Raw genomic sequence first — 288,358 nt, 5'->3', positions numbered from 1 at the left:
CTAGGGTTATGATTAGGGTTAGGATTGGGTTTAAGGCTAAGGATAGATTTTGGGCAAGGGAATCATGTTAGGACTAGGGCTGGGTTTAGATTTAGAAGTAGAGTTAAAGTTAGGTCTAGGTTTAGGTTTAGGGTTTGTGGTAGATTAAGGGTTAAGGTTAGGGCTAGGGATAGGGTTAGAATTTGGGCTAAGGCTAGGATTAGGTCTAGGTTTAGGTTTAGGTTTTAGGACAGAGGTTTAGGGTTAGATCTAGGGTTAGTTACAGCTAGAACTACCTTTAAAGCTAGGGTTAGGTTTAGGGTTAATGTTAGGGTTAGAGTTAGGGTTAGTGTTAGGTCTAGGGTTTGGGCTAGTGTTAGGATTTAGGGTAGGTTGAGGTTTAGGGTTAGGTCTACGGCTAGTGTTAGTGTTAGGGCTAAGGCTATTGTTAGGGCTAGGGTTAGGTTTAGGTTTTGGGTTAGGGTTAGGTAAGGGTTAGGTTAGGATAAATGTTAAGTTTAGCTTTCGGGTTAGGGTCAGTATGGCTTAAGTTTAGGGTTAGTGCCAAGGTTAGAGTTAGGGATAGAGCTTGGACTAGGGCTAAGATTAAATTTAGGGCAAGATATAATTTTAGAGTTGGGGTTAGGTTATGGACAAGGTTAGGGTTAGGGTTATATCTGGGTTTTGGCTAGGATTAGTTTTAGGGCTAGGTCTAGGGTTATGGTTAAGTTTAGGATTAGGGTTAGGGTTAGGGCTAGGTCTAGGACTAGATTTAGGGCTAGGATTTGGATTAGGTGTAGGGTTAGGCTAGGCTTGTGCTATAGTTAGGTCTAGTCCTTGGTTAGAATAAGGGTTAGGGTTAGGGTTAGTTTAAAAGTTAGGGTTAGGTTTAGGGTTAGGATCTGCATTAGGGTTAATATTAGGATTATGGTTAGGGTTAGGGTTAGGGCTAGGGCTAGAATTAGGGCTAATATTAGGTTTAGGGCTAGGTATAATTTTAGGGTTAGATTTAGGATTACAGTTATGGTTAGGGTTAAGTTTAGTACTAGGGAAATGGCTTGGATTGGAGCCAGGATTAGGACTAGGGCTAGGGTTAGTGCTAGGACTAGAGCTAGGGCTACAGTTATTGTTAGAAATAGGGTTAAGGTAAATATTTAGTTTTAGGACTTGGGTAAATATTAGGGTAAATGTTAACATTTGATTTAGCATTAGGGTTAGGTTTAGGGTTAGGGTTTGGGTAAGTTAGGGTTAGGTTTAGGGTTAAGGTCAGCATTAGGGTTAAGTTTAGTATTAGGGTCAAGTTTAGGGTTAGGGTTAGGACAAGGTTTGATCTAGGGTTAAATTTAGGTTTAGGGTCAAGGTCAGGGTCAGGTTGAGGTTTAGGGTTATGGTTAGTTCGAGTTCCCAAGCAATTGTTAGGTTCAGTGTTAGGTTTAGGGCTAGGGCTAGGGCTAGGATTAGGGTTAGGTTAAGGTTAGGGTTATGGCTAGTGTTAAAATTAGAGCTAGGTTTAGAGCTAGGTTTAGGGTGACATTTAGGGCTAGGGCTAGGGTTAATGCAAAGACTACAGCTAGGGCTATTGTATGAATAGGTTTAGGGCTAGGGTGTTTTTAGGGCTATAGTGTGGGCTAGGTTTAGGATTAGGGCTAGGGTATAGGTAGGGTTTTAGCTATGGCTAAAACTACCTTTAGAGCTAAGATTAGGTTTAGTGTTAATGTTAGGATTAGTGTTAGTGTTAGGGTTAGGGCTAGGTTTAGGTTTACTGTGAGGCTTAGGTTTAGGGTTGGGACTAGACTTTGGGCTAGGCTTATGACTAGGTTAAAGCTAAGTTCAAGTGTTAGGATTCGGCTAGGGCTAGGGTTATGTTTAGGAATAGGGCTAGAGTGAAATCTAGTGTTAGTGTTAGGGTTAGAGTCAGGGTCAGGTTTAAGAACAGGGTTCAGGCTAGGGCTAGGGTAGGGTAGGTTTAGGGTTAGAAGTAGGTTTGAGGCCACAATAATAGTTAGGGTTAGGGCTAGATTTTTAGTTTTGGCTTGGTCTAGGGCTAGTGTTAAGCTAGTATTAGGTTTAGAGTAAGGGTTAGGTTAGGTTTAGGATTAGTGTTAGAGCTACGGCTAGGGTTAGGTTTAGGGTTAGGGCTAGCATTAGGGCTAGGGCTAGGGTTAGGGCAAGGGTTAGGGCTATGGTTAGGGTTAGGATTAGGGCTATGGATAGGGTTAGAGCTGGGATTAGGACTAGGGTTAGGGTTAGTGCTAAAACTAGGGCTGGGGCTAGAGTTATTGCTATAGGGTTAGGGTAAAGATTTGGGTTTAAGATTAGGGTAAAATTTAGGGTTAGGGTTAGGGTCACCATTAGGGTTAGGGTTAGGTTTAGGTTTACAATCAAGGTCAGATTTAGGTTAGGGTTGGGGTTAGAGTCAGGGTTGGTGTTAGGGTCATGGTCATGGTAAGGGTTAGGTTCAGTGGTAAGGTTATGGTTAGGGTTAGTTTAAGGGTTTGGGTTAGTCTAGGGTTAGAGTTAGGTTTAGGGCTAGGGTTAGGGCTAGAGTTAGGTTTGGGGCTAGGGTTAGTGTTAGGGTTAGTATTAGGACTACGGTTAATGTTAGGTTTAGGGCTAGGTTTAGGGCTAGGGCTAATGTTAGGGCTGGGGTTGCGGTTAGGGCTAGATTTAGAGATAGGGTTAGGATTAGGGCTAGGGCTAGTGTTAGTGTTAGGTTTAGGGTTAGGATCAGGTTTAGAGCTAGGGTTAGTTTTAGCATCAGAGTCAGAGTCATGGTTAGGGTTAGGATTAGGGTTAGGGTTACAGCTAGAATTTAGTCTAAGGTTAGGGCTATTATTAGTATTAGGGTTTGGGTTAGGTTAATGGTTAAAGTTTGGGCTAGTGCTGGGGTTACGTATAGGGCTAGGGCTAGGGTTAAGGATAGTATTAGGGATAGTTTTAGGATTAGTTTTAGGGCTAGAGCTAGGTTTAGGTTTAGGGTTAGCGTTAGGGCTAGGCCTAGTTCTAAGATTAGGGTTATGCTTAGAGTGTACTTTTGGGTTAGGATTAGTTCTAGGGCTAGGGTTAGCACTAGGGCTAGGAGTAGGGCTCAAGTTAGTGCTAGGGCTAGGGTTAGGGCTAGGGCTATTTTAATGTTAGGCTTAGACGTAGGGTTAGGTCTAGTGCTGGGATTAGTGTTAGGGTTAGGTATGGTTTAGGGCAAGGGTTAGGGTTAAGACTAGGGCTTGGGTTAAGTTTAAGCTAAGGCTAGGGCTAGGGCTAGGTTTAGATTTAGAGTTTGGGTTAGGGTTAGCGTTACGGCTAGGACTATGTCCAGGGTTAGAGTTAGGACTAGGTTTAGCACTAGAGAAAGAGTTAGGTTTAGGTTTAGGGCAAAATTTAAGGTTAGAGTTAGGGTTTCAATCAGTGATAGGGTTACGGTTAGGATTACAGCTAGGTTTAAGGTTTAGACTTAGTGTTAGGTTTAGGTTTAGGCTTGGGTTAGGGTTTGAGTTATATTTAGGGTTAGATCTAGGGTTAGATCTAGGGATATGGTTAGGGCTCAGGTTAGAGCTAGGGTTAGGGCTATGGTTAAAGTTAGGATAAGGGATAGTTTTAGAGCTAAGGTTAGTGCTAGGGCTAGGGTTAGGGTTAGGGCTAGGCTTAGGGTTAGGTCTAGGGCTTGGTCTAGGTTTAGATTTAGAATCAGAACTAGGGCTCAGGTTTGGGCTAGGACTAGGTCTAGGGCTAGAGTTAGGTTTAGGGCTAGGTTTAGGGCTAGGGTTAGGGTAAAGTTTAGGGTTGTGGCTAGGTATAGGGTTAAAGTTAGGGTTAGCATTAGGTCTAGTTCAGGGTTAGGTTTGGGTCTAGGGCTAGGTTTATGTCTAGGGTTACTGCTAAGTTTAGTGTTCAGGGTAGTTGAAGAGTTAGGGTTAGGTCTAAGGCTAGGATTAGGGTTAGGGCTAAGGCTAGGGTTAGGGCTAGTGTTACACCTCGGTTTAGGGTTAGAGCTAGGGTAAGGGTTAGGGTTAGGGTTGGGATTAGGGTTAGGATAGGGATAGGTTTAGGGCTATGGTATGGCTTAGGGCTAGGCTAAGTTTGGGGTTAAAGGTAGGGCTAAGATTAGGGCTAGGTTTAGGGTTAGGATTTGTGGTAGGTTAAGGGTTAGTGTTAGGCCTAGGGGTATGGTTAGGGTATGGGCTAGGGATAAGTTTAGGGCTAGTGTTTGACCTAGGGTTAGGTTTGGGGCTAGAATTAGGGTTAGGGTTAGAGTTAGAGTTATGGCTCTTGTCAGTGTAAGGTTTAGGTTCAGGTTTAAGATGAGAGTCAGGGATAGGGTTAGAATAAGTGTTAGGTTTAGGTTTAGGTTTAGGGACAGGGTTAGGGTTAGGGTTAGATTTAGGGTTTTGGCTAGTATTAGGTTTAGGGCTAGATCTAGGGTTAGGGCTAAGGTTATGATTAATTTTAAGTTTAGGGCTAGCATTAGGGCTAGGTTTAGGACTAGGTGTACAATAACGGCTAGTACTTGAGCTAGAGTTAAGTCTAGGGCTAGCGTTAGGTTTAGGGTTAGGGTTAGGGCTAGGGCTAGGGTTAGGTTTAGGGGTAGGACTAGGGTTAGAAATAGTTTTTGGATTAGAGTTAGGCCTAGGGCTAGTGTAAGGGTTTGGTTTAGGGTTAGGGTTAGGGCTAGGGCTAGTATTAGGGTTACATTTAGGGTTAGGGACAGGTTTAGGACTAGGGTTAGTGTTAGGGTCAGAGTCAGGGTCAGAGTAAAGTGAGGTTCAGTGTTAGAGTCAAAGTTAGCATCAGGTTAGAGTTACAGTTAGGATTAGGGCTAATTTTAGGCTCAGGGTTAGGGTCAGGGTCTGGGTCAAGTGAAGTTCAGGGCTAGGGCTAGGGCTAGGGCTAGGGTTAGGTTTAGGTTTAGGTTTAGGGTTAGGGTTAGGGCTAGACCTAGTGCTAAGAGTATTGTTACACCTAGGTCGTTCTTTTGGGCTAGGGTTAGGGCTAGGGTTAGCACTAGGGATTGTGATAGGGCTAAATTTAGTGATAGGGCTGGGATTAGGGCTATGGCTAGTTTTAGGGCTAGGGCTAGGTTAGGGTAAGGGTTAGATATAGGGCTAGCATAAAAGATAGGGTTAGGTTTAGGGTTAGGGTCAGTTTTAAAGATAGTGTTAGGGTTAGGTTCAGGGTTAGAGTTCGGGTTAAGGCTAGGGATAAGTCTACAGTTTGGGTTAGGGTTAGGTTTAGACTTAGGGATAGAGTTAGGGTTAGAGTTAAGTTTCGAGCTAGGGTTAGGGCTATGGCTATCCTTAGGGCTAGGGTTAGGGCTAGGGTTAGGTTTAGGGATAGGGCTATGTTTAGAGTTAGGATTAGGGCTAGGGCTAGAGCTAGGTTTAGTTTAGTGTTATGTCTATAGCTATTGTTAGGGATAGGATTAGGGTTAGGGTTAGGGTAACTATTAGGGCTACGGTTAGGGTAAGGGCTAGAGTTAGGGGTAGGATTGGGTTTGTGTTAGAGCTCTTGTTAGGATTATGGTTAGGGCTTGGTTTAGGGTTAGGATTATGGTTAGGGCTAGGGTTAGATTTAGAGCTATGGTTAAGTTTACGGTGAGGAGTAGGGTTAGGGTTAGGGCTAGGGCTAGTGTTATAGTTTAGAATTAGGACTAGGTATCTGGTTAATGCTAGGACTAGGGCTAATTCTAGAGTTAGTACTAGGTATAGAATCAGTGTAAGGGTTAGTTTTAGGATTAGGGTAAATTTTAGGGTTAGGTTTAGAGTTAGGGTCAACAATAAGGTAGGGTTAGTGTTAGAGTAATTGTCAGGGTCAGGTGTAGGGTTAGCTTTGGGGTTAAGTTTAGGGCTAAAATTAGAGCTAGGGTTAGGGCTAGGGTTAACGTTAGGGTTTGGGTTAGATTAAGAGTTAGAGTAGGGCTAGAGCTAAGTTTAGGGCTAGTATTAGGTTTAGGGTTAGGGCTAGGGCTAGTGTTAGATTTATGATTAGGGTTAAGGTCAAGTTTAGGGCTAGGTTTAGTGTTAAGTTCAGTGTCTAGGTCAGGGTAATGGTGAGTTTCAGTGTTAGGGTTAGAATTAGCATCAGGGTTAGTGTTAGAGTTAGGGTTAGGGCCAATTTCAGACTCAGGATTAGGGTCAGGGTCAGGGTCAAGGTGAAGTACAGGGCTATGACTAGGTCTGGAGCTAATGATAGACCTAACCCTAAACCTAGACCTAGACCTAACCCTAACTTTAATCCTACACCTATCCCCAACCATAAACCTAATCCTAAACCTAGCCCTAACCCTAACCCTAGACCTACCTCTAGCCCTAGATCAAGTCTACCCTTAACCTGAGACCCAGTCCTAATTCTAAGCCTAACCCTAGCACAAGCCCTAGCCCTAAACCTAACCCTAACTCTAATTCTAGCCCTAACCCTAGATCTAACCCTAACTCTAACACTAAATCTAACCCTAAGCCTAACACTAAATCTAAACTAAATCTAACCCTAAACCTAAACCTAAATCTAACCATAAGCCTAACCCTAGACACAAACCTATCCACAGCCCTAAACCTAGTCCTAGCCCAAAACTCAGGCTTAACCCTCACCCTAGCCCTAATATTAGTGCTAACCCCGGCCCTAATCCTAGCCCTAGTTCTAAACCTAACGCTAAGCCTAACCCTAACAAAAACCAACCCTAACCCTAGCCATAATCCTAGCTCCAAACCTAACCCTAACCCTCAACTAAAAATGAAACATAGTGCAAAAGCTATCCCTACTAGTCCTAGCCACAACCCTAACCCTAACACTAATCCTAATCCTAGCAGAAATTCGAGCCCTAGACGTAACCCTAACCCAAACCCTATCCCTAACATTAAATATAACTCTAGTTCAAGGCCTAAACCTAGATCTAATAGTATCCTTACTCCTAACCCTAACCCTAGTCTTAACTCAAACCCTAAATGAAGCCCTAACCCTAGTCCTGGCCCTAATCCTACCTCCAACCCTAACCCTAAACCTAACAATAAACCTCTCTCAAAGACTGACCCTAACCCTAACACTTACATTAAATTTTACTCTAACCCTAACCCTAAACCTTACCCTAAACCTAGGCCTAGCCTGAATCCTAGACCTAACACTAGTCCTAACCCTAGCCCTAGCCCTAACCCTAGGTCTAACCCTGACTCTAACCCTAACCCTAAGACTAAATGTAGCATTAACCCTAACCATAGCCCTAAAACAAGAAGTAACACTAACCTTAATCCTAAGGCGGATCCTAACCCTCAACCTAACCCTAAATTTTACCTTAACCCTAACCCTAACTCTAACCTTGACCCTGGACTTAGTCCTAACCCTTACAATAACCCTAACGCTCAACCTAAACCAATTCTAGCCCTATCCCTAGGCCTAGACCTAAACTTAACACTAACCCTAGGCTTAACCCTAAACATCGTCTTAACCCTAAATCTAGCTCTAACCCTAAGCCTAACATTAGCCCTATCCCTAAACCTAAGCCTAATACTAAACCTAACCCTAGCCCAAATCCTAGCCCTAGCACTAACTTTAGCCCAATTCTAGCCAAAGCGCCAACCCTAACCCTAAACCTAAATCTAAACCAAACTCTAACACTAGCCTTAGACCTATCCCTAATCCTACAACTAGTTCTAACCCTAGCCCTAGCTCTAAACCTAACCCCAGCCTTAGCCCTAAACCTAACCCTAGCCCTAAGCCTAACCCTACACTAATGCTGACCCTGACCCTACCCATGACCCTTACCCTAATGCTAACCCTAACCCTAAACTTAACCCTAAATTTTGCCCTAACACTAAATCTAAGAGTTTACCCAAACCCTATCTAGCACTATCTTAGCCCTAGCCCTAGTCCCAGCACTAACCCAAGCCCTAGTCCTAATCCTAACACTACCCTAACACTAGCCTTAGCTCTAACCCTTAAACTACCACAAACTCTAACCCTAAACCTAGCCCTCCTCTAAGCCTAATCTTAGCCCTAGCCCTAACCAGATACCCATGTCCTAAACCTATCCCTAGCCTTAACGCTAATCCTAAACTGAACCCTAACCCTAACACTAGCCCTAACCCTAAAAAGAGGTGTAATCCCTAGCCCTAACCATAGCCTTAGCCCTAACACTAAAGCTAGCCCTAGATCTAACCCTAAACCTTAACCTACCCCAAACTCTAATTCTAGCCCCAACCCTAGATTTAAACCTAGTCCTAGGCCCAAACCTAACCCTAAACTTAGACCTAACCTTAGCCCTAACATTAACCCTATACCTAGCCACAACCCTAAACCTAACTGTAACCCTAGCCCTAACCCTAGCCCTAGACCTAACTCAAGCCTTAGATCTTGACCTAGCCCTAACCTGAGCGCTAGTCCTGATTCTAAAACTAACCCTGGACCAAGTCCTATTCTTAACCCTAACCCTAGCACTAGCCATAACACTAGTTCAAACCTATCCCTTACCTATCCATAACCCTAACCCTAAACCTAACCCTTACACTATCTCTAGACCTAACACTAATCCAAAAACTGTTCCTAACCCTAGACCTAAAACTAAGCCTAGCCCTAACCCTAACATTTAACCTAACCCAAACCCTAATATTAATGCCCTAAGCCTAGCCCTAAGCCTAGCCACAACTCTAAACTTAAGCCTCACAGTAAACCTAAACCTAGCCCTAACCCTAACCGTTACATAAATCCTAAAACTAACTCTAGCTCTAAAGTTATTTCTAGCCATAGCCACAACCTTAATTCTAAACCTAACCCTAATCCACCTAGCCCCAACCCTATCCCTAAACATAATCCTAGTCTTAAACCTAGGCTTACCCCTAAATATAACCCTAGCCATAGTCCTTGCACTAACACTAGCCCTAGCCCTAAACTTCACCCTAAACCTAGCTATAAACCTAGCCCTAACTCTAACACTAGCCATAACCCTAAACTTAACCTAATCCTAATCCTAGCCCTAACACTAGCCCTAGCCCTAACAGAAAACCTAACCCTTACCCTAGCCCTAGGACTAACCCTAACCCTGATCCTGACCCTGATCCTGACCCTGACCCTAACCCAACCTTAAACTTAACCCTAGACCAAATATTGCCCTAACCCTAACCCTAACCCTGACCCAATTCCTAAGCTTAACCCTAATGCTAACCCTAACCCTAAATCTAACCCTAACATTTACATTAACCCTAATCCTAACCCTTACCCTAACCCTAGCCCTGGACCAAACTCTAGCCCAAGCCCTTGTCCTTGTTGTAACCCTACACCTAGTCTTAATCCTAGACCTAACCCTAGCCCTAGCCCTAGCCCTAACTCTAAACCTAATCATAAACCTAGTCCTAACATTAGACCTAGCCCTAAACCTAACCCTAGCCAAAACCCTAACCCTTTTTCTAACCCTGACCCTCATCTTGAACCAGAACCTAAATCTTACACTGACAAGGACCCTACCCCTAACCCTAACTCTAATTTTAACACTAGCCCTAAACCTAGACCTCGCTTAGCCCTAACCTTAGCACTAGCTGTAACCCAATACCCTTGCCCTAAATCTATCCCTAGCCTTAACCCTAACCCTAACCTTAACCAGAGGTGCAACCTGAACATTAACCCTAGCCTTAGCCCTAACCCTCATGCTATACCGAGATTTAAACCTAACCCTTAACCTAACTCAAACCCTAACCCTAGCCCTAATCCTAGACCTAAATCTAGCCCATGCCCAAACCTAACCCTAAACCAAGACCTAACTCTAGCCCTATCTTTAACCCTACACCTAGCCACAATCCTAAACCTAACTGTAACCCTAGCCCTAATCCTAGCCCTAGACTTAACTAATCCTAGACATATTCCTAGCCCTAACATGAGCCCTAATCCTGATTCTAAACCTTACTCTAGACCAAGCCCTAGCCCTAACCCTAGCCCTAACCCTAACCCTAGCCCTAACCCTAACCCTAACCCTAACCCTAATCCTAAACTTAAAACTAAAACTAACACTAATTTAGCCTTAAACCTAACTGTAACCCTAAGCCTAACCCTACTGCTGAACCTAACCCTAAACTGAAACCTAATTTTGCCCTAAACCTAAATCTAACCCTTACTCTAACCCTAATACTAGCCCTAACTCTAGCTCTGACATTACTTCTAGTCCTAACCCTAACACTAACCCAAACCCTAAACCTAAACCAATCCCTATCTCTATCACTAGCCTAAACTTAACCCTAGCCCTAGCCTTAATTCTAACCCACACACTAACCCTTAACCTAGCCCTAACACTAGTCCTAACAGTAGCCCAAACCCTAATTTTAAGCCTCACACTAAACCTAACCCTAGCCTTAAGCCTAGCCCTAGCACCAAGTTTATCCCTATACCTAGACTTATTGTTAACCATAGCCCTAGCAATAACCCTAGCCCAAAAGTATACTCTAAGTGTAACCCAAATTTTATCAATAGGCCTAGCCTAATCCTAATCCTAAACCTAAACCTGATCCTGACCCTGACCCTGACCCTAATCCTATATTCAATCCTAGACCAAACCTGACCCTGACCTTAACCCTAACCCAAACCCCAACCCTAAATCTAAACCTAGCCCTAGCCCTAAACTTCACATTGATTCAGAATCTGACCCTAATCCCAAGCATAAAACTGGCCCTAACCCTAAATCTAACCCTAACCCTGATGCTAACTCTGACCTTAACACTGAACCTCACCCTTATCCTGAACCTGACTCTAACCCTACCACTAACCCTAGCCCTAAACCTGACACTAACCCTAAACCTAACCCAAACACTAATCCAAGCCCTAACCCTAACCCTAAACTGAAACCTAACAATCCCTAGACCTAACACTAATACTAAAACTATCCCTAACCCTAGCCCTAGCCCTAACTCTAACCCTTAAAGTAAACCAAAACTACCCCTAACCCTAGCCCTAACCATAGTATTATTTCTAGCCCTAACCCTAACCCTAACATTAACCCTGACCCTGACTTTGACACTAACACTAACCCTAGATCTAAACCTGACCCTAACCCTCAACCTAACCCTAAACAGCCCTAACCCTAGCTCTAGACATAACTCTGGTCCTAGACCTAGTCTTAGCCCTAACCGGAGACCTATTCTTAATTTTAAATCTAAGCCTAGACAAAGCGATAGCCCTAACAGTAAATCTAGCCCTAACCCTAACTTCTAGCCCTAGCCCTAATGCTAGCTCAAAACCTATTGCTTACCCTAACCCTAAACCTAGCCCTAACCCTAGACCTAATCCTATCCCTAGTCCTAACCTAGATTTAAAACTAGACCTAACCATAACCCTAGCCCTAACATTAGCTCTATTACTAACTCAGCACTAACCCTAAAATTAACCTGAGTCATAGTCCTAATTCTAAACCTAAATATAGACCAAGACCTAAACCTAATTCTAACCCTAGAGCTAACCCTAAACCTTAAACTAACGCTAACCCTAACCCTAACACTGATTCTTACCCTTATCCTGACCTGGACCCTAAGACCAATCCTGACCTTTATCCTGACCCTGACCTTAACCCTGATCATAAACCTAACCCTAACACTAACCCTAACCCTAACCCTAACACTACACCTAGCCCCAATCATAAACCTAACCCTAACACCAGCCCTAACCCTAGCCCTAGATCTAATTCTAGTCTAGACCAAATCCTAGCCCTAACCTGAGCCCTAGTCCTAATACTAACTTTAATCATAGCACAAGCCCTAGCCCTAAACCTAACCCTAACTCTAACCCTTAAACTAAATCAAAACTTAACCATAACCCTAGCCCTAATCCTAGTCTTAATTCTAGCCCTAACACTAACCTTAAATCGAACCCTAACCCTAGCCATAAAAGTAATGCTATCCCTAGCCCTAATCCTAGCTCTAAACATATCCCTTAACTAACCCTAAACCTAGCTAAACATAACCGTAACACTAGCCCTCGCCCTAACCCTACCCCTAAAACTTAGCCTTACGCTATCCTAGACCTAACACTAATCCAAAAACTATCCCTAAACCTAGCCCTAGCCCTAAACTTAATGCTAGCTCTATCTCTAACCCTAATCCTTAACCTAACCCAAACCCTAATACTGATAGCCCTAACCTTAGACCTAATTCTAGCCTTAACCCTAATCCTAACCCTAACCAAACCCTGACCCTGACTCTGATGCTAAAACTAACTGTAGCTGTAAACCTGATCCTAACCCTAAACCTAATGCTAACACTAGAACTAGCCCTAACCCTAACCCTAAAACTAGCCCTCACTGTAACCCTAGCCCTAACATTAGCCCTAGCCTTTACCCTAACCCTAACCCTAACAGTAACCCTAGCCCTAATCCCAGCCCTAAATCTAGCACAAAACCTAACTATAGCCCTGACTCTAGCCTTAGCCCTAACTCTAACTCTAGCCCTAAACTTAAATTTTAAACTAATCCTAACTTTAACCCTAACACAGACTCTAAACTTTACCCGACCCTGACCCTAATACCAACCCTGACCTGAACCCAACCCTGACCAAAAGCGTAACACTAACCCTAACCTTAACACTGAACCTGACCGTAAACCTATCCCTAACCCCAAACCTAATCCTAATGCCAAACCTAATCCTAAACCTAAACCTAACCATAACCGTAACCATAATGCTAAACCTAACCTTAACAGTAACCCTAAATTTACCCTAACTCTAAACTAACACTTTACCCTAACCCTATCCCTAACACTAACTCTAGCTGTAGGCCTAGTCCTAGCACTAACTCTAGCCCTAGTCTTAATCCTAGCTCTAACCCAAGACCTAGCTCTAGAACTAAACCTAACCCTAACCCTAACTGTAATCCTAAATCTAACCCTAAAATTAAACATAGCCCTAAACCTAAATTTAGCACTAATTCTAGCCCTAACCCTAACCCTAACCCTGACCCAAATCCTAAGCTTAACCTTAATGCTGACCCTAACCCTAACCCGAACTTTTACTCTAACCCTAACCCTAACCCATACCCTAAACCTAGTCCTAGGCTTAACTTTAGCTGAAGCCCTAGTTTTAGCCCTAACCCTACATCTAGTCCTAATCCTAGCCCTAGACCTAGTTCTAACCCTAACTCTAATGCTAACCCTAGCCCTAACCCTAGACCTAGACCTAAAACTAACCCTAGCCAAAACTCGAGATCTAACCATAAACCTAACCCTGTTCCTAACCCTAACCTTAAACCTAACCCTTATTCTAAACCTATCCATGACCATCATCTTGAACCTGAACCTAAACCTTTCATTGACAAAAACCCTAACCCTAACCCTAGCCCTAGCCCTAACACTAACCCAAGATCTAACACTAGGCCTAACCCTAGCACTAGCCCCAAACCAAACCCTAGCACTAGCCCTAATCCTAACCCTTTATCTACCACAAACCCTAAACCTAAACCTAGACATAACCCTAGCCCTAGCTCTACCCCCAACCTTAGCCCTAGATTTAACCTGATATCCTTACCATAAACCTATCCCTAGCCATAACTCTAATCTTAACTCTAACTCTAGCCCAAACCATAACCAGAGGTATAACCCTAGCCTTAACACCAGCCTTAGTGCTAAACCTATCACTAGCCCTAGACTTAAACCTAACACTTAACATACCCAAAACCCTAACCCTAGCCATACCCATAGACCTAAACCTAGCCCTAGAACTAACTCTATCATGGACCTAGTCCTAGCCCTAACATGAGCCTTCATCCTGGTTCTAAAACTATCCCTAGACCAAGCCTTAGCCCTAACCCTAGTCCTAAACCTAAACCTAGCCCTAGCCCTAACCCTAGCTCTAAACCTATTCCTTATCATAACCATAACCCAGGCCATAAGCTTAGCCTTAACCCTAGCCCTAACTCTAGCCCTAGTCCTAACCCTAGATCTAACCTTATCTATAAGCCTAACCCTAACCCTAACCCTAAAACTAAACCTAACACTAACTGTAGACTTAAACCTAGCACTAACCCTAACCTTAACCCTAAATTAGCCCTAAACCTAAAACTAACCCTTACTCTTACCTTAATCCTAGTCCTAACTCTAGCCCTGGACTTAGTCCTAGCACTAACCCTAACAATAATTGAAACCATAAACCTAACCCTATCCCTATCCCTATCCCTAGCCTAAACTTAACACTAGCCTTAGCCTTAACCCTAACTCTTGCCCTAACCCTTAACCTATCCCTAACCCTAGTCCTAACACTAGACCCAACACTAACTCTATGTCTCATATTAAACCTAACTCTATTCCTAACACTAGCTCTAGCACTATAAATTTAGCTCTATCAGTAGCCTTACTGCTAAATCTAGTCATAGAAATAACCCTAAGCCAAAAGTACACCCTAAGTGTAACCCAAATCTTAGCACTAGGCCTAACCCTAAACCTAACCCTAAACCTAACCCTAGCCCTAACCCTAGCCCTAGCCCTGAACTTCACTTTACCAAGAATCCCTAACCCTGAGCCTAAAACTGGCCCTAACCCTAACTCTAACCCTAACCCTGATGATAACTCTGACCTAACACTGAACCTCACCTGATCCTCTCACCCTACCACTATCCCAAGCCCTAAACCTGACCATAACCTTAAGTCTAACCCTAACAGTAGCCCTAGCCCTAACTCTAACCCTAAACCAAACCCTAACACTAGCCTTAGACCTAACACTAATCCTAAAACTACCCCTAAGCCAAGTGCTAGACCAAAACCTAATCCTACACCTATCCCTAAACCTAACCCTAGCCCTAGACCTAACGCAAACACTTAACATAAACAAAAATCTAACCCTAAAGCTAGTTCAAATTCTAGCCTTAATTCTAGCCTTAACCCTAACAATAACACTAACCCCACCCTGACTCTGACCCGAACTTAACTCTAGCTGTAAACTTGACATTAACCTTAACGCTAACCCTAACCCTAGCCATAAGCCTAGCCCTAGATAAACTCTAGCCCTAGACCTAGTATTAGTCCTAACCTGTGCCCAAGTCCTGACTCTTAACCTAACCCTAGACCAAGCCCTAGATGTAACCCTAAACTTAACCATAACCCTAACCCTAGGCCTAGCCCTACCCCTAACCCTAGCCTTAAGCCTGTTCATAAGTCTAGCCCTAGTCCTAACCATAGATCTAAAACTAGCCCTAACCATAACCCTAGCTCTAACATTAGCCCAAGCCCTAACCCTAACAGTAACACTAACCCTAATTCTAGCAATAACCCTAGCCCAAAAGAAAAACCTAACTGTATCCCTAACCCTAACACTCACCCTAATCAGAAGTGTAATCCCATCCCTAACCCTAGCCTTAGCCCTAAACCTAATGTTATCCCTAGACATAACCCTAAACCTAAAACTACCCCATACTCTAACACTAGCCCTAACCCTAAACCTAAACCTAGGCCTAACCCTAAACCTGAAACTAACCCTAACCCTAGCCCTAACACTACCTCAAGCCCAAATCCAAACACTTAACCTAACACAAACCCTAGCCCTAAACCTAACCCTAACCCTAACTCTACCAGTACTCCTAAACCCAGCCCTAGCCTATCCCAATAATCTTTGCCTAAATCTATCCCTCCTCTTAAACCTAATCCTAGCCTTAACCATAACCCTATCCTTAACCCTAATCAGAGTTGTAACCCTAGACCTAACCGTAGCTTTAGCCCTAATCCTAACACTAGCCCTAAAACTAACGCTAACCCTTAACCTACCCAAACCTTAACACTAGCCCTAAATCCAGACCTAACCCTAGCCATAGTCCCAAACCTAGCCCTAACTTTAACCCTACACCTAGACCAAACCATAAACCTAACCCTAACCCTAGCCAAAACCCTAGCCCTAGACCTAGTCAAAGCCCTAACCTGAGCCCTAGTCCTAATTCTAACCCCAACCTTAGCCCAAGACCTAGCCCTAATTCTAACCCTAACCCTTACCCTAACCATATCCCTAGCCCAGACCCTACCTTTAAACCTATCCCTTACCCTAACCCTAAATGTAGCCCTAAGACTAGATCTAACCCTAACTCTAATACTAACCTTAATGCTAAGCTTAAACCTAACCCTAACTCTAAACATAAGCCTAAACCTAGACCTAATCATAACCCCAGCACTAAACCTGGCCCTAGCCCAAACCCCAGCCCTAACTCTAGCACTAAAACTAACTCTAACCCTTAACCTACCCAAACCTTAACACTAGCCCTAACCCTAACTCTGACCCTATCACTAACCCTAGCCCTAAACCTGACCTTAAGCCTAACCCTAACACTAGCCCTAGCCCTGACTCTAACCCTAAACCAAACCCTAGTTTGCTAGCCCTAGCCCTAGCCACAACACTAACCCTAACCCTAACCCTAACCCTAGCAGTAATTCTAGCCCTAGACCTAATCCTAACCCAAACCCTAGCCCTAACTCTAACCATAATCCTAGTTCTAGGCCTAAACCTAGCTCTAACTGTAGTCTTAACCCTAACACTAACCCTGGCACTAACCCCAACCCTACACAAGCCCTAACCACAGTCCTAGCCCCAATCCTAGCTCTAACCCTAACCCTAAACCTAACACTAACCCTCATCCAAAGGCTGACCCTAATCCTAAACCCTAACACTAGCCCTAACCCTAACTCTAGCCCTATCCCTATTCATAAACCTAAATATTGGCCTAATCCTAGCCAAAGCCCTAACCCTAACCCTAGCCATAATCCTAACCCCAAACCTAAACTTAATTCTCAACCAAAAATTAAACCTAGTCCAAATGCTAGCCCTAGCCCTAGCCACAACACTAACCCTAACCCTAACCCTAGCAGTAATTCTAGCCCTAGACCTAATTCTAACCCAAACCCTAGCCCTAACTTTAACCATAACCCTAGTTCTAGGCCTAAACCTAGCTCTAACAGTAGCCTTAACCCTAACACTAACCCTGGCACTAACCCTAACCCTAAACAAGCCCTAACCATGGTCCTAGCCCTAATCCTAGCTCTAACCCCAACCCTAAACCTAACACTAACCTTCACCCAAAGGCTGACCCTAACTCTAACCCTAATACTAAATTTTACTTTAATCCTAAACCTAACATTTACACTAAAATTAGTCCTAGCCCTAAACGTTTCCCTAGCCCTAACCATAGCCCTAACCATAGCCCTAACCATAGCCCTAGCCATAACCCTAGATCTAACCCAAACTCTAAATCTAAACCTAACCCTAAGACTAAACATAACATTAACCCTAACCATAGACCTGACCCAAGCCATAACACTAACCCTAATCCTCACACTTACCCTAACCCTAACCATAACACTAAATTTTACCCTAACCCTAACCCTAACCCTGGACTTAGTCCTAACCCTTACCCTAACCCTAAACCTAAACCTAACCCTAGCTCTATCCCTATTCCTTGCCCTAAACACAAGCCCTAGCCTTAACCCTAATCATCACCCTACTCCTAAATCTAGCCCTAAACCTAGCCTTAAACTAGGTCCATTCCTAACCCTAAGCCTCAAACTAAACCTAACCCAAGCCCAAATCCTAGCCCAAGCACTAAATTTATTCCTATACCTATCCCTAGTACTAACCCTAACCCTAACACTAACACTAACCCTAGCACTAACCCAAGCACTAAACTTAGATGTAATTCTATCCCTAACCTAACCCTAACCCTAGCCCTGACCTTGACTCACACCCTAACATTATCCCTAGCTCTAAACCTGACCCTAACCCTAAAGCTAACCCTAACACTAGACTGAACACTAAACCTAACCCCAAAGCAAGCTCTAACCATAACTGTAGCCCTAACATTAGCCTAACCCTAGACCTAAACCTAGCCTTAAGTTTAATCCTACACCTAGCCACAACCCTCAACCTAACCCTAACCCTAGACCTAAATCTAGCCCTAGACCTAACTTTAGCCCTAGTCCTGATTCTAAACCTATCCCTAGACCAAGCCCTAGCCCTAACCCTAACCCTAGTTCTAGCCCTAATACTAGCTCTAAACCTATCCCTTACAAAAATTGTAACCCTAGACCTAATCTTATCCCTAACCCTAGCCCTAACTTTATCCCTAGTTCTAACCCTAGATCTAGCCTAAAACTAAACCTAACACTAACTGAAGCCTTAAACCTAGCATTAACCCTAACCCTAACCCTAACCTTAACCCTAAATTTTGCCCTAAACCTAAAACTAACCCTTACTCTAACCCTAATCCTAGCCCTAACTCTAGCCCTGGACTTAGTCCCAACCCTAACCCTAACAATAACCCAAACCATAAACCTAATCCTAGCTCTATCACTAGCCCTAGCCTAAACTTAACACTAGCCCTGACCTTAACCCTAACCCTTATCCTAACCCTTAACCCAGCCCTAACCCTAGTCCTGACACTAGACCCAACATTAACTCTATGCCTCACACTAAACCTAACCCTAGACCTAACTCTAGCCCTAGCACTAACTTTACACTATCCTTAGCCTTATTGCTAAACCTAGCCCTAGCACTAACCCTAACCCTAACCCAACAGTACACCCTAAGTGTAACCCAAATCTTAGCACTAGGCCTGACCCTAACACTAACCCTAAACCTGTCTCCCTAGCCCTAGCCCTATCCCTGAACTTCACTTAACCAAGAACCTTACCCTAACCCTGAGTCTAAAACTGGCCCTAACCCTAAATCTAACCCTAACCTTGATGATCACTCTGACCCTAACACTGAACCTCACCCTTATCCTGACCCTGATTCTGACCCTACCACTAACCCTAGCCCTAAACTTGACCATAACCTTAAGTCTAACCCTAACACTAGCCCTAGCCCTAACTCTTACACTCAACTGAACCCTAACACTAGCCTTAGACCTAACACTGATCCTAAAACTATTCCTAAGCCAAGTGCTAGCCCTAAACCTAACCCTACATCTAGCTCTAAACCTAACCCTAGCCCTAGCCCTAACTCTAACACTTAATGTAAACCAAACTCTAATCCTAAACCTAGTCCAAATCCTAGCCTTAATTCTAGCCCTAACCCTAATGCTAACACTACCTTGACCCTGACTCTGACCCTAAACTTAAGCCTAGTTCTAAACATGACATTAATCCTAAATCTAACCCTAACCCTAGACTAAACTCTAGCCCTAGACCTAGTCCTAGCCCTAACCTGAACCCAAGTCCTGTTTCTAAACCTAAACTTAGACCAAGCCCTAGCCCTAAACCTAACCCTAGCCCTAACTTTAACCCTAACCCTAGCCCTAGTCCTAACCCTAGATCTAAAACTAGTCCTAACTGTAACCCTAGCCCTAACATTAGCCTAAGCCCTCACCCTAGCCCTAACACTAACAGTAACCCTAGCCCTAATCATAGCAATAACTCTAGCCTGAACCCAAAACCTAACTGTAGCCCTAACCCTAACAGTATCCCTAATCCTAACACTGACTCTAACCCTTATCTTTTTTTTTAAAGAGAGACAGAGAGAGAGATGGGAGAGTGGGAGAGAGAAAGAGAAAGAGAGAGAGAGAGAGAGAGAGAGAGAGAGAGAGAGAGAGAGAGAGAGAGAAGTTTTTAGTATTTATTTTTCAGTTTTTGGTGGACACAACATTTTTATTTTATTTTTATGTGGTGCTGAGGATCAAACCCAGTGCCCTGCATATGCCAGGTGAGTGCATTACCATTTGAGCCACATTCCCAGCCCTCTAACCCTTATCTTGACCTGGACCCTAACACCAACCCTGACCATAACCCTGATGCTGACCTTAACCCTAACCCTAACCATAACCCTAAACCTCACCCTGACCCTAACCCTAACCATAAAATACCCAATGCTAACCATAACTCTAACTTTTACCCCAACCCCAAAACTAACCCTTTATGCGAACCCTATCTCTAACACTAACTCTAGCACTAGCCCTAGTCCTAGCAATAATCCTAGCCCTAGTCCAAATCCTAGCTATAACACAAGCCCTAGGACAAGTAATAAACCTAAAACTAACCCTAACCATAATCCTAAATCTAACCCTAAAATTATACCTATTCGTAAACTTAATCTTAGACCTAATTTTAGCCTAACCCTAAACATAAACTTGACCTTAATCCTAAGCTTAACCCTAATACTGACCCTACCCTAAACCTAACCTTAACTTTTACCCTAACCCTAACCTAATGCTTACCTTAACACTATCCCTAGACCTAACTCTAGCCCAAGCTCTAGTCCTAGCCCTTACCCTAGCCATAGCCATAGCCCTAATACTAATCCTAACCCTAAACATAGCCCTAAACCTAATCGAGGTGTAACCTTACCCCTAACCCTAGCCTTAGCCTTCACCCTAATGCTAACCCTAGAACTAACCCTAAACCTAAAACTACCCCAAACCCTAATACGAGCCCTAACCTTAGACCTAACCCTAGCCCAAACCCTGACCCTAAACCTAACACAAACCCTAACCTTAAACCTAGCCCTAATTCTAACTATACCTGTAACCCTAAACCCAGCCCTAGCCTAATCTGATAATCTTTCCTTAAATCTATCCCTAGTCTTAAACCTAATTCTAACCTTAACTATAACCCTAGTGCTAACCCTAACCAGAGGTGTAACCCTAGGCCTAACCTTAGCCTTAGCTCTAATCCTAACACTAGCCCTTGACCAACACTAACACTTAACCTACCCAAACCTTAACACTAACCCTAACCTAACCCTAAACCTAGCCCTAATCCAAGCTCTAACCCTATCCCTTATTCTAAACCTAAACATAGGCCTAAGCCTATTTCTAACCTAACCCTAACCCAACCAGTAGCCCTAAACCTAGATCTAACCCTAACTCCAACATTAACTCTAACTCTAAGCATAAACCTAACCCTAATTCTAAACATAAGACTAAACCTAGACCTAACCATAACCCCAGCACTAAACCTAGCCCTGGCCCAAACCCAGCCCTAACACTAGCCCTATCCCTAACTCTAACCCTAGCCCTAACCCCAGCCCTATTCCTAAAACTAACTCTAGGCCTAACCCTAGCCAAAGCCCTAACTCTAACCCTAGCCATAATCCTAGCCCCAAACCTAAATCTAACCCTCAACCAAAAATTAAACCTAGCCAAATGCTAGCCCTAGCCCTAACCACAAAACTAACCCTAACCCTAAACCTAACTCTAGAAGTAATTCTAGCCCTAGACCTAACCCTAACTCAAACCTGAGTCCTACCTTTAAACATAACCCTAGTCCTAGGCCTAAAACTTCCTCTAACAATAGCCCTAACCCTGGCCCTAACCCTAACCCTAAACCAAGCCTTAACCATAGTCCTAGCCCTAATTCTAGCTCTAACCCTAAACCTAAACCTAACCCCAACCCTCACCCAAAGGCTGACCATAACCCTAACCCTACACTAAATTTTACCTTAATCCTAAACCTAACCTTACACTAAAACTAACCCCAGCACTAAACCATACCCTAAACCTATCTCTATCCCTATCCCTAGATCTAATCCTAAACCTAACCCTAAGACTAAACGTAAAATTAACAGTAACCATAGACCTAACCCTAGCCATAACACTAACCTTAACCCTAACGCTGGCCCTAACCCAAATCTAACACTAAATTTTACCCTAACCCTAAACCTAATCCTGGACTTAGTCCTACACCTTACCTTAACCTGAACCCTAACCCTAAACCTGACACTGAACCTAACCATAACCCTAACACTAATGCTAACCCTGACCCTAATCCTGAACCTAACCCTAATGTTCACCCTAACCCTAAACCTAATCCTAAATTTTGCCCTAACACTAAACCTAACTCTTTACCCTAAGCCTATTTCTAGCACTATTTCTAGCCCTAGCCCTAGTCCTAGCACTAATCCTAGCCCTATTCCTAATCCTAACCCTACCCTAGCCCTAGCCCTTGCTCTAAACCTAACCCTAAACCAAGCCCTAACTCTTACCCTAACCCCAGCCCTAAACTAGCCCTAGACCCAACCCTACCTTTTAAATTCCCCCAAACGTTTACCCTAGATATAACCCTAGACCTAAACATATTCCTAGGCCCAAACCTAACCCTAAACTTAGAACTAACCCTAGCCTTAACTTTAACCCTATACTTAACCACAACCTTAAACCTAAGCCTAACCCTAGATCTAAAAATAGCTATACACCTAACTCTAGCCCCATATCTAGCCCTAACTTGAGCCCTAGTCCTGATCTGTTTCTAACCCTAGAACAAGCCCTAGCCCTAACACTAACCCTAGCACTAACCCTAATGCTAGCTCTAGCCCTAAACCTAGCTTTAAACCTATTCCTTTCCCCAACCCTAACTCTAGCCCTAACCCTATCCATAACCATATCCTTACTTCTAACCCTAAACTATAACCCTTAACTATAACCCTAAGCCTAAGCCTAAACCTAACACTAAACATAGCCTTAAACTTAGCCATAACACTAACCCTAATCATATCACTGAACCTAATCCTAACCCTAAACCTATACCTACATTTTGCCCTAAAACTAAACTTAACCCTTACTCTAATCCCAATCCTAGCCCTAACTCTATCCCTGGACATAGTCCTAACCCTAACCCTAACCCTAACCCTAACTTAAACCCTAAATCTAAACATAGCCTATTCTGAGCCCTAGCCTAAACTTAACCATAGCCCTAGCCTTAACCATAACCCTCTACCTAACCCTTAACTTAGCCCTAACCCTAACACTAAAACTAGCTGTAACCTAACCCTAACCAAAGCCCTAGCTCCAAACCTAACTCTAGCCCTAACCTTAGACCTAGCCCTAACTCTAACCCTAGACCTAAACCTAAACCTTAAACTAAACCTAACCCTAACACCAACCCTGATCCTAACCTCAACCCTTAAAATAACCCTGACTCTGACCCTAATAAATCTGACTCTGACCCTAACCCTAACCCTAACCCTAACCCTAATGCTAAAACTAACCCTAACTTTTACCCTAACCTTAAACCTAACCCTTTATCATAACCCTATCTCTAACACTAATTCTAGTTCTAGCCTAAGTCTGAGCAATAATCTTAGTGCTAGTCCTAATCCTAACTATAACCCAACCCCTAGCCCTAGTACTAAACCTAACCTTAACCCTAATCATAATCCTAAATCTAACCCTAAAATTATACCTAGCCCTAAACCTAATCATAGCCCTAATTTTAGCCCTTACCCTAACCCTAAAACTTACCTTAATCTTAATTTTAACCCTACTGCTGACCTTAACCCTAAAGCTAACTCTAACTTTTACACTAACCCTAAACCTAACCCTTACCCTTACCTAGCCATAGACCTAACTCTAGCCAAAGTGCTGGTCCTAGCCATAACCCTACCCCTAGTCATAACCTAGCCCTAACTTTAGCCATAACACTAACATTAGCCATAACACTAACACACTAATCCTAACACTAGTTCTAACCCTAACCAGAGGTGTAACTCTAGCCCTAACCCTAGCCTAAGTCCTAACCCTTATGGAAGCCTTAGACCTACCCCAAAACCTAACACTAGCCCTAATCCTAGACCTAAAACTAGCCCAAACAAAACCCCAAACCTAACACTAACACTAGCCTTAACCCTAGCCTAACCCTAGCCAAACCCTAAACCTAGCCCTAGACCTAGCCCTCACCCTAACTCTACAACAAATCCTAAACCTAAACCTAGCCCTAACCTTAACTCTACCTCTAACCCTAAACTGATCCCTAGACCCACACAATAACCTTTACCTAAATATTTCCCTAGCCTTAAAACTAATCGTAACTCTAACCATAACCCTAGCTCTAACCCTAACCAGAGTTGTAAACCTGGCCCTAAACCTAGCCCTAGCCCTAACCCTAACCCTAACCCTAACCTTAGACCTAACCTGAACCCTTAACTACCCCAAACCCTAACACTAGCCATAACCCTAGACCTAACCCTAGCCCTAGGCCCAAACCTAACCCTAAACCTAGACCTAGATCTAGCCCTAACTTTAAAAATACACCTAGCTCCAACCATAAACCTAACCCTAATCCTAGCAGGAAGCCTTAGCCCTAGACCTAACTCTAGCCCTAGAACTAGTCCTAGCCCTAACCTGAACCCTAGTCCTAATTCTAAACATAACCCTAACATGAGCCCTAGCCCTAACCCTATCCCTAGCCCTAGTCCTAACCCTAGCTCTAACCCTATTCTTTAACCTAACCCTAAACCTAGCCCAACCCTAGTTCTAACCCAGGCCTAAGCCAACCCATAGCCCTAACCCTAGATCTAACCCTAACTATAAAACTAAACCGAACCATAAGCCTAACACTAACCCTAACTCTAATCATAAGTCTAAACCTAAACCTAACCCTAACCCCAGCCTAAACCCAGCAGTAGCCTAAACCCCAGTGCTAACCCTAGCCCTAGGTATAACACTAGCCCCAGCCCTAACTCTAACCCTAGCCCTAACCCTGGCCCTAACCTGAGCCCTACCCCTAAACCTAACTCTAGGCCTAACCCTAGTGAAAGCTCTAACCCTAAACTTAGCCATAATCCTAGCCCCAAACCTAATCCTTACCTTCAACTAAAAACTAAACCTAGCCCAAACACTACACCTGGCCCTAGCCACAACTCTAACCCTAACCCTAACTCTAACACTAGCAGTAATTCTAGCCCTAGACCTAACCCTAACTCCAAACCTAGCCCTAACTTTAACCATAACCCTAGTTTTAGGGCTAAACCTAACTCTAACAGTAGATCTAACCCTAACGCTAACCCTAATCCTGATCTTGACTCTGAATTAACACTAACCCTAGCTCTAAACCTGAACCTAACCCTAAACCTAAACCAAACACTAGACTAAGCACTAAACCTAATTCTAAAACTAGTCTTAACCATAACCCTCACCACAACATTAGTCCTAGCCCTAATTCTAGCCCTAACCCTAACACTACCCTAACCCGAATTCTAACCTGAACATTAGACCTAGCCCCAAATATAATTCTAGTCCTAACCCTCACCCTCGACTTACTCTAATCCTAGCCCTAAACATAAACCTTAAACTAAACCTAACGCTTACCTAACTTTAAACTAAACCTAATGCTTACCCAACCATGACCCTAATACTGACACTCACCATAACACTGACTCTAACCCTAACTCTAAACCTGACCCTGATCCTAACCCTAAACCTAACCATAACTCTAATGCTAATGCTAACCCTGACCCTAACCATAATGCTCACCCTAAACCTAACATAGCAGTAATTTTAGCCCTAGACCTAACCATAACCCAAACTCTAGCCCTAATTTTAACCATAATTCTAGTTCCAGGCCTAAACCTAGTTCTAACAGTACCCCTAACCCTAACCTTAACCCTGGCCCTAACCCTAACCCTAAACAAAGCCCTAACCCTAGCTATAACCCTAACACTAAACCTAACCTTCACCCAAAGGCTGACCCTAAACCTAACCCTAACCCTAAATTTTATCCTAATGCTAACCTTGAGCTTAGTCTTAACTTTTACACTAACCCTAACCCTAAACCTAAACCTAAACCTCATCCTAGCCCTAGCCCTATCCATAGCCCTAGACCTAAACTTAACAATATCCCTAGACTTAACCATAAATATTTCCCTAACCCTACACCTAGCCCTAACCCTAGCCCTAACCCTAACCCTAATGCTAAAGCTGCCCTAACCCTAACACTAACCCTAAACCTAAGGCTAGCCCTAGCAGTAATTCTAGCCCTAGACCTAACCCTAACCCAAACCTTAGCCATAACTATGACCATAACCTTAATTCTAGGCCTAAACTTAGCTCTAACTGTAGCCTTAAACCTAGACCTAAACCTAACCCTGAACCTGTCTCTGTCCCTAACATTAACCCTAGCTCTAAATCTGACCCTAACCCTAAACCTAAACCCAACACTAGATCAAGCACTAACTCTAAAACTAGCCCTAACCATAACCCTTGCCCTAAATTTAGCCCTAGCCCTAATCCTAACACTAACCCTAGTCCTAATCCTAGCCTGAATACTAGACCTAGCCCCAAATTTAAGTCTAGCCCTAACTCTCGCCATAGCCCTAACTCTAACTCTAACCTTGAAGCTAAACATTAAACTAAATCTAAAGTTATCACCAACCCTGACCTTAATCCCAATACTGACGGTAACCCTGACTCTAACCCTAACCCTAAACTTGATCATGACCCTAATCCTAAACCTAACCATAACTCTAACCCTAACCCTAACCCTGACCCTAACCCTGACTCTAACCATAATGCTCACCCTAATTCTAAACCTAGAAGTAATTCTAGACCTGGACCTAACCTTAACTAAAACCTTAGCCCTAACTTTAACCATAACCCTAGTTCTAGGCCTAAACCTAGCTCAAACAGCAGCCCTAACTTGAACCATAACACTGCCCTAACCCTAACCCTAAACTAAGTCCTAACCCTAGTCCTAGTCCTAACCCTAGTCCTAGCTCTAACCCTAATCCTCACCCAAAGTCTGACCCTAACCCTAACCCTAACACTAAATTTTAACCTAATCCTAACCCTAACGCTTACACTAAACCTAGCCCTAGCCCTAAACATTATCCTAAGCCTAGACCTAGCTCTAATCCTAGCCCTAACCCTAAATGTAGATCTAACCCTAACTCTAACTCTAAACCTAATACTAAGAATAAACGTGACATTAACCCTAACCATAGCCCTAAACCTAGCCATAACAATAACCCTGACCCTAAACCTAAACCTAACCATAACACTAAACCTAACCTTAGCACTGACCCTAAACCTAACCTTAAATTTTACCCTAACCCTAACACTGGACTTAGTCTTAACTTCTACACTAAACCTAACCCTAAACCTAAACCTAAACCTAACCATAGCCCTAGCCCTAGCCCTAGACCTGGACCTAGACCTAAACTTAACAATAGCCCTAGACTTCACCCTAAATATTACCCTAACCCTAAACCTAGCCCTTACACTAGCCCCATCCCTAATCCTAAGCCTCACACTAAAAGGAACCATAGCCCTAACCCTAGCCCCTAGCACTAATTTTAGCTCTATTCGTAGCCCTACTGCTAATGCTAGCCCTAACACTAACCCTAACCCTAACCATAACCCTAACCCTGACCTGACCCTAACCCTAACTCTAAATGTAACCCTAACCCTAATGCTAACCCTGACCCTAACCCTTACCCTAGCCATAATGCTCACCCTAACCTTACACCTTACCCTAAATTTTGCCCTAACACGAAACCTAAACTTTTACCCTAACTCTATTCTAAAACTATCTCTAGCCCTAGTTCTAGTCCTAGCATTAACCTTAGCCATACTCCTAATCCTAACCCTACCCTAAAGCTATAACTTTAACCCTAACCCTAAAATTAGCCCTAACTCTTGCTCTAACCCTAACCCTAAACCTAACACCAGCTCTTAACGTAAACAAAAACCTAAAACTAAAGCTAGCCCTAACCCTAGGATTGATTCTAGACCTAACTGAAACCCTAACCCTAGCCCTGACCCTGACTCTGTCTCTAACACTAAACCAAGCACTAAACCTGACCCTAACGCTAAACCTAACCCTAACACTAGACCTAGCCCTAACCCTAACATAAAACTAACCGTAACCCTAGCCTTAACCCTAGCACTAACCCTAACAGTAACCCTACCCTAATTTTAGCACTAACCATGCCCTGGCCCCAAACCTAACTCTAGGAATAACCCAAGCTCTAGACCTAACTCTAAACCTAGCCCTAAAACTAAACATTAAACTAAACCTAATGCTATCCCTAACTATGACCCTAATCCTGACACTCACCGTAACCCTGACCCTAACCCTAACCCTAACCTGACTCTAAATCTTACTCTGACCATGAACCTAACACCAACCATGACCCTAACCCTGACCCTTACCATAACCAAACGCTACCCTAACCCTAATGCTAAAGCTAATCCTAACCCTAACATTAAGCCTAAATCTAACCCTAACCCTAACAGTAATTCTACCCCTAGACGTAAACCTAACCCAAACCCTAGCCCTAACTTTAAACATAACCTTAGTTCTAGGCCTAAACCTAACTCTAACATTAACCCTAACCCTAATTACAAACCTAACCCTGACCTTGTCTCTGAAGCTAACACTAACCCTAGCTCTAAACCTGACCCTAACACTAAACCTAAACCTAACACTAGACTGAGCACTAACCCTAAATCTAAAACTAGCCCTAACTACAACCATCAAACTAACATCAGCCCTATCCCTAATTTTAGCCCTAACCCTAACACTAACCCTAGCCCTAATCCTAGAGCTAACCCTAGCCCTAGCTCCAAACCTAATTCTAGCCATAACTCTAGCCCTGGCTCTAACTCTAAACCTAGCCCTAACCATAAACCTTAAACTAACCCTATCCCCAACGCTAACCGTAATCCCAACCCTGACCTTAACCCTGAACCTAACCCTAGCCCTAAACCTGACTCTGACCCTAACCCTAAACCTAACCATACCCCTAACCCTTATGCTAACCCTGACCCTAAACCTGAACCTAACCATAATGCTCACCCTAACCCTAAATCTAGTTTGTGATGCTGTTTTTTCCTCATGTAAAATGCAGTGTCCAGCTCTAATAAGGATGCACACCTGGGCAGGGCCTCTGTGGCTTTTGTAGGAAGGCAGTCCCACTGCCTGAGATCCAGGTGACTGGTGGGGAATATGGGAGAGCACCAGGTTGGCCTTGGTTTGTGTAAGACTGCCTTCATGTGGCCACCACAGATATTTCTCTCAAAAACTGGTGCACCAGCAAGTTGGGTTTTAAATGGTTCTGTGCTCTCTGATGATCTTTTTTTGTGATAACTGCCATTTTCTGCCTCCAGACAGAATGCAGAATCAAAATATATATTAAATTCAATTGGAAAAAATCAGGTTCTAATGATTTCTTCCAGATCCAAGTCTTCTCCAAGCATCTGCCTAGACTCCTTTGACCCTCAACCAAAGTGGCCAGTGATGCTTTGACAACTTCCCAAGGGGATAAAAGGCCATTTGTTTGTATAGCTTTGCATAGATAAGTAAATGACAAATCAGCACCTCAAAGGACACCTTGGGAAGGTCTTATTATAGGAAGAGTTCCAGGTAATTAAACTTTGAAAAAGTGACCTCAATTTCTTTTTTTTTTAGAATTATTTATTTATTTATTTATTTATTTATTAGTTGTAGATGGAAAACATGCTTCCATGTTTATTTTTATATGGTGCCGGGGATTGAACCCAGTGCCACGTGCATGCTAGGCAAGTGCTCTGCCACTGAGCTACAGCCCCAGCCCATGACCTCAATTTCATACTATTAGAACTCAACAGATCTTAGAATTCTGCTAACCAGGCACACACATTCTAGAGAGAGTGTCTTATTCAGCTCATGTGGTGGAGGTGTTATGTCAGATTTGTGGGACCCCAATAGACCTCCAGGAGCCAAATCCAATGCAATCACACAAGAGTATTTATTGCAAGCTTGAGCCTGGACTCACAACTCTTCCCCACGCAGTGGTCCCAGGAGGTGAGTCCCAGTCCTTTATTCAGTGAGATTTTATAGGTTTGGGGGATACTCTATGCATCACAACATCACACAGCAAATCATTCCATACCGTGGGAAAGTCAAACAACAACTCTTAACATTGATTAGCACACTCAATGGCGGGGACAGGTTGGGTAGGGGTGATTGGTTAGTACAAGAAGGGGATTCGTTTGAAATGATTGGTTTAGGCCACATGGAGTGTATGTGATAAATTACATGGTTTCCCAACATGTTATTAACCACCATAAACTACTTGGGGTCATCTGGCATTCCAGGTATTTTCCCTGTCTCATGCTGATTGGAGGTTGCTAGGAGGGTTGCTATGGATCCTCACCTAGCCTGACTGAGTCAGGGACACCTGGTACCACAGAGCTCTCCTGTTATTTACAGACAAACAACTCAGCAGGGTGGGTGTATGCTTAGGAGTGCTCTGTGTATTTTTCCAAGGACAAGGGTCACACCCACTTCTTGGACAGGCCTTGAGGTAGAAGCGACTGTTATTTGTTTATTTTCAAAAATGGGATCACATCAGTTTCTCATTCCCCTCTTTGTCTGGAAACTTGGAACCAATCATGGTTTCCTCAGTTGGGGGTCTATATGGGCAGGCCCTACATCTTGGTAGGATTCTCCTTCTGGGTCTAGGGCTTGATAGTGGGTATGCAGAACCATCATCTGAACTGTGTTTACTCTGTCCTTGATGAAAGCCACTAGCTTGTTCACAAGTGGTCCTACTATGGTTGACACTAGGGTAATTTTAGAGTTAAAAGTAGCCATCAGAGAACAGTCTTCAACTTTCCAGACTCACTCAAAATTGGCCCCCTGACTTGATTTACCTATCTACACTGTCTATCTATTTCTGGCTTTATTCCCCCTATAATTTTGGGAACTCCTTATTGCTGTAAGGAGAAGGGACCATGGCTCATTCTGGCTGCTTCAGATTGGGGGATGTGAGTTCCCTTTTAGAAGTCACTTTGATTTGAAGTCTGGTTGGGGAAGAACAGGTTGTAAAGTCATCTGGAGATGGGTGCTTCTATGAGAGAAACAAAAACCATGAGTGCTGAATAAATGTTGCAACAGCTGGAACATGTCACTGTGTAGAAGTTCCCTCACCAGGCTTTAAAATTCCCAGTTATCAGGAACATAAACATAACATTTAACTTTTAGTGTTACAGTTGTCCTTCCCCATAAGATACAGTTTAATAATTTAATGTCATCTGATCTTGCCAAATCCTTTTACTAGTATGACCTCGGTGTCTAATAGAGAAACCTTTAATTCTGTTACTCAGGGCTGGATAATTCTACTAGCAAACACCAAGCCTATCTGTGTAGGTTAGGAATATCTGTAGGCCTTAAACTAAAAACTACTCTGGCAGCTCCTCTCGATAGTTTCTTTCGATAGTTATCAGGCATTCCTGCCTAAGAATCTCTTCTGTAGCCTCCAGTCTTACTTATTTTGGGGGGCTAACACAAGGTGTATACTTTTAGTTACATTTAACTATTATTATTTAACTATCCTTATTATTTAAAATGCCCAGGAATAACTGTTTTGGTTTTAACTGTCTTTGCTAAGTGTTTAAGATGAAGCAGTCAAACTGATTTTTGTTTCTATCTATTGTTAACAGTCAGCCGAATTTCCATGGGAATCCTGGGGGAATTTGAGAGCAGCTTCTCAGTTATGCTAGTGCCATTTGTGCTAGGATGGGTCCAGGTCTTGCTAGACCATGGCTTCCCCTGGAAGCATCAGGGATGTTTCCCTTCTCTGATGACCCTTCTATTCATAGCAAATGCACTGATTGGCTTTCTGTTCTCCATTAATCTCCCTGATTGGGAGGTTATGTGGCCCAGAGTTGCAAAGCTCTTTAGAGAAGTCCCGTGTTACCTGGTTTCAGACTGACTCAGAGGGCAAGAGCCAAATTGATTTTCTTGGCCCTTTTAATTTAACTTTAATTTTAATTCTTAATATTAAACATTCAGCAAATCAATTTCACCAGAGTACTGGGCTTTAATGTCTATCTCTCTATCCTGTAGGTGATAATCTTAAATTAACCCAGGTTGTGTGTTCTTAAGGTAGTACCTCTGCAAAACATTAACAAGCAATCTTTAGACCATTTATAAGGAAACTATAAAATAAAATTAACAAGAGTAAAATCATATTTAGTTTGGTAATAGCTACCTTGAACTTTGGCAGAGTTATACATCATATCCCCTGCTTGAGATCCTAGTAATCTTGACAAAAACCAACTTTTGGACACAACCTTAAATGTACTGACATCTGGCCTACTTTTTCGTAGTCATTTTCACATGTAGTGAGATGGGACAGACAGTCTTATCTCAGGTAAGACGGGGCTCTTCATAAATATTAAGTAAAGTGCCCTAGTTCTGAAGCTCATTTTTGCTTTTTAAACATACATAAATTGTTGCTCAAGTTCACATGAATATCAGCTAACACATTATGATACACATCTAAAAAATGAATTAAAGAAAGGTTGAAAGATTTTAACCTTTTGTAGGAAAATAGCAAAGTACTTTTGTGTTTTACAATATTAACCTCTACACAGATTAGGCTCTCTTTAACTTAAAAATACATTTAAATTGTACCTCAGTTTAAAAAGCAACATAAAACTTTACACATCTTATTGATAACAGGTCCAGTTATAGAACATCAAATGATATAAATAAATCTCTAATATGTCTTTTCTTTTAAGCCTAAAATTACCATATAACTTTAGAACACCAGTTTGATATAATGCTTTTTTAAAGCTTTGACCTCACAGACTTGTACACCTGGAAGATATGAACATATTAATAGCACCACAATTACATTGATGTTTTTATATTAACCAAGTTTAGCTTTTAAAGAAATAACACAGTACAATTCTCTAAAATAACAGTTCTTGTTTAACCAGCTGTTTAATTCCTTTAAGATTACTTGCTCTAGAAACAAGAAACAAAACTTAATAAACACAATATTATGGGTAAACTAATGTTTTAAAAAATCTTTGTCCTTTTAACATATGACTGATTGTAAAAACAAACTTTTTACACAGACCTTCTCTATCACTTACTTAAACTCTCTTATTTACTTAAAGGGTTTCTTATGCAGGAACATTTTTCTCTTCTATTAAATATGATTTCCATACCTAGAATCTTTTAATTTCTCCTTCCCATCTGTTAACCTCCTTTTCTGTTTACATTTTGAAACAGTCCTTGTAAATTTCTGAATGTAGGCAGATTATTTTATTTTAATAAAAAGAAATACTTGATTTTACCTATAGTACTCTTAATTGGAACAGTTGAAACTTTTGGGCCTTTGTATATAGAAATGTTCTATAAACCCTTGTATATAGAATCTACATCTGTTTACCATTTCATAAAAACACAATGTCTAAGTGTCAGTGATGACAAAACAGCTTTAAACCTTTTTTCTTCATTTACCAACTTAAGAAAACATCAATAATGTTACTCAATGCAATTCAAGGAGTTAAGAGTACTCAAAGGTATATTTAACATTTAGCATTTTAACCTTGTAAATCAATCAGATATCCAACAAAAGTACACATAAATGAGTAATCCCATGTCAAATCTACTTTATTTATTTTATCAAAACATCAGACAAGTGTATTGAACTGTGTTAGCCATTTCTTCCTTGTTGAAGAAAAAGTCCTAGAACCAAAGCATATCAGACATTTCATAGACATCAACATTTTATTAGTTTTTTAGCATCTAGGAAAAACTTGTAAGCTTAATTTTAAAGACATCTTTATTTTCATCTGTTTACCCAATTTAAATTGAACCATTTAAATCATGTGAATCAAAGATATTTGGATCAATTTTTTTTTAATTTCAAGAGGCTCCTCATATATCTGCCAATTGTATATATGTGCATGATATTTGGACATATGCACATATAGACATACAACACATAACACGGTGTGCACACATAACATAATAGTGAAGGCCTTGTAGCTTTTCGCAGATGAAATCTCCATTGCAATGTTTAAAAACTCCACAGTTGATCAAAAATAGAACTGATCAGAAAAACATTAACCTAAATCTGTAGGATCAAAATCATGAGCTCAAAAAAATGCAGAATCTAAGAAAAGCATGAGTCCTAGAAAAAATGACTGGCCAGTAATTAATAAATACCATACAATTTACTTTTTGGTTTAATCTAGTTTGAGTTCAAGTAAAAAGACACCTTTACTCTTTTTTTTTTCCTTGGGCCTCAGATCAGTCTCCTACTGAGCTTGCAGGCTTCTTCCATTTGCATTTCAACTTAAGTCCTGGCTGAGGTCTGGAAGGAGCAGGGAAAACTTCTATTCTGAGCAGAAACCTTATGCCTAAGGCATTTTAACCTTAAGTCATAATTTTCAGGTTTGGATGTTGAAAATCATGACACAAGTTTAAGATAAAATTCACAAAATTTCATACCTTTACATCTTGTTTTCCAAAGAAAAAATTTTTCCTACACTAGAAAAACTTGCTCACACAAAACTGAAAATAGGATCTTACTTAATATAAAAGCTACCATCAGAAGAAATTTCTTCAGGATCATTAAGCCACTTCCTTTGCTCTGAAGTTCCTATAGTAGTATTAAGTTCCAAAAGAGAACCACATATTACCATCTATATCCAAAATTAAACTTTAAAAATTCCCAAGTCTGTTGCTATTCAATGTCATTTCAATAAGCCAGACCAACATCCCAATCCAACACTTTCCTTTCCTGAATCCTACACACTGAAAGGAACAGATACCACACCATGATTTACTCTCCTTGCCTAAATTAATGCACTGATACACCTAGTGAAATCTTCCCAGGCTACCCAATTCAAAAACTGGTGAAAAAAAATTAAATGATTGGGAGTTACTTGCCAACTTGGAAGTAGAGTTCTTTAGCTTTTCATCCTAAGTATTTAAGTTCTCTGGCATGAATTATCTGAAATCATAAACTAAACAATTACCTAAACCCAACTTTTAACTGCAAGATTGTACAATGTTTCAAAAACCCATTCAGATATCAGATGTTACAATAAAACTTCATCTTTTAGAACCACATTCAGCCAAGATCATTCCCAAGAAACAACCTATAATATCAACACATTATTGCTCATTTCTTAAAAGCCCAGGAACATATAGACAGACAGACAGAAAGGAGTTCCAGACTATGGCTGACAGACAGAAACCTTTGAAACAGACAGACCAGATAAGAGAAAAATCTCCCCAGGTTTCCAACTCCCATTTAATTATGACTCATATACCAGTGGCACCATAGATGTCCCCACAAGTGGACCAGTTCTTCTCACAGAGGGGCAGCCAGAAGTGCAAAATCAAGTGTCTTGGTGTGGCAACTTTACTGCATTCAGTGTCCCTTTTTATTTATTTATTTTTTTTAGTGTCCCTTTTTTAAGTAGACAGAGGTGGAGTAATCCTTGCAGTGCAAGGAGGGAAGGTGGGTGTTCTCCGAAGCAAAAGGGGCTTTGGCAGCTGCTGGGAGTCCCTCAGTCCTGCCTCTTACTTATAGGATTAGCTCCTCTGGTTCTGACTGACACCCCCCCACCCCCCCACCCCACCCCCAACCCCCGGCACCAGGCACACTCCATATCCCCTAACTTTCCAGTAGTCAGCTCTCAAAAAGTTAATGCTCCACATGCAGCTGTTTGGAGTGCGATGCTTCCAAAGAAAGCAGAGCGGGGACTCCTCTAGAGTCCCATCTGGGGTGTCAAAATTTGTAAAATTTGGTTCCTATCCTCAAAGCCAGTTAATTCAAATTTAATAATGAGTTCAGGGTTTTGAGAAAAAAGAAAAAGGGAGATATCAAAGTTCTTAGATTCCCAGCAGGCATTTCCCTCTGCAGTGGGTGCACTCAAGCCAACTATGGGAAGAAAATAAAACATAGCTTCTCTAATCTCGCTTAACAAAGGGGAGTAAATTTTATCAAAGTTCTTTAAAACACAGCTCAAAGGGGTGTAAGAGGTGAGAACAGACAAGCTGGTGGTTCTATTGACTTTTGGTCCCTTTCAGGCAAGCAGGAGAAGCATACCAGGGACATTTTCAGGCTAAAATTTAGCTAAAGTTACCTCCACACATCTAAGGCAGATCAGAACTTGGGACACTGCATTTGTCCAAAGTAAAATAATGCCATCACACTTAACAGAGACACAGACAAAAAGCCAAAACACAGATTCCCTTTTCAGATTGCAGGCAAAAATGGAAGTCTCCCTCAGATTGGGTCTGACAACCCCAGATTGGAGGGAGTATCCCTCTCAGATCGGGTCTGATGACCCCAGATCAATAAAAACAGAAGTGGGGTGCTGGCCAACTGGGGCCTTACTCTCAGACAAACAGATTGGGGGAGTATCTCTCTCAAATTGGGGTTTGGGACATCTCCCAGGAGCCTCAGCTGGCAACCCTATGAAAAGGCCAGTTGCCAGCCCAGAATACAGAGTCTACAGGCTGGGCCATAGTCAGAACAAAGCAGACAACAGACACACGAATAACAAACAAGATTCACTGGTGTTAGACTCTCTGCTTCAGGAGTTCTGGGGTCTGGGGAATCCTGGGCGAGCCCCCAGATGTTATGTCAGATTTGTGGAACTCCAGTAGACCTCTAGGAGCTGAATCAATGCAAACACAGAATAGTCTTTATTGCAAGCTCAAACCTGGACTCACAACCATTCCTGATGCAGTGGTCCTAGGGAGTGAGTTCCGGTCCTTTGTTCAATGAGATTTTATAGGTTCTGGGGGTACTCTATGCGTCACAACATCACACAGCAAATCATTCCATACTGCGGGAAAGTCAAACAGCAACTCTTAATATTGATTAGCACACTCAATGGCGGGAAAAAGTTGGGTAGGGGTGATTGGTTAGTACAAGAGGGGGATTCGTTTGAACTGACTGGTTTAGGCCACATGGAGTGTATGTGCTAAACCACATGATTTCCCAACATGTTATTAACCACCATAAACTACTTGGGGTCATCTGGCATTCCAGGTATTTTCCCTGTCTCATGCTGATTGGAGGTTGCTAGGGGGGTTGCTATGGGTCTTCACCTAGCCTGACTGAGTCAGGGACACCTGGTGCTGCAGACCTCTCCTGTTATTTACAAACAACTCAGCAGGGTGGGTGTGTGCTTAGTAGTGCTCTGTGTGTTTTTGCAAGGACAAGGGTCACACCCTCTCCTTGGACAGGCCTTGAGGTAGAAGCTGCTGTTATTTATTTATTTTCAAAAATGGAGTCACATCAGTTTCTCAGAAGGAAATGGGCAAGAGAACTAGATATTTTCTTGATTTCTGTAAATCTTTGAAGATTCCAGAAAAAAAAAAGTCCAAATTTTGACTCAGCTCGCACACCAGACCCTTGTGGTGTCTTATTGAGAGCCACCCACAGACAAAACAGGGCAGCCCCGAGAAGACCCATGCAGTCAAGTCCTCATCTTGATCATATCTGAGGAGTCCTTTGACCTTCCCCTTCTTTGTGTTTGGGGGTGGGGGGGTAGGGGGGATGGAGGCAGGAATTGCAGGGGACCAGAAATGACAGGAGTAAATTATTCCATGTTGAATCTGTGGCAGAAATTTCATGTTTGTACCACTGGACATGGCTGGTAGGGTGGATATTTAAATGCTGAATACTATTTTGTTTCTTACTCAAATGTTTATCCATAGACCTAATTCTATATCCCAGTGTTACCACTGTATGGAGGCCTATGTATATATTTATATATACCTGATCTGGGTATAAGAATTTCAAATTGTGATTATCCTCTGTGGAGTCAGCCAGTATGACCAACATTAATTTTCCTCCTACATATTAGACAGTCTCTTTGCAGAATTCCATGCAGATCATCATGGAGCTACTTGTTAATTCTGTCTCCTTGGGGAATGAGCAAGTACAGCACATAACCAACAAGAATATCCTTGTTCTAAGGTTAGGTGAGACTTCTGGAGAAGGGCCTTCACAGACAGGATTTGGAGATAGCCAAGACAGGTTCAGAAGAAATACCCAAGTGTGGGTACTCCCCTAAATCTTGTCCTAGGAATTTATCACTTGTACGACTCACATTCCTATCCTCAAAGAAATCTAGACTGCATTATTTTTCCCTGGCAATATAATAGGTATAAAAATCCAGATTACATACTTGTATAAGTTACAAAGAAAATATTTTCACATCATTTTAAATGTTTATTGGGCACTGAATATTTCTTTTCTGTTGCTACTCTTTTTGTTTTAGCTCCCTGCCCCTGGTAGTCCATTTATCAGTCATCTCCACTGACTTTTACAAGTCTTAAAAACTAACACTTTTACCACCAATAAATTATTGACACAGACAGGAGTAAAGGTTATGCAAACAAATGAAGTGCCATTACCCTCTCCCTCTCCCCACACAAATCATTATAGCCCTATTAGTTAAGGAGTGTGTCCTCACATGCCTTCATAATATTTAAGTAAGAAATATCATTTCTTGCAACACTTCAGCCTTTCAATGCCAGTGAAATGTGAAGTGATTCAAATATACCTTCATTCAGCCATGCTGCAGGGAGAATGTACATGTGTCCTAGTGGGTTGCATCAGTATCATTGGGTTGTCATGACAATGCCACAGATGAAGTTAAATAGAAATTCATTTTTGCTAATACCAGAGTCTGCATATCAAGGTGCTTGCTGGAATAATTTTCTTTAAGACTCAGTCTTTGATATGTAAATTACCATCTTCTATTTCTATGTTTGCTCAGAATTTTCCTGTGCTTTTCTGTGTTCTTATTGCTGCTTTTTATAAGTAGAAAAAGTTAATTCGATTAGACTTTATACCAATTAATTGTGTTAACATTATTCATGGGGCTGGGGCTGGGGCTCAGGGGTAGAGTGCTCACCTCACAGGTGTGAGGCCCTGGGTTCGATGTTCAGCACCACATAAAAATAAATAAGTGAAATAAAGGTATTGTGTCCAACTACAGCTAAAAAATAAATATTTTTAAAAAGCATTATTCATGTCGTTAAGATCCATATATTAAAAAGAGTCACAGTGTGAAGCACTAGGTATTCAAAACATCCATATAAGAGATTTGGTGAGAGGACACTTCAGCTGGTTACATAAACTAGTCTCCTTCTGAAGACACACTCCTAGGAAAGGAAATACTGAGTGAAGGGATATGCCCAGGTAATATTTTAATAGCTACAGTCAGATTACATCCCATCATAGAAGGGCTGCTAAAGTTACATTGCCACAAGAAATCTATTTGTAGCTGCTTCTCTGCACCCAGGATTCTCTGAGTGTTAGCATTTTGGTTAATCTCTTGTCTATTTGGCAAACTGAATCACACTGTTTTTTTTGTTAGTTTTCTTCTAATTTCTCAACTGACAACCTTAATTACCTTTCAGTTGATTATCAGCTATTTAATTTTTTTCTTCCTTACATCATTCTCAGATTCTGGAAACTATATTGTGCTTTTCTGTAGCCTTTGTCTCCAAGCAACTTGGTTTGACATAGCTCTGTTACTGAAGACTTCCCTTAACATGCAAAAAGGATAAAAAAAAAATAGTCTCTCAAGTCAAAAGAGCCTCCTGGGCTGGCATCTGTAAGCTCTGTCTTTAAAATAGGAAAGAAACAATATTTCTCTAAATGGACATCCCCTATACCAGGAAATCAGACTTTGAGAAGCTTAGAAGAAATTCCATAGGTTCTGTCCTGGGTACTTCTCAGTTCTGACACATGCTGCTGATAAAGCATTTGATAGGGGCTGGGGATGTGGCTCAAGCAGTAGCGCGCTCCCCTGGCATGGGTGCGGCCCAGGTTCGATCCTCAGCACCACATACAAACAAAGATGTTGTGTCAACCGAAAACCAAAATGTAAATAAAATATTTTTAAAAAAAAGCGTTTGATATCTAGATGCCTGTGTTTCCTCATCTCTATAATTGGATGTTTTTAAAGGTCTCAGTTGGTTTAATGAATTCTTGGGGACTATTGATAAGTAGGTGCTGTTTCTCCACACCTGACAAGACACCTTGAAGTTACTGTGTAGACACTGCTTAACCATTATTTGAAACCATATCAATTTTCTTTTAGAAACTTATAACATTTTTATCATGGGCACTCATGTCATCCATGTGCCAAAATAAAATATGTCAACTCTTCCTTGTTTGCAATCCAGAGTCCAATTCTCTGAGGTTTCATGGTAGTGACAATAATTATATGCCCTCCTTTTGCTCTGTGCCCTCATTAAAAACAAACAAACAAACAAAAACCTGCTGCATGTCTCTATAACCCATGTCCCTCTTTGTTTTGAAACACAGTGTTGTAGGGACAAAGGAGGCAAGGCACCAAAGATAGCAGGAAACAGTTTTATTTGGCTGCAGCCAGGTCCAGAGGGTACAGCCTTTGCTATAATCAATCAATCCCCTGAACCCTGAGTTCAGGGAGTTTATAGTTTTATATCCAGCATGTAAGGGAAGGGGCGCAGAAGTTCACAGCCTGAAGAAGTTTACATAAAAGCAGCTTTTTCTTTCACTGTTCTGAGCATGTTAACTCTTCAAGGTCAACACCTGAGACGGGGAGAGCTTCATCTCCCCTTTCTTTCTTCCCCTTGCCAGCTGTTACCTGATATACCTAGCCTAGTTATCTCATTAGATCAGAAGCCAGCTTGTCACAAGTTATGAAGGATTCATTTCTGTTTTCTGTAAAAATATCAGGATATCTGTATGGCCTGGCCATCAGTTGATGTTATAAAGCTGATTGGAATGCCTGCCCATGCCCTGAACTCACCCATGTCCGGTTTTCCCTGACCATATAACAACACTTTCCTAAACCTAAGTGACGCCTCATAAATTCTGGCCTTCCCTGGCCAGATATCAACCCTCTCTGAGTCTCTAAGATCTCCATAAATTCTGATGCCAGGGCCAGCAAAAATGTAAACTTGTGTTATGCTCCTCAGAGCATTGTTATCTGTAACCCCCGTTTTGTGTAACTTTTTGGGCTATAAAACTGGGCCACAAAGAAGCCTCGCGGCTATCTTTGGCTCCCAGGATTTTGAGGGGCAAGGCAGCCCGGCTGGTCGAAATAATAAGCTTGCTTTAATTTGATTTTAATTGGAGTCAGTGGTCTTTTCTTGCGTCGTGGTCTAACATTTTGGAATTCCCCAGTGAGATCAAACTGCAGGACCAGACTGCAATATCAGGCTGCTGGAAATTCTGAAGTCAGACTTTCGCTCCTGGGCTCCGGGCTGGAGAGCCACTCTAGGGGGTGCACACCTTGAGATGTTCCAAGGCCCCAGGGTGAGCCTTTGGTCCTCGGAGAGCTGGAGTGAACTGCTGCACTAAAACAATTAGCAAGCATCTAGTGGAGGAGGCCTCCATAGGTAAGTGGCGCCTTTATAACATCTGATATCCAGTTAAGGGAGATCTCTTCTGATGTCAGAGAGGTGTCCTGGTGAGGTTCACATATACTCCTCTCTGGACAGTAATGAGAAATCATTCTGGTCCTCTGTTCTGTTTTGTAGGGAATTCCTCTGGAAGGGTAGAGAGGTGCCAAGGGGCACGCATGCACTCCTACCCAGGAGCTTTAGCAAGATGTTGCATTGCTCCTCTGTTTTTCTGTTTCGGTGCCGGGTTTGTGTTTCCTTGTGTTTTGTTCTGTGTTTTATATGTTTTTTCTGTCTTTTGTTGTATGACTTCTGTGGTGAAACTTAAGGAAAGTGGACATCAAAATGGGTAATAAAGCAAGTAAGCCTGATAGCCCTTTGAACTGTGTTTTAAGGAATTTTGATAAACTTTACCCCTCTTTTGTTAAGCAAAGCTATGATTATCCCATCACCAAGAATTGCCTCAGAACTTTCTGTGAGGCAGAATGGCCCACTTTTGGAGTTGGCTGGCCCCCTGAGGGCACCTTTGATCCCCAGGTGGCATGGGCTGTAACTAATGCCACTCTTGGCAACCCTGGCCACCCAGATCAAATAGGATATATCCTACCCTGGGCAGAAGCAACAACAAATCCACCCCCTTGGATGAAGGTTTGTATGGTCCGAAATGGACAGGGAGGGCAGGCCCTGATTGTGACCAAAAAAACTTCCCAGGAGCCCTCAATTAAGAACCCTGTTTTACAGGACGCTCAGGAGGATTACCTCCCTCCTTCCCCCCCTACACTGGGGGCTCCTCTTTGTCTCCCTGCTGCTGGTGAGGGAACAATGGAGACAGCTGCAAACACTGCACCACCGCCTCCCTCTCCCTCCCCTGAGCCTCTGCAACTACCTCATTCCACCACTCCTTCTGCTATCACTTCCCCAAATAAGCCAGCCCCTGTTCTATCCCCTCCCCATACCCGACAGGGTCGCCCCTATGGAAGACTTGATTCTATCCCCTCCCTAGGCAGACCCGCAGGCACTGTTTCTATTTCTATCCCAGAGGAAGAGCTGACTCCCACCCCTGTCCTTCCTCTCCGCCAGGTTCCAGAAGGTCGTTATATATATGTACCGTTTTCCACAACGGGTCTCTACAATTGGAAAAACCAGAATCCCCCGTTTAGTGTGGATCCTAGTTCCCTGATTTCCCTGGTTGATTCTGTCTTTTTTAATCATCTCCCCACCTGGGATGACTGCCAACAGATTCTGCATACCCTTTTCACTACGGAGGAAAGGGAGCGAATCCTGGCAGAGGCAGCTAAAGTGCTGCCTGGAATAAACTCTCTTAAGCATGATGAGAAAACGGAAGTAATCAACTTGGCTTTACCTAAAGGAAGATCAGACTGGGATTATAGAATGGCTGAAGGTAGGAGAGCACTCAGTGATTACCACCAGGCTCTATTAGAAGGTCTTAGGAGGGCAGCTCTCAAGCCCACCAATCTTTCTAAAGTAGCAGAGGTGAAACAAAACCCAGACGAATCGCCTTCAGCGTTTCTCCAACGGCTCCTAGAGGCAAACTGTCTATATACTCCCTTATAGATCCTGAGGACCCGACAAATCTGAAGGCAATTAACCTGGCTTTTGTAACTCAGTCAGCCCCAGACATCCGTAAAAAGATTCAAAAGATAGATGGCTTTGCAGGGAAGAATAAGTCAGAATTATTGGAGATAGCCCAAAAGGTGTTTGAATCAGAGAGAGCCAGGATGATCTACTGATAAGGAAAGTAAATCGGGCCACAGTAGCTGCACTAAGGTCTCCCGAAGTTTTCAATTCCAGACAGATGCAGGCGGCACACGGCAGGGGCAAAAGACGGACTCCCCTCAAAATAGACCAGTGTGCTTATTGCCGGGAATATGGACACTGGAAAAATCAGTGCCCCCAACGAAATTGAAAAGACTTTCCCCCGCTGCAGACCAGAGCCCCTCAGCCAAAACTGGCTCTAACTTTAGAAGAATAGGGGGATCATGGCTCTTTCAAACTAGGCTCCGGAGAACCAATGGTAACCTTCACAATTGGGAGCCAGCCTGTAAATTTCTTGGTGGATACAGGGGCTTTATATTCGGTGTTACAGAAGCCCCTAGGACCCCTCACTAATGAAACTATGGAAGTACAAGGGGCAACAGGAGAAATTAAAAATTATAGATGGACCACAGATTGGACTGTTGATGTAGGACAAGGAACAGTGACTCACTCTTTCATTGTTATCCCTGAATGCCCTTTCCCATTGCTGGGGCGGGACCTTCTAAGCAAACTTCAGGCAACTATATCATTTTCAGGGGAGATGCCTATACTACAATTGCGGAGTCCTACAAGAGCCTTAACTATAACATGCCCATTAAGTGAGGAATATCTGCTTTCTCAAAATCCTATCCAAGCTTCAGAGGGAAAATGGAAAAAACTATTAATCCAAGAAATTCCTGCAGTTTGGGCTGAAGATAACTCTCCAGGGTTAGCTAAACATGTGCCACCAGTCGTAGTCCAACAAACCTCTGGGGCTATGCCCATTCGGGTTAGACAATACCCCATTAGCTCTGAAGCCAGAGAAGGCATCAAAATTCATATCAGAGGTCTCCTAAAAGAGGGAATACTAATTAGATGCCAGTCAACCTGGAACACCCCTTTGCTGCCGTTCCAAAAAGCCTGGGACTCATGATTACAGACCGGTACAGGACTTAAGAGAAGTAAACAAACGGGTGGAAACTGTACACCCAACCGTCCCAAACCCTTATACCTTGCTCAATATGATGCCACCAGAACATACAGTCTACACCGTATTAGATCTGAAAGATGCATTTTTCTCCATTCCTTTGTCAAAACTGAGTCAGCCCATCTTTGCATTTGAATGGACTGACCTGGAACAGGGGATATCAGGACAACTAACCTAAAATCACCCTTAGTTTGGACTGAAGAAAATGAATTAGCCTTTAAAAATCTAAAAAAGGCCCTGGCACAGGCTCCAGCCCTAACCCTCCCTGATATCTCTAAGCCCTTCCATCTGTATGTTCATGAGAAAAAGGGCATTGCAAAAGGGGTTCTTACTCAAAATCTAGGGCCATGGAAAAGGCCTATTGCCTACATTTCAAAAAGGCTGGATCCAGTAGCGTCAGGATGGCCCCATAGCAGCTACTGCACTTCTGGTGAAGGAAACAGACAAGCTTACCTTAGGGCAGACTCTAACTGTGACTGCCCCTCATGCAGTGGAAGCTCTATTGAGGGATGCCACAAATCATTGGATGTCAAATGACCGCCTCACTCAATATCAAGCTCTACTCCTAGATAAAGACAGATTAACCTTCAGTAAATCTCTGGCCATCAATCCAGCAACCCTGCTGCCGGACAGCAATCCAGAGGAGCCAATTCATGACTGTTCAGAGATGCTGGATGTCATCCAAGGTACTCGACTAGACCTGACTGACATTCCTCTCACTGTCAGAGACACAGACCTTTATACCGATGGCAGCAGCTATGTCCGGGATGGAATAAAGTATGTAGGGGCAGCTGTAGTCACAGGTCAAAAAGAAGTTATTTGGGCCCAGGCTCTGCCCAGGGGCTCATCAGCCCAGAAAGCAGAAATCATTGCTGTGACACAGGCATTGAGATGGGCAAAAGGAAAACGGGTGAATATCTACACAGACAGCCATTATGTCTTTGCATGGACAAATATATAAACAAAGGGGACTTCTAACCTCAGATGGCAAGACCATCAAAAATAAACAAGAAATTCTTGAACTACTGGAGGCAATTTGGTTACCAGACAAATTGGCTATTATCCACTGGCCTGGACACCACAAAGACAATAGTCCTCAGACCCAGGGTAACAACCTGGCAGATCAAACAGCCAGGGAAATAGCCCTTGGAGAGCCAAAATACCAAGCTGTCCCAGAACTCTTCAATTATCCAATATTTCCAGTTAAATTTTGGGAAGAGGCCCCGTCATATACTACAGAAGAAATAAACTCATACTCCTCAATGGGGGCCCAGCAAAACTGTCATGGCTGGTGGACCCTCCCAGATAAAAAAATCTGCATACCTAAGCTACTAGGGAGAAAATGGTTAACTAATCTTCATCAAGCCATGCATTTATCCCCCTAGAAGATGTCAGAATTGATCTCACCCTATATCTGGCTACCAGGACATCGAGAGATGCTTCAAGATATTTCAAATCGATGCATGACATGTGCACAGGTAAACGCTAAAAGAAACCAACTTCCACAAGGAAACAGGAGTCAAGGTACTGTACCTGGTGAATTTTGGGAACTAGACTTCACTGAAATTAAACCTGGACTATATGGATATAAATACTTGTTAGTCTTTGTTGATACTGTCTCAGGCTGGGTAGAGGCTTTTCCAACCCAGACGGAAACAGCACAAATAGTAGTTAAAAAGCTAATAACTGAGATTGTTCCTAGATTTGGCCTCCCTCTAATTTTGGGGTCTGATAATGGCCCGGCCTTCACGGCCAAATTATCTTGATTGATTTCAAAGGCCCTTAATATAAACTGGAAATTACGCGTTGTGTATCGTCCTCAAAGCTCAGGGAAAGTAGAAAGGATGAATAGAACATTGAAGGAAACACTAACTAAATTAATTCTTGAGACTGGTGGTAACTGGGTTGATCTCCTGCCTTTTGCCCTGCTGAGGGCCCGTTGTACTCCTTATCGGGAAAAATTTACTCCTTATGAAAAAATTTATGGGCGACCACCGCCTATGGTTCCCAGAATACATCTAGATCTGCTGGGAGACATTCCAGTCTCAGAGGCACTTAAAGGGTTACAACTAATCATGGATAAGATCTTTCCTCAGGTCCAGGCTGCTCAACCCATGGGACACAGATTGCCTGATCATTCATTCCAGCCTGGAGACGCTGTGCTGATAAGACAGTCTTGAACGCAGGTGGAAAGGCCCTTACATCATGATTCTCCGCACTCCCACTGCCTTCAAAGTTGCTGGCATTCCTGCATGGATTCACCATTCACAGCTTGAGAAGGCACCTGCAGAACCCACTGGAGGAAAATCAAGCAACCAAAGGTGGAAAGTGACTAAACGTGGACCCTTTAAAATTAAAATTTCTAAGAGTTAATGTTTTGTCATTAACTTCTCATTTTTTTCCTTGTCATTGTAAACATTATGCTAATGTTTTTCACTTGTTGAAATATATATGTATTCTTGGGTTTTAGCTATGCCAGTTTCAACGAACCTTGCACCCCTTCTGTAGCCCAGGTAGGACCTGCCATTGCAGGATCCCCACTAATATTAAATTGCACTTACTCCTGTCAGGATCCAATAATTGGCCCCATCAGATGGTATAAAGATAACCAAGAAGTTTTTAGTCAGGTGTTCAGGGAGGGTCCATGGAAAAACCTCACAGATCAGTCCCAAAGAGGTAATATAAACTTTGGAATCTATAAATACTCAGCTCACCCACGAGATTCAGGGCAATATTCCTGTGTTAAGCTTAAAAAGGGAGCCCTGGTGGATACTGTCTATTCAAGTGCCACTTTAAATGTGGATGTTTCTGTGAGCCCCCTAGAGTCTGTAAATAACCAGAACTTCTGGCTACAATTGGCTGAGCCTTGCCGGCTTCACTAATTTCCATTGTCTATGCATAGACTGCACCCTTCCTGGATCCCCACCAAATTGCTCTATTGAGCAATATATCTCCCTACCCAATGGCAAACGACTTCCTACAGGATGGGTTTTTCTCTGTAATAAGACAACCTTCCAAGCGTTGCCTACCAATTTCTCTGGAATCTGCTCTGTTGGGAGGATTTTTCCTTTACTGCCATCCCTGGCATCTCCCCACCGAGTTATCCAAAGTCTGCCCCCCAATTGCAATGACAATGTAATCCTCCTGGATCCACTAGATGTTGCAATTGCAGCAGCTTTCATTCTACCAGTCCCAGGACTAATGGTAGGAATTCAAAGAGAAATCACTAAATTAGCCTGTAGTTTTAGCAAAACAGCTAACCTTACAGCACAAGTTTTAGCAGAAATTAATCAAGAGATGAAAGAACTCTGAACCTCAGTACTACAAAATAGAGCAGCTACTGACTTTCTGCTACTGAAACATCATTTGGGCTGCCAACAATTCCCAGGCATGTGCTGTTTTAATATTACTGACTATTCTAATGTTATTCAACAACAGATAGATGAAATCAAAAAGGAAATAAACAAGATTCAAATGGACAACTTTTGGCCAGACCTAAAAAGCTGGTTTCCATGGTTAACTTCTCTTGCAGGTCCTATAATTTGTATTCTTCTTTTATTAGTTATTGTCCGATGCATTATTAACTATGTGCTCAGGTTTATAGGGCTACAACTCAATTCTGTTATGTACCACTGACAGTATTAACATATGTTGCTGACATTACTGGTTGTTCCCTATCTAAGATTTGAAAGGGACACATCAGAAAAGGGGGGAATGATATACCTAGCCTAGTTATCTCATTAGATCAGAAGCCAGCTTGTCACAAGTTATGAAGGATTCATTTCTGTTTTCTGTAAAAATATCAGGATATCTGTATGGCCTGGCCATTAGTTGATGTTGTAAAGCTGATTGGAATGCCTGCCCGTGCCCTGAACTCACCCATGTCCGTTTTTCCCTGACCATATAACAACCCTTTCCTAAACCTTAGTGATGCCTCATAAATTCTGGCCTTCCCTGGCCAGATATCAACCCTCTCTGAGTCTCTAAGATCTCCATAAATTCTGATGCCAGGGCCAGCAAAAATGTAAACTTGTGTTATGCTCCTCAGAGCGTTGTTATCTGTAACCCCCCTTTTGTGTAACTTTTTGGGCTATAAAACTGGGCCACAAAGAAGCCTCGAGGCTGTCCTTGGCTCCCACGATTTTTAGGGGCAAGGCAGCCTGGCCAGTCGAAATAGTAAGCTTGCTTTAATTTGATTTTAATTGGAGTCAGTGGTCTTTTCTTGCGTCGTGGTCTAATATTACCATGGGCCCATTAGTAACTTATCTTAAAAATGTAGAAATCTCTGTGAAGCCCAGATCAAGGCCAGAGGTCTTGTTTGCACATTTCTTCAAAGTACTGTACTGGGTACATTTGTGAAAAACTACTAAGGGGGTGTCCAGCACCTGGAGTGCTGGTATCTTCTCGGCCAGTGGCCAAGTAAACAGGTGACATGAAAATAGGAAGTTTATCTACATTGGACTCTTTTGCTGACAGTCCTAAAATCAGCCATGGTGAAGGGGGCTTTTCTGTGGAGAAAGGGGGTGCCACTTCAATAGGATTTAGTGGTCTTTGCATCCTTCCAAATTAGCTTGTCCTATAATTGATAAACCCTAAATTGCTTACCACATACTCAATATCAACCTATATTTTGATATTTAAAGAGGTGCTGAGGTGAATTCTAGATGGTGTTTGCCCTTGATGTAATCCTGGATCCTGGAATGGGCACCTCAAGGTGACACAGATACATGAGAATGCTCTGTTTGTGTTATGTTATATAATACATAGGACTGGATTTTACATACATATATCACAAATCCTGCTTTTCTGAATAATTGTCACTTTCCAAGACTGATGAAAATAAGGGCTGTTGCAAGAATTTTGTGATCTGGTGGAGGGATTTTGGCTTTGGAATCAGACACAGTTCATCTTGAGTCCCAGCCCAGCTCTTTATTAGTTTTGGGAGTTTGTCCATAGGAGGAAACAGATATTACATCCTGGTCATTAGTTCTAAGCCCCAATTGTGAGATAAGTTTGAATTTAATGTATTTAAACAATAGAGTCAAGGCCATGGAAGATCATGGTGTATGTGACCCAAGGTCTTCAGACCCCATCTCCTTGTGTTTGCTATCTGATATCTGCAATGGGAAAGAACCTGTAATAAGAATCAAGTGGGAAAGAATTATTACCGCTGTTGACCGGTGACGAGTTCTTGCTTCCCGGATGTTGAAGAATAACACCAAAGAAGCACGCCGAGGCAAGGTCAGAGTAGAAATTAGAAGTTTATTAAAGGACAGCAGAAAAGACTTCTCCCGGAGGAAGAAGGGGACCCAGGAGGTGGAATCCATGGAAGTGCAGTTGTCTCCCCTTTTTATAGTTTTGGTGATGGAATGTAGGTTGGAAGGCCCGAGGGGTGGGACACCGGTGGGCCAAAAGGGCAGGAAGGACTTTTGGGATGGGCTTATCACTTCTCTGGGATGGGCTATCTTCAAATCTGTTGGGGGCTGTTCATTAACACTTCTTTGAGGTAGACTTTGGCCTAGGGCCTTTTGGGGACTTCACGAACATTCCATGAATTGTCCTGAGTTTTCCCTGAGTCATTCCCAGCATGGCCTCCATTTTAGATTTCACTCAATATTAGACCTGATTTACCTAACTACACTGACTACCTAACTTTAAATCTGGCTTCAGAATAATCTACTTTTGGACACTTCCTGGTTGGAGTTCCTGTTCCCATGGAGGGCATTGTTCTACTTTTTGGGCTTGAGGAGAAATATTAGGAGACCAGGCCCTTGACTCACTGATATCAGGGGACCCATAGCTCTGAAAACTTGCCTACTGTGAACTGAAATATGACACAGAGATTCACACTTGATGATGTAGTTCTCAAAATGATACTGCTGTTTACTGGTGTGGAGTTCTTGCTTCCCCAATGCTGAAGTATAACACCAGAGAAGCACATGGAGGCAAGTTTAGAGTGGAAAGTAGAAGCTTTATTTATTAAAGCTTTATTTATTAAAAGACAGCAGAAAAGACTTTTCCACGGAGGAAGAAGGGGACTCAAGAGGTGGAATCCAAGTTAGGGGGAGACCTTCCCTCTTTTTTACCTAAGGTCTTCTTTTCCCCTTTCCTGTGTTGTTCCTGGGCTTTGTTCTGTTATCTTGTAGTGATGTAATTTAGGTGGGAAGACCCAAAAAGGTGAGGGGCAGATGGGCCAGAGAACTAATCTGGGCAGGAAGGGCCTGGGGCAGCTTTTGATTAGCACCTCCCAGTTTGCTGGGACCTGCTTCATTAACATTTTTTTTTTTTTAGAAGGGGCTCTGGGCCTTGGGAACATTAACCTTTCAATTTCCCCAAGTACTGCTCTGCTTTCCTGGGCTCCATTCTCAACATGGCCTTCATTTTCAATTTTACTCAATATTAGACCTGATTTACCTAACTACACTAACTACCGATCTTTAAATCTGGCTTCAAAAACACATACTTTATTAGGAGTATTTTATTAGTCACCTAAATGTACTATGCTGGGTTATGTTATTCAAATCAATTTCAGTTGTTTCTTTTTCCATTTGATAGACCCAACCTGATCTTTTCTTAAAATTGGGAGCCATCTCACCACAAAGCCACGAAAAAGTAATTTTAGATTTACTATAAATTACTGCAAATTCTGAACCTGCTTGGAATGCCTGGCTGTGCCTTGAACTCACCCATGCCTGGCTCTCTGACCAGATAGCAGCCCTCTCTGAAACTTTAGTGACACCTCATAAATATTGGCCTTCCCTGACCAGATAATGACCCTCTCTGAGGCTCTAATGATCCTCATGAATTCTGATGTTGGGGCCAGCAAAAAATATAAACTACCATTAGTGTGATGTTTATCAGAGTTCTGTTATCTGTAACCTCCCTTTGTGTAACTTTCTGGGCTATAAAGCTGGGCTGCAGGAAAGTTGCTGCTGTTGTCTTGTTTCCTGAGGATTTGGGTGGGAGAAGCAGCCTGGCTGGTCAAAATAATAAGCTTGCTTTACTTTGATTTTAATTGGAGTCAGTGGTCTTTTCTTGCATCCTGGTCTAACACATTGTTAATGTGAATAATAGAAATATTCAAATTTCTTTTGTGCCTTACATGCTGTTTTCATTGGACGTTGTCGCTTTAGGAAGTTGCTTCCCAGTTCAATCTGCCTCCTAACAAGAGCAGAAAAGTTAAATGAAATTTCATAGTAATTGTCACTATATAACTTTCAACCCTGAATAATATACAGGCATATGTAATCCATAAACGGAAATTACATTATATGCAAAGTTAAATGAAAATGTTATGCTGGTTGGAAGCTCTGGGGTGGAATTCCCAGACCTGAAAAAAAAAACAAAAAAACCGGGATGCAACCAAGAACCTGCCATTCTGGCCTTATTCATGCAAGGATTGGACATAATTCCCTGTCACTGAAAAAGAAGGCTTACTGGGCTCATAGTCGGGGTGGGTGGGCACCCTCCAAAGCCCTGTTCAATCAGGAGCACTTCCTGACAACGGTCCAATCCTGTGTGCAGCCAGCGAGAAGGGGGCGGGCTTCCTCGGTCTCATGGGGTCCTTTTCTCCTGAGTTCGCCATTCCTACTGTTGAGCTGCGGGATCGTCTGTCACGTTTGGAGTTCCCCGTTGGAGTGCTGTGCGGGTGCTGAAGATCCCTGTGTCGTAGGCTTGGCTTCTGAGCACGAGGAAATGGTGAAATGGTGAGTGTGGCATCCGTATCCTGAGAGGGAGGCGGGCGGCGGCCGGCAGGGGGAGGGGAAGCAGAGACTGTTGGAAAACTGCACATGGCGGTAATGGGATGGCGGATGCGACTCCAGGCAGTCTCGCTCTACTCTGCAGGCTTGAGCTTCCTCAGGGCGTACCTCCCCTCAGTCCCAATACTCCCCCCTACCCCCCCCCCCAGTCCCACTGGCCCTCCAGATGGCGAGTGTGCCCGTGGCAGAACCCCGAACAGCCTTCCCCACCTCCAAGGGCACATTCAGCCCCCGACTCTAACCCTATCTGGCCGCCATGTGCCTGCAGCCAGTGTCTTCCCAGATGGTGGTGGCTGACTGGGGGCAGGATTATCTTCATCCAGTCTCCACCTGCGGGTTTCCCGCGGGAGAGGAGGTGTAGGATATAGGGAACTCGCTTCTTCCTGAGCTAGCTCGTTTGCATTTTTACTTCATTTTTTTTTCTTTACTTTCCTTTTGTTTGTTACTGGGCCATTGACGGGAGGGATACTTTAACCACTGAGCTACGTTTCTGGTACTTTTTTTTTTAATTTATTTTTTAGAAGTACTCGGAAACAATTACCTTATTTTATTTGTTTATTTTTATGTGGTGCTGAGGGTCGAACCCAGGGCCTTGCACTTGCTGGAGGAGCACTCTACCGCTGAGCCACTATCCCCCCCCCCTCTTTCTTATTATTATTTGAAACAGAGTCTAGCTAAGTTTCTGAGACTGGCCTTGTTATGGTTTGATTTCTCTAGACTTCTCTATCGCTAATAAATATATAATTCTAACATACCTGCAAATGGATTCCTGTGTGGAGTTTGTTTATATTGTTATTCCTTGATGATTAACATAATGGTATAGTTTCATAATATGCATGGATGTTGTAAGGACTTCTCTCCAAAGCAAATTTGGAGATCTTTATCATTAATTAGATGGTGAAACATTTCTAGGTCTCTGTAGCTCCTGTTTTGTTTAATGGTCTCTGTTTTTGTTCCAGAAACACACTGCTTTTGCTATTATGGCTCTGTGGCATAAACTGAAGTCAGATGTTTTGAGGTTTTCGGGTTTACAGTTTACAGAATTGCTTGCTATTCCATAAGACGCTGAGGGTTTTATTTTTCTTCTAGTTATGAGAATAATAATATTAGTATTTTGATCAAGATTATATCCCATCTGTAGGTGGCTTTAAGTAATCTGATGGCTTTTTTTCAGTCTATAGATGGCTTTAGTTTATTTAATGTAGATGGCTTTAGTTTATCTGTAGATGACTTTAATGTTTTCAATGTTTTGTAATTTTTCTCATGGAAATTTTTTCTTTTGTTAGACTTATTGGTAAGCATTTTTAAGTTATTTGCAATAAAACAAGTTTTTTTGATTTATTTCTCAACAGATTCATTATCGTGCGCAAAAGTTATTGATTTTCATACTGATTTATTTATTCTGTAACTTTGATGCATTTGTTTATCACCAGTAGGAATCTTCTGGTGGAAACATTAGGATTTTCTAAGTTTAACCTTATGTCATCTGTAGACATATAATTTGACTTCTTCCTTTCCTATTTGTATCCCTTTAATTTTTGCCTCTTGCCAAAAGCTTCAGCTAAATTTAAGTATTTATTGTACAGGAGTGATGGGGGTGGGTGTCCTTTCTATTGTTCATCATTTAAAGGCACCTCATTCAGCTCTTCCCTATTCAGTAGAAAGCTGGCATTAGATTTGTTATGTAGCCTTTGATGTTGAAGCAATTTCCTTCTATTCACAGTTTCTTCAGATTATATATCTGGATGTGGTATTGAATTTTTGTCAAAGGCTTTTTTTTTTTGCATCTATTGAGATGATCATGTGACTTTTATATTTGTATTTATGTGGTTTATTATATGTATATTGATTTTGTGCTTGTTGCAATCCTGCAATAAAAACAAGTTTATCATGCTGTATGATCTTTGTAATGTGCTATTAAATATGATTTGGTTTGCTATCACATTGAGGGGGGTATTCATCTAAGTTCATTAGTTATATTGGTTTGTCATTTTCTTCCCTCAAGAAGTGTTCTTCTCTTGCTTTGGTTTTTGTTTGGTAGTACTGGGGATTAAACCCAGGACCATTCAACTCATACAGTCCCAGTTCTTTTAATTTTATTTTGAGATTAAGTGTTAAGTTTTGGATGTGAGGTGTACCCCAAATGCTCACATTCGAGACAATGCAAGAAGATTCAGAGAGGAATTGATTGGATTGTGAAAGCCTTAACCCTATCAGTGAATTAATTCTTGCATGGGATTAACTAAGTTGTCACTGGAGGGAATAGTGCATTGGGGTCAGGGCTTTTGAGTATATATTTTTGTCTGGTAAGTGGAGTTTTTCTCTTTGCTTTCTCATCCCCATGTGAGCTGTTTTCCTCTGTCACACTCTTTCTTTCCACCATGATGTTCTGCTTCACTTTGAGCCCTGAGGAATGAAACTGGCCTTCTATGGACTAAAACCTCTAAGACTCCAGCCCTCAAACTCTTCATCCTGTATAAATATGCGCATTCTTTTAGTCACAGTGGTTAAATAGCTACTAACTAAAACACAAGGTCTTTCTAAATTATTGAGGCTGGCTTTGAACTTGTGATCTTCCTGGCTCAGCCTCCCAAATTTTTGGGATTGTAGGTATGCAACACAGTTTGGGATTATAGGTATGCAACACAGCTGGTCTTCTGCCTGGTTTTTAAAATCATGATGATACTGGCTTCATAGAATGAATTGGGGAGTGTTCCTTATTTTTCTAGTTCCAGGAATAACTTGAGGAGCATTGTGTTAATTCCTCCTAATTAAAAGTTAGTGTTGAAGTCATCTTATCCAGGAGATTCTGTGTTGAAAAGCTTGGTATTATTGCTTTATTTGCATTACTTTTTTTTTTTTTTTTTTTTGCGGGGTGGGGATGTACTGGGGATTGAACTCGGGGGCACTCCACCACTGAGCCATATCCCTAGCCCTCTTTTGTATTTTATTAGAGACAGAGTCTCACTGAGTTTCTTAGCGTTCTTTGTTTATCCTGGCACAAGGTTTTGTGTAGTGCGTGGTAGATACAAATGAAGGCCTGTGTTCTAGTGTAGATTAGAGTATTATCAACCCTAAGCTGGAGCCAATGCAAGAATGAGGAGACTGTAAAGCCCAGAGGACTGAATATTTCGTGAGATTGATGACATTGATCATTATAGAAACAAGGTTTGATTTTGGATTAGATATGCAAGCGATTATACAAGACATAAATCCAAAATAGTACAAAGTTTTGGCTGAACAATGGAATTCTTAACGTGTCAAGAAAATAAAATGATGATAATAATAGAATATTACTTGAGATATGAGATTATTTTAATAATAATAAATGGCTTAAAACAATAAATATGAGAAAGAGTGACGAGATGATCTTCCAAAAATAAAGATTAGAAACATACATTTGTGTTGGGTTTATGACTCTGTGGTATAGAAAATTCCTTGCTTATGAGGTAACCTTAGTGTAATTCTTACCAATTCCAAAATAACAACAAATAAAAAAAGGATTTTTCTAATTACAACATTTAGTTATACATATTGTTTATTTTGCCAAAATTATGCATAGTTCAATTTGATTTTCTCCCTTTAATCCTCATTACCTTCTTTTCTCTTCCATCTTCTAATATTCTCCTTAGTCTAATCTACTAATCTTTTTTTCTCTCATTTATTTCTTTTTCATTGGTACTTTATATATACAAAAATATGTAATTTACAGTGTTATATTCATATATGCAAATAACATTTTGTTCAATTCTGTCCACATTTTTCTCCATTCCTGTCCCTTCTTTTTTCAATCTCTAATCTCCCCTGTATATTTATGATATCCAATCCCATTTTTCTAGTTTTGCTCTAGCTGACACATGAGATAAAACATTTTACCTTTGATTTTTTTAATCTGTTTTACTTAGCATAATATTCTCCATTTCCATCCATTTACTGGCAAATGCTAATATTTAAAATTTCTTTATGATTGTGTAAAACTGTGTGTGTGTGTGTGTGTGTGTGTGTGTGTGTGTGTGTGTGTGAGAGAGAGAGAGAGAGAGAGAGAGATATGAAGAGAGAAAGAGATTTCTTGATGCATTCTTCTGTTGATGGGCATCTGAACTGCTTCAACAATTTGGCCATTGTGAGTTGTGCTACTATGTATATAAATGTGAATATATGAAAATATAGTTTAACTTACATTTAGTTATGTATATAGGGAAAATTGACAGATATCCAATATTCATGACTATTCAGACATGTTTTTCTCATACAAATATAAATGAGTCATAAGAAGAAAATAACAACACTTCCTAATGATCACATATACATATACATATATATATAAATATATGATATATATATAGCGCCATGGCATAGTAATGTAAATGTTTTTTTATTATGAAAAATATTTGTTCAGAAACTATCACTTGCATTTTTGTGTGTCTCTTCACAATACATGACTGTAGAATTCATTTTAGAATTGACACATTGTACAAAAATGGAGCACAAGTTTTCATTCCTCTGGCTATACATGGTGCAGTGTCACAAAAGTAGGGTAATCATACATGTGTATAGGGTAATAATGTTTGTCTAATTTTATCATCCTTCCCATACCCACACCATTTTTCCTCCCCTAACTCCCCTCTGCACAATCCAAAATTTATTCATCACCCCCCACCTCCCTTGATGGATCATCATTGGCTTATCAGAGAAAACATTTGGCTTTTGTTTTTTGGGGGGTTTGGCTTATTTCACTTAAATCATATTATCTGTAAATGCCATAATTTCATTTTTCTTTAAGGCTGAGTAATATTCCAGTGTGTATGTGCACTGATTTTTTTTTTTTTGTAACCATTCATCTATTGAGGGGCATCTAGGTTGTTTCTATAGTTTAGCTATTGTGAATTGAGTTTCTCTAAACATTGATGTGGCTGTTTCACTGTAGTATGGTGATTTAAAGTCCTTTGGGTGCAAGCCAAGAAGTGGGATAGCTAGGTCAAATGGTGGTTCCATTCCAAGTTTTTTGAGAAATCTCCATACTGCTTTCCATAGTGGTTGACCAATTTGCAGTCCCACCTGCAATGTGTGAGTATGCCCTTTCCTCCCCATCCTCACCAACACTTATTATTGCTTGTATTCTTCATAATTGCCATTCTGACTGGAGTAAGAGGAGATCTTAGAATAGTTTTTATTTGCATTTCTCTAATTGCTACAGATGTTGAGCCTTTTTTTCTGTTTGTTGATTGATAGTATTTCTTCTTCCATGAAGTGTCTATTTAGTTCCTTAGCCCATTTATTGATTAGATTATTTTTATTATTATTTTTGGTGTTAAGTTTTTTGAGTTCTTTATATATCCTGGAGATTAATGCCTGTGGTAAAGATTTTCTCCCATTCTGTATTCTCTCTTCACGTTATTTATTGCTTCTTTTGCTGAAAAGCAGTTTTTAGTTTGAATGTATTCCATTTATTGATTGTTGGTTTTACTTTTTGCACTTTAGGGGTCTTGTTAAGGAAGTCAATTCCTAAGCTAACCTGGTGAAGAGTTGAGCCTCGTTTTTCTTCTATTAGGTGCATGCATGGTCTCTGTTCTAGTGCCTAGGTCTTTGATACACTTTGAATTGATCTTTGTGCAGAGTGGGACATAGAGGTACAATCTCATTTTGCTACATATGGATTTCCAGTTTTCCTATCACCATTTGTTGAACAGCTACTTTTGTCTAGTATGAGATAAGGTGTCTATGTGCATTTCTCTCTGTGTCTTCTATTCTGTACCGTTGGTCTACATGTCTTATTTTGGTGCCAATACCATGTCATTTTTGTTACTACTGCCATGTAGTATAGTTAAGGCCTGGTATTGTGATGCCTTCTTCTTCACTCTTTTTGCTAAGTATTGTTGTAATTACTCTGGGCCTGTTAATTTTCAAAATGAATTTCATGATTGCTTTTTCTTGTTCTATGAAGAATGTCACTGGGATTTTAATAGGAAACAATTTTGGTAGTATTGTTTGCCCTTTTTTATTGGCAGTGGATTTGACTGTTCTCTGCGTGTGTTCTCTGTGTGTGTGTGTATATATATATATATACACACACACACACACACACACACACGCACATACAACAACCAGTGCCTTCCAACACCCATTTCCATTTTCTTCTTCCCTCATGGCCTGGAATTACTAAGATACATTTTTTTTTTTTCCCAATGCATTTGCTTTGTCATAAAATTTAAAATAATTTGACCTATGCAGTATGTGGCAAGTTCCTCTAATTTATTTCCCTTAACATAATGCTTTCAAGGCTATTTTTGCTATATATTTTAGCATATTCTAATTAACGTATTGATGAGTAAAATACTTTGTGGACATACCAAATTTTAGTTATCAGTTGTGGTTTTTATTGTGTCATTTGCAGTATTTTGGATAAATCCAGGTGCACTCTACTACTGTACTGACCAACATTTCCAGATCTTTTTTTTTTTTTTTTTCTTTCCCATTTTGAGGCAGGGATTCCATAATCTTGCTCAAACTTGTGATTTCCACTTTCTACCCTCTAGAGTTCCTGGGATGCTAGGTTGCACCACCATAAGTGACAGTTATCAGTGAATCTGGTATTAGATATTTGGGCTGTTTGCACCTTTGGTTATTAATATCAATTTTTCTGTGTGTGTGTGTGTGTGTGTGCATGCGCATGTGCACAGTGCTAGGGGATTGAATACAGGTCTTTGTGCATGTGACGTAAGTACTTTACCTCCTGAACTATGGCCCCAGCCCAGTACTTTTGGTTATTTTGAATAATTCAACTATAAATATTCATATACAAATTTTTTTATGTTCTTTTTTTTTAAATTTTTTATTTTTTTTATTGGTTGTTCACAACAAATTATTTTCTAACTATGTTTTGAATTATTTTTGTACATGTCTGGGGTGAATTTTGATTTATTTTGTAACTCATTATTATAATTATTTATATATTTATTGATTATAATACATGAAGGTGCTTTCCACACTACTTGTACCATTTTACATCCTCCCAAAGGTGTATGGAATTTTCAATTTTCCATAGCTTTGATTTCCTTTTGTTTTGCTTTGCTTATTCCCAGTTTTAGGTTTTGGTAAATTTTAATATTTTTTGTTTACAGCACAAAACAACAACATTTAGGCAGATAAAAGATCAAACAATCTGTTACATATGGCTCTGAAGAGAAAAATGTATTGATATAAAGGAACATAGAGAGCATATGCAGTCCATGGTTATCACAGTCTAGATCCCTAAGACACAGTTTGTACGTTTCAGTTTATATCAGATCAACAAACGTTTATGGAACCACATTGATTTAATAGGTGAAAAAATTTGGGTGACTCTGGAATGTGCAAATTGTCCCTAACAGTATGGTCTCTGGCATTTGTGTTTATATGGAGGATGTATATGGGCACTGCAGTGTGAAAACCTGAAACAGAAGTGTTGTGTGCATGGCTCTAATCATATTTTCAAAAGGGGAAATAACTGGCATTCAGCTCAGGTTAAATATTTGTTGACACAACTTTCCAAAAACAAGAAAACTGTGTTAAAATTGTCTTTTTACTTCCATGATAATATAATATTATGCACAGGACTTTTATTTTAGTAGAGATTAAACATTTTTGTTGAATATATTTTTGCAGCCAAAGGCTCCATTGCCAAATCTAAGTTCATGAATATTTAATTTTGCTTTTGTGTAAATTTTTATAGTTTGGCATTAAAATTAGTTCTGTGGTTTACTTTGAGATAATCATCGTACAACAATCTCATTTTTTGCCTGTAAATAAGCATTTATTTTAACCTTATTTGTAGAAGAGACTATTCTTTATTAAATTATCTTGACAACCCTGTCAAAAATAAATTGTCGTCAGGTATGTGGTTAATTTCTTTTAAAGAGAGAGAATTTTTTAAATATTTCTTTTTTCTTTCCTTTCCTTCTTTTTTTTTTTTTTATAGTTTTCGGCGGACACAACATCTTTGTTTGTATGTGGTGCTGAGGATCGAACCCGAGCTGCACGCATGCCAGGCGAGCGCGCTACAGCTTGAGCCACATCCCCAGCCCTATGTGGTTAATTTCTAGACTTCAAAATTGTTGAGAGCCACAGCCAAGTTGGGATGGTGCCTAGCATTTTGCCAGAAGGAGTGGTTGAGAGGTGTCCATCTTGAGCCATTAAGATGATGATAATTAAGTTAAGCTGTGTATAATTGCTGTGACTGGATGATGCTGGATTGAAACAGGCTGTGTATTCAGTTGTCTACAGACCCCTGCTGTCCGGCAATAGGGCAGCTCTGGCAATAGGGCAGCAATAGGGTGGCTCTTGCTGCCTCAGGCGCCCTCTACTTTTGAGTTCTCCAGGAGTTCCAGTTGAGTTCCTGTGGAGTTCGCACAGAGCCTGGTGGAGAGGGAGACAGTTCCTGGGAAGTGCTTGTGGAGTGCGGGTGAGAGTTCGGGCATAAAGGAGTTCCTGTTTGAACCTACAAGTGGCTCATCACCTCCCGACTTGGTGCCCAGCCTGACTGCAGCATTTGGTGGCCCGTGTGGGGGACGCCTGAAGCTTGGGGGTTAAGTGAAATTGCTCACCCCTGAGGGAGGGCGAGAGAATGGGTGTCCGTTTCAAAACACAATGTATTCTTGTTTTGATTTGTTTTGTTTTTGTTTCAAGCTGCCTGTCCCTAGAACTTTCTCAGGCAAACTGGGGAAAATGGTTGGCTCAGAGTTTGAAGTTGTCCCGCCCTGAGGAAGAGATAGAGAAAAACCATGGATACACATATCAAGAAAATAGAAAAACTGATACAACGAATTTTTGTTCCATTTTTGTTTCATTATGTTTTGGTTTTGTTTTATCTTATCTTGTTGGGTTACGTTATCCATGTAGCAGAAATATGGGGTCAGAAATTAGCAAAAAACAAACCGAAAGAATGTTAAGTAAATTGTTAGAGGAAGGAGGCACCCCAGTAAAAGCAAGAACAGTCAGGGCATACGTTGATACAATACAAAAATGTAGCCCATGGCTTTTTAAGGAGGAGTTGTTGAATATATCACAATGGGACCGTCATGGTGAAGACTTAAGAAAGATGGAAAAGAAAAACCCAGGAACTCTGCCAGTTGGTACATTGGCATTGTGGATGATGATACGATTTTGTTTGCCTAATCCAAAGATTTCAGTTCAGATTATGGTAGAAGACATATTAGATCAGGAAAAAGAGGAGGCATCTCGAGATAGTAAGAAACGGGAAGAAAGTTTAGAGCAGAAAAAGCCATCAGGGGAAAAGATACCACAGAAGGCTGCTACTAACACCTTTCTATCACCAAAGGGCGTAAGTGTCCAACCAACAGCTCCACCTATGGAGACAACATATGCTGGGGGGCCCCAAACCCCCGTAGTTGGTAGATGGGATCATGAGACAGGACCTCAAAGATTACGATGCCCTGTATTTGAGACAACAGAAGGGCAGCGAATTCACCATGCTCTAGATTTGGAAACAGTGAAGCAGCTGAAAGAGGCTGTAACAACCTATGGTCCTCAATCACCCTTCACTATAAGTATGGTCGAATCCATTGCCAACTTCGACATGACGCCAGCAGATTGGGCTAGTATGTGCAAAGCTGTGCTAAACGGAGGACAATATCTGTTATGGAAGGTTGCCAATGAGGAATTTTGCATGGAGATAGCTAAGCGAAATGCAGCAGCTGGTTATCCTCAGAGAAATCTAGATATGTTGTTAGGGAAGGGACCTTATGAGAGTCAGTTGCAACAAATTAGATATGATCCTGCCATATACTCACAAATCGCTTCAGCTGCAGTTAGGGCATGGAAAACTTCACAGGGGCATGGAGATTTACAATTATCTAAGGTAATACAAGGAACTAATGAACCTTATGCTGAATTTGTTTATAGGCTTATACAAACAGCCACGAGAATCTTTGGGGATGCAGAACAAGCAATGCCATTAATAAAACAACTAGCTTACGAGCAAGCAAATAAATGGTGCAGGGAGGTCATTAGACCATGGAAACATGGAGATTTAAACACATATATTAAATTATGTAGAGACATTAATGAACAGGAGCAAGTCTTTGCAGCTGTAATACAACAGTCTTTAGGTGCCAGGCCAAAAACATGCTACAATTGTGGACAAACAGGACATTTTAGAAGGAGTTGCTCCATAGGAGGAGGGTTTCACAAAACTGGATATGATCAAAGGGGTAGAATACCAAGTATTTGCCCATGATGCCATAGAGGGAGACATTGAGCTAATGAATGCTGTTCTCAAACCACCATAGAGGGTATTTCTTTATCAAAAAACTGACAAGGACCAGGTGTTGACCCACAATATCATGGAGAAAAGCATTGGGTTCCATTGCCAAAAAACGGACAGGGGGTCCCAATGCTCCGGGGCCCACCACCACGAATAATACGGGGCACTGGAGGAACCCAGCAACACCATCAGGGTAGTGCCCAGGATACATTATCCATTAGAGCGCTCATAAAAAAATGGATCCAAATATTTTTATTATTCACATGATTTAAATGGTTTAATTTAAATTAAACAGCTGTTGAGGATTGTTTTAATATGTGAACATAAAGGAGATTAACAGATCACCTTTTCTTTTCATTATATCTAATTCTATTCAGAATACTAAATTGTTTAGAAAATTGCCTTTTTTTAGTGCCTGCTGGAATGTTACATAATTTTTTTTAGCCATGATTGCCAGAATTCCTATCTTCATCCCAATGCTGGTGAAGACAAAGATAAAACCAAACTACAGCTTTTGCAATAGCTATCACAACAAACTGTATAAACTGATGCATCAATGAATAAGAACTCAACAAGTGGTGCTCAATCAAGGAGTCGATTTACTTTGGGAGGAAATGGACATATTGATGGATTCCTCTGCTTTGAACTGCTTGCAGAACTTGCCTGGACTATGTATCACTTGTATGCATTGTGAACTATCTGTTGGTGCAGCGAATTGTGGTAGTGCTACGGTATCTTTGCTGATGGTGTCATCATTGGTGGTACAATTTTTCCAAAAGGAACCGTCATTTGGCTTGGTGTCATGGCATTTTACATCCTCCTCCCTTTTGCTTGTGATGGTCTAAAATTTGGGGGCCAACAGTGGTGAGGCAAAGAACCTCACCCCCCCCCCACTGGCACCAAGGCCAAATTTGGGGGCCAACAGAGGTGAGGCAAAGATCTTCACCTCCCCACTGGCACCAAGGCCGAATTTGGGGGCCAACAGAGGTGAGGCAAAGAACCTCACCCCTGCACTGGCAGCAAGGCCAAATTTTGGGGCCAAGAGAGGTGAGGCAAAGAACCTCACCCCCTTACTGGGGCAAAGGCCAAACTTGGGGGCCAACAGAGGTGAGGCAAAGAACCTCACCCCCTCACTGGTCCAAAGGCCGATCCACAAGTATGGCTATATGCTGGACCAGTAGTCAATGATTGGTAAGATCCAATTGCAGTGGTACCAACTTAAGACAGGAGGCTGACGCCTTGAGGTCAGCTCATCCTATGAGGAGTAAGGACCATATGTAGTATTGGACAACCTAAGACAGGCATGGTCCCTAAGCCACATTGCTTGTTGTTTAAACAGAATAGAGATGTTGAGGGCCACAGCCAAGTCACTATGATGTATGGCATTTTGCTAGAAGGGAGTGGTTGAGAGGTACCAGTGAGCCATTGAGATGATGATGGTTATGTTAAGCTGTGTATTCAATTGTATATATGACTTTTGCTGCCTCAGGCACCCCCTACTTTGAAGTTCCCTTTGAGTTCTCCCTGTGGTTCCCAGAGTGAGAGCTCATGCAGCCCAGGGGAGTGAGGGAGAGTTCCCAGGGAGTGTGCCTGGAGTGCTGGTGGAGTTCGGGCAATAAAGTTTCCTGTTTGAACATACAAGTGCTTTGTGGCGGCTGGGTTATTTGTGTCCAGCCAGACTGTGGCAATGTGAAGCGGAGTAATGAGGTTTTTAATCTGTCTGTCTGTCTATCTATCTATCTATTTTTTAAATTTATTTTGGTGCTGGGAATTGAACATTGTACATGCAAGGAAAGCACTCTACCAACTTAGCTATATCCTCAAGCCCAGAGTTTTTTTTTAATCATTTAAAAATTTTATTAAGCATCTTTGAACACTTACAGTATTTGGGGAAAAATAATGATTTCTTTTAAAGCAGGGAGGAAATTATCTACAATGTCACTGCATAAAAGTTATCTTGAATTATTTGACCAACTTCTTTCCTTTTTTCCCACAAAGATTTTCCAGTTTCTCAGTTCATATCTTCTACATGTATCCCAATCTGTTGCAGAATAAATTTTTAAAATTATTTTTCGTTTATTTTCTTCTTAAAAATATTATTTTAAATAATCATTTATATTTTTTTGGTTGTAATTGACACAAAACCTTTATTTTATTTATTTATTTTTATGTGGTTCTGAGAATTAAACCCAGGGCTTCTCATGTGCTAGCCAGGTGCTCTACAATTGAGCCACTACCCCAGCCCTTACTTTGTTTTATTTAGTTATACATGACAGTAGAATGCATTTATGCACTTTGAAAAATCATTCATAGATGGGATATTATTATATTTTTCTGAGTGCACATGTTGCAGAATAATATTGGTCATGTAGTCACATATATACATAGAGTAATAATGTCTGATTCATTCTACTATCTTTCCTATTCCCACGTCCCCTCCACTCTCCTCCCACCATTTCCCACTACCTAATTTAAGGTAACAATACTCTTCCCTCTTGCCCCCTACCTTGTTGTGAATTAGCATTCACATATTACAGAAAACATTCAGCCTTTGGCTTTGTGACATTGATTTTATTTCGCTTAGCATGATATTCTACAACTCCTACCATTTACTGGCAAAGCCATAATTTCACTTTTCCTTGAAGCTGAGTAGTAACCCACTGAATATATATACCACATTTTCTTTTTCTTTTTTTTTTTTTTCCACATTTTCTTTTTCAATTCTACTATTGAGGGGCATCTAGATTGGTTCCATAGTCTAGCTATTGTGACTTGACCTGGTATAAATATTGATATGGCTGTGTCACTATTGTATGCTGATTTTAAATATTTTGGAGTGGGTCAAATGGTGGTTCCATTTCTAGTTTTCTGAAGAATCTCCACACTGCTTTTTATTGTGGTTTCACCAATTTGCAATTTCACCAGTAATGCATGAGTGTACTTTGTTCACCCCATCCTCACCAACATTTATTGTTGCCTGTATTCTTGATGATTGCCATTCTGACAGTATGATTTAGAATAGTTTTAATTTGCATTTCTCTGATTATGCTAGAGATATTGAACACTTTTTCATATGTTTGTTGATCAATTATATTTCTTCTTCTGTGAAGTGTCTGTTAGTCTTTACCACAGCAGCTCCAATAAAGCATTAATCTCTAAGATATATAAAGAACTCAAAAACCATAACACCAAAAATGAACAAACAAACAAATAAACCAATAAATAAATGGGCTGAGGAACTGATCAGAATAAATCTTTATTGATGCCTAAACCAATCACTATAGCCAGGAAGGTGCACTGCTTTCTTCTTGCTAAGGCTAGATTACAAATGGCACTCCTGGGATACAATAGTACCCTGTCTTCCAGTTGGATCAGTTGAAGACAATGGAAAGGGAATACCCAAAAGGAAATTGTCTCTGAGGATGGTGGAACTCGCCTCTAGTCCCAGAGACTATTTAGGAAATCTGAATTCAAAATTTGAGGTCATAAAAAGGGGAAGGATGAAATGAATCAACTGTGGTTCATGGTGTTGTTTTGTTTTGTATTGTGTGTTTGTTTTTGGTATTGATCTTTCCTTTGTCTATTATTTGTTTGCTTGCTTGTTATTGTTGTTGTAGGTCCCAAGGAATCCAACCCAGGTCCTCTAGCATGCTAAGCAGTAAGTACAAGCTCTATCATGGTTGAGCTGTTCCCTATATCCTGGCCATCACCTTTTTTTTCCTATGGACCTCTAGTTCTGGCTGAGGAAGAAGGAATGGAGCTGTTTTGGAAGAGGGGGGAGAAGAAGGAGTGACAGAACTTGTTTGTGGTTTGTTGTTGTTACTAGGACTCAACAAAGGGACACTTTGCCACAGAGCCACTTCCCCAGCTCTTTTTTATTATTTATTTATGTATTTATTATTTACTTTGAAACAAGTTCTTACTGAGTTATGTGGAGCCTTACTAAATTGCTGAAGATGGCCTTGAACTTGGAGATCTTCCCATCGTTCTCAGCCAACAGAGTCTCTAGGATGATAGAAGAAATGGGCCACCATGCCTGATCTTTTGTTATCTTACACTTCGTGCTAGAAGCAATGAATGGAGAGACACTACTTTCACCACTGGTTGAGATGTTTCAGTGTTGTGAAGACAGGAAAATAATCAAAGATGTGGATGCCAGTGATAGTGGTAATATATGGTGAGTGATTTTGTTGTCATTTGTTGTTGTTGTTGTTGTTCTTGGCAATGTAGTGTAGGGCCAGCAAACCAAGGGCCTTTCAGTTTGCTGGGCCAATGCTCTACCATTTAGCTGCACCCCCAGCCTTTTTGACATGTGTTTTTTCACCATTAAAAAGTTCAGGAGGTGGACTGGGTTGTGGCTCAGTAGTAGAACATTGGCCTTGCATGTGTGAGGCACTGGATTTGATTTTCAGTATCACATTAAAAAATAAATAAAAGAAATTTATTGTGTCCACCTACAACTATAAAAAAGTTAAGGAGGAATCAGGTTGTAGCTCAGTGGTAGAGATCTTGACTAGCATGTGTGACACACTGGGTTTGATCCTCAGTACCACATAAAAATAAAAATATAAAGATATAAAGAATATAACATTAAATTTGTTTAAAAAAACTTAAGGAAATGAAGACAATTGGTATGGAAGGGAGGAAAGCCATAAACTGAAATGCTTTCTGCAGATCACAAAGTCATAGGGCATGGGCTGCGATTTGGGCTCAGAGGTAGAGTGCAAGTCTAGTTTGTGTGAGGCATTGGGTTTGATCCTCAGCACCACATAAAGTAAAATAGACATTGTGTTCATCCTTATTTGATATTCCCAGAAATTTACACGAACAAACTTAAATTCAGCTGCCTACACAGGTTGGGGGCAGCAGAAGTGCTCTCCTACTGAACGATATCACTAGACCCATGGACTGTGTTTTGGAAAAATATTTATATTTTAGTTATAATTGGATACAAAACCTTTATTTTATTTATGTACTTTTATGTGATGTTGAGGATCAAACCCAGGGCCTCACACATGATAGGCAAGCATTCTACCACTGAGCCACAACCCCAGCCCAACCCATGGCCCTTTTAAATTTACAATTGCTCCAGTGATTGCAGCTTCAGAAAATCCATAGCCTGTTTGGACGTATTTTGAGAAAGCCTGCCCTATGGCTTTTTAAAAACATATTTATTTTTTAGTTGTAGTTGGACACAATACCTTTATTTTATTTATTTTCATGTGGTTTTTTGGATTCAAATCAGAGCCTCACACATGCTAGGCAAGCACTCTACCCCTGAGCCACAACCCACAGCCACAAGGTGTAATACATTTAATCCATTTAAACATTTTATGTGGAGTGTCCCTGTGATTATGGTGAAAGCATGGAAGTTTGTTTAATGAATATTTAATATTAACTTTTTTGCCCTGGGACGGCTGGGAAGTATCCATGTGGAGGGGCCTATGGGGCACTCGCTCTCCCTCTTTTCTCACAGAGATGGGTCCAACTTTCCCCTTCCCCAGTGTTGTAGATCTCCGGAAGCAGTGCATGCCAAATTGGTTCTAAGGGCTGCACAAGTCAGGCTGGGACAAAGCCCAGCTGGGTAAGTACTGAGGTTGTGGGTGGTGCTGCCCGCACCCACAATTCCTCCAAAAAATGGCAGCATGCCTTCCAGTCCAGACACCACCAAAGGCTTGCTCTCCTGCCCCCACAGTACCTCCCCCATCACCAAGCGGCTCCCCTTGTCCTATTTTCACCTCTCTGCCACTGAGGTTTATTATAAAATGGACATGTTTTTCCCCTCTCTCCCATGGTGAAGGTAGTGCAGAGAGTACTGGGAGCTCTGGTGGATGAAGGTGGTCTCCTGGGGGCTTGGGGAGTCTGCAGTTGCAGAGGGCTGGGTGGTGACCTTAGACATGAGCTAGGCTCTTCCCCTGGACCGCCCCAGCTGCAGTGGCACTGCAGCTGCCCTTGGGGATCCTGAAGAGAATACTGAAGAGTGCCCTGTGGCTCTGGGGGCGGGGGTGTGGCAGCTGCACTGGAGTGACCCTAGATGGGGAACCCCAGGTGGGCGAAGGGAAGGTATGGAGGAGCTCCATCCCTGCCTTGCCCATCCCAGCCCCCCAGCCCTCCCCTCCCCCGCAGGATATTTTCCTTTCTGCGTCCCCCATACCTCCACCCCAGGAGAATCCAGAAGTTGGGTTGAATTGCAGGGCCAGTCTACTTTGCAGGGTCCAATCTGAGCTGCAGTTTCCATCTGGGTCCTACATCCCCAGGTGCTGGCAGCTTAAAACTAGTGAAGACTCTTTAAAACAAAGCTTCCCCTAGCAGTTGTGTTGAGGGGCGGGTGGAGGGGGTTAGGCAGGAGGAGTTCAAAGTTAGCCTCAACTAAAAGCGAGGGCGCTAAGCAACTCAGTGAGATCCTGTTTTTAAATAACATACAAAACAGGGCTGGGGATGTGACTCAGTGGTACAGTGCCCCTAAATTCAATCCCTGGTACCCTCTGTCAGGTCGGTGGTGGTTACTTAGGAACAAAGAACCAAGCAGCCTGAGTATGGGAAAGAAACACGTGTCAATCAGCAGAGTCTTCTGGCCAATCCTGGATTTCATCCAGTTCCACCAACCAACTTTACCAGGAGAAGGGACTCAAAATACCTTTTCCTGTCCCAAGGCCTTCCCTTCTTGCCGTAAGCCCCAGTCCCATGGAGCTCCCACCCGTTTTCTCCTGTGACACTTGTCCTGTTTACTCTGTCTGATCAAGTTCTGCCCTAGAGCATCATCTCAAATAAAGCCTCATTCAGCGGCCTTTTAAAATCTGTCTCCTTTGGTTAACATCCATTGCTGGACCTCACACCCTCCCCTACCAGAAAAAATAAAAGCACAAAGCATTGAGAGGGCCTGCTAGGGGTGTTAACTCCATGTGATTTCTGCCCAGTCCTCTGAATGTCAAAGTGAAGAAATTCAGTGAAGTGCAGTTAAACGGAGGGAGTAACTATGATAATCTTAAGGCCCTCAAATGCCTCCTCTTCTAATTAGTGATGCATGAATAGATGAAAAAGATTCCCACTTTCTGTATGTACTATCCAGCAAAACCACAGCCAAAGGAATGGGCTCTGCAGACCCAGTGAGGAAAGAACTGTAGAAACAAAGAACCAGAAAGAAGCCCAGCTTGCCCCCCATGCCCCCCAAAGGGCTCTATTTTTTCTTCCTCAGCCAGAGCTGGAAGTCCAAAGAACAATAACAACAATAACAAAACAAACAAAAATAACAACAACAAAAACATGACAGGCAGCAGTGGAGAAAACAGCACAGTCAAGATAGAGTTTAAAGGAGCTTAGTGTGCCAGATCCCCTGGGTTGGTTTCTTTGGGACCTACAACAAAGAAACTAAAGAAATACCAATCCACCCTGCCCCCAAGGAAAAGAAAACGAACCACAGTAGATGCATTCCATTCTCCCCCCTTAATGGACTATCTAGTACCACAGATTTTGAACTCAGAGCTCTTCTGCTGAAAGGAAATGATAAAGCTTGGTTTAGTGGCAGAAGCCTGTCGCTGGAGGAAAGATCACTTGAGATGAATTTGTGACCCAACCACATAGAGACCCCAGTCTACAAACAAGCCAGCATGCCAGCTTAAAGTTCAAAGGAAGATCAGATTGTTTTTAATGACTTGAAGGCTTATTCTGTCATGTATTACTCTTCATCTCTGATCAGTTCTTGGGAGACCCAAAGTATCAGGAGGTGGGGGTGTGGTTGTCACTTAATGGTAGAGTTCTTGCCTAGCACGTGTGAGGCACTGGGTTTGATTCTCAGCACCATGTAAGAATAAATAAGACAAAATTATTGTGTCCATGTGATAGTAGGAGCAAATGTGACTCCATTTTGTTTTATGACTTCATCCTGTAAAACAACCATGTCAAGTAGAAGAGCCATGACTGGGGCAAGATGTTCTTTTCCTTTTGCTATAGAAATCTTTAAGAACACAAAACTACCTAATTGGGGTATTGTTTCTGTAACTAGGGTAACGGGGCTCTGTTTCTGTAACTGGGGTGACTGGGCTAACTGATTGTTTAGGCTTCCCTCCACTTGACTGCACTCTCCTGTTTCTGTAACCTGGCTTGCTTGCATTGGCTGGACCCCCTGAACATCCCTTTTGCAGTTTTCAGGCTTTTTTTTTCAGGAGTGCCCTTGCAATTGTTCGGGGCTGATCAGGGGAATGGCTTTATGTTCTGGTCAGCCACCAGCAGTGTGCTTCAATTAAGGCTTGATTCAATTATATGTGAGTGGTCTGGAAGTCAGTTTATGAAACCCTGAGATGAATCTTTAACTATAACATCCATCTCTAACTAAAAATAAATAAATGAATAAATAAATAATTTAAGGTTTGAGGAGGTGGGAGATGGACCCTTAGAGTTGCATAATAGGGGATGGGAGGGTACCTCAGTGGTACAGCTACCTAAAGTAGGCTAGACTTGCATGTCAGGTGGGTTCTGATTTCAGTTCAATCCATTACCAGGAGAGATTTTTTTAAAAAAGTTTTTTTTTTTTAAGCCTCCTAAGATTTTCAGTGTGGCTTGTGAGGACCACATAGCCCAGTTAGAGCTTTCTATTACTAGAGGAGTTGAAGATAAAAATTAAGTAAGGAAGAATAAGCCTAAAGTCTCAGTAAAGTAGGGAGGGAGGAAAAAGGGTGAGAAGTGAGTGAAAGAAAAAGAAAGAAAGTGAGAAACCAGCCTCTACCTCAGAGCAAAGCCTGTCCAAGGAAGGGGGCCTGACCCTTGTTCTTGGAAAGACCTACAGAGCACCCCTAGGCACATACCCGCCCTGCTGAGTTGTTTATCTACAAATAACAGGAGAGATCTGCTGCACTAGGTGTCCCTGACTCAGTCAGGCTAGGTGAGGACCCATAGGAACCCCTAGCATCCACCAATCAGCATGAGACAGGGAAAATACCTGGGATGCCAAATGACCACCCCCAGTTGTTTATGGTGGTTGATAACATTTTAGGAAACCATTTATTTCAGCACATACTCCCCTTGTGGCTTAAACCAATCAGTTCAAATGAATCCCCTCTTATACTCACCAATCACCCTTACCCAAGTTTTCCCTGCCACTGAATGTGATAATCAATGTTAAGTGTTGTCCTTTGAATTTTCCCGTAGTGTGTGATGATTTGGTAAGAGATGCTATGATATGTGTGACATCCCTGCCTTCCCCAAAGAGTGTACAAAACTGTTGCAAACCCTGCCTCGGGCCTCTCAGTATCACCAGTTGCTCTGTATGCGGGGAGGACTGAGCAAGCTTGCAATAAACACCTCTTTGCTGATTACATCGATTTTGGTCTCTGGTCGTCTCTTGGGGGTCCTGAATTCGAGCATAAGAAGAGAAATTTCCTCAACCATGAAAACCAGTCCATATCTTAGACTGCCTCCTCAAAGTTAAGAGCATAATGCAGCTGGATGCTAGTCATCTCAGCAGATCAGAAGTGTTGGTAGGAGGAATGGATCCCAGGAGCACTCAATCACTGATCCATATTTTCTGCCCTACTTTTTATTTTTAATTTTTTTGGCGAGGTGGGTGGTGTTGGGGGGTGGGTTACCAAGGATTGGACTCAGGGGCCTTGACCATGGAGCCACCTCCCCAGCCCTATTTTTGCATTTTATTAAGACAAGTAGCCAGGCACCTGTAACCCCAGTGACTCTGGAAGCTGAGACGGGAGGATCGCAATTTCAAAGTCAGCCTCAGCCAAGCATCTCAGTGACACCCTGTCTCTAAATAAAACACAGAATAGGGCCCAGTGGGCCTGAGTTGAATCCTTGGTTAAATCATTCTCTGAAAGAAAGACAGAAAGAAAACAGAAAAAGAAAATAAAGTAGAAAGTGACATTCTTGTTAGATTGCTTTCCACCACTCTGCTATGTCCCTGCTATGATGCTGTATTTATAAACAGTGTGTATTGAAATTGTAAACACTGCCCATTCCTGCACTTTGCCCCTCTTTCACGTGAACATCTACTTTCTCCCTCTCTTCTTCCCTCCACCCATTTTCTGAAGGAATTACTCTGGGTTTCCTGGTTCAGGACACTGCTGTTCCCTTCTACATCCACCCCACCCTATCCTATCCCACTCCACATTCCAGCTGGATTGGATAGATCTGCCTGTCACCAATATAAAAAAACAACAAAAAATCTCTGTGGGCCTGTTCCCCTGGGACCCAACCCACCCCAACCTGAAAAAATGTGATAGGATATGTGCCATATGTCCCAGTCCAGGCGGGGTTGAACAGGGCAGGTTAGGTGTCCAGGAGTAGTGGAATGGGAAGACCTTAAAGGGAGGGGCTTTGGTCTGGTGTGGGCATGAATGCAGGGCATTGAGTACCTGCAGATGTTCTGGGATCCATAAAGGATTGACCCAATTTTATCTGCAGACTTACTTGGCACCTAGAGAATCCAGTCTGTGTTTCAAATATCTGTTTTTATTTATTTAAATGTGGATTTTCATTTCCCCAAAGAGTGGAAGAAAGACAGGGATCTCATGGGAAGAATCTCTAGGATTCACTTCTTCTATTTTGTATTTTCCTTGAAGATCCTCCAATGTGGGAGGTAGAGATGTTTCCTACTGCATGTTTGGCAGCTGTGGAAGAAAAAAAAAAATCCCGATCCCTCCAACCCGGTCACATATCATGTCGTGCCACATTTTTTTTTTTTTTTTTTGAAGAAAGGAGAGCCGAATATTCTGGAACAGAACAATAAGAGCAGTTAAAAATCAGATAGGTGGAACAGTGTATTGAGTCTAGCACCCATGGCCACAGATACAAGACAGGCTGAGGCACGGGAAACACCTGGGCAACCTAGACAGACCTCACTTTTGAATAGACAAGCAAAAAGAGAGTTTCCCATGGCAAAGAAAGAAAAGAGAGGAAAGCAAGTAATGTGCCCCACCCCATTAAGAAAGAAAGAAAGATACCAAATAAAAGGGAAGAGAATGGATTAGTTCAAGATGTGTATGGGTTCCATCAAGAAAGTACAAATGGAGCTACCTGGGCAGGAGTGGTGGCATACTTCTACAATTCTACCTGTAATCACCAGGGTGATGTAGGAGTATGGCAAGTTTAATGCCAGCATCAGCGATTTAGGGATTCCCTCTCTCAAAATATAGATAAAAATGAAGAGGACTGGGGATGTGACCCAGTGGTCAGGCAACCCTGGGAAAGAAATGAAAAGAAAAGAAAAGAAGGAAGGAAGGAAGAGGGAGAGAGGGAGGGACAGACAGGAAGGAAAAACAGGAAAGAGAAAGAGAGAAGGCCATATAACCACATAATCAGTCCCATACTACATAGTTCTCCAGCATAAGTGAGGGTGCGGGGTGGGAGATAAGAGTACATTAAAAAAAAAAAAAAAAAAAAAAAACACCTAAGCAAAAGTGAAGGGAGGGAGCAGGAGAGAAAGAGGAGAGGGAGAGGGGAGAGACAGACAAGGAGACACAGGAGATGAGTCCAGGGGAGAAGGGTAAGGAAGTATTTCCATAAGGTATAAGAAAGTGAGGAAGGAAGGAAGGGGATATAGAAGTAGTTAAAAAAGGAAAAACCAACAAACACACAAAAGAAATACCCAAGAGCGCCCTCTGTGGCTTTGAGGTTCCATCGCAAGTACTGCCTACCCTAAAAAGAAAGGTCCAGAGGCAGGAAAGTAATGATTTAATGTATCTGATTAAAAATGAATAAAAGGAATGACAGTGGAAGGGATCCGAAATAATTATCCTATGTAAAAATAAGAATGGGAAATACTTGTACAATCATTCTAAATCAAGGTATAACTAGAAAGGACCTTTAAAAAATGAGTATAAAAAGAGCTGGTATAGGAGGCAGGGAAGAGAGAAAGAAAAAAAAAAGACAGGAAGAGGAGAAGAAGACAGACAGATGGAAAAGAAGAAAAAGGAAGTTCAAGCTGGGACAATTGGTGGATCTCCCTCCCAGGAGGAAAAATGTGCCCCAGAGCACTGAGGGAAGAGGGGCACCTGCTCTGGCCAGGGCCCCTCTCTTCTTCCAGCCTCATTGGCGGAGAAGGCGAGGGCCAAGACATGGAGAGCCCAGCTGGTCTCCTCCCCTGCCCAGACTTGGTCCCAGTCTGGGAATATGCTAGGCCCCTCCTGGTGGGGACAGGGGTGCACCCCTCAAACAGCAGCCTGGGGGACCAAGGGCAGTGTGTAAAGACAATTGGAAGCGCTGGCAATGAGCACAGGCGGCAAAAGAGCGACAAAGTGAGACAGACACACAGCCTTGTGTGGAGGGATGACTTTCAATAGATACCAGTGAGGGAGGTGTTCTGCTACCTACTAAATCCCTACAGAGAAGCAGGTTTAGAGCCAGGTTCCCCACAAGCTTGCAAAGAATGACTTTCCAGAGAGCAGCCACATCCTGTTTCCAAGGAGGAAGGGCTCTGTGCAGCACCCTACACAGGTCCCCTATCATCAAGCATTCCCGGGTGCCTCCTTCCAGGCTACCATCCCCACTCTTTCAGGGCAGGCAGGCCATGGTGGCCACAGGAGCCGCAGGGGTGGGGACGCACAAGTCAATGGCCTGCAGGCAGCAGGAGCAGGGAAAAGGGACCAATGGTGACAAGGACACAGACTGGTGCTTTCTCTAACATGCACCTCTCCCAGCAAGTGGCGCCTGAGGCTGGCCCTGGAGAAAAGCCTCAGAGGAATGACCTTCTGGGAGGGTGCAACTCCAAGGGGATTGTGTTGTGCAAGTCAAGTCAATTCTTGCAAGCCGCATGTTTTGTGGATGGAGGAGCCTAGTGATCACCTCAAAATCGTTCTTTGTGTGTGGGGAGAGGCTGAAGGTCCCCACCACATCCCTTCCTGGCATGGCACTGGATCTTCCTCCTCTTGAGCGGGGAGGGAGAGCTTGTTTCCTGAATGGCCAGCAGACAAGGAATACAGAACAGAAGTCAGTGGTGATGGGAAGGTTTCAGGACGGTGAACGCCCTGCACCACAATCAGGCGGCCTGGAATGGCTCCACAGGCTCCCGGGTGTTCCCACCTCCCCATGGCGCAAAGCCGAACAAGCGACTTGAACTGAAGGGATGGTCGGGAATCTAGTGGAGTTGAGGTCAGCTCGGGCCCTTCCCCTGCAGTACCACCCGTTCACTACAGGAAGACCCAGGCACAGTGGGCAGTGCGTCGGGCGGCCAGCGAGGCTCCACGTGGAGCACCCGACAACCCTAACTGAGCCACAGGGACGGGGGCCTCTACCACCACCACTGAGTCACACCACACCCCCATTTCCCACTGACCCCCTCACGTATGCCACTGGACCCGGGGTTTGCACCCAGACTCTATGCATGGGGAGGGCACCATAGCGGGCACAGCAAAACCAGAGACAGCAGGAGTGGATTGCCCCACACTGGGAAACAAGCTGGAACCGCCTGGCGGCTGTAGCTGGAACAGGCAGCTAGCCACTCACGGTGGGCGAGGGTCAATGGATCAGCTACCTTGGCTTGTGATGGAGCGCCACCGCCGCTGCACACACATGAGGTACTGGGCCCTTGCTCAGAGGCCTGGCCAGGCCCAGCTGGTCAGTCCCTCCACTAGGAAGGTGCAGGCGCAGGCTACAGCAAGTTAAAGAGCATGCGCAGGGCCCCAACCCGCGGGGGCCAGCGAACCCCTTTCAGGAAGTCTTGCCTGTGTACAACACCATCTCAAAATTAAAAATAACAATGACTGGGGATGTCGCTCAGTGGAATAATACCAAGTTTATTTATTTATTTTTGGGGGTGGGGATACCAGGTATTGAACCCAGGGGTACTTAACCACTGAACCCCATACATCCCCAGGCTTTTCAATATTTTATTTAGAGACAGGGTCTTGTTAAGTTTCATAGGGCCTCCTTAAGTCTCTGAGGCTGGGTTTGAACTCCTGATCCTCTTGCCTCAGCCTCCCAAGCTGTTGGGATAATAGGCTGCATGACCAGGCCCAGTCCATGTTTAATCTTCATTACAAACAAAAACAAAATTAAGAAATAAAAAACCAGAATGACTTATCAAACTATCTCCAGGGATGAGCTAGATAAATGAACTGAGGCACCATTGCTTCAGGCTGAAGGTAAGCTCACACTTTCACTTGTTACTCAAAATTTTATACTAGGAGAAGGAATCTAACTGTTCCCAGGCTCCAAGCTGACTGCCAGATGACCAAAGCCTTAAATGTTAGCACAGGGAAAGGAAACACCTTTTGAAACTATGCCTCAAACCAATGAAAACCCTAGACTCTAGGCGCCTGGCCCTCTCCCCACCCCCACCCCAGCCCCACAACAAATACACATAAATAAACCATTTCCCTTTATTCAAGGTCAGCCTGGCACGCTTTCAGTCGGAAATGGGTCTTCTTGCTTATGGGGCAAAATCTCCAATAAAGCCTTCCCTGTGTTTGACTTTCTTTTGGGGTCTCTCTCTCTCTCTCTCTCTCTCTCTCTCTCTCTCTATATATATATATATATATCTTTCTCTCTCTTTCTTTCTAATATATATGGACACAATACCTTTATTTTGTTTATTTATTTTTATGTGGAGCTGAGAATCGAACCCATAGCCTCACATGTGCGAGGCAAGTGTTTTACCACTGAGCCCCAGCCCCAGCCCTGGATCTAGTCTCTTATCCACCATTTCTGTACCCAAAGACCTGGCACAGTTAAGGGAGGAGAATCCCATCCCTCACTCAAGGCAAAAGAGGACTTCTCATAGATAAAGTTTCTCAATCCACCATAGATTCCCTCCTCTAGGAGTAAGGCAAGTGTGACAACTTCCAGAGAGCCAATCATGCTCATTGACCATGCCAGAACAGAATGGAAGGTGGAAGCACATATGCCACAATTGAAAAACTGATTAGTACACAGGACTGTGGTTAGAAATTCATTCGGAACCTGAACCCAGCTTTTCCAAGTATATTTGGGATGGATATTCTGGCATTTTCAAAATGGAGTTCCCAAGCTGAAAGACATGGAATTCGTCTTTATCTGAAAATTTTTCCCCAGACCCACAGATACACAGTTGATTCATTTAGGATTTTGTAGGACAGGACAGAAGCAAATTTGTCTATGGGGAGCTCATGTTTTGCTTAGTGAGACAAACTATAGACACAGTAATATAATATTGTGGTGAGGACTTGAGAGTAAATAAATGGCAGATTGATAGACATGGAGATTGGAGGGAATAGATAACAATATTTTTATTGAAGTCTATGTCAACCTTTCCTAAGGTAACATTTAATAGAAGTTTATGAGAAAGAACTAAATAGAGAAAAAAAAATAAGCTAGCTAGAAAAACACTTCCATGGGGCAGATAGCATTAATGGCCCCAATTCTTAACTACAATATAACCACACCAATACACAGAAATGGCAGACCCTCCTAACTTGGTCAGGACAAGCTTCCCTTTTTCTGCTTCTAATGCTAGGTTTGGGCAACGGAATATAGCCAATGCAAATTAATTAAAATCATTTTCTGTTCAAAAAAATTAAACAAGAGCCAGGTATGGTGGTGCAGGCCTGTAATCCCAGCGGCTCTCGAGGCTGAGGCAGGAGGATAGTGAGTTTAAAGCCAGCCTCAATCCCTGGTACACAAACCAACAAAACAAACATTAGTATTTAAAGTCAACGAGAACAGAAGAGTTAATTGTGTTTATACGGTATGTCGTGCCCTGTTAATTGACTGTGATGTGCAATAAGAACCTGCCCCAGGATGGTAAAGGAGACTCTTGGGCTGCACTGAGGCCAACCCCAGCCTGAACAGCTTGTCCTGGGAAGCCCAACAACACTGCAGGAGTGGTGTTCTGAGGCATCTGTCAGAAGGACTACTGTGTCATGGGAAGACTTGCAGTCTTGCTGTAATTCACATCAATCCTACTGGAGAACAAAGGGAAGGTGAATGTGAATAAGACACCAGAGAGGAGAGGCACAGTGGGTGCCATTGGAACCTAAGGAAGACAGTGGCTTATGACATATTTTCTACTTTGCATAAGCATGCCAAATCCTGGCAATTTACACTGGAGAAAAAGAGGCTTAGGGCGAAGGCTTTCATGGTTCAAGGGTAGCCAGGCCAGGTATGGGCAAGCTCACTCTGCTGATTGTTCCTTCCACTACTGCCGCTATACCCAGAGAGCCTACTGGGGAAATATATTAGAGTCACCATCTCTCTGGCCCCGGGGTTGAATTTAAAGCTTGTATAAATGGCAGGTAGGACCAGGCCCTTCTGCCAGAGTCTACTGCATGTGGGTAAGAATCTGCCTTTTTCTATTGACCTTGGCCATTGGTCCACTCCTGTGGGGTCCCTGAAAATGCCAGTGGACACTGCCCACCAGATTTCAGTGCAGAATAAGCACTTGCATAGGTGATCACTGGCCACGTGGCTCCGTCCTTCCACCTTTCTCTTGCTCACATGGCACACTCTTCATTAGCCCAAGGCTTCTGATCTGTTCTTCCATGTTGGCGTTTTTGGTTCCCAATAAGTAATAGTGGTCTTAGCTGTCACGTTCATGGAAGCAATTCCTGCTGTCATACTTCCACATGCACTGAGCATCCCCATACTGTATGCTGCCTCCTCACATCACCTCCACAAGGCAGGTTTCATCAGCACCTATTTCCTCTCACTGATAAAAAATGCGGCAAGTGTTGGGGCTCAGGGTAGAGCTTAGGAACCCCTGAACTCTCAGCCCAAGCCCTATAGCCATTTTCATCCTAAATACAAGGTTCTCAAAGATGAAAGTGATTAGCAGTGACAAGCTGGAACACAGTCACCCCTGGGATTTATAGTCTTGAAACCAGAACTGAGAGACCCATGAGAGAAATAATATAGGACCCCATGACAGCACTGGAGAGGGAAAGCCATCTTAGAAAAAAGTAGGCTGAATGAGCTGCCTGTTCACCAGTGATGGCAGGTTGGATGGACGGGCAGAAAGGCAGCAAAAGAAAAAAGATTTTAGGAAGAAAGGCAGGGTGGTCTGTCATTGGATGTTTTCGCAAAACATCAAAAATTTTCTGCCCTGCTTCCATCCACCATTTATGAAGCCCTTCATTTGCCTGATATCAAGTTTTTTCCTAATGTATATGCTTTGCTGAAGGCCCTGTGTATTCTTCCTGTAATGAAGGTTGAGAATGAGCGCTATGAAAATGGACGAAAGTGTCTTAAAGCATACTTTAGGAACACTTTGACAGACCATAGGTCAAATAACTTGGCTTTGCTTAACATAAATTTTGATATAAAACATGATCTGGATTTAATGGTAGACACATATGTCAAATTATATACAACTAAGTCAGAGCTTCCTACAGATAATTCAGAAACTGTTGAAAATACCTAAAAGACTTTTTATATGGGCTTTCACTTATATTTGATATTTGGAAGAAAAGCTGTAAGGTATATGTAGGTCACTTATCACTGAATATCTTTGCCTACAGGCCTCATGAATACATTAGCCATTGGTGATCTGCCTATGTACATGGCACCTGTTTGAGCTCTTGTGCTATGAAAAATTCTCTGTTCTTCCAGAAAACTGCATTGGAAGTACTACATTTCACCTCTGTGTGACCTCTGCTAGTAGCACTCTGAAATTGTTTTAGTTAAGTCTTTTAGGTTATAAAATGTATTATTACCACGGATCCAGTTGTCAGGTATTATTATCAATTTTGAAGAAATAAATTTTGAGGAGGTATAAGAAAAGAATGCATCTTATGAAATGTTACAATGAAGCCTACTGTTGACCTTTGACTATTAGAAGTTTTAAGTGTGTTAAAATCTGTAATGGCCAATTAAGGGAATTAACCAGAGTTGTGAGCTCACCAAACAGATTTTAGTAGAGATTTTGTCTTTTTCAAAAGAACTTAAAGAACAAGTTACAGTTAAAATTTGAGTGGAAGAGCTTGCTGTAGTTGTTCCACATCTGGTTGTTGCTGTTTACATTCCTTTGTTGAGCCTACGTCTTCATAAGCCTACACCTTCATTTTAGCAGGTAAATGGTGAACACTTCTGCTTCATGGTCAAGACAGAATCAGAGGCTGTGGATATGGGCAACTTGTCTGTTTTCTTTTTTCATGACTATATCTACTGCCTCCTCTTGATTCATAAGCAAAACCTGGAAAACCTAAAAATAAATGTTTCACGGTTTATCTAGAAATAATACAGAAAATATTGCTGTTATTTTTGGTGAAGAAAATCAATTTTGTATAATTTATTTCAATCTAAAAAAATGTGAATTTTGTTTTAAAAAAAAATTTCTGCCCTATGTAGTGTCTATGACTGTGCACCAAACCTAAGGATGAGCTCTTCATTCCACCTGAAATCACCAAAGCTCAATGCCCAAGGAGGTATGCAGGTGATGTCTACTGATCGCATGAGTTAGTGTTAAGCAAGTCATCTTCACCATGGAAGACTTTTGTGGCATTCGTAATCTGATTCTGCAAAATGATTAATTGAAATCCACATTATTTAAGTCTCATGTCTTGATATTTCAGTGTAATGAAAGGTTGGTCTGCCTCTCTCTCTCTCTCAGACACACACAAATATACTTACAACCTACCATTGAAAGCCTAATATATCTTCAGGCTTCCATGAAGTACATTTGACAAAGTCCCATTTCCAGTGTTAACCATCAAGCTCCAGCTGCCAATCAAACTACAGGTCAGACAGGTACAAGTCCTTGGGTTCTCAGAACCAAGTCTGCAAGATCAGAGAACAATACAGACTCCCCACAAATTTCCGAAAAGACATGAGGTCAAGGCACAGTTGTGGGTGGAAAAGCGTTTCTCAGTGGAAATGTTAGTTCACCTTCTGCCATCAGAGAACAGGGATATTTCCAGAAAGAATCACACAACAAGATCATATATATGTGTTTATATGTATGCATATACACCTCAATACCACTTGTAAGCTGAAAATTACAGACACACACACACAATGTTTGTATTTGAATTATTTATTTAAAAATAAATGAAGGCTGGGGCTTTGGGTCAGTGGTAGAGTGCTCACCTGTCATGTGTGAGGCACTGGGTTTGATCTTTGGCACCAAATAAAATTAAAACAAATAAAAATAAAATACAGGTATTACGTCCTACAACTACATACTATATATGTATGTACTATATATATACACACACTCCCCAAATATTTGTACATATTTTATATGTGTGTGTGTTTATATATCAAATAAAAATCATAAATGAAAAAGGGGCTGGGGATATGGCTTAGTTGGTAGAGTGCTTGCCTAGCATTCACAAGGCCCTGGCTGGGTTCAGTTCTCAGCACCATCCCCAAAATAAATAAATAATAACAATAAAAATGAGCACACCTATAATCCCAGGAGCTCCACCTGGGAGGCTGAGGCAGGAAGATTTGAAGTTTAAAGCCAGCCTCAGCAACTTAGTACAGCCCTGAAAAACTTAGGAAGACCCTGTTTCAAAACCCAAAAATATGCTGTGAATATCGCTCAGTGGTTAAGCACCCCAGGTTCAATCCCTGGTACCAAAATAAATAAGAAGGAAAAAAGAGGAATCAAGAAAGACACTGCTCAAAAACTACAATGTGTGGCATTTATCTGTATTTGATTCAAGCAAACTCTTAAACAGAAAGGTAAAAGAATAGGTAAAGTGCAGATAATGAAACAGCTTTATCTTTTAGTGCTACATGTTGAAACTGTCAACATGCAATCCAGAGGTAGTGATAACTACTGAAGTGTGTGCAGGGGCAGGTACATGGAAACATCTCACCATGCTTTCATGTATGTTTGAAAGTCTTTGTGATAAAAAATAAAACAATAAACCTAGAGGCAGCTCAGGAGGCAACAGTTTCTACAGAAGGATTGGTCCAGAACATTATGGGAGGGATGACTATTCCAGGATCCCAAGTAAAGCAGGATTGAGCATGGTCCAAGTAATGGATTTGTAGTCAGAAGGCCTGGGCCCTATCCTGATCTTATTCTTCCTAGCTGAATGATGCCAGTCTGGTGACACATCCCACTGAACCACAGTTCCTCATCTATGCATGGGGATATTCCACGTAGTCCACGTATTTGAAATGTGCTGTGTACCACAAACACTGGTGTTATAGGTGCTGTCAGTAACATAAACTCCTGTGTAAGCCTACTGTGACTGAGAAGCTATGATTCAAGCATTGACAAGGAGTATAGTTGGCTTCATTAGAAGAAATACAATTCAGCCACTCCTTAGAAACAGTGAAACTGGGAAAACAGCCCCTTTTCTAGGGAACATGGGAAAACTCCAAGGACACTGCAGATGATATTTGTGGGGGAAGGCACAACTGTCTGGCTCTTGAAGGCAAAGATCAGCCAGACTCCATTTGAGGCAATTAATTGACCTCTGCTCCACACTGCTGACCAAGATGAGCCCCCATGATATTTACACAGATTAAATTCAGCTGAGAAGTGAGCATAAGACATGGTTGTGAGACTTCCCCTTCTGAAGAAAATATTTATTTCACCCAAGGAAATTGCATCATGAGCCCACAGCTCACCACCTTAGGCAGAGCACTGTGAACAGGTCAACAGAACCAACAGAGCTTTGAAGTCAGACTCTGGGATCTCCATCTGGGGTACTCCACTGGGCAAGGAATGCCCCACTTGAGCTTCTCATCATCAATTTCATCACCTCCACCACTGGCAGAGTTGTCTGGAGGATGGGACATGAAGATATGAGGGTGCTGGATCCATCCCTAATATATAGAAGGTGCTCAAGAACAAAGCACTCCTTGTCACTAAGTGATTAGGTGTCAAGTACCTATCTCATGTATCATGGCAGGAGGTATATGATGATATCACTCAGTCCTATTAGTAGGGATGCTACTTTCAATCTCTTGTTTATGAGGCAAAGTAGACTCCTAGGCAGATACCATCATATCAGGAATAAAAAAGGTGCTTTAGGGAGAAAGGTGTCAATTCATAAGAGCACATAGTGATCCTCAACATTACGTCTTAAAGAGTGCCAAATATAAGAACGAAAAAGCCAGTATAATCAAACAGGAAAAATACACAATTATTTTTAGAGATTTCAACATTCCTCTCAATTTTCAGAACATTCCACCCAAACAGCAGGACAATTTTCCAATTTTCATTGGTTTCCTGGGTACCAGGAAGAATACTTGCTTTGAACTCAATCCTCCTGCCTCAGCCTCCCATGCCATTGGGATTACAGGTGTGTGCCATCAGGCCGGCTTGTAAAGAATACTTTTAAGACACAACCTTAGTCTGATCCACAAAACAAGTACCAAAAAAACCCAAAAGGATTTTAATTATACAAACTATGTTCTCTGATCACAATATAATACATTTAGAAAGTAAAAATCAGGATATCGCTGGAGAGCCTATGAACTTAAAAATACAGAAATAAGGAAAGATTATGAACAGATTTAGGCCTACAAATTCAACAACTTTGATAAAAGAGAAATGTGTCTACATTTCTTTAACAAACGAGAATTATTAAAGCTTTCATGAGAAAGAGAGAACCCAAGGAGCCCTATAGCTATTAAAATAATTTGAATTGGCTGAAACATTCCCATTAAACCTAGGCTCAAGAGGGTTCACTGGTGACATCTAAAAAATTATTGTTTTAATTGGGCTGAGAATTAAACCCAGAGCATGACACATGGTAGGGGGCAAGGGCTTCACCACTAGCTGTTCTTTTTTTTTTTTTTTTTTTTTTTTTGTTAGTCGTTCAAAACATTACACAGTTCTTAATACATCATCTTTCACAGTTTGATTCAAGTGGGTTATGAACTCCCAACTTTACCCCGTATACAGATTGTTGTTTCACATCAGTTACCCTTCCATTGATTGACATATTGCCTTTCTAGTGTTTGATGTATTCTGCTGTCAGTCCTATTCTCTACTATCCCCCCTCCCCTCCCCTCCCCTCCCCTCCCCTTTTCTCATCCCTGTTTAATGTAAATCTTCTTCTCAAGCTCTTCGTCCTTACCCTGTCTTTGTTTACTCCCCTTATATCAAAGGGGTCATTTGGTATTTGTTTTTTAACGATTGACTAGCTTCACTTAGCATAATCTGCTCTAATGCCATCCATTTCCCTCCAAATTCTATGATTTTGTCGTTCCTTAATGCAGAGTAATACTCCATTGTGTATAAATGCCACATTTTTTTTATCCATTCATCTATTGAAGGGCATCTAGGCTGATTCCATAATCTTGCTATAGTGAATTGTGCTGCTATGAACATCGTTGTAGCAGTGTCTCTGTAACATGCTCTTATTAGGTCTTTAGGGAATAGACCGAGAAGGGGAATAGCTGGGTCAAATGGTGGTTGCATTCCCAGCTTTCCAAGAAATCTCCATAGTGCTTTCCAAATTGGCTGCACCAATTTGCAGTCCCACCAGCAATGAACAAGAGTGCCCTTTTCCCTGCATCCCCACTAGCTGTTCTTTTCTTTTAAAAAAAAATTTCCCTCCAGTACCAGGGGTTGAACCCAGGGGCACGTAACCACTGTTCCACATCCCCAGCCCTTTTTTCTTTATGTATTTTTTTTAAGAGACAAAGTGTCGCTAAATTGTGGAGCCTGGCTTTGAACTCCCATTCCTCATGCCTCAGCCTCCCAAGCTGCTGGGATTACAACACTAGCTGTTTTCATTTTCAGAGAAGTTCTCACTGGATTGCTGAGTTTGGCCTTGAATTTGCAATCCTCCTGTCCTCAGCCTCCTGAGTACCTGAGATTACAGACATGCACCCATGTGCCAATTTTTACCAAACATTAAAAAAGAAATAATGATAAGTTTACACAAAATGTTGCAAAAACTTGAAGATGCAGCAATATTTCTCTCCTCATCCTATGAGACCACTGGTATTTGAATTTTTTAAAGGGAAAAAAGGCATCACAAAAATAAACTATAGACCAATATATCTCAAGAAGACATGCAAAACCTCTAAAATTTTTGATAAATTGATCATGGCCATATAAAATATGGACATTACATCATTACCAAGTGAAAATTATCCTAAAAATGTAAGGATGTATCAGCCTTTGAAATTCAATATTTCTTGTTTAGTTTGTTGATACATAATCACAATAATGGATAATCATCTTAATAGATGCAAAACAAAGCACTGGATGTAATTCGATACCACTCACGATGAAAACTCATCACACTTTAAATAAAAGGAAAATTCCAGAAGTTTTAGAAACTGCAATAAAGCAAAGTAAATAAAACCAGACTCTGAAGGAAAATATAAAGGTGTCCAGCACAACTGTCTATATAGAAACATTCTATCAAAAAGCTCCTACAACATACAAGTTGCTGTAATCTGATCATGGGATACAAGATCTACAGGAAGATCAACTGTATTCATTCAAGAAAACAGAAGGAGGGAAAGTAAAGACATGGAAAACATTCATTAGCCATTTTGAACATAGAAATGAAAACCTCAGTGAGAAATCAATCCACATCCACCAGAGTGACTGAAATAAAGACACTAAAATAAAAACAAATTTTGGCAAAAAGGCAGAGAAACTGAGTCACATTACATATTGTTGGTGGAAATGTAAAGGTATAGAGCAACTTTAAAAATACATTTGGCACTTTCTTAAACAATTACAAATAGTCCCAAAAGTGGCTCTCCTTGGCATTTATGCTGGAAAAATGGAAACAGTTTCACAAATATCCCTAATCACATATGTCACAGCTTGATTCAAAAGCACCCACAAAACTGAAGACACCCCCAATGTACTTTCAGGGGTGTCCAATGAAAGGCTCCATGTCCACGCCATGGAACACTATGGAGCAATAACATGGACAAACGTACTGACAGATACAGCAAGTTGCATGGAGATTGATGCTGGATGAACAGAGCTGATCCACAAAATTTTCACAATGTGTAGTTCATGAACACAACGATGTTCAAATGAGAATATTATGGGTGGCCCCCTTCTTCCTGAGTACCTGGAATTCCAGGCATGCAACACTGTGCACAGCTTTTAGAAACAATTTAATGAGGAAATAATACTAGTTTACACAAAGTTTTATAGAAATCTAGAAAGGACAGAATGAGGAATGCTTATGATATAACCCTCTATCTTGACTGGTAATCTGCACATGAATCTGAACACATGATAAAGCTGCAGAAGCGTTCACATATACCAGTATATGTAACACTGGTGAATCTGAGCAAGCTTAAGCTGCACTACCTGAGACCAACTTTCTGCTTGTGCCAGCATCCTATAGTTATGCAAGATGTTATACCATTAAGAGAAATTGAGTGAAATATGTATTTCTGGCCAAATGTGGTGGCACACGCTTGTAATCCCAGCAGCTTAGGAGTCTGAAGCAGGAGGATTCACGGGTTCAAAGCTCGCCTCAGCAAAAGCGAGGCATGAAGAAACTCAGTAAGACTCTGTCTCTAAAAATAAATAAGTAAAATGAGCCCCAAAACAATGGAGAGGACTGGGCTTATGTAAGTTGTGGGTGATTTAGTGTGTGTGTCAAGTCTGGGCACTCAGGAATTTGAGTCCTTGAGCTGGCAGTATTAGTGGCCAGTACCGGCCAGTACCTCAGGAGAAGTTGTCTTCAAAGAGATTAGTGTTTCTAGAGACTGTCACTCCCAGTTTGGATGAGACACTTTCTCTCCACTTGTGGCCAGTGTTTAAGATTCATCTTGGGAGAGAAGAAAATCATCACTGTCTGGCTTTCTGTTCTACTTATTTCTCCTAGGCTTTACCATCTTTTTTTTTTTTTTTTTTTACAGTTCAAATCCAATAATGTCATTGTCGAATGTTTGGAAATACTGGAACTTTAAGTCCACATAAAACACATTTCAAACATTAAAAAAACACTATAACATGATGATTTTTGTCTTTCATTTTATCTGTACTTACTAAAATTCTAATAAGTAGAAATTTATTTTACTGATGAAAGATTAAAACTTAAAATAAAAGGATAAATTCTGCAAATAAATATTAAAGACATTGTAAAAATTATTTTAAATCAATAGTTCCTGTATATCATAGCAAGAAATATCAGACAGTGATTTTTTTGTGGGGGGGCATGTAGTTCTAAGGATCTAAGTTCTAAGGATCACTTCCAGGGCCAATCACAACCCCAGTCCCCTTCAATTCTTTTACTGTTAGTATTATTTATTTATTTTTATTCATTTACTTAGAGAAAGTGTCCAACTAAATTCTCCAGGCTGGCTTTCACTTGTGCCTTTTTCCTCTTGAGTGGGTGGGATTACAGACATGGCTATTTGCCTTCAGCAGTAATTGAACTTTTGAAATAGCACCATTTATGATAGACATAAAAAAGGTTAAGTACTTATAAATAAGTTTCACAACCCATCAAAGAAACGTTCAGATAACAACCTGAGGGAGATTCAGAACAGTGTGGGCAGTAAGGCCAGGATGGCAAAGAAGGAAGCCAGAGGCAGATCCAGACAGTAAGAGCACAATGAGGGTCCCCTAATAAGGCCAAATTCCTAGCTGACAAATGTTCCCATGGACACAAATGGGGAATCAGCAGAAAGACTAAAATAGCTGTGTACACATGTGATTCCAATGAGCAAAGTAAGGAGAGAGTAGAGGGAGAAAAGTTTGAAAAAGGAGGAAGGCCCAAAACCTATGAAAAGAACCAGTCAGTACTTTCCTTTAGGATTCCAGGTTGTGGTTCCAGGGTACCTTTTCTTCAGAGAAGTCTGTTACTTATCTACCTTTGCTCTTGCAAAAATCCTGCTGCTTTCTTACTATCTTTCTGTCCTGTTCAATTCCTTTCTGAGTGAAGAAACTAACTCAATGGTAAACATAAAAATAAATAAATAAATAAATAAATAAATAAATAAATAAATAAATAAATAAATAAAATAAAAAAAAATAAACAGAATAAAATAAATATCAAAAAAGATTTTCGATGTTGGGAGCGGTGGTACACGCCTGTAATCCCAAAGGCTTGGGAGACTGAGACAGGAGGATTGAGAGTTTAAAGCCAGCCTCAGCAATAATGAGGCACTAAGCAACTCAGTGAGGCCCTGTCTCTAAATTAAATACAAAAGAGAGCTGGGAATGTGGCTCAGCGGTCAAGTGCCCCTGAGTTCAATTCCTGGTACCAAATCAAAAGAAAACAAAACTTTTGATATGAAATATTTAAGAGCTAGGGCTGTGGCTAAATGGTAGGGCACTTGCCTAGTATGTATGAGTCACTGAGTTCAATCCTAAGCACCACATAAAAAATAAAATGAAGTTATTAAGATAGTATTTAAGGCCTACATCCTGAAAACTAAGCACAATACTTAAAAGAAATTAAGAAAAGACCCCAATAAATTGAGATATATATATCATGGTCATATATGAAAAGATTCACTATTTTTATAAATTTAATTTTTTCCTTATACTGAGTTATACATTTATTGTAACTGCAAACATAGGCCTAGCAAGCTTTTTCCAAAAAAATATTTTTTGTTGTAGATGGACACAATGCCTTTATTCTATTCACTTATTTTTATGTGGTGCTGAGGTTCGAACCCAGCGCCTCACACTTGCTAGGCAAGCACTCTCCCACTGAGGTACAACCACAGCCCCCACAGTACGCCTTTTTTTTTCTGGACACTGAAAAGTTGAATCTAAAATGCAGTAAAAGAGCAAAGAATACAAAAGAGTTAAAACAGATTTAAATGTGTTAAAAGAGCAGAAAAGAAAAAGAATAGAAGAGTTAAAACAGATTTAAATATAAGAGTTAAAACAGCAGAAAAGAAAAAAGTTGGAGAGGGCTGGGGTTTGGCTCAGTGGTAGAGTGCTTGTCTAGCATGTGTGAGGCACTGGGTTTCATTGTCAGCACCACATACCAATAAATAAATAAAATTTAAAAATTTTGACAATGTGGAAGAGTTTCAAAGAAAGTGCTTGGCAGATTCTTAAAGTGTACACCAATCTCATGGTCAACATATTCCACTCCTGGGATTCAACCAAGAGAAACGCAAACATGTTTCTACACAAATATCACAGAGAAATGTCTGCAGCAAGTGTGTTAATGAGAGCTAAATCTCCATGTATATCAAGGGTGAATAAGTGAATGGATAAACAAATTTTAATATATACAAAAGAAATTTTCAGTACTGAAATGGAAGGCATAGATACACACAACATGTGAAACTCAAAAATATACTAGAAGATGGACAAGAACACATAGAATGTATGATTATATAACATATTAAAAGGTTGGGGTCATAGCTCAGTGGTATAGTGCTTGCCTATCATGTGTGATGCACTGGGTTCAATTCTCAGCATTGTATATAAGTAAATTAATAATAAAATAAAGGTCCATTGACAACACACATACTCACAAAAAAGGATTTCAGTGAGAAAAGACACAGTAGCAGTTTCATGCAAATAAGAGGGTAATAAAGGGGGACCAGAAAAAATTCTGGGCGGAATGGATATATTTATTATTGTGGATGTGCTGAAGGTTCTTCAGGGCACAACCTAAACCTGTCTGATTTATTATAAATCAATTATACCTCAACAAAGTGTAAGGAAAAACCCTGCCAAGTCATGTAGTATAAGCTTAAATTAAAAAAGGGTCCAAGGAAATAAGGCTTGAATAGGAAAAGATAAACACAAGAACAAAATAAATATTTCTAAATAGTAAAACATATTTATATACAAACAAGCCACTGTGAGCAGTAGAACATGGTAAAAAGCAATGATATACAGCAGCATTATCAAGACAGGTTGTGGGAAAACAAGATTTGCTTCTAAGGGACCACAAGTTCAAAGCTATTTTATTGTAATAGAAAAATGCTATTTGCCTTTTTAATTCTAATTCTCTCAAAAGTATAGTGTTGATTTTTCCACAGGTTACATGACACAGGTTGAACATAAAATGTAGAAAGGGGAATCTGGCTGTATTTTAATTAGCCAAACAGCAAGATTTTTTAAAACTTTCCAACAATGCCACTCTTTCCCTTGATATTTTTTGTGATAAAAATATATTTTACTGGTGCTGGGGTTGTGGCTCAGAGGTGGAGCGCTCGCCTTCCATGCGTGAGGCAGGCACCAGGTTCTATCCTCAGCCCCACATAAAAATAAAATATTGTGTCCACCTACATCTAAAATAAACACACACACACACACACACACACACACATTGCTAATAATTCTATGTGTGTTAATTTGTAATATGTTTAACTGAGTGCAGTTTTTTTTTAATTCTCAGTTTTAGTTCCCAACAGGGTAAATATTGGTAGATAAAATAAACATAAATAAAAGCTCTTTAGATTTTTCACTGTTGGAGAAGTGAACATCAATGAGTTCTCAGGCAGGCCCCTTGAGAGGGACAACTGCACTGCTAAGGCATGGCCTACCATCCTGAGGGAGAGTCACCACATTCTAGAGGGATGTTTCTCCATATGTGGGCTGCAGATGTAGCTGGTACCGACCATGCCTCCATCGTAAAAAGATCAGCATAGGAATCCAGACTCAACCTTTAGAAACATGTACCATCTAACACTGACACACAAACCAACATATGATTTGCATTGTGAGTATCTCAGATGTTTTTATCTCATTTTTCTACATATGCATTTTCATTGTTTCTTGTATGAGTGTTGTTCTACAGCAGTTTGGAATTGTTTATAAAAATTGTCCTTCACCATGGAACCATGGAGAAAGAGTCAAGTACATGTCTTTCAATAACTAACAATTGGTATGATCCCTAAAGCAAAATGTTATGGTTAGAAAGTAATTCTACTTCATTAACAACAATGAAGAGGGCTTTCTCTCTATATACACTATTTCTAAATCAATTATCAATGCAATCACACTTACAATGTGAACTGGCAATGACAAAGAAAATTATGCATACTCTTTTCAGTGAAGAACTTTTCCATGGGACTCACAAATGGATTGATTTCTTGCTGAATGTCCCAAATATTGTGTCCTGAAGCAGATGTACTAAAACTCATGTATTTTGAATGATTTTAGGCAAAATCAATCCCTTTTTTTGGTTTTTGTTTTGTGTTTTTAAAATCATGATTGTAACTTTCATCTGGGAAGGAAAATATTCACTGAGAAGATCCACAGAAAATTTTTTTTGGAATATTGTAAATATTCTATGCTTAACAGCAATAAAATTTTATTGGTGTACTTGTCAAAACTGCACAGTTAATATTTGTTAGATTCCATATGTGTCCATCTGAACACACCCAAAACTTAATAAAGTGGGATTTGGATGGGAAGTAGGTAGGGACATAGAAAAAGTGGAAATAGCAGATAATTAGCAGATGTTGAATCTAGTTGACATGTATATTGTACTATTCACTTTATTTTACATATTTTTAAAATTTTAGGTAATGAAACATTTGTGATAATGTAATTAGTTGATGTATAATTAGTTCTTAAAATCTTGGTTGCTTATTGGATTATTATAGAAGGAACTGATTTTTGTTGTATTCTGATCAAGACTGATTTTACTCTGGTATACAAAAGTATTTACTGTGTGAACATTTATGAAACTTCACATGAATACTTAGTCTATGTGTATGTTTTGTGTGAACATCATATATAAATTCAAATGGCAAATTTGATTGATTTGCTCAAAGTAAAGTATCTTAGAATAACCGCAACAATTTGCTTTTTGCTTTAAAGTAGGACATGTTTACTCTTCTTATGGATTTTAATATTCTAAGGCATTTATATATTTGCTAACCCTGGTGGGGGAAGAAAAGTTATCTTTTCATTTCATTTTGGCCCCATTTTGGTAAGTGGCCTTTTAAAAATTTATTTATTTTTCAATACAGGTATGAGCCTAAATGTGCTTTACCAGTGAGTTGCATCTTCAGCCCTTTTAGTTTTTGTTTTAATTGTGAGAAAGATCTTCACTAAATTGTTGACACTGATGTCTAATCTGCATTCCTTTTGCCTCAGCCTCCTGAGTTTCTGGTATTACAACATGAAGCATCATACCCAGTTTGACTTTCTTTTGGATTGAAATATTTCCCAGTAAAACCTTTCCCACACTGATGCTCATCATGAGTAGAGTACAAACTACAGTGCCATGTCAATATTGTAATCTCAGAAAGTGTGAACTGAGTTCAATGAAAAAAAATAATGTCTCTCAAAGATGACTTTGTGCAAAGGATAGAAATTAGGTAAAGCAAGTGCTGTGGTTTGTATAGGTCTTCCACAAAGGTTAACACATTAAAAGCTTGGTTCCCAGTGTACTTGTCACTGTTAAAATCAAATGATGACTTCCACAATACTCAGGTATTGGGTTAAAATGTAGCTGGAGGAAATGTTTCCCCAGCAGATCTGTTTTGGGTACTTGCTTTCACATTAAGAGGTTGTTTCAGGTACAGTGTTTTCCATTAGTCTAGGTTGAAAATGATAAATAGCTTACAATTACCAAAAAGGAATTAAAACATTGCGTATATATGAAGTGCAGTAAACACTTTCCAGTTTAACCCATGATAAGAAATTTTTAAAAATGTTTAAATTTTATTACTTTAGCTATTTATTCACATTATTCCAGGATTTCCAAAACAGGTAATGTGTTCTCTTATGAACATTCTAAAAATAAGTACACAGGATATATAATTCTAAAAGGAACCTGCCTTTATTGCAGACATTTTGCTTCATTTCCTTGTTTTTCTAGAGCATCTGCAGGGTTAGTTTGGTATAGAACACTTTGAGTTTTAGAGTCTGGCTGTAGTGAGTATAAGTTTCATCCCAAACTAGACTTTTAGTAGATTCAGTGTTTGGAAAATTTCCCTAATTTGAAAAGTCACAAAAACTTTATCTTTGTTTGGGTTAGGGGGAAGCAGAATAAAAGACTGCAAAAATAGCCCCAGTTCTTCATTCTCCCCAGCCCTTGGCACTATTTTTTTTTTTCAGTTCCATTTGCATACAGAATGTTCTTTCCAAGCATTGGATGTAGGATGGTCTATATACTTTGCCAATAGAATGCAGTGAGCATGATATTGTACCAGTTATTTCCTTCCTCGGACTTATTATTATTATTATTATTATTATTATTATTATTATTATTATTTTATTTGTATGTGACAGCAGAATGCATTTCAATTCTCATTACACAAATAGATCACAATTTTTTATATCTCTGTTTGTATATAAAGTATGTTGACCAATTTGTGTCTTCATACATGTACTTTGGATAATAATGTCCATCACATTCCACCATCATTTCTAACCCCATACCCCCTCCCTTCCTTTTTCATCCTTCTGCCCTATCTAGAGTTTGTCTATTCCTCCCGTGCTCCCTCTCCCTACCCCTCTATGAATTGGCCTTTATACATCAGAGAAAACATTTGGCATTTGGGTTTTTTTTTGGGGGGGGGGATTGGCTAACTTCACTTAGCATTATCTTCTCTAGCTCCATCCATTTACCTGCAAATTCCATGATTTTATTTTCTTTTATTGCTGAGTAATATTCTATTGTGTATATATGCCACTTTTTTAATCCATTCATCTATGGAAGGGCATCTAGGTTGGTTCCACAGTTTATCTATTGTGAATTGTGCTGCTATAAACATTGATGTGGCTGTGTCCCTGTAGTATGCATTTTTAAGTCCTTTGGACATAGACTGTGGGGTGGGATAGCCGAGTCAAATGGTGGTTCCATTCCCAATTTTCCAAGAAATCTCCATACTGCTTTCTATATTGGCTGCACCAACTTGCAGTCCCACCAGCAATGTATGAGTGTACCCCTTTCCCCACATCCTCACCAACACTTACTGTTGTTCATCTTCATAATAGCTGCCATTCTGTCTCTCATTTCTGTGAGTGAGATGAAATCTTAAGAGTAGTGCTGATTTGCATTTCTCTAATTGCTAATGATGATGAACATTTTTTATATATTTGTTGATTGATTGTATATCATCTTCTGATATGCGTCTGTTCAAGTCCTTGGTCCATTTATTGATTAGGTTATTTTATTTTATTTTATTTTTTGATATGTAGCTTTTTGAGCTCTTTATATACCCTAGAGATTAGAGCTCTGTCAGATGTGTGAGGGGTAAAGATTTGCTCCCAAGATGTAGGCTCTCTATTCACCTTACAGATTGTTTCTTTTGCTGCAAAGAAACTTTTATTTTTTGTTTGTTTTTCCATCCCATTTATTTATTCTTGATTTTAATTCTTGTGCCAAAGGAGTCTTATGAAGGAAGTTGGGGCCTAATCCCACATGGTGGAGATTGGGCCTACTTTTTCCTCTATTAGACACAGAGTCTCTGGTTTTATTCCTAGGTCCCTGATCCATTTTGAGTTGAGTTTTTGTACATGTTGGGAGATAGGGATTTAATTTTATTTTGTTGCATATAGATTTCCACTTTCCTCAGCAACATCTGTTGAGAGGCTATCTTCAACAAATGCATGTTTTTGGCACCTTTGTCTAAGATAAGATCATTGTAATTTTGTGGGTTAGACTCTGTCTCCTCTATTCTGTACCATTGGTCTGCCCGTCTGTTTTGGTACCAATACAATGTTACTGTAGCTCTGTAGTATAGTTTAAGGTTTGGTATAGTGATGCCATCTGCCTCACTCTTTATTCTAAGGATTGCTTTAGCTATTGTGGGTCTCTTTTTTTTTCCAGATGTATTTCATGACTGCTTTTGTTTGTTTGTTTCTATGAGGAATGCCATTGGGATTTTGATTGGAATTGCATTAAATCTGTATAGTGCTTTTGGCAGTATGGTCATTTTGATAATATTAATTCTGCCTGTCCAAGAGCAAGGTAGATCTTTCCATCTTCAAAGGTCTTTTTTGACTTCTTTCTTTAGATCTCTGTAAGTTACATTTTTTTTTAAAGAGAGAGTGAGAGAGGAGAGAGAGAGAGAGAGAGAGAGAGAGAGAGAGAGAGAGAGAGAGAGAGAAATTTTTTAATATTTATTTCTTAGTTCTCGGCGGACACAACATCTTTGTTGGTATGTGGTGCTGAGGATCGAACCCGGGCCGCACGCATGCCAGACGAGCGCGCTACCGCCTGAGCCACATTTCCAGCCCTGTAAGTTACATTACATAGATCTTTAACCTCTTTCATTAAATTGATTCCCAAGTATTTTATCTATCTATTTATTTTTTGAGGCTATTGAGAATGGGGTAGTTTTTCTCATTTTCCTTTCTGAGGGTCACCGATATACAGAAATGCCTTTGATTTATTATTTATTATTATTGAGATGTGATTTGTATTCCCAGACATTTTTGGCATTTAACTTCACTTTGTTTCTCCTCTGATTACATTTTCCTTTACTGTAATATCTCCTTTTGCTGATTTTCTTTGTTGTTTTTCATTTCCTCTTCTTGGAATATTTTGCTGAGGATGTTCTGTAGTGCAGGCTTTCTAGTTGTAGATTCTTTAAACTTTTGTTTATCATGGAAGGTTTTCATTTCATCATCAAATCTAAAGCTTAGTTTTGCTGGATTAGATTCTTGGTTGGCATCCATTTTCTTTCAGAGCTTTGTATATGTTATTTCACAATCTCTTGGCTTGGAGGGTCTGCTGAGATACAAATTGATCTCCCCCTATATGTGATCTGATTCCTGTCTTTTCCGGCTTTTAAGATTCTATCCTTATTCTGTATGCTGGGGATTGTCATTATCATGTGCCTTGGTCTGTTGTAATTTTGTACATTTGGTGTCCTGTAAGCCTCTTGTATTTGGTTTTCCAATTCATTCTTCATGCTTGGGAAATTTTCTGATATTATCTCATTGAAGAGATTGTGCATTCCTTTGGTTTGAAACTGTGCCTTCCTCTATCCCAGTAACTCTTAGATTTGTTGTTTTGATGCTGTCCCATAATTCTTGGATGTTCTGTTCATTGTTTCCTACCATATTCACTGTGTGGTCAACTTTATTTTCAAGATTGTATACTTTGTCTTCATTGTCTGACATTATTTTTTCCAAGTGATCTAGTCTGTTGGTTATGTTTCCTTTTGAGTTTTTTATTGGATTTATTGTATCCTTCATTTCAGGGATTTCTGAGTAGTTTTTTTTCCCCAGAGTCTCTATCTCTTGAGGTAATCTTTTGCTCTCTTATCTCCTTGTTGGAGTGATCAATTTTTGCCTGTATTTGCTCATTTAGATCATTCTTTAATTCACTGATCATTTTAATTATGAACCTTCTGAACTCCTTCTCTGATATTTCATCAACTTCACTGTCCATGGGTTTTGTTAAAATAGAGTCCTGGTTTGTTTGGGGCACTTTCCTCCCTTGTTTTTTCATGGTGTCTATGTGTCTTCCTTTCTTTCATTGTGGATCTGCGATATTTCAGTTTCTTCCCTATATTCTTGTAGTACCCATGCAGATTGTCTGTACCTCACCTTGATGTTGGGCTTCCAGACCCTGCTGGTGTCCCTCAATGTATGCTACTGCATCTAAAGGTGGTGGCTGCAATAGCTGAGGTAACTTGAGATAATAGTTAAGGTGCCCCAAGATGGAAGCAGTGTCTTTCAGAGATGGGGCTGAAAGAGTGGCCTGACACTCCCTTTGGGATGCCTGCTCTGAGATGCATTAGATTCTAGGCCCTGTCTGCCATCAGAAAGTTAGGAACTACTGGGTGTGAAGGCTATGGCGATGACTGCAGTGTCCCAAGATGGAAGTGGGTTAGGCTTAGGCTCTCAGGTAGAGGGCAGGCAGACTCAGATTTACCGCGGACCTGGGTCCTTCGCAAGTTGGTGTGGATAGATCTGGGCTGTGCCTGGGCTCCCACGGTTGTCTGCTGGTCAGAAGAGGTGGTCCTTTGCCAGAGGCTGGCTCCTATGGTTGTCTACCCTTTGGGTGGAGGGGTAGACCCGGGTGTACTGTGAGCCTGGGTCCCACACAAGCTAGTGTGGTTGGATCTGGGCCACCAGGACTTGACCTCCTGTGGTAATCTACCGGTGGGAACTGTGTACCAGTTCTATGTTTAGGTCTAAAATGTTTTGAAAGCTTCTGGTTTTTCCTTTCAAACTTCCAACAACTCCATGAACAATAAGATCCCATTGGGTGGAGTAAAATAGTGCTCCAGGGGACAACAACTCTCTCCCAAAAATACAAATCAAGCAATAGAATATATTCCTGATGGAGCCCGGCAGACAGTAGAGGAATAGCCTAGGTAAACTGAGCCTAACTTGTCTTAATTATAGTCTAAAAACGTGGTGGTGGCTTGTTAGGCTTAGTAGCTGTGCAAGAAACACACATTGCAACCAGGATGCCAGTAATAATGGCAGGCCAATTTCAAATTAACTGACAAGCAGCAGACATGTAATGGGTACCATGTTCCTGTTCTTCTGATTTAATATTTACTTTCTTGTTAGATTATTTGAGTACATAAAAATGCATAGAGACTTGAAAACATGTTAACAGTGCTTAAAATCTCATAGGACTCCACACCAAAGGATGAAACAACCAAAGCCTAAGGTTAGGGTTAAGGGTAAAATGCAAAATAAGAAGTTTTTCTTTAGTCTATTCCCTTCATATAAAAAAAATGGTGTCTAAGGTGAGGATAGATCTGAAGTCCACATGGGATTAATTTCTTCTTAGACCATATCACCCATTATTCATTGTCTGATGTCTGCAAGGGGAGGTGCCACTGATGAATAGCAGTTGGGAAACAGCATTCTACCTTTGGGGACTTTCTTTTTTTAGGGCACCATCTCTTCCCCACTTGGGCCAAAAGAGATCTTGGGAGGAAAGTCATGTTTCCTCACCTCTGATCAAAAGAAAAAAAAATCAGGTTATTCACTATACTGGACTCAGGGGCATGAGAGACCTCAGATCTGCATTTGCAATATGGCAGCATCTTGCCACTGAAGATGTGGCTCACCTGAATGTGCCTGCCAGTTTTGAAATGTTGTTGAAATTTAACACGCAGAGGGAGTTGTGAAGGGCTTTTGCTGAAAATATGTACAATTAATTAATAATTTTAAATTGGTCATGTATTAAAATGAAAATGTTTCATATTTCTTGGGTTAAATAAATTATTACAAGGTTTTCCAGGGACTATGTGACCACTAAAATTTCAAGGTTACATACATAGCTCATATTTGGTTTTCATGGAGTGATGTTGTAGTGACCTTTCTCCTTTGGAAAGATCAAGCTGCCTCCTCAAATTATAAGAGGATGATCTGGGTGTGGTTGTTCATGCCTATAATCAATCAATCAATTAATCTCTCTCTCTCTCTCTCTCTCTCTCTCTCTCTCACACACACACACACACACACACACACACACACACACAGATATACAACCAGAACATGAAAGTTATAAAACCTGAAAATTTAAAATAATACTCACCATTATTATTTATTATATTTTAAAGTAATTCTCACTATTTGTAAATATGCATTATTGATATTATTATTGGTAAATTAATATAAATTTACATTCCAGGTAAAATTCAAATACATCCTTTACAAAGTCAGCTATTCAAGATGGAACACTCTTTGTGAAAAGAATTGTATCTAAGAACCTTTCAATCTTTTGCTCTGCAACCAGATTTTGAATTTCTTGTCTTGTCACTCAGGACTAGAGGAATCTGAGCCTGGAGTCTTTCCACTCCAGTTTTATAGGATGAGAACTTTCCAATGAGAGGCACAGATAGATAATAGAGGGTAGACTTCATGATCTAAAATATTTTTGTCTATGGCTTAAGCAAAGCTCTGAAATCATCTTCAGGTTCCTTGATATCTGGGTGGTTTTGTCATAGTCTCCGTCAATCTGCTGTTCATGTGATGGCAGATTTGTAGAGAGGTTGCAGAAGCCAGAAAATGGTAAGTCTGTGGGCTTAGGTATTCTGCAACAAGGGACAAGGGTTGGTTGGAAACAGCTAGAACAAGCTGTGGGGACCTGGGCTTTTCTAAGGTCAGGTACTCAACTGAATTTCATTTCAACACAGATATAGCTCAATATTTTGTCTTTTCTGGCCCACATGGTGAGAGTGGACTAGCAACTAGGGCCCTTCTTGTATTGTCCTGTGCCTGATTGGCTACAATTGTGTGATTTGCAGTCCTCTTTGTGTAGTCCCTTGTGTGTACCTTACATTGACTCTGAACAGGTCATGAAAACAGGGAGGGTCATTACAGGAGAATCCTGATTTATGTAAGGGATTCATATTTGGAGTAGCTGTGGTTTGTATCATGGCTTGTCACTCTTTCCTACCTAGAGATCACCCACCTGTTTTGTACTGTGTTTGTCATATTTATGGAAAATGTAGTCTTTCTAAATGCTTTCTTCCTGCATCTATTTCACTGTGTTATTAATGCTTACCCATGCTACATTTTAACTAACAGAATATTTTAATTCATTTTTCACTTGGTTATTCATGGCATTTTGAAAAAGATCTTTTGTTGCTGTTTATAATCATTCACATATCAGAAAAGCAGAGAATAGTTATTGTACACTTAAATGTAAAACACCTTTGTACCTCTTCATTTATCTTCCTAAGGTACAGATATCATATCACAATGTCTTTTTGTTGAGTTTTCCTTTTGAAAACATGATAGGGTGATATGTCCTCAGTGACTGCCATATTTTTACCTGGTCCTGCATTTAACACCTGCATGGTACCCACAGTTGCCATGTTTCTTAGAGTTCTTAGAGGATATCAGCCCCTGTGTAGCCATCTCCTCCTGCAGAGCATCTTGAGATTGGGGAATGGAGCCTCTTGTGCTAGCACTGGTTACCCTGAGTAACACAGGAATGTCCTATTATAGGTTTCATCTAAGTTGATCCTAGATTAGACATTAAAATTATCTTCTCACAACTTTTTCCTTCTTGTCTATTCCTTGCAGACCCATTGTTGGTCAGTCACTTTGATTATAGTATTGAAGGAACAGACAAAGATCATCCTTGTAACCTGAGTGTTCAGAGTTGTGAAAGAAGATGAAACTATTCCAAAGAACTAGAAAGATTATCTCAGTTAATTCTTACAGGTGTTCCAAGGCAAAACTCACTTCATGCAGATACAAGGGCACAACACAGTGATTCTTGGTGGAGAAGGTCATCCAGTCCTTAAATGAGCCAAATGTCTTGAGAGAATTTCCCTTTTGATAGGATAACCTGATTTAGACATGTTTTTGTTGCAATCAGTGGTGTCCCTCTCTGGGATTGTCAACTTAAACAGCAGATGTTCACTAATTTCAGCCTCGGTTTTTCATGAAATATATTGTATCAATAGTATTTGAAAGATATAAAAGTGTTTCTTAAGTGGCAAGATACAGCTGGATTTTATCTAAAAAAGTTATAAACCAAGGCCAATGTGTGTGTGTGTGTGTGTGTGTGTGTGTGTGTGTGTGTGTGTGTGTGAGTATAGAGGGGGGGGGCAGGGGATATTGAGCATTGGAAAATTTGGGATCCAAAGGATCCAAAATTAGTGCTTCTAATTTTGATGAAATGAGGAGTTTGATGACTTTTCTGAGGGTATGAATTCTTAGTATTGTGTGGCCATTTCTATAATGTCATGTGAGAAATTCAGATTTGGGTTACAAATATCTTCAAAGATGGATTGAAATCTTGGGAAAGTGTACACATCCAAGATTAAGCAGAGAAAGACTTTCTCTGGGGCGGCTTTTGGTTAGCACCTCCCAGTTTGCTGGGACTTGCTGCATTAACATTTTTTTTTTAGAAGGGGCTCTGGGCCTTGGGAACATTAACCTTTCAATTTCCCCAAGTGCTGCTCTGCTTTCCTGGGCTCCATTCTCAACATGGCCTTCATTTTCAATTTTACTCAATATTAGACCTGATTTACCTAACTACACTAACTACCGATCTTTAAATCTGGCTTCAAAAACACATACTTTATTAGGAGTATTTTATTAGTCACCTAAATGTACTATGCTGGTTTATGTTATTCAAATCAATTTCAGCTGTTTCTTTTTCCATTTGATAGACCCAACCTGATCTTTTCTTAAAATTGGGAGCCATCTCGCCACAAAGCCACGAAAAAGTAATTTTAGCTTTACTATAAATTACTGCAAATTCTGAACTTGCTTGGAATGCCTGGCTGTGCCTTGAACTCACCCATGCCTGGCTCTCTGACCAGATAGCAGCCCTCTCTGAAACTTTAGTGACACCTCATAAATATTGGCCTTCCCTGACCAGATAATGACCCTCTCTGAGGCTCTAATGATCCTCATGAATTCTGATGTTGGGGCCAGCAAAAAATGTAAAGTACCATTAGTGTGTTGTTTGTCAGAGTTCTGTTATCTGTAACCTCCCTTTGTGTAACTTTCTGGGCTATAAACCTGGGCTTCAGGAAAGCTGCTGCTGTTGTCATGTTTTCTGTGGTTTTGGGTGGGAGAAGCAGCCTGGCAGGTCAAAATAATAAGCTTGCTTTACTTTGATTTTAATTGGAGTCAATGGTCTTTTCTTGCATCCTGGTCTAACACATTGTTAATGTGAATAATAGAAATATTTAAATTTATCTTGTGCCTTACATGCTGTTTTCATTGGAGGTTGTCGCTTTAGGAGGTTGCTTCCCAGTTCAATCTGCCTCCTAACAAGAGCAGAAAAGTTAAATGAAATTTCATAGTAATTGTCACTATGTCACTTTCAACCATGAATAATATACAGGCATATGTAATCCATAAACGGAAATTACATTATATGCAAAGTTAAATGAAAATGTTATGCTGGTTGGAAGCTCTGGGGTGCAATTCCCAGACCTGAAAAAAAAAACCAAAAAACCCCGGATGCAACCAAGAACCTGCCATTCTGGCCTTATTCATGCAAGGATTGGACATAATTCCCTGTCACCCCAAAAGAAGGCTTACTGGGCTCATAGTCGGGGTGGGTGGGCACCCTCCAAAGCCCTGTCCAATCAGGAGCACTTCCTGACAACTGTCCAATCCTGTGTGCAGCCAGCGAGAAGGGGGCGGGCTTCCTCGATCTCGTGGGGTCCTTTTCTCTGGCGTCTGCCATTCCTACTGTTCAGCTGTCACGTTTGGATTCCCCAGTTGCGGTGCTGTGCGGGTGCTGAATATCCCTGGGTCGTAGGCTTGGCTTCTGAGCACGAGGAAATGGTGAGTGTGGCGTGGCATCCGGATCCTGAGAGGGAGGCGGGCGGCGGCTGGCGGCGGCGGGCGGCAGGGGGAGGGGAAGCAGAGACTGTTGGAACCCTGAATGTGGCAGAACGGGAGCTGGCACACGCGACTCCAGGCCATCTCGCTCTGCTCGACAGGCTTGAGCTTCCTGGGGGCGTACCTCCCCTCAGTCCCACTAGTATCCCCCCACTCAGTCCCACTGGCCCTCCAGATGGCGAGTGTGCCCGTGGCAGAACCGCGAACACCTTTCCCCACCCAAGTCCTCAGTCCCCGACTCTAACCCTATCTGGCCGCAGTGTGCCTCCAGCCAGTGTCTTCCCAGATGGTGGTGGCTGACTGGGGGCAGGATTATCTTCATCCAGTCTCCACCTGCGGGTTTCCCGCGGGAGAGGAGGTGTAGGATATAGGGAACTCGCTCCTTCCTGAGCTAGCTCGTTTGCATTTTTACTTAATTTTTTTTCTTTACTTTCCTTTTGTAAGTATAGGTATAGTTTCATAATATGCATGGATGTCAAGTAAGGCGGAGTACTTCTTTTGCTCTAATCATTAAGTTTCTTGGCTAAATTCATATTTATTTTAAGTTTGTGGATGAATGTCGTCAGAACTTTATGCATCTTTATTTAAAATTTATTTATTTTTGCATTATGATTTTTTTATTTGTTTTGATTAGTTACACATGACAGTACAATGATCTTGACATATCATACATTTGAATCAGATGGGGTATAAATCTTGGTAATGATTTTCCTAACATAATTGTACAAGCATTCTGTTTGGATTTGCATTTATTTCCCTGTTTGCTAAAGATGTTGACAGTTTTTCACATAATTGTTGGCCATTTGGACTTTTTTTTGAGAGGTTTGTTTCCTTTATTTGCAGAAATAATGAATGGATAATTTGGTTTTCTTTTCATGTTGAGATTTTAAAAATTCATCATATATTTAATATTAAACATTTGCCAGATTAAAAAATGACAAAGAATTTCTCTCATTCAGTGTGTTGTCTCTTAATGCTGTTAATTTTTTTTCTTTGCCAAGCAGAAGCATTTTTATTTTGATGCCATGTGTTTTTTCTTGATATTATTTCTTGAGATATAGGAGTAGTTTTGAGGAGGTTGCTCCTACTGCTAAATGTTTTGAGGTTATCCTTAGGTTTTTTTTTTTTTTTAAAGAGAGAAAGAGAATTTTAAAATATTTATTTATTTATTTATTTTTAGTTTTCTTCGGACACAACATCTTTATTTATATGTGGTGCTGAGGATCAAACCCAGGCCACAAGCATGCTAGGCAAGCTTGCTACCACTTGAACCACATCCCCAGCCCCACCCTTAGGTTTTCTTATAGAAGTTTTTAAATAGTTGGGCTCATTTTCAAGCCTTAAATACATTTTGGGTTGATATTTACATATTGTGTAAAAAGGACTTCTCTCCAAAGCTTATTTTGGGATCTTTATTATTAATTAGATGGTGAAACATTTCTAGGTCTCTGTAGCTCCTGTTTTGCTTAATTGTCTCTGTTTTTGTTCCAGAAACACACTGCTTTTGCTATTATGGCTCTGTGGCATAAATTGAAGTCAGATGTTTTGAGGTTTTCGGGTTTACAGTTTACAAACTCCTTGCTATTCTGGGTGTTTCATTATTCCATATGAGACTGAGGGTTTTTTTTTCTTCTAGTTATGAGAATAATATCATTGTTATTTTGATCAAGATTATATTGAATCTGTTGGTGACTTTAAGTAATCTGATGGCTTTATTCAGTCTATAGATGACTTTAGTTTATTTAATGTAGATGGCTTTAGTTTATATGTAGATGGTTTTAATGTTTTCAGTGTTTTGTAATTTTTCTCATGGAAATTTTTCCTTTCTTTTGTTAGACTTATTGCTAAGCATTTTTAAGTTATTTGCAATAAAATGAATTCTTTATTTCTCAACAGATTCATTATTGTAGGAAAAGTTATTGATTTTCATACATTTCTTTATTCTGTAACTTTGGTGCATTTGTTTATCACCAGTAGGAATCTTCTGGTGGAAACATTAGGATTTTCTAAGTTTAACCTTATGTCATCTGTAGACATATAATTTGAGTTCTTTCTTTCCTATTTGTAACCCTTTAATTTTTGCCTCTTTCCAAAAGCTCCAGCTAAATTTGAGTATTGTACAGGAGTAGTGGGGGTGGGTGTCCTTTCTATTTTTCATATTTAAAGGCACCGCATTCAGCTCTTCCCTATTCAGTAGAAAGTTGGCATTAGATTTGTTATGTAGCCTTTGATGTTGAAACAAATTCCTTCTCTTCACAGTTTCTTCAGGTTGTATATCCGGATGTGATATTGAATTTATGTCAAAGGCTTTTTTTTTTTTTGCATCTATTGAGATGATCATGTGAATTTTATATTTGGTTGTATTTATGTGGTGTATTATATGTATATTGATTTGAGTTTGTTACAGTTCTGCAATAAAAACAACTTTATCATGCGGTATGATCTTTGTAATGTGTATTAAATATGGTTTGGTTTTCTATCACATTGAGGGTGTTTCCATCTAAGTTCATTAGTTATATCGGTTTGACATTTTCTTCCCTCAAGAAGTGTTCTTATTTTGCTTTGGTTTTTGTTTGGTATTACTGGGGATTAAACCCAGGACCATTCAACTCCGAGATACAATCTCAGCTCTTTTAATTTTATTTTGAGACTTGGTATTAAGGTTTTGATGTGAGGTGTTCCCCAAATGCTCATATGTGAGACAATGCAAGAAGGTTCAGAGAGGAACTGATTGGATTGTGAAGCCTTAACCCTATCAGTGAATTAATTCTTGCATGGGATTAACTGAGTTGTCACTGGAGGGAATAGTGCATTGGGATCAGGGATTTGGGGTATATATTTGTGTCTGGTAAGTGGAGTTTTTCTCTCTGCTTTCTCATCACCATGTGAGCTGTTTTCCTCTGCCACACTCTTTCTTTTACCCTGATGCTCTGCTTCACCTTAAGCCCTGAGGAATGAAACTGGCCTTCTTTGGAGGAAAACCTCTAAGACTGTTAGCTCTCAAATAAACTCTTCATCCTGTATAAATGTGCTCATTCTTTTAGTCACAGTGGTTAAATAGCTACTAACTAAAACACAAGGTCATTCTAAATTACTGAGGCTGGCTTTGAACTTGTGATCTTCCTGGCTCAGCCTCCCAAATTTTTAGGATTATAGGTATGCAACACAGTTTGGGATTATAGGTATGCAATACAGCTGGTCTTCTGCCTGGTTTTTAAAATCATGATGATACTGGCTTCATAGAATGAATTGGGGAGTGTTCCTTATTTTTCTAGTTCCAGGAATAACTTGAGGAGCATTGTGTTAATTCCTCCTAATATTCTGGTAAAAGTTAGTATTGAAGTCATCTTGTCCAGTAGATTCTGTGTTGAAAGGCTTGGTATTATTGCTTTATCTGCATTACTTTTTTTTTGCGGGGTGGGGATGTACTGGGGTTTGAACTTGGGGGCACTGGACCACTGAGCCATATCCCTAGCCCTATTTTGTATTTTATTAGAGACAGGGTCTCACTGAGTTGATTAGCGCCTTGCTAAATTGCTGAGGCTACCTTTTTACTCATGATCCTCCTGCTTCTGCCTCCCTAGCTGCTGGGATTATAGGCATGTGCCACTGTGCCCAGCTGCATTGAATTTTATTGTTATTTTATGTTTTCAATATGCACTTGTTAAATTTGGGTAAGTCATGCATACCTTGAAATTTAATCATTTCTTCCAGATTTTCCAATATATTAGAATATGAACTTTCTAAATAGTCCCTGATAATCCTTTCAATTGCATTGGCTTCTATGGTGATATTGCTTCTTTCATCTCTAATTTTATGAATTTCTCTTTCCTATGATTTGTTTGTCTAAGGTTTATTCATTTCATTTATTTTTTTAAAGAACCAACTAGTTTCTTCATCAATCCTTTGTACTCTTTTTATTCTCTACTTCATCTCTTATCTTTATTCTTTCCTTATACTCAGTTGGAGAATAATTTGATTTTGTCTTTATAAGACTAACAGATGTATTACTAGGTTATTTTGTTTGTGTCTTTCTGGTATTTTATGTAGGAACTCATAACTGCATTTTCTTTTTTTAGAACTTCCTTCATGGTGTCCCAGAATTCTGGTATATACTATTTCTGGTGTTTAATTCTAAGATTTTAAACATTTCTCTCCTCATTTATTTTATAACATACACTCAAAAGTATTTTTTCAATTGCCATGTGATTGTATAGTGTCTTTAATTTTTCTTGCTTCTGATTTCAGGCAATAATGACCTGATAAGATACAAAGCATTGGTTGCACATTTTTCTCTGTTAGGACTTCCTTTGTGGCCTTCAATATGACCTACTTTGGAGAGAGTTCCATGAGCAAGTTAAAATAAAGTGTGGTCACCTATTGTAAATCGAAATATTTTATAAGTACTTTTTAAGTCAATTTTGTATGTAGTATGCTTTAGCTGCAGGCCATATATATATATATTTTTTTTAAAATTAGGTCTGATTTTTGTAATTGAAAGGTAAATTTGGTCATGTTTAATCAGTTTCATATGATCATAGTGAACTTTGAATAAAAGCTGTGGCAAACCTGTGTAGTTGGACTTTGAAAAAGTGGAGTTGGTAATAAAATTATAGATAGAAAGATGGCTATCTAAATTGGATTTTGTCATGAGCATGTATCTGCATATTTGTAAGGACAATCTAAAAATAAGTTGTCAGATATTTTCTTTGTTCACTTATTTGTTAGGGTTGTGTTTTCCTTTTATTGTTTGTCAATGTGGTTCATTTCTCATGGAGGTGACTTGTATAATTGCTTCTGTATGAATATGGGAATGTCAGGTGACAGCATTTTTTGTTTGTTTATCCTGGCACAAGGTTTTGTGTAGGTGTGTGGTAGATACAAATGAAGGGCTTATGCTCTAGCTAGATTAGAGGTATTATCAACCCTAAGCTGGAGCCAATGCAAGAACGAGGAGACTGTAAAGTCCAGAGGACTGAATATTTGGTGAGATTGATGACATTGATCATTAGAGAAATAAGGTTTAATTTTAGATTAGATATGCAAGTGATTGTACAAGACATAAATGCAAAATAGTACAATGTTTTGGCTGGACACATGGAATTCTTAACATGTTTCAAGAAAATAATGATGATAATGATGATAATAATAGAATATTACTTAAGATATGAGAAAAGATTATTTTAATAATAAATGGCTTAAAACAATGAAACAAAAATATGAGAAAGAGTGACAAGAGATGATCTTCCAAAAATAAATAAAGATTAGAAACATACATTTCTGTCGGGTTTATGACTCAGTGGTATGGAGGTTTCCTTCCTTGTGAGGTAACCTTGGTGTAATTCCTACCACTACCAAAATAACAACAACAACAACTAAAAAAAGGAATTTTTCTAATTACAACATTATAGCTATACATATTAATTGTGTTTACTTTGCCAAAATCATACATGATTCAATTTGATTTTCTCCCTTTTAATCCTCATTATCTTCCTTTCCATCTTTCCTCCTAATATTCTCCTTAGTCTAATTTACTAATCTTCTTTTCCTTCATTTTTTTCATTGGTATTTTATATATACATAAAATAAGTAATTTACATATATAACTTTTTATATGTAATTCATATATGCACATAACATTTTGTTCAATTCTGTCCACATTTTTCTCCATTCCTGTCCCTCCTTTTCTCAATCTCTTTCTAATCTCCCCTGTATATTTATGATATCCAGTCCCATTTTCCTAGTTTTGCTCTTGCTGACACATGAGATAAAACATTTGACCCTTGATTTTTTTAAAATCTAATTTGTTTTACTTAGCATAATATTCTCCATTTCCATCCATTTACTGGCAATTGCCATAATTTACAATTTCTTTATGGCCTGTAAAACTCTGTGTGTGTGTGTGTGTGTGTGTGTGAGAGAGAGAGAGAGAGAGAGAGAGAGAGAGAGAGAGAGAGAGAGAGATATTTCCTAATGCATTCATCTGTTGATGGGCATTTGAACTGTTTCAATAATTCGGCTTTTGTGAATTGTGCTACTATGTATATAAATGTGAAAATATGAAAATATAGTTTAAGTTACATTTAGTTATGTATTTAAGGAACAATTGTCAGATATCCAATATTCATGACTATTCAGACATGTTTTTCTGATACAAATATAAATGAGTCATAAGAAGAAACACTCACTAATGATCAAATATATCTAGCCATGGCATATTAATGTAAATTTTTTTTTAGTATGAGAAAAAATTTTCATTTAGAAAATATCACTTGCATTTTTGTGTGTCTCTTTTCACAATTTCTTCTTATTAGTTATACATGAAAGCAGAATTCATTTTAGAATTTACACATTGTACAAAAATGGAGCACAGGTTTTCATTCCTCTTGCTGTACATTGTGCAGAGTCACAAAAGTAGGGTGACCATACATGTGTATAGGGTAATATGTCTGTCTAATTCCATCATCCTTCCCATACCCACACCATTTTTCCTCCCCTAACTCCTCTCTGCAAAATTCAAAATTTCTTCATCCCCCCCCACCCTTGATGGATCATCATTGGCTTATCAGAGAAAACATTTTGCTTTTGTTTTTTTTGGGTTTGGCTTATTTCACTTAACATGATTTCTCCAACTTCATTCATATATCTGTAAATGCCATAATTTCATTCTTCTTTAAGGCTGAATAATATTCCAGTGTGTGTGTGCACCTTTTTTTTTTTCTTTTTACTATTCATCTGTTGAGGGTCATCTAGGTTGTTTCCATAGTTTACCTATTGTGAATTGAGTTTCTCTAAACATTGATGTGGCTGTTTCACTGTAGTATAGTGATTTAAAGTCCTTTGGGTAGCTGGGTCAAATGGTGGTTCCATTCCAAGTTTTCTGAGAAATCTTCATTCTGCTTTCCATAGTGGTTGGCCAATTTGCAGTCCCACCAGCAATGTATAAGTGTACCCTTTCCTCCCCATCCTCACCAACACTTATTATTGCTTGTATTCTTCATAATTGCCATTCTGACTAGAGTAAGAGGAGATCTTAGAATAGTTTTTATTTGCATTTCTCTAATTGCTACAGATGTCGAACCTTTTCCCCTATGTTTGTTGATTGGTGATATTTCTTCTATGAAGTGTCTGTTCAGTTCCTTAGCCCATTTATTGATTTTTTTTTTTTTTGGTGTTAAGTTTTTTGAGTTCTTTATATATCCTGGAGATTAATTTCTTTTGCTGAGAAGCAGTTTTTAGTTTGAATGTATTCCATTTATTTATTTTTAAATTTTATTTATTTATTTATTTATTTTAAAGAGAGAGTGAGAGAGAGAATTTTTAATATTTATTATTTATCGGTAGACACAACATCCTTGTTTGTATGTGGTGCTGAGAATCGAACCCGGGCCGCACGCATGCCAGGCGAGCACACTACCGCTTGAGCCACATCCCCAGCCCTGTATTCCATTTATTGATTGTTGGTTTTAACTTCTTGCACTTTAGGGGTCTTGTTAAGGAAGTCAATTCCTAAGCTAACCTGGTGAAGAGTTGAACCTCGTTTTTCTTCTATTAGGTGCATGCATGGTCTCTGTTCTAGTGCCTAGGTCTTGGATACACTCTGAGTTGATCTTTGTGCAGAGTAGGACATAAAGGTAGAATTTCATTTTGCTACATATGGATTTCCAGTTTTCCTTTTACCATTTGTTGAGTAGCTGTGTTTGTCTAGTTGAGATAAGGTGTTTTTGTGGGATTCTCTCTGTGTCTTCTATTCTGTACCATTGGTCTACATGTCTTATTTTGGTGCCAATACCATGTCATTTTTGTTACTATTGCTATGTAGTATAGTTAAGGTCTGGTATTGTGATGCCTTTTTCTTCATTCTTTTTGCTAAGTATTGTTGTAATTACTCTGGGCCTGTTAATTTTCAAAATGAATTTCATGATTGCTTTTTCTTGTTCTATGAAGAATGCCCCTGGGATTTTAATAGGAAACAATTTTGGTAGTATTGTTTCCCCTCTTTCTTGGCAGTAGATTTGAGTGTTCTCTGCCTCCTATACAAACTTATGTCTTCTACTTTCTGGTAAAATATGCATAAAATTAAATTTACCTTTATAACTCTTTTTAAGGGTAAAATTCAGTACCATTTAGTATATTCACAGTGTTGGAAAAGAATCAGAACTATCTAGTTCCTGACATACACACACACACACACACAACAACCAGTGCCTTCCAACACCCATTTCCATTTTCTTCCTCCTTCATGGCCTGAAATGACTGACACACATTTTTTTTTTTGATGCATTTGCTTTGTCATAAAATTTAAAATAATTTGACCTATGTAGTATGTGGCAAGTTTATCTAATGTATTTCCCTTAACATGATACTTTCAAGGCTATTTTTGCTATATATTTTAGCATATTCTAATTAACGTATTGATGAATAAAATTGTTTGTGGACATACTAAATTTTAGTTATCAGTTGTGGTTTTTATTGTGTCATTTGCAGTACTTTGGATAAATCCAGGTGCACTCTACTACTGTACTGACCAACATTTCCAGACTTTTTTTTTCTTTCTTTCCCATTTTGAGGCAGGGATTTCATAAACTTGCTTAAGCAACTTGTGATTTCCACTTTTTACCCTCTAGAGTTCCTGGGATTCTAGGTTGCACCACCATAAATGACAGTTATCAGTGAATCTGCTATTAGATATTTGGGTTGTTTGCACCTTTGGTTATTATTATTACATTTTGTGTGTGAGTGAGAGTGTGTGTGTGTGTGTGTGTGTGTATGTGTGTGTGTGTGTGTGTGTGTGTTCGCATGCGTGTGGTTCTAGGGATTGAACCCAGGCCCTTGTGCATGTGAATTAAGCACTGTAGCACCTGAACATGGCCCCAGCCCAGCACCTTTGGTTATTTTGAATAATTGAACTATAAATATTCATATACAAATTGTTTTCTAACTATGTTTTGAGTTATTTTTGCACATATCTGAGGTGAATTCTGATTTATTTTGCAATTCATTATTTATTATTGTATAATTATTTATATATTTATTACTTATAATACATGAAGGTGCTTTCCATTCTACTTGTACCATTTTGCATCCTCCCAAAGGTGTATGGAATTTTCAATTTTCCATAGCTTTGATTTTGTTTTGTTTTGCTTATTCCCAGTTTTAGGTTTTGGTAAATTTTAATATTTTTTGTTCATAGCACAAAACAACAACATTTAGGCAGATAAAAGATCAATCTGTTACATATGGCTCTGAAGAGAAATGTCGTGATACAAAGGAACACAGAGGGCTTATGCAGTCCATGGTTATCAAAGACTAGTTCCCTAAGACACAGTTTGTACATTTCAGTTTATATCAGATCAACAAACGTTTATGGAACCACATTGATTTAATAGGTGAAAAAATTTGGGTGACTCTGGAATGTGCAAGTTGTCCCTAACAGTATGGTCTCTGGCATTTATGTTTATATGGAGGATGTATATGGGCACTGCAGTGTGAAAGCCTGAAACAGAAGTGTTGTGTGCGTGGCTCTAATCATATTTTCAAAAAGGGGAAATAACTGGCCTTCAGCTCAGGCTACAAATTTGTTGACACAACTTTTCAAAAACAAGAAAACAGTGTTAAAATTGTCTTTTTACTTCCCTGGTAATATAATATTATGCACAGGACTTTTATTTTAGTAGAGATTAAACATTTTTGTTGAATTTATTTTTGCAGCCAAAGGCTCCATTGCCAAATCTAAATTCATGAATATTTAATTTGGCTTTTGTATAAATTTTTATAGTTTTGGCATTAAAATTCGGTCTGTGGTTTGCTTTGTGATAATTATTGTACAACAATCTCACTTTTTGCTTGTAAATAAGCATCCATCTTAGCCTTATTTGTGGAAGAAACTGTTCTTTATTAAATTATCTTGACAACCCTGTCAAAAATAAATTGTCCTCAGGTGTATGCCTAATTTCTAGACTTCAAGATTTTTCTCTTGCTCTATTTTTAAATTGTATTCTGTTAATCTCTTAACAAAGCTTCAAATAAATATCATGCTTAAGGTTATCAGATTCACTGTGATCAGTAAGGGATATGATAAGTCCTGTTTTAAATGAATGATATTAGAAATTAATAAGAATTTTTAATAAGAATAATGCCAATAGAACCTTCCCATTTTAAAGAACATAGTTTCTGCTACACATGGCAAAAAGAGAAACTCATTGAATTTTTGTTTTTTCCATAAAGATGATATAGATTAAATTCCCCAGATATCATTTAGAATGTCAGTACATTATCATGGTCTCACTGCAAACTGTTGCATTTATTTTTGTGTTTTTGGTAATCAAACAGGGTCTTTCACATACCAAACAAGTGCTGCACTATTTACCTACAACCATAGCCCCGCAAATGTTCTTTTTAAAACTTTTTTATAAGTGAAAAGCTTATAGAATATTCTATATTAATGCACATATTATTTATATTACAAATAATTATACTCATAACTATTGTATCCTGTATTCACTGAGTATAAAAGTTGTGGGTGTAATAAATGAAAATAGTACATTGCCTAGCTCAATTTGAGTTCTTTTAAATATCCATTATATATTTTCTCTTTGTTTTTTTGAAAACCTATAATTATTTAAAGCAAAGATGATAACACTGTATTTTGAAAATTATAATGCACAAATACAAAACATTTCTTGAAAAAAATAAAAACAGTCCAAGTTGTTCATATATTTCCCTTATTTTGATAGTGTAGTAGTTATGCAAATTGTAATATGTTAAGATGCATATTGTAATCCTTAGAACATCTAGTAAAAATCAAAATCTACCACATTTAAATCCTGAGTAAAGAAATTAAAAAGTTTACAGCAGGTATTTGTTTAAGAATGTACGTAGGTCATGTAATCCTAATAGTGCAAAATGGGAAATAACTCGGATGTTTTTCAATACTGGTGTAGATGAACAAATTGCCATGCATTTACCCAATAAAACACTGCTGAGAAATACAAAGGAGGATATTACTGAAGCACACACTCTTGCTTAATGTCCAAAATATTGTGTACTGAAACAGATGTACCAAAACTCATGTATTTTGAATGATTTTCTTGGAATATTGTAAATATTCTATGCTTAACAGCAATAAAATTTTTTTGGTGTACTTGTCAAAACTGCACAGTTAATATTTGTTAGATTAAATATGTGTCCGTCTGAACATACCCAAAACTTAATAAAGTGGGGTTTGGATGGGAAGCAGGTAGGGACATAGAAAAAGTAAAAATAGCAGATACTTAGCAGATGTTGAATCTAGATGCATATTATACTATTCACTTTATTTTACATATTTTTAAAATTTTATGTAATAAAACATTTGTATCAATGTAATTAGTTGATGTATACTAGTTCTTAAAATCTTGGTTGCTTATTGGATTATTATAGAAGGAACTGATTATTGGTGTATTCTGATCAAGACTGATTTTATTCCTTTGTTATGCAAAAGTGTTTACTGTGTGAACATTTATGAATCTTCATATGAATACTTAAGTCTGTGTGTATTTTTTGTGTGCACATCATATATCAATGCAAATGACAAATGTGATTGATTTGCCCAAAATAAAGTATCTTAGAATAACAGCAACAATTTGTTTTTTGCTTTAAAGTAGGACATGTTTACTCTTCTTATGGATTTTAATATTCTAAGGCATTTATATATGGCCTAACCCTGGTGGAGGAAGAAATGTTATCTATTCATTTCATTTTGGCCCCCATTTGGTAAGTGGCCTTGTTTTTATTTATTTATTTTTCAATACAGGTATGAGCCTAAATGTGCTTTTCCACTGAGTTGTATATTCAGTGCTTTTAGTTTTTGTTTTAATTGTGAGAAAGATTTTCACTAAGTTGTTGACACTGGTGTCTAACCTGCATTTCTCTTGCCTCAGCCTCCTGAGTTGCTGGGATCACAACATGCACCATCATACCTAGTTTGACTTTTTTTGTATTGAAATATTTCCCAGTAAAACCTTTCCCACACTGATGCTCATCATGAGCAGAGTACAAACTACAGTGCCATGTCAATATTGTAATCTCAGAAAGTGTGAACTGAGTTCAATGAAAAAAATAATGTCTCTCAAAGATGACTGCGTGCAAAGGATAGAAATTAGGTAAAGCAAGTGCTGTGGTTTGTATAGGTCTTCCACAAAGGTTAACACATTAAAAGCTTGGTTCCCAGTGTACTTGTCACTGTTAAAATCAAATGATGACTTCCACAATACTCAGGTGTTGGGTTAAAATGTAGCTGGAGGAAATGTTTCCCCAGCAGATCTGTTTTGGGTACTTGCTTTCACTTTAAGAGGTTGTGTCAGGTACAGTGTTTTCTGTTAGTCTAGGTTAAAAATGATAAATAGCTTACAAATACCAAGAAGGAATTAAAATATTGCATGTATATGAAGTGCAGTAAACACACTTTCCAGTTTAACCCATGAAAAGAAATTAAAAAAAACTTTAAATTTTATTTCTTAAGCTTTTATTTATTAACATTATTCCAGGGTTTAATGCTGCAGTCTGGCTGGGAACAATTCACAAGCCACTTATCAAGCAGATACGAACTTTATTTTTAGAACACACAATGGCACCACACAAGCTCAGAGCCCAACTGCCACCCACAAGCCTCTCAACACCCCCCACTCCTCCTGCTCTTGAGGCTGATTGGCTGGGTCGTGTGGGCGGAGCCAAAATAAGTCCCCCAATGAGCAGCTCCATGGTCTGAAAGGGCGGGGAAACAGCCCAGTGAGCATCACCACAGAGGAGCCAATCAGCTGGCAGCTGGAAGTTTGCTGGCAGCTGGAAGTTTGTTGAGGCCCCTTCGGCTGTGGCTCTCAACAGTGTCCAAAATAGATAATGTGTTCTCTTGTAACATTCTAAAAATAAGTACACAAGATATATAATTCTAAAAGGAATCCTGGCTTTATTGCAGATATTTTGCTTCATTTCCTTGTTGTTCTAGAGCATCTGCAGGATTAGTGTGGTATAGAACAGGTCTTTGAATTTTAGAGTCTGACAGTAGTGAATATAAGTTTCATCCCAGACTAGACTTTTAGTAGATACAGTGTTTGAAAAATTTCCCTAATTTGAAAAGTCACAACAACTTTATCTGTGTTGGGGTTGGGGGGAAGCAGAATGAAAGACTGCAAAAACAGCCCCAGTTCTTCATTCTCCCCAGCCCTTGGCACTGTGTTATTTTTTTTTTCCAGTTCCATTTGTAACCAGAATGTTCTTTCCAAGCATTGGATGTAGGATGGTCTATATACTTTGCCAATAGAATGCAGTGAGCATGACAGTGTACCAGTCCCCCCCCCATTTATTATTATATTTGTATGTGACAGCAGAATGCATTACAATTCTCATTACACATATAGATCACAATTTTTTCATGTCTCTGTTTGTATATAAAGTATGTTGACACCAATTCATGTCTTCATACATATATGGAATATATATATGTGTATTCCACATATATATATGTGGCTTGTTAGGCTTAGTAGCTGTGCAAGAAACACACATTGCAACCAGGATGCCAGTAATAATGGCAGGCTGATTTCAAATTAACCGACAGGCAGCAGACATGTAATAGGTACCATGTTCCTGTTCTTCTGATTTAATATTTACTCTCTTGTTAGATCATTTGAGTACATAGAAATGCATAGAGACATGAAAACATGTTAACAGTGCTTAGTCTCCAGGACTCCACATCAAAGGATGAAACAACCATAGCCTAAGGTTAGAGTTAAGGGTAAAATGCAAAATAAGAAGTTTGTCTTTAGTCTGTTCCCTTCATATAAAAAAAAATGGTGTCTAAGGTGAGGACAGATCTGAAGTCCACATGGGATTCATTCTTTCTTAGACCACATCACCCATTGTTCACTGTTTGATGTCTGTAAGAGGAGGTGCCATTGATGAACAGCAGTTGGGAAACAGCATTCTACCTTTGGTGACTTACTTTTTTCAGGGCACCATCTCTTCCCCACTTGGGCCAAAAGAGATCTTGGAAGGAAAGTCATGTTTTCTCACCTCTGATCAAAAGAAAAAAAAAATTAGGTTATTCACTATTCTGGACTCAGGGGCATGAGAGACCTCAGATCTGCATTTGCAATATGGCAGCATCTTGTCACTGAGGGTTTGGCACACCTGAATGTGGCTGGCCAGTTTTGAAATGTTGAAATTTAACACACAGAGGGACTTGTGAAGGGTTAGTGCTGAAAATATGTACAATTAATTAATAATTTTAAATTGGCCATGTATTAAAATGAATATGTTTCAGATTTGTTGGATTAAATAAATTATTATAAGTTTTTTCAGGGACTATGTGACCACTAAAATTTCAAGGTTACATACATAGCTCATATTTAGTTTTCATAGACAGTGATGTTGTACTGACCTTTCTCCTTTGGAGAGATTAAGCTGCCTCTTCAAATTACAAGAGGATGATCTGGGTGTAGTTGTTCATGCCTGTAATCAATGTCTCTGTCTGTCTGTCTGTCTGTCTGTCTGTCTCTCTCTCTCTCTCTCCACACACACACACACACACACACACACACACACACACACACACATACACACACAAATGTTCAACCAGAACATGAAAGTTATAAAACCTGAAAATTTAAAATTATACTCACTATTATTATTTATTATATGTTAAAGTAATTCTCATTATTTGTGAATATGCATTATTGATATTATTATTGGTAAATTGATATAAATTTACATTCCAGGTAAAATTTAAATATACCCTTTTCAAAGTCAGCTATTCAAGGTAAAAAACTTTTGTGAAAAAAGTTGTAGCTAAGAACCTTTCAATCTTTTGCTCTGCAACCAGACTTTGAATTTCTTCTCTTGCCACTAAGGGCTAGAGGAATCTGAGCCTGGAGCCTTTCCACTCCAGTTTTATAGGATGAGAACTTTCCAATGAGAGGAACAGATAGATAATAGAGGGTAGATAGACTTCATGATCTAAAATATTTTTGTCTATGGTTTAAGCAAAGCTCTGAATTCATCTTCAGGTTCCTTGATATCTGGGTGGTTTTGTCATAGTCTCTGTCAATCTGCTGTTCATGTGATGGCTGATTTGTAGAGAGGTTGCAGAAGCCAGAAAATGGTAAGTCTGTGGGCTTAGGTATTCTGCAACAAGGGACAAGGGTTGGTTGGAAACAGCTAGAACAAGCTGTGGGGACCTGAGCTTTTCTAAGGTCAGGTACTCAACTGAATTTCATTTCAACACAGATATAGCTCAATATTTTGTCTTTTCTGGCCCACATGGTGAGAGTGGACTAGCAACTAGGGCCCTGCTTGTATTGTCCTGTGCCTGATTGGCTACAATTGTGTGATTTGCAGTCCTCTTTGTGTAGCCCCTTGCCTGTACCTCACACTGACTCAGAATGGGTCATGAAAATAGGGAGGGTCATTACAGGAGAATCTTGATTCATGTAAGGGATTCATATTTGGAGTAGCTATGGTTTGAAGCATGGCTTGTCACTCTTTTCTACCTAGAGATCACCCACCTGTTTTGTACTGTGTTTGCCATATTATGGAAAATGTAGTCTTTCTAAATGCTTTCTTCCTGCATCTATTTCACTATGTTATTAATGCTTACCCATGCTACGTTTCAACTAACAGAATATTTTAATTCATTTTTCACTTGGTTATTCATGGCATTTTGAAAAGATCTTTTGTTGCTGTTTATGATCATTCTCATAACAGGAAAGCAGAGAATAGTTATTGAACACTTAAATGTAAAACACCTTTGTACCTCTTCATTTATCTTCCTAAGGCACAGATATCATATCACAATGTCTTTTTGTTGAGTTTTCCTTTTGAAAACATGATAGGGTGATATGTCCTCAATCACTGCCATATTTTTTACCTGGTTCTGCCTTTAAGACATGCATGGTACCCACAGTGCCATGTTTCTTAGACAAAGAGGATATCTGCCCCTGTGCAGATATCTTAGAGGATATCTGCCCCTGTGTAGCCAACTCCTCATGCAGAGCATTTTGAGGTTGGGGAATGGAGCCTCTTGTGCTAGCAACTGGTTACCCTGGGTAACAGAGGAATGTTATATTATAGGTTTCATCTAAGTTGATCCTAGATTAGACATTAAAATTATCTTTTCACAACTTTTTTTTTCTTTTCTATTCCTTGCAGACCCATTGTTGGTCAGTCACTTTGATTCTAGTATTGAAGGAAAAGACAAAGATCATCCTTGTAACCGGGTGTTCAGAGTTGTGAAAGAAGATGAAACTATTCCAAAGAACTAGAAAGATTATCCCAATTAATTCTTACAGGTGTTCCAAGGCAAAACTCACTTCATGCAGATACAAGGGCACAACACAGTGATTCTTGGTGGAGAAGGTCATCCAGTCCTTAAATGGGCCAAATGTCTGGAGAGAATTTCCCTTTTGATAGGATAACCCGATTTAGACATGTTTTTGTTGCAATCAGTGGTGTCCCTCTCTGGGATTGTCAACTTAAACAGCAGATGTTCACTAATTTCAGTTTCGGTGTTTCATGAAATATATTGTATCAATAGTATTTGAAAGATATAAAAGTGTTTCTTAAGTGGCAAGATACAGCTGGATTTTATCTAAAAAAGTTATAAACCAAGGCCAATGTGTGTGTGTGTGTGTGTGTGTGTGTGTGTGTGTGTGTGTGTGTATAGAGGGGGGGCAGGGGATATTGAGCATTGGAAAATTTGGGATCCAAAGGATCCAAAATTAGTGCTTCTAATTTTGATGAAATGAGGAGTTTTATGACTTTACTGAGGGTATAATTTCTTAGTGTTGTGTGGCCATTTCTATAATGTCATGTGAGAAATTCAGATTTGGGTTACAAATATCTTCAAAGATGGATTGAAATCTTGGGAAAGTGTACACATCCAAGGTTAAGCAGAGAAGGACTTTCTTTCTGCCTTTGTCCCCAATGCTAATCTAAATATGAAGAGAAGGTTTTGAGAAAATGGAGAAAGTTTTACTTCTTTACTAGCAAGGGAAAAACAAAGGGGACTCCTGTCCCAGAGTCTGTGATTTCTAACTGCTCTGTGGAATAATGGGCCTTTAATGAAGTAATTCTAAGACTATGCTCTAGCTGTGCCCTTTCAGGAATTTTAGTTTACTTGTATCATTGAGAGGCAGACATTTCATAGATCTTCTTGTACCAGCCCTGAAGTTATTATTTTAATTGTTTCATTTCAGTTATAAATGATGGTGTGATTCATTTTGATAAATTGTACAAGCATGAAATATATCTTATTCTTGTAGGACCCTATTCTTATGGATGTACTTGATGGTGGGATTCACAATGGTGTATTCATATAAGTACATAGTAAAAATTGTTTTGGATTCATTTCCTTTCCCTATCTCCCCTCCCTTCTCTCCAGCCCTGAAGTCTTGGTTTTTTTATTGCCATGGTGCAGGGGCTGAAGAGGAGATATAATTAGGCAAGTGCTGGAAGAAGGTTAATCTTCCCATGGTTATGAAACGGGAGTGGGAGAAAAGACAGAACAAAACCAAGTCATTTTAAAAATAGAGCACAGTGACATAGCAGCAAGGGTTATGTTCAAAACATGAAGTGGACCCCTGTTCCATTTTTCCCACTGTCAATTTTTGTGAAAAAACGAATGACTACATTTCTAAGCTGGTTTGTACTTAAACTTGGTGATGAAGTGTTTTCTAGAACAGAAGGGTTTTACCTGTTGAATTTTTATCTATCTGTCTGTCTATCTATCTATCTATCTGTTTTCCTTTTGGATTTTTACTAGAAGGGATGGAGAGACAATTCCAGTCTTGTTGTTGACCTGGAAGAAATAGACTGTTGTACAGTAGTTAATGTTTGACTGATTTTTGTTTTTATTGGTTTTACCTGGGATTTAAAAAATATTTTTAATGCCATATTTTCCTATCTCCCTCCATGGCACAAGGAATGCCTCTGATATACTATTTCTTTGTGGGCTCAATTTAATCCTTGTTTTGTGGATACCTTTTTTGGTGGGGGAGCCACTCTGCACAGAAGCTATGTACAGACCTTTAATCCTGAGTAAAGGTGTACTGAACAGCTATTGCATCCTGAAATACATTTGGGCTTTACCTCACTTTGGATAATCAAGGTGTAGCTCCAGAAGTATGTTACCCAGTGGTGTTGGGTCACACCTACCTCTGTTTTAACCCTACCCTTTGCTTTTTTTTTGGATAGAGTGTTTCATGGAATATCTCTCCCAGAAATGAAAGCCAATCCTCTGAACATTTTCTTCCCCTTGTCAGCCTCTTATATATATTACCCCCACCCCCCCTTTGTGGGAGCTTGAGGCTGGGAGCTGGGGAAGCCTTCCTGAAGTCCAGAGAAAGGTATTCTGTGTCTGTGGGTCTTTTCGTGTCACCCCAAATTCACCCGAGTGACTTTGGTTTAGTAGCCCACACTGGATGGGGGCTACAGATTGGAGCCCAACATGGGGTACTCATTGTGAATTTCATGGGTTTAGCCTTGATTAAGCACACTTAGAAATTCAGAGTAACATGAATTGGTTTGTGAAAGAGAACAGATTATAAATGAAGAGTAAGAGATGCTAATCAGTAACATGGGGAATTCATTGTCTTCAGAGAGACAGATTTATTTCATGATCTTGTAGACATTAATAAGTCATAGGGGAAAACAGATCAAAAGAACCCAGCTCACACAATTTCTAAAAATAGTGATGTCTTTCCATGGTTTGGTGAGGAAGAATTGCCTAATTTACATATTTGGGAGAGCCTTGGTAGAAAACTATTTAAAGATTGCCTTTCACCTGAATTATCTATAGTGCAATAGATAATATTCAGAAAGTTTGGACTGCTTTAGAGCTATGTCATTCCTCACATTGAAAGGATGACCACTGGTCATCTGAGGACTTACTGGAAGGGCTGCAGAATGCAATTTCAGAAACTTGAACATGACAAGCAGCCTTGCTTGGCTCCAAGGAGAATTTCTCTGTGTGTGGCTGCACTAAGGGTGAAGTCAAGTCAAGCTGGTCTGGGTCTGTGGATCAAAACCTCAGGCAGAGCCTCAGGGAAGACCTAAGGCTATTCCATTTACAGCAGATCTAGGGAGAGAGTGAGCCACTAGTGCATTACTGAAACTCATTGATGTGGTGTGTGCTGGAGAGGATGGTAGTAACCCAAGTGGAGATTCAGGAAGGGAAATCCCAGATGGAAGGGAACGAACCACATGGGGGAATTCTAGGGGCTGAGCTATGGGATTTGGATGTTTCCCAGTCAAGTGGAGAATGTGAGCTGGAAATGGGTTTTGTAATCTGCCATGGGGTTGTCCTGCTTCTGCCATTCGGATGTAGCCACTTCCCTCCAGGAGAAGGAGGTTTAGCTTTCTCCACATGGCTGTAGCCAAACTCTCCTCACTTCAACATGGTCTTAGGACTGCATTGGGGGAAGGAAAAGACATTACAGGTTTCTAGCTTTTTCCAATTTTTGAGATGATAAACAAACAAAACAAGTGTGTTTGAGTTCATTCTGTGGTTCCTTTTAAAACTAAGATAGAGCTCAAATATTCTTGCTTCAGTTGTGTCTCAAATTCACCTTCTGTTCAGAGCCTAATTGAACCAATTTGTAGTGAGGCATTACTACCTATGACTGGGTCACGCTAGCAAAAGTGTGTCTGTCTGGAGGTGATTTTTTTTTTTTAATTGTGGTGATCAAATTGGATGGGTATTTGTACTGAATAAGCCGAAAGAAATTTCACACATGGCATTGATGTTCCAGTAGAGATGTTAACCAGAATAGGGCCATTTGCTGATTTAGAGCAACAGTTAAATTATGATTTATCGATTTATGATCAAGTTAGTACATATGCCAGAAAAGCCTGGAGAGATTTACCAAAGGTGAAAAAAAATTTAGATTTTCATTAGATCCGGCAGGAACCAGAAGAGAAATTTGTAGCATGCCCTTTTCAGGCAGCAAATAGGATGATTGGTGATTCAAATACTTCTGAGGTTCTGGTCAAACAATTAACCTTTGAAAATGCTAACAAAGTCTGTCAAGAAATTATCTGACTGCATCCATAAAGAGGAACTGTTTTACATTTATTCACTTTTTTTTTTCTGCTGTGGGTTTGATGCATTTGCAAGGTTTGACCATGGCTGCAGTTTAAAACAGTCTGTATAGCCTCAGTCTAGGAGATGCTATTCTCAGAGCAATGTTTTAACTGTGGTAAGACTGGGTACATGGCTAGGGACTATGGATTGCCATGAAGCTGGGGAGATTCATCTGATTTGCACCTACACCATTGAAGAGGTGAACACCTGGTGTGGGGAGGCCCCAGCAGGCATGGTGGAAATAACTAACAACAATTTGCCACTCCACATATGTCTTCATGGCCTCCATGAAACTGGGGGCGGGACTTGCCTACCCTTGCAAAACAGTAGGGGCGGTACAGTTTATACAGGAAGAGGAGCCAAGGGCTCACCGACAGACATCATCAAGCTTAGCCCAGCTGGTCCAGCATTACTATCCTTTCAGGATGTTTCCACCAAGGGCTGAAAACTTAGGACTCTGACCAGCCATGGGACTAATTTTAACTCCTGAGATGGGCCCACTGCTTGTCCCTATAGGGATTCATGGGCCACTGCCACTAGATAACATAGGATTAATATTGGGACGAAGCAAATTTACTTAGAGAGGAATTCAAGTCTTGCCATGTGTAGGCTCTCTCTCGTACAGTGTGGAGGCCCATGGAACAGGGTAGAGGAGGGGTGGCTGTGGAGGCTAAGCAGGATGCATGTCTGATTTTATTGCGCAGTTACCATGTATATGTACTCAGGCAGTAGCTAAGCGGGTTACAGGGAGCCACCAATGCAATTTCTGCTAATGTCCATGCAGCAACCAGTCAAGAAGTGGGCCATGGAGCAAGCGCAGGGGCTGTAACACATGGCCTCATGCCCAGGGCTGTGCCTGTGGGTTAAGTGGCGTGCCAGTCGTGCGCCTAGCACAAGGGGAGTAGTTTGCCACTCAGAGGCCCTTAATCCATGCCATGTATGCAGTACTCCATGCACTTGTCCCCACATCTCTGTCCTCTGACTGTACTGCAAAGACTTCAGCCAGCATCACTGTTTTTCATTCAGTGGAGTTTACATGGTTACATAAGTGTCTCACAACAGAAGGAAAAAAATCATCACTATTTTAAATAGTAGGGCCAGAATAATAGCAGTTTAAGGATTAGTTAACTTGGATATCAGGTTTTTCCAATGTTCAGTCAATCCCTGGAAGAAGGAAGAGGTCGTCAAGATTGATAAGTTAGGCTCATTGATTTTGACAATTGCCTTAGGAAGGGCATGTGTAGTAATAACATAGCATCCCAAGCACCCTTAATATACTGACAAAAATTGGAGAAGTGCAAGGTTACGTCTTCAGATAATAGCAAATTGGGTGACACAAATACTATGAAATTCACAAGTTGCAACATAAGGTCACAAGTGAGCCTTTGCAAACTTAACAGAATATCTAGTTATTCCTGGTGGAGGTCTATTCTTGCTGAATGACTAAAATAGTGGTGTCATTTTGAACAGCAAAATTGTTTTCAATTTTGTCCCTATGGGGACAAATTGTTTATAGTCTGAGTTGTCTGGATACTCTGGATGAGCGAAGCAGTCACAGTGCCTGTGGCGGCGATGGCCACTACCAGGGCAATAATTCTAGCAATGATGAGGCCAATTGCACACCTTGTCTGGCGAAGGATCTCATTCAGAAGATTCTTCATCTTCGGGTTCCATGGACTCCTCCACTCTCTGGACAGGTTCACTGGATGCCAGATTGCTGGGGGCACTCTGAGGATAAATATACGTTTAACTTTCATAGCAGGGCTTAGACAATTTATAAGCCAGTAGGATGTATTGATTGTACAAGGGATCTCTGTAGAAATGATATTTATGCCATCAGTATCATTGATTATTAGCATGACAAAGCGTAGCGTAACACAAGCTTGTGTATAGTAGGTATGGGTATAATTTGGCACAAAGCCAAATCCATGGTCAGGGACTGGACTCAATATCGATCCCTTCACCCAGCTGACTCGTGCCCATTTGATGGATCTAGCAGCTAGTAATATTGGAGTGATATCCATCATGCCATACTGATTTGCTGCATAACGGTCGGTAAGGGCTAGTCCCATTTAGCAGGTACAGTAGTAGCCCGTATGGTTTTTGGGCTCATCAGTTACATTCCAGGGAGCTGTGACCACCCAGGATCATAGATAATTGTTCTTTCCCAAAGAAATTCTGCTTATCAAGGATATAAGGTGTGGCAGGGCCCCATTGATTCTATTGGATGCTCACAATCTGAGGGCAGCTTTCCAAAAAGTGTTTGTGGGCATGTTGGCAGCAAAGGTTTCTTGCATTTGCCAGAGGGAGTGTATGGCTATAGGTAGCATTAAGTATAACTCTAAGGTCAGTGAGAAACAGCCCAATGTATGGCTTATTATAGTTATCTACAATAGTTTTACTGGCAAGAGCAAAACAGAGGGGACTGTCTAGATTATAGGTATTCTTATCCACTAAGTAGAAACATAGGCAGAGTTGGTATGGAAATGATAGTATTCCAGGGTATGATTACCTCCTGAATGGATATTTATAACCCAAGATCAATAAGTTTGGAATTATTTGAGAAGAGCTTGGGTAATGTCCCTTCCCAATTAGCAATTGTTAAAGATGGTGGCCTAATGTTCAAACTGATGGGAGATTTCATTGTGAGCAGTGTGTGTTGAACACAATAGGACAATCATCACAGGCCCAGGGGTGGTATTGCCATCCAGCAAAGGGGCCAATCTGGTGGCTTGTTCAACAAGACCTTGAATATCACCCCAGGTTACTTTATGTGAGGTCCGTTTGCATTGTTGAGTCCTTCGTGTGTGGGGTTTCTTCTCCAGAATTAATTTAAGTCCTTGATCTTTTTGGGTGGTAATTCTTCAGGTCCAGGGCTTGACTTTCTGGCAGGCACCCAGGTGGGGTGAGGCTCCTCTTAATATAAGCAAACTCTCAACCCATGGTTACAAGGGGCCCCAGAGCATCCCATGATTTTTTGTGGGATCCTTTCATGAGACCAAAGGTAGATGGGAGGACCCTGAGAGAGGGCCCTGATGTTTATGGGCTGTTGTTTCTATAGAAGATTGTGACATTGAAAGAAAAATTAAAGCAAATAGGGTTTTGTTTAAGGCATTGAGTGGGGTCTTGGTATAATTTCCCCCTCTGTTTTGTAGCATAGTCTTTAATTCCTTAGGTGCTTTTTGTAGTATGCCTTGAGTCTGAGGGTTTTAGGGGATCCCAGTTAAGTGCTGTATATGCCAAAGATTGCAAACCACCTGAAATGTCCTGGTAGTATAGGCTTGCCCATTGTCAGCTTTAATAGACATGGGAACATCCACAATTCCAAAACATTTAAGTAGATGGGAGATGACCTTTTTTGTGCTTTCTCCTGTGGACTCTATGGTCATTAAACAGCCTGAATATATATTGATGATTACACGAATGAAAAAAAATATATATATATATATAATTTATTTTAAATTTTTTAGACATTGATGGACTTTCCTTTTATTCATATATTTGTATGTGGTGCTGAGAATCTAACCTAGTGCCTCACACATGCTAGGCAAGTGCTCTACCACTGAGCTACAACTCCAGCCCCACATGAATATATTTTAAATTTCCAAAAAGAACATATTAAGTGACATTCATTTGCCATAAAGCATTAGATTTTAACTCTTGGGGATTCACTCCAGCAGGTTGTAAAGGGCCAATGGGGAACAAAAAGGGTGCACACTTTTTGAAGTCTCTGACTAGCTGTCTGCAAGCCTCTTTACTTCTGCCTTTGTGCAACTGTCATGGCTGAGGCAAGCAGAGAGGCTTGAGCTTCTTGTGTCCCTGGGTCCTGGGTGGCCAAAGTCCAGTCATCTAGTGTGCAGTGTTGTACTGGCACCACTGCTGCTCTATGTTCCTTATTTAATCTCAGATCATCAGTTCTTTTGCTAAGGCCTCCCTAGGTCCTTCATGAGACCCCTTTCCTTTTACCACCTTCTTTACTGTTTCAATAAACTGTGGCAAGTCCTCAGCGGCTTTCTGCCTTAAGCCCTGTATAAAAACTGTACCTCTCCCAGCTGGTTCCTCCAGACCCTTAAAGCACAAAGTTGTACCTGATTGAAATAATTTGGTAGGCCTGTTCACATTCATCATAGAAAAATGTCTTTCACTTAAAAATGTTGTGGGCTCAAGATGCTCTGCCTAGGTCTTTCGAGTCTCGAGGACAATTAAGTTCAAGACTGAGCAATCCGAGCATCTGCTTTGCAAACGACCCCCAGGGTCCGTCCTCTTTCACTGCCTTCTTTAGCTTTTTAGAGAACCCAATGGCTGTGGATACTAAGTGGCAGGGTGCTACAGTGTGGGAGCCATACTGACTGGGAAAGCTTGTATTCCCTTACCCCACTTACCTTCTTTTATGCTACATAGATCTTCAATAGGATCTCTGACCTCCTGCAATGGGTTTCTGGGAGACCATGGCTTGGGCCTGTCTGATGGACTGGTCATTTCTAAACTGTCATAGTCCCTTGCTGGCTTTGGCATTGCCTCATAAGGAGGCAGTTGCCCATGACTTAGGGAAGAATGTAATCTTTGCCTGTCAGTAGAAGGCACACCTGCACCATTTGTGGTCACCTCTCCCTGCACCATGGAGGCTAGAGGTACCATTTCTTGCCTTTCTCCCTCCTGCAGCTGTTGTGGTTGCTTGCTTTGAGGTAGATTGTCATCCCTGCTCTCCTCCCCCGCCTTGTCTTGTTTTCACAGCCTCATCTTTCCTCAGGGCCATCATTACATGACAATGGTCTGTTGCAGGGCCCCCTAAACCTTGCTGAATGACTGTCACAATAGGGGAAAAAAAAAGTTGGTGAAGTATACCCCTGTCTCACTTCAGCTTGCCACAGATTTCCCATTATCTTGTCCCATATCCTAGGATCAAAAACATCAGCAACATTGATCCACGGGTTGGTTTTTGTACCCCAGAACTTCTGTGCTTCTCTTTTATTAAGAGTTAAACCTCTAGTATCTAGGAGAGTGTGGAGCACTTGCATCTGGGAGTCTTTGGTGGAACTCTTTAGGTTCCCCATTTCTTCTTCCTCATTGCTCTGTGGAGGGGCCACACCCTGTCTTATAGGCTTACCTCAGGTCCCTGCTTGGGTGTCACATGCAGGGCCTCTCGTCCAGCAAGGAGGTCTACAGAGCAGAGTAAAGGAGAGTGTGGTTGCAGAGTCTCAAATCAAGACCTCCGGAGACCAAGCAGGAAGCAGGTCTAATTTTTTTCACACAGTTACCATGTATATGTATTCACCAGTAGTAAGCAGATTACAGTCAGCCACCAATACTAACTGTCCTTGCAGCAACCAGTTGAGGAGTGGGCCATGGAGCAAGCTCAGGGACTGTAACACATGGCCTCATGCTCACGGCTGTGCCTATAGGGTAAGTGATCTGCTGCTCACCTAGCATGAGATTAGTGGCCTGCCACTGAGATGCCTTTAATATATGCCATCTTTGCAGTACTCTATGTACCTGTCCCCACATTGCTAGATGTTATTGATGCCAGTTTGAAGGAGAGATTATGATTATAGTTCAGCTTTCTTCAAGGGATGGTATAGCACAAATAATATTCTCGCCTTTAAAAGGGCCAAGGCTCGTTGTTGGAGATTAAAACGCACACACAAATAGCAGTTACAAAGAGGAAGCACCTTATTGCAAACTGGTGCTAGCTTATATAGAAAGTGAGAGTTATCTTAAACCAGGAAGCTCCCAGGGCCAATCATAGTAAAGGTCAGGTCATCAACTGTGGTGCATGCACATTCGCCCTGCATAAGATTCATAGGGATCACGAACTGTACTGGAGGGCCAATTAGAAGGTTTTCAAAACAACTTGTTATCTGCCCACTGGCAATTTGCCCACTGCCATATTGCATTAGGGGATCTTTATCTGAAAGGCCCAGGGAGTTCTTAGCTGCCCACTGGCAATTTGCCTGCCTCCATGTCTGAAAGGCCTGGGGAGTTCTCAGGGAGACCTCCAGCATTCCCCTTTTTTTGTTATGAGTCGTTCTGGCTATTTCCTGCTGAGTGGGGGTGTCACCCAGAAGGGGTTTGAAGGAGGGAAGTTAGGAGTCCCCACAAGAAAGCTGCAAAGATTGGTATAAGGTCAGATGTGACATCACAAAATGTTCCCTGTAGCCAAAGGTACATTATCACTTCAGTCCAGTCAGTATAATTCTCTACGGCGGGGATAAGCCAGGCATTATCAGGTATCACTCTCAAGAAGGTATCCCAGGAATATTTAAAGGGTTTTTCAGCATTGTGAGGGATGTTCTCTAGAGAAGGCTGTTGATTCATCTGTGGCCAGATGCTGATAATTTCTAAGTAGAAGCTGGTTAAAAGTTTGGTTAGAGATTTTACCTACTTGAGTTTGAATGAACTTTATAATACATGGTAAAAATAGATACATTATAAGATTACACACAGTGGTCCAAGGATAGGCCATACCCACGCCAGAAAGGGAGTGGACATTGAGGAATAGAAAAGGTTTTGACTTGTTGGGGTCCTTAAGGTGGCTGCCAGGTCAGTGAGCTTAACAACATGGTTTTATACAAGACCTGATTCATTGATATAATAACAGCATTTTTCCCTAAGGAAAAGACAGGTTTTGCCCTTTTCAGCAGTGAGTAAATCTAGGGCCCTGTGATTCTGAAGGGTGATTTGTGCCAATGAGGTGACCTATTTTTGTAAGGATGTTAGAGATTCTGCTGTGGAAGTAAGTGCTCCTTCAAGTTTTGAATTAGTGTCCTTGACCGCCCATAGGGAATGACCTGAGGCTCTTCCCAATAACCCTGCGCTTGCCACTGAGGCCATTAATAAAATGCCTATCACTAATGGAAGGAATGCAGCCCATTTTCCTCGTTTTAGAGGGTTAAGGATGGATTTTATTTCAGGGACTGTAACACATGGCCTCACGCCCACGGCTGTGCCTATAGGGTAAGTGATCTGCTATAGAGAGTGAGTTGTGGAACTATGGTGACCAACAAACATGGGCTAGACATGTTGGAGAGTATAATGGCGGTGAGAGTGCCATTGCACCAGAAGAAGAGACCCCATGGGGAAATAAGTGGTGAGGTTGATGGTTAGGTTATGGTGGCAAAAACCTACCAGAAAGGAATTGGGAGTCGTGGAACCCAGAAGGCAAACCTGAGGAATCATGGTGTGGTTATTTTCCTTAGGTTCTCATAAAGGAACATTCTGCTGGGGTTTAATAGGATCCATTTTGTAGGATGATTTGGGCAAGCTGGAAATATCTGTGCTGGAAGCTTTTATTGGAACCGTGGCAAGTAAGGGCCATGCTAGGGAAGCGCACAGAAAGCAATTTGCTAGACTTACAGCGGGGAAAGTTTGGTTTAGGTAGGACAGTGTGTCAATGATGATCTGTAACCAGGTATAGATCGGTGAAGCCTGAGAGTCAGAAGTGCGTTGGCTTTCAAGGGATGCAAGCAGCCGTTGTTCTGAGTGTTTTATGTTGGTTGAAACGAGAGACTGGGGACTCTATGGAAACATATTCCCAGGTAATGGATAAGGAACCACAGGGAGTGGAAGCATACCCACCACAATAAAAGGAAGCTTTTACTCCTGCTGCCCAGCGTGGGTTCCCAGGGTCTGGGATGGTCAGCTTGTATTGGTGGGAGGGAGACTCAAGTTTAAATCTTCCTACATTTAATTGCCCTGTATGCATCATGAATTCTGCATGACCAATAGGGGCAGCCCCCATAGGTTTCCTTCCACTGTTTGCAGTAATCCTTATTTTGGTCATATAAAAAACATAAGTAAGGGCGGCTGGCTTGCTTAATGAGCTCAGAGGAAGAGGAAGAGAGTACAATATAGATGACTGAGGAGCACCTTGTTAGGGGACAGTCAGAAGTGGGTGGTCCAGGTGTTTTTTTGTGTGTATGTTTCTCTCACCTTGAATCTCCAGACATACGATGGTGAAGGCATTACCCTTGGGGTGAGGATGAGGAGGAGGATCAGAAAGTTAAGGTACATTTTTGGATATGTTCTCAGCTATGGGTGTAAGGGCAGAAACACGAGAGAGACGAATTTTTAAAGGGTCAGTAGGGTGGGGAGAGCAAGAGTATGTAGGTGTGGATTCTTGCGAGTCCTCTGGTCCATTGTTGCCAGAATCAGTTTCCTGGATGCATGATTTAAGCCTGGAAATGTGAATCCATGGAGTTAATTGATTATTTGTGAGTCTGAGTTTTGCTGCCGAGGGAGTGCACATGATAACCGAGGCGGGGCCCTCCCATTTGGGGTGCAGTTGGGGTCTTTCACCTGGGGGGCAGGAATATAGCTGTTGGCCAGGCGTTAGGGTGAGGGGGTTTTGAGTAATGGTTGGGTCAGGTAAAAGCCAGTCCTGGTATTTTCAAAGTTCAGAGTGTAGATGGAAAAGGAGAGGTAGAGCGTAGGAATCAGGTATAGGTAATTGTTCAGTCTGTATTCCGGGGATTAAGAATGATCGGTTGTACATAACCTCAAATGGGGAAAGGTTGGATGGTTTCTTTGGTTAAAGCCCTGAGACGTATCAGGGCCAAGGGGAGGATCTTAGTCCAGTCTAAGCTTAATTCCATGGTGAATTTGGTGAGGGTTTCTTTGAGAGACTGATTAGTTCTTTCAACTTTCCCAGAAGCTTGGGGATGGTAAGGGCAAAGGAAATACCAAGGGAGTGATAGTGCGCTTGCTAGCCCCTGAGTTATCTTCGAGGTAAATTCTGGGCCATTATCTGATTGGATGGAAGTGGGCATCCCGAAACGAGGGATTATGTCAGATATCAACCGATCCGCAACCGTGGATGCCTGTTTATTGGATGTGGGAAATGCCTCTATCCACCCTGAGAATGTGTCCACCAGTACTAAGAGATATTTGATGTTTTTTACCCTGGGCATGTTTGTGAAAACAATTTGCCAATCAGCTCCCGGGGTGTGACCACAGGATTGATGAGAAGGATAGGTTCTAGATTTTAAGAGGGTGTTGGTATTGGTCCTCTGGCAGATCTGGCTTGTGGATATAACCTGTTCAGAAAGGTCTGATCATTGGAGGAAAGAGGGAAAAAAAGATTGAAGTAAAGTTGATAAGCTCTGGAGGCTAGAATGGAACAGTGAATGGAGAAATCTAATGAGCTGGTGAGGGTTAGGAAGTCATTCCCCAGAGGAAGGGTTAGGGTCAGGAGGTCGCTCTCAGAGGAAAGATGGAGTAATGAGGAAGAGGATGGGGCCTGTAGGGTGGCTAACTGGGCGGGCTGCCTGGTCAGCTTTAGAGTTGCCCACTGTGGTAGGAGAAGAGTCAGTCTGATGGGCTTTACAGTGGACTCTTCCTAGCTGCAAAGGCAGCGTGGAAGCTGTAGCAGATTAGAAATAAGGCTGGCATTTATAATAGCAGTTCCTGAAGTAAGACTGAGTCACCCAGTTGAAGAGGGTCCAGTTCTGTTTGTGATTGTGCTGGAATTGAGGCAATGAAGGGTGCAGGAAGGCACTGGTCTGCATGTTCCCTTAGGAGTTTGTGTAGAAGTGTGATATAGGGCAGGTAGGACACAAGGGGGGGAGGAATGATTGAAAAGCTTTGGGTAGTTAAGAAAGGGCACTCATGGAGTTGCTCAAAGGGGCTAAGGCCTGAGGGGGTCCTTGGGGATGCCTGAATTTAGGTGAGGGCCAACAGCAGGAGATTGGGCCAGAAGAACCTAAGTTCAATAGTAAGTTTAGTGAGATGATCCTTGAGAATGCCATTAGGCCTCTCAACCTTACCCAAGGATTGGGGTTGGTAGGAGATGTGGAACCTCCAAGTGATGTTGAGGCCTTTGGAAACTATTGAACAACCTGAGAAGTGAAGGCCAGACTGTTGTCTGGATGGAGGCGGAAAGTTTGAACCTGGGAATGATCTGCTCAATGAGGATGGAGGCAACAGTGTCAGCAGTTTCCCTGGATGTAGGGAAGGCTTCTATCCAACCTAAAAAAGTATCAACCAAAGTAAGTAGGTCACTGCATATGAGTGAAGTTGATCTACCAGTCTTTGCTTGGCTAGTGGCTCCTCAACTGAGGTATGGGGAGTTTAGGTTTGATGCTTCCTTGTGGGGATACTGTAGAGCAGATAGAATAAGCAGAATTGACCTGCTGGAGAGTAGTTCTCATTCCTAGGAAGTGAAAGAGGGGTTGTGAAAACTGGAAAAAGGGGTTAGAGAGGGTTTTAGATGGGCACAGAGTCTCTGGAGCCAGAGGAGTTGGTTATAGGTTGTAGGTATCCATCTTGGGCATCAGGGCTGTTAGTCTTAAAGAAGTAGTTGATTGACTGACTTGTTGGTGAATTTGTGTATCTGATCTTGCAGGAACTTCTGTAGACAATTTAATAGACATGGTCCTATTAGGAGAAACATAAAGAGGACTAACAGGGGTCCTGTGAGGAGGAGGAGCCTTTTCTGTGGGCTTGGTAGGGAGGGGGAAGACGGGAAGGCGGGCCTGAGAGCATCTCTGGTGGATCTGAGAATGAGGAAGGAGAGATGTAAAAAAAAAAAAAAAATGGGAAAGGGGTTGGGGATTTTCCTAGCAATGAAAACTTGAGCAGTAGAACAGGTAGAGCAGAGGGGAAGATGGAGTGAGTATCACAAAAAGCCTGTAAGGGACTTTAAATTCTTAGCAACCTGTTTTCAGTGATGACAAAGCAAATTTAAAGGCCATTTTCACCAGATCTTGAATAGGGGTCTGAGGGATCTCCTCAGCTGGTTTGAGCTTTGGGTTAGCTGGTAAGAGGACCTGGTGGGACCCAGTGTGGGCACTGACAGGAGAAGAGAGGAGTGAGTGGGTGGAGGGCTACCTCAGTACCTGCTACCTCAGCAAAGGGGCCATGTCTGAGAACTGGCAGAGGTTTGGATTTTTGACCTAGTAATTTTAGGGGAGAAATCAGGTTGCTGAGGTGGGAGTGACAGCAGAGTCTGGGGCAGAAGGCTGAGGGTGAAGATCTATTGGAGAAGCATAGTTCAGGGTGGGATCGAAGGAGGGAAGAGGCCTCCACATAGAGAGATCTCCTTCCACCCTTTTGAGCACTTACAGAAGTTAAAAAGGTCACGAAGAATTTGAGGATTTAGAGACCTCTCTGGGGTCATCGGTTTTGGTTGTCTAATTGGTAATACGGCCAATTTTGTGAACTGAATTTGATGAGGAGTTTTGGGTTTGATGTCAGGAGTGAGGGACAACTGGTTAAGATTAGCCAGGAGGCATTTGAGAGGGGAATGGGGAGGGGGGGAAGAAGAGGCTACCATAATGACTCTTGGCAGGAAAAAGAGAGGTGAATGGCCTGGACTGGAACAGAATTTGGTTGAGTTTCCTACAGGTGTCCCCGAAAGGAGAAGTCAACCAAAGACACTCGGGAGATTCGGGGCCAGGAGGGCAAATGAGTCGTCACCCAAGAGCCCAACCAGCGAGACCTTAAGGCTGGGAATCACAGGCCACCTGACGTCAGGGTTTTTCCAGGAGAGGAGAAGGAAAGAGACTCAGAGAGTGCCTATTCTTCTGTCCCTTATAGCTCATCAACCAACCAAGAGATGGGCATCCAGAGAGTCCACCGTAACTGTGAAAGTTGTGGTGGGGTGCGTTCTCTCCTCCAAACTAGGCATCAAAGGCCTTGCTGGACGTTCACAGCCAAAACCTTTGCATATAGCCCTTTGGAGATGGATTCCCAAAGAGGGGGATGGGGACTTACCGATTGCTGATCAGAAGGAATTACCTGTTGGAGAGCCAATGTTGGGTGGAATGTAGCAGCACTCAAAAAGGTGAACGAGGACCTTGGGAGAGGGGGTCCTCAGAATGAGGAATTTCCCCTCCTGGGTTTTGGCACCAGTGAAAGGCCAAGGCTAGTTGTCGGAGATTAAAACGCATACACAGATAGCAGTGACAAAGATGAAGCACCTTATTGCAAGCTGGTGCTAGCTTATAAAGAAAGTGAGAGTCAGTTATCTTAAACCAGGAAGCTCCTGAGGCCAATCATAGTAAAGGTCAAGTCATCATCTACAGTGCATGCATATCCGCCTTGCATAAGATTCATGGGGATCACGAACTGTTCACGAGTACGGAAGACTGGAGGGCTAACTAGAAGGTTTTCAAAACAACTTGTTATCCACCCACTGGCAATTTGCCCACTGCCATATTGCATTAGGGGCTCCTTATCTGAAAGGCCCGGGGGAGTTCTTAGCTGCCCACTGGCAATTTGCCTGCCGCCATGTCTGAAAGGCCCAGAGAGTTCTCAGGGAGATTCCCAACAGGCTTGTTACTCTGTGAATGGTCTGGGTGAAATCCGGACTACTGGTTCCCCAGGTGGGGTGTATTGGGCTCTTTTGGTTAGACAGGAGCGCATTCTATTGGATCTTACAATCAACCTTAAAAATTTCAGAGGTGTGCTTGATACAGGAGCAGACAAATTAGTTATTTCTAGAAGGTACTGAACAAGAACTGGCCTTTACACATTGCACCTGCTAGCTTAGAAAGGATTGATCAAATTGTACAACCTGCCCAGATAGCTCAACACATTCAATGAGAGGATAAAGATGTTAATTCTGGAATTTTTAAACCATATATCTTAGACACTTTGACAATGAATTCATGGGCTTAAGATATTCTAAGCATCTTGTGTTGTTATTAATAACTCCAAACTCTATTGTGTCACCTCAGGAACTTAATCAAAAATTTATTTCTCCTAGTGAATTTGAAAGGAATCAACATGAAGGGTATTTACCTAAAGCCCAGTCTTCTCAGGAAAGACAAGTTAATTCACCCAGTCAAAATTCTTGGCAGGGGCACTGACTTCCATCCTGGCTCAAATCATAGTAGAAAATGTTAAGTGGCTTATAGAAGAGCCAATTTGGTCTGTTAGTGGCCCTTAATGGTGGAAAAACCAAGAGTAGCCAATATTTTGGTCCAGAAACAACTTCAGGCTAGTGATATAGAGTCTCTGGAATATACCAACTGCTGTGCTTAAGAAGAAATGAAGTAAGTGGAGGTTGTTTTAAGATCTTGGGACAATTAATCACATTATCAGCCCCATGGGTGCCTTGCAAACAGAACTTCCTTCTCTTATAGCCATTTCTTTTGATTATCATCTAATGATAATAGATTTAAAAGATTACTTTTTCACTCTACCCTTGCATCCAGGTGATTGTAAATAAACAAAGAAACAACAACAAAAATTGCTCTCAGTGTTTCAGTAATAAATTTTAAGAAACCAGTGAAGAGATATTACTGAAAGTTGTTACCTCAAGGTATGTGTAATAGTCTTTGTTAAAATTTTTGGCATAAGCTATTATACCTGTAAGAGAAAAAATTGCCTGATGCATATATTATTCGCTTTATGGATGACATAATTTTAGCTCATGATAGTCCACATGTACTTAAAAAAAGTTTTGCTTATTAGAATATTCACTGACTGCAATGGGTTTGTGCATAGCACCAGAAAAGGTGCAAACAACATCTCCTTTTCAGTATCAAGGTAATATAAAAGAAGGATGCACATTTTGTCCTCAGGGATTGTACCTATGTGGGTATTAGCACAAATTCATATCCCCAGCACTTTCTGTTTTTTATTTTGAAACAGGGTCTCATTAAGTTGCACAGGGTCTCTCTATATAGCTGAGGTTGGCATTGACTATACAGTCTTCCTGCCTAAGGCTTCCAAGCTGATGGGATTATGGGAATGTGCCACTGTGCCTGGCTCACTGGTGTCTTTTTTTGAAAAACATCTGACCCAAATTGATTTATGAGTTTAAAAAAACTTGACATTTTCATGTCATTTGATCCATTTGATATTGTTTTGTTCTTAAAATGTTTCCCTTACTCTTCTCACTAATTGTTTTAACATTCACAATTCCTTTTTCCTTTAGTGTTCCTTTTATTCTGAATTACAGCTCACATAAACTCATGTAAAACTTGAGCTCTACCATTTCCTGGATGCTTCATAAAATGTTCTAAATTGTGAATATTATTACTGAAAGCAAAAGTAAGTAAAATGGTGACAGACCTTGATGGATCAGTGATGCTTTATTAAAAGGCAGAGGGGCACAGTTTCAAGAAAGAAAATGGCAACAGGTTACATAAAAATAAAATCCCCAACAATAGAGAATACCTCAACAACAGACCCTATATTAGTATATAGACACCACAGTGGAGGAAATGTCAGAGATGGAAATGTAAAAGATATAACCAAAACAACTGGATATAACTTGAGTTTTAGAAAATAAGTTGCCCTTACATTATATAAGAATATTATTTGGCCTTCTTCTACCCAAAAGTGTTTTTAGTAGTTTCTCATGTGTGCTCTATTTGGTAGCTTATTTTAGATAAAATTCCATGGTTTATCTGTAAGTAGGAAAAAATCTCTCTTCCATTTTGGCTGAAGAAAAACAAAGTCGTTTCTTTGAAATTGTGTTGTAATTAAATCAGTGAATTCCAGATATATTAAATAATCTGTTCCTTTTCTTTGAACCCTTGTAAGAGTCAAGCATATATATTATTATCTGGACATTTTAAGCTAACATTAAATCATGTGAGATATGGTTTGGCAAATCCTAGAATTATTCACATATGATTTCTATTAATGAATTGTTATTGTGGAGATAGCACCAAAATTATATATTTTCTGGGAAAATGGGTGCTTTTGTTTGTTGATGTTTTGAAATATAAAACCAGCCCTGACAAGTTATGGAGTCCTTGTTTTAAACACACAAATAAATGAAAAATAAATAATATTTCAGTGGATATTTTTCGCTGGTAAATCTATAAATTCATAGTAGTTTCAACCCCAAATAGAAAACAAAACTCACTAAATGCGAATATATTTATGTATTTACTCATTTAAAGGGGTCTTTTCTCCTTTAAAACTATATGAATAAACTTTGGAATCAGGGAGGTCTGAGCTAAATGACTTCTAGTTAAATTAATCTTGAACCTACAAATAAGGTCTTTGAAGACCCACATGTTTTGTTTCTTTAGAGGCCTATTTCAAGATGTGGGTTTGAATTGTGCGCAGTCACCTCTTAGAAAGAAGCCTCGGGAAGGACAAGGGAAGAAGACATGCTTGGTCTCCAGTTGTGTGGCCCAGGTCAGGGGCTACATTAAATTTACCTCCTAAAGTACTTCATGTTTAGAACTTGCAGTCTTCCTTTTCTATCTTTCACATCTGTGTTTAGCATATTTACCTACTTTACTTCCTTTGCTTCTCACAATAGTCAAATTTAACTCTACATTATATATACCCACATATATCCCCTATATTGAGAGCCTTGCTTCCATTCTTACACTTTTGTAAATTCATGCCATGACTGCATGACCTGCAATCTTGAAAAAGTTTTCTTTTTGAAAAAGGAGTATAAAAAATCTTGGTATTCTAGACTTCTATTGGAGATGTTTTGGGCTCACTGAACATTGCTAAAGAAATGAAACATGCTTTGTTTACTTTATGTTTAGATGTTTCATTGTCTTTAATAAGTACTTGAAAAATGCACATCCATTGTCCCTAACAACTTAGCTAGCCCTGAAAGGATGCAGTAATTAGGACAGATTCATTCTGTAGAATGCTAAAGAAAGCCTACTGACATATACTTTAGAGCATAAGAGATGTGTAAAGCTAAAAAATTGCATAAAATTAATGTATTTTTATGAGTAGACTGACATTGGGCTTTACATTTTATTATATTTTGACTTGTCCACTGGTATCATGGCAGTGATATGTCCTTCTATGTCAATTGAGACTTCATACCAATCTGCTCTTGTACAGATTTAGCCTCATTTGCTTGGCCCCAATCCTCTCAGATTTTCTCTTTAAAGATAAACATTTTCTTGTTTTCATTAAGAACATTGTCAAGAGTTTTCTAAATAACCTTTGGAAACCATCATATTTGATACAGAATCTCTCCTTTATAACTTTTTTTTGTGCTTCTCTCTGGACAATGAATGTTCTGCCTGTTGTTTACCAGAGGTGTTTGCTTTATTATTGGAGGTCATGAAGCCGACCACAACCTGTAGGCTTTCTTTTTATTTTGCTTCCAGTTCCCAGACACAAACCACAAAAGTTCCATGCATTTTCAGTTAAGGAAACAACAATCATATGTTTGAAATACCTGAAAATTATGAAATAGATCTCAAATCAAATTATAAATAACAAGGGAAAGTGAAGAATGTTCAAGACTCACAAATGTAATTCTTGTTTATTTTTATGTTTAAATGTGATTATCTCTATAGTGTCTTTTAAAAAAGGCTCAATCCCCATAGATTTATAACTTTTTTAAAAACCAAATTTATTATGTTACATGAAAATTTATCCATTTTTATGTATACAAAGTTAAAATTTTATGTATGTGCCCATAAAATAAATATCATTTTCTTGACTTGATTATGTCTTCTTAACATGTTTCTATGAGTCTTCTTACTTATAATAACTCTTGCTCTGAAAATTGTTTCAATTTATTTTGAACTTAATTTTTACCCCCCCACCATTACAGGACAAATAAATTTTGGTAAATATCAGGTTGTACCATTTAGTGTATATTTCAGAAAATGTCATAAAAGATAAATACTATTATTACTATCAGATTATTTTGGTTGTTATAAATCAATATGTGAAAAATTCTCAAAAGTAATATGTGTAAATGTGAAATGGTAAAAAAGGATTGTCCTTGCTGCTTGTTATTTTAATAACATTTATGAATCCCATAATATATTTTAAACTCACATTCATCAATGAATGTTCCCCTTAGGTCTACCTAAAAGTTTCTTATATCATTGTTATTGAAACAAACTGTCAGATACAAATATGAGCATAATGCAGGAGAGGTTACACACCATGCAATGGATTCTGTCATCAATGTTGGTATAACTGCCTATAATGCTGACAACATTGTTATCAAAACAGTGGTAAAGAAAACTGCAAAACAAATAGGGGGAAAAAAACTCCTTGAGGACTATCAGATAACTGATTCTTCTTTGAGAGAAAAGGGAGCAGCAAATGCAAGTATGGGAAGAGAGAAGGATGAATAGAAGAGGAAGTAGAAAATAAAGAAGCAAAAAGAAAAAAAAATAAATGATTGAAATGGTAGGAGTCACGTATACGAAAACCTTACCAGGTGGAGAAAATTTTGTTAAATGTGCCTATGTGGAATTCCCTGTAGATTAATCAATATTTTTAAAATGTACGCAATCCTACAAAGTGACTGTCATACATTTTATGACAAGTATTTCACTTCTAAGGAAAATAATCAGTATTCTTGCCCCCTTTAGAAATATGTTGTTATATTCTCAGTACATTTATATTTTCCCAAAATATGGCCAGAACATTTTTTTTTGAGAGAGAGAGAGAGAGGGGGGGGGGATAGAGAATTTTTAAATATGTATCTATTTATTTTTTTTAGTTTTCGGCGGACACAACATCTTTGTTTGCATGTGGTGTTGAGGATTGAACTGGCTACATGCATGCCAGGCGAGCATGCTACCACTTGAGCCACATCCCCAGCCCCCAAAACATTTTTGTAGGAAAAATCAAGCTTACAATACATGTGCTATGCCTCTGATTAAACTGTTGTAAAACTAGTTTGATGTCTATCATCTTTCAGAAAGAAGGTTACTTATCTACATAAAATTTGGTATTTACTAACCGTAGTTCTATTTATAGTGTGAAAGAATGACTTAATATACTGCCTCCTTTTTTTGCACCAATTGTCGATATTTTTAGACACTTCTCATATTTTTAGTGTGTAAGCTAAACAAAAACTATAATTCCAAGCTAAAAGAATAGTCAGATAATATTTTAAGTATTTAAGAAAACAAGAATGAAGTTGATCATGGAAATGAGGTTCTATAAAAATTATTTTGTACCTTATGTGTTGGTTCTGAAATGAGATTTTTTAAACATTTGAAAGAAATACAAATCCATGCGAAAATCATTTTCACTGAAAATGTTATTTATCAATTAAAGGCCTAGGCATTTTTTTTCAGTATGATTGTTACTGCATTAAAATTTGAAGTGACTATTTTCAGCTTAATTGGATGAAAAGTACCCTAGGAAATAATTTTACCCTATGTTCTTATGTTTTTCTGAAAGGCTAACACTGTGTGAAAAAATTAAAAAAAGAGAGAGATATTGATAGATACTGCTATTTAATATACTTTTAATTTTGGCTTTAGCCATCGAAATTTATTAAAAATCCAATAAATTCTTAAAAGGGAAGGTTCTATTTGTGATCAAGCGAAATAATATGAAAAATTTAGGCAAAGCCCAGGGTGTGTAGACAGGATAGTTTCCACTTTGGCAGAAGCTAAGTTTAAGGCACATATACATATAAATAACTAATGGCATTTTGTTTTTGCTTACTGATTTTTAAAAAATTGTACTTTTTGTAGATATAGTCTATTGTAATCCTTTTTGTAGATATAGTCTATTGTAATCCTTCATTGGCTAGTTTATTGGACTTTACAAAAAAATATCTAAAGAAAGCGCTTTGTGTATGAATTGACCTTGAATGTTTTCATTGGGCTTGTTGTTTAGGATTGTAGATTTGTGGAGATTTTCATAAGGTCAAAGGTAATGCACTAGTTGATAAAATAGAAATAAAACTGAATAGATCATGATAGAAGAAAAAGTTGGTTATGATCTACATACTGTGGGATCGGGCCCCAAATTCCTCAATAGGACACCCATAGCGCAAGAGTTAACAACTAGAATCAACAAATGGGACTTACTCAAACTAAAAAGTTTTTTCTCAGCAAAAGAAACAATAAGAGAGATAAACAGGGAGCCTACATCCTGGGAACAAATCTTTAATCCACACACTTCAGATAGAGCCCTAATAACCAGAATATACAAAGAACTCAAAAAATTAGACAATAAGATAACAAATAACCCAATGAATAAATGGGCCAAGGACCTGAACAGACAGTTCTCAGAGGAGGACATACAATCAGTCAATAAGTACATGAAAAAATGCTCACCATCGCTAGCAGTTAGAGAAATGCAAATCAAAACTACCCTAAGATACCACCTCACTCCAGTAAGATTGGCATCCATTAGGAAGTCAAATAACAATAAGTGCTGGAGAGGATGCGGGGAAAATGGCACTCTTGTTCATTGCCGGTGGGACTGCAAATTGGTGCAGCCAATTTGGAAAGCAGTATGGAGATTTCTTGGAAAGCTGGGAATGGAACCACCATTTGACCCAGCTATTCCCCTTCTCGGTCTATTCCCTAAAGACCTAATAAGAGCATGTTACAGAGACACTGCTACAACGATGTTCATAGCAGCACAATTCACTATAGCAAGATTATGGAATCAGCCTAGATGCCCTTCAATAGATGAATGGATAAAAAAAATGTGGCATTTATACACAATGGAGTATTACTCTGCATTAAGGAATGACAAAATCATAGAATTTGGAGGGAAATGGATGGCATTAGAGCAGATTATGCTAAGTGAAGCTAGTCAATCGTTAAAAAACAAATACCAAATGACCCCTTTGATATAAGGGGAGTAAACAAAGACAGGGTAAGGACGAAGAGCTTGAGAAGAAGATTTACATTAAACAGGGATGAGAAAAGGGGAGGGGAGGGGAGGGGAGGGGAGGGGGGATAGTAGAGAATAGGACAGACAGCAGAATACATCAGACACTAGAAAGGCAATATGTCAATCAATGGAAGGGTAACTGATGTGAAACAGCAATCTGTATACGGGGTAAAGTTGGGAGTTCATAACCCACTTGAATCAAACTGTGAAAGATGATGTATTAAGAACTGTGTAATGTTTTGAACGACCAACAATAAAAAAAAAACTGAATAGATCAATTAACAAAAACTATGAATAATCATATGGTCAGTGTGTTCTTTACTTTCCTTATTTATTAATTAGTCTCCTTATTTATTGTTTATCTTATTTCAGGAACTAGTGACATTCAGAGATGTGACCATTGATTTCTCTGAAGAGGAATGGGAGTGCCTGGAACCTGCTCAGAAGAATTTATACAGAGATGTGATGTTAGAGAACTATAGAAACCTGGTCTTCCTGGGTGAGGATAACTTTCTTTGGGATTTCTAAATAAGTATTAATATTTAATTTTCTTTACTTGAAGAATATTTTTTTTACATCTAAAACCTAGTTTTATTTATTTGTTCTTTTTTAAACTTAAATTTTTTTCTAATTAGTTTTATATGAGAGTAAAACACATTTTGACACATCATACATAAATGGAGTATAACTTCTCATTCTTCTGTTTGTACCTGATGTAGAAGTATAGCAGTCATGTAATCATATATTCACCTAGGATAAAACTGATTCATTCTACTATCCTTTCTACACCTTTACCCTCTCCTCTTTCTTCAATCTCCTCCATCTAATCTAAAGTACCTCTGTTTTTACCTAGCTAACCCCTTAATGTGAATTAATTAGCATTTGCATTCTAGATAAAATATTTGGCCTTTGGTTCTTTGAGATTGGCTTATTTCAGTTAGCATAATGTTTACCAGTTGTATCCTTTTACCAGCAAAACCATATATCACTCTTGTTTTTGGCTGAGTAATATTTCACTGTGCAAATGTACCATTTTTTTTTATCCATTCATCTGTTGAAGAGCACCTAGGTTGGTTCCATAATTGAGCTGTTGTGAATTGAGCTCCTATATACATTGATGTGGCTATGTCACTATAGAATGCCGATTTTAAGTTCTTTGGGTATAAACTGAGGAGTGGGATAAGTGGGTCAAATTGTGTTTTCATTAAAAGTTTTATTTTAAGGAATCTCCACACAGCATTCCAGAATGGTTGCACCAATTTGCGATCCTACTCCCCACATGTTTGCCACATTCATGTTGCTTGTACTCTTAATAGTTTTTATTCTGACAAGTGAGAGGAAGTCTAAGTGTAGTTTTGATTTGCATTTCTCTAATTGCTGGAGATGTTGAACATGTTTTCAAATATTTGTTGATCAATTGCAATTCTTCTGTGAACTTTCTTAGTTCCATTTATTGGTTGGGTTATTTGTTCTTTTGGTGTTAAGTGTTTGATTCTTTATATTTCCTGAAGATAATGCTCATTCTGAAGTACATGTGGCAAAGATTGCTCCCAATTTGTAGTCTGTCTGTTCATGTTCTCATTGTTTTTTTTTTTTTCTGTAAAGAAGCTTATTAGTTTGGTGCCATCCTATTTATTGATTCTTATTTTACTTCTTGCAGTCTTGTTAAGGAAATCAGGTCCTAAGCTGATATGGTGAAGATTTTGTGCTATTTTTCCTTCTATTAGGTGATGGATCTCAATTCTATTGCCTAAGTCTTTGATCCACTTTGAGTTGATTTTTGTGCAGGATGAGAGATAGGGGTTTAATCTCATTTTTCTACATATGGATTTCCAGTTTTTCCAGCACAGTTGTTGAAGAGGCTATCTTTTCTCCAATGAATGCTTTCAGTGCTTTTTTTTCTAATATAAGATAATTGTAATTCTGTGAGTTTATGTGTCTTTTATTCTATACCATTTTTCTACATGTTTGTTTCGGTGCAATAGCATTCTGTTTTTGTTACTATATCTCTGTAGTATCATTTACGTTCTGGTATTGTGATGCCTCCTGCTTCACTTATCTTTCTAAAGGCTGCTTTGGCTATTCTGAGCCTCTTAATTTTCCAAATAAATTTTATGATTGCTTTTTCTGTTTCTATGAAGACTGTCAGTGGTATTTTAGTAGGAATTTTGTTAAATCTTAAAATGCTTTTAATGGTATGGCCATTTTGACAGTGTGAATTCTGCCTTTCCAAGAGCATGGGAGAATGGGAGATCTTTCCATCTTTTATGGTCTTCTTCAATTTCTTTCTTTAGTATTGTGCAGTTTTAATTGTAGGGGTCTTTCACCTCTTTTCTTAGATTGATTCCCTTTTTTTTTTTTAATTTGAGGGTTCTTGTGAATGTGGTAGTTTTTCTAGTTTCTCTTTCAGGTGTTTCATCAGTGATGTACAAGAACATGTTTGATTTGTGGGTGTTGATTCTGTATCCTGCTGCTTTGCTGAATTCATTTATTAGTTCTAAATTTTCCAGTGAAAATTTTTGGGTCTTTTGAAAATAGAAATGTATTGTTAGGAAATAGTGATAGTTTGAGTTATTTTTCTGTTAGTTTCCATTTAATTTCTTTCTTTGTCTTAAGTTCTCTGGAAGGGTTTTCAAGGATGATGTTAAATAAAAGTGGTGAAAGAGGGCATCCTTGTCTTGTTCCAGTTCTTAAGAGAATTCGTTCATTTTTTGTTTTCACCATTTAGAATGATGTTGTCCTTGAGTATAGCATATGTAGCATTTATAATGTTGAAGTATATAACTATTATTCATAGCTTGTTTTTGAATATATGTTGATGCTATATTTTGTGAAATGCTTTTTATGCATCAATTGAGATAATAACTATTCTTGTCTCTAATTCTATTATTGTGATGAATTATGCTTATTGATTTCTTATGTTGAACCAGCCTTGCATCCCTGGAGTGAACTCCACTTATTTTAAATATGTTTTTGTTTGTGATTTGCCATGATTTTATTGAGAAATTTTTCATCTATGTTCATCAAGAATATTGGTCTGCAGTTTTCTTTCCTTTATGTGTCTTTGTCTGCTGTTTGTTATCAGGGTGAGCTTCATGAGATGAGTTTGGATGGTTCTCTTGTTTTGTTTTCATGAAATGATTTGAGGACTGTTGGTGTTAATTCTTTGAATTTCTGCTAGAATTTGGCTTAGAATCCACTTGGTTTGTAGAAGTTTTTTTTTTTTTTTGATAGCACCTTCTATCTTATTAGTTGAAATTGATGTGTTTAAATTGTATGTGTCCTCCTGATTCAATTTCGTCCCATCATATGTTTCTAAAAATTTATCAACCTCTTCAAGATTTTCTGATTTATTGTAGTATAATTTTTTGAAGTAGTTTCTAATTATCATCTATGTTTCAGTAGTGTCCATGATGATATTTCCTTTTTCATCACAAATTTTAGTAATTTGACTTGTTCTCTTTCTTTTAATTAGTGTGGCTGTGTTTATCTATTTTATTTATTTTTTCAAAACATTTTTTTGTTTTAATTTATTATATGACAGCAGAATGCATTACAATTCTATAACATGTATAGAGCTCAAAATTTCATATTTCTGGTTGTACACAAAGGAGAGTCACATCATTCATGTCTTCATAGATGTACTCAGGGTAATGATGTTTATCTCATTTCACTGTTTTTCCTACCCCTACGCCCCTGCCTTTCCTTCTCTCCTCTTTGCCCTTATCTAGACTTCATCTGATCCTCTCCTCCACCACAGCATTATGAATTAGCATCCTTACATTAGAGCAAACATTTGGCATTTGTTTTTTAGGATTGGCTAACTTCACTTAGCATTATATTCTCCAACTCCATTCCTTTATCTGCAAATGCTGTGATTTTATTCTCTCTTATTGCTGAGTAATATTTTATTGGGCACATATACTACATTTTCTTTATCCATTCATCAACCCAGAGACATCTAGGTTATTTCCACACTTTAGCTATTGTGAATCTTGCTGCTATAAACATTGATATGGATATGTCCCTGTAGTATGCTGTTTTTAAGTCCTTTGGATATAGACCAAGGAGTGGGAAACCTTGGTCAAATGTTGGTTCTATTCCCAGTTTTCCAAGGAGTCTCCATACTACATTCCATATTTGCTGCACCAATTTGCAATCCCACTAGCAATGCATGAGTGTGCTTTTTTCCCCACATTGTCATCAACTTGATTTTTGCCCTTGATTTCTTCTGCTATGCATTGGTTGTTCAATGTTAGATTAGCTTCTGTTTTTTTTTTTTTGTTTGTTTGTTTGTTTTACTTTATCATTGATTTCTAATTGTTTTTTTCCATTATGGTCTGTTCGAATGCAGGGTATATTCTCTATGTTTTAAAAATTTTCATAGAATTTTTTTGTGGCCTAATATATCTTCTATTTGCTGTTGGGGTTGTTGTTCAGTGTTAGATTGCTTGTTTAGCATGTGTGAGGCACTGGCTTAAAATGTTAAGCACCAGTTATAAATAAAATGGATAATCTAAAAATTGAAAAAAAATCTACACAGTCTATTTTAGAGATGCAACCATGTGCTGCTAAGAAGAAAGTGTAATCACTTGTTAAAGAATGAAATACTCAATATATTTCTTTTAAATCTAAATTGTTGATTGTACTTTTTAGTTTTTTGTATTATTCTTTGGAGGATATATCCTCTGGTGAGAGAGGTCTGCTAAAATTACCCAGTATTATTATGCTATGGTCCATTTGATTCTTGAAATTAAGAAGGGTTTGTCTGGTGTGTGTAGATGCTCCATAAATATTAACACGTGTTATGTCTTGTCGATGTATGATTTGTTTATACAGTATGAGATGTATTTCTTAGTCTCTGCTGATTAATTTTGGCTTGAAGTTAACTTTATCTGTTATGAGGACAGAAACTCCTACCTGTGTAGGAAATCCATGTGAGTGATATATTCTTTTTCATCCCTTTGCTTTTATTCTGTGAATGTCTTTGCTTATGAGGGGAATCTCTTAGAGACAGCATATCCTTTGATCTTCATTTTTAATCCATTCTGCCAGTGTATGTCTTTTAATTGATGACTTTAGTCAGCTTACATTCAAGGTTATGATTTAGATATGATATGTATTCTCAGCCACTTGGGTTTATTTCTGTTTTTTTAAGTTGAAATAATTTCTCCTTTGATTGATTACTCCTGTAGTATAATTCCTTCCATTGCTGATTTTTGCTTTGTTTTTCATTTTTATCTTCATGGAATATTTTGTTGAGAATGTTGTGTAGTGCAGGCTTTTGAGTTGTGATTTTTTTTAACTTTTGTTTATCATGGAAGTTTTTTATTTTATCATCTGATCTGAAGCTTAATTTTTCTGGATATAGTATTCTTCATTGAAATCCATTTTTTTTCCTCAGAATGTGGTATTAATATCCTAGGACCTCTTATCTTTGAATGTCTGGCTTGAAGTCAGATGAGACTTCACTAATTGGAGATAATTGGTCTTCTTAGGTTTTGATTTTGGTTTTATACCTCATATTTATAAATTCTGATTTTTTAAAATGGTATTGAGGATGGAGTTTTTTAGGTATTTTACAACTAAATTGTGTTCTCAGCTCCTGTCATTAAAAAACAAAAGAAAACAAAAAAACAACTTTTTTTTTTTTTGTCGTGATGTCATGAACTTGGGGTTGCCTCAAACTTAAGAAGCTCCTGGCTCAGTCTCCCACATTGCTGGGATTATAGCTGTGCACATTAGTCCTTGATCTTGAAATATAAAATCTTCAAATGTAATATTTTATATTTTTCAAATATAAAACTTCTGCTTTTATAAACATTTTTTTCTGTGATTTTTGTTCAGTTTTTTGTATTCTGTTTTAGCTCATTAAACTTATTTTAAATTTTTATTTTCTATACTTCAGGTAATCCATAACTCTCAGTTTTTTAATGTTCAATTCCTGCTGCTTTAGTTTGTTACATTGGTTAAGACTTGTTTTCATTTTTTTTGTGTGTGTATGGTGTATTATTTTTAATTGGTTTGTCCATTTGAAAATCAGCCAGTAATGGATTTTATAGTCATTTTGGTAAATAGTTTGGATGTTATTAAAAAACAGACAAAGTGATGCATACTGTCAATCCCAGCTAATTTAGAAGCCATACTAGTGTTTCAAGTTTGGGACAAATCACTACAATGTAGTGACAACATGTTTAAAAATAAACAACTTTAAAATGATTTGTGTCATAACTCAGTGGTACAGTATCTTTGGGCTTAATCTCAAGAATCATATATAATAAAAATTAAAAGTAGACGTTTTTGTGAACTCGAAATGCAAATCTTACTTATGTGTCCACAGGATATTTGATCAAGATGTTCAAGCGATATCTCTACTGTTTATTGCATTCATCATTTACAATAGTAAAGTTATGGACTCAACCTATATTCGAATTAATGACTGAATGAGAAAAATATGGAATTGTTCTTATTAGTTGTAAAAAATCTTGTCATTTATTGTGAAATAAAGCAGATCAAAAAATTTAGTTGCAGGAGCATCTGAGTTTGGAACCAAATCAGATGAGTAAATTGATGTTCCCAGGCACTGTGTTTGGTGTAGTGTTGTTCTACATCTGCAGCATTTTATTTTAATTGGCATAAGAAGGTTGAGAGTTGTGTTGGACCATATGAGTGTAGGGAGTGTATTGTGCTGTATTCCTAATAAATGCTAATAGAATGAACAAGTGTTTTCTAAGCACAAAATTGATTATTATAAGAAATAATATAGGTTTTCATTCACTTGGTGTATATATGTATAAAATTTTATATATATTCAAAAATACCATGATATATCTAGTAATATATAAAGTTTAATTTTTCAATGAAATAAATCAGTATATAACAAAAATTTAAAGAATCCAAAGCAAGTCATTTACCTTGATCCTCATATGTGGGTTGTCATCTGTGTAATACAGACATAGGCTATGCCATGTTTTTAATTCTCTCTCAAACTTGTTTTTAGTGTGAATCTTCTCAAGACATGTATTTTTCCAATTAAAAATTTTTCCAATTAAAAATTTTGTTCATATATAGTTTTAAACAATCCATAGACCTCTGTTGAATACGTTTTATTGTCATCTAAATATCTATTTTCTCCAGGACCCTTGTCATGAAAGATAGAAACCAGTTTTTAGAGAGTCTTTAAGAAAGTCACATATGTTTGCATATATTTTGCATTTCTCTTTTTTTCACTGAGAGAAGAGAGTAGGTAGGTTTTTATCATAGTTGTACAGTGGTATATTACAAAGAAGGAAAGATCATGCTTATGTTTTCCCAGAAGGTTCATTTTTTCTGAAATATTTTGGTACTGAAACGTGCCATCAAACATGGACCTAGAGCCAACATTCAAATGACTAAAATTTAAACCAGAGATGTCAGTCCTCACCCCGGCAGGAATAGGAAGCTAATATGGAGGAAAAGGATGAGTATGGATGGCCCTGCCATGCAAACACTCAAACTGCCAGTATGTAAGCAACTGAAGAATCTTAAAAGACTGAGCAGATGGTTCAACAAAAAGGAGATATTAAATCTCCAACCACAATGTTTGTGGTCATGATAACTCTATTGAACTGTGAAGGTGTGTGGAGTCCCTGTAGAAATTCATTTGACCTATTTTGCATATCCACTTATAGTACACATGGTGGTGTGGACTGAAGAATCCATCCCAATATTTACTAATGATTCTGATATGATGGGATGTTTTACGGATATTCACATTACACCCCTCCATGTAACTGGATTTCATTATATTGGCTACAATGAGCAATTACCTATATGCTGGTTCCATGATAAATATGCTGGCTGTTTAAAAGTATCTTTTGAGGGAAAGAGAGTATATGGGGGATCTAGACCAGCCAATTATGCTTGCCCATGGGACTTAAGATTATGTGTTAGGACAGTTATTAAAATAGTACATTCTCATAACAAGCCAGTCATTTCCAAGGAACATTTACCAATACCTTACTGCTCTAATTCTTCTGCAATAGAATTTTGTGCCTTTCTTAAATGGATGAAGTGTGCAAATGTCATGCCAGTACAACATAAAGTTTCTAGAAATAGTGGTTATATTTTGGATTTGTCTCCAAGAATTGGTAAAGGACAAATCTGTAAGGATGCCATGACTCCTGGCAGTTTTATTGGTAATGATCTAACTTCCAGTGGAGTTGGTATTTTAAAAGATCTCTGGTGTTTAATTGCAGCCTGAGATTTTCTACATTATATAAATGGCCCTCTGCCTGACTTTGTAGGCTAGAACTGCAAATAGGTTTTCTGCTATGGCTGCTGTATTCAGTCTCCTTATGCTTTAAATCACAAAATATGTTGAAACATTATGCATGGTATATTATTGGAATGATGTGTTTGCTACTAGATGTTTTTTTGTATCATGATAATAGGTTGTTGTGCCCTCAGAACAAGGATATAGATACCTGAGATAACTGCCCATCGTTTGCATTTAAAAAATATGTACAGGGGATACACAGAAAACCACCTGTGAGCTGTGTGGGAACTAAAACAATATTGAAGCCATTAGGCAGGAAAGTCTGGTGTCTGGAAATCGCAGCAGAAATCCTGCTGGTTTGAGAATGTGTGGCTTATGTGGCTTCTTACCTATCTCCATTACAGTTCAGAACAGCATCAGTGATGGGCATGACCCATTAAGAGCGAAACAAACTGCCTACCCTCACCCATAACCTATTATTTTGTGAAGAAGAAAGTACAGAGACAAGAATCCTCCCACACTGAAATCTTATACCCATGGATTCCCCTTGATCTATACTACTATAAATACAGTAAGTGCAGGCTCTATCTTTGTTGGATGCCACCCCCTTCTAATTGGCTTAACATGTCATTGCACCAACTTTGTAAAACATTTCTTCTCTTTTGTGTGTATTTCATGGTTTTAGTTTTATAGATTTTATTTCGCAGCCCACCCATCCTTCCAACAGAAATGCCCATGTGGGATGTTTGCAAGAATATGTACCCTAATATGGTTCTGGTAGTTCTCACAATGTAATATTGTCTATACATTTTTACTTAGTTTATGTATTTTTGGAGTAATGATGGCATTGCATTTATTAAACTGTTCTCCTGCTGATGTCCTGACAATGCTATGGTACCACAGTTCATATGGTACATTTGCAAAATATATTCACCTCAGTCTATTAAGTAATACCAATTTTATTTATATTTATTTTAGCCATAACTTCTCATCATACTGAAGAATTTTCATCAGAGCAGGGCATAACATATTTATTATAAAAAGTAATAAAGGGAAGATATGGGAAATGCGACCTTGACTATTTACCACCAAGAATATTAGGGGAAATTTTAAGTGAGAGTAAATTTCAGAAATCATATTATAAGGAACAAAACCAATTATCAGTGATTGTTCATAATGAAAATTTTACTGGTAACAGATATCAAGAACAATTAATATCTCAGAAAATACTTCCATTTTTGCTTGTTACTTTTGAGGAACTCTGTATATTGTTAAGAATAAATCCACAGCAATTTTGGAAGCACATATTTTCTCTGAAAGGAAATATGAAAAATCTGAGAAGAGATATAGTCCCTGTCAAGCATCAGAGCATCCATGCCCAAGAGAAGCCCTGTAATTGTAAAGAAAGTCTCAAGTTTAACAATTTCTCAATCATTTCTGAATCCCTGAGATGTCATAGCAGTGACAAATTTGGCAAATGTAAAGACTGTGGCTAAGCTTTTAATCAAAGCTCAGTTGTTCTATCCCAGAAAATTGATGTTAATGAGAGCTCCAAGAAATGTAAAGAAAGTTCCAAAGCCTTAGGACAAAATTCAACCCTTACACAAAACCAAAGGTATCATTCTGGACAGAAGACTTACAAATGTGAAGTATGTGGCAAAGCTTTTAATCGAAGATCTCTTTTTATTCAACACCAGAAAATTCGTACTGGAGAGAATCCATACAGATGTAAAGAAATTGAAAGATTACTGCTAACTGAACATCACAGAATACATAGTGGAGGGAAGCCCTACAAATGTAAATAATGTAACAGTGCTTTTAATCCAAAATCAGACCTTACTAAACACCAGAAAATTCTTACTGAAAAGAAGCCCTACAAATGTAAAGAATGTAGCAAAGGTTTTAATCGAAAATCAGTCCTTAATAAACACCAGAAAGTTCATACGGGAGAGAAGCCCTACAAATGTAAAGAATGTTGCAAAGGTTTTATTCAAAGATCAATACTTACTTATCACCTGAGAGTTCATACTGGAGAGAAGCCCTACACATGTAAAGAATGTGGCAAAACTTTCAGCCACTCTTCAAGCTTTATCAAACACCGGAGGATTCCTACTGGAGAGAAGCCCTACAAATGTGAACAGTGCGGCAAAACATTTAATCTAAAACATAATCTTGTTCAACACCAGATAATCCATACTGGAGAGAAACCATATGAATGTATAGAATGTGACAAAGGTTTTAATTATAGATCAGTGCTTGTTGAACACTATAGAATTCATACTGGAGAGAATCCCTACAAATGTAAAGAATGTTGCAAAGTTTTTAGCCATCATGCTGGCATTATCAAACACCTGAGAACTCATAGTAGAAAGAAGCCCTACAAATGAACAATGTGGCAAATGTTTTAGTCAGAAATCAAATCTGCTACAACACCAGAGAATTCATAATGGCCAGAAACCTTACAAATGTGAAGAATGTGCCAAAATTTTTAGTCAAAGATCACTATTTAACAATCACCATAGAATTCATACTGGAGAAAATCTCTACAAATGTGAAGACTGTGGCAAGGCTTTTAGGCAATATTCATGCATTTTCCAACACCAGAAAATTCATACTGGAGAGAAGCCCTACAAATGTAAAGAATGTGGCAAAGCTTTTAAGCAAAATTCAGCATTAACTAAGCACCAGAGAATCCACACTGGAGATAAGCCCTACAAATGTAAAGAATGTAGCAAGGCTTTTACCCAAAGATCAGCACTTACTGGACACCACAGAGTTCATACTGCAGAGAAGCCCTACAAATGTACAGAATGTGGCAAGCATTTTCAAATACCAGAGAATGCATACTGGAGAGACGCCCTACAAATGTGAACAATGTGGCAAAACATTTCATGAGAAATCAAACCTTGTTTGACACCAGAAAATTCACACTGGAGAGAAGCCATACAAATGTAAAGAATGTGCCAAATCTTTCAAAGATCAGTGCTTGTGGAACATCATAGAATTCATACTGGAGAGAATCCCTACAAATGTAAAGAATGTGGTAAAGCTTTTAGGCATTGTTCAAGCTTTATCATACACCAGAGAATTCATACTGGAGAGAAGCTGCACAAATGGCAACTTTTTAAATGAAAGGTTCTTCCTTACTGACCATAGGAGAGTTTATACTGGACAGACGATCTATGAATGAAAAAAATTTGGATGAACTTTTAACAATATATAAGACTTTCAATATCTCTAATCTACATAGATGCAAAAATTTTCAATAAAATTCTTTGAAATCGAATCCAAAAACATCAAAAAGATTGTGCACCATGATCAAGTGGATTCATTCCAGGGATGCAAGGTTGATTCAACATTCGGGACTCAATAAGTGTAATTCATCACATCAATAGACTTAAAGATAAGAATCATATGAACATCTCTATAGATGCAGAAAAATATTTGACAAAATACAACACCCCTTTAGGTTCAAACACTTTGTAAAGGCTATCTACACTAAGCCTCAGGCCAACGTCATTCCAACGGAGAATATTTGAAGGCATTCCCTCTAAAATCTGGAAGAAGACAGGGTTGCCCTCTCTCACCACTTCCATTCAATATAGTTCTTGAAACACTGACCAGAGCAATTAGACAGACAAAAGAAATTAAAGGAATAACTAAAGGAAAAGAACTTAAACCAGCACTATTTGCTGATGACAAGATTATATACCTTGAAGACCCCAAAAACTCCACCAGAAAACTTCTAGAATTCGTAAATGAATTCAGAAAAGTATCAAGATATAAAGTCAACACTCATAAATCAAAGGCATTCCTGTATATCAGAGACAAATCCTCTGAGAAGGACATGAGGGAAACTACCCCATTCATAATAGCCTCAAATAAAATAAGATACTTGGGAATAAAAAAAAAAAAGAGGTGAAAGATCTATACAATGAAAGCTACAGAACCCTAAACAGAGAAATAGAAGAAGACCTTAGATGGAAAGATCTTCCTTGCTCATGGATAGGAAGAATTAGTGTTATCAAAATGACCATTCTAACAAAAGCACTATACAGGTTCAATATAATTCTGGTCAAAATCTCAATGTCATTCCTCATAGAAATAGAAAACACAATCCTGAAATTCAGAATAAGCAGGTGGTATCGCTATGCCAGACCTTAAATTAAACTACAGAGCAATAGTAACAAAAATAGCTTAGTACTGGCTCCAAAATAGGCAGGTAGACCAATGGTACAGAATAGAGGACACAGAGACTAACACACAAAATTACAATTATCTTATATTAGACAAAGGTGCCAAAAATGCACTGTAGAAAAGATAGCATCTTGAACAAATGGTGCTGGGAAAACTTGAAATCCATATGCAACAAAATGAAATTGAATCCCTGTCTCTCACTATGCACAAAACTTAACTCATAATGGAACAAGGACCTAGGAATTAAACCAGAGAGTCTGCATCTAATAGAAGATAAAGTAGATCCTAATCTTCATCACATGGGATTAGGCCCCATCTTTCTTAATGAGACTCCTATAGCAAAAGAATGAAAATTAAGAATCAATAAATGGGATGGATTCAAACTAAAAAGGTTTTTCTCAGCAAAAGAAACAAACTGTGAGGTGAACAGAGAGCCTGCATTCTGGGAAAAATTTTTACCCCTCACACTTCAGATAGAGCATTAATCTCTAGGGTATAATAAAGAATTCAGGAAGATCAGCAACAAAACAAAATAAAAACAACAATAACCCATTGATAAATTGGCCAAGGACCTGAACAGACACTTCTCAGAAGAGGATATGCAGTCAATCAACAAATATATGAAAAGATGTTCATCATCTCTAGCAATCAGAGAAATACCAATCAAACTAAAAAAAAAAAAAAAAAAAAAAAAAAGAAATGTCACCTCACCTCAGTCAGAATCGCACCTATCATGAAGACAACAAAAAGTGTTGGTGAGGATTAGGGAAAAAGGTACATTCATACAGTGCTGGTGGGACTGCAAATTGATGCAGCCAATTTGGAAAGCATTATGGAGATTCTTTGGAAATCTGGGAATGGAACCATCATTTGATCCAGCTATTCCTTTTCTTGGTCTATACCCAAATGACTTAAAAATTGCATACTACAGGGACACAGCCACTTCAATGTTTATAGCAGCAGAATTCACAACAGCTAAACTGTGGAGCCAACCTAGATGTCTTTCAGTGGATGAATGGTTAAAAAAAATGTGGCATTTATTTACAATGGAATATTACTCAGCATTAAAAAAGAATAAAATCATGATATTTGCAGGTAAATGGATGGCATTGGAGAAGATTATGCTAAGTGAAGTCAGGCAGTCCCCTCCCCAGGAAAAACGAATGCTGAATGTTTTCTCTGATTATAAGGGGGGTGGCTCATCGTGGACTACTGAGGCAGAACATGTGAGGATTAGATTCTAGATAGGGAAGAGGGTGGAAGGGATTATCAAGGATGGTGGAATGTAATTGTCATCATTATACAAAGTACATGTATGAAGACTTGAATTGGGTATCAACATACCTTTTACACAAATGGAGATATGAAAGATTTCGGTATGTATATGTGTATTAAGAATTGTAATGCAAGTTAAAAGTACATGTATATTGGCATTAATTGGCGAGAACATATGTTGTATAGAGATACGAAAAATTGTGCCATATATGTCATAAGGAGTATAGTGGAAAAAAAAATCAGTTTTTATTAATCTCTGGAGAATTCATACTGGAGAAAAGCCCTACAAATGTAAAGAACATTGCAAAGCTTTTAGAAGTTGTTCAAACATTATCAAACTCCTGAAATGTTATACTGCAGAGAAGCACTACACATGTAGCAAAAATTGGAAGATCACTTATTAAACATCAAAGAATTTGGAGGGGAGATAAGCTCTATAAATGGGAACATTGTTCAAATACATTTTGAATGGTTCAACCATATACCACATCAGAGGAATCAGCAGAGAAATTTTACCTTTACTAATTAAAAAATAAATAAAAATAATAAAGACAAAAATCTTTAACAGTTATTCATATCTTACTCAGTCCCTGAGAATTTATACTGCTGAGAGTTGGTACAAGTGGAAAGAATGAAACAAATTTTTCTTCATTTCCAAAACTTTACTAAACACGAGGGACTTTATAGTGCATAGAAACTCTTAAAAAAAATTTAAAAATATCCAACCCCATATTTAAATTGAAACTTTCTTCATCTAAAACCTCATTCTTTATCAAATTTGGAAGACATTTTTTTTCCAAAATATATGCCTATATATAGATAACAGGAAAATATTCACCATAAATACTAAAACCTTGAAAAATGTTAAAAGTAAAGTCTTATCAAGTTCTTATATTTTGATTTCCTTAAGAATTCGTAAGAGAAAGCATTTAAGCATAGAAAATGGGAAATTGCTTTAACTTTTGCTGAAAATTTATAAATAGCATTAGGTAATGTGGTAGAAATAATGAAATCCTCACAGATTTCATACTATACTGCAGATATTTCATTTCTGATTGAGAATAAATTAATTATAAATTAAAGATGATTAAGTGTCTTCACTTCTGGAAATTTGAGTAAACCTATTTTTTATGCTTTATTACATCAGAGGAAGACCTATCCTTATAATTTTTAACCTGTAATCTTTTTTTGAGATTTTATAATGGTAATTTTTTTTCTTTTTTGTAATGTAGACAGAATTCACGGCAGTTTAGCCATTAAGTGATGTCCCCAGTCTTTAAATTTTTTTTTTTGAGACACATTTCTTTATGGCCTTGGTAAGTTGCTGAGGCTGCTCTTGACACCTCTACTGTCTTTCCTGAAGCCTCCTTGATCACTGTGTAATAGGCCTCTGCCATCATACCTTGCTAATTATAAATTTTTAGTATATCCATGTTATTGTGGAATTTGTTACTAAATAAAAGTGAATGTTAGCCTGCTTATCCCTGTCATGTATTGAATCATGTTACTATCAAGGCATTCCATTTTATCAAAGATTCTACATAACAGTAAAGCATACTAAATAGTGATATAACATCTCTACTAATTCTCAAAAACTTAAACTCACTTATTTGGGGAATATAATTTGTATAAGTCAGATTGTTATGCATTTCTACTCCTTGTAGTTATGGAGAAATTAAGGATATAGAGGCCACTGCATGTCTGGAGAGTCACAATTCTCCTGGGATTATGAAAACCCCAGAAACTAGGAGTCACCAATTCATATTCTGTGGAAAGGAGGGTCACTGATGCTTTCACTGGTATCCATGTACTCTGTAATGCACTAGCCCATTCTGGCAATAGGAATGTCTGGTAACCAAAAATACTGAATAAAGTGTGCAGTTTTTCATGAAGTCTATAAGAATAAACTCAGAAGATTGACTAGATTGACTTTAGAACGAGAGCCCAATATGATACTACTTGTTTGGTCTTAGACAGGCACAAAGGAAGGAACTCTAACCAATAACATGTAAAATAATAGTTGTAACACAAGAGTCTCATATGCATAGAGTAATTGAAACTCCTACATAATTCATTTCACTAGATTGTTTTTATATTTAGATATCTTTTATTCTACTTATAATTTTTAATGCTTATTTTGTTTTTTAGAGTATAAGATACATGGCATGACATGAGCTCACAAAGCTATACAATCTAATCCTAATAGGTCTGAATTATTATTGTTGTTACTTTCAGGTCTTAGAGGCAAAGGAAAACATGCTACCACACAAAAACAAAATTCTTATTCAAATAATCCACTAGACTATGTATGAGTCTTGTTCAAAAAATTTATCCTGTATTTTCTCTATGTGTTAATCCTTTGGTCAATAAAATCCTCAGGAATATTAATTAAATTTAAATTGATTGAGAAATAAAAATAATGCAAAAAATATTGAGAACCTTTGAAACAGAAATAGTGTTTATGGTTCTTGATTATTATTTTCAGCTAATTGTCACAGCTATGCTTCTCTACATTTTTTGTTAATCTCTACTCCTTGTCAACCTGGACAGGAAACTTAAAAAAAATAATTTACATGTAAGAAGCTGAGCATTAAAGAAGCCAATCCCAAGAAACCAAAGGCTAAATATTCTCTGTGATAAGTGGATGCTGATCTGTATTGAGGGTTGACTGGTGAGAATGAGAGAAATTTGGGTAAAGGGGAGGGAGAAATGGGGAGGGGTATGGAGACAGGAACGATGGTGGAATGAGATGATCATCATTACCCTAGGTATATGTATGACTGCATATTTGGTTCGACTCTACATTCTGTAACAAAGAAATGAAAATTTGTGCTCTATTTGTGTACAATGAATTGAAACAGATTTTGCTACGATGTGTAACTAATTAGAACAAGTAAAGAATCAAAAGAGATATATTCTAAATATGATAAGTATGTGATTTCAGAGACAGTTAGTATAACATCCAGAAAGCATAATAAGATCTTTAGTTTGAAGGAACATCTGCATTATATTGCCTTGATTTATTAGAGGCATTTTCCCAGGAGTGAAGAAAAAGCAAAAAACATCTTTATCATTATCAGTTTAAATATGTCCCATTCTATTTAGTTAATGACGACCTTAATTAAAAAAAATTAAAAATAGTTTCCAAGAAAAAATAAAAATAGAGAAAAGAAAACATGAAATATTTTCATAGTTCATGTGCCTGCCATGACCTTTGCACATCCTTGATGAAACATCTTAATAGTGCTGTGAAGTGTTCTTGAGGGGATCACTAGATTACACAGGTTTTTAGAATAGAGTTCTCTGAATTCTATCTTTTATTTAAGTATCCTTATTGGGAAGATTTCAAAGTCATGGCCATCGAGAGGATGATGCAGCTGGCACTTCCGAGTTAGGGCTCTGAAAATCTACCTTGATAGTTAGCAGCTAGTTGACTTCAGGTGTTGATGTTTCCCTGATTTGTAAGTATATTTTCTTCTCTTGTATGCCTATCAATTTCACCTTTTTTTAAATTCCACATTATCACTAAATTAAATTGTATCTCATGTTAAGGTAGTGTCTTTAAGTTTCTCTTGCATCTGATCTTCCAAATTGAGCATGTCCACATGTATGTACTTACATACACATGCTTGTATTATACAATTAAAGCAGTATTTTTATCATATTTGTCACCTCAAATATTTTTTATTTGTATGAGGAGAAAATTGAGAATGCTTTCTTTCCTTTGAATGCATAATACATTATCAGTAGCTATAGACACCCTACTATATATTTGCCCCTCTCTCACCTCTGGTTTCATGTCTTTCCATATGATTTTTTTCTCCTTTCCATGTTACCAACATGATTCCATACACTATGATATGATATGTAGCAAAGTTTGTAGTCACATCAGACTGATGGCACCCATTGATTTTGGACTTTCAGCCTCCAAAATTCTGAATAAATTAACTTTTTTTTTCATTATAAATTATGCACTCTTGGGTATTTCTTATAGCAATAGAAAATGGATATTTACAGTGTCATTCAACATCATAAGAATTGTTTTATACTTATTTGTAAGATTAGACTGTATATTTACCTGCCTAGTTGTATATGGGTTAAGATACTCTATTTAACCATTTTATTTAAGCTTGATGGCTCTATTAGCATTTCATAAGGAGTTTTTTTTTTACTTACCCTAAACTTCTCAATCTAGAAATATGAAGCAAATTTTTCCAGGTATAAAATTATTGGTTGATAGATTTTGTTTAATCATGTCTCTCTTGAGATTTAAGGAATACTCTTTCATGTTTGTACCTATTTTATAAAAAAAAGTTCCATACTTCTAAAATATGATGATACAGGACACGCATTCCTATTTCAAAATGAAGAAATAAAGAAGTAAAAGAAAGAAGCCAGTCTCAAGTAAGAAAGAAAGAGTGTTAAAGATTAAACCCCAAATCCCCATGACCACTGTCGAGTGTATATTCTGGTGAGGTGTACTCTCCCAAGTTCTTGGAGAACTCAAGTCTTGGAACTTTGCTAGTTTCAGTGGCTGAAATCGAGGGCCTTATGCTAATATCAGTGATTTTCAAACATGGTGCAGAAAATTGATACCCAGGCAATCTTTTTTTGGTAACTTCACTACAGCCTCTTTAGGAATTTTCCCATGTGGGGTTCCTGAAGGAACAAGTGTTTATTCTTTACTCCCATGCTTTCCTTTGTAATTCAAACAGAAGCTGCCATGCCTTGTAACTCTTGAATTCTGTGCACCTCCAAACCCAACTCTACCTGAGCAGCATGATCCAGCACTTGCACATCATGCATCTGGATCTACTTCAACCCTAGTTTCAACTATATCAGTGAGCAGAAAAATCCTTTCAGAGGTGATTCTAAGTGAAGGGGTTTATGGAAGGTCCCTCTGGAACTTACCATGAAGAGAATTCTTCCCTGATACATTTTTGGTCATATGATGAGGTAGGATGCAATGAAAACTTTCTGAAATATCTGAAGGCCTGTGTTTCATTGTCTTTTCGAATTGCATGTTTCCTTCCATCTACTTTGATCTCTATATTCTCAAACAAAAGTCAACTTTATAATTGTAAAGTTTCATTACAGAAACATCCTTACACTTAGAGATATATTTAAATTTCCCTCCTACTCATTGTTTCTCTTTTCTTTATTATTATTATTTCTATTTATTTATTTTAGGTACCAGGGATTGAACTCAGGGGCACTTGATCACTAATACACATCCCCAGCCTTATTATTTTATTTTTGTATTTTCTATTTTATTCATATACAGGGTCTCACTGAGTTGCTTAGTGCCTTGCCAACTGCTGAGACCACCATGCCTGGCTGTTTAATATTTTTTTTTGTCATCCACATTATGAAAAGCTAAACTGTTTATTATTTTTGTCCATAAGTCATGAGTTAATCTCTTTAATAAATGTTTTACCATAACACCTGTAATTTTTTATATAATTAGTATGTGAAATTATATATGCCTTAAGAAATTTTGATTTATCAACTCTATGGTGCAAACGTATAAAATTGGCAATATTTAAAGTATTTGACTTATACCAACAATTAAATACATATTATATGAATTAGAGAAATATATACTTCCCTAGGTCAATTGTTTTTTAATGTGAAAGAGAACATGTATGCTGGGGAAATCACATTCAGCAAGAGCACAAGCACAACTGAGATGGTAGGAAAACTCAGGTTTATTACATCAGAAGACCCAGATGAGCTCTGAAATTCTGGGTCCCAAGCTGAGGTTACATAGGGCTTTTATAGAAAAAATTGACATTCTTTCTTAACCATTACAACATTGGTGGGTTTGAATTCATGACCAAAAACCATGAGTGGAAGTTCCTGCAATAAACAGTTTACAGCAGCAGAACAAAGGCAGAGAAAAATCTGCAAGTGATATCTGGAAGTAGTCATTACCACATGGAGCAATTTCTCAAGATATCTGCAAGCTTACATTCCTAGAAGCCATATTTCAAACAAAGCCATGCTTAAAAAGTTATAGTTCAAACAGCAGTGAAGTGACATATTAACCTATACTTACACTAGCAATTAAGTGATACAGCTACAATCCTACAAAGATCAGAAATTTATAAGGTGTCATTTCATTGTCTATTGTAATAATAAAATAAAATATATTTTTATAAAATTTTTAAAAAGTCAATATTAGGTGATTTTATCCTCATTTTTAACAATTAAAACTCAGTATTTTAACTCAGAAATAACTTATATAAGTTTCAATTACTTGTTGTAACACAAGGGTAAGTTAATTATGTAACTTGTAAACATTTATATTCACCTAATTAAATTCTTACAATATACCTAGATTACTTAAAAACTATGACTTTGTTTTAGTTAGATTTTTCACTACTGTGACTAAAGGACCCATCCAGAACAATCATGGAAAAGGCAAGTTTATTTCTGGGTTCATGGTTTCAGAGGTCTTAGTCCATAGAAGGCTGGCTCCATTCCATGAGGCTTGAAGTGAGGCTAAACATCATGATGGGAGAGTGTGGTAGAGCAAAGCAGCTTACATCATGGTGATCAAAAAGCAGATAGAAAAATCTATATAGCCAAATACATTCCCCAATTTCTACCTCTTCCAGTTGTACCATACCACTTCAGGTAATCCCTATCAGAGGATTAAATCACTGGGCTAAGATTCTTAAAACCAAATCATTTCAATTCTGAACCTTCTTGTATTGTCTCACATGTGAGGTTTTGGGGGACACATCACATCCAAACCAAAGCATTCCACTCCTGGCCCCCAAGAGCTCAAAACCATGTCATAATGCAAAATACATTATATCCCTTTCCACAAATCTTCACAATCTCAACAGTTCCATGATTGCTCAGAGTTCAAATCCAAAGTCTTCTCTGAGGCTCAAGAAAATCTTGCATTGAGAGCTCCTATAAAAGTAATAGCAATCTACTACAGCCTTCCTTTCCTGACCCTTCTTGAGCCCTATCTTCACTGACTGTGGTTTTATTGGCATTCTGGTCTTAGCTCCCACCAGAATTTGCCTTTAAGCTCCACTTACAAGAACCTAAAGCATTTCCAGCATGCATTGCTAAGCTTCTCAAAATTCCTCCCACCAATTCCATGAGCTCAAAAATCTTCTGAACCACATAGTCAGGTTAATCACAGCAATGACCCCACCTCTCAGTGCCAATTTCTGTTTTAGTCAGCTTTTCCCCTAATGTGCTAAAAGACCCCACCAGAACAATTGTAGAGGAGAAACATTTATTTGAGAGCTCATAATTTAAGAGGTCTTAGTCCAGAAAAGGTTGGCTTTATTCCCCAGGGCTTGAAGTGAGGCTGAAGATTATGGCAGAAGAGTATGGCAGAGGGAATCAGCTCACATCATGGTGATCAAAAAGTAGGCAGATCCCATTAGCCAGATAAGATACATACCTAAAGCCCTGCCCCAATTCCCACCTCCTCTAGCCACACCATACCGCTTCAGTTACCATTCAGTTAATCCCTATCAGAGAATTAAATCACTAATCCTTAACCCAAGAATAAATCACTGGGTTAAGACACTTAAAACCCAATCATTTTGCTCCTGAACCTTCTTTTATTGTTTCACATATGGCTTCTGTGGGACTCATCCCATTCAAACCACCATAATAGACCTTAAAATAAGAAAGTCATTATTTCAAGTTACTTCCTTATTGAGTATTTTCATAGCATATCAGTGTTAAGACTTTGTCTTTGGAGACCATTTTAATAATGCTATCATAATATGCCAAACATATATAACAACACATTGGTTTTAGTGGTGCTATAGAGTGCTTACATGATAAGTTGTTATAAATGCTTCATGTACCTTAATTCTCAAAAAAATCCTGTAGGATGGGTGCAAAATTATCCACATTTCACAGAAGTTTAAACTCTTACCCAGGCTCACATTGAGGCAAGTGATAGATTCAAAATTCCAACATAGTCTGTCTGGAAGTTCAGTGTTTTTCAAGATCCAGAGATCATTTTAAAATGAATTTGCCTTTTATTGTATTCACACTTATACTCTTGATGCTTTACAGTTTTATGTTTCCATTGTTTGACTTACGAGGCTACTTTTCAACTAATAATATTACCCCTTTCCTTTATTCTTTTTAAATTACTGAATAAAAATTTGTTATTTGAAGAAACACCTCATTTTAATCTGGTTGAACCTGTTCTTGACTTAAGGGCATTGAATTTTCAAATCTGAGACTTATTAGTTTACCAATTTCTTATGTCAATGCAATTACTATTATTTCAGTAATTAGTAACCTATAAAAGTAGATGCCATATCCACTTTTGTGATCAAGCAGCAGTACTAAGGAAAGCCCACAAACATTCTAGTCTTTTTTCATGGGAAGAACCTGTTGAGTTAAATTTTTCTCATGCATTATGATAGGTTGATGCCAAATGCTCCTTCCCTCTACACTCATCAGTGCCAACACCATAGATTGAAACCTCATTAGAAGGTAAACATAGGGCTGCAGAGGAAGCCGCACACAGGAGACAGACAAATACACCATCTTGCCTGCACAATAGCCCTTGTTAGACAACTGATTCTAAGTAGGGGATTCCTTTAATTCTCCCCAAGTTATGTGTCTACTTGCTTTCTGCAACTTTACAAGAAACTATGCCTGGTCATCTCTCAGGATTGTACAATGGTTCTATGTACATGGTGACCAATACAAATAATAATGGTGACCAGAGTAAATGCAGTTACCATAAAGCTACAGCCTGACTCTTAGTAATCAGGTCTCAATGCTGAATGGTTAAGGTACTCTGTTTTTACGACCTTAATGGTGGATGAGTGCCATGCGTGGCACAGTTTATAAACCATTTCTCTCTATGTAATGAGAATGTTTATGTGTGGGAAGAGATGACAACACATGGTATAACTCATAAGTTTGTGATGACATGAGCCAAAGGCCATCAAAAACTGTTGGTTCTGAAAATATAACTCATACTTCTGCTTGTGTTATAAATGGTTTTAATAATTTCTCACTGACCCCACCGATTATAGAAAATAATACCCTAGGTTACTGATCAAACACATGACAAACATCACATGACAGATGGGCTGGACAGCAATTTGTCACATGTATTCACTGTCGAGCATAGGCAATCACTGTAAGTACTCCAGAGCCACTAAGGGTAGCTGAGAGAACAAACTGTTAGCAAGGGGGTAAGACTATATAGTATCATTAAAGGAAGTTTCTAAAAATTGGTTTGGGATAATTAATTGTGCTTACTGGAAGAAAGATGAACCATTTTATACTACAGATTGATAAGTTTTAAAAACTACACTATGAAACTATTTAATATTTAAGTTTTTAACTATTTAATATAAAATACTATAACATCAATTGCATACAGTTTAAGTACATTTACGTACTCTTGCGAGTACAAATTACTTTAGACTTTTCACAAGATATTGTTCAGATCATTAATGTTTGGATCCTCTGATTTCCTAAACTGAAAAACCAAGAGAATCATTATGAATTATTAAAAATTATAAAAAATATGGGATGTGATGCACTAGACAATGACATCAAGCTGGATATATTTCCTAAAGTATTTGATTTTGTAAATAAATGTTATTCTAGACTGGGGATACAGATCAATTTGTCGAATGTTTGCCTCACATGCCCAAGGCCTTGGGTTCACTCCCTAGTGCTCACACACGCATGCGTAAATGCATGCACTAACACACACACACACACACACACACACACACACACACAAATGCTAATCTTACCTAGGTTTCTGAAGACTTCCTGCATCATATCTCTGCATGGATTTTACTAGGCAGGATCCAGCAAAGTCTAATTCTCCAAAATGAAGTTAATAGACATTTCATTTTTGGTCTCTGAATTTTAAAACATTACACAAATGTGTAGTAGAGGCTGTGTGAGTTTGATATAAGTAGAATATATACTCAAAATGTCCACGATATTTTATATATATATATATATATAATATAATATATATAAAATCTCTAAGTTTCTCTCTCTCTCTCTTGGTTCCATTCCAAGTTTTTTTGACGAATCTCCATATGACTTTCAAAACTTGCATTGCACCAGCAATGTATGAGTGTACCTTTTACCGCACATCTTTGTCAAAATTTATCGTTGCTTGTATTCCTAAAAATTGCCATTCTGACTGGGGTGAGATGAAATCTCAGTGTATTTTTGATTTGTATTTCTTTAATTGCTAAAGATATTGTACATATATTTATATATTTGTTGATTAGTTGTATTTCTTCTGTGAATTGTCTTTTTCAGCTCTTTAGTCCTTTTAATGACTGGATTATATAGTTTCTTGCTGTTAAGTTTTTTGAGTTCTTTATATATCCTGGAGATTATTGCTTTATCAGAGTTTCAGTTTGATATATTTTTTCCCATTCTGTCATCATTCTGTTCATGTTCTTTTCTCCTTTCCTATGAAAAAAATATTTTTAGTTTGATTCCATCTCATTTACTGATTCTTGATAATATTTCTTGTGCTTTAGGAGTCTTGAAGTTCCTAAGCTGACATGATGTAGATCTGGGACTACTTTTTTTTCCTATTTTCCTGTGTTCTAGTGCCTATGTCTTTGATCCACTTTGAGTTGATTTTTGTGCAGGTTGGGAGATAGAGGTTAAATTCATCTTGTTACATATGGATTTTCAGTTTTCCCAGTACCATTTGTTGAAGAGTTTATCTTTTGTCCAATGTATGTTTCTGACACCTTTGTCCAGTATAAGGTAACTGTATTTATGTGGATTTTTCTCTGTGTCTTCTATTCTTTGTATGTATCTGTTTTGCTGCCAGTGCCATTCTGGTGTTTGTTACTATGGCCCTGTAGTATAATTTTAAGGTCTGGTTTTGTGATGCCTTCTGCTTCACTTTTCTTTTTTCTAAAATATATATATATATATATATATATATATATATATATATATATATATATATATATATATATATTATATATTAAGTCTTTTAAGTGGTCACAATATCTTTTTTTTTTAAAGAGAGAGTGAGAGGAGAGAGAGAGAGAGAGAGAGAGAGAGAGAGAGAGAGAGAGAGAGAATGAGAATGAGAATTTTTAATCTTTATTTTTTAGTTCTCGGCGGACACAACATCTTTGTTGGTATGTGGTGCTGAGGATCGAACCCGGGCTGCACGCATGCCAGGCGAGCGCGCTACCGCTTGAGCCACATCCCCAGCCCTACAATATCTTTATTTTATTTTTTTATGTGGTGCTGAGGATAGAACCCAGTGCCTCATGCATGCCAAGTGAGCACCACTTGAGCCACATCTCCAGCCCTTGCTTCACTTTTCTTGCTAAATATTGTTTTGGCTATTCTAGGTCTCTTATTTTTCCAAATAAAAAAATTAATGAAGTAACTTTTTTATAGCTTTATTTTATTCATTTATTTTTAATGTGCTATTGTGGATTGAACAGAGGGCCTCACATGCACTAGGCAAGCACTCTACCATTAAGGCACATCTCCAGGCTCCAAATGAATTTTATAGTTGCTGTTTCTATGAAGAATGTCATTAAGATTTTAATAGGAAATTCATCAATTATGTTATAATGTTTTTAGTAGTATGGCCATTTTGACAATGCCAATTCTGCCTATGCAGAAGCATGGGAAGTCTTCCCATCTTTGAAGTTCTTCTTCAATTTATTTCTTTAGTTGTGTAGTTTCATTGTAAAGATCTTTCACTTCTTTTGTTAAATTGTGCATCTTGGTTCTGACCTCTGGGCTAAGTTGTACTACACAGACCTAATAAGCTCTCATGAATGTCTCCATATAAATATTCATGATTCTTTCAAGACCCATGGTAACCCAAGATGAGTCCTCTAAATTTATGCCAATGCACAATTTAAAATAGATTTATTGCATGATGATTATCTGCCAGACTGTGTTTCTTGAATATACTGATGGGAAAAAAAAAATGTTCTTCATGAAGAGCTGCTAAGCAGCACATAAATTCAACCAGGTAATTTTGTGTACTTTTGGAAAATCAGAGTAATTCTGTGTAAGATACATTCAATCATCCAGGAACTGGATGATTATAATAATATAAATCTCCTTATGAGAATAAAACTCAGAGTAGATAATTATAATTAAAAATCCACATAGAAGCATGTATGTTGTGACACACAGAAACTCACTCTGTATAATGAGGCAGAAAGAATACCTTGACAAAAACGGTGTTATGATTTAGATGTGAGGTGTTCCCCAAAAACTCATGCATGACAAAATGCAAGAAAGTTTATATGTGAAATGATTGGGATATGAGATTCTTAACGTAATCAGTGCATTAATATTCTAATAGGGATTAGCTGGGTAGTAATTGTAGGCATTTAAGATGTGGCTAGAGAAGGTGGGTCATTGAGGGCATGATTTTGGAATTTATATTTTGTCTGTGGTAAGAAATGCTCTCTCCTCCCCTCTTCCTTGTGGTTATGTCCTGAGGCAATTTGTTGTACCACATCTGTTTATTATGATCTTCTGGTATACTTTGGGCAAAGAGTAATAAAAGGAGCTGTCTATGGGCTGAGGCTTAATCCCAAGCACCACACATAAAAAAAAATTTAAAGTTGGATGACCTAAAGATCCAGAAATGCCAGCACTAAATATGTATCCATGCACAATTAAATCAGCCAATTGAAGAGATACCTCTACTTTTGTGTTCAGTGCAAACAGTGTCCTTAATGTGCCTATCAATGATTAAATGAGTATAAATATTGTACTTATATACTATTATTATTTAGTTATATAATTTTTTTTGTCTGTTAAAGTGTTATAGGATATATATGCAGGACTTTGCATTAAGTAAAATATGGCAGGCAGAGAGTCAGTTGCAGGAGCTTTTGATTCACATGTGGAAGTCAAAAATTTAATGAGTAAAATTTTACTCACCAGGTACTGTGTTTTGTGTAGGGCTGACATTGTTAGTCAAAGTCTCCATATTTTTTATTTTAGTGGACATAAGAGGGTCAAGAGCTTTGTTTACCACATGGTGAGTGTAGTGTGTATTATGTTCTTCCTAAATACTAATAGAAGGAATACAATACCTTTTTCAGTGCAAAACTGATAATTATATAAAATAATGCATGTGTTGAATCATTTTAGTCATTTTACCTTGTATAAATAGTATAAGATACCATAATATATGTAGTAAATACATATAGTTGTATTTTCATTAAAAGAAATCATCATATCACACAAATTTAAAAGTATAAAAATCAATTTATTATTGTTGATTGCCATTTTTTTATTTCATTCAAGTATTATGTCCATAGGCTATTCAAGGTTTTTATAATCTTTTAAATATGTTTTTAGGGAAAATTTTATAGACATATATGTGTATATTTCTTAAGAAAATTTTTGTTAATATTTCTTTTTAAGAGTCCATAACCACTCTACCCTTGTTGAATATTTATGGTATTATCACCCAAAATCTATCATTTATTTTTATGTCTCTATATCATGGTAGATAAAAACCAGTTTTCAGACAGTCTTTAAAAAAGCCACAAATGTTTATATATGTTTTACATTTTTCTTATTCTACTGAGAGTGAAGGTAACTGGTAGATATTTACTAAATACAGAATGCTACCTTATGGAGGACAAAAGTCTGTGGATGATAACAGTAACATACTTTCCCTCTCTCTATTGTATTACTCTACTTAGTGATGTACTACTCTTGGATACTGTGGTCTCTTCAAAAATTTGGGTAATATTCCCAAGGTAATTTTTTTCTATACATTTTTATTGAACTGATATATTTTTGGATTAATGATAACTTTGGATTTACTAATCTGCTATGCTCCTGATGTAATTATTTTACCTTAACTTCATGTTGTGTATGCAAATATATTTATCCCAGTCTAGTATGTAATTTTTTAAAAATTTTTTTGTTTACTTCAGCCATGACTCCTCATCACACCGAAGAATATTCACCAGAAAAGGGCATAAAACATATATTTCACAAAGTGATCAGTGAAAAATACAGAAATTTTTATCTTGACTATTTACAAGAAAAGAAAATATGGAAAACTATAAGTGAGAGTAAACATCAGGAATTGTATGAAAAATCAGGCCTTGTTCACCTCCAAAGAATTTATACTGGAGAGAAGCCCTACAAATATAAACAATGTGGCAAAGCTTTTAGTACAAAAAAAAGTCTTATTTACCACAGAAGAACCCATGCTGGAGAGATGTCCTACCAATGGGCAGAATGTGATAAAGTTTTTAAAGAAAAATCAATGTTTATTAAGCAAAGCAGAATTCATACTGAAAAGAAGACCTACAAATGTAAAGTATGTGGTAAAGCTTTTACTCAAATATCAACCCTTATTTGCCACAACAGAACTCACACTGGAGAGAAGCCCTACAAATGTAAAGAATGTGGAAAAGCTTTTAGTCAAAAAACACACCTTATTTGCCACAATAGAACTCACACTGGAGAGAAGCCCTACAAATGTAAAGAATGTGGAAAAGCTTTTAGTCAAAAAACACACCTTATTTGCCACAACAGAACTCACACTGGAGAGAAGCCCTACAAATGTAAAGAATGTGGAAAAGCTTTTAATAAAAAAGCAGGGCTTGTTTGCCACAACAGAACTCATACTGGAGTGAAGCCCTACAAATGTAAAGAATGTGGAAAAGCTTTTAGTGAAAAAGCCACCCTTATTTGCCACAATGGAACTCACACTGGAGAGAAGCCCTACAAATGTAAAGAGTGTGGCAAAGCTTTTAGTCACAAAACAAGCCTTATTTGTCACAAAAGAACTCACACTGAAGAGAAGGCCTACAAATGCAAAGTATGTGACAAAGTTTTTACTCAAATATCACACCTTATTTGCCACAGAAGAACTCACACAGGAGAGAAGCCCTACAAATGCAATGAATGTGGCAAAGCTTTTAGTCAAAAAACACACCTTATTCACCACAGCAGAACTCACACTGGAGAGAAGCCCTATAAATGTAAAGAATGTGGAAAAGCTTTTAGTCAAAAAACTGGCCTTATTCGCCACAGGAGAACTCACACTGGAGAGAAGCCCTACAAATGTAAGGAATGTGAGAAAGCTTTTAGTCAAAAAACAGGCCTCATTTACCACAGTAGAACTCACACTGGAGAGAAGCTCTACAAATGTAAAGAGTGTGGCAAAGCTTTTAATCAAAAATCTGGCCTTATTTGCCACAACGGAACTCACACTAGAGAGAAGGCCTACAAATGTAAAGAATGTGGCAAAACTTTTAGTCAAAAAACAAGCCTTATTTGTCACAACAGAACTCACACTGAAGAGAAGGCCTACAAATGCAAAGTATGTGACAAAGTTTTTACTCAAATATCAAATCTTATTTGTCACAGAAGAACTCACACGGGAGAGAAGCCCTACAAATGTAATGAATGTGGCAAAGCTTTTACTCAAAAAATTCACCTTGTTTACCACAGTAGAACTCATACTGGAGAGAAGCCCTATAAGTGTAAAGAATGTGGAAAAGCTTTTAGTCAAAAAACACACCTTATTCGCCACAGTAGAACTCACACTGGAGAGAAGCCCTACAAATGTAAAAAGTGTGGCAAAGCTTTTAATCAAAAATATGGCCATATTTGCCACAACAGAACTCAAACTAGAGAGAAGGCCTACAAATGTAAAGAATGTGGCAAAGCTTTTAGTCAAAAATAAGCTTTCCTTGCCACAGGAGAACTCACACTGGAGAGTGAGTAGCCCTGCAAATGTAAATAATGTGGCTATGCTTTTAATCAAAAATAAAACTTTATTTACCACAGCAGAAGATGCTCTGGTGAGAAACCTTAAAAATATGAAAGAAGTGATAATGCTTTTAAAGAAAAATCAAACCTTATTAACCACAAAATTTATACAGAAGGAACCCCTACAAATGGAAACAATGTAGCAAAGCTTTTAATAAGAAATCAAAACTTTTTCACCACTACTAAGCTATTTATTCTGCAAAGAAGACTACAAATGTAGAGAATGTAGAAACATTTTTAATTATATATCACACATTACTAGACATTCAAGAAAACACACTGGAGAGAAGCTCTACAAATAAGACCTTTGTACCATTTCTTTAAGGACGGGTCAACATTTAATCCTCTCCACAATCATCACAGCAGAGAGAAATTTTTGAAATGTGAAAATTGACAATGTGACAATGCCTCCATAATTGATTCACCAATACTCAGCACCTGAGGAAACATACTGGTTAGAGAGAATACAAATGGGAAAAAAAAATGTTTCAAAGCCACATGTTTCTTAAACACTACAGATTTTTGGAGAATTCATTGTGCCCAGAAATCCTAAATAGTTAAATAATATTTCCAAAACTTATTCAAATTTTCATTTCATTGAACATTTTAAAACGCATACCAGAGTGAACATTGAACATATTTTGTCCAAAATGAATGCCTTATATAACAACAAAACATTTACAATAAACAGCTTGACAAATGTGAGAGTATAGTAAAGTCATTACCTATACATTACACCTTGATGTATATGAGGATCAGTGAAAGAACTAATTTAAATATAGAAAATGAGTAGTTATCTTTCACTTTTTCTTAAATTTATTAAACATTGTTCAGTTATTTGGTAGAAATAACAATCTAAAATAAATATTAAAAAATTCTCTCTCTCTAAAAAAGTAAATCTCATAACAAAATTTTAAAAAGCTATTTTTGATGTTTTATACTGAATTTTAAAGTTTTAAACTTTGCTTTTTTTGTACTGAAGTTTAAGTTTAGGGATTTTTAAATACTGGGCCACATTCCTAAGCCCTCTCCCCACTTTTTCAAATTTTGAGACTGGTCTTGCTAAGTTGCTTGAAACAACACTCAGTTTGTGAGGCTGAATTTAAACTTCTAAAACTTCTCAGCTTCCCAATTTACTTGTTTGCAAGCATGGACCATCATGCCAGTTTACAGTGCATTTTTCACCTATAGTTACCTTATGTATGCAGTATGTTATTATAACTGAATAGTTCCTTATATGTTAACAATCATGTATTGAATCCTGTCATTAAATGACAGACATCACAGTGTTCCACTTGACTAAATGTTCTATGTAAGAGTAAAACATACTGTTGAGTAAATAATACTCTAGCATCTCTTAGTACTTTTACACATTTTAATCAACCTTAATGGATAATATAATTTGCTTAAATCAGATAATTAAAGGTTTTTTCTTTTAGTATTTATGGTGAAATTTGAAGACTTATAAGAAGGTCATAGTGATATAAAAATAAGCCCTATATTTTCATATATTGAATTAGAAATTTTAATATTTTATCTTCCACTGAAGATTAACTTTATACTTTAGGTATCTCTCATCCCACTTTACAGTGAGAACCTGGGTTGTAAATGTTATTTATATATATATTGTAGTTAGACACAAGAACTTTATTTTATTTTATTTATTTTTATGTGGTGCTGAGGATCAAACCCAGAGCCTTGCACATGCGAGGGGAGCGCTCTATCACTGAGCCATAACCCCAGGCCCACTGAAGGTCAACTTTATTAGATTACCTCATGCCTGATCATAGCAAGAAATAGATTCATCAAATTAAGTTAGTTCATAATTTTTGTGACATAATATTTATTTGGTCCAGACATGAAGACTTTATTTGATTAAACAAGCATTCTCTTTGATAAGATTACATGACCAGTGCAATTCTTCATCATGTACGACTTAAAAAATGAGAAGTTATACTCCACTTGTGTATGATGTGTCAAAGTGCTTTCTACTGTCATGTATATCTAATTTGAACAAATAGAAAACTAAATAAAATGATTAATTTGTTTGAACTCCTATTAAAGTCTGTCTTAAAATTTCATCTGAATCAGATAGTGTTGTTAAGGGAGCAATATCAAACCACAAGATAAAAGAATAGTTTTCCTGTTTTTACAACATGGCAGACCTATCTGAGGTGTAACAAATCATATTTTCCTCAATCACTGAAGAAAAGTGGTGGAAGAAAACAGAAAAATCCTTAAAATCTCCTGAGAAAGGCTTAAGCCCTTCTGTGTCTGACTACTCTAATTGGCCTGGGCAAGCTTTAGGTGGATGGTTCCAAATATAATGGATCTATTTGGTGTTTGGCAATAGCTCATTTCATGTTTTCTAGACTTGGAAAAGTAATTCCTGAAGTGTTTGGCTAAAATAAAAATGGTAACAATGAAGAAGACTAATAGTTTTTGAAAGAAAATTCTAAACCTTTTAACGTTTGCTGTTCTTTTATTTTGAAAGCCAGAACATGTACCCTAAATGAGTAAGAGATGTAAATAAGGTGGCTTTAAAATAATTTGCTGCATAAGCAGGAACTTAGATGTAGTGCAAGAATGAGGAAATCAATGTCTCTGGGACAATCAAATCATGGACATATTGTAAATGATATCACCATTTTGGCTTTTCAGTTGTAGCTTATTGCTGCTAGACATCAACCTCATGGATAGGTATGTGCAGTCATGGTAGGCAATCACTCTACCATGACTCTAATAATAATTTGAAATATGTTCACACTCATTGTGTATAACAGATTTTGGACTATAGCCACCAAAATTCATCGCTCCCCAATCCCTATTATAAATAAAGTTATTGTTCTCTACATTTAAGTTTTATTGATATCTCATTGCAATTTTAAGATATTGATGTTTTTTCCCCAATATCTCTGGTTTTCTAAGTGAATAATTTCAAAATTGATAATAAATTACTTTTCATCATTTCTAGTAAATATGTAATTTATCTTTTCCTTTCTTAAATATTTCTGTATTCTATTTAAGTAGAGTTGAATAGTGAATTTTAATTTAATTACATTTGAATATAAACAGGAATAGCCAGCATGCTTCAGGTTTATGATTTTAATTGAAAAATAAGTGTTGTGCCATCTAATAACAGTTCTGTCTCCTGTTTTGCAGAAGTGGTACTCATTCTTTCAACTTTCATTGCTGTTTTAATTAGAAATACTTACTAAAGTGTTCCTTCATCTATATTACTCTTTAAACTATTTATTAGACATGAATTCTCTGAAAGGGATATCTTTAACTTCTGGATTTGTACATCTAGAATGTATATTTTCTTATTTGTTGATTCTTTTTACAAATGTTCTAATTAGATTTTTTTCACTTCCATTCATTTTTGCTATTTTTGTGCCATTTTTGAGATTTTAGTATTCATTTTTTATAATTAATAGGATGAAACCCTAAGACATTCATGTTAGGTTCGTGTAGTCCAGAATATTTTTAAAATCTTAGAATTTAATGATCTGGTTCATAAAGTTAGCTAGGACCCAGCTATTAACCTATGTAATATGCTTGTATTTCTAATAGTAGCTGATAGTACACTTGCTGATATGATAATCCATTCATTCATATTTGTCACCTACTGAGTTACTTTTAGCAGTATGAAATTTATTTAAAGAATAGTCCTCCTTCTTGGTTCTCAAAGTGCTATTAATCACTGATGTCATCTTTTCTGATTTTTTTTTATTAATTTACTTATTAGTATAGGACATTGAACTGAGGGGTAATTTTCTGCCAAACTCCAACCTGATGTTTTTTCATATTTCAATGTGACACAGAATCTCATTAGGTTGCTTAGGGTCCTCTTACATTACTGCAATTGGCCCTGAATTTGCGATCCTTCTGATTCAGTCTTCCAAGTGAAGTCTCTTGGAGAAAATGCACATGTCAATTCTCTGGCCTTTTTGTTTGATAATTTTTTTAACTGGGCTATGGTTATTATTCTTTCTTATTATTAGTATTATAGTTTCACTTGCCTTCTTTTTTTCCCTTGATTTGATATTGAGAAGCTGGGCAAAATGGCTCTTGCTCATAATTCCAGCACTTTGGAAGTGGAAGGCAGCAGGAGAATCCCACATTTGAGGACAGCCTGGGTACTTTAGCTTCTCAAAATTAAAACTTTTCATTTAAAAAAGACAGTATGTACAGCTCGGTGGTGGAAAATTCCTAGATTATATTTCCAGTACTGTAAGGGTGATTGACATCCACAAATTTAATAATCACTTGTATTTTCAATTATATGTTTGATAGATTTATCCCCAATAGTTAGATTTACTAAGTCATTTTTCTTTCATTATTATTAGTATTTCAGAATACTTTTAAAACTGCAGTGTTTTTGTTGTAAGAAAAATAAAGGGAGACACTGAGACAAGATGCAGAGGCAGGAAAAGAAAGAAGGAATGGCTGGCTCTTCAAGCAGCCTTATTTATTTATCCCCCAAAATTACATTGGATCATTGGTTCAATGATTACATTGTTTTACTTTAATTCCAGAACCTCTTCTTGAGGGCATCACCATAGTAAATCGATATTGAACACAGAACCTCTTCTTGAGGGCATTACCATAGTAAATCGATATTGAACATGTTTTAGTTATCTTACTAGCTTCACAGAGAAATTGCTGAGCATTCCAAGCATGGGAAACAGAGTGTCAGTTACCCCCCAGGAGTTTGACCTTTCTGTGGGTTTATTTTCTCTGGACACTTAGCTTTCCAGGCAGAGAGCAGTGTGTTTCTCTCAGAAGTGTATAACTTCTTCCTCCACCTGGTATTCAATGGTTCTTCCTCTTTCTCAGTATGCCTAATTATCCAAAGTAAAATCCAGAATGTTGGAGTTGCAATCTCCTCTTTTCTCTGACCACCCCCCCCCCCCAAAAAAAAACAACTGAGAATTGATCATACAATAGTGTTTCAACTTTGGGGAAAAGCTCATCTGCAGGAAAGACAACAGCTTTTCTTCCCCATTTAGTGAGGCTGTTCTTTGTTTTGCTCTCTATTACCAGTTTTCATTAGTTTTACTACAACTACTTAGATAAATTTGGGAGCTGTGTGTATATTTAAGTGAGGTTGTGGAAAAGAGAGCCATTTTGTATAATTGTGCAGAGTCTAAACTCTCTTCAGCAGGTTGGACCTTCTTGTTTTTAAAGTGGAAATATTGTATTGCTCAATGAGTAATTGTAAAATTCAGTGCATGAAATTACATTTAGATGTGCTAATTTGAAAATTAGTGTGTAGGAAGAAAATCATGAGTGATTTTCAGGAATAAGTGTAGGGCCTGGGATATGACTTAATGATAGAGCATTACCTTTGTTAGATCCATATCACCAAAAAGAAAAGGAGAATGTATTTTTAAGGGAGAACAGACCATGCTTTGAAGGACATGATATCTAAGTGACATAATGGAGAATGTTGTGACTTTGTTCTTTTTTTGTTCATTTTTCAATTTTTACAAAATGATCGTAGGTTTAGAGCATTTTGAAATTGCATATATAGAACAGAAAAAAAAAACTAAAAAAATATAAAGTAATAAATTTTAAAAAAATGAATCTAAAGTCAAACAAGGCTCTTGGAACATTCCTTCTTGATTTATCAGATAAGCTAATTATCAGTTTCCTCATACTTAAAAATAACACCAAGAATAAGTTTCAAGAGCTGTTACTTCATGCTGCATAAAAATCCTCTAATTTTTGGATATTGTTTTCTATTAAATATATGCAAAGTAATTTTTCATATTTAAATGGTGACTTAAGTAACAATAATATAACAAGGGTAAATTCAGAAAATAAAATTATTTCATAAACATAATTGTATACAAAGTCCTTGTAGACAAGTGGTGTGATGCATAATAAAGTCTATTGTATAAAGAAAAATTGCATGCATGCAAGAAACCACTGAAGTTTCCTTGCACTAGTAGACATTGGGTTTAACATGGAGACTGTTAAATAAGGGGTTATGGGTCAAAGATAGCATCATAGCCTGTTTTTCAAATGAAGTGTTTGCATTATTGTTGTTGTTGTTTTGCAGTGCTGAGATTGTATCCCAGGCTTCATAAATGCTAGACAAGTACTCAACTGCTGGAGTTACACCTCTATCTCCTGAAAACAGTTTTACTAGAATGTCAACTGACATACAGTTATTATGTATTGTAGAATTCAGGCTATGATCATAGAGAATTTTTGGTTGACAAAGCCTAAAGTATTTATGATCTGACCTTCTGAAGAAAAATTTTGCAAATTACATTGATATAATCTTAATGCAACCAAATATATTGAGGTTAGTGGAATATAAATCCCTATGCACAATCTACCAGCAGCATTCAGGTTAATTTAAGAGTCAAATGTCACAGCGTTTACCCACTAGGAATTAAAATGAAAATTTAATCATTAGTAATTTTCTTGTAACCAGGTAGAGTACCAATGTGGAAGGCAGTATTCTTCTGCAATTTAGCAGTAGCTAGAAGTATTAAAACATAATGAAGTTAAGATATATTTTCAAACTAAATGCTTTAAATATACTTTATGTGTGAAATAATAAGTACAATAAAGATCTCACCTCATTCTCAAAAATTATTGCATACTACTTTTCAGATATAGAAATACAATTTTGGGGGCCTACTGGATATTGAACTTAGGGGCACTTGACCCCTGACACACATCCTCAGTCCTGTTTTATATTTTATTTACTGACAGAGTGTCAAGGAGTTGCTTAGTGCCTCACTTTTGTTGAGGCTAGTTTTGAACTATCAATGCTCTTGCCTTAGCCTCCTGAGTTGCTGGGATTACAGGCTTGTATTACGGCACCTTCTGGAAGATAGAATTATTAATAAGGAGTATTTAGAATATTTCTACTTTATAAGACAATTTTATAATAAATATTCTTGAAGTACATATGTGTATATATCAGTGTGTGTGTGTATATATATACACACACACACACTCATACACATACACTATCCTATACACACACCAAAAACAAAAAAACAGTTTATACAAACTATTTTTCAATATGCATCGTGTGTGTGTGTGTGTGTGTGTGTGTGTGTGTGTGTGTGTGTGGCCTGAACAGACCCCTGTGAATCCATTAAAAAAGTAATTCATTAGAAAGTAATCCAGAGCCTAATTCCATATTGTTTTTATTTTTAAAATTATTTTATTTGTAAATAACTTTAGTTGTAGATGGACACAATACCTTTATTTTATTTGTTGATTTTTATGTGGTGCCAGGGATCAACCTCGGTGCCTGGGATCGACCTTGCCATGCTAGGCAAGTGCTCTGCCACTGAGTCACAACTCTGGCCCCAAATGTCTTTTTCTCAGTAGAGAATTCAGCTGTTTCTTTTAAACAAAAAATAAAAATGCTTTTGGTTAGGTGTGTTTTCAGAAAAAAAAAGTTATTTAATAGAAGAACTGGAATGGGCAGAGCTCTTAGCACTGTGAAGAATGAATTACAATTCCATGACCTGCTGTCAAACTTGTTGTCATTGCTTAGCAATTATTACCCTTCTGGAGCCTGAGAAGAAAAAAAAATGAGTTGAGAAGATTACATTTGAAATCATAACCATTTGAAAGAGCCAAGAAATAGGTATGCCATCTGTGGAACATGTGAATTTTTCCAACATGATAGTTGAGTTTTTATGGTTTTAATAATAACAGTAACAACAAAAACCCTGCATGTATTGAAAAAAGTAAGCTGAAGTAGCAGAGCCAAGTTAAAAGTGGAAAAGTTTCTGGAAGAAAATGCAATTCATTATGAAAAATTAAATCTTTAATTTCTTTTTACATGGAAAAATAGAAAACCAAGTTTATTAAAACTACAAATGTTTCCTTTTTAAAAGAATTTTTTCTTGAGTGTTGGATGAACCTTAATTTTCTTGAACAATTATTTATATTTGGAGCTGAGAATCAAACCCAGTGCTTCTAACATGATAGACAAGTGCTCCACCACAGAGCTAGAACTTCAGTCCCAAATGTTCCCTTTTATATGTGAACGTTATCTGACTCACTTAGCTGAAGTTCTCCAGAGAAATGAAATTGGCTTGTCATTAGGGTCTTCAACTGATAAAATGAGGCTCACCCACATGGTGGGTAATCTGCTTTAAAATGCACTGATTTGAAGTTTGAGACCAGACTCGGCAATATAGTGAGGCCCTAAGGAATTTATCAAGACACTGTCTCAAAATAAAATGTAAAAATTGCTTGCAATGTGGCTAAGTGGCTAAGTGCCCTTGGGTTGAATCCCTGGTTAAAAAACAAACAAACAAAAAATGAAATTTATCAGTGGAAGAAAATAGTGTAGTGTAAAAATTAGCTTCATACCTCTGGTAATTTTTTTTTTTTTTGTGTGTGTGTGTGTGTGTGTGCCGGGAATTGGACCCAGGAGCACTAAACCACTGAGCCACATCCCCAGCCTTTTTCTTAAATTTCATTTAGAGACAAGGTCTAACTGAGTTTCTTAGAGCCTCACTAAGTTGCTGAGCCTGACTTTGAACACATGATCCTCTTGCTTCAACCTCCCAAGCCACTGGGATTACAGGAGTGCATCACCAGGCCCAACTCTGGGAAATTTATTTTTGACAAGCTTCTCAGGTTAATTCAAGAGACAATAGTCTTTACCATATATAAGATAGAGATAAAATTGCATATTTTCATGCAAAAGAGTGATATTGGATTTTACATGAGATTATATAAATAATTAACTCAGAATGATTCTGTACCTAAATGTAACAGTTAAAACTATAAAAATAAAAAATAAAAAATCCATAATCTAATGTTCTTGAATTTAGAAAGAGTAGTGAAGACTTAGATATTCTTCAAAAGTACACACACACACACACACACACACACACACAAAAAAAAAAAAAAACAACAACAACATCAACAACAACAAAAAAAAACCACCATGCTTGGATGTCTAAGAGGCCTTTTTACACCCATGGTCCATGACCTCCTCAACTTCCCAGACAACTTTTCCTGTGGTCTTCAGCATCTCAAGTAGGTTAATCCTGTACTTGGGGGCTTAGGTGGACACCTTCACACAGCTTGAAAGTGTATAATAAATTATGACATTGGTAAGTTTTATATTTTAAAGAATAAAGAAATAAAATCACATAATAATATTATATAAATTATTATATAATTTACTACATGTTATATAAATAGTATATAAATTATTAGATGGTAAAGGAAATTAGTCTACACTGATCATTTTTTCAAATGTATTTTTTATTTATAGGTGGACACAATATGTTTTTTTAATTTTTCAATTGGTTTTATTTTTTAAATTCATAACAGTGGAATGCATCATAATTCTTATTTCACATGTAGAAGAATTTTTCATACCTGTTTGTATATAAAGTATGTTCATGTCTTCATACATGCACTTTGGATAATGATGTCCATCACATTCCTTCATTATTGCTAACCCCCCCTCCCTTGTTTATTTAATTTTTATGTGGTGCTAGGTATCAAACCCAGTGCTTCACGCATGCTATGTGAGCACTCTACCTTTGAGCCACAACCCCTGCTCAGTCTACACTGCTCTTTAGGCTTGGGACTAAGGTGTGGAAAGACTTGGGTCCTGATAAATTTTCTACCCCAGGGTCTCTGCTCTCATCTCCTGTGACTTCTCTACTCACTCACCTCTAGCCACACAGGCCTCTCTCCTTTTCCCAGTACAACTTTGCTCCAGCCTCAGGACCTTCACTGGGTCTTGTTCCTCTTCAGAGCCATCTGTGGCACTTGGGCTTCAGGTGGCCCATACATCAGGCTTTTGTTGTGTCATCATCTTCTCCATGGAGACTCCTATGATCTCCCTAGCTCCTGTGAAAATTTCCACTACACCCTGACCCACCTCTGCAACAACTCTTCACCACCCACTGTCTGGATTCTGTGAAAGCAAGGTCCCAAGAAGGGGGCAGAGCAAGGTGGGATGGCCCTGGCTCTCTGGGAGGTGCCCAACTGTGGCTTTCCATTAGCATTCTAAGGCTTTTTTCAGTAAGTCTGTTTGTTCTTATTGGACATTACATTCATGGGGTGATGTTAGTACTCCACCTTAATATTATTTAAGGTCTGTGTGTAGCTTGAGTACCCTGCTCTGTATCATCCATCCTGAGGCTTGAGAATAGCATCAGTTCCCAGGGGAGGTGATGAGGGCTGTGCTTCTAGTTCATTCTGGTAAGAGCAAGGCTGTGCCCTGAAGGGGAGCCCTTCACACCCAGCTTCCCACTGCTGCAGCCTGTGTGTGGGCTTCATAAAGCAAAACAAATCCAAAATAAAGGAGTCATAGAAGTCTCCTGTGGGATGTTGAGAGCTACAGCTGAAGGGGCTCCAGCAAACTTCCAGCTTCCAACAAACTTCTAGCTGCCAGCTGTTTGGCTCCTCTGCAGTGATGTTCATTGGGCTATTTCCCCACCCTTTCAGACCACAGAGCTGCTCATTGGGGGACTTTTTTTGGCTCCGCCCAGGCGACCCAGCCAATCGGCCTCAAGTGCAGGAGGAATGGGGGGGTTGACATGCTTGTGGGAAGCCGGTGGTGGCAGTTGTGCTCTGAGGGAATTCCTGAAGAGCTCGTGTAGTGTGATGTGGTGTGGCGTGTGTGTTCTAAAAATAAAGTTCATTTCTGCTTGATAAGTGGCTCCTGAATTGTGCCCAGCCAGACTGCGGCATTTGGTGTCCTGCACCGGGAATGACTGAGGGTAAGTGATAAGGTAAACTGCTCGCCCCTGAGGGCAGGACAAGAGGATGGGTAGCCATTTTAAGATTCTTCTTTTGTTTTGTTTTGTTTTTGTTTTAAGTTGCCTGTCCCTGGAGATGTGTAAGACGGAAGAAAAATCACTCACATCTGAGGAAAAACTATTTGCCTCTGAGGAACAGATAGGGAGAAAGGACAGATGGACATTTCAGAAGGATAGAAAGGCTATTATAATGAATTTTTGTTGTTTCACTTTTGTTTCATTCTGTTTCAGTTTTGCTTGGCGTTATCTTGTTGGGTTGTATTATAGTTATAGTAGAAATATGGGATCAGAAATTAGTAAAAAACAAACCAAGAGTGTTAAGTAAATTGTTAGAGGAAGGAGGCATCCCAGGAAGAGCAGTCAGGGCATATGTTGATACAATACAAAAATGTAGCCCATGGCTTTTTAAGGAGGAGTTGTTAAATATATCACAATGGAACCATCAAGGTGAAGAATTAAAAAGAATAGAAAAGAAAAGCCCAGGGACTCTGCCAGTTGGCACATTGCCATTGTGGACATTTGTATCTTGTTTGCTTAGTCCAAAGCCTTCAGTTCAGACAATGGTAGAGGAAGGAGAAGACATATTGATTCAAGTAAAAGAGAAGGTCTCTCAAGTTAGTCAGAGGAAAAGATTCAAGTAAAAGAGAAGGTCTCTCGAGCTAGTCAGACAGAGGAAAAAATTCAAGAGAAGGTATCTTGAGCTAGTCAGACAGGAAGAAAATTTAGAGCAGAAAAAGCCATTAGGGGAAAAGGTACAACAGGAGACTGCTACTGACACCTTTCGATAACCAGAGGGCGTAAGTGTCCCACCAACAGCGCCACCTCCATATGCTGGAAGACCCCCAACCCCCATAGTTGATAGATGGGATTCTGAGATAGGATCTCAAATATTAACATCCCCTGTATTTGAGCAGGCAGGAGGGCAGCAAATTCACCATGCTTTAGATTTCAAAACAGTGAATCAGCTAAAAGAGGGTGTAACAACCTATGGTCTTCAAGCACCCTTCATTGTAAGCATGGTCGAATCCATTACCAACTTGAACATGACGCCAGCAGATTGGGCTAGTATGTGTAAAGCTGTGCGAAATGGAGGACAATACCTGTTATGGAAGGTTGCTAATGAGGAATTTTGCAAGGAGATGGCTAGGCGAAATGCAGCAGCTGGTTATCCTCAGAGAAATCTAGATATGTTGTTAGGAAAGGGAGCTTATGAGGATCAGCAGCAACAAATTGTATATGATCCTGCCATATACTCACAAATTGCTGCAGATGTGGTTAGGGCATGAGAGACTTTACAAGGACTTGGAAGTTTACAAGGTCAATTTTCTAAGGTAATACAAGGAGCTAATGAACCCTACGCTGAATTTGTAGTTAGGCTTATTCAAACAGCTACCAGAGTTTTGGGGAATATAGAACAAGCAATGCCATTAATAAACCAACTGACTTATGAGCAAGTGAATCATTGGTGCAGAGAAGTCATTAGACCATGGAAACATGAAGATTTAAACACATATATTAAATTATGTAGAGACATTAATGAACAAAGGCAAGTCTTGGCAGCTGCAGTTCAACAGGTTTTAGATGCCAGGCCAAAAACATGCTACAATTGTGAACAAACAGGACATTTTAAAAGGAATTTCCCCATAGGAGGAGGATTTAACAAAACTAGGTATCAAAGGAGTAGAATACTGGGTATTTGCCCATGGTGCCATAGAGGGAGACATTGGGCTAATGAATGCCATTCTCAAACCACCATAGAGGGTACTCCTTTATCAAAAAACGAACAAGGACCAGGTGTATATCCACAATATCATGGAGAAAGGCATCAGGCTCCATTTCCAAAAAATGGACCGGGGGGCCCAATGCTCTGGGGCCCAAGACCACAAATATACAGGGCATTGGAGGAACCCAGCAACCCCATCAGTGTAGTGCCTAGGACACATTGTCCATTAGATCCCTCACTAGACAAACCAGAGGAAGCTCAGGATTGGACATTGGCGCCCACCTCAGCCAGAACAGTACTAACTCCAGAGATAGGAGTTCAAATCATTCCCACAGAGGTAAAAGGACCTCTTCCCAAAGGAACAGTAGGCTTATTATTGGGACGCAGTTCTTCTACTCTAAAAGGACTTATGATAAGTCCTGGGGTAATTGATCCTGTTTATAAAGGTGAAATAAAAATTATAGCCAGTTCTCCAAAGGGTACATCAGAAATTTCACCAGGAGATAGAATAGCACAGTTACTAATAATACCCAGCCTACATGATAAATTTTCCAATCGTACTGTAGAAATAGGTTCCAGGGGATTAGGCTCCACAAGTGTAGATTGGGCTATGCTTTCTTTAAATTTAGATTCTTGCCCCATGCTAAAACTAAATACTCAAGGACATGAATTTAAAGGGCAACTGGATACAGGTGCAGACCTTAGCATCATCTCTCATCAACAATGGGCAAAACATTGGCCGTTACAACAAGCCATTCAAATGCTTCAAGGCCTAGGAGTGGCAACTCATCCCCATAGAAGTGCAATGGTATTAAGTTTGGAAGGATCCTGAAGGATGTGAAGGAACTATACAGCCATATGTATTGGATCATCTTCCCATAAATTTATGGGGACAAGATGTCCTAGATCAATTAGGACTAACATTAACAAATAACATCAATTCAAATGTGCCCACTATTATGGCTAGACAAGGTTTTAGGATAGTAAAAAGATTAGAAGAACAAGAACAACTTATAGCAGCACCAATACAAATAAATCAAGGAACAGAGAGACATGGATTGGATTTTCAGAAGGGGTCACTGAGACAATAACAATTACTTGGAAATCAGAAAAACCAGTATGGGTTCCTCAGTGGCCTCTGACTATAGAAAAGATACAAGCAGCCCATGACCTGGTCAAACAACAATTAGTGGAAGGACATATACAACCTTCTGTATCTCCCCATAATACTCCCACTTTTGTCATCAAAAGAAATCTGGTAAATGGAGATTATTGCAAGATTTAAGAGCCATTAATAATGAGATGGTTATTATGGGGCCTGCTCAATCAGGGATTCCTCAATTGTCTGCTTTGCCAAAAACCTGGTATGTTTTAGTTATGGATATTAAAGATTGTTTTTTTCCAATTCCATTTCATCCTGAGGATAGTCCATGTTTTGCATTTACTATTCCTGCATTGAATCATGAAGGTCCTGATCAGAGATATGAATGGAACGTACTCCCTCAAGGGATGGCTAACAGCCCAACTATTTTTCAAATTTACATTAACAAAGTAATCCAGCCACTTAGAAATCAAAATCCTGAACTACAAATATTTCACTATATGGATGATGTATTATTAGCCCACAAAGATAAAAACACATTACTAGAATGTTATGCCACACTTACAAATTTATTAAAAAAGTATTATCTAGAGATAGCAATAGTTAAAGTACAATTAAATTTTCCAATTAATTATTTAGGAGGTCTATTATCCTCAACCATGGTCCGTCCACCAAAAATTCAAATACGAGTAGATCAACTAAAATCACTTAACAACTTTCAAAAGTTATTAGGAGACATAAATTGGATAAGCCCTTATCTAGGTATACCAACAGGAGAGTGGGGACCTTTATTTGATATCCTTATAGGTCCATCAGATCCAAATTTACCACAAATGTTAACACCTGAAGCAAGAAAGGCATTAAAAATCATTGAAACATATATGGAAAATATGCATTTGGATTGAATTGATATAAGTTTGCCTTTATTATTTATTGTACTACCAACAAAAATATTCCTACAGGGGTATTTTGCCAAGAAGGTCCATTATTATGGATACATTTATCTTATTCTCCTAACACTATTCTTACTAGATATCCTGAGGCTGTAGGACAATTAATACTCAAAGGAATAAAAGCAGCAAAGGGAGTGTTTGGAATTTCTCACAATAAAATTATTACTCCATATACTATGGATCAAATTGATGAGTTAGCTAATGAGCTAAATACTTGGGCAATAATCATGTGCAAATCTAATGTTTCATTTGATAACTACTTACCATCAAATCCTTTATTGTATTTCTGGTCATTGAATCCTGTAATTTTTCCAAAAATGGCAAGAAAAACACCTATCATGAATGCTCCAAATATATTCACTGATGGGTCAAATAATGGTACAGCAGCAATAGTTACACCTGATCAAACTTTTACATTTTTAGTACTCAAACAATCAGCTCAAAAGGTAGAGCTTAATGCAGTATTATTACAAGCTTTTGTGATGGTTAAAGATTCTATATTTAATTTATTTTCCGATAGTCAGTATATTGTTAATGCTAAAATATCCCTTGAAAATGCTGGTAGGATTTCCCCTTCCTCTACTCTTTTCTCTTTGCTTTCCATTATACAAAGTCTAATCTGGGACAGAAAAGATCCATTCTTTATAGGACATATCAGGGCACACACAGGATTGCCTGGAGCTCTTAGTTTGGGCAATGATTTAGCAGATAAAACTACACATGACATATATATTTTCTCTACAGTAGAAGAAGCTACAAATTTTCATAAAAAATTCCATGTCAATGCTAATACTTTACAAAAGCATTTTAAAATAACTAAGGAAAAGCTAGACAAATAATAAAACAATGTCAAAATTGTGTGACCTTTTTACCACAAGTTAATCTTGGAGTCAATCCTAGAGGACTGATACCTAACCATATTTGGCAGATGGACGTCACACACTTGCCAGAATTTGGAAAATTAAAATATTTGCATGTTATAGTTGATACTTCTTCCAGATTTTTGATGGGCTCCCTTCATGCCAGAGAAAAAACTAAAGATATTACAGCTCATTGCTTACAAAATTTTGCCACTGTGGGCATTACAAAACAGTTAAAAACAGATAATGCCCCTGGTTATACTTGTACCTCTTTTAAACAATTTTGCTCATCATTTGGCATTACTCATATAACAGGAATCCCATACAATCTACAGGGACAAGGCATAGTTGAAAGAGCTCATCAAACTATTAAAATGTACTTATTAAAGTAAAAACAGGGAATTGGGAAGAGGTATATATTCCCCATAGGTAAACTTAAAATAACCCTTTTTTACTTTAAGCTTTTTAAATTTGAATTCATCAGGGCTTAGTGCTGTGGAAAGGCATATATGTCCAAAAAATGTACATAAGCCCAAGGTACTTGGAAGGATATTCTAACAGGACAATAGAAAGGTCCTAACCCAATAATTGTCTGGAGTTGGGGGTCTGTTTGTGTGTTTCCACAGGGAGAACAGCAGGCGATTTGGATTCCAGAGAGACTAACTAAGGTCCTGACCCAGTGATTGTCTGGAGTCGGGGGTCTGTTTGTGTGTTTCCACAGGGAGAACAGCAGGCAATTTGGATTCCAGAGAGATTAACTAAAGGGATTTCTACAGACCAAAAAGAAGATGATTTGGCTCAAATCCATAACAGCTGATATCCAGAGCTCCAGTTTGGCTATCTTTATATCTGCGACAGAACCAGGATGCTTTTTTCAATATCTATTATTATTGCCCTTTCACACATCATGAAGTTCTAGTTTGTTTTTTGAGCTCATACAGACCTAGGTTAATGTTTTGCTGATCAGTTCTATTTTTTGACTATAGAGTTTTTAAACATTGCCATGGAGATTTCACCTGTAAAAAGTTATAAGGCCTTTACTATTATGTTATGTGTTGTATGTATTATATTATGTGTGCACACTTATGTTTTGTGTTGTATGTTTGTACTTATGTCCATATATCATATATGATGAGCGCTCATGAAAAAATGGATCCAAATATTTTTTTTATTCACGTGATTTAAATGGTTTAATTTAAATTGGGTAAACAGCTGTTAAGGATTGTTTTAATATGTGAACAAAAAAAAGAAGGTTAATAGATTTGTTTGTTTACTTTCACCTTTCCTTTTCATTATAATAATTCTGTTCAAGATAATGTAAATTGTTCAGAAAATTGTTTTTTTTCAGTGTCTTCTGGAATGTTACATAACTTTTCCTTTAGCCATTATTGCCAGAATTCCTGTCTTCATCCCAGTGCCGGTGAAGACAAAGATAAAACCAATCTACAACTGCTGCAATAGCTATCACTGAACTGCTTGCAGAACTTGCCTGAACTATGTATCACTTGTATGCATTGTGAACTCACTTGTATGCATTGTAAAGTATCTGTTGGTGCAGCAATTTGTGGTAGTTTTGGGGTATTTTTGCTGATGGTGCATCGGTGGTACAATTTTTCCAAAAGGAGCTGTTAATTGGCTTGGTGTATCTTCCTCCCTTCTGCTTGTGATGGTCTTTCAGCTAAAATTTGGGTGCCAACAGAGGTGAGGCAAAGAACCTCACCCCCTTGCAGTACAAAGACCTAACCACAGGTGTGTCTGTATACTAGACTGGTAGTCAGTGACGGGTAAGATCCAATTGCAATGGTACCAACCTAAGACAGGAGGCTGACACATTGAGATCAACTCATCCGATGACAGGTAAGTACCATATGTAGTATCGGACAACCTATGGCAGGCGTGGTCCCTAAGCCACATGCTTGTTGTTTAAACAGAGAAGGGGAGATGTTGAGAGCCACAGCCGAAGGGGCCCCAGCAAACTTCCAGGTGCCAGCAAACTTTCAGCTGCCAGCTGATGATTGGTTCACAGCGGCCCCAGCAAACTTTTAGCTGCCAGCTGATTGGCTCCTCTGCGGTGATGTTCATTGGGCCCTCTGTGGGGGCCCTTTCAGACCACGGAGCTGCTCATTAGGGGACTTTTTTGGCTACGCCCACACGACCCAGCCAATCGGCCTCAAAAGCAGGAGGAGTGGGGGGGTTGAGAGGTTTTGGGAAGCCGGTGGTGGCAGTTGGGCTCTGAGGGAATTCCTGAAGAGCTCATGTGGTGTGGTGTGTGTGTTCTAAAAATAAAGTTCATTTCTGCTTGATAAGTGGCTCCTGAATTGTGCCCAGCCAGGCTGCAGCAGTGGGCCTTCCTGCAGGAGTTACTCTCCCTTTCTTACCTTGGTGCAGTGGGTTGGTGAGGACCATCTTCCCACATGCTGAGGTCCCTGTTGTGGCAGGTTGTGGCTGTGGTACATGAAGGGGGTATGTTTTCACCATCCAGGAATAATTTCAATGACTCGTGTGACCTAAGGAAGCAGCCCTGAATAGGAAGCGGAAAAAAATGTGGTTAGGAATGGCTGTCACTGAGTCAAAGTGATGTTCTCAGGTGATCCTGAGTCTACTTCATTTTGCAGTGCTGGGTGTGAAAGTGTCTGGCCTCCTGTGGCCAACCCTGAAGACTTTCTCCTGACAGGTGTGCCTGCACTCCCCTTGTAACTTTAAAAAAAAAAAAAAGAAAAAAAAAGAACTCAAAACTCAAAAACCTTAACACCAAATAAATAAAAATAACCAATCAGTAAATGGGCTAAGGAACTGAAGAGACACTTCTTATTCTTAAAACACTTCTTATACTTAAAACTAATACAAAGGCTCAACAAATATATGAAAAAAAATGTTCAACATCTCTATGATTTTCATCTTACTTCATTCAGAATGTCAGATATTAAGTATACAAGCAACAATAAATGTGGTGACAATGTGGGGAAGAAGGCACACTATTTGGAAATCAGTATGGAAATTTCTTAGAAAACATGAAATGAAATCACCATTTGGCTCAGCTATCCCACACCTTGCTTTATACCCAAAGCATTTTAAATCTGCATTTTACAGTGAAGCAGCCACATGGATGTTTATAGGAGCACAATTCACATTAGCTAACTATGGAACCACACTAGATGCCCTTTAATAGATGAATGGATAAAGAAACTGTTACATAGACACAATGCAATATTACTCATAATTGGAAGAGAAAAAAATCATGGCATTTACTGGCAAATGGATGAAGGGTGAAGTTGGAGAACATTATGCTAAGTGATGTAAGCCAATCTCCAAAAGCCAAAGGCTGAATATTTTCTCTGCTAAGTGAGTGCTGATCCATAATGGGTGTAAGAGGAAGGAGCATGGGAGAAACAGAGAAACTTTGGATAGAGCAAAGGGAAGAGAAGGGTATGAAGAGTGCATGGGGGTGAAAGATGGTGGAACAAGATGTATATCATTACCTAAGTTCAGGTATGAAGACACTACTGGTGTGACTCTACTTTGTGTACAATGATAGAAAATAAGAATTGTGCTCTGAGTACTATGAATTGAAATGCATTCTGCTATCATGTTTAACAAATTAGAATACATATTTATTAATTTAAAAAATGCAGACTAGATATATACTTTCCCCTATTTCTCTCTCTCTCTCTCTCTCTCTCTCTCTACATATATATATAGAGAGAGAGAATATATATATATATATATATATTCAATATATAACCAAGCACATATATAATATATATAATACATAAATAAAACTTTTTTATACACCTGATTGGTTATGAGGCTCCCTTTCAAGGACCCAGCAAACTTCTTGTTCAGTTTCTATCAAGGAGAGATATCAGTCAAAAGTATTCTCAACCCTTCTTTACAAATCAGCAAATAATACATTTCTATGTCATTTTCTAAATATAGCTAAACAAGAGCAACAGAGGCATAAAGCAGAGAATTATTTTATTGGAAATAGTATAAAATGAAGACAAAAACAATTATTTGCATCACCTTGAATCCCAAGAGAACTAGAATCTGGAATTCAGAAAAGGAAGATTCAACATTTTACATTTGCAAATGTGAGTAACGTGGATGCCTACAGTGAAAAGATTATTACAAGCTTTTAGGAGAAAATTTATTAGAGTGACAGATAATGGCTAAACAATTAGTATCAGCACAGTGTCTTCCAGGTGCTTTGTCAGCTGTGTAATACAGCATTACAGGTATTAATTGCCTCCATGAAGATCATTAGTCATCTGTGTCCTCTGAAATTATTCTCATTGTAGAGATGAGTAAACATGGGTTTCTGGACACTAAATGGCAATTAAGTAGCACCCAGAGAACCACCCAGAGACAGAACTGAATAAAATCCCTTGAGGGCCCCTCAAAAGCTGATTTACTCCTGATACAGGGATGTCAGTCTGGAGAAATATTTTCTCTCCATTTTTAAGAGAGAGCATAGAGAAGAGATTTCAAGAAAAAAACAAATGTGTTTTAATTCTTTCATGTTAAGGAACTCTTCAGGAAAAGAGCTCTCAAACCAGATTGCATAGAAGGCTACATGCTTGAAGATAACAGGGTGCCAAAAACACATCAGAGGTCTTGAGTGACTCAGTAAAGAAATTAATCTAAAGGGGTTATCAGAATTTGAAAAAAATTATGTAACTATTTCTAAAAATTAATGTCTTTTAGTTGCTATCTTCACAACATATCATTAAGTAAACAATGAATTATGTATGAGTACTTCTAGAATTTGCCAAAATATATAAACATAAAACATACATATAAAACACACACACACATATATAATTAATAACTAAGAGTAAAAGATTTTTTTTGCTTGAAGTCAAACTCTATCTGCCTATTTGGATCTATTTTCTTATCCTTGTAGTCAGAAACCACACACAAAACACACACACACACACACAAATGCAGGCAAGAGCCTTGAACTGCCCATTTATGACGGAGATATCTAAGTGTTTATCATAAAAAATCAACGTCATTAGAAATTAGAGAAATAAAACATAAGCCACCATCATCAACAAAATTAAGTAGTATTGATGAAGATACAACACAAATGAATACTCATAAACTCAGAGGAGTTTAAGTTATTTGTGGAAACTATTTTGCTATTGAAGATACATGATCTAGCCATCACAGACTTACTAAAATTACAGCATGTGTTACCATGATAATATGTAAGAACACAACAGTATTCATCTCAACAAGTAAAATCTAGGGGAATAATTCAAAAGAATGTACATCTTAGAATAGACAAATCATAATCTTTGAGAAAAATGGTCACTAGGTCAAATCACATTTTTAATCATACAATATCCAGATAAAAATTAGTTTAAACACTATGTATAACTTTTATATATGTGCCATTTTCATGTGGTATTTTACATGTGTACATGTTTAGAAAAAATATGTAGAACTTATGAAATAATATAAATAATCAGAAGCAAAGACTCAGTTACAATCCCATGTGTAGATGATAAAACTCATCATTACAAAGATGACAATTTCTCCCAAATTAACCTAAAATATATTCTACCAAAATTTCCATGTACATATACGAATATATACAGTGAAGTCTTCATTTATGTGTATTCTATAAAGAAGTAATTTTAAAAATCTATAAATAAATGGCAGAGAAGTGAAGGTAGAAACTTTTGAGTACTGAAGTGGAGCAGATTATATTTCATATTTGTATGGTTAAAATAAACCTGGATATATAGTATAAATATAATGCAATAATTAAAAAATCAACATGCTTTACTTTAAATGAAATAAGGAACCAAATGTTCTAATAAATCCACACAACATGCACACACACACACACACACACAAAAAAAAAAACTATACATAACTTTAGCTAAAATACTTTTCAATTATAAGAGCAAAAGAAGTAATTATACTTACCTGGCATTTGTGTATATTGCAAAATTATAGTATTACAATAATTATGAAAGCATCACAATATAAACAATCCACATATATATCCATATGTATGTAAACATTATATATTTAATTGCAATAGAAAATTCTAGATAAACACAACAAGTTCAATCTCAGCAACTTAGCTAGAACTATTCCTAAAATAAAAATATAAACACCAGGGATATAGCTCAGTAAAGTATCCCTTGGTTCAACTTCCATTAACAAAATAAATAATAAACAAAAATAAAAAAATAAAAATTAAAATAAAAAGAAAAGTAAGGAAACAAGATAGAAAAATGAAAATTAGCTAGCTCAGGAAAATGTGAAGTCCCTCTAAACCACAGCTCCTCCCCTTTCAGGAAAAGAAGCCTGTGGAGATTTGATTATGATAATCATCCCACCTGTCAGTCACCAGCATCTGGGAATACACTGGGCTCCAGGTACACACCTGCCAGATAGTATTTTAGGCAGGGGCTGAGGATGTTTTCTGAGGATAAGGCAGTGAGGAGTCTCTTCCACTGACATGCTCCCCACTTGGATGGCCAATAGAATTGGAGGCATACTGTCCCATTGGAGGGCTTAGGAATGCAGTCTCCAGAGGCTCTTTAAAGTCCCTATGTGCCATCTTCTGTTCCCACCGGAGCCACTTTTGCAGTTCCAAAAGTATTCCTCCCACAGTCTCCTTTCCCAGGACACTGCACACTCACCATTTCCTGGTGCTAAGGAACCAGTCCTGCTCCCAAGGAAGGTTCAGCAACTGCACCGCAAAGCAACCCTGGACTCCCAAGAATGAGAGTGAAGTCCAGAGCTGAATTGCAGAAATGGTAGACTCAGTAGAAAAACAGTGATTGAGGAAGCCTGCCTCTTTCTCTCTGGCATTACACAAGATTGGACTGTTCTCACTAAGTGTTGCTAATTTGACATTGCCCCTCAAATATGAGACCAGTGAGCCTTCCTTTTAAATGACAGGGAATAGTATCCAATGCAGGCATGAATAAGGTTATGACAGGTTGTTTTTTTGTATTTTTTTTCTTTTGAGGTCTGTGAATTGCACCCCAGAGCCTCAGGTTGTTCCTATTTTAAGGCAAGATTTTCTTCCAGAAATAAGATCCAGTCCAAATAGCAGAACATTTGCATTTAACCTTTCATACAAGGTAATTTCAATTTATATATGCCTGCATATTATTCAGGAATAAACATAACATAATGACAATTATTATAAAATTTCATTTAACATTTTCTGCTCTCTGTTCCTGTTTATTTGTTTGTTTATTTATTTATGTATCAGCGATTGAACTCAGAGGAATTTTTCACTGAGCCACATCCCTAGCACCTCCCTTTTTTATTTTTTGTATTTTAGTTAAAGACAAGGTGTCGCTGTGTTTCTTAGCACCTCACTTTTGCTGAGGCTGGGTTTGAACTTGTGATACTTCTGTCTCAGCCTCCTGAGCTGCTGGAATTACAGGCATGTACAACCATGACTGGATGCTCTCTGTTCTTGTTAGGGGACAGATTGATCTTTGAACTAGGAAGAAATCCCCTAAAGCAAAAATTGGCACTGAAAACAACACATAATGCACAAGGGTAATTTAAATATTTCTAATAGTCACATTAACAACATAAAAAGAAACATTAACAGCATAACCCAGCCTATCTAGAGTAATTTTCTTATGTTACTAATAAAATACTACACACTCAAGTTTGACTGTCTTTATTACAGTACCCACATTCTCTTAGTTCACAATACCCACATTTCAGTTTTGAGAGCTATAATAACCTGATGTTAGGGACTTAAAGGGCTTGGTCTCTCTCTTTATATGCTAGAGTTGACAGGTAATGCTTTTTGTCAATATTTCTTCTCAAGCCCCAAAAGTATGAGAAACAATGCCCTGAGTGAGAGGAGGAAGCTCTAAACAGGAAGTACCCCCAAACAGATTATTCTTTCCAACTTCATACTGGTTATATAGTTTGTTTGCTTGCTTTTTTTCATTGCAAATATCAGATAGGAAAAAAACAAAGAAAGAAAGAAAGATGATATCCCAGTAGATTAGGGACACATAGCCTGTAATCTCCCCCAGCCTTGACTCTATTGTTTAAATATACAAAATACAAACTTATTTGGCAATTTGGGCTTAGCCATTAGTATCTCTTTCCTCCTCTGAACAAACTCCCACAACTAATAAGCAAGTGGACTGGAATTCAGGATTAGCTCTGTCTGATTGCAAAGCAAAAACACCTCTACCAGATTTCAGGACTCTTGCAACATTTCTTATTCACCTCAGACTTGGAAAGTAAAAATTATTCATGAAAGCATAATTTGTGGTATATATATAGAAATACAGTCCTATAAATTACATAGTAAGACACATATAGAACATTCTCATTTATCTGTGTGATCTTGGGGCTCCAATTCCAATTCCACTATACAGGAAATCCTGGTCCAATTGTTAGAACAAATGAAACACACATGAAAAAGGCACATGAGGGGAAGAAAATCTGGGATCAGCAAGTTTTACTTTAGTCAGTATTTAGCAGTGGAGTCAATGGGTGGAGCACTGGTGAGGCTACTTTTTTTGGGCTGAGGCAAGGGTCTGCATTCCTTTTTTTTTTTTTTTTTAACATTCATCTATAAACTTTTAAGTATTTTTTTATTTATTTTATTTTTAAAATATATGACAGTGGAATTTATTCCAATTCTTTTTCTTAAGAGAGAGAGAAATTTTTTAATATTTAGTTTTTTAATTTTTGGCAGACATAACATCTTTGTATGTGGTGTTGAGGATTGAACCCAGGCTGAATGCATGCCAGGTGAGCACGCTACTGCTTGAGCCACATCCCCAGCCCCCAATTCTTATTACACATATTACATATAGAATACAATTTTTTATATTTTTGTATATAGAGTATGTTCATGCCAATTAATGCCTTTATACATGTACTTTTTAAAATTTCAATTCTTATTACACATATATACCATGATTTTTCATCTTTCTGTTTATATATAAAGTAAGTTGACACCCAAAGCCTTCATATGTTGGATAATGATGTTTATCACACTTCACAACCCTTCTAATTTGTTGCCTCCTCTCTTTCCCTCCCATCCCTCTTTCCTATCTAGAATTCATCTAATCCTCTCATGGTTCCCTTCCCTACCCCCCTATGAGTCAGCCTCCTTAAATCTGAAATAAAAACATTCAGCATTTGTTTTTTTCAGATTGGCTAATTTCACTTAGCATTATCTTTTCCAACACCATCTATTTACCTGCAAATATCATGATTTTATTGTCTTTTAAGATGATTAAAATTCCCTTGTGTATATATGCCACATTTTTTTTATCCATTCATCCACTGAAGGGCATCTAGGTTGACTCCATACTTTAGCTATTGTGAATTGTGCTGCTATAAACATTGAAGTGGCTATGTCCCTGTAGTATGCTATTTTTAATTCCTTTGGGTATAGTTTGAGGAGAGGCATAGCTGGGTCAAACAGTGGTTCTATTCCCACATCTCCAAGGAATCTCCATACTCCTTTCCATAGTGGCTGTACTAATTTGCAGTCCCACCAGCAATGTATGAGTGTGCCTTTTCCCCACATCCTCTTTAACACTTATTGTTGTTTGTCTTCATAATAGCTTCCATTCTGACTGGAGTAAGATGATATCTTAGAGTAGTTTTGATTTGAATTTCTCTGATTGCTAGAGATGATGGGCATTTTTTTCATATGTTTGTTGATTGATTGTATATCCTTTTCTGAGAAGTGCCTGTTCAGGTCCTTGGCCCATTTGTTAATTGGGTTATTATTATTTTTTTTTTTGGTGCTTAGCTTTTTGAGTTCTTTATATACTCTAGAGATTAGTGCTCTATTTGATATGTGAGGGGTAAAAGTTTGCTCCCAGGACGTAGGCTCTCTGTTCACTTCACAGATATTGTTTCTTTTGCTGAGAAGAATCTTTTTATTTTGATTCCATCCCATTTATTAATTCTTGGTTTTAATTCTTATGCTATAGAAGTCTTATTAAGGAAGTTGGGGCCTAATCCCACATGATGAAGATTAGAGCCTACTATTTTTATTTCTATTAGACTCTGGTTTAATTTCTATAAGAGTCTCTTGTTTAATTCCTAGGTCCTTGATCCATTTTGAGTTATGTTTTGTGCATGATGAGAGATAGGGATTTGATTTCATTTTGTTGCATATGGATTTCCAGTTTTCCCAGCACCATTTGCTGAAGATGCTATCTTTTCTCCAATGCATGTTTTTTGCACCTTTACCTAATATAGTTATAATTTGGTGGTTTAGTCTCTGTGTCCTCTCTTCTGTACCACTGGTCTACCAGTGTGTTTTGGTGCCAATACCATGCTGTTTTTGTTACTACTTCTCTGTAGTATAATTTAAGGTCTGATATTGTGGTGCCACCTGCTTCACTCTTCTTGCTAAGGATTGCTTTAGCTATTCTGGGTCTGTTATTTTTCCAGATGAATTTCATGATTGCTTTTTCTATTTCTATAAGAAATGTCATTGAGATTTTGATCAGAATTGCATTAAATCTGTATGGTGCTTTTGGTAGTATGGTCATTTTGATAATATTAATTCTGCCTCTCCAAGAACAAGGTAGACCTTTCCATCTTCTAAGGTCTTCTTTGATTTCTCTCTTTAGGGTTCTGTAGTTTTCATTGTATAGATCTTTCATGTCTTTTATTAAGTCAATTCCCATGTATTTTTTTTTTTAGATTATTCTTGTGTCTATGTTCTCTGTGAATGGAGTAGTTTTCCTCATTTCCTTCTCAGAGGCTTTGTCACTGATATACAGAAAAGCCCTTGATTTATGAGTGTTGATTTTATATGCTGCTACTTTGATGAATTTATTTAGTAGTTCTAAAAGCTTTCTGGTGGAGTTTTTTGGATCTTCTAAGTATAGAATCATATCATCATCAATTAGTGATAATTTAAGTTCTTTTTTTCCTATACATATTCCTTTTATTTTTTTCGACTAATTGCTCTGGCCAGTGTTTCAAGAACTATGTTGAATAGAAGTGGTGAAAGTGGTCAAGCCTATCTTGCTCCAGTTTTGAGGGAATGCCTTCAATTTTGCTCCATTTAGAATGGTGTTTGCCTGAGGCTTAGCATAGATAGCCTTTACAATGTTGAGATATGTTTTTGTTACCCTAGTTTTTCTAGAGTTTTGAACATAAACTATATGTTCAAAATATGGAGCTGTATTTTGTCAAATGCTTTTTTTTGCATCTATTGAGATGATCATGATTCTTATCTTTAAGTCTATTGGTGTGATGAATTACATTTATTTATTTCCTTATGTTGAACCAACTTTACATCTCTGGGATGAATCCCACTTGATCATGGTGCACAATCTTTTTTATATGATTTTGTACTCAATTTGCCAAAACTTTATTAAGATTTTTTGAGTTTATGTTTCTTAGAAATATTGGTCTGATGTTTTCTTTCTTTGATGTGTCTTTGCCTCGTTTGGGGATCAGGGTGATATTGGCCTCATAGAATGAGTTTGGAATTACTGTCTCTTTTTCCTAAAATAAATTGAAGAATATTGGTTCTTCTTTAAAGGTCTTGTAGAACTCAGTTGTGTATTCATCCAGTCCTGGGCTTTTCTTGGTTGGTGAATGGGGTAGTTTTAATGGCTTCTTCTATTTTCTCATTTGATATTGGTCTGTTTAAATTGTGTATATCTTCCTGACTCAATCTGGGTAAGTTGTATGACTTAAGAAATTCGTCTATGATTTCAATGTCTTCTATTTTATTGGAGTATAAGATTTCAAAATAATTTCTAATTATCCTCTGTATTTATGCAGTGTCTTTTGTAATATTACATTTTTCATCATGTTTGCTGGTAATTTGAGTTCTCTCTCTCCTTCTCTTTTTTAGTATGGCTAAGAGTCTGTCAATTTTATTTATTTTTTCAAAGAACCAACTTTTTGTTTTGTCAATTTTTTTATTTTCTTGTTTCAATTTTATAAATTTCAGCTCTAATTTTAATTATTTATTGCCTTCTACTGCTTTTGATGCTAATTCCCCCATGCACACCCCTAGGGCTTTGAGATGTAGTGTGAGGTCATTTATTTGCTGACTTTTTCTTCTTTTAAGGAATGAAATCCATGCAATGAATTTTCCTCTTAGTACTGATTTAATAGTGTCCCAGAGATTTTGATATGTTGTGCCTATGTTCTCACTTACCTCTAAGAATTTTTAATCTCCTCCTTGATGTCTTCTGTGACCCATTGTTCATTCAGTAGCATATGGTTTAGCCTCCAGGTGATGGAGAAAATTTTATTTTTTATTTTGTCATTGATTTCCAATTTCATTTCATTATGATCTGATAAAATGCATGGTAGTATCTCTACTTCTTTGTATTTGCTAAGAGTTGCTTTGTGGCATAATATACAGGGTCTGGATTTTGTAGGCTTTCTTTTTTATTTATTTATTTATTTATTTTACTTTTAGGTGGACACAAGACCTTTATATTATTTTTATGGTACTGAGGATCTAACCCAGTGCCTCACACATGCCAGGTGAGCATGCTACAACTTGAGCCACATCTCCAACCCCCTCTGTAGGTTTTCTTTAGGTTGTGAAGGCAATTTCTGGGGTTTATTGTATTGGGGTCTTGCTGAGTCATTAGCATGGGACAGGAATGTGAAAATGGTATTCCCTGGGGCTTATCATGTTGGGGTAAACAGACTGATTAATGTGGGGGGTCAGGGATCAGTCAGGTAATTTTTCCTTTTGTGTTCCTTTGCTCTGGCTGAGTCCTGTAATTTTAAATGACAAAAACTTAGGGAAAATGTGCTTCAACTTATTTTCCATATCTTTCATAGTTTTGTCAAAGGCAAACACCAGCTAGAGTTTGTCTCAACACCACTTTACATATCAAAATATTGGTTAATATTGAATATGTGAGAAATTTAATTAAGGTTTATTAATTAGAGAACAGGCTGATCTAAAGAGATTTAAAGTACTACCACATTGTCTATAGAGGCATGCAGCAGATTTTTTTTTTAATAGAGAGAGGGTGTAGAGAAAAACGAAATTAAGGTGGGACATATAAAATTACTGGCAGTACCATGAAAATTCAGAGAATTGGAATCTGGATTTCAGATGAGAAAGAGTTGACCTATTGTATTTGAGCATGTGGTGACATGAGTGCCCATGATAAGGTCATAGGCTTCTGAGGGACAATTATATGATAAATGAAGCCTAAGTAACCCAGACTCTTGCTTTAGCCAACCACCATTTTCTGCCTCCCAAATAAGTCTTTCCAGGTTGTGATAGTAAAAGCAAATGTGACTTCATTTTCTTTTGTGACTCCATTCTGTAAAACAACCATGCCAAGTAGAAGGGTCATGGCTGGGGCAAGTTGTTCTTTTCCTTTTGCTATAGAAACCTTTAAGAACATGGAACTCCCTAATGTGGCATTGTTTCTGTAACTAGAGTAATGGGGCTCTGTTTCTGTAATGGGGTTACTGGGCTAACTGTGATTGGTTAGGCTTCCCATCGCTTGACTGCCCACTTTCTCTTCTGTAACCTGGCTTGCTTGACTTGGCTAGACCCCAAACATCCCTTTTTTGGTTTTCAGGCTTATATGGAGCACCCTTGCAATTGTTCAGGGCTGATCAGGGGAACAGCTTTATGTTCTGGTCAGCCACCACTGGTGTGCTTCAATAAAGGCTTGATTCAATTATATTTGAGTCATCTGGAAGGCAGTTTATGAAACCCCAGGATGAAGCTTTAACTATAACAAGGTGTTCCACTGATGGACTCTGATGCTGAATATTGAAGAAAGGAAAGCTTTTCAATGAGAAGTTTTCTTCCCATCTCTCATCTTTGTTATGTTTGTGTCACTTGTGTTAATGCTAATCAATCCAAACACAGGAATGATGATTCAGCCTCTTGAAAATTTGTCATTAAATTTCTGCCCATTTTGTTGGAGGCTTACAGCAGGCCTGGCAGATGCCTGGAGAAGACTTGGATCTGAGTGGCAGCATTAGAACCTTATTTTTTTTCAACCGAGGTAAATTAACATCTTAAGCCTACATTCTAGCTAGAGGCAGAAAATGGCAATCATTACAGAAGATATGAATCAAAGAGTTTAGACAGTGTAAAACCCAACTGGACATCTGGGATCCATAGCTCATTGGTGAGAAATATATGCAGTGGCCACATGATGACAGACTTGCACAAACCAAAATCAACCTGGATGGTTGCCCTGATTTCAGGCCAGTCACCTGGGTCTCATGCACTAGGCACTCACCTGACTTCCTACAAAACCTGCAAAGGCAGTGTCCAGGTGTTCATTTTTAATTATAGCTGGATGCTCTGTGTTTTTCAAGAGAAAAATAATTAAATAAATGAATACAACAGCATAATGAACTGCTAACTCTGTAAACAGAGCTTATCTGTTTCAAAAGGGAGCTGAGTATGCTGTCTTGCTCCCCAGGTTTCAATGACGAAAAAAGTCACATAATACAGAGAAGACTTATTGTTAAGATGGGCTCAAGTGTCTCTCTCTTTTCTTTTTTTTTTTTAAAGAGAGAGAGAAGAGAGAGAGAGAATTTTAATATTTATTTATTTTTTAGTTTTCGGCAGACACAACATCTTTGTATGTGGTGCTGAGGATCGAACCTGGGCTGCATGCATGCCAGGAGAGCACGCTACCGCTTAAGCCACATCCCAAACCCTAATTTTTTTTTTTTGTGGTGGTGCTGGGGATCAAACCCAGGGCCTTATGCCTGCTAGGCAAGCACTCTACCAACTGAGCTATATGTCCCTCTCTTTTCAAGAAAAAAATATTTGTCTTTCATTTTGAGTCCAGGAAAGCTGATTCTAGATTTTACTTATTTTGCAAATAACTCTATAGACTTGACAATAAAGAAATCCATTTGGAGTCTCACTAATCCACTAAAATGTATCCTGCTTCTCTTTGCCCTAGTTAAACATGGGAAGCCTTGAGACTTTCTTCTCCCTGGGATCCCTTCTTGGATGAATGGAGATGGGATGTGGAGTTCTTTCTTCTCCTCTGTGCAGCATCCTGAACCTCTACTTTTCTCTCAGTTTCTGACATCTTTGACAGCCTTCATTGGGGTAGATATTCAGATATATTGGAATGTACTTAAAGACATTTCATCATTAGGCTACAATGACATCAATTTAGTTGCATGCTTCTTTTAAATAAATTTGACTTTTGTTTCTTGGTAACAGCATCCAAGTTATTTTGGGGATGAGTTTTTCTCCATTCATAAAATGGAAACAATCTTTTTCTTGAACAATTAACTGGGAATCTTAAGGCACATATTCAGATTCCCATAACATAGTTATCTAAAATGAATGTTAGATGAGAAGAGGGAAGGGATCTAGGGGAAGGACAAAAATTGCTACCTGTTGGGGCAAGGAACTCCATTTTCCCCATGACATGTAGGGTAACAGAATTCAGGCCTGGCCCACAGGTTTTGGTGAGAGGGATAGGCCATTTTTCTAGCTAAGACAAGTTTTAGAAAGGCCATTTTTCTAGTGAAGCCAAGCTTAGATTAGTAATGAAGTGCCAAATATCCTCCCAGCCATAGCATGCCATACATTTTGGGGAGTCACAACTTGATGTCAGTACAGTTTTGTCTTATTTTGGTTCAATTAATGCAGTCATCCCTTTCAGTCATATTGGGCCAGATGCTGTGCTGAAGGCTGTCAGACTATAGCACGCATAGTCTGGTCTATCTTAAAATCTTCTGGACAGTACAAGTAACATCCCAACAAGAAGCAATAACAGCAAGAGGATTAGAACTCTAGTTTTACCCTAGTCTTAATAAGCAGTATATCAACATATGGTCTTAAACTTTGCTAATGAAGGAAATCCCTGGTGGGGTCTTGGTGATGGTGGTGGCCAGCAGGGAGAGAGACAAAGGAAGAGATACAGAGAATTGTGGCAGTGGCTGGCAGAAGGGCCTGGTGACTTTGAGTTCCAGTTCTAGAAGCAAATGGTTCACTTGTGAATATTCACCCTGGATTGTAAAGTGGCTGAGGTTAGGGTCAGGGATCAATGCCCAAGCAAACACTGACACATTCATTCCCATATGCATTGAACATAAATGTTCAAGCCTAAACATTTAAGAAAAAATAACCTCAAGATGACTTGGATTCTGCAAAATTCAATGTCATTCTTCCATTATATCCCCTTCAATGAGGCAGGGCAGCCTAGGCACACCTGGAAGAGCTTCCTAGGTTGATCTTTCAGTGATTATTGTGTAGGGCATGCAGGGAAGAGTTGGCTGTCTGTAAAGAACATCCACCATATACATTCTGGGACATGCTTGGACTCACTATTTTGCTTGTTATAAGGAATAGTAGCCATAGGCATACTTAGTCATGTCTGCTTGCAAATGATAGGGATATATAAGGGGAATTGGCCACACACATGTTTAGCAATGACTGGTTGCAATTGATAAGGAGTATATCTCCATGGAAATGCACAAAGAACATATATTGTTGTAATTTCACAACCTCACTTGACATTTCCAATTGACATTGACTGTAACTGGGTGTACCAATCACCAACAAACATCACAAACTTGGAACTATATTTAAACCACTTGTCCCGGCACATCAATGAGTCTGCTACAAGGACATCAGTGAGACTGGCCACACTGCTGTCCATCCCCACATGGACTCCACCATTTTCTGACATGCAACCATTGGCCAAAAAAAATCACAGGACAATAACAATGTCTGCTCTTTGTTTAAGAGAACTTGCATGGCATTGGAGGTCTTTTGGGACTTGTGGATGCCCTAGGATTGTTTAATTTGCTTGTAGTATTCAATTACTGTGAATTAAATGCTAGATCCAGCACACCCAACACATTTTTGCATTAATTCTTTATGTTTGATGATTTGTGTGGTACAATATACACTTGAATTTAAAGACAATCTACTTATGAGTAATTATTAATAGCATCATCCCCTACGGTGTCCCAGGCAGCTCTGAGGCTCTGAGTGTGTACAAGGACTATTTCTGTGGCACAAGCTCTGCCCTTGAATTGTTTGGATCCCTGTACCCTTAGCCTCCTTGTGTCTCTCATGCCTACTAAGCTCTCCTCCTGGTGTAGTTGTGCTTGATCTGGGCAGGTGGAAATCAGCATGCCCTCCTAGCCATCCCCCACTAGCACTGAGAGAGGAGCCAGAAGTGTCCAGGCTGAAGCTCATTTGAGAAACAGGGCTGAGCAGCAGGAAGTAGAGTGGCCGCCTGAGACAAAGGCTTATGCCACAGCCTGCCTCCTCTAAGACACAGTTATTCTATATTGCTTCCTGAGAAAGATAAATTTGAATCTATATGCAGTAACTGGTTTGAGCTTCATCTTCCACAAGATGGGAAGCACTGGAGTCTTTAGTATGGCTGCAGGTGGAAAAGGTAGGCTGTTTATATTTTCTTAGGTAACCCAAGCCTCTGATTTCTAACTCCATAGAATCACTAGAATCTATCAGGTCATGTGGTTCTTTTTCCAGGGATAGAATATCATTGTGACAAATGACCATAGCACAGAGACTAGACAATTCTAGTCTTTTCATTCTCTATCCTTGGGTCTATGAGCTCAATGTAATTTAGGTTAGAAATATTCTGAGTTGAATAAATGATAAACTTGTACCAATAAACTTGGTCCAATATCTCTCTGTCCAAGATGGCTGTGCAAGACAGAAAGACAAGAGCACTCAGTACTGGCTTTCTTCTCTGTGAACAGTTTCTCTCTCATGCTACCAAAGGTTCTTCTTGTTTAGGAATTGGTGACTCCTCTTTCTTCCCATGGTAATTGTACTCTGGCAGACATTTGAGCAGATGCTGGACAGAAGGACAGAGGGCAAATGTGTGACTCTGCTCAACTTAATACTGCCTGGCTTCCTGGAGATACTGTGCAAACCTAGTTTCTTCTTCCCAGAGCACATAACTGGTAATTATCACAGAAGAGGTAAATTGGGAATTTTGATATGACTAAATTGTCAGGCCAAAGAGTACTGGAAGGCACCATAGCCCCTGAATATCATATGTCTGCAAGGGTATATGGTCAGAAACTAAGGATACAGTGGCCAAAACTAGGAGCCTGGTGATGAGGCCACATTTGGGGTACAACCTCCTGGACTCATCATTGGAAGGAGTTGAGACTTCCCTTATCTTGCTCAGAGTTTAAGGAAGAATGCAGGCATGACTGAAAAATTGCTTGTGGAAGATGAGAACAGAGTATTTGTGTTGTGGCATGACCTGCTAGCTCTAATTCTCCAAGATGAGCCTGAGAATGGTTCACAGATGGCCAGTATTTGGTTTAGTATTTCTATGGGATTTGAAAAAAATTGCGGGGAGAGGGTACCAGGGATTGAACTAGGGGCACTCCACTACTGAGCCACATCCCCAGACCTTTTTTGTATTTTTATATAGAAACAGAGTGTCACTGAGTTGTTAACACCTCACCTTTACTGAGCCTGGCTTTGAACTCATAATCCTTCTGCCTCAGCCTCCTTTGCCTCTGGAATTACAGGCATGTGCCACCATGCCTGGCTAAAAATTAATTTTATTTGAGGCAATTAATACTCATTTGATTGATAATTGCTATAAATTGTTGAGGTTTTAAACACACTTTTGGAAGTGTAACAGGCAAATCAAGTTAAGAAAAATGACCAAACAAATAATAATACATGTGCCAAAATTACAAAATGTGACATGGGAATAAATATGGAAATGCCTAGAAAACAGGAGTAGACAGCAATTCTTTCAAACTTTGCAACTTACTGATTAGTGCAGGGTCTCTGTGAGGGTTTATCTCTCTCAGGGTGCCTTCATCCTTCTTGCTCCCCCTTATTCCTCCTTTAGGTCTCTAAGAATCTCCTTGTACCTGAGGTAGACAAGCAGTGATCTGGAAGCTGAAAACTGATTCAAAACCCATCTTTGTAGGGTGGACTTGGCTTCATATTCTGGCTATACCACTTTCAAGGTCAGTGGTCTTGGACAGGGTGTTTAACTTCCTCTCAGCCCTGGTCTCTGCATCTGTGAAGTCAAGATGTCCTGGTCCCTAATTTCTTAGACAGTGTTATGAGCTGGATACAGTGGCCAGGACCAGGAGCCTGGTAATGAAGTCACATTTGGGATACAACCTTCTGGACTCCTCATTGGGAGGAGTTGGGACTTCTCTCATCTTGCTCTTAGTGTTCAAGGGAGACTGTAGGAATGCCTAAAAAAATTGCTTGTGCAAGAGGAGCACAGAGTTTATTTGTGTTGTGGTTTGACCTGGTAGCTCTAATTCTCCAAGCTGAGCCTGCCTCAGATGAAGACGCAGATGCTTCAGATGGAGGCTTCCCAGGTTTCTGGTGAACACAGCTGTTCCCCTTCAAGTCAGAGTGGTGTCTGTCCAAAGGTTTTTATCTCTCTTCAGTATTAATATTATTGATATTTTGTCTTCCAGAATTAGCTCCTGAGCTTTCTGGGTTCCCCCCACCTCTTCATTTCACTCCATATGAGGTGAGATGGCGCAAGTGACCAAGCCTAAGGAGTCAAATCACTGAAATCTCATAAATAAGAAGGCACTTAGCCTGCCAACTTGGCTTGGGCTAGTCCAGACAAATTGTTACAGAGACCCCAAATACTCAAAGAAAGTGAGCATGAAAACCTTACTTTCGTCTTAAAGATAAAAGGGTGGTCAAAAAATGGAATGGGCACTGAAAAATGAAGCCTTTGGATCACTGATACCAGCTGTGCCTGCATTCACAAATACCCTCAGGGTTTACTTGTAAAAGTACCCCCATACACACACAACCATTACCTACATTAGTTTGGGTTGCTTTTCTGTCAATTGAAACCAGGAGTATTGACTCACCTATTGTTTTCTCTTTTTTTGTAGTAATGGAGGGACAAGAAAATTGTAACAAGAAACAACAGAATAATGAATCTAAAAAAAAAATCAAACAATACATGGGAAAAAGAACTAAACAGACTTCTCAAAAGAAGAAATTCAAATGTGGCCAAATATATGAACAATTGTTCAACATCATGAGATTTCGTCTCACATTAGTCAGAATGGCAGCCATTAAGAATGCAAATAATACATGTTGCCAAGAATGTGGAGAAAAAAGGAACATTTTTATACTTTTTTGGGGGAAAAGTAAATTAACACCACTACTATGGAAATGAATATGAAGGCTCCTTGAAAGCCTAGGCATGGAAACACTATATGACTCAGCTACACCACTCTGCACTATTGATTCTTATGAACAAAAGTCATCATGCTACATTGGTACATATATACCCATGTTTATAGCAGCATAGTTCACAATAGTCAAACAATTAAAGCAGCCTAGGTGTCTATCAATGAATGCATGGATAAAAAATGTGATATATATACACATACACACACAATGGAGTTTTATTCACCTTTAAGAAAACTGAAATTATGTATTTGAGGAAAAAAATGGATGAGACTATTTACCATCATATTAAGTGAACTAAGCCAAACACAGAAAGTTAAGTGTCATATGTGATATATGGAAACTAGAGAGAAAAAAGGAAAACAAAGCAGGGGGTAGTTCTTCTAATAATCAAAGGAAGTTCAGTAGAGGTAAGAGACAAATGGGTGAGCAGTAGGGAGGAAGGGGGTGTTTTAATCACTTTTTTCATTGCTGTGAATGAAAGACCTGACCTGAAAAGCCATGCCCCCCCAGTACACACCTCCTCAGGCCATACCCTATCCACCTTCAGTTACAGCTTAGTGAACCTCTAACAGGGGATTAATTTTCTGATTGGACTAAGACTCCTATAACCCAATCATTTCTCTTCTGAACATTCTTGCATTGTTTCATGCATGAGCTTTTGGGAGACACCAAGCCTACAAATCTTTAACAGTGGGAAAGTGCTGGGGAGTGATATTAGCCAAATTGCATTGTTATATTGTGTGCAAGAACAAATATGTAAGCACAAATCTCAGCATTATGTGCAATTGAAACTGGTCTTGAAAATCAGAATTGGGTCCCCATGTTTTAATGATTGAATACCCAAGAAATGCTGAGAGAAGAAAACAAGTTTTATTTAAAGAATACAACACACACACACACACACACACACACACACAGAGGGAGAGGGAGAGAAAGAAAGAGAGAAAGAGACAGAGACAGAGAGATCAAGAGAAAGAGTGATAGATAAGGAAGTCCAGAACTGATGCCTGAAAAAGTGGGGTCATTTTGTCCTTTTATATATTTTAGGTTTTCTTTCTTTTTATGTCCCCTCCTTCTTTCATTTTGCCTATGTGACCAAAGTGACCAAAAGAGTAGGAAGAGAGCCACCCAGGGGGTGAATACTTGTGTTGAAAATGTGATCCGTTCTCTCCATCAGATGTTGGAGTTACTATCTACCCATTTCTTTCTTCTTCTTCTTCTTTTTTTTTTGACAATCAGCTACTTGTTCTTTGCCCTGGTTTCACAACTATACTGCCTGGATAAAAAAAAATGTAAGAAAAAAACTATACGTCCATAAAAACCTGATAATAACCTAATACTGGTCACATGTTGGATCATGGCTTTAAACAGCTCTAGAGACTTGCTTCTTCCTTCATGGGCTCATCTTTGTGCAAAGAAGGTAAAAAATATGTTTTGCTACTGGCCTGGTATAAAGATGAATATAATCCAAGGAAGATTGTATTTTTTTCCTTTGGGATTTTAAAATAAAACATTCCCATGGGATACAGGCACTATGCCTATGGTGTGCAATTGTTATATAAACTGTGAAAGTGCTTGCTTTTTTTTCTTTATTATAAATAACTTTTTTGTCAGGAGGCATACATCTGTAACAATTTCTCTCTAGTTTCAGGAAAACACTTTTTACTAGATCTGCAAAGCATATTAAAAATCACATCAACAGAGGCAAATAAGTGAATAAAACAGATAATATAACTAGGTGTGGATTCTCATTGGTGGAGTGTCAGAGCAAGGATCATTTCTGATTGGCCAAATGTAGTTGCTCTTTGATTCCTTAAACAAGGTGGAGGGAGGATCTCAGAACACCGCTCATGTTTGATTGGCTGAAAGCACAGTTTGCTTATTGGACCAAGAACCCATTAACACCTTATTCTGGAGACTGCAGGCTGTCATTGACTACCTTATGAAAAATTATGCTGTTTGTATGGTGCAGAGACTTTCCATTTGTGTTTTTAAATTTCTAACATAGAAAACCTCACATGCATATCTTTCCATAAAACAAATAGAAATTTAGATCTATCTTGGGAAGACATATAAAACCTGGCCTTGGGGAATGCGGAGGATGAGTATCTGGCATCACTGAACATTAGGATGTTTCAGTGGAGAACAAGGGCCCTTGATGCTCAGGAAAAGGTTCAACTTCTATTCTAACACTTTCTATCTTTGGTTTTCCTGAAATAGCTATTGACTAAAGTTGCAGAAATATTGACAGTGTATCTGGAGCAATATCAATAAAGACCATGAAAATGTTTTAAATTAGTGTCACAGGCCTTGTGACTTCTGGGAAACTGGGGCAGTGCAGACTTTCCTTCAAACCCTGATTCTTGTGATCAAGTCAGAAAGATTTCAGCTTTGTCACTTAGAATAGCAGGCATGAGGTATAGAACAAGGGAAAGGGATACTCTTAAAGGAAAGAGTGGGAACTCTCTCAGAAATGAGAGAGTCTGTGTGAGTCTTCTGAACTCCAGTTTTATTTAATGGTCCCAGAGAAATTTCCAGAGTCCCACTCATGACCACATATTGGCTTTTGACTGACAGCTGTATGATTTCAGACTGTCAAGTCCTCACTGCCATAACTACTCTAGGTCACTTTGGCCCTTGTAGACTGATTCTCATTAGATTCTTAATCATAAAATTTTACAGATTTTATGATTAGAAGGAATTATCTTTATGTTCCTGAGTTTCAAAATCTGGTTTATAGAAAGGATCATAGAAGTCTTGCCCTTCAAGATCACTTGGGTTTCTTTTATCAACATTATTTCAGGCCTGTATTTCTCCTACAGAAAACAGAGTTTCCTGAGGAATGTGACATGTCCTATGTACTGAGGCCAGGCAGAGATGTATGCAAGTTTCTTCTTGAAAAGAAAGCATGTGAGAATCAGCACAATGGGGCCCACTGCATAGAATTATTCCCTTAAATCTCATGTTCTCACAACTCACATCTTTCTGTCTCTTTAAAAATAAAGCAGTATGTATGGCCTAAGTCACAATCTAGTTGGGAATCTTTTAAAGATAGGTCACAGACCAACATGAGTTTCACTGAAGAACTTCATAGCAATGCAGATTCTCAAGCCAAGGTCCAGAACTACAGTATCAGTTACAGGGATTCTAATTTTTATAATCCCTCCAGGTTGACAATTGGAGCTGACAATCTGTTTTGGTCTTTCCTTCAAGGGCAGGATCTTTTTCACGAATTTGAAAAAAACTTTTAATGCTGGCCTTATTGATAGACACCCCAGGCAGACAGGCTTCCAAGGTTGTCCAGGTCCAGTCCAGGTAGACAGATGCTGAGACCCAAAGTGCTACACACTGTGTTCTCTAGTGCCCAGGAGTCCAGAAAATCCTGTTGCAGTGTACCCTTTAAGACCCTCAACCAGCCTGAAAATGTTATGACATTTATTTCTATTCCAGAGGTGAAAGCATTGGCTAATCTGTTGTTTAAAAATCTCTTAAAGCCATGTCACTGTGTTGTGTCTACTATTGGAAGGGACACATTTTTCTTACATGGAAGATCCTGGGTCATGGTGTGCAGAACCCGTACTTGCACCTCACAATCACTAGATGGCGAGAGAGCAGTTTCCTACTGACACCTCAGTGGCATTCTACAGCCAAGTCATCAGCTTTTCTGAGTCTCATCAGAATCCCTAAAGTGTCAGAGTGCTGAGGGTAATTTTACTGCGGTTTCCAGGAAGTGATATGCACCAGGGGCATTGATTAGAGAGAGAAATGACCATGGAACTATAGTAGAAAAATCTTTTAGAATTTTATAGGTCCTAGTCCCTGAGCATGGCAGGCTGGCCTTTTTCCCTGAGTCCTGGGGGTGGCAGAGTTCTGGTCACAGGCTCCAATAATAGCAATCCATAGGAGGAGGGGTCAAGTTGTGACAGGCTATTTTTTTCTTGTGGTTAGTCTAATATGATTGTAAGGACAACTAGAAAAGAAAATGACCTGCCTTGTTTGATGCTGTAAAGTGTTTATTGATGGGGGGGGCTGATGTTGTAGCTCAGTCATAAGAGTCCTCACCTGCCACACATGAGGCACTGGGTTTGATTTTCGTACCACATAACAGTAAAATAAAAACTATTGTATCCACCTAAAACTTAAAAAAATACATATTAAAAAAAGTGCTCATTGGGAAGGTAACTGAGGAGGTGAGACAAGAACTAGCATTTGATTCTTGTGTCCAAGTCTAGCCCTACTCCAGACTGTTGTTGGCTTTTTTCTGCTCCTGTGCCTCTTCTGTAACCCAAGGTTGCAGCCATGACAGAAGAGAATGTGTACAACAGGAATAGTGCTTGCACAATTCCTCCTTCCCAGGTGCTGCAGCCTTCCTCTACCCACCTCTGGCAGCTTTTCCTGTTCCTCAGCACTAAAAGAGAATGGGTTAACAGAAAATAAAGGACAGGCTTCCCTAATGACCCAGCCCCAGGGATTCAAGCTATGGATGTAATTGCCCTGGTTCTTTTGAGAATGCAAGTTTGGTCTTGTTGGAAGTATACCTTGGGTTTGTTTTAATTGAGTATAGTAAGACTCACAGAAAGAAATTTGACTCTCACAGACTGGTACAGTTTTTTCAAACAGTTGTACCAAGGAATGTGGGAAGCACCAGCATTTGTCAGAAGGTAGAGAGCATGGAAGGTAAGGGAAAACATGGAAAAGTGACTTTATTTTATTTATGCAGAAAGAAAAGATGAGTCAGCACAAGCAGGTTTGATATTAGTATGAAATTATTAATAATTTTAATTGGCTTTAGGGGACAAGGGCAATCACATGTAATCTGGCACTTGGACCTGGTATAATTAGGGCATTTGGATAGTGAACTAAGAGTGTGGGATCCCAATAGGGAAGAGATTGGTGATGTGGGACCTATATAAGTTAATTTGATAAAGGTGAACATGCTGGGAATATGATGACTCTCTAGGATTTAGCTTTCTCTAGAAAGGCATGCCCTGTATGCAGTGGTACATGTCTGTAATCCAAGGGACTAAAGGGACTGAGGCAGGAGGATCACAAGCTTGAGTCCAGCATGCACCATTTAGAGAGACCATGCCTCAAAATATAATTTTAAAAAGGGCTAGAGATATAGTTGTGTTGTGGGTCAGTTATAGAATGCTCCTGGGTTCAATCAGAGTTCCCACTCCTAGTGGGCAAACAAACACAATGCACACAAGCACACTCATGCACAAAACAGCTTAAGAAGTTATGCCCTTTAGGATCAGAAAAGCTACAGTGTCAAAAGAAAAAACAGTAGAAACAGTAAATGGCATAGTTATATTCTTTGCCATTTAACTTTCATTAGATTTCATTTTAGTGTCAATTTTATAAATTGGAAGGGTCTTTATTTTCTAAGTACAACTTAGTTAATTCTGACTGTGCTTCTCCGTATATAGCTGGGCCTTCTTCAGTACTGAGATGTCTCATTTTATTACAACCTATTTTATTGTCCTTCTCAAATATTGCATATATTTCCTATATGTATTTTTGTAAAACCTGTCTCAAGCAAATCTATCAGCTCCATTTTTCAAACAGCTAAGATGATCACTGCTACTTTTAGCAATAAAGATTTTTTTTAAATCAATGTACACACTTTTCTATCACATAGTGTCTGCACAATTAATGAACTACAATATATTGTAAATGTATTTTCATATCCAAAGAAAACCCAAAATAATTGTGGGACTCACTTTAATTTGCTATTCACCTTATTGCACTAGTCTGGAACAAAATCCACAGTGCTTTCAAGGTATGCTTATATACTAGCATCTAGTGGCCTCTTACAGAAACCCTTGATGCAGACAGCAACCACAAATTTACTGTATCATTTTCCACTGTTCCTATTGAAAGACAAACTTTATTTACAGTAAGAATAGCTATGCATGAAGTCATGAACTAGTTACACTTTGTGATTGTGCATGATAGCATGCTACATTATGATCTTTAGGTTCACACAGTCCCAGTTTTAAATTTATGGTGCTACATTTAATGAAAGTTGAACTATTAAGTAAAAAAAAATAAATAAATTAACAAACAAACAAATGAATAAATAATGTGGTACATCAGTAATGCATTACAAAACTTAATGACAAGTCTGTGCTTTGTTAGAAGAATATCAGTTTGGATTATTATAGTTATCTGACTCCAGGACTTTGCCCAGATAGTTTGATTGTAATGGGAAGAAAAGAAGAATAAAAATTCCCAAGTGTATGTGATGAACACTAACTCTTTAAGTGTATATGAACACTTGAGTTTGGGCATAGCTTGTCAAAATTATAGTTAAGATTTTTCATATGCTCATCCTGGGCCAGAAAGTTCAAACTAAACAAATTCAGAATAAGAATATGAGGGCTTGGGATATAGCTCAGTTGGTACAGTGCTTGCCTTGCATGCACAAGGCCTTGGGTTCAATCCCCAGGACAGGAAAAAATATGAATATTTAGTATCAATGCATTCTTCACAATCTCATATAGTAATGACTTGAGGAATTACTTTCCAACCAAAATCTAGATTTGATTTTCACTCATACATTTCATATATACCAAATCAAAACTGGAGATACAATTAAGAAAATGGAGTGTTTCATAATATTGATTTTATTTGTATATTAAAAACAATTTGTTAAAATGTAAATAGTATAAACTACTATTTAAACTTAATCATTTTTTTATAAAATTTGCCTCAGTGAAGGTCTGTCCTTGTAATGATGAATCCAGCCTATTTCCATCTCAAGATTGGGAACTATCTCATTACATAGTCATGAAATCAGAGTAATTTATAGTAAAACAGAAATTAACTTTTCATGACAAATTGTTTGAAATTCTCACTCATGCCTGGCTTTTCCTGACCAGATAACAAACCTCTCTAAAACCTTAGTTGTGCCTCATAAATTCAGATTTTGGGATATGAATTTTCTCCCTACCTTAAAATATCATGCAATGTAGATCATTAACCTACTATCTGCCTTTGTATTGTGCTTGTCAAAATCCTGTTATCTGTAAGTTCTCAAGACACCCTCCCTTTACAACTTTTTGTGCTATGAAATCTTGTTCCTAGAAAGCTGGGGTGCTGGTCTCTAGCCCATGTTAGGGGAGACAGTCACTGATCAGCTCTCTTTGTGTACACAAATGCAAGCTTGCTTTAATTTGATTTAAAATTGGAGTTAGTGGTCTTTTCTTTGCATCAGGGTTCAACAGTAGGTTGAAATGACTGATGAGATCCTAAAATCTCAATGTGTAAAGCAACAATTCATTAGAAATATAGGATTCAGTGGAGACAGTTTTCTAGAGATCCTACCACACTATTTCATGTTTATGTTTCTAAGAATTTCCCTTCATTCAAATTGTTTTTGTACTTTAAACACTTTTACAAGCACTGTTGAAATGCAAGTAAGTTTCCCATGTTGACACATGAGTTTCATAGATTTTAATAAAAAGGGCTATAAGATAATCATAAGGTGCTTAAGTATTTGGAGGTGTGTGGTTAAAAGGTATTTAAATAGAATAAAATGTTTCAAAAAGTTATAGCAACCAAATTTGATTGAATCTTTTCTCTTTTTTCTTGACATTATCACAGCAGTGAAGTCAGGCAAATATAGAAAAAGTAACAATTCTTACTTAAGGTGTCCATGTAATTCACGTGGGCCAGGCCAACCCAAAGAAATTGATGTTGGCTTCTAAAATTTCATCCCCATAGCTTACTGTCCACATATCCATTAGTTTTATTGTTTTTAAATCTTTGAGTTATTATGTCTAGAAAGATAAAAACCCAACAGTAATTCTTGATATATCATTTCTTAAAATTTACAGGAACTTCTCTGTTTGTCATAACGGGACATTAGCCAATAATCATGGTCAAAGAATATCTAATGGTGTTTATATTCAGTGTCTAGCAGAGTAAGTTGTAACATGCTTGAATATCTAGGCCCAAGTAGGCTTTTAAAATATTTGAAGAACATTTTTACACTCATGCTTCTGTTTATGGCAGCTTTTAAAAATTTTTTTTAACCTACATATTTTAGTTTTCTGTATGTTGAGTAGTACATTTGGATTAAATTCCTAATTGAAATTTACTGTGGTTATAAAAATTCATGAATCATTTGCATCTTTGTTACTTTTGAAAATCTTAATCAGTTGGCTAATTACCATGATTTATTAAGATGTTTACAAATATACTTTATGGTAGATGTTCTAAAATACTTTAACTTAATTAGAGAAAAGTATTGTACTTTTCAACTTCATGGTTGCAAGATTTGGTAACATTTACAAGTGTAAGATACTTTCAATTTCACTGCTTATGATTTCATTTACCTTTCCCCCTATATTTTGGCAAAAAACAAACAAACAAAAAAAAGAAAGAATAGAGTTGACACAATTATCTTTTATCTCTGGGAAGATCAATTGTAAACTACTTTTTAAAAGTACCAGAAAAACTGTTTTTTTTTTGACAATTTCTATCAAATTTCATTGTGCCATTGATATGGAAACCACAATGGCTTTTGATTTTATGGGCATATTAATTCTCATGAGGATCAAAGACTTAAATTCATAGGAGGCCAAGAGATGAGCAAATACTCAGGAAAAGCTGGAAGTTCCTAGCATTCAGAACCATTTGAGTAAATGATAAAAGATAAGGAAAATTCAAAGGTAACCTTATGTAGAAAGAGCCCTACACCTCATTTTCTTCATAGAACATCTAATGCTGAAACTTGTAAGTAGAATTTAAAAATAAAAATAAAAATGATTTTGGAAAAACTATATGTCCATGCTAACATAGATTAAAAACCACATTTATACTTTTCATAGTGTTCATTTACTTTAAATATCAGACAAAGTGCTTTGTGAACAATGGCTTCTTTCTCTTTTAATATTTTTACCCCATTTTTGTTAATCTGTAGTTTTGTTTATTTGTTTGTTTTTTGTGTTTTGAAACAGACTTGATTACCAACAAAAATATTATTTCTTGATGAAATCTAGGTAGCATAAAAGAAAAACTAAAATTCTAATGTGTGGAAAACTATTTTTTGTCCATATTTAGTTTTTATTCAGATCTCTGAACTGGATATCATGTGCAAACTTTAATATCGATTGACCTAGAAACAGTCATTCCAATACTCCTTTCTCTAGATCAAAAAGCACCAACGTTGTCCATTCCTGATGTCAAGAAATGTGCTTTTAGCAAGTATTATAATGTTTTCTGATCTCTCCTAAAAATAATACCTGGGCTGGGGATGTGGCTCAAGTGGTAGTGCGCTCGCCTGGCATGCATGTGGCCCGGGTTTGATCTGTAGCACCACATAAAAACAAAGATGTTGTGTCTGCTGAAAAAACTAAAAAAAAAAATATTTTAAAATATAATAATAAAAATAAATAAATAAATAAAATAATAGCTGATGTTTACTGAAAACTCACCAGGTACCATTGTGTAAAGATCTACTTAGTTTAATTCTCAAACACTGTATCCATAAGCAAATGGAATCATAGAGATTAACATGCCAAAAGTGAAATAACATAAAGCAGCAGTGCTAGAATGTGAGCAGGGAGAGGGTACAATGCTGAGTTTACTTACGGTCTTAACACCTACACACCTGCAAATACCTGGAAATTGTGATTCCTATAATGCAAATGGATAGAAGACACTTTCTGTAAAATCTCATAAGCTTTTCTATCTTAAGTCTAGTCTTTTCAGCTACCTCAAGACACAAGAATTATTGAGATGATTATTTTTATTATGGGATTGGTAGAGAAAAATTGTGAACAGTTATGGAGGTAAATGTAGAATGTCTAGCTCACAAGAATTACAAAAAAAATATTCCACTAAAACTTTATATTAAAATGAACAGTCTCTAGGTCATAATATACTTTTTCCAATTTTTACTCTCAGTCTCTAATAATATTATAATACAGAAATTGTATAATATGTATGTTTACTGGCTTCATCAGTATTGCTATTATCATCTGCAATTGCACTACAATCAAAATAAATTAAATAAAAATTTATTATTATTACATTATAATTTTACATAATAGTGGTTCTCATTGTTACGTATCTCATATGCATGTATTATAATTTACTTTAATTCATTTCCTTGTACTTTCCCTTGTCCTCATTACCTCCCATCCCCTGTTCTCCTTCTTCTACTCTTCCAGTCTTCCTTTAATTCATTTACATTTTTTATTGGAGAATTATAATTATACATAAATGTGGGATTCACAATGGTATATTCACAATTCTTATAGTATAACTTTTAATTGGTATGCAATAGTTCTTTCCCTTTCCCTCCTTACCTCCCTCTTGATCCCCTAATTTGCCCTACTTTTATTCTAACTTCTATATTTGAGGGGAATTTAACTGATAAAAAACAATAACTTCACAAAATCAATTACTTTTTTTTCTACAGGTACTTCATTGCTTCCAAATTTTTAAGATGACAGGTAAATTGGGACCTGTATCCTGGAAGAAATTCTTGTGAACTCTTGAAAAATAGTTGTTTTCCTTCCTTTATCATAGAGAGATATGTTGTAGTTACATTTTGGTGTAGATTCCCCAATTTATGTCACAAATATTTTATCAAAATTCTAGTGCAAATTAATAATCAGAAGGTTGTTCAAAATCTCTCTTAACTTTAGAGAATTAATTGCTTATTAACTAAAATATGAGATTAGTGATGGCTTGAAGTGTGTGTGAGCTGAGTAGTCATTTCTGTTTATCTCACTTGGTTTTTCTATGTCTAGAAAACATTATCTTCTCTCTAGAACATTAATGTTCATAAAACAGATCTTGTTTTGTAAAATTAAAGCCCATTTGTTTTTAAACATTTTCTTTTAATTTTAGTATAGAAAAGGCTGACAATAAACTCAAAATAATTCTCAGCAAATACTGTGACATTCCGCACAAAATGAAGCAAATATAACATTTTAGCAAATAAATGAATTATGGTGTAAGGGTCTGGCGAAGCATCGGAGGAAGAGACCACACAAGAGACTGGCAATTGGCAAAAGAGATTTATTGATCAGCATGCTGAGGTTCCAGGCTCACTCAGGAAGATAGAGCAGCCCAGAGCCTAGAGCAGAGGTCAAGAAGAGCTTAAGTACACTTTTTGGGGAGAGCAGGGGGCTTTGCATACATCAGAACAAATCATCATGAGGCATGGGAAAATTGAACAACAACTCTGAGACATGATTAGTACATTCATTGGCGGGAACAGGCTGGACGGGGGTGATTGGTCACTTCTAAGTGGGGTTCACATTCAAACTGATTGGTTTTAGGGCCTCAAGGACTATGTGACATACTACACAGAGTCCCAGGTTATTAGACAACCAGTGGAAACAGTGGAAATATTTACTGGGCAGTTCCGGTATTGTCCTAACAGCTACAGGGATTACAGGTTCTGGGGGTAGCAGAGGAATTTTAACAATACCTAGTCTTTCACTTTTTAACTCAGGCCCTGCAGCTTGGAAACTTTACAATGCCTGGTCTTTTACACTTTAATTCAGGCTTTGCAGCTTAGAATCAGCTTGGAAATTTTACCTTTACAATGGGATGGTGTACCAGAGACTGAACTTAGGAGCATTCAAACACTAAGCCACATCCCCAGCCCTATTTTGTATTTTTATTTAGAAACAGGGTCTCACTAAATTACTTAGTGCCTCACTTTTTCAGAGGCTGGATTGGAACTTGTTATCCTCCTGCCTCAGTCAACCAGGCCACTTGGATTATAGGCATGCACCACTTACACCCAGCTAAACCCTCTCTATTGTACTTAATGACATTCACCTAGTTTAATAAAATAACTATGTGGCAGCCATTCAAATATTCATCACACTTAAAATTATTCTGTGAGCTCATTCTAATGACTGAAAGCAGTTTCCTAAGGAGCCCGAAAAAGAGAAGATGAAATGAGAAACCTGAGGCTGCTACTTGCCTCTTGTGGCTGAGAACAGATGGACTAAGTACGAAACACTAAGTGCTGGTCTCAGATTATTTCAACAATATTGAGAGCCACAGCCGAGTCAGAATGGCCCCTGGCATTTTGCCAGAAATAATGGTTGAGAGGCGAGCCATTAAGATGATGCTGGATTGGTTATGTATTCAATTGTATATATGACCTTTACTTTCTGGCAATAGGGCAGCTCTTGCTGCCTCGGGCGCCCGCTACTTTGGAGTTCCCGTTGAGTTCTCACAGGGTTCAGAGAGTGAGTGTGTGTGCAGCCTGATGGGGTTCCGGGAGAGTTCCTGGGGAGTTCTGGTTGGTGTGTGGTGTTCCTGGAGGAGCCTCGTGGGTGGTGTTTGGGAGAGTTCCCAGGGAGTGTGCATGGAGTGCTGTTGGAGTTCAGGCAATAAAGTTTCCTGTTTGAACATACAAGTGCTTTGTGGTGGCTTGGTGATTTGTACCCAGCCAGACTGCGGCACAACAAATTAAATGACCAAGGACACCATCCAGTATTTCATCCATGTCTGAGAAAGGAAAAGACAACAATTTTTTTTAATTTCAAGGACTGCTTCTTCTTGATTGTTGTTTTAGAAAATATTGTTTTTTATTAAGATGATTTGTGAATATGACTAAACATTTAGTATGAGAATGGACCTGTAAACAAGATTTAAAGTATTGTGGTCAGAAATTTCACAAGGCAGCAGCATTTGATAATTATTATTCCATCAAACATTTATGTACTATTTTAAGGGTATAGAGTTTTCACAAATAATAAATAACATTTAATAATACTAATAATAGATGACCTGTGTTTCAAAATATCTTTAATAAACATATAAAATACTTATAACCTTTTATAAACTGATTACTGTTGACAATATTTAAGCCAATTGACATACAGTTTGTGACTTCATGAAAATATTCAAGAGGGCCAAAGAGTGACTTCAGAAGAACTATGTGGAAAACACATGATGTAACCTTATTTGAGATGGGAAACTTCAAAATAAAAAGTCATATACAGAAGTAGATTGTGGATACATATTTTGCCAATATATGTAAAAATAGAAATTTTGAGTGGAAAAGAGTGTATTTAAAAGAAGTTTAGCAAAACAGATTACCAAAAAAAGAAACCCGTATGGATGCTTGCAATATTCAGAGCAATAGGAAAATTTAGCTAAGAAAAAAGCATTCTATTTTGAACATTACCTATTTGCTAAGAAAAATATCCAAAAAAAAGGATGCAGAAAAATGCCTTTCTCCTCAACAACTGAAAGTGAGTTACAAGTAAATAGTTTCTAAGGTCTTATAGAATTCAGGAGTTTGGATAATATAGTATATGTTGTTTGCTAATTGGCCTCCAGGCTGAGCAAAGGCCAGACACCTGAGAAGAATATAGTCAAGTGGAAAGAGTTAGCTGTTGAAATTAATCCCTGTGTTCAAACTCCATCTCTGCAAATCCCAGTATATGAAGAACCTCCTGAGCCTCAGTGTTTAATATGGAAAACAACTCTTAAGTTGAGGGATTGTTAGGAAAATTAAATTAGACCTATCTGATTCTCTTATTACATACTTAAAGTATAGAATCTGTCTGAGATTTTTAAAATAAATAAATGATGAATGTTGTATATTTTAAAAGGAATGATTTGTTCGTCTGCAAATAGTCTCCCTACTTAAAGCTTCAATGTACCCAGTGCAAAGACTTGGATGGAGAGATTACTCTCTTTACTTTTTATAACATCTTATCCAATTTCAAAGTTGCACTGTAGATATTCCTTTTATTGAAGACATATTGTGGAACTGTTCTTCAATTGTATTTGAAAAAAATTTTGTGTTGGCATGGTAGAAATTGCCTGTAACCCTGCTTATTCAGGAGACTGAGGCAGGAGGGTCACAAGCTAGCCAAGAAAATTTCATGGAACTCTCAGCAACTTAATCATGTGCTGTCTCAAAATAAATTTTAAAAATCTACCTAAAAAAGACTGTGAATGTAGCTAGATGTTATTATGCACCTAAACCATTCAATAAACCTTGTGTTTTGATTTTTTACTCTTTGAATATTTAGGAGAAAATATTTTCTCATGAAAAGTTAAGATGAGTGCTGGGGATATAACTCAATTGTTAGAGTGCTTGCCTTGAAAGCACAAGGCCCAGGGCTCAATTCCTAGCACCACAAAAACAAACAAAAATAAAAAGTTAAGAAAAGCTGGGTATGGTGGCACACACCTATAATCCTAGCAGCTTGGGAGCCTGTTGCACAAAAACTTTAAGTTCAAAACCAGCCTGAGCAACTTAATAAGGCCCTAAGCAACTTATTTAGAGACCGTGTCTCTAAATAAAATATAAAAATGGTCTGGGAATATGGCTTAGTGATTAAGCACCCCTGTGTTCAATCCCAGGTACAAAAAAAACGGGGAGGGGGGAGGGGGTGTGAAGAAAGCCAAAGTAAAAGTTTAAAACAAGCAAGTAAATAAAAAAAAAAAACTTACATGTTTACAACATCTAAGAAATTTAGAAAAATTCAGCAATGCAGACAGTAAACTCCATTGCCGCAGTCTGGCTGGGCACAAATCACGAGCCACTGAAGCAGGAACAAACTTTATTTTTGAACTGCAAGAAAACACTTCACACACGCTCCCAGGGAATTCTCCGGAACGCCATGTGGCTGGCTCATCCAGGAACCTGCAGCTGGAAATATCTCTCCCGGAAATCCCTCCTCCTGCACTTCCCCAGCCAATGGGAACTCTCAGGGAATCCCCGGGAATCCCCACGATAACTCCAAAGTACTTCGAGAACTCAAAAGTAGCAGCTGAGGCGGATAGTAATGCCTCGCCTGTCAACCAATACTGTTGACAAAATGCCAGGGGCCATACAGACTTGGCCGTGGTTCTCAGCACTCCATATTGATTTATGGAGTAGACTTTGAAATAAAATGGACCTATTTACCAGTGTGGGTTTAACTGACTACAAAATTGGTAATTTAGGAGAAGTCACTTAACTTTTCTGAATATAAATTGTTTATATAATAAGAAAAATAATACCCTGAATAGTTTTAATGCTTAGTGTCTTTAAACTAATACCTAACATACCATAAGATCCTAAGTTTACTTGTAATAAGATCATTCATGTTAATTATAAAGTTTTGCCAAATTTGGATGTAGCCCTGCCTGTGACTTATTAATGCCATGGCATAATTTAGATGTGAGGGTTTAGATAAATAAAAATAAAGCCTTTTCTATTCTCTGTTGACTAAATTCTCATTGTGCAAATGCATTTGTTAAAATACTGTTTCTTGATTTTTGATCAATAACAAAGAGGAATAAAAGATAATTAAGAGACCCTTTTCTTTTGGCTGGATATTATCTGCCTTGGTATTTATTGTGGAAAACAAATGAATCCTATTAGGTATTCCTAAAACACATTCCAAATACATATTTATCCAAATGTTTCTGTACATATTGTGTACCCAGATATAGTTCTTGTTCTCTTATTGGAACAATGATAATAACCTTGTATTAATAATAACTCTATAGTTCTCCTTGGCCACTCTCCAACTTGAGGAACATTGAATAACTTCAGTAAATATTATTATCTAACTTGAGTAAATGTTTCAAGATATGAATTATAACACTTTCCAATGAAAACACTGTAAAATAAAATCCAAATTTCTTATGATAGCCATTGTGGTTTCAAGCTTTTTTTGATCCCTGATTCTTGATATTTTATCCTTCTGTGGATCCTTCTATGTTGTGCCATGTTTGGTTTGTCTGGCCAAGAGCATACATAAGAAATGGTGGTACATTGCTTCAAAAAGCTCTTTCACTTTGAAGAAGGTGACCTACTAAGTTATGAGCAGAACTGTGCAGAGGCTCACATGGAAGGAAGTAAAGTCTTGGCCCAATAGCCAGTAAGGAGCTGAGGCTGCCAGCACCCTTATTTGTAAGCTTAGAATATATCCACCAGTTGATTCTTGAGATAACTGCAAATTTCTTTTGGTATTTGATCCAGAACCACCCTGCTAGACAATTCTAGATTCTGACTCAGAGAAAGTACATGAGATGGTTAGTTATAAAATGTTATGTTTGGGGACAATTTGATATACAATTCTTCTTCTCAGATCCTGAGTGATAAATTGCTTGCAACAAATAATAATTTTCCCCCTGGATATCTCTAAACAATTTCTGTCTTTTATTTTACATGTTACCCTCTTTTCTCCAAAGAAAGTCAAATAATCTAATTTTCCCACATGCATGTAAAATATAATATCATGTTAAAATGTAACACCTAAAAGAACAGGGACTAGATCATCACATTCTTCACTGTATCTCCTATATTTACTCAGGATATGACAAAAAATACCGCCTAAATAAAAATGTGTTGATTACATGAAAATTTGAATAATTTTTTTGGAAAAACAAACAAATAAACATATAGCTCACTTTAGATATTAACTCTAGTGATGGAGGCCACACATTTTTACTGTGAGCATTGTGTACAAAGGATATCTTTGTTAGTGGAGATATAATCTAGTAAGTTTACTGCATACTATCTTGTATTTAATGATAAATAGAAGATAGTGTGCAGTATACTTACTAGATTTTGGCCACAATAAGATGATCATTGTAGAGAAAGAGATGCCCTTTCACCCTCTGGAGGCCTCTTTTGTGTTTTACCCATCCAGCAATACAGTAGAGCCCTCCTGGAGCACACAAATGATGACAACAATTTACATGTATTGTCAAGAGCAGAAGGAATTTCCCCATAACAGAAAAAACCCTCATATCAATTAGTCACATCAAGAATTATAGGACAAAGCTTTTATAAAATTATACCTTAGAATTGGTAAGAAAGTAAGTCTATAATATTTCTAATTCAACAGCATTGTGTCATGAATTGATCACCTGGCCAATTTGACACACAGACATTTTTCATACTTTATCATAAACATTTTGAAATATAAACCTTGAATTAGTTTTGTAATAAATTTTATGACATGTTTGGTTTGCAAACAATGTGTTCTGAGGTAATTTGTTTTACAGTACTTCTCAGTATCTGAATGGTTAACTCCTTTGCATCCTCCTCTACTACATACGCCCTCTGTCTTTTAGTATAAATCTTGGTATAACCCAAACTAGATTCTAAAATTAATATTTTATAGGCATCCAAGAATCTGGTCTTCAATTAATTAACTTCTTTTATTTTTGGCAGTTTAGTGTGAACTGCAAAAAAAACCAGGTCATTATTCCTTAAATACTACAACATGACTATCACCAACTACAGTTCAATTTTCTTCACTTGCTATAAAAACTTACATAAAGAAACCACAAATATACAGATTTAAAATATACATTTACCAAGATTTGGTAGATTTATTTATTTGTGTACTCTAAACTCCTATCAAAATATACATAATTATTATCAATCCCAAAAGTTCTCTTTTTCTCCTTGTCATTAATTATTTAAACTAGAAAAAGAATGGTCTCCATGTGCTTGCTCCTGGATTAAATATTCACTGCAGACATAAAATCATTGGGTAAAAAGTTCATGAATGAGAAATCCAAATTTATTTACCACTAATTATATTAAAATATAAATCCAAGCAGTAAAAATTTAACCACTCACATCTCACCTACTTTGGACACCTAGCATCTGATGTACAATTAAAAGAAAATGTGGTTAATAAATCCCAAGGTGCTATTACCCTTCAGATATCTATAACACCTGCCATACTAATAGATATATCACCTGGAAAAATAATTCCCATAGACAACTTCTCTGACTCTCTTCTTTCTCATGAGTTCCCTCAAACTTCTCCTTTGTGGATAATCCTCTGGACAATTTCAGACTATGTGGGGTGACATTCCTTTTCTATTATTTTTTTATTTTAATTTAATTAAATTAATTAATTTATTTTTGGTATTAATGATTGAACCCAAGGGCATGCTTAACCACTAAGCCACACCCCCAGCTCTTTTATTATATCTATCTATCTATCTATCTATCTATCTATCTATCTATCTATCTATATTTTGATACAGGGTTTCTTTAGGTTGCTTACAACTTTCCTAAGTTGCTGAGTCTGGTATCAAAAATGTGATCCTTTTTCTTCATTTACCCAAGCTGCTAGTATTAGAGGCATGTACCACCACACCCAGTGTAACATAATTTCTGATGAAACCCTGTCCCATGATTGTATCTTCATGAATGATAAGCATCCAAATCCCCCAATTCTTTATACCAGTCAATTTCAACCCCATCACTCCAGAAGCAATGAGTATTTTAGTATTTTCTTAACTGATGACTTGCCTGTGCTAGAATTTTATGTAAAACATATCAGGGTTTATGTACTTTTATATAAAATACACTTTAGTTATCCTGTTTGGTTACTCATTCATGGTACATCAGTAATGCACTAAAGGACTTTACTGAATACTACTCAGTGTATAAGTAAATTTGCCAGAGTGTATTTATTTTCCTATCTGTAGACTCCAAACTAGAGTTTTTAGTTATTATGAATAAAATATTACTAAATGCTACTTTTGTGACCTATGTTTTCATTTCTCTCAGGTAAAACCTCAGAGTGGAATTTTTGGGACTCAGATTTGGTGTCTATGTTTAATTTCAGAAATAAAAATTAAAAATGCCAGTATATTGGTACCATTTTTTATTCTCAGAAATTCCACATGAGATTCTCAGCTGCTGCACAATCCTGCCCACTTGAGAGGTTTTTAACATTTTGTATTTTAGCAAATCTAATAGATGTGTAACAGTATATTACTAAGATATTAATATGAATATCTCTGATGACTGGTTTCTTTCTCCTTCTTACTGGTATTTTGTACATCTTTATTTGTGAACTATTTTCAAATATTTTGTCCACCTCTAGAAAATGGGATATGTTTCTTTATCATTTAAGTTTTAAAGGGGAAACTTCCGAGGATTGGGAACATGGCAGCGGGTGCGGAGAGATCAAGTCTCTGACCTCTTCAGCTGCGCGGACATAGGGAGTCTTATACCATCTAAATGCTGTTTGCTCAGGATCACTAGGCATTGCTGAGCTAATGTGGATCTGGGGAGAACAGTCTGTGCCTCTCAGAACACACACTGAGCCCGGATCGGCTGAATTCAGGCTCCCATTTGCCTGCGTCTTGCAGACAAACCACTGTGACTCAGCGCTAAACGATCCCACTGAAACAACTGGTCAGCTTTTCCTGATACTGCGGAAGTTAATACCAACTGAGCCTCCATAGGGAGTGGCCACAAGATTGAGATGGGGCTTGGGAGAGCTGGTCAGGACCCACCCGTTGCATCAGTCACCCGGCAAAGGGCACAAACTGTCGTCATTCACATAGGATACCACCATGGCAGAGAACTGACATCACCAAAATGCGGTGGAGGAGATAACTTCATTGAAACCGGCGGCGGCAGGTGAGTAACCCCCTAGCCCTCCCTCTCCAGAAAGCAGGGAAACCTCAAGGGCCCCTCCCAGCTCTCCTGTGAGCACGATAGGCAGACCAAGGGAATCAGGAGCAGTGTGGGACCACGGCATGAAACCCCAGGCTACCGCTCCCACCTGTGCTGACAACTGAGGTCTCTTGCACTAGCTACCAGGGGTGTGGCTATGGGAGGCAAGCAAAATACGCTGAGGGTTCTCAGCCCCAAGCTCCACAATCTTAGGGTCTGAGGGAATGGCATCAGGGAGAGTGTGCCCAGTATTTCAAGAAAATAGAGCTCCTGGGAACACCAAACCTGGCTTGTAGCCAGTATTGTGTTGAGCATCACTGGTGAGTGGGGCCTGGCTGGAGGAAAAGTGGGGAAGTGACTAGACACAAGACAAGGCCCTAGGCACTCAGGATTGGAGACCAGCTCAGTCAGGGAGGAGGAGGTGCTGCACAGTGACTGGGTCCCGCCCATTGAGAGGGGAAGCTTGGCTGGCCCGGTGGACACAGCTCCACCTACTGGAAGAGAAGTTAATCAAACTCTAAGATTGCATTATTTAATTTTTTAAATTATTATTTGTTTTTTTTCAATTTATTTATTTATTTTTTTAAACTTTTTTCATTATTTTTTATTTTTAAGTTTTATTCTTTGATTATATTTTTAATTTTTTTTCTTTTTTTCTTTTCAAATTTTTTCTTTTGTCTATTCATTTCTTTTAAATTTCCTTATTCCCCTTTCCTTGAATTCTGTTTACTCTCATTCTCTTTAGTGACTTCTTCCCTTCCCTTCTAATACCTTTCTTCCCAAGCATCACTATGCTGTTTATGTGTAATTTACTAAATATGTATAGGTCAATGATCCCAGTTGTTATATAGTGCTACCAAGTCCCTAGCTACCCCCCAATACTACAGGCCATTCTCCTGTTAATATCACTTGTCACTAGAGCAACACACCAAGGATGCCAAGAGATACCAACCTCAATACCATCACATCATTTGACCTAAATATAAGTCCCAAGACCAAACCATAGACGACTATATGCCATCAGAATCAGTACACAGATTACGAAATGAATGAATCTGCATTAAAGTGCAACAAAACTCATCATCTCAAGTCATAGTCTCCAATCACAAAAGAGAGACTCCAGAGACACACAAAACCAAATAAATTTATAGAAGTAAACAGTAACTCAGCAAACAGAACAAAAAGTAACATGAGCAGCATGAAAAAGCAAGGAAGAAAAGGAGTACAAACAATGCAGGACAGCCTAAATACTCAGGAGGACCTAGAGGCATCAGAAAAATGGTCAAATAAAGAACTCAAGAAATACTTTAGACAGATGGAATGGAATGTTAAATAGGATATGAGACAGCAAATTAAAACAATGAAAGAACACATTGTAAATGAATTACATTAACAGATAAAAGAAGCAAATAAGTATCTTTATCAGGAGATAGAAATTATAAAAAAATCAAACAATAATTCTAGAAATGAAGGAAACTATAAACCAAATAAAAATTCAAACGAGAGTATCACTAACAGTGTGGAGTAAGTAGAAGCCAGAATGTCAGATAATGAAGACAAAATATATCAACTTGAAAAGAGTCTAGCCAACTCAGAAAGGCTGGTAAAAAATCACGAAGAAAACATCAAAGAGATATGGGATAACATAAAAAAACTTAAGTCATTAGGATAGAGGAAGGTATAGAGGTTCAAACCAAGGGAATGAGCAACCTGATGAATGAAATAATTATAGAAAACATTCCAGAAATAAAAAAAAAACCGAATGTACAAATTTTAGATGCATACAGAACACTGAGCATACAAAATCACAGTAGACGAACGCCAAGACACTTTGTTATGAAGATATCCAATATACAGAACAAAGAGAAAATATTAAAAGCAACAAGAGAAAGGAGGCAGATTACATTCAGGAGTAAACCAATAAGGTTAACAACAGATTTTTTATCACAGACGCTCAAAGTGAGAAGATCCTAGAACAATGTATTTCAAGCACTGAAAGACAATGGATGCCAACCAAAAATTCTGTATCCAGCAAAATTACGCTTCAGGTACGACAATGAAATAAAAATCTTTCATGATAAACAAAAGTTAAAAGAATTTGCAGCCAGAAAACCAGCATTGCAAAGCATCTTGAGCAAAACACTACACGAGGAAGAAATGAAAAACAATAACCAAAACCAACAGTGGGAAGTACCTCAGTAAAGTGAGAGAGGGAAAAAATCTAATCATGAAGAAACAAAACCAAATTAAAAAAAAGATAAATAATCAAACATGGCTGGAAGTACAAACCATATATCAATAGTAATCCTAAACATTAATGGCTTAAACTCACCAATAAAGTGACATTGGCTGGTAACATGGATTAAAAAAACAAATCCAAGAATATGCTGCCTCCAGGAGACATATCTGATTGGAAAAGATTTACAAAGGCTGAAGGTGAAAGGTTGAGAAAAAAATCATACCACACACACGGTCCTCAGAAGCAAGCAGGGGTGGCCATCCTCATATCGAATAAAATCGACTTCAAGAATAAGTTAATCAAAAGGGATAAGGAAGGACATTATATACTGTTATAAGGAAACATTCACCAACAAGACATAAAAATTATCAATATTTATGCACCAAATAAGGGTACTGAAACGTTGATAAAACAAACTCTCCTCAAGTTCAAGAATCAAATAGACCACAATACAATAATTATGGGTGACTTCAACACACCTCTCTCACCATTGGACACATTCCCCCCAACAAAAATTGAATAAAGAAACTATAGAACTCAATATCATAATCAATAACCTAGACTTAACTGACATATATAGAATATATCAACCATCATCAAGTGAATATACTTTTTTCTCAGCAGCACATGGATCCTTCTCAAAAATAGACCATATATTATGCCATAGGGCAACCCTCAGTAAATATAAAGGGGTGGAGATAATATCATGCATTTTATCTGATCATAATGGAATGAAATTGGAAATCAATGATAAAAGAAGGAAGGAAAAATGCTACATCATGTGGAAAATGAACAATATGTTACTGAATGATCAATGGGTTACAGAAGACATAAAGGAGGAAATCAAAATATTCTTAGAGATAAATGAAAATACAGACACAATACATCGGATTCTATGGGACACAATGAAAGCAGTTTTAAGAGGGAAATTCAATGCCTGAGGTCATTCCTCAAAAAAAGAAAAAAACCAACAAATAAATGAGCTCACACTTCATCTTAAAGCCCTAGAAAAGGAAGAGCAAAACAACAGCAAATGTAGCAGAAATAAAGAAATAATTAAAATCAGAGAAGAAATCAACAAAATTGAAACAAAAGAAACTATTGAAAAAAATTGACAAAACTAAAAGTTGGTTCTTCAAAAAAATAAATAAGATCGACAGGTCCTTAGCCATGCTAAGGTAGAGAAGAAGAGAGAGAACTCAAATTACTAACATACGGGATGAAAAAGGCAATATCACAACAGATGCTACAGAAATACAGCAGACAATTAGAAATTATTTTGAAACCCTATATTCCAATAAAATAGAAGATAGTGAAGACATTGATGAATTTCTTTTTTTTATTGGTTGTTTAAAACATTAGAAAGCTCTTGATATATCATATTTCATACATTAGATTCAAGTGGGTTATGAACTCCCATTTTTACCCCAAATACAGATTGCAGAATCACATCCACATTTTTTACATAATGCCATATTAGTAACTGTTGTATTCTGCTACCTTTCCTATCCTCTACTATCCCCCCTCCCCTCCCCTCCCATCTGCTCTCTCTACCCCATCTACTGTAATTCATTTCTCTCCTTGTTTTTTTTCCCCATTCCCCTCACAACCTCTTATATGTAATATTGTATAACAATGAGGGTCTTCTTCCATTTCCACGCAATTTCCCTTTTCTCTCCCTTTCCCTCCCACCTCATGTCTCTGTTTAATGTTAATCTTTTTTTCCTGCTCTTCCTCCCTGCTCTGTTCTTAGTTGCTCTCATTATATCAAAGAACACATTTGACATTTGTTTTTTAGGGATTGGCTAGCTTCCCTTAGCATAATCTGCTCTAGTGCCATCCATTTCCCTGCAAATTCCACGATTTTGTCATTCTTTAGTGCTGCGTAATACTCCATGGTGTATAAATGCCACATTTTTTTTATACATTCATCTATTGAAGGGCATCTGGGTTGGTTCCACAGTCTAGCTATTGGGAATTGTGCTGCTATGAATATTGGTGTGGCAGTATCCCTGTAGTATGCTCTTTTAAGGTCTTTAAGGAATAGTCTGAGAAGGGCAATGGCTGGGTCAAATGCTGGTGCCATTCCCAGCTTTCCCAGGAATCTCCATACTGCTTTCCAAATTGGCTGCACCAATTTGCAGTCCCACCAGCAATGTACAAGAGTACCCTTTTCCCCACATCCTTGCCAGCACTTGTTGTTGTTTGACTTCATAATGGCTGCCAATCTTACTGGAGTGAGATGGTATCTTAGGGTGGTTTTGATTTGCATTTCTCTGACTGCTAGAGATGGTGAGTATTTTTTCATGTACTTGTTGATTGATTGTATGTCCTCCTCTGAGAAGTGTCTGTTCAGGTCCTTGGCCCATTTGTTGATTGGGTTATTTGTTATCTTATTGTCTAATTTTTTGAGTTCTTTGTATACTCTGGATATTAGGGCTCTATCTGAAGTGTGAGGAGTAAAAATTTGTTCCCATGATGTAGGCTCCCTATTTACTTTTCTTATTGTTTCTCTTGCTGTGAAAAAAACTTTTTAGTTTAAGTAAGTCCCATTTGTTGATTCTTGCTATTAACTCTTGTGCTATGGGTGTCCTGTTAAGGAATTTGGAGCCCGACCCCACAATATGTAGATCAGAACCAACTTTTTCTTCTATCAGACGCAGAGTCTCTGATTTGATATCCATGTCCTTGATCCATTTTGAGTTAACTTTTGTGCATGGTGAGAGGAGGGGATTCAGTTTCATTTTGTTGCATATGGATTTCCAGTTTTCCCAACACCATTTGTTGAAAATGCTATTCTTCCTCCATTGCATGCTTTTAGCCCCTTTATCAAATATAAGATAGTTGTAACTTTGTTGGTTAGTCTCTGTGTCCTCTATTGTGTACCATTGGTCCACCCGCCTGTTTTGGTACCAGTACCATGCTGTTTTTGTTACTATTGCTCTGTAATATAGTTTGAGATCTGGTATCGCTATACCGCCTGATTCACACTTCCTGCTTAAATTGCTTTTGCTATTCTGGGTCTTTTATTTTTCCATATGAATTTCATGTTTGCTTTCTCTATTTCTACAAGAAATGCTGTTGGGATTTTAATTGGCATCACATTAAACTTGTAGAGAACTTTTGGTAATATCACCATTTTAATAATGTTAGTTCTGCCTATCCATGAACAGGGTATATTTTTTCATCTTCTAAGATCTTCTTCTACTTCTCTCTTTAGGGTTTGTTGTTTTCATTGTATAAATCTTTCACTTCTTTTGTTAGGTTGATTCCCAAGTATTTTATTTTTTTTTGAGGATATTGTGAATGGAGTGTTTTTCCTCATTTCTGTTTCAGATGTTTTGTTGCTGATATACAGAAATGCCTTTGATTTATGTGCGTGAATTTCATATCCTGCCACTTTGCTGAATTTATTTATTAGTTCAAGTAGTTTTTTTGTAGACCCTTTTGATTCTTCTAGGTATAGAATCATGTCATCCACAAATAGTGATAATATAAGTTCTTCTTTTCCTATTTTTATGCCTTTAATTTCTTTCGTCTGTCTAATTGCTCTGGCCAGTGTTTCAAGAACTATATTGAATAGAAGTGCTGATAGAGGGCATCCCTGTCTTGTTCCAGATTTTAGAGGGATTGACTTCAATTTTTCTCTATTCAGAATGATGCTAGCCGAGGCTTAGCATAGATAGCTTTTACAATGTTGAGGTAAGTTCCTGTTATCCCTAGTTTTTCTAATGTTTTGAACATAAAGGGATGCTGTACTTTGTCGAATGCTTTTTCTGTGTCTATCAAGATGATCATATGGTTCTTATCTTTAAGCGTATTGATGTGGTGAATGACATTTATTGATTTTTGTATATTGAATCATCCTTGCATTCCAGGGATGTGTCCTACTTGCTCACGGTGCACAATTTTTTTGATGTATTTTTTTATTCGATTCACCAGAATTTTATTGTGGATTTTTGCATCTAGGTTCATCAGAGATATTGGTCTGTAGTTCTCTTTCTTGGAGGTGTCTTTGTCTGGTTTCAGAATCAGGGTGATGTTGGCCTCATAGAATGAATTTGGAAGAGCTCCCTGTTTTTCTATTTCCTGAAATAACTTGAAAAGCATTTATATTAATTCTTCTTTAAAGGTTTTGTAAAACTCCGCTGTATACCCATCCGATCCTGGGCTTTTCTTGGTTGGTAGTCTTTTGTTTGCTTCTTCTATTTCATCCATTGATATTGGTCTGTTCAAATTGTGTGTATCCTCCTGACTCAGTCTCGGCAAATCATATGACTTAAGAAATTTATTGATGTCTTCACTATCTTCTATTTTATTGGAATATAGGTTTTCAAAATAATTTCTAATTGTCTGCTGTATTTCTGTAGCATCTGTTGTGATATTGCCTTTTTTATCCCGTATGTTAGTAATTTGAGTTCTCTCTCTTCTTCTCTTCATTAGTATGGCTAAGGGTCTGTCCATCTTATTTCTTTTTTTGAAGAAACACCTTTTTAGTTTTTTTTTAAAATTTTTTCAATAGTTTCTTTTGTTTCAATTTTGTTGATTTCCGCTCTGATTTTAATTATTTCTTGCCTTCTGCTATATTTGCTGTTGCTTTGCTCTTACTTTTCTAGGGCTTTGAGATGAAGTGTGAGCTCATTTATTTGTTGGTTGGTTTTTCCTTTTTTTGAGGAGTGACCTCCAGGCCATGAATTTCCCTCTTAAAACTGCTTTCATTGTGTCCCATAGATTCCGATCTATTGTGTCTGTATTTTCATTTATCTCTAAGAATTTTTTGATTTCCTCCTTTATGTCTTCTGTAACCCATTGATCATTCAGTAACATATTGTTCATTTTACATGTGATGTAGCATTTTTCTTTCCTTGTTTTATCATTGATTTCCAGTTTCATTTCATTAGGATCAGATAAAATGCATGGTATTATCTCCACCCCTTTATATTTACTGAGGGTTGCCCTATGGCTTAATATATAGTCTATTTTTGAGAAGGATCCATGTGCTGCTGAGAAAAAAGTATATTCACTTGATGATGATTGATATATTCTATATATGTCAATTAAGTCTAGGTTATTGATTGTGATATTGAGTTCTATAGTTTCTTTATTCAACTTTTGTTTGGAGGATCTGTCCAATGGTGAGAGAGGTGTGTTGAAGTCACCCATAATTATTGTATTGTGGTCTATTTGATTCTTGAACTTGAGAAGAATTTGTTTTATGAACGTCGAAGCACCATATTTCTTGCATAAATATTGATAATTGTTATGTCTTGTTGGTGAATGTTTCCTTATAACAGTATATAATGTCCTTCCTTATCCCTTTTGATTAACTTATTCTTGAAGTCGATTTTATTCGATATGAGGATGGCCACCCCTGCTTGCTTCTGAGGACCGTGTGTGTGGTATGATTTTTTTCTCAACCTTTCACCTTCAGCCTTTGTATGTCTTTTCCAATCAGATGTGTCTCTGGGAGGCAGCATATTGTTGGATTCGTTTTTTTAATCCATGTTACCAGCCTATGTCACTTTATTGGAGAGTTTAAGCCATTAACATTTAGAGTTACTCTTGATATATGGTTTGTACTTCCAGCCATGTTTGATTATTTATCTCCTTTTTTAAAAATTTTGTTTGTTTCTCCATGATTAGCTTTCCCCCAGCCCTCTGTCTTTACCGAGGGACTTCCCACTGATGGTTTTGGTTATTGTTTTTAATTTCTTCCTCGTGTAGTGTTTTGCTCAAGATGCTTTGCAATGCTGGTTTTCTGGCTGCAAATTCTTTTAGCTTTTGTTTATCATGAAAGATTTTTATTTCGTTGTCGTACCTGAAGGTTAAGTTTGCTGGATACAGAATTTTTGGTTGGCATCCATTGTCTTTCAGTGTTTGAAATACATTGTTCTAGGATCTTCTCGCTTTCAGCTTCTGTGATAAAAAATCTGTTGTTAACCTTATTGGTTTACTCCTGAATGTAATCTGCCTCCTTTCTCTTGTAGCTTTTAATATTTTCTCTTTGTTCTGTATATTGGATATCTTCATAACAATGTGTCTTGGCGTTGGTCTACTGTGATTTTGTATGCTCGGTGTCCTGTATGCATCTACAATTTGTATATTTGTTTTCTTTTTTATTTCTGGAAAGCTTTCTGTAATTATTTCTTTAAACAGATTACTCATTCCCTTGGTTTGAATCTCTATACCTTCCACTATCCTGATGACTCTTACATTTGTTTTTTTTATGTTATCCCATATCTCTTGGATGTTTTTCTCATGATTTTTTACCAGCCTTTCTGAGTTGGCTAGACTCTTTTCAAGATGATATATTTTGTCTTCATTATCTGACGTTCTGGTTTCTACTTGCTCCAATCTGTTGGTGATACTCTCATTTGAGTTTTTAATTTGGTTTATAATTTCCTTCATTTCTAGAATTATTGTTTGATTTTTTTTAATAATCTCTATCTCCTGATAAAGATGCTTAACTTTTTCTTTTATCTGTTTATGTAATTCATTTTCAATGTGTTCTTTCACTATTTGAATTTGCTGTCTCGTATCCTCTTTCAGGTTCCATTCCATCTGTCTAAGGTATTTCTTGAGTTCTTTGTATGACCATTTTTTCTGATGACTCTAGGTCCTCCTGAATATTTAGGCTGTCCTGCATTGTTTGTACTCCTTTTCTTCCTTGCTTTTTCATGCTGCTCATGTTACTTCTTGTTCTGTTTGACTGCTGAGTTACTCCTTACTCCTATAAATTTATTTGATGCTTGGGAGTAAAGGTATTAGAAAGGAAGGGAGGAAGTCACTAAAGCGAATGAGAGTAAGCAGGTAGAATTCAAGGAAGGGGGAATAAGAAAATTGAAAAAAATGAAAAGACAAAAGAAAAAATAGAAAATAAAAAAGAGAAAAAAATTTAAAATAATGATAATAGTAATAAAAATGAAAATTAAAATTTAAAATAAAAAATTAAAAAAAAATTTAAAGAAATTAAAAAAAATTAATAAATGCAGTCTTACAGTTTGATTAACTTCTCTTCCAGTAGGTGGAGCTGTGCCTACTGGGCCAAGCTTCTCCTCTCAATAGGCGGGAACCAATCACTGTGCAGTAGCTCTTCCTCCCAGACTGGCTGGGTTTCAATTCTGGGTGTCTAGGGCCTTCTCTTGTGTCTAGTCACTTCCTCACTTTTTCTCAAGCCAGGCCCTGCTCACAGGTGACACTCACCGCAATACTGGTTACACGCCAGGTCTTCTGCTCCTGGGAGCCCTGTTTTCATGAACTCCTGGGCACACTCTCCCTTTTTCCATTCCCTCAGACCCTAAGTTTGTAGATCTTATTGCTGAGAACCCCCAGCGAATTTGCTTGCCCTCCAGTAGCCACGCCCCCGGTAGCTGGTGCAAGAGACCTCAGTTGTCAGCACTGGTGGTAGTGGTAGCTGGCAGTTCTGTGCCGCGAGTCCCGAGCCACTCCTGATTCTCTGGGTCTGGCTATTACGCTCACGGGAGAGCTGGGAGTGGCTCTTAAGGTTTCCTCACTTCGTGGAGAGGAATGGCTAGGGGATTACACACCTGTCGCTGCTGGTTTCAATGAAGTTATCTCGTCTGCCACGTTGTGGTGAAGTCAGCTCTCTGCCATGGTGGTATCCCATGCAAATTGTGACAGTTTGTTCCCTTTGCTGGGTGACCACTGTAACGGGTAGGTCCTGATTGTCTCTCCCAAGCCCCGTTTCAATCCTGTGGCCACTGCCTATGAAGGCTCAGTTGGCATTTACCTCCGTAAGTTCAGAAGGTCTGACCAGTTGTTTCTGGGGGATCCTTAGGGCTGAGTCACAGCAGTTTGGCTGAGAGAAGCAGGTGAATGGGAGGGAGCTTGAATTCAGCCGATCCGGGCTCGGTGAGAGGCCCAGACTGTTCGACCCAGATCCACGTCAGCTCAGCATTGCCTAGTGATCCTGAGCAAACAGTATTTAGACAGTCTACGACTCCCTATGCCCATGCAGCTGAAGAGGTCGGAGACTTGATTTCTCCACACCTGCCGCCATGTTGGATCTCCATTATATACTTTTTAATATTTATTTATTAGTTGTAGTTGAATACAATACCTTTATTTTATTTATTTATTTTTTATGTGGTTCTGAAGATCAAACTCACTGCCCCACCTGTGCTAGGCAAGCACTCTACCTCTGAGCCACAACCCCAGCCCCACATTATATATTTTTATTTAAATATAATACAATACCTAAATTGCAAATATTACCTTGAGTGTTGTCTAGTTCATTATTGTCTAATACATGCATTTCTGCTATCATTTATATGTCTTATTTTAAAATTTATCTGGCATTTACAATGTTTATATAAAACATTTTGTTTTAATTAATTAATTAATTTTTTGCTACATGTCATGGTGGGAATTGAACAAGGGTTTCTTAGCTTGGTAAATCATCTATCACCTAAGCCACACCCCTCAAGTTTATTCTGGATAGAAATGCTTTTGTTTTATGATTGAAGCTATTACCAACAATTAGCTGGGGATATACTAATGCTAGTGTTAAATATTCTTTCAAGTATAAAAAAAATGCAGCTAAGTGGAAATTCATTAATTCAGAAGCCTATATTCATAAAGTTTAATTTGTTTATACATGTATCTTAACATGTTTAAAATATGTTCTATACAAACTCACTACAAAATTTCTCTAGGAGACATTATATTGCTTGGCAAAAGGCTTTGGAGTAGAATTCAGTGGTAACACTACAAAAGTCAGGATAGGGTAAGTGCTAAGTACTTTCTTTTGAGCATGCGAACCTAAACTAGTAGCAATTACCAGTTTACAGCTGGCAACTGGCCTTGTGTAGCTCTTGGAAAATTCAGGTTAAAACTAACTATGCCATTCAGTTACACATTATTTATAGATTCGGCAAAAGTACTTGTGTCCCACATCTACGTGTTTCTGAAAGTTTGGACATTGTCTTAGTTTACATTATATTCTTTAGTTGTGAGGCAAATAGAGAGTAACTAAGAGATTTGTTTGAGAAAATTGACTGATTTAATTGAATAGTGAGACAAGATTTCTAAGAAAAATTTAATTATTTTTCAAAATTAATTTTGATAGCATCCATTTTCTTTCAGAGTTTTGTATACATTATTTCAAGCTGAAAAATCAGCTGAAATTAATATTTGTTCACTTGTAAATTTGGCCAGTAATTTTTTTCTAGCTGCTTTAAAATTCTGTCCTTTTTCTGCAGGTTAGGACTTTAAAAGAAAAATATTATATATATGTATATATATATATATATATATATATATATATATATATATATATGTGTGTGTGTGTGTGTATATATACATATGTGTGTGTGTATTTGTAGATGGACACAATATATTTATTTATTTATTTTTGTGTTGTGCTGACTATTGTACCCAGTGCCTCACATGTGGGAGGCAATCACTCTACCACTTGGTTACAGCCTCAGCCCCAAGGTAAGGCATTTTTATAATAATGTGCCTTGGAATGGGTTTGTTGTAATTTTGTATACTTGGAATCCTGAATGCCTTCTGCATTTTATTTTCCATTTAATTATTAAGATTTGGGAATTTTTCTCTAATGTATTATTGAAAATATTGTGCATTCCTTTCATTTGTACCTCAGAGTCCCTATAAATTTTAGATTTGACATTTTAATATTACCCCATATTTCTTGAAAATTGTGTTCATGTTCTCTTACAAGTTTTTTTCCATGATCAAGTTTCTTTGCCAAGATTATATTGCCTTTGTTCCCTCAACATCTATCTTTCGAATGATCTAGTCTATTGGTAATGCTTTCTATTAAATTTTTAATTTGGTTTGTTGATTCTTTCATTTCAAGAATTTCCAATTGATTCTTCCTCAAGTTTCTATCTACTTTTTGATTGATATTTTACTTCTGATTTACTTCTTTTACCTCTTAGATTATCTTATCTATGAACTTTCTAAATTCTCTCCCTGGCATTTCCTGCAGTGCAGTGTCAGTAGAGTTTGTGGATGAATCGACTCCACTGTTTTGTTTTGGATGTTTTCTTCTCTTGTTTTTTCATATTGTTTATGTGTCTACCCATCTATTCAAATGCATCTGAAGCTGTGGTACTTCTACTCTACAAGCTTTTAGTTATCCTGTAGGTTTCTAGTGCCTCACAGATTAGAGGGGCTCAAATAACTGCAAAAACCTATGCATATAACATATAGAATTAAATTATGTGCTTAGTTCCAAGAATCACAGCCTCTGGAACAGAAGTCTCTGTGTTTCTTCTTTTCTAGCAAGATGATCAATAGAGAATAGTGCATTTTGTATAAAAAGGGAAAATCTCTTCATCTCAAGTAAATTCTTGTACAACACACCACCATTACATGATAAAAATGCATCCAGATAAATACAGCAGATATTAGGTCCATGGATCCAACATGGCGGAGGGCGCGGAGAGATCAAGTCTCTGACCCCTTCAGCTGCACGGTCATAGGGAGTCTAAATGCTGTTTGCTCAGGATTACTAGGCAATGCTGAGCTGACATGGACCTGGGGCGAACAGTCTGGGCCTCTCAGAACACACACCGAGCCCGGATCTGCTGCATTCAAGCTCCCGTTCGCCTGCTTTTCGTGACTCAGCACTAATGATCCCCCTAAAATATCCTATATATTTAAATGATGAATGAATTTAAACATACTAATTTGTTTGGGTACTTTTTCCTTTTATTTTAAGTTACTTGGAAATAAATAAGATAAGCAAGGATTATTTTTCTTTCAGTTTGATTGTTTGCTGTTATTATTCAGCTTATTTTTTCTATAGTACTTTAAAGAATTTAACTTAATTTAAATGCCCTCCTTGTGACTAAAACAGCCATAAATCCATTGTCTTACATTTCATTTAAGACACCATGAATTATGATTGTCCTTTATTTTGTATATGAAGAAAAAAATTAAATGCTGCCAATTATAGTTGTAATGCAACCAGAATTATTAGTGGCACTTTAATGTCAGTATTTTTAAAATGATAGAGAGAAAAAGCATGTAACTCTCATTGAAATACATAGTTTTAAAAATATATCTGTAAAAATTACTATAATGCTACTAATTTATTAATTGAAATACTGTTGATTGGTTCCTATTGTAATTAATTATTGAGCTGTTGCTTGTGCTAGAAACTCTTTATATATTTTACATCGATTCTCCATTAAGCGACCCTGTAGTATCCTGAGAAGTAATTGTTGTTTTTAATCCTTACTTTATTAGTGAGGAAACTGAGGGAGAGGAAGATTATGGAATAAATAATATTTCACAGAGCTTAAAGTAGAACTCAAATCAAAGATGAGCTAAATTGCAAGGCCATGTTCTTTCTAGGCAAGTTGACTGCTCTGCTCTGGGGATATGGTTCTATGGTAGAGAGCTTCCTTACCCAGAATGCCTCAGGCCTGGGTTACATCCCCAGCACCACAGAAACAAAGCAAAAATAAGTAAAACCAATGAAAAAAGGCATGGTGGCACAAGCCCATAATTCCAGTGACTTATGATGTTGATGCATGGGCATTGGAAGTTCAAGGTCAGGGAGGGCAATTTACTGAGACCCTGCATCCTAGTTTTAAAAAAAATATTAAAAAGTGCTTAGGATATGACTCAGTAGTTGAGTTCCCTGTGGTTCAATCCCCAGCAGTATTAGAAACAAGAAATTTTTTAAAAAGTGTCAATGGCATAGGTTGATCATTTATTAATTTAATAAGTAATAACAGCTAGTAAATATTGTACCTTCTTCAGAAGAAAATAGAGGAATTATATGCTATTTAATGTTTATAATTGCATGAATAGTTGTATATTTCAAAAGGTGCCTTATGAATTTTTAATAAATCCTCTTGCTTGCATAGAACTCCTCTACAGTATGCCTGTGCCTATGGCAATCCAGCAGTGGTGGCTCTTCTAGTGAAGAGGAAACGCAGTGTCGACCTGTATGACAGTGATGGCAACACACCGTTGATGAAGGTAGATGTAGCCAATGGTTTCGCAGTAAATGAATTTGATTGAAATGCTTAGAAGAAAAATTGGTTAATGCCACTTAGTTATAGCTGATTAGAAAATGTGAAATATTTTCTTGAATTCCCCAAATGTACAATCTATTTCTTGGTTAAAATTGACAGGCTGTACAATACGAGGAAGAGGAATGTGCAATTATTCTTCTAAAAAAAATGGTGCCAATCCAAATGTTCACAAAAACAAGGGTGAAACTCCTCTCCACTGTGCTATGTTTTAGAGGAACACATCAATATCAACAAAACTGCTTTCATTCATTGCAGATATTGAAGCCAAGAATACGGTATACATTAATCACCATTATTTTAAAAAATACTTGAAATATGTTTCTTTAAAATTAACAGTTGCATTAATAACAATGGAATATTACTCAGCACTAAAAAATATAAAATGATGGCATTTTCAGGTAAATGGATGGCATTTGAGCAGATTATGCTAAGTGAAGTTAGCCAATCCCTAAAAACCAAATGCCGAATGTCTTCTCTGCTATAAGGGAGGTGACTCAAAATGGGATAGGAAGGAAGAGCATGAGAAGAAGACTACCACTAAATAGGGAAGAGAGGTGCGAGGGAAAAACAGGGAGAAGGGGAGTTGCACAGAAGATGGGAGGAGAACCTCATTGTTATTTTTATATTTATTTTTTAGGTGTAGATGGACACAACACAATTCCTTTATTTTTATGTGGTGCTGAGGATGGACCCGTCAGGAGGCCTGCGGGCTCCCCACTGATGGACCAGCGGGAGGACCTCTCTCCCACAGGTTCACTTTCATGTATGAGACAGAGGCTTGATTTTACCCTTTTTGAAAATCATTCTTAACAAATCTCTGAAATTGAGGCTTGTCCAGACAGACAAAATCCTTCTCTTCTTTCCTGTAACTGATGCCTGAATTTGGTAGTCCCCTCCCTAGGAGGCACCGGTTCCATGGGCTTCCCAGGGTCCCACAGACCAGATGCCTTAAGTGACAGAAATGTCAGTCTCATGGCTTGGAGGCCGGAGGTCTGAGATCACCTCCCCCTGGTTTGCAGACGGCCCATGCTAGACGAGTGCTCTACCATTCAGTTTCTTAGCTTGAATTATTTCACTTAGTATGGTATTCTTTGTTTCTAAACATTTACCAGCAAATGGCATATTTTATTCTTTATGGCTAAGTAATACTCCATCGTATGCATGTGCACTACAACTTCTTAATTCTTTCATATATTGACAGGCACCTGGGTTGATTTCATAATTTACCTATTGTGAATTGTGCTACTGTAAACACACGTGGCTGTATTACTATACTAGGCAAATTTTATTTTAGTAATTTTGGGAAACTACTGAGGCATGGGATAGCTGGTTCATGTTGTGGTTCTCTTCTTAGATTTTGGGGAATCTCCAAACTGTTTTCCAGAGTGATTGTACTAGTCTGCATTCCCACCAGCAGTGTACAAATGTGCCTTCCGCTTAGATTCCTACCAGCATGTATTGTTGTTTATGTTGTTTATCATTACCATTATGGCTGGAGTAAGATAAAGTCTTAGTGTAGTTTTGATTTGCATTAACCTAATTGATAGAGGTGTAGAAGAGTTTTATATATATACTGGACATTTGTGTTTCTTTTGAGAAATTTCTATTTAGTTCTTTTACCCAGTTATTGACTGGGTGCTTTTTGTTTGTTTGTTTGTTTTTAATATTTATTTTTGTAAGCTTGATTAGGTTACTCATTGTTAGAAGTGGATAAATTATTGCTAGAAGTAGATAATTCATGGATTTTGCAAGCTGTACTATGTATATGAGTTATCAATTTTGTCGCTTAAAAATACAAGTGATTTAGTGTCTTTCATGATGCTAAAAATAATCTATATAAATCAGCATAAATCTTGTTGATACACAGAATTTCTGAATTAAATTTTGCCTAAAATTATAAATAACTTTAAGTAGCAATTAAAGTGGAACCAGAGTAAAAAGAATTTTGAAAAGTAGCTTAGCATTATGTTACTAGGATTATCATTACAAGTAAGAATACATTTTCAATATTTTTATTAGAGTTTATAATTATACATAGTAGTTGGGTTCATCCCAACCACAAAATCATACAGGCAAGAAATTCCTGTTGAGTTCATAATCCCTTCTTTTCCCTCCTGTCCTACCCCTCCTCCTTCATTCTTCTCCTTCTATTCTCCCGGACTTTCTCTCACTTGACTATTTATTTATATTTGATTGTTTATTTGCACTTATACATAAAGGTATGTTTATATATGCATGTAACATGATTTTTGAAGAATTCATTCTTTATTGCCTTCCCTTTCCCATTTCCACTGTTTCTCTCAGTCTCCTTTTTCTACACTAATGATCTTCCCTACATCTTTTGATATTCTGTTTTTTAATATCTTTATTTTTTATTTTTATTTTATTTTTTAAGAGAGAGATAGTGATAGAGAGAAAGGGAGGGAGAGAGAGAGAGAGAGAGAGAGAGAGAGAGAGAGAGAGAGAGAGAGGAAGAGGAGAGAGAATTTTTTAATATTTATTTTTTAGTTTTTGGCATACACAACATCTTTTGTTTTTATGTGGTGCTGAGGATCGAACCCTGGCCACATGCATGCCAGGCAAGCACACTACCGCTTAAGCCACATCCCCAGCACTATTTTTTTTTAGTTTTAGTTGGACACAATACCTTTATTATTTTATGTGGTGCTGAGGATCAAACCAGGGCCTTGCATGTGCTAGGTGAGTGCTCTACCACTGAGCCACAATCCCAGCTCAGTGTTGTTTTTCTGAGTTGGTTATTTCTGTTTGTTAATTTCCCATCAGTGTATTAGCTGACAAAAATTTTCTCCAATTGTGTAGGAAGAATATATTTTTGTATTGAGCTTTCTAACAGGTAAGATAAATGTCTTTCATCTTATAATAAAAGAAGACAAAGGGACCAATTATGAAAAAAAACATAGTTTATTCAAAGTCTATTGCTTTTAAGCAGGAATGCCTGACATTGATATCTGAGATTCTGATTCCATAAATAGAAGAGAATCAAGAGGACTTGTACAACATGGAGGAAACTTCCATGTCATTGGAAAGCTCTCTGGACTATATCCCTGAAACTTGAATTCTTCACATGTGTATATGTAGTATGAAAAATCAATGTCAAATAGGTATTAAGAAATGGGAAAGCTATTTATGTAATACTGGACCTACAGTGCACAGTTCTGTAAAACAAGGAATATTTTAGATGAGGGTTGGTATTTCTGGAAAGGTAGATATTCTTCAGAAAATGATTGATTCACCCTACAAGTGAGTTGAAAATTTGCCTTGTTAATTAAATATAATACTTACATCTTTTACTAATATGTGTTAGGGAATGGGGCTACCGAGATACAGTTCATATCCTCTAGACACTCTTGATTGAGGTGGGTGCAGGTTACTTAATCCCAAGATGCCATGATGAATGCTGTGACAGAGGCAAAGATCTATGGAAACCCCAAGTGTTTGAAGCAGTTTTAGAAATGACTGGAGTTTATGTGTCCATTCTAGAGGCATTTGAAAATGAAAGAGCAGCATATATGGAAGCAGAGTGGGAAGAGAATGGAGTGGCTACTCTTAATTTACATTATTATTATATGCTTATATTCATACAGTATTTTGTAAGGTTAAGTTCAGTTGAGAAGTAGTAATTTTGTGAATAAACTATTTTTGTTGTTTTTTTCAGAGTGGACAAACACCACTTTTATTCGCCATAAAGAAAAACAGAAAGATGATGGTAGAATTTTTTATTAAGAATAAAGCAAACATACATGCAGTTTATGATAAGGGAAGGTATAGTACTTTATTATTTTTTGAAAAATCTTAATATTGTAGTAAAAAATCACTCAATTTAAAAATATTAAGTTAATGAGAATGACATAATCATTGGAATAGAGTGAAATATACGAACATGTATAAAATATATGAACAAAAGATAACTATAATTAGAAATGCAGTTATTCAAATTGAGCAACCAAAATGAGGGTGTGTAGTATGATTCACATGCCCAGATAATTATTGGCTTATCATTATTATTTGATTTTATTGATCACATGATCTTGTGTTAGCTAGACTTTTCATATTAGTTATGTAAAATATGGACTTTTAGTTTGCTTTTTTTATTACGTATTGAACTTTTTAAACTTTGTTATTTTTATCTTTGGCTGGTATAGTTTTCTTTTGGAAATGCTGTGTTGAGCATAAATAGACATTGAAAATAATTTTGTCCTTTGGATAACTTTAAATATTGATTTTAGATTTTTTTCTAAGTAAAGTTATTTGCTATTAACATATTTTGTCCATTTCTAATGAAAAAGAGAATAACATACATTTAAAGGCTGGTTGAAGATTATACATGTAGCATTTATTTCAGTGCCTGGAAATGCTTCTCAGAGTGAATGACTGAAGCAACAATGACTATTATCATCACCAGTGCTACTGTTATTATGGTACACCTGAAAATAGCATGTTTACTTCTTGACCTTTGGCTGACTGTGAGCTACAATACATTACATTGCCCTAGGGAGAAAATTAAGCTTTATTCATTGAAATCTGTGCCAGTTGCAGATGAATGACCTTATCATAGTTACTGTCCATTGAAGGATTTTTAAGTTTGTAACTCTCCCCTTTTGGGACAAGATATTTCTTTTTTGTGTGTTTATTTTCCTTTTAGACTTACAGATGATTTTCAAAGATAAAGATTTGATCTGTTTGTGTATGTAAACAAACAATCTTTCAAAATATTTGTGTATGTATGAAATGATCTATTAAGATGTTTGTATCTGTTAGTGTATGTAAAGCTATATATCAAATTGGTAAAATGTAATAAATTGTCTGTTTAAATAAATTTATTAAAATACCTAAGGTTGGAGTCATCTCTCTTATTTTAGAACAGCCCTCATGTATACTGTGGAACATAAATCAACACAAATAGTTGAGCTGCTTCTTCAAGGAGGTGTTAATGTGTCTGCTTCAGATAACTATGGACAGATTGCCTTGTCTTATGGTATTGCTAGTGGCAATACTGCATAAGTATTTACATTAAAATACTAATCAGCATTAGATTTAGACCCACAATAGTTATATTTGTTGCATCTCACAGATGAGGTAAGATTTCATAGTATAAGTGTGCATGGTACAGTAGTTAGTTAGGACAGTTCATCAGTCAGAAACCTTTCAAAATTCTAGCCAAGAAGCAGTGATGAAAATTTGATTTGTTGAAGAGGGAGGAAGGAAGGGAGGGCAGGGGTCATGGGGGCAGAAAAGATGGAATGAGATAGACATCATTATCTTGGTACATATATGACTGCACATATGGTGCAATGTTACATCATGTACAACCAGAAATGAAAAGTTGTCCTGCAATTGTATAACAGGAATCAAAATGCTTTCTGATGCCATATATACATAATTAAAATAGATTAATTAATTTAAAAAAGCAATGATGCATACATGAATCACCTCCAAGATTTGTTCTCTCCTCTTTCCTCCTCTCTCCTTTCCTTTTCTTCTCATGCATGCTAGGAAATTTTTCTACCACTGAGATATACCACTAATCAATGTTTTAAAACTTTCTAAACCTTTATCCTTAGGGTTTACAGCATTATCCATTTCATTTCAAGTATAACCCCTACTCATGTGTACAAATAGTATCACACTTATTATTTTTCTAATTAGCTATTTGAGTCTTGAAATGCTCAATTTAGCAGAAGTTAGCTATTCTACCATCTTCCTTCAATTTATCAAGGACCTAATGATATCTCATAAGTTTAAGAAAGATATTTCTGTAGTCAGATGGAGGGGGATAAAGGGATTTAAAATTGTTCCTTTGTCTCTGTCAGTTCTGTTACTGCAGTGTTTCTGCCAGAACTGACCCTGCAGACTGGTAGTGAATAGCTTTTATTACAACCTGTTCTGACTGATCCCAATCCCTGAGTCTTCATGGTAACACACACTTAGACTCAAAAGTTACAACACTCTTTTTAGTTCACATGCACTCATGCTTTTTGACTCAATGACATCTTTCCCAAGCAGCAGCACTCTGCTTTGACAGCTTGGCCAAAAAACATTAAGCACTCTGACCCTGTCCCCCTTTTAGGAACCTTATGTGGAACCCTTATATTAGCCTCACCCTTTCTGGTGCATTGTCCTTTGAGGAATTTGTCTTTTCTGTCATAAAATTAAAATCATTCAAAGCTATCAGAGAACTTCAGTAATGCCACTGGAAGAGATCAGAGTTTTCTGTCATCTCGGCTAACATCTGGGCCCCAAATCCTTCTATCCCTTGAAATAGATTTCTTTTGACTGTAGGGGACCCCATATCACTGGTTCCCAGAGTGGGTGTCAACTTTTGATTGGCACCTCTAGTGGTTTGTTTTCTTGAGTAATGAAAAATTTCCAAGCTTTTGAATCACTGCCTAAAGTTTTCAGCATTTATCAAATTCTGCCTCAAAAGGAAGAGATTAAGCAGATTCATTAAATCTAAGAGAACTAAGCCCCATCATGACCTCTCAGTATCTATTGTGTTAAAGAGGATTTTAACTTCCAAATCAGTTGGAGATCAACATGGAAATGTAGCTACTCTTACAAAGGTCTGCTGATTCTCTTCAACTAGGTAGAGAAGAAATAGTGGTAGTCCAAGCCAATTGTTGGCATTTGTTAATTTCTTGCCTTTATTGTTATTGATTAGCCTCACAAAAGGGGATTATTATATTCTCTAATTTAAGGAGGCATTTATAGAATTAAAAATTTATTGCTGATTTGCTCTGAGTTACAAAGCATAAAGAAGAGCCCAATTTATAATGAAAATTAGGACTCAAGCATTTTTTAAAATAATTTCAACATTTGAATATTAGAACCTGTGAAAAATACACATTAGTTTTAGTTGAGTTTCTAAGTAGTTAAATTGCCATTATTTTGCTATTTTGCTTAACACATTTCTATATTATCTTAGTAAATATTTATAACAACTTGATGAACTAAAGTGATACAACCCTTAATTTTTAGAAGGCCTTATGCCTAAGAGAAAGGACTTGTGCCAGAACAAGAAGCTATTGTTCACAGAGACATTGCATTTTCTGAGTTCAAGCTACACTAGTTAGTATATTTACCTGTCTTGTCTCAATGCATGATCATTTCATCTTATTTTTTTCTTCTTTAATTATGAGCTATGGGTGCAGTGGCACATGCATTTACTCCAACTACTTGGGAGCCTAAGGTGGGACAAATGCTGGAGCCCAGGAGTTTAAGATCAGACTGGCTATCATCATGAAATGCCATTCCAAAAACAGAACAGAACAAACATTGTACAAATAATTTTCAAGTTAATGTCTACAGGGCATACAAATTTGGAGAGCATATAAAAATTTTCTAATACTAGATCTAAAACATTAAGTATTGAATTATGTTTTGTCAATGTTTTCTTGTGTGTATTAAAATACCAATTTTATTACTTTTTCAAACCTAGAAACAGGAATCTAATTCTTTGACATATGAAAGCACAATCTAGAACATCAGTAATTTTCAGTACAGGTAAGACTTATAAAAGTGAGTTACTCTTGGTGTTCATGCCCTGTTAAATAAAAGTAAGATAGTTTGATCTCAAAAGAACAGTGCAAAAAAGTAAATGTTCAAATTCCACTCATATTTTTTCTTAATAACTTTCTTGATCATATAGAATCCAGGATAATTTAGTAATTAATTGTAGGAACTTTATCATCTAAATTATATTGTCTGAAGAAATTTAACATTAATTTTGAACCTGAAATTTTATGTCTTTGCAGAAATAAGAAAAAAATATTTTAAAATAAGTACTTGTGTTTTGTATATGGTGAAATTATAGCAAATTTGACTTGTTATAAAAACAGGTGTTCTTGTCAACTATTAATATCAACTCCTATTGTGTGCACAAATTAGTGAATTTCACAGTGATATTTCCATATACACAAATACAATACTTGAATCCTGACCACTCTCATTACTTTCATTTTTCCCCTCCTTTCTTTTTCATCTCCAGTTACCTTACCTCTTCCTTATTAATTTCTCCATCATTTTCTAGTCATTCTTATTTTCTTCCCAGATTCCACATGTTAGGGAGAGCATGTGATAATTGGAGTTTTGTTTCTGATTTTTTCATCTTAACATGATGACCACCCTTTCCATTCATTTTATAGTTTTTATCCTTATTTATTTTTTCAACCTTTTTATTCAGGGTTTGAAATATACTATTTTCTAGTATCCTGGGCCTTAAAATTTCTACTCAGAAATCTGAAATTTTTCTGGTGTGTTTATAATTGCTTTGGCTCTACTTATAAATTTCAGTTTACCTTTGGTAATTTTATAGACTATGATTTGGAGAGGTTCTTTTCTAGTCATGTCCACTTGGTGTTCTAAAAGCATATTATACCTGGATGTCCATAAGTTTCACAAGATTTAAGAAATAATTTCTTTTATTCACCGCAAAATCTTGCATTGCCTGTAGAATGTACCTCTCCTCCATTGTGATTCATAAGAATAGTCTATGAATTGTGTCTATTGGGTTTGTGAGATGTTTATAATTCTTTTATTGTTGTTGGTATTGTCTGAATGTGATATTTCATTTTCAACTTCAAGCTCTAATATTTTTTCTTTCACTTTATCTAGTCTATGGATCTGACTTCAAGTGAATATTTTTATTTGAGATATTGGGCTTTTTATTTTACAGATTTCTAATTGATTCTTTTCCAGAATTATTGAACTGTTCTTTCATGTTCTGCATTGTTTTCCTTAATTTATTCAGTTTTTCTTTGCTTTATCTTTGAATTAATTCATTATTTTAACATTTTTTGACATTTTTTTCATCATTTTGTCTCTTGCAATATCTTTGGAAATAGTTTCTAGAGTTATGAACTATGAAACAATCATGCATATCTTTTTATTTTTCTTATATTTCTATATTGAAATTTTTACATCTTCAGGTATATATATCTTTTCCACATTTATGTGAGAGTCTGCTTAGGGAATAGCCTTCTCTGCATGATTGCATCTTGTGCTATTGGTTTATTGCATAATGTTAAATTATTTTCCAAATGGTGTCTGTATTGTAGTTTCCTATGTCTTACCTGTGATTTATAAATTGTGATAGTTTACACTGTCAAGTTCTTAGGTAATAATTTTTTGCATCAGTATTGTGAGAGTGGAGTCATGTTGGTGGAATAGTGATATAGGCAGTAAAGTATCTGAAATTCACTTTCTGTGGTGGTTCCTCCAAATTTGTCAACAATGTGCTCTAAAAGGTTATGGGAGAGACCTAGCCTGAGGACCTGCATAATTCCATAAGAGTTGCTTCATTTATTTCTAGTCTTGCTAGTGTCCAGACCACTGAATTTTGGTCATCTCTATCCATTACTAAATGGGAATGTCAGGTGGAAACTTTTTATCTCTGTTATTATTTTAATTTTTAGCACCAGGTTTTATTTGTTCTTTTTAGATATATATGACAGTAGAATGTATTTTGTACATACATGGGCTATAACTTATTCTATTTAGGATCAGAGAGAACGTTTGACCTTTGGGTTTTTTTTTTTTTGGTATTGGCTTATTTCAGTTAGTATAATAGTCTCAAGTTCCATCCATTTACCAGCAAATGCCCTAAATTTCATTCTTCTTTATGGATGAGAAATACTCCATTGTGTATATGTACCATATGTTCTTTAACCTTTCATCTTTTGAAGGGAATGTAGATTGTTTCTATAGCTTAGCTATTTTGAATTGAGCTGCTGTAAGACATTGATGTGGCTGTGTCACTGTAGTATGTTGATTTTAAGTCTTTTCGGTATACATGTAGGCCCAATTCTCTATCTTGGCACTTAAGTTGGTTCTATAGCTTAACTATTGTGATGTTGTTATAAACATTGATGTGCCTGTGTTGTGTCACTGTAGTATGTTGATTTTAAGTCCTTTGGTTATGTCATATCACTGTAGTATGTTGATTTTAAATCCTTTGGATATATATATATATATATATATGTAAGCCCAACTCTCCATCATGTCAGCTTAGGAACTGACTTCCTCAACAAGACTTCTAAATTGCAAAAAATAAAATCAAGAAACAACTGGGTTGATAACTGTTTGAATGGTGGTTCCATTCCAAATTTTCTGAGGAATCTTTGTACTGTTTTCCAGAGTGCTTGTAACAATTTGCAGTCTCACTAGCAATGCGTGAGTATAACTTTTTTTTCACATCCTCTCCAGCATTTATTTTTACTTGTATTTTTGATAATTGCCATTCTGACTGAGAATGGAATATCAATGTAGTTTTAATTTGCATTTTTCTAATTTTTAAAGATATTGAGCATTTAAAAAATATATTTGTTGGCCAATTGTTTTTCTAGTTCTATGAACTACAAGTTCAGATCTTTTACACATTTAATGACATCCTATACCCACTAGAAGAAAATATAGGCCCAAGTATATTGGGTTATCTGTGTGTGTGTGTGTGTGTGTGTGTGTGTGTGTGTGTGTGTTTATGTGTGAAGTTTTTTGATTTTTTTTTTATTGGGTGAAGTACTTGGGACTAAACTCAGAGGCATTCAATCACTGACCCACATCCCCAGCCTTATGTTTTACATTTAATTTTATTTTTATTATTTTTAGTTGCAGATGGACACAATATATATGTATGTTTATTTTTATGTAATTCTGAGGATCAAACCCAGGGTCTCACACCAGCAAGGCAAGTGCTCCACCACTGAGCTCCAGCCCTAGCCCTGTTTTGCATTTTATTTAGAGGCAGGGTCTAGTGCCTTACCATTCCTAAAGCTAGCTTTGAACACTCGATCCTCCTGTTTCAGTCCCCTGAGCTAGTTTGTTGAGTTCTTTATATACCCAGAAGACTAATGTTCTTCCATTTTGTAGGCTCTCTGTTCAGGTTCTTGATCATTTTCTTTGCTGTCAGAAAGCTTTTTATTTGTTACCTTCCCTTTTATTGATTCTTAATTTTATTTTCTGCAATTTAGAAGTCTTGTTGAGGAAGTCAGTTCCTAAGCCAACATGATGGAGAGTTGGGCCTATATTTTCTTCTAGTGGATACAGGATGTGTGGTCTATTGCCTGTCTTTGATGTACTTTGAGTTGAGTTTTGTGCAGGGTAAAGGATAGAGGTTCAATTTGATTCTCCCAAATACATATTTCCAGTTTTCTTAGTACCATTTATTGAAGAGACTGTCTTTTATTTTAATGTATGTTGTTGGTGCCTTTGTCTAGTTTGTGATAATAGTATTTATGTGGTTTTGTCTCTGTGATATCTTTTCTGTTCCATTGTACTTCTTACCTGTTTTGGTGCCACCATTCCATTTTTGTAGCTCTATGGTATAATTTGAGATGAGGTATTGTGATGTCTGCCACATCCTTCACTTTTCTCAATAAAGATTGTTTTGAATATTCTGATCCTCTTGTTTTTCCAAGTGAATTTCATGAGTACTTTTTTTTATTTCTAAGAAAAATATCATTGACATTTTAATAGGAATTGTATTAAAACTATAGCATTTTGATGGTATGGCAATTTTGATAACATTATTTTTGCCACTCCAGGCACATTGGAGATCTTTTATCTTCTAAGATCTTCTTCAATTTCTTTCTTTAGTGTTTGGTAATTTTCATTACAGAGGTCTTTCACTTCTTAGGTTGTTTCCTGAATATTTTATTTTTAAAAATTTTTTGATCCTATTGTAATTCATCAGCTGACGCATAATTTGTGTTTGGGACCATAATTAATTTATGGGTGTTAATTCTATATCCTGCTACTATTCTGAGTTTGTTTATCAATTATAAAAGTTGTGTGGTGTTTTGGGGGAATCTTCTACATATAGCATCTTGTTGTTGGCAAATAGGGACATTTTGAGCTATTTTTTTCCTATTAATATCCCTTTAATTTCTTTTTTTTCTTTAATTTTTTTGGCATTTGGAATTTTAGCCTTGAGATTTTTGGTATAGAGCTTTTAAAATGTTCAATTATGTTCCTATTATCCCTCATTTTTCTGTCATTTTGAACATGAATGGATGCTATATTCTTTCAAATGCTCTTTATTTATCTATTGAGATAAATATGTGGTTCTTTTTTTAAGTCCATTGATGAATTACGTTTTGGTTTTTGTAGGTTGCATTCCTGGGATGAACCCCACTTGATCATGGTGCACTATATTTTAAATATGTTTTTGTATGTAATTTTCCAGTATTTTAATAAGAGTTTTACATGTATGTTCATCATGGATATTTGTCTAAAGCTTTATTTGTGTGATGTATCTTTGTTTGGTTTTGGTATCAGGGTGATTCTTGCTTCATAGAATGAGTTTGGAAGTGTTCCATCCTTTTCTATTTCATGGAATAATTTGAGGAGTATTGATGTTAGTTCTTCTTTAGAGGTTTTGTAGGAATTGCTAGAGAATGTATCTAGTTCCGGACTTTTCTTTATTGGTAGGTCAAAATACTGATCCATGAAAAATAACTGGCTTCAAAATGATAGAAATGGATGGGCTCAGTGGTACATGCATATTAATCCCAGCACCTCAGGGAGGCTGTGACAGGAGAATCATGAGTTAAAAGACAGTCTCAGCAATGGTTAGATACTAAGCAACATAGTGAGAACCTTTCTCTAAATCAAATACAAAGCAGTGATGCAATGTGGCTCAGTGATCGAGTACCCCTGTGTTGAATCTGCAGTATAAATGCTAGAAATGAGAAAAAATATGAATATGTATAAATTTCCATGAATCATTTAGGTCACAATTAAACAGGAAAGGAAAAATATATATATATATATATTTAAAAAAATAGATCTCAGTGCTTTTGTGGTGCTAGTGATTGAAGCCATAGAATCATGAAATTGAGGCACATTCTCTGTGAGTGGGCTACATTTATAGTCATTGTCTTTCATTTCTAGTACTTTTGTTCATAAGTATAGGACATGAGGTCATATAGATTACATGCTGAAGAGGAGGAAAAATACTCCTTTAAGCAACAGGGGCAATATTCAAAAGGTGTAGGGAACCATGTTTACACAAATTCACAGAGCAAGACTAGGCTCAGAGCACCAGCCTAGCCCACTCCAATAGCTCAAAATGTGTGCTTGACACATAATTATTCATTTCTTCAACAAATTGAGTGTCCTTAATCCAATGTTATGCATGCAGCTGGGGATTCAAGCAGGTCTTTCTTAACTTTATGATATTCTTAAATACTGCTACATTGGAAATAATTTCAAAGAAAAGCAGGTTTTAAAAATAGAAATGGTTTGTCTCTCAGCAGGAAAATTCAATGGTGTTATTTCCAAGAATAAAAGGTACAGCATTTGAGTAATTGGTTTCATGGTAAATTCTCTGTGTTCATCTACAAGCAGAATAAATCCTACTTTTGTTTCCATATCACCAAATTGCCATCTGGAGGGAGGAGAGCAACAACTTACTCCTTTAGCTGTTCAATGAGGTTTTTCAGAAAGAGAGGGAAGCTTTCCTTGAGCCTTGGACATTTGGTCATGCTACCTGGAGTTTTCAGTGAAAGGAAAATTTTTAACTATTAGTAATACAATAGATTAAGTGACCAGTTTAGCTACAAGTTGCTTCAGGGCTCAATAAACCTAGCAAAGAGTACATTTTAACTACATCCATGCTCAGAAGGAACTCAGTGAATAAACAACTTAATGCTTTTTGCTTCAGTATGGGTGTTGAATTCAGCTACCATTCTTTGTACTGTTGCCTGCTTCTGTGACCCTGAATGCTGGAAAATGACTCTCTGAAGCCAACAGAGTACCAGAAGTATGACTGCAAGCTTGAGTTGACAGGAGCCTTGGATCAGTCCTCCTCCCTCAGGCTGAGGAGGGAGTAACATCCCTGAATCACAGATATCTGAGATACTGTCAGTATTCAGACTGGCTCTCAGCTACAGCTCACCTTCCCCAATGTGGGATGGTCCACAAGAAGATGAGACTTTGTTAACCAGCCGGATTCCAAAATAAACTTGAAGTACAGTACAGTTTTCTATTCTCAGCCCCTCTTTTTCTCTGCCCTTTTCTCCTAGTGATGCTTTTTTCTCTTTCTACTCCCCCTCCTATCCTTACTTCTATGCAAGCCAAAAACTGAATTCAACCCTTTAGGAAGGGCATGGCTTGTTTTTCAAAGAAAATAAAGCAAAACAACACCCATTCCAGCAGCATACTGGGTTTGATCAATATATGCACAGACTGTTCTTGCTCCTGGAAACACACAGCCCTCTAGTCTCAGGCACCTTGTTTCTTACTTCCAAGCCTGCCACATGCTGGACATCAGTTTCTTGGTGTCATGAGTCAAGTCTAAGTGGTTTCTGTGTTCCCAGGCACTGGTACTCTGTCAAGACTTGCTAAACTCTGAATCTGGGTTTCTTATCCTCAGCACCACTGACACTTTGGGTCAGATGGTTCTTTGTGGTAGGGTTTGCCCTACACACTTAGGAAGTTTAACAAGATCCCTGGCTTCCCCCCATATATGTCACAAGCACCTGCATTGTTGTTGTGAAAACCAAAAAATGTCCCCAGATATTGCCTGGTTTGAAAACCACTGAGCTAAATAATTGTAAAGAAAAAAAGAAAGAAAGAAAGAAAGATTGCCACCAGTGAGTAAGCATTTAACTGAAATTTCTTTTGAATTCTAATTTACAGTATTGTGCTCCAGTTCTGCTTAGTATCATAATTTTTGTAGGAACAAGATGTCAAAGATGAGGAATGATTCTGGGAAATAGATCATTGGGCTTTTTCTTTTTAAATATTTTAGTAGTTGTTGATGGACCTTTGTTAACTTATATGTGGTACTGACAATCAAACGCAGTGCCTCACACATGCTAGGCAAGTACTCTACCACTGAGGCATAAAACCAGCCTCTACATCACAGTGTTTTAAATAGGATTTTGTCTCAGCAGAATGCGGCAGAAGGATCACATATTTAAGGCCAGCCTGGGCAACTTAGCAAGATCCTGTCTTAAAAGAACAAGGAATGCATCTCAGTGGTGAAATGTCCATAGTACAATCTATAGTACTGAAAAACAAAACAAAACAAAAAAGACTTTGGGCAGTTAGTAAAATATCCCCAGTGTGGCTACTGTAGCCTTTGAGTTATAGGGAGGCTGGATTGTCACCACAGGCATTGCCACACAGTTGGAAGTCCTTCAGGTTGGGGTCCAAATCATAGCTCAGGTCCCAAGATCTTTCATGGTTTTATATCCTCATTTTCTCATTATCCTCATTTCCACTTATGATGATTTGACTATGGTTTTAATGCCCCAACAAAAGTGTTTCATATGCTGGAATCTTATTCTCCTGGGTGGCCATGTTGGGAAATGATGGTACAATTAAGAGGTGGGGCCTAGGAAAAGTGATAAACTCATGGAGGTATGGCCTCCAAAGGATTAAATTTAGTCTCATGGAGTCAGTTCCAAAGAGAGTGGGTTGGAATAAAATGAGGTCACCCCATGTACTTGGCCTAATATGCATGCTGCTGATTCCCTTTCTGCTTCTCCACCACGTTGCAACATAGTCAGGGTGTGCTCTAGGTGAGAAATAGTTTGGTGGTCTATTTTCAGAATATAGTACTCAACCTTAATTAGATCCAATTGTGGCCATTTTCAATTGCAGCCCTTCCCCTTTGCAAGCCCTAATTCTAAAATTAACCAATTGTGAAAATTGTACCAATGAGTACTCCATTCAGGGTGAAGGGCAGCACTGCATTAGATATGTATACCAGTGGACTGCCCACCCAGGTGTTCTTGCTAGCCAGTTTCTGGAAGACACCCTTCTGGCTGAAATAAAGTTTTGCCTTGCTCTTCCAAGCATGTGCCTGATTTTTTGAAGCATTCTATTATTTGTAGTACTCTCCAGGACAGAGGTATCATGTTGTTTGAACTTTTTAGCTGCCAGAATTGTGAGCTAAATAAACAATTTTTCTTTATAAAGTACTCAATACAGATATGTTATTATAGAAGCACAGAATTCACTAATATACTACTGCCCTACATGTTCCTTTGTATTCTAGAGAACATGTCTGCTAGAGAACACATCTGCTCTCTCCTTTCTCCTCTGTGGTTCACAGTTTTTTGTTTTTTTTTACTCTGGACTATTTGGTCTCTGTTGTCACAGCAAGTTGCCTTCTACTGTTTCATCTCTGGGCTCTGAGCTCATCTGTCCCCCCAAGAAGGGTGAAAGATTATTTCTCCCAAACACGATCAGCACTATCACTTCTAAACATTAGCAAATAAGTCACTGCTCCAATACTAAGCCAGGAACATGACAGGCATTTGGCATGACTGATGAAAGACTTTGTTCATGGGTCAAAGTCTGAGTCACTAATATTGTTCTCCAATCCATCTATGTAGCCTAAATGACTGACTTATTCCACACTCTCAGGCAGTAATACCAAGTGTGTGTAGGAGACTTTTTGTCAAACCACCTTTCCAACAAAGATTGGGAAAATATAATAAACCATATAATAACTGGATTTGTTTTTAACTGGTAACTTAAATAAATACACCATCAGAATCTTTGTTTCTGAAAATCTTACAGTAGAAATCTAAGCATGACAGAGATTTTCAAAAAATCATGCACAAACATGGGAGGTAAAAAAAAAAAAACTAGTATAATTGGATCCTCAGCACCAAGGTTTGTGATGGTTTAAAATATAAATGCATGTTGGATGCCAGTTTATTTTGTAGGCTCAATCATATTTTTGTTTCTCAGGAATAATTTTGCATAGACAAAATTATTTACACAAGCAAATGTTTAACTGCAAGTTGATATGCCACTGAGACACAGTGAATTGTCCATTACTCATCTGGCTGGCAGAGCCAAAGAACTGCTTCCCCATATTACAACTAAATCCTCCCATCTCATCTGCATTCTGAAAATATAAATAACTAGGTAAGGGAGGGGGAGTGTAAAAGTTGTAGACCTGCCTATAATTTCCAAGTTTGCACTGGAGGTCAGTGGTGGAGACACATCAGTGGCACATAGTATTCTAACATCACTATTGCTGGATTCTAAGAGATCAGGAGTTACTGAGTTGTCTCAACAAACTCAACTAATGCTTCAGCTTAGGTGGATTTGCAATAATTGTGCATTTTATGTAAGATATGAACAGATTGGGGATGGGTATATAGCTCAGGTTAGATCACTTGTCTGAACGTGCAAAACCCTGGATTCAATCCCCAGCAATGATTAGGGGACAAATAGATGCAAATGGTGTGTACATGAGATTAAGAGAATAAACATATAAAATGTGCACAGCATGCTGCACCTCCCATGTCCTCTAGTCCAAGAAACAATTTACCTTCACCTTTTCCTAGCCTAAGTGAATGGGATATGTCACATTCCTCAGCACACTACCTGTTTTCTGCAGGCCTACAATAATGTGGATAAGAGGAATAAAAGTTACCCTGCAAGGGAAGACTTTTGTGACCATTTTTATAAACCAAATCCTGAAACTCAAAGAAATCAGGATAATTTCTCCTAATCATAAAATATGTAAGCATGCATGGTAAAGAATTTAATTAGAGCCAGTCAGCATCGGCCAAGGTTACCAAGTGTTGTCATGGTAGTGGAGACTTAGAAGTCGGATGTAATATTGCTGTCATCCAAAAGTCAAAATGTGGACATGGGCAGGAGTCTGGAAACTTCCCTGGGATCCCTCAATACAACTGGAGTGCAGAAGAGGCACATAGTCACTCTCCTCTCCAAAAGGACCCCTTTTCTCCCTTGAGTGTCTAATTTTCTTTTCAATAAACTCATTACTGTTACTCTGAGCAACATGTCTGAAATCTTTCTGACTTGATCCCAAGAATTATCACTTGAGAGGGGAGACCTTGTTGAGAGCTACAGCAGAGTTGGGATGGTGCCTGGCATTTTGCCAGAAGGAGTGGTTGAGAGTCAATGAGCCATTAAGATGATGATAATTAAGTTAAGCTGTGTATAATTGCTGTAAATGGATGATGCTGGATTGAAACAGGCTGTGTATTCAGTTGTATATAGACCCCTGCTGTCTGGCAATAGGGCGGCTCCTGCTGCCTCAGACGCCTGCCCAGACTTTGGCAAGACCTCTTTTTGATTAAACTCGGGTGCTTAACTGTAGTGACACACTCTTCTCCACAGAAAATCTTAATTAAGCTTCTTCAGAAATCTTCATTATAATTGATTTTAAGACTATCAGCAAAAGAATCTGTACAAAAAAGTTCAATGTATTTAAACTTCCTATTTCCTCTTTCTATATCTTACCTGGCCACTAGCCTGAAAGAGATCAGTATCAGGTGTTGAACACCTTTTTTATTAGTTTTTTCACAAATATTATATATATATATATATATATATATATATATATATATATATATATACCAAAGGTTTTCCAAGGAAATTGTTTTTACAGATCAGAGTGTGATAAGAAAACCATATTCTTTTAATTAGATCCCTGGCCTTTGGTCTGAGCTTCACAGATATGTTTACATTTCAAAAATAAGAGAAGAGGTTACTAATTGGGATCTATGGTAATAGTTGGCCGAGGAGGAAAGAAAGAGGAGAAGAAGCTCTCCTTGTACTAGTGGCTTGTTAAGGTTCAGTATGCTTGTTGAAGCCCCCTAAAGCCCAAGGTTGTGCAAAAGCAGTGGCTGAGACAAAGGTCAGCTGAAGGCAAACCAAGCTAGGAGGAGAAAATGTTCTCTTCCCCTTATCTTAAGTCACAAGCTCTGCATACCTGGGCCAACAGGGAGAGGCTCTTGGCATACTTAGCCTGGGAACAGGACATAGTAAAGAAACACATGTAGCCTTAGGGGATTAGATAAACTCTATAAAGGAACTCTTGGTTTTACTGAGCAAATAAACAGGAACGATCAGAGTTTAGCTTTGTGTTTTTGCTGAAGTATGTTATTAGGGCAATGTGGGCAAAGTGTTACTAAAGAATTGTTTGCCTTATGTTAAGAAGTGTATAAAAGGAGCTAAGAAATAAACATCAGCATGCAGTTGCATTTGCTGCCTTTGCTCTGCATCCCCTGTGTCCTGATTTCTTCGAGACCCTTACCCAGGGACCCAAACGCACTAGACGTTCACAGTGGCTGTCCATGAAATGTTAACTTGCCCAGAAAAGTGAAAGTAAAAGTTGCTTTTGTGTGAACTTTTGCAGACTATAAACATCCGGGTCCCTCTCTTTACACACTGGGTATAAAGTTCTGAAACTGCCTGAACTCAGGGTTTTGGGGGATTAATTGATTACAGTGAAAGATGTGCCCTCTGAACCTGACTGCAGCAAAATACAAGTGTTTTATTCTATCTTCGGTGTCCCCCCTTGTCTTTCTCCTACTACATAACCAATGAGTCATATCTCCAGTGCTTTTTTATATTTTATTCAGAGACAGGTTCTCTCTGAGTTCCTTCAGATTTTACTAAATTGCTAAGGATGGCTTTGATCTCAGGGTTCTCATTCCTCAGCCTCCTGAGCTATTCAGATTACCGATGTGCATAGTCTTACTCAGCTGAACTAAGAGTCAAGGACAGTTTTCATGATGTCTCCATTTCCCAGAATACTCCAGCTCTGGAACATGCTGATACAAAAACAATATTAATGTTGTCAAAAAAATTATCACTTCAAACATCAGGTTTCATCATGCATTAAATAGTAAATGCTAATGCACAAATAATACACACTGCATACAAAGACATATCCATGGAAAACTGTAAAGAAGCCAGGATTTTCTGATTTCTGACTTTAAAAATTGTCCTGAAGAACCAAAAGACAGAAAATTTCTCACAGTATGCAGGCATTAGACATAAAATTATAATAAGAAAGGAGAAACAAGCCTAGCTGTCTTTTGTACTAGTTCTCAATCTTCAGCCAGCTAACCCTCTAATTCTGTTATTTCAGTGAAAAGTAGAGGAAGGGGCATCCACCTGATGGGAATGGACAACAATGGAGTAGAAGCAGCTTGATGATCTCTTCCTTTCTTTGAGAGAGAGAGAAAGAGAGAGAGAGAGAGAAACACCATACCACTCTCCACAGTGCTTTGGCCTGGGCTTTCAAGCCTGAGAGACATACATTGTCACCCATGAAGGAAGCATTCTTCTGTTTTCCTAGAGATCTCTGTTGGCGTATCTTTAAAATACATGCATGTCTTCTGAGATATTCTTATATTAATATAAATTTTGTGAGAAATAGAAAGACCAGTGGACCAATTACAAAATACACTAGTTAGCTTTAAATGTAAAATAACTTGGGGTGTAAAAAGGTAGTTAGAGAGGACAGCAAATGAAAAGATACAATCAGTTCTTACCTGCATGTAAAGAGTCAAAGCCCCCATGACAAACAGGAGGTGAAAAGAAACCCTCCCCTAATCTGAAAAATAGATATAAGTACTGCCAAAAAGCACTCAACCCAGGGGGACTTTTCCTCCACAAGAGAACAAAAGAAGGTGGAAACAACTAATGATACATTTCTTTAGTTTCTCCCTTTCTGCTTTTCTTTTTGGTAGAAGGGATGGAACCCAGGGATGCTTAACCACAGAACCATATCTCCAGCCTATTGTTATTATTATTATTATTATTATTATTATTATTATTATTATTTTGTGTGTGGTGCTGGGAAATAGAACCTAGGTACTGGTGCGTGCAAGGCAAGCACTCTACCAACTGAGCTATATCCTCAGCTCTAAATTTGTTTTGAGAAAGGGTCTTGCTTAGTTTTTTAGGTCTTGCTAAGTTGCTGAGGATGGCCTTTAATTGGGATTCCCCTTCCTGAGACTCCTTTAAATAACTCAATAGGAGACAGGAAAACCTACACAACGTTGGGGAAGACTGTGCACCCCATAGTACTCAGACAATAAGCACCCAGGGGGAGGACTTTGAACACTTGAGGGTAAAATGCTGCAAATGGGGTAAGATGTTCAATCAGGTCCACATAAGAAAGAAATGGTCTCAGAGCCCAGCATATAAGAAGCTGATTTGGGATTTTTGGACCTTGAGTCTTTCTCTCTTGCTCAGCCCACTCTTTTCTATCCTACTGAGTGCTGCTTTTACCTGCACTTTCAGTAAATTTGGACTTTTCCTGTTACTTCTCTGTGTATGACTCAATTCTGTGTTCAGGACACCAAGGAACTGGACCCTAACTGGCACCCTCATAATATTGTGATATCTCACCTGATGTCATATAGTATGACACTCTGATATGGGACCAGCTGAAGCAGCAAATCAATTAATCATTTCTCTATATTTTGCACTACTTAACTTTTTATTTTGAAATGAAAGTCATAGAAAATTGGAAACATTGTGTAGAGTCAGAGTGTTTACAGAGATCAGAACTATACGATGGTGGCCCAAGTCAAACAGTAGCATCTTATCAGAACCAGGAAAATCACTTTGATACAATTCTGTTAATGAGACTATAGGTCCCATTTGCTGTTCACCAATTTAATATGCTTTCTGTATGTGTAAATTCTTGTGCGTGTGTTTTATCCCATGAACAGATTTTTGTAACAACCACAACCAAGACACAGAACATTCCTGACCACATCAGAATTGCAACACTTTTACGGTCATACTCCAAACCAAAATTAAAGGTGAGTGTGGTTTATAGCAGCGTAATTCAAATAGGCCAAAGGTGGAAGCAAACAAAATGCTCCTTGACCCAAAAATGGAGAAGCGAACTATAGTATCTCCATGCAAGATTATTAATCCTTAAAAAGAAAGAAAATTCTGTCATGTGCCATGATAGGAGGTACCAGAAGTGTCCAGTCAGAGATGGTAGGTAGCATGGTAGTTGCCAGGGGTTGGAGTGGGGAAATGTTGAATGAGTATGAAATTTCAAATTTGCAAAAAAAAAAAAAAGTTTGTGAGATGAATTAAAGTGATAATTGCATAACACTATGAATCTATTTAATGACACTAAAATGTACATTTGAAAATGGTTGAAATTGAACTTCACACATGATTTGTTCAGATCATGCAATAAAAGTCATAGTGTAGTCTGGGAGGTTCTTTGTGTAGGCTCTGAGTAGAATTTTTTGCGTCACTACCCAGAGCTAGAGTTTTAGCTGAGGCAACTTTGACCGGGTCCTAACTAGTTCTGTCCATGAAGTATCCCATCACAATTCTGTCCTCCAAGTCTACAGTACAGACAGATTATCACTCAGCAGCTCATTTTCATCAGCCCTGCAGAGAGTGTAGCCATTCAGAGAGGGTCTGTTGATATTCAAGTTGAAGAACATAGAACATTCTGAGAATGATTCACAGTGCCTGGATCCTGCTAAGAAGGCTTCATATGGGAACATGTTTTTGGAGAACTACAGGACCCTGATCTCTCTAGATAAAGATTCATGGCACAGTATCTTTGAGTGGAGAGACACTCTTGCAAATATTACTGAATGATCCAACCTTCCTATCTATTCCTAGTCCTGCATTTTAGAGCTGCCTAACACAATGTGCTCACAACTACCATGTCTAAATTCTCTTGCAGTGTCTATTAAACATGACTTTATGATCCCAGGCCTGAAGTATAGATTTCAGTATGAATGTACCTGTATATATGATTTAAATAGTATTTTGGGGTATGACAATGGCAGGAAATGAGATAATGGACCAAAGGGTCTTGAGATTTCAAAGAAAATGCCCTCCAATGTCCTCTACCTATCCCACTTTTGTGCCTTTTTTCCCCACTTGTTCGTCTTCAGAGCTAAAGACTCACTTCACCCATTCTGTTCATGGAGTTGACATTTATCCACCATGGCAGGTATCATCTAGGGGAAAAAGATCAGTGAAGCCTCTTCCATCTCCTGCCATATGGGGCCAGACCCTGTGGGCTTTGAGAGTAGCTTCCTGCTTTATTGTCATCACTTTCTGAGAGAATGGACTTGTCTGTCTTACCTTTGAGGGCTTCAGGGACATATGGGAAAGAACTACATTTGTGACCATAAAGTACAGAATATTCACACCCATAACTATTGAAAAGATACAAGGAATAATTCTATCAGAGACTTTGAAGTTAGTGTAGTCCTGCCACCACATTGATATTGGTCTGTTCACACAAAACATACACTTAAGATCTTGGACTTAAACTTTTCATAACTATGAGGAAATAATTTTATACTATTTTATCCCATTTATTTATTTTTGTACTGGGATTTGAACTCAGGGGTGCCTAACCACTGAGCAAATCTCCAGCCTTTTAAAAAATATTTTATTTACAGACGGGATCTTACTGATTTGCTTAGTCTCTCATTAAGCTCCTGAGTCTGGCTTTGAACATGTGAGCCTCCTGCCTCAGCCTCCCAGTTGCTGAGATTGTAGGCTTGTATAAAAGCACCCACCTATCCCATTAAAATTTAATCTTTTTTAGCAGTAATAGAGAAAACAGATTTATTTTTTTATTTTTTTAGATGTAGATGGACACAATGCCTTTATTTTATTTGATGTGTTGCTGGGGATCAAACCCAGAGTTTCAAGCATGCTAGGCAAGCACTTTACCACTGAGCCACAACCCTGGACTAGAAATAATAATAATCTATGGAAATAAACTTACATCATGAAAATCCAATCTATATTAAATGGTACCCATCAAAGCAGTGATCAAGACTGGAAAAAAGAACTGAAATTCCACTGAAGTTCAGTGTCAGCAATAGCTTAAAAAGGTAGCTTCTAAATTTTGATTGATGCACTAATGTATTTTATTCCTTCTTTAATATCAGCTATCTTGGGATGCAGGTTAAGTGTAGTTCCTTTAGAAAACTTTTTGCTAATGCTAGACACAGGAATGTTTTTTTTCTTTAAGTTATCTAATAACTTATGATTTAACAAGGTTTTTTTATTCTTGAAGTATGCAGAGTTTTTTAAAAAGTGACATGGCTGTAATAACTCTAGTAAATCAGAACATGAAAAGTCTACATCTACATCTACTGTACTTTTGGATCAGATTAGCATCAGACCAGACATTTAGAGAATATGAGAGCCCATGGGATCTGGGAGGAAAGACTTCAGGAAAAAGGTTCTCAAGAAAACAATAATTTATGTTTCACTGTAGCTTAGATTTAAAGTTAAAACATTTTTCTTTTCTAGAATCAGTTTTGGAAAATAGAGCATGCAGCTTATATTCCAGAAGGAAGTCTTAGAGAGACAGATGTCAGGCAGAAACCTAAGGAGCTGGGAAAGCTGCCATTTTTAGCATGAGAGACAAAGAAAATTAAATGGAGCATCCTGTCCTAAGGTGATGGAGGGCACCCCTTCATCTTAGGTGTATATTAGAGTTTAATGGATTTGAGACTTGAGTGAGGTCCCATGGTATTCTGTTAGTCCAGAGGTAAAGATAAGAGAATAAGAGGAATGCAAGTTGATTTACCCTAATAGTTTTAAAAATCTTATCATCACTGGCTTTTGGGTTCTACAGCAATGTTGCCTTTGCCAATAATATTTCAATTATCAGTGGACAAGGTTTTATCCTCCATAGGAACAAGGATAAAAGCCTCAATTCTTATCTCTTATAGCTGTGAAATCTGAGTTAAAAATCAAGTGATCTTCAAGTTTTTACTAGAGAGTGCTTTAGCAAAAAAGAAAAATCAATTAGCTCAGGATTTTTTTCCTCTTGTTACTGAGAAGGTAAGGTGGGGGAATAGAATAGATGTTCAGGAAAGACTTAATGGAGAAAGTAATTAGAAAATTATTGGGATAGTCAGTGATAATTTTAGAGGCTACAATTAATTGGTATTTGGTGTGATGTCTGTTTTTCTGGTGTGTGTGTTTGTGTGTGTGTGTGTGTGTGTGTGTGTGTGTGTTGTAATAGAATTTGGAATGTGCTATGGGGTTGAAAGTGAGAGGGATAATTACAGATAAAGAAGAAAATATGAATGTAAGAGGCTTCTGAGCATTGCATAGCTCTGAATGCAGTTATCTAACTCTCTTAGGATTACAATATCAAAGGTACCATTTTCAGACCACTAAAACCCATCAGCTTCTCTTTGGCCAAAGAATATTGAATTTTTGAGATTTAATTTCACCCCCAGGGTCAAGAATTTTAAGACTAGGGAGAAGGCAACTCATGGAAAAGTCTTTGGATGGGTAAGATTAAGAGGTACCTGTTAATGAGCCTGGGTGAGTCAGGTGGGTCTGGAGGAACAGGAGTGAGAACCACAAGTTCCTTCATGTCCCTCAGGTTCCCTAATGGAGAGAGGAAATAGAATGAGACTGAATACAGGCATCTCTGGATTCAGGAGGTAGGGATGAGAGAACAGACATAAACCAGAATTACTGACCTCATGCTAAGATTTAATGGAGATTTAACAGATATTTACAGTGGTCTAGGGTTTTGGGAGAAAAAACTGCAACAAGGGTAGAGTCCCATAAGGTAACCTGTTTCAGGGTGCCTCTCCTGGATTTCAGTACCAAATATTAGGTTCTGGAAGGAAAAGAGAGAAAGAGAAATGCTCAAGAGAGGCACAGAGTCAGTTTGACCTTAAAGCAAAGAAGTTGATCAGAGCCTGTAGCACAGTGGAGTGTCCTCCAAAGCAAAATGTGTTCTTTTAAGATCTCTTAGGGAAGTATAGATGCACTAAAGGAAAGTCAAAACAGTTTTGTGGATGTTTAAAAAAAACTTTTTTTTTTTCAGTCCTAAATCCCATTGGTCCTGAAATGGTAGCTTAAACAACGTGAGAGGTCCAAGAAAGTGCTTTCCGATAAAAATAACATTACAATAGGACATTAACTGCAATGTCTGCCCAACACAACAAGAAACTCTGTAAGCATGTGTCATATCATTTCCTGTTAGCCTCTCTGTATACACAAAGACCAGGGCAGGCTCTCTAGAGCTTTGCTGCATTAATATGACATTTTTGTCTCCGATTAACGTAACTTTTTAGCTATTTTTTTAAAAAAGTTATTCTTTTAGTTTGTTATTAGATTTTTTTTCCTATTGGTATTTCACTGGCTTGTGCACAAAGCCTGCTGTAGAAAGTTCAGCCCAGGTTCTGTATGTTTCAAAGGAAACTCTCATCTACACTTGGCCTCTTCATGAGCATAGCTCTGGGAAAGAGGCAGATTCCTGCAGTATGAGCTGGCTGCAACCAGAGGCAAGTCCCCTAGAGCTGGGTGGAGTGAGCTCAGCTGGAGCATGGCAGAGAATACTGTTTTCTGATAGCCCAACTCCAAGACAAGAACAAATGAACTGAATTGTGAAAAGAATGCTGGATTTTGAGTCAGTAGATCTGGATTCAGTTTCTACTTACATCTTTAGCAGCTGGGCTACAGTGGGCAATTTGGCTGCTGACAGAGTCTCAGTGTTCTCATCTGATAAATGGGACAAGGCCACCTCCCTCCATGCAGTATCGAACAAGAGACCAAGAGAAATGGCCCTCCTCAAAAGGACTTCCAGAAACCTCTTCCCTGTCTGGCTACCCCTCACAGAGAGTTCCAGAGCAGCATCCAGCAAGCCATGGACCAAACTCTTTCACCATCCAGTTTTGTACTTGAAGTTTTATTGGAACAAGCCATGTCCATTCATTTCTTATATATAGATGCTATTTCTCAAAAGCAAAGTTGAAAAAGGTGACACAGATCTTAAAACCCTCAAAATCTAAAATATGAGCATCCTGGCCCTTTGTGACCATTTGCCAACTTCTGTTCTAGAGGGAGAAATCAGAGCAGAGAGGCCACAGATCATGTCCTGTGTTGTAGTTAGGATAAATGTTCTAACAAAGCCCAGGTGTTGAAGTCATGGTCCCAGCCTGTGGCACCCCTGGGAGGTGGTAGAAACTTTAAAATGTGAGGTCTAGTGGGAAGAATTTGGGCTATTGGGGTGTTTCCTTGTGGGAGGTACTTGGTCCTTGATCCCTTTCCTGTCTCTTGGTTTTGTTTTCTGGCTGCAATGAGGTGAGCAGCTAGTTCCTCTGCCACACACACTTGCCATGATGTTCTACCACATCACAGGTCCAGAAGCAATGGGGCCAAGAAACTGTGCACTGAAACCTCTGAACTGCTGAGACAAAATGGATCTTTCTTTTTAAGTTCAACATCTGAGGTATTTTGTCATAGCAATGAATAATGAGCAACACACTGGCCTTTATCACATCAAGTTTTGATGGTAATTGAAATCTAGAAGGTTTGAGAACTAGGGAAGATGCCTATGAGTTCCTGCCATCTTTACTGTATCACAGCCTCCTCATGAGGTCTCAGCTGTCACTTTGTCAACATCTCCTACTCAACAGGGGACACTAATTTATTTTCTGAGCTACTCTAACTCTGTAAAACTGTCTTTGGATTTGAGTCTATAATGGGACCAGTTTTGCCTCTGAGAATACAGAATTTATTTTCTGTGAGATTATAGAAAATTATTATTTTTTCTTCAATTTCCTTCTTTAGCTCTTCCATGAGAAAGGCAGAATACTTGAGAAGAAACAATGTGAAATAAAATAAGTCCTTTTCTCCTTAGTGCCTTCATTTTGACTGGAAATATACAAAGGAGTTGGCTGGAAATGGAGAATCACAGGCCCACCACAGACATACTGAATCAGAATTTGCATTTTAGCAAGATGATGGATGAGGATGTGTATCATGTGGTTCCTCTGGAAACATACAAGAGATTTATATATAGCCCTTGACTTTCTGAAAAAAGAATAAGAATAGGGTAAGGACCAGAGTGGGTCCTCCAGCTTATGATGCATCTTCACCAGGTGGAAAAAAGAACAAAGAAAAAGACTGGAAAGAAAGAGCCTGGCGTGAGTAATTACCTCTAAGAATTTCACTGGTAGACCAAGGGATGGTTCAAATGAACTTGAATGGCATCTCTTGGTACCTGTAGGGATTGCTTCCAGGGTACCCCCACTCTCTCAAAAAAATCTGTCCCTTATATAAAATGGCATGGTATTTGAAAAGAACCTACACATTTTCTCCCACATACTTTAAATAATTTGTAGATTATTTAGGACACCTAATACAAAATAAATGCTATGTAAATAGTCGTTCTACAAAAGTGTTAAGGGAAGAAGAACAAGGAAATTTGTATATTCAATACAGATTCAATTATTTTCTGAATATTTTCCATCTTGGGTTGGGTACTGAACTGAGAACCAACTATAATCATTTCCATGTGGCAACCCAAACATCTGTATAATTCTCTTATCCTTTTTGTTTTTGTACCAGGGATTAAACCCAGAGGTACTTAACACTGAGTCACATCCCCAGTCCTTTTTATTTTTTATTTTAGTGAGACAGGGTCTCACAAAGTTGCTTAGGGCCTCATTAATTTGTGAGGCTGGTATGAACTTGTGATCCTCCAGCCTCAGCCTCCCAAATCCCTGGAATTATAGTAAAGAGACATTAGGCCAAGCTGATCTTTGTATTATTTTGCTTTATAAGTCTCAAAACCTGCATATCATAAATACATACTTAGAAAATTCAAATTTAGTCAGGGGAAGGGAGAAGGGATGGGAAAGAGGAAGTAAAGGAAAATGGTATTGACAAAATTATATTGTTATGTCATGTGCATGTATGAATATGTAACAATGAATCCTACCATTATGTGTAATTATAATGCATCAATAACATATGGAATAAATAACTAAATTGGTATGCATGTAAAACTAAAAAAAATCAAACTTCAAATCCATTTTTTAAAATTTTGTTTTGATTCACATAGAAAGTTTATTTGTACAGAACATCAAATAGGATGCAAGCACTGTCATGACAAATATATAGAAATATGCAGAACAACATGAAACAGTATTCTAGTTTAAATGAAGGGAAATGTCTATAAATGTCATGACAACATACTTCCAAGAAGACTTTTTTATTAATTACACATTTTAATAAAATAAATGGTAATGAATTAAGTAAAAGTTAGTGTATAAATTTTTTCTAAAAATAAAACTCCATTTCTTATTAATCCATGCCAGTTAAACACTACAACTAAAATTTCCAAGTCAGTGCAGAGAAGATGAAGTTAGTTACCTTTTTTCCTTGAACAGTACATAGGAAAATGGTTACTACAAATACAGCAGGTGTACTGTTATTCTGAATAATCTAGCACATAGTATACTAAATTTCAGTCTCAAATCATGTTAAATTCTTATAATTAGTATGACACATTTTGGTCCATGATGTGGTTTAATGCCAAGAGAGATCACACTGTATTACAGAAACACATAGAATACTGTTGCTTTTTCCATTTTTCTAAAAAAAATATATATGTGTATATATATATATATATATATATATATATATATATATATATATATACAGCTCTGGAAATACATGCCCCCAAGTCCTCAGCAAGAGATGCTGAACAATTATTGTGCCCCCAAATAACTTGGGCTTTTCTACACTTAGATAATGAGGCATGGCTTCAGGAGTAGGTGTTACTGGTGGGTTTCAATTACCCTCAACCTTTGTAATCCTACCCCTTGCCTAATTTGAATGGTTTCTCCCAATCAAACCTGGTTCAAAGTGTGCTTTTTCTCTTTCTTCTTGCCTACCTTGATTCCTTTGTGGGAGCTGGGTCAGAGGGGCTATCTAAAACCCAAAAAGAAGGCATTTCTCTCTCTATGTGTATATATAACTTTATTTTTTAAGTGTATATATATTTAAACATACAAAGGCAAGTTTTCCCTGGAGAAAGTTATAGGAAGTAGTGTGAGGGTGTCCCATGGTAAAATAGGGTGCTGGGTTAAACTGAAGAAAGGAATATTTTAAAGTGTCCTATAGTTCCATGATAGCAGCACGGTTCCCACAACCATAATAGTAATTGGGTGCACTGAAAATGGTAACCATTTTCCAATCATGGCAACAATTATATCCTTCCATTACAAGGTGATGAGCATGAGAAACAAGTGTGAAACCATTGACATTGTTAAATGTTTTAGAAATGTAGTTACCTCCTCGTGGTGAAATACCCTTGCCACCACATCATCTGGATCTGACCATAACAGTTCACATACAGGGCCCTTATGCAGAACTTCTTATAAATAATCCAGGACTCTTATATGTCCAGCATATCTAATGGATGAAGAAAGGCAACCATGGAGGCAGAATATCAGTCCATATACTAAAGCTGTAAGTGGAAGACAATCAAATACACCTGTAAAATATTTCCAAACATTGGCATTTCCATACTTTAGTAGACATTCATCATAAAAATCATACATGTGGGTAATTTTTTGGTTTTTGTGCTTTTCCCTCAATATTGTCATGTGTTCTGGATAATGCAACTTTGATGCTACAAGAAGAGTCACGGTCTACACAGAATTATAACCTTTGCCTCCTCCATAGTCACCCATGAATAGATAGTTTGTATCTGGTGATTTTCCACAAATCCTAAAGAGTTCCATAAGGTCATGGAATTGGCCATGCACATCTACCACATTTGATTATTTTGCACATTTGATTATTTTATTAAAATTTTCTTAGCCTTTCCAGCAGTATGGAATTTCTTTCTTAGAAAATCTGAAGTAAAACCACCATTTGGCCCAGCAATCCTACTCCTGGGTTTATACCCAAAATACTTAAAATCAGATACTACAGTGAGGCAAACACATCACTGATTATAGCAGCACAATTCACAATAGCCAAACTGAGGAACCAACCTAGGTGTCCTTCAATAGATGAATGGATAAAGAAACTATGGTACATATACACAATAGGATATTATTCAGCATTAAAAGAGAATAAAATTATGGCATTTGCAGGAAACTGAATAGCCTTGGCAAATATCATGCTAAGAAATCCAATCACCCCAAAAGAAAGGGCAAATGTTCTGTCTCTTAAAAGTGGATGCTGACCCATAATGGGAGGGGAGCATGGGAAGAATGGAGAAACCTTGATGGGGCAAAGAGGAGAGAGGGAGGGGGATGAGGTTGTAGTTCAGTGGAAGAGCTCCGGTCCTGGGTTCAATCCTCAACACCCAATAAAAAATAAATAAAATAAAGATATTGTGTAATCTACAACTAGAAAATTAAAAGAAAAAAAGACGGAGGAGAAAGGGAAAATTCATGGGGGTAGAAAAGATGGTGGAATTAGATGGACATCATAACCCTAATTACATATATAAAGACAGGAATGGTGTAACTCTACCTTTTGTACAACCAGAGAAATGAAAAATTGTGCTCCACATGTGTACTATGAACTGAAATGCATTCTGCTGCATATAAACTACTTCGAACAAAATAATTAATTTATTAATTTAAATAATTTGCTTAGCTTTTTCACACAGTGTCTGCACTTGGTTCTCCTTAAGCTCTCTGACACTCATATAGCTGCTGGAAGCACAGGACTAGTTCCCTGATGATACCTAGTCATCATTGGTGTCCCCTCCTCCTCCCATTCCCCTCCATTCCCAGCCTGCTACACCCAAGCTGTCCTCTTAGCTGCAGGCTCCCAGCAGGACACAAGGGAAGGAGGAGGGCTGCTTCGAGTCTTGGGGCAACTCCCAAGGTGGACTCCAGGAGACCCTGACCCATGCCCTGCTGGCCATGCCCAGGGAGCCCATGGAACATGTGGGAAGTTAGCAGGGAGCGTGGACTGGGCCTTGGCTCTCCTCCCTCTTGCTGGCTGCTCCAGGATCTCTCACTCCTTCCCCAATCCTTTTGTATTAATTGAATTTGAACCATCATTTTTTTTCAAATGATTATTCCTATCTTTGCACTTTCAGTGCCACTTTTCTACTGAACTAACACTTAAATGAAACTCTCTTATGGCTCAAGTGTAGGATCCCTTCAAAGTTTTCCCCATAACCTCAGATGGATAGCACTGTCCCTTGTCAAAGTTTTTTGTTTGTTTTTTTCTTTGGGAGGTTTAACCAGGGATTAAACTTAGGGGCACCCAACCACTGAGACCCATCCCCAGCCTTGTTTTGTATTATATTTAGAGACAGAGTCTCATTCGGTTGTTTAGTACTTCGGGTTTGCTGTGGCTGGCTTTGAACTCGAGATCCTCTTGCCTCAGTTTCAGGAGTTGCTGGGATTATAGGCTGCACCACTGTGCCCAGTCTTTTTCTCTGTAGTTAGTTAAGAAAAATTTTCTCAGGATTGGTGTCCATATAAGCGTTCAAAAGATGTTTTAGTCACATCAGATTCTGGGTTTTAAAATGTCCTGCATGATACACACTTAGATTTCAACATCAGATGAACAGTTCACAAGTTTGAAACCAGGTGGCTGAGAAACAAAGGTCTTAGAATGGCATAATGCAGCAATCCTGTTGTTTAACTCACAAATGTGGATGGATGTGGCTGTTCACACTGAATAGACAGTTGGATGGCCATCCATGACCTTGAGCCTCTGAGTCTTCAGTGGGACTGCACAAGTGAGAATGCAGCACACAGCCCTAACCCCCATAAACACACTATTTCACTTATTAGATAAGGAAGTGTGTCTTTTGTACCAATGTGTGGCTCCATTTGCATGTACATGACATTTCTATTAGAAAATGCTGAGCCAGCACCTAATGAAACAGAGTTGCTCTTCTTTTAAAAGAAAGTTTTCAGCCCTGCAAATTTTTCAAATCACTTATTTTGTAACATCCTGATTTGCTACATTTGAAAAACCAAGAATAAGAATGGTTTAAATTCCAAGCATGCAAACTAAAGAGTCCATCTTGCCAGCATTTTACAAAAATACAGTGGTGTCACCAAGGAAAAGGCAGGCCAGACCATAGCCACACTATGAGAAGCTCAGGAAGTTAAATCTTTCCCTGGAACTTTCCTCAGCTCTCTTTTCAAGGTGCTTCTTCCCAAAGAATGATGGTTTTAACAGTTCATAAAGTATGAGAAGATTTTACTTTGGTACTTCTGGTTCTCCCAGGCTTCTGCAAGACTGAGTCTTCAGCTGTTCATAGTGGTGCACACCTGTTATTCCAGTGACTGGGGAGGCTGAAGCAGGAGGATCATAGGTTCAAAACCAGCCTCAGCAACTTAGCAAGGCTCTAAGTAACTTAGCAATATCCTGACTCAAAATGAAAATATTTTGGGATGTGGACCCTTAGTTTAATCTCCATTATAAGAAGAAGAAGAACAAGGAGAAGGACAAGGAGAAAGAGGAGAAAAAGAAGAAGAAAAATAAACTAGGGCTTGGGATCACTCAGACTTAATTTTTGCTGTGTGAACAATTGCATCATTTAAAAAATTTTTAAAATGATAATTGCTATAATTATTGAGTGCTTGCCAAAATGCTATAAAGTACTAAATGCTTTACTATGCTCTTTATACTTTATAGCAAACCCTGGTGAAAAAGGAGGAAAACAAGGCAGATAAGGTCAAAAATCTTGCTTTTGTTTCCCACAGTTAATAAGGATAAAAATATCACAATTCTGCCTCTCTTCATAACTACTGAGGTTTTTGTTGTTGTTGTTTGTTTGTTTGTTTGTTTTTGGTGGTGGTGGTGGTGGTGGAAAATTTGATTCAGAGCTTTGTTCATGTGAGGCAAGTACTCTACCAACTGAGCTATATCCCTACCCCAGTTTCCTACTCTTCTAAGGGCTTCTTTATAAAGATCCCTCCTCAGTGTTACTTTGCATATTTTAAATCTCTATGAAGAGTTCAGAGAACACCAAAAGGAAGCACCAGAGCAATGTAGGTGAAGCCAATACAGAAAAGGCCATAATGATGCTGACATTTAGTTTCCAGAAAGTTCACCCCTAATTGCCAGTTGAAGACCATGGCCTCAGCTTAATTATGAATAAATTTCCCTTTCACTCTGAAAGTGTTCAGGCTGGGACAATCATCTCTCTGGTTATCCCAGGCTCAAAACTTTTTTAAGGACATATATACAAAAAATGAATAATAAAATAATTTTCTAGAGAGAATTCTTTTCGAAATTGCCTGCTGTTACTCTGCAAATTATAATTAATCATAATGCATTTTATATTTCAAAGTAGCTAGAAGAGGGGATTTTGAATGTAAATGGCATAAATTAAGGATAAAATTTTAATATGATGGATATGCTAATTATTCTGGTTGATCACTACTAAAAATACACATGAATCAAAACCTCACATCGTAACTCATTAATGTGTATAATTATTATGTCAATTTAAAAATTATCATGTCAATTTTAAAAAAATGGCATATTACAATCATCATTTAAGATTCTTAGGAATTGAGTGATTATATCTTGGCAGCACACCCACAAATTCAAAGTGGAAATTCATATCCAGAATTTTGTTTTAAGCCATATCATTCCCTGTTTTAAAGTATAAGTTTGTGTATGTGGTTCTGTTGTGTTTTATATTCTGACTTAAGTTTATTTATTTATCATTTTTTCAACACTTTGCACATCCTAGGAAAATGGCATACCTGTAATCAATACCCACAGCCTTAATATTTCTTTCTAATTTGTTCTTTGTGTACACCTAATAAAAAGGAAGAGACTTTAAAAAATCTTATTCTAATTGCATAGCTCATTTTAACTGATTAATGTGTGTGTTTGACAGAGTTAGTAAAAAAGTTCCATTTTATAGAATTTTCTCTAGTTACCTCTGCAGACTATAGCTAGTCAAAGAGCAATCTTGAACATGAGACTGGAATTCCCTAAATCTTACCTGCTTAACTGTGGTGTTTGGGTTAATAATGATTAAAATGTTGTGACTCATCAGTGTAATGAAAGTTTCTTCTCCATGTGTAAAGGCATGAATTGGGGAGATGCTGTGCTGTTAATTCTCAGAGAACTACCCCTCCAGGACTCATGGGCAAGGGGTCACAGTGCCAGGCCAATTGTCATGAGGCACCAAGAAGGAGTAAAGAGACCTCTGGGTGTGAAGCTTAAAATGCAAACAGCTGAAGCCTCACTGACCAGAACTCTCCAGGGAATCCTGGTCTTTTGCCCTTTGAGGCCTGGAGCCCAACCAGTGCCCATGCAGTCCTAAGAATCAGCACAGTTCACATGGATGCAGTAACACCTCCTTTTCTGAGAGATTGCTCTACACTGCTCCTTCAAAGGAATGTCCATTTATCTACATTGGGGAAGCTGCAGACAGGCAAAATTGTGGGTGAGGCTTTAAGACATCAGCATGGCAAAGATTTATGGGGGAATATACTAAAAGCAAAAACAGACAAATAGTATTATATCACACTAAAAAGTTTCTGAACAGCAAAAGATACATTTAACAGAGTTAAGAGACAACCTACAGAATGGGAGACAGTGTTAGTCAACTAGTGATTCAAAAAAAGATTTAATATCTGAAATATCTATATATGAACACATATATCTATATTTCTACATACACACAGACACACACTTCAAAATGCTTTACAACCAACATAAATATGTAATCCAATTGACAAATGTGCAAATGATTTTAATAGACACTTATCAAAAGAAGAAATGCATGATCAATAAATTATGTGGAAAAATGCATATTACTGTCACTAGCCATCTAGTTCAGGAAAATCTGAATCAAAACTAAAATGAAATATCTAATCCCAGTTGGAATGAATATTATTTAAAAAAAGAAAAAGTAACAAATGCCGGTGAGGTGGTGTAAATAAAATAAGTGTCATATGCTTGTGGTCAGAATGAAATCAGACATTGTGTTGAAGAATATGGAAATTTCTCCAAAAACTAAAAATAGATCCATGGTATGATTTAGCAGTTCCACATCTGGTTATAAATCCAAAAGAAACAGAATTTGCTGTGGATATAGCTCAGCAATAAATCACTTGCTTACTTCACTTAAGGCCCTGGGGTCCATCTCCAGTACAAAAAAAGGAAATAAAATCAGCATATCAAACATGTTCTTGGGCTGGGGTTGTGGCTCAGTGGTAGACTGCTTGCCTAGCATGCATGAGGCACTGGGTTTGATCCTCAGCACCACATAAAAAAAATAATGTGTCCACCTAAAACTAAAGATACATACATACATAAATAAATATTTTTCAAAAAGATGTTCTTACACACCCAATATTTACAGCATTATTCAAAACACCTAGGATATGGAATCCGTCTAGCCACCCATGCATGAATGAGTAGAAGAAGCAAACATGGTAATAAATATTATTCACCTAGAAAGAAAAATGAAGTGCTGCAGATATAGCTCAATTGGTAGAGTGATTACCTTGCATGCTCAAGTCCCTGAGTTCAATCCCCAGCACCACACAAGAAGAAGAAGAAGAAGAAGAAGAAGAAGAAGAAGAAGAAGAAAGAGAAATAAAATCCTGTCATTTGCAGCAAACTGGACGGAACTGGAGGACATGTTAAGTGAAATAAGCCAACAGAAAGACAAATACCAGTCTATTTCTCCCCCAGGACATAAACACTGAAGCATTGGTACACAAAAATAGCACTGATGATTTGTGTGTCCTCATATCATCAAAAAGTTCTTTATTTTCCTTTCTGACAAAAAAAATGTTATACAGTGTTCTGCACACATCCTTTGCGTCCCCACTGTAATTAATTCTTCTGGGAACAAATGTGATTTTTATTTTTTTTTTTTGAGAGAGAGAGAGAGAGAGAGAGAGAGAGAGAGAGAGAGAGAAAGAGAGAGAAAATTTTAATATTTATTTTTAGTTTTGGTTTTTGGCAGACACAACATCTCTATTTGTATGTGGTGCTGAGGATTGAACCCAGGCCACATGCATGCTAGGCGAGCACACTACCACTTGAGCCACATCCCTAGCCCCCAAATGTCATTTTTAAAAATGTATATCCAGGGACTGTTAGAAAGATTCACCAGCTGCACCAGGGGTAAACCAAGAGGAAATGAGGCAAAGATATAAGTGATGAAGGATCAGAGATCCAGCTGCACCGGGGGTAAACCAAGAGGAAATGAAGCAAAGATATATGTGATGAAGGATCAGAGATCCAGCTGCACCATGGGTAAACCAAGAGGAAATGAGGCAAAGATATATGTGTTGAAGGATCAGAGACAAGACAATGGAAAAGCCCTCTGTCAAATGCACTTTCAGGATTAATGCCAAAGTATTCATTGCATGCCAATTGACTCCAGACAGGAATAATGGGGCTTATTATACAATTGCAGAAAGCCACACCTAGACTATCTTTTCCCCAGTGAATCTGTCAGCAAATTTATTAAACTCCTCTTTTATATAAACCAGGCTGTGATGTGCTGTGTGTTGTAGAAAAGGAAGTCAACCCTGAGCTTTTCTTAAGACAGAGATGTATTCTTTTAACTGTTGAGCTTAGTTCCTATTTCATGTATATTCATCGGCTAAACATCCAGGGCCATTTAAAAAAGTATATACTTCTCTCTTCTCCAAGCAGGGACAGTGTACAGTTATGGCCCTGGACATATAGCTATACTCAAAATGGCAAAAAACACATCACTTGTGTAATATAACCTTTCTGAAGTGTGGGGAAACCCTGTGGAAATCTTTGTTGACAAATTGAAATACCAGAGAGAAAATGGAGATGGGGTCAACACAGCAGTCTGGGGCCATATGTACTCAGCTTGTAGAGAACAAAAGGTGGAGGCAGAAATGAGTGAGAACCTGTGTATCCTGCCTGGCCAGAGCCAGGCGGGTCCTGGAGTCCCCCAAGAAATAGGGCATTACCACAGGGGCTGACTTCCATGATCCGCTTGCAAAGCTTTCCCTCAAAGTGGAGCATCAAACAGATCAGTGAGAAGCCTGCTTAGGGCCCTTGCATTTTAGCACACAGTGGACTATTTCTAACCAGTGCCCAAACTATCTGAAGGAGAGAAGCTGGGCCAGACCCAACCTGCAGCACACTCTCCCATCCATAAGATGGAGAATTGAAAATTTCTCCAACTTCATCCATAAGCCAACTTGATGCTTCAGCATCAATTTAGGGAAGATTGCAGACTTAGTACAGAAAAAAAATAATCTGGAAGATTGTTAGAATTTATGCAGATGATAGGGTCTTTCCTGGCAAAGAGACATTGACTGATGCAGCAAATATGAAGTCTATTTCAGGACTTTTAAATTGCCTGGTTTCTAGATGCCCTTCAATAGATGAATGGATAAAGAAAATGTGGCATTTATACACAATGGAGTATTACTCTGCATTAAGAAATGACAAAATCATAGAATTTGGAAGGAAATGGATGGCATTAGAGCAGATTATGCTAAGTGAAGCTAGCCAATCCTTAAAAAACAAATGCCAAATGACTTCTTTGATATAAGGGGAGTAACTAAGGACAGAGTAGGGACGAAGAGCAGGAGAAGAAGATTAACATTAAATAGAGATGAGAGGTAGGAGGGAAAGGGAGAGAGAAGGGAAATTGCATGGAAAGGGATGATCCTCAGGGTTATACAAAATTACATACAAGAGGAAGTGAGGGGTAAGGGAAGAATAATACAAGTGGAAGAAATGTTTTGCAGTAGAGGGGGTCGAGAGAGAAGAGGGGAGGGGAGAGGAGGGGAGGGGGGATAGTAGAGGATAGGATAGAGAGCAGAATTCATCAGACACTAGAATGGCAATATGTAAATCAATGGAAATGTAACTGATGTAACTGATGTGATTCAGCAATCTGTATACAGGATAAAGGTGGGAGTTCATAACCCTTTTGAATCAAAACTGTGAAATATGATATATCAAGAAAGATGTAATGTTTTGAACGACCAACAATAATAAAAAAAAGGAAAATAAATAAATAAATAAATAAATTGCCTGGTTTCCTCTAATCCAACCTGTAAAGTATATTTATTAGATTACTTAAAGGGAACATGGTTGAAACTATTATTTAACAACTGTTTGATGTTCTACAATGCACAAAATGTGTTTTGTCCTTTTTTTTGGAAGTTCTTACAGCATTTGTAAAAGTTTTGTTCATTGTATCCTCTTTAAAAAAGTGAGGTCAAGGGGTTAATACCTGGGAGCTAATGAGAATGGTGTTCTGTGGCCACTGACTCCCTAGCCCAGGGCTCCTTCCTACTCCAAAGAACTTGTTCCTGATCCAATTGCAAGGTTCTGGGGGCCAACCATGGCAATTGAAATCACTCAGCATGGGGTATTAAAGGAGAGAGAGGTGGTTTAATCTACCAGGAATGGACAATATAATCAAGAGAGGGGTGAATGGCTGGTATTAAAATCAGGTAACATATAAACGTTTTCCCATTAAGTTGGCACAAATGCCAGCTACAGTATCCACTGAAAAACTTATGTGAAATTTGGTTGTCAGTGTGACAGTATGTAGAGGTGGCTGCATTGTGGTTTCATTATCTTGAGAGTGATTCCTTATAAAGCAATTCCTGTCCCTCCCACTTTCTCTTTTCCCTGCACTTCCTGTCCTTCTTCTGTGGCATGAAACAGCATGAAGGCCTCACCATTTGCTGACCCCTGGACCTTGGGCTTTCCATCCTCTTGTTCTATAAGCTAAGAAAACTTCTATTCTGTAGAAATTTCCTTGTCTATCTCTGAAATTCAGTCACAGCAATGTAAAAGAGACTAAGGCAAGAGCTAAAGAGACTTACTCCCTCATGGTCAGTGTCACCACAAACCTTGTTGCGGAGAAAATATTCAGAGGTAAGCAGCACTCTGCTGAGATGAGCTCCCCAAACAGCAGAGTGGGTGCCACAGGACAGAAACTGCTGTGACAATGAAGAGACAGATCATCTTGAGCTTCCTTCTCCCTGGTTTCCACTTCTTCTCCCACAAAATTAATCCAACACTGATCTAGGTGCTATGAGGAAGGAATTTCACAGAAGTATTAAGGTCCCTGAACATCTGACCTTAAGGAATGAAATTGTCCAGTGGGAGACTGGCCTATTCCTCTGGACATTTGAGGGGACTGTGCTCTTCTCAGCAAAAAATATTCCAAGTATGAAGAGATTCACAGCTTTGAAGATGCAGGGGGCCACATGTGGCAAGAAATATGGGTGTTCTTCAGGAGATAAGTGCACTCCCCAGCTGAAAATCAGCAAACACTAGATACAGAGCACAGAAGGTGACTCTTCCCAGATGCAGGGAGGCTGCCTGGCAAAGTGCCTGAGCAGACAGTCCCTCCATGTCACACCCAGACTTCTGAACTACAGCATTGTGCCCCCTTAGAATCCTCAAGAAATTGATTTCAGGACCCACCTAAGTAACCAAAATTCACAGATGCTCAAGTTGCTTATACAAAGTGACATAGTGTTTACATAATATTTACATAGGTCCTCCAATATATATTTAAATCATTTCTGAACTCATTATAATAAATAATACGACATATATTACATGAAAATAGTTTTATACTATATGGTTTATGGCAAACTGAGAAGAAAAAAGTGGGTATATATTTAGCAGAGAGGCAGATTTTTTCAAATATTTGTGACACATGGTAGGTTGTTTGAATCCATTGATGATCAACCCCTTATATGATGGATGACATAAATGGGTCATTTGAAACCACCAAGTGTGTGCCCATCTTTATACAGCCACAGTCAATGAATAAAACTGATCATACTTGGTGCTGCCTTTTTCCAGGCAGCTGCAAGTTCAGTGAACTTGATTGCTTCTCACAACCCTTTGAAGACACACTCTGATCATCTCTGGCATACTGTGAGGGAGCAAGAGGGGCCACTGACCACCTTGCCAGTCCTTAGCCATTTTTTTCTAATCATTATTGGACATTAGGGGCTGGCCTCCCTGCTATAAGCCAAGGGCCACTTTACTCACAGTTCATCTTTCTGTTCAAAATCAGTCTGAGGATTCCTTCCTCCCTCCTCTGCCATAAACACTCAGCCTATCCTTTAAGGTTCTCAGAGAGGTAAAGAGGGAGGTATATTTTACTTATAAACTAGGACTGCCTTAAGAAATCACCACAATCTGAGCTGTTCAAATAACTAAAATTTATTTTCCTACTTTTCTGAAAGCTTGGACTCCAAAGCCAAGAATTTATCAGGGAGGCATCTCCCTGGTTTCTACATGGCCCCTTTTACTTCTCCCTGTGTCTTCATGTCTTCTGTACATGTCTGTGCCCAAACTCTCTCTTCTTAGAAGGACACGAGTCATATTGAAATAAAGTTCAACTATTTAGCATTAATTTTTAAAGCCCTCACCTTCAACACAGCTATCTTTTGATATGATGAGTGTTCAGAAGTCAAAGTATGACTTTTTTAAACCAGGGAATATATATATTTGTGTGTGTGTGTGTGTGTGTGTGTGTGTGTGTGTGTGTGTGTGTGTATACTTGAGCCTGGTTTCTTCTGCCTCAGCCTCTTGATCCACTTGAATTAAAGGCATGTGCTACTGCACCAGGCTCAACCTAAATATTTAAAGATTGAACCCAGGGGCACTTAAAAACTAACCTATATCCTCAGCCCTTTTTTGTGTTTGTTTTTATTAAGAGACAGGATCTCACCAATGGTGAAAGTGTTTCAGCACTCACTGTCTGACAGGGTCACAGTGAGCGGGATGCTGCAGCAGGACCACACCATCTGGAAACCAACAGCATGGGGAATATTAAGTGTTTTGCTTATGATACTCATGATATGTATAACAGGGCATATGTTGGTCTATAATAAAAGTAAATGTTGCCTTGACTTTAGAAAAATTCCCAGAATGAGAATAAGGACACAATTAAGACTGCCCCAAGGTGTGTTTCAATATCTCTCAAGATACAAATGTAGTGTTATTCCTCAAGAAATTCACAGGGAAAAGATTGCAAATAAAGGTTCCTGAGAAAAGCCTAAGCAACAAGAAATTTTTATCCCAAAGTTAACAATTTACATTAAGCCCCCCATTCTAAAGCCACAACCTATGTAACAGCCTAGTTACAGAAAAACAATTGCTGTGCCAACAGTACAAGGACCACGGTATGTAGCTTACTTACTTAAAAGAAGATTATGGTATCTCCCTCAAGGACAAGAGGCTAATAAAAATACACCCTCTAAATAACAGACCCTTCTTTGCCTCACACAGAAATTTATGATGAAAATGGAAAATACATAGTTCATATTAATGGCAAATGGGTTGAGGTGTAGAGCCTGCTCTTTAGTTAAAGATTATAAAGATATAAGACTTGGTGTACTTTAACCAAGGATCAAAGAAACTCTTTAAGAAAGCAGTATAGGTTATATGAAAAAAGGAAATTACCTTGAAGATCAAAAACAGAATATGTAAAATTAACAAAGATATGTTTTAGAGGCACTTCAAAGTACAGGCTTTCAGTATTTTAAGTGTATTTTAGTGGGACTTTAGATTAGAAACAAGAAAGCTTACCAGTAGTCATAGGTATGCTTTAAAGTTAAAGGTTAATGAAATAATCATAGATATGCTTTAAAGTTAAAAGTTAATAATAGGTAGGAAGAAGATATATATTCTAGTGGCATAGTCTAGCACCTAGTGATTGAGGTAAAAATGTAAAAGGTTAATCATGATTGGCAAAGGTTAGAGAAAAATATTTTAAACAATGTACTCAATATCTTAAGTAATCAATATGTTAGAAAAGATTGTAACTCTTGAAAATTATGTAAACCATAGAATTTTCAGGCCTTGAGGCTATCCATTAACCACCTCAAAAAACACCTGCAAAAAATGTATGAAAATAAAGGACTCCCCAAGGTTCAGCAGACCCTTTTGAAGGCTGCTAAAAACTTGCAACCTGTTGCTCATTTCTTGTGTCCTGACACCACTAATCCTTCAGGATCCCCTGAATTCTTGCTGGGGCAGGACCCAATCACACTAAATTGATGAGGGCCTTGCTAAATTGCTGAGGTTGGTTTGAACTCAATATCCTCCTGTGTTAGCTTCCCAAGCCACTGGGATTACAGGCATGCTCCACCTTACCTGACATGCAACATATTAATTTTAAGAGCATACAATTCAGTGCTCACAACAGACTTCAAGTTCAAAGTTGTAGACTTGACCAAACTTGCCTGAGCTCAGATAAAAATTATTCTCAATGCTCTCACCAGCACTTCATGGACTAATTCACATGAGAGTCAGGCTACCTGAGTCAATTGCCAGTTTCTCCCCAAAGAACCCCCCTCAGTTCTCAGAACCCCAGTACTGGCCATCATTTTCTTCCCTGAATTCCCAGATATAACAACTGCCCTCACAGAGTACAAAGTAATACACCAAAATCAGTTCATTCCAGGATAAATTCAAAGAACACTATTTAGAAGTTCAAAGAAGTTCAGGGGTTAATATTAGGGAAGTTTCAAGGGTTAGTTGAAGTTAATTGAGTCTAATCATATAACAATTCTATTACTCATCATAGTGTTCTACTACATGAGTGGACCCAAGCTCTGAAAAACAGAACTGCATTGGGTAGGGAATAGGCTGTCCAGCAGGGGGTTGATGGTGACAGGGGCAAAGAGGAGAACCTAGGTGTGAATTATGATCCAACAAAAATTCTTTGGTGCTATGGACCCCAGATGTTTGCATTAGGTCAGCCGTAGCTTCTACTAGATATCCTGGTGCTTTCTGGGTTGTTGGTGCTTTCCTTACTTGAGAGTATGCCCCACATGTGTTGAGATGGAGCCTTGTTTCCAGTGGGTGGCCATGAGGGCATTTTGAAGGTGAACAAGCTCTTTATAAACCATGCAAAAGCTGCTTCCTGGCCATCTGTAAAATTGGTAAGTCTGCCAGTCCAAAACACTGGTTTAACCTGATCCACAATGACATTGAACTCATGGACAATAACTAGTACTATGTTCTTGGCAGGATTAAACTCATGCAGATCTTAAAACTGGGTGATAGATGTTGAGGTGTCAACCAATCAGACTTGGGGTTATAAGTATGCTTTCAATGCCACAAGATTTAGTCACCTGGGACCTCACTGCCCTCCTGAATAATGTAATTAGAAGTGATACACAGAAGTCCCATTACTACTTTTTGAGACAGCCCAACTTTCTGGATAATGTGAGGGGGAGATAGACTAGGCAGAGCAACAATGTCCAATGTTTTGTTATGTGTGTGAATCTCTGAAATCAGGTAATATTTTCTCTTAATCTCATGACTATAATCTGGAGAACAGTGAAGAAAACTAGTATTTAAGGAGTGCTTGTGATTGGTCAGACTCTCTGTGAGCTATGTATTTCTCATGGTTACCTTCTGAAGAATCAAAAATGAGCAGGGACTGAAAGAAGTCAAGTCCCATGCCTAAGGTCACTCTTTCAGTCCAGGCTGTAGAAGTACCATCAGCATTTGGTGAACCTGTGGGTCTAGTTGACTTTGGCTTCCTCACAGAAGGCTTATAGACCATAGAACTGGATGGTGAATACCATGGGATTCCTTCATTGAAGGCACATTTTCTGTAGGTTGGTAGGGTTAATCTCAGGCCTGACAGATACTCAATTGACACTCTGACTCATACAATGGCTTGCTGTGAGGGCTTTGAAAATGAATTGACTACAGAAACTCTGGTTTATACTTTTCATACATAAGACACGCGCTTATTTTAATCCCCAGAGCTACAGAGCTGTTTCCCTGAAATTATCCATCTTAGGAGCACATAAGCAAAGGGTTCTTTTCACTGTTTCCCTCCTGTATAGTTCTGCAAACAACACCAGGTTCTGAAGAGCAAGTAACAGGCCCAACTTTGAGGAATTCTGATTATGCCCTTCAAAGACCTAGGATTTTATCTCATTATTTTTAGGAAGGGCCATTAATCTGATGGGTAAGAAAAATTGGAAAGATGACTTCACAGAGGAAGAGGAGAACAAAAACAAGGGAGTACCCTGTAGGAAAGAGGGTAGAATATTGAAGCCATGACACTGACCTTAAGAAAGAAGAACCATGGCAGGTATAATGGCATTTACCCCCAGACGGTGGGTTTAGTGGGATGGGGAGGGGGTGTGTGTTTAAGATTCTCAATAAGAAATAGAAGACAGAAACCTCTAGAACTCACTCCACTACCATTCCACATCCTGTATTCAGCAGGAGCTACCTCCTCAATATGCAATATTTCTCTAGAAATACACTTAACATGGGTGAGTGTCTGTGTGTGTTGCTCCACCCCTCAATGTTATAAATTTATTAAAGATGAAATCAGGAATCATAACAGGTTCACATCTAAATCCAGTGCCAAACAAAATTCAGAATCTAATAAATTCTCAACAAGGCCTTCTGAAGGATTCAATGACTATAAGAATGAGTGCATTTTGGAATAATGAAATGAATGAATAAAAGTGTGAAATCTAACCAAACACAGAATATCTAGTTTCTAACAGTTTCAAGGATAATATCCTGCAGGAAAATTTTGTCCCATTCCTAGAAATTTGCAAAGGAGAATTGGTTTGGATCAATAGAAATAACATGGAATTTTGCAATCTAGATTTGAGTTCAAAACTTGGCTTCACTTGCAAGGTGATTTTAGGCAATTTAGCCCCTTGTGCCTCAGTTTTATCTTCTGAAAATAGAAATATTATATAGTTAACCCTATAGAGTTATAGTCATTATCAAAATTAGGGTATACTCAATTTATGGCACATAGTTGGTGCTCAGTAAGGTTGTGGCTATTACCAATATTTTCCAAGTCCTGAAACTAAATACTTTGGTCCAATATTAGGCACCCATTTTCAAGGCAGGAAGCATTGATTTCACTAAGTTTACCATGTCATTCTCAGATATCAGAAAACTGGGCTAAGTTGCCAAAACTATTGGACCACAACTGCACTCATCCCAACATTGACATTAAAAATACATTCCTTCCCCTCATTAAACTGTTATAGTTAAAGCTTCATCCCAGTGTTTCATAAACTGACTTTCAGACCACTCACGTATAATCAAATCAAGCCATCATTGAAGCATACTAGTAGTGGCCACTGATCAGAACATAAAGCTATTCCCCTGATCAGCCCCAAACAATTGCAAGGGCGCTCATTATAAGCCTGAAAACCACCAAAGGGATGTTCGGGGGTCTAGCCAATGCAAGTAAGCCAGGTTACATAAGCAGGAGAGTGCAGTCAAGCTATGGGAAGCCTAACCAATCACAGTTAGTCCAATTACTCCAGTTACAGAGATAGAGCCCCGTTACTCTAGTTACAGAAACAATGCCCCATTAGATAGTCCCATGTTCTTAAAGGTTTCTATAGCAAAAGTAAAAGAACATCTTGCCTCAGTCATGACCCTTCTACTTGGCATGGTTGTTTTACAGGATGAAGTCATAAAACAAAATGGAGTCACATTTGCTTCTACTATCACAAAACTAATAGTAATAAAAAATTTCTCAAGGAAGGTGGAATGATTACTCATGTAAGGAAATTTCTCTGCTTCTTAGTAAGTAACATTATGGTAAATATTAAGCTACAAAAAATGACACCACCAGGTATGCCAGGTGATGCTGTAGAAACAAGCAACTCCCAAATCTCCAAGGGCTGAAAAGCATGTTACATGACATTTGATGGTCAGCAAGGGGGCTTCACTGAGAGATTCTGGCTAACTGAACAATGTTCATCTTGAATGGCACCAAACACCAGTGGCATGGGGAAATGTTTTATTATTAATGGTGAAATGGCCATTGTGTTGGTGAGATGGTCCAGGCATAGTGATTGGCCTGACCTTATCAGTTAGCACCACCCAATCATGAGGGAGCCTGGAAATGCAATGCCACTTTTTGACAGAGAGAGAAGAAAGGTCAGCAAACACCACAAGACAAAGAGACATCCAGGAAGCTCTATGCAAAGCATCCTGGGAAAACAGTGGCCATGAGAATGAAGGAAAGGTAAAGAAGTCACACCACAAGTTCTAGTGGCTCAGAATACAAGAGAGGTCACTTCAAATTTCCTCCTGTTCTCTTTAATGGTCAACTATATTCATATTATAATTGATCATTGATATCATTAGTCCTGCATCCACAAACTTAATTTTTTCAGGGAAAATAAAATTGTACTGGATTCTGTAGTGAGATGGTATGTGTCTTTGGTTGTCATGGAAACACACGTATATGCATTCAACAAGTGTCAGGAAAGGTCAAATATTTGGCAAAAGCTGAGGCTGTCACAAATATCAGGCACAAAGAAAGCCATTCACATTATTTTCTTTGTCTCATCTTTAAGAGGCCACAAAGACACAAAGGGCATTGGAGTTTTATTTGAATAGAAGAAAAACTTCAGGATGCAGACTTGCCACCAAACCCACTTATTCTCCCATGCTCAAGTTATATCAAGGTGAAAAAAAAATGGCCGAAAGGGAGTAACAGAGAAGGCCATTTTAATCTTTAATTTATTTGCAGATATCTCCACTGACTATTGCTGATTTTTGTTGTCACTGAAATAACTCTATGATAATCCCATCATATTAAGATGGTGCCTCTCTTAACCAGGGTTTTATTTGGCAGTGTCTGGTCAATTGCTGTCTCACAACAGGCATGTATTAATAGCCCCTGAAAGTCCCACTACCTCAGATTCTGTGAGCAGGAGCAGACCCTGAGAAAATGCCAACTAGGCAAAGAGACATCCATGCAAACAACACTGCAGGCATGGACTTACTTGTCTGCCTCACTGCTCAGGAGTTTTCAGCCAGAAAAATGGTCATGCTCAGGAGACACTGGGCCTCTCTAGAGGCATTTTTGATTGTCAAAAAATGCAGAGTGGTCCTAGAACATCTAGTAGGTAGGATACAGGATGGCTACACATCATCTTGATGGACAAGCCCGGCAACCCAAACCAGTGTTTGGTCCCTTGTGTTGCTTATGTTGAGGCACAGTAATCCTGGGCTAGATCATACATGCTGCATAGGAAAGCACTGGGTATTTTCTAGTTCATTCCTTTGTCCCCAATGTGCTTTAAGCACATTGATTTCTCATAGTAAGTGAGTAAGGGAGGAAAGAAACAAAAAAAGGGGAGACACACAGCATATTATCAGAAGAAAGCTAAAACCTGCAGGGAGGAGAATTACTAATTTGGGCATGATTGTGGTGCTACATTCTCTCTGTCAAGAGTTCTACCATCCTTCCCTAAATTCTCCAGCTCAAGGTCAGTTGTGGATGTCAAGCCAGATGCTGCTCCTTGAATATCAGGCAAGATTCCTCCCAAGAATCAACCCCCAATTCAGAAAATATTCTTTTCTCCTTCTCTTTCCCAAGCATGCACAATTAGTCACTGAGCACTTGACACTTTATGCACATGTATACACACACACACACATACACACACACACACACACACACACAAACTGACATGAGGCATCAAAATCCATGGCCCCATGACAAAGCTGGTGGCCTAGAAAGGTCTCATGCCAGCTGCAATGAAAACCTGTTGACTTCTGGTCCTTTGAATTCCATGCGTTTTGTGCCATGCTTCACTTCCCCTTTCATGAAGCCATCAGAAAGAATAAAAGCCCCAGTGAAATGCAATGTTATACAAAGCTAGGCCACTGCCCTTTCCAGGAACAGAGGAGAGGCTGTTTGTTGACTTACTGAATTCTCTGTTCTGCTAGCCAAACTTTATGTCACACTGGGAG

At 38.1% G+C, this 288,358-nt stretch overlaps 2 protein-coding genes and 2 pseudogenes across 4 annotated transcripts; 3 read left to right on the top strand and 1 right to left on the bottom strand.

Moving 5' to 3' along the window:
- The first annotated feature begins 50,919 nt into the window (after positions 1 to 50,919).
- LOC120891383 (uncharacterized) lies at positions 50,920 to 70,895 on the top strand. The gene is made up of 4 exons (XM_078026579.1): positions 50,920 to 51,269; positions 65,202 to 65,242; positions 65,653 to 65,761; positions 67,089 to 70,895. Exons 1-4 carry the CDS (start codon positions 50,920 to 50,922, stop codon positions 67,129 to 67,131), a joined length of 543 nt encoding a protein of 180 aa, XP_077882705.1. The 3' UTR covers positions 67,132 to 70,895.
- Positions 70,896 to 101,106: 30,211 nt separating this feature from the next.
- Positions 101,107 to 269,160, top strand: LOC110597289 (uncharacterized). 3 transcript variants are annotated; one of them, XM_078038650.1, is made up of 5 exons: positions 141,666 to 141,777; positions 201,125 to 225,760; positions 239,900 to 240,014; positions 261,553 to 261,645; positions 267,498 to 269,160. In XM_078038650.1, exons 2-5 carry the CDS (start codon positions 225,603 to 225,605, stop codon positions 267,591 to 267,593), a joined length of 462 nt encoding a protein of 153 aa, XP_077894776.1. In that variant the 5' UTR covers positions 141,666 to 141,777; positions 201,125 to 225,602; the 3' UTR covers positions 267,594 to 269,160. The 3 variants fall into 3 exon arrangements, with proteins under 3 accessions (XP_077894774.1, XP_077894776.1, XP_077894775.1); XM_078038649.1 differs by lacking the exons at positions 261,553 to 261,645; positions 267,498 to 269,160 and adding exons at positions 240,170 to 240,345; positions 243,747 to 244,924; XM_078038648.1 differs by lacking the exons at positions 201,125 to 225,760; positions 239,900 to 240,014; positions 261,553 to 261,645; positions 267,498 to 269,160 and adding exons at positions 101,107 to 101,563; positions 168,948 to 173,653 and having other exon boundaries at positions 141,651 to 141,777.
- LOC144370503 (uncharacterized) lies at positions 148,725 to 154,432 on the top strand (annotated as a pseudogene).
- Positions 267,650 to 270,439, bottom strand: LOC144368093 (serine/threonine-protein phosphatase 2A catalytic subunit beta isoform pseudogene; annotated as a pseudogene).
- Positions 270,440 to 288,358: the final 17,919 nt, after the last annotated feature.

The sequence above is a fragment of the Ictidomys tridecemlineatus genome, chromosome 2 (genome assembly GCF_052094955.1).
Source record: "Ictidomys tridecemlineatus isolate mIctTri1 chromosome 2, mIctTri1.hap1, whole genome shotgun sequence".
Classification (NCBI taxonomy): domain Eukaryota; kingdom Metazoa; phylum Chordata; class Mammalia; order Rodentia; family Sciuridae; genus Ictidomys; species Ictidomys tridecemlineatus.
Note: the sequence above shows the minus strand (reverse complement) of the source record. Positions and strands in the feature narration are given on the sequence as shown.

What these genes read in the sequence shown, in the direction of transcription:
- LOC120891383 (XM_078026579.1), top strand. Translation starts at nt 50,920, where the DNA reads ATGCAACCAAGAACCTGCCATTCTGGCCTTATTCATGCAAGGATTGGA. An exon ending in CACGAGGAAATGGTGAAATG is followed by an intron (nt 51,270 to 65,201) that starts GTGAGTGTGGCA and finishes TTGTTGTTGTAG; the next exon opens with GTCCCAAGGAATCCAACCCA. An exon ending in AGTGATAGTGGTAATATATG is followed by an intron (nt 65,762 to 67,088) that starts GTGAGTGATTTT and finishes CCCCTTCCCCAG; the next exon opens with TGTTGTAGATCTCCGGAAGC.
- LOC110597289 (XM_078038648.1), top strand. Translation starts at nt 101,171, where the DNA reads ATGCTGGTTGGAAGCTCTGGGGTGCAATTCCCAGACCTGAAAAAAAAA. An exon ending in CTTCTGAGCACGAGGAAATG is followed by an intron (nt 101,564 to 141,650) that starts GTGAGTGTGGCG and finishes ATCTTATTTCAG; the next exon opens with GAACTAGTGACATTCAGAGA. An exon ending in TAGAAACCTGGTCTTCCTGG is followed by an intron (nt 141,778 to 168,947) that starts GTGAGGATAACT and finishes TGTTTACTTCAG; the next exon opens with CCATGACTCCTCATCACACC.